This window comes from Macaca nemestrina, chromosome 15 (assembly GCF_043159975.1).
Source record: "Macaca nemestrina isolate mMacNem1 chromosome 15, mMacNem.hap1, whole genome shotgun sequence".
In the NCBI taxonomy this organism is placed as follows: domain Eukaryota; kingdom Metazoa; phylum Chordata; class Mammalia; order Primates; family Cercopithecidae; genus Macaca; species Macaca nemestrina.
Genome location: NC_092139.1, coordinates 27,560,650 through 27,825,087, shown reverse-complemented (window position 1 = coordinate 27,825,087; position 264,438 = coordinate 27,560,650). Strand labels below are relative to the sequence as shown.

The following is a 264,438-nucleotide window of genomic DNA, read 5'->3' as shown; positions in this document are numbered from 1 at the left end:
TTCTATTAACGAATTCTGTTTTTTTTTTTTTTTTTGAGACGGAGTCTCGCTCTGTCACCCAGGCTGGAGTGCAGTGGCCGGATCTCAGCTCACTGCAAGCTCCGCCTCCCGGGTTCACGCCATTCTCCTGCCTCAGCCTCCCGAGTAGCTGGGACTACAGGCGCCTGCCACCTCGCCCGGCTAAGTTTTTGTATTTTTAGTAGAGACGGGGTTTCACTGTGTTAGCCAGGATGGTCTCGATCTCCTGACCTCGTGATCCGCCCGTCTCGGCCTCCCAAAGTGCTGGGATTACAGGCTTGAGCCACCTCGCCCGGCCTATTAACGAATTCTTGTCCTGCTAAATTATAGGGCTTTGGCTCCTGGGTCTGTAAAAGACACCAGTTCCTACTAAATCTTAAGAAACATTGACACCAGTCGATGCCTTGTCTTCAGATCCCAAGAAGATGACAATCAAAATGAAGTGCTTTCATGAGATATGGGGCCAGAAACTGAAACCATTCAATCCCTCCAGGTTCAGGGACTATTACTGAAGAGGTGGGTTTGTGATATTATAGTTAGAGCCAATTTTGAGGGATAAAATTATCTCAGAGTTTTTCTCTAAATTAAACATTAGCATCCAAAGCATGCTGACACAAGGCAGGTGTCTGGGTTCCTGTATCAGAATAATGGGGTTTTCTTAGGGCATTGATTTGATTTGTAATAAAAAAAAATTATAGGCGAGTTGTAATGTAATCTGAGCACTTTGGGAGACCTACGCAAAAAGATTAGAAGAGGCCAGGAGTTTGAGACCAGCCTGGGCAACATAGTGATGTTAGAGTAGGTAGTTAGACAGACATGAGCAGGGCAGGAAAAGGCCCCAAGTAATGTCAGGCAACCATCAGGTAACTGTGAGTTGGTTGTTAAAATGCTCCTCTGGGCTGGGCGTGGTGGTTCACACCTGTAATCCCAGCACTTTGGGAGCTCAGAGGGGTGGATCACCTGAGGTCAGGAGTTCAAGACCAGCCTGGTGAAAATGGTGAAACCCTGTCTCTACTAAAAATAAAAAAATTAGCAGGGCGTGATGGCACACACCAGTAATCCCAGCTACTTGGGAGGCTGAGACAGGAGAATCGATAGAACCCAGGAGGCAGAGGTTGCAGTGAGCCGCGATCATGCCACTGCACTCAAGCCTGGCCAACAGGGCGAGACTCCATCTAAAAAAAAAGTGTCCGTCTAAAATAATAATTGGTAACAGTCAGTGCCAGAGGAAGAGACAGTCTCCCGATAGATAGAAACACCTGGCACTGGTGATCAGCAGCTTCCTGATAAGCTCTCAGGAGTTGGGTGAGTAGGCTCAAGCATGCGCATTAATCCTGTTGCCCACTCCAGCCTGGGCAACAGGAGCAAAACAGTGTCTCAAAAAAAAAAAAATTAGCCGGTCGTAGTGGCGCATGCCTGTAACAGCAACCACCCAGGAGGCTGAGTCCTGAAAATTGCTTGAACCTGAGAGGTGGAGATTGCACCACTGCGCTCCAGACTAGGCAACATGGTGAGACCCTGTCTCAAAAAAAAAAAAAAGAGTGACAGCTCCTATGCCAAACTTAGCAAAGTAAGACAATTAATTTTTCTCGTCATCATTTTAAATAGAGTAACAGAGAAAGTAGGAATGATTATCTTAAAACCACAACAACTATTTTCTTCTATGTCCCTTTCATTTAAAAACTATATAACAGGCCGGGTGTGGTGGCTCACACCTGTTATCTCAGCACTTTGGGAGGCAGAGGCAGGCAGACCAACTGAGGTCAGGAGTTCGAGATCAGCCGGACCAACATGGTAAAACTCCGTCTCTACTAAAAATACAAAATTAGCCGGGTGTGGTGATGCGTGCCTGTAATCCCAGCGACTCGTGAGGCTAAGACAGGAGAATTGCTTGAATCTGGTTCAAGCAGAGGTTGCAGTGAGCTGAGATCACACCACTGCACTCCAGCCTGGGTGACAGAGCAAGACTCCATCTCAAAAAATAAAATAAATAAAAAATACTATACAACAAAACAAGGACAGAGTGAAACTAAGCACACAATAATTTCAGCTATTCTAAAAGCGCATCTAGGAAGTGGCAGAATTGAAGTTAATTAAACAAGAGAAAAAAAAAAAAAAACAAGAGAAAAAAATTTAATGACAGGCACGGTGGCTCACACCTGTAATCCCAACAAAACATTGGGAGGCCGAGACCGGCGGATCACCTGAGGTCAGGAGTTCAAGACCAGCCTGATGAACATAGTGAAACTAAAATACAAAAAAGTAGCTGTGCGTGGTGGCCCACACCGGTAATCCTAACTACTCAGGAGGCTGAAGCACGAGAATCACTTGAACCCGGGAGGCGGAGACTGCAGTGAGCCGAGATCGCACCACTGTACTCCAACCTAGGCAACAGAGCAAGACTCCATCTCAAAAAAAAAAAAAAAAAAAAAAGGTAGGTGAAATGCTGTTTGCCTGTAGTCCCAGCTACTCGAGAGCTGAGGTGGCAGGATTGCTTGAGCCCAGAAGGCTGCAAGGAGCCCTAATCATGCCACTGTACTCCAGCCTGGGTGACACATTGTGAGCCTGTCTCAAAAACTAATAAAAATAAAATTAAATTAATTTTGAAGTTAAGCTGCTCCATTACAAGAGGTCACCTGTTTTTATTACAATTATTTTTTTACACGAAGGAAATTATGCAAATCTTAAGTCATAAAACATGATGAATTTTTCCAGCTTTATTACATGCAATAAAATACATACAATAAAATTCACCCATCTTAAATGTAGAGTTTGATGAATTTTATTGATGCATATAGCTGTATAACTCCCACCACAAACAAAATATAGAATATTTCCATCACTCTAAAAAGTTTTCTCATGCCTTTTGATCTCCTACCCTGCCCTACCCACATCCTTCCTACCATAGGACCCGGCAACTGTTGCTCTATTTTACAGCACTACGATTTTGCCTTTTTGAAAATTTCATGTAAGTATTTATACATATGCAAAGTATATAGTCTTTTGTATTTTAGTTCTTTTACTTGGTATGTGTTTTTGAGATTCATCTTTGCTGCATGTATAAATACTTATTTTCTATTGCTGAGCAATCTTCCTTCGTAACCAGTTGATGAATGTTTGGGTTGTTTCCAGGTTTTGATTAATATGAATAACTATCAATATAAACATTTGTGTGCAGTCTTTGAACATTTTTTTCCCTCTGTTGCCCAGACTGGAGTGCAGTGATGTGATCATGGCTCACGGCAGCCTCACCTTCCTGGGCTCAAGCAATCCTCATACTCCAACCTCCCAAGTAGCTGGGACTACAGGCGTGCGCCACTTTTTGTATGTTTTGTAGAGTCACGCCATGTTGTCCAGGTTGGTCTTGAACTCCTGGTCTCAAGTGTCCCATCCGCCCCAGCCTCCCAATGTGCTGGGATCACAACAAACATGAGCCACCGCCCCTGGCCTGACCATACATTTTTCTTTCCCTTTAATTTTCTATGTGTTGGGTTCATGGGTCCAATGGCAAGTATATGTTAAACTTCCTAAGATATTGCCATATTCTTTACCAAAGTGGCTACCCATTTTGCATTCCAACCAGCAGTGTGTAAAAGTTCTAGTTGTTCTACATCAAGGCCATCTTTAGAAGTGAATCTTCCCAGACTTTAAAGAACATGCATATATTATGTATTTTTAATGTAAAAATGGTTCACACATATCACTGAATATATCAGGATCATCCTTGTATTGTCTAAATTATACTTCTGTGACAATTTTTTTTTAATTAATTATTTCTTTTGAGATGGAGTTTCACTCCTGTTGCCCAGGCTGGAGTGCAATGGCGCGATCTTGGCTCACCGCAACCTCCGCCTCCCAGGTTCAAGCGATTCTCCTGCCTCAGCCTCACGAGTAGCTGGGATTATCGGGATGCGCCACCATGCCCGTCTAATTTTTTTGTATTTTAGTAGGGACGGGGTTTCTCCATGCTGGTCAGGCTGGTCTCGAATTTCTGACCTCAGGTGATCCACCCTCCTCGGCCTCCCAAAGTGCTGGGATTACAGGTGTGAGCCACCGCGCCTGGCGTTCTGTGACAATTTTAATGCTGTGTTCCAATGTATGAATCTCCCATTATTTATGTATTTATTATTATTATTATTATTATTATTATTTGAGATGGAGTTTTGCTCGTCGCCAGGTTGGAGTGCCACGGCACAATCTTGGCTCACTGCAACCTCTGCCTCCCAAGTTCAAACAATTTTCCTGCCTCAGCCTCCTGAGCAGCTGGGATTATAGGCACCCACCACCGTGCCTGGCTAACTTTTGTATTTTTAGTAGAGACGGGGTTTCACCAGGTTGGCCAGACTGGTCTCCAACTCCTGATCTCAGATCTACCTGCCTCGGCCTCCTAAAGTGCTGGGATTACAGGCGTGAGCCACCGCGCCCAGCCTCTCCCATTATTTATTACCAAACAAGGAAAGATAAAAAGGATGAGAAGGATTTTCGTTGGATTTATTCCTGATATTGGCATTTGGAATAAATTTTGTTTAGTGAGTCTAAGGTTTGCAAAGTTAAAAATCAGGTATTGGCTAATGTATAACATCATGATACAGGCTTTTTTTTTTTTTTTTTGACACAGAGTCTCGCTCTGTCCCTCAGGCTGCAGTGCAGTGGCGCAATCTCAGCTCACTGCAAGCTCTGCCTCCCAGGTTCACACCATTCTCCTGCCTCAGCCTTCCGAGTAGCTGGGACTACAGGCGCCCACAACCACACCCAGTTATTTTTTTGTATTTTTAGTTGAGATGGGGTTTCACCGTGTTAGCCAGGATGGTCTCGATCTCCTGAACTCGTGATCTGCCTGCCTCGGCCTCCCAAACTGCTGGGATTACAAGCATGAGCCACCATGACTGACCGATACAGGATTGTTAAAATACTGAAGATATTTCATCACATAAAGGTATCTTTTGAGAGGCATGGTGTCTCACGCCTGTAATCCCAGCATTTTGGGAAGCTGAGGCGGGCAGATCATGAAGTCAGCTTATCGAGACCATCCTGGCCAACATGGTGAAACTCCATCTCTACTAAAATACAAACAAAACAAAACAAAACAAAATATTAGCCCGATGCGGTGGCACGCACCTGTAGTCCCAGCTACTTGGGAGGCTGAGGCAGGAGAATCTCTTGAACCCGGGAGGCGGAGGTTGCAGTGAGCCAAGTTCCCGCCACTGCACTCCAGGCTGGTAACAGAGCAAGACTCGGTCTCGAAGGAAAATAAAAAAGGTATTTGTGTTCAAGTGTCCGGTCACATTTCCCAGACCAATTCAGCTTTCCCTACACTCTTATCCTGTTGTATTTTCTTCCTAGCACTTATCTACTCATGTACTAGCTGACTCCCCCACTAGAGTATGAGCTCCATGTAGGCAGTATTTTTTTAATGTGGTTTTCCCAGGGTATAGACTGATGCATAGATTAAATAATTAAATATGGACTTGATATTTATGAAATTAATGAATTTAAGAAGGAGGCCCAAGCATACTTTTTATCTTTTCAGACAGAGTCTCACTGTGTCGTCGCCCAGGCTGGAGTGCAGTGGCACTATCTTGGCTCACTGCAACCTCTGCCTCCCAGGTTCAAGCAATTCTTCTGAGTCAGCCTCCTGAGTAGCTGGGATTATAGGTGTGCGACAGCATGCCCGGCTAATTTTTGTATTTTTAGTAAGATGGGGTTTCACCATGTTGGCCAGGCTGGTCTGGAACTCCTGACTTCAAGTGATCCACCCACCTCGGCCTTTCAAAGTGCTGGGATTACAGGCGTGAGCCACCACGCCTGGCCGCAAGCATACTTTTTATAATAACTGTATCTCACATGTATTCAGCATGTTCTATGGGCCAGGCTCAATTCTCGTAACACTCTATAATAAAGCCATTACTTCTATTTTACAAACGAAGAAATTAAAGCTCAAGAGTTAGCCAGGCGTGGTGGCTCACGCCTGTAATCCCAGCACTTTGGGAGGGATCATGAGGTTGGGAGATCGAGACCTGGGTAACATGGTGAAACCCCGTCTCTACTAAAAATACAAAAAAAATTAACCAGGCATGGTGGCAGGCACCTGTAGTCCCAGCTACTTGGGAGGCCAAGGCAGGAGAATGGCGTGAACTCGGGAAGCGGAGGCTGCAGTGATCCCAGATCACACCACTGCATTCCAGCCTGAGCGACAGAGTGAGACTCCGTCTCAAATAAATAAATAAATAAATAAATAAATAAATAAATAAAGCTCAAGAGTTTTTAAGTAACTTGCCCAAGTTCACATTAGGATTCAAAACCAAGCACTGTGGTTCCACAGGCTCACTTTTTTTTTTTTTTTTTTTTTTTTTGAGACAGCATTTCACTCTGGCACTCAGGTTGGTGTGCAGTAGTGTAATCATAGCTCACTGCAGCCTCAACCTCCTGGGCTCAAGTGATCCTCCCACCTCAGCCTCCTGAGTAGCTGGGACCACAGGCATGCAGCACCACGCCTGTCTAATTTTATTTTTTTGTAGAGACAGGGTCTCCTTATGTAGCCTGGGCTGGTCTTGAAACTCCTGGAGCCAAGGAATTCTCCTACCTCGGAGTCCCAAAGTGCTGGGATTACAGGCGTGAACCATTGCACACGGCCTACACTGTGTCTTTTGATAACAGTCTTGGGCTGACTCAGATTTCTATAAGTATCCCCCACATTTTGGGAATTCCTAGGCTGTCTTCTTTGTTTCTCAAGCTTGTCTTCCTTTGCCCTGGAAAACATCCTCATTTGTTATCTCTATTTTGGAGTAAATCTTCCTTCTCACCCCTATCGCACACAGAAGAAACTCAGCTTGTTGAAAGATATTTTTTTTTTTTTTTTTTCTGAGACGGAGTCTCGCTCTGTCGCCCAGGCTGGAGTGCAGTGGCCGGATCTCAGCTCACTGCAAGCTCCGCCTCCCGGGTTCACGCCATTCTCCTGCCTCAGCCTCCCGAGTAGCTGGGACTACAGGCGCCCGCCACCTCGCCCGGCTAGTTTTTTGTATTTTTTTAGTAGAGACGGGGTTTCACCGTGTTAGCCAGGATGGTCTCAATCTCCTGACCTCGTGATCCACCCGTCTCGGCCTCCCAAAGTGCTGGGATTACAGGCTTGAGCCACCGCGCCCGGCCGTTGAAAGATTTTTATCACAACAAACCTTTCTAGGGATGGAGAATGTGTTCCAATGAATCTTCTCCATTTACACAATCCTCTGGCTCTCTCCTTGCTGTTCCTTGTCTTCCACACCTTCTCTCCCTGATTGTCTTCTGGGAATCCCCAACTCCTCACCTTTACTGTGACCTCTCTAAGCTTTCCACCTCCGAAGCTTAGCACCAGCTTCTACCCGCACGCCGAAGGCTCAGTGCCACCTTAACCTCTTGCCCAAGGAAAAGGGTATTTCCCCTAAGGAAGAGCTGCTCTCTCCCTCAGAATCTAGTGCCAATTTCCTCCCTGACACTCGGAGCATGCTTGCGAGGGGAAACCTCACTTCCCTGCAGCCACCCAAACTGAAAATAATACTCCTCTTTTTATTTTTCCAGACAGGGTCTTGCTCCGTCGGCCAGGCTGGAGTGGAATGGCGCGATCTTGGCTCACTGCAACCTCTGCCTCCCAGGTTCAAGCAGTTCTCCTGCCTCAGCCTCCTGAGTAGCTGGGACTACAGGCGCATACCACCATGTCTGGCTAATTTCTGTATTTTTAGTAGAGATGGGGTTTCACCACGTTGGCCAGGCTGGTCTCGAACTCCTGACCTCGTGATCCTCCCACCTCAGCCTCCCAAAGTGCTAGGATTACAGGTGTGAGCCACTGCGCCCGGCCTACTCCTCTGTAATGTGAATAATAACCAAGGTGTTCTCAGTCTTGTAAAAACTGTGAATAAGATCATCTTAACATTACTATGTTTATTGGTCTACTCGAAGTCACAATATAGGTAAACACAATATGCATGTTACACAAATACAGCTTCAAATGTCACTCTCCCAGTCCCACCTAGGTTACTAGTTTTAAAGAATTAGAGAAATTACAGGCCTGAGCCACCATGCCCGGCCAATTTTTGTATTTTTAGTAGAGACATGGTTTCGTCATTTTGGCCAGGCTGGCATCAAACTCCTGACCTCAAGTGATCCACCTGCCTCAGCATCCCAAAGTGCTGAGATTACAGGTGCGAGCTACCGCACCCAGCCGGCCTTTTCAATATACATCTGGACCTTCAAGGTTTTATTTGAAAGGAGAAGTCCAGCCCCCTTGTGTCAGTTGAAAAACAGGCTTCTTGTCTACATAAAGAACATGGGAGGCCAGGCGCTGTGGCTCACGCCTGTAATCCCAGCACTTTGGGAGGCCGAGACAAGCAGATCACCAGGTCAAGAGATCAAGACCATCCTGGCCAACATGGTGAAACCCCATCTCTACTACAAATACAAAAATTAGGTGGGCGTGATGGGGCGCACCTGTAGTCCCAGCTACTTGGGAGGCTGAGGCTGGTGAGTTGTTTCAACCCAGGAGGCAGAGGTTGCTGTGAGCCAAGATCGTGCCACTGCACTCCAGCCTGGCGAAAGAGCGAGACTCCATCTTAAAAAAAAAAAGAATATGGGAATTGGGAATATGAGAAAAGAGATAATAATTTTGTTATTAAAATGCTCAGAACAAGAGTCACTATAGGTCATGGAGACAATGATACAGAGTGGCCCCAAACCACAGGTGCAAGGGACCAAAGTACCCAAAGAACAGCGATGAAGGCGAGTGCGCAGCTATAGGCACAAAACACGTTACTCCTAGGTTGAAGGCTGGTCCCAGAAATGGGATGAGACCAGGGTTAGGGGGACCCAGTAAGCACGGGTTCATTCTGGAACCCCTAGGATAAAGGGGGGACACCCTGTTCAATCCAGTCTGCCATAAGTGCAGGAAAAAGATAGTAGGGAAACTAGAAGAGATGCCTTTTCCCTTCTCTCTTCTGTTCTCTCTTCACAGATGGGTAATCACGTCTCCATACCACAAGACGTGCCCTTTGGATACATCTCAAGAACTGGGATAAGTTCAACCCCCAAACCCTAAAATGAAAAACTAATTTTCCTTTGCAAAACCAGAAGAACTCTGGCCAAAAGTACAAATTTTAATTTTTTTTTTTTTTTGAGATAGAGTCTTGCTCTTTCGCCCAGGTTGGAGTGGCGCCATCTCGGCTCACTGCAAGCTCCACCTCTCAGGTTCATGCCATTCTCCTGCTTCAGCCTCCCCAGTAGCTGGGACTACGCCCGGCTAATTTTTTGTATTTTTAGTAGAGACAGGGTTTCACTGTGTTAGCCAGGAGGGTCTCGATCTCCTGACCTCGTGATCTGCCCACCTCGGCCTCCCAAAGTGCTGGCATTACAGGCGCGGGCCACCGCGCCTGGCAAAAGTACAAATTTTAATACCGTCCTCCAGCTGGACCTTTCCTGCCACCATCAGGGCAAATAGTCAGAGGTCCTCTATTTACAAACCTTCATGGCCTGAAGGAAAAACCCCACTCCTTATAAAGCTTGTAAGGCAAACCCCACTGTCCTAGCTATGCTTAGCTGCCTTTTCCAGGGCTCTCCATTGGGACTCCCCTGCTGACTCCCTTCTCCTCCAAAAGCCAAGGGGAAAAATTGCCTTCTCCTCCTCCACAGGTCAAAAAGTGAAAAACAGCCACCCAGCTCCTCCGCTGTTTATCTCACTCCCAGAACTTGGCAATAAGCCCTGCCCTACACAGAGCCCCTTAGTTCTCCCTCCAGGCTCTGCCTGTTAGAGGAAGTAAGTGAGCCAGTTGGACCCATCCAAATCCTCATCTCCTTTTCAGCCTGGACCTCTGGCAAATTAAAAAAAAAAAAAAAAAAACCTAGGAAAGTTCTCAAATGACCCTGAGAGGCTCATTGAAGGTTCCCAAATATTGGCCCTTACATTTATTTATTTATTTATTTTTTGAGACAGAGTGTCGCTCTGTCACCCAAGCTGGAGTGCAGTGGTATGATCTCGGCTCACTGCAACCTCCACCTCCTGGGTTCAAGCGATTGTCCTCCCTCAGCCTCCCGAGTAGCTGGGACTACAGATGCACGCCACCCATGCCCAGCTAATTTTTCTGTTCTTAGTAGAGACAGGGTTTCGCCATGTTGGTCAGGCTGGTCTCGAACTCCTGACCTCAGGTGACCCACTTGCCTCAGCCTCTCAAAGTGCTGGGATTATAGGCATGAGCCACTGTGCCCGGCCAGCCCTTACATTTAGATTAACTTGAAAGGACATAAATATCCTCCTGGGACAAGCCCTCTTACGAGAAGAAAGAGAAACCAGAATCTGTGAAGCAATCAGACACTGTGGGGATGAATTACACCTGGCAAACGTCAACTACTCTCGAGGGGCTACAGCTGTTCCCCAACAAGACCCCAACTGGGACTACAATATCCAAGCAAAAATATGGGCTGGGAACCACATGCTGCTGTGTCTAATAGAGGGAATATAATAAAGTAAGGTTAAGTCTATAAACTCTAGTAAGTTAGCCACCATAAACCAGGGGCCAACCAAAAATCCTATAGCCTTTCTCAAAAGACTACAGGAAACCCATATTAAGCATACCAACTTAAACCCAGAATCCCCCAAGGGACAACTAGTCCTAAAGGACCATTTCTTTACCCAAGCCATCCTGGATATCAGGAAAAATTACAAAAGTCAGCCTTAGGACCCAGTGCTCCTATGCCAGAAATCCTCAAATGAGCCTCCTTGATCTTTTATAACCAAAATCAGGACAAGGAGGACAGAGCTAAGGAAAACGAAAATGTAGGGACAAGAGGCAGGCTTAACTACTAGCTGTTGTGCAAGCCCACCAGCCCCCTCCAGGTTGCCTTCAAGACACTCCTCCAGGTAACTGCCATCAGTGGGGAAGACTAGGCCACTAGAGAAGGAATTGCCCAAATGGAAGGATGCCACGCATAGCCTGCCCAATCTGCCATAAGCTCGGCCACGGGAAAGACTGTCCCAGGAGACAAAAGGCCTCCCGGTCAGATCTCCACCCAATAATAGCCTTGAACTGAAGAGGCTCTCTGCTCACCAGCTTCCAAATCAGACATCGTCATTAAAGGAACAAAGCCAAGGGCAACTCTGGAAGTGGCAGGTAGGACTCTATACATTTCCTTCAAAATACAAGAGCTGTCTACTTTATGCTAACCTCCTTCTCCAGGCAGCTTTCCTCCAAATCCTGTCGGGTAATGGGGGCAAGTGGCACCCCTTTCTTTCTTTTTTTTTTTTTGAGACAGAGTCTTGCTCTGTTGCCCAGTCTGGAGTACAGTGGCGCAATCTCGGCTCACTGCAAGCTCCACCTCCCAGGTTCACGCCATTCGCCTGCCTCAGCCTCCCGAGTAGCTGGGACTACAGGTGCCCACCACCATGCCCGGCTAATTTTGTTTTTGTATTGTTAGTAGAGACAGGGTTTCACCGTGTTAGCCAGGATGGTCTCAATCTCCTGACCTCGTAATCCGCCTGCCTTAGCCTCCCAAAGTGCTGGGATTACAGGCATGAGCCATTGTGCCTGGCCCCCTTTATTTCTTTTTGACATCCCTACTTAAGACCCGAGGAGCCTTCTATATTTGTGGCCAGTTATTTCACCAATGCCTCTACATTAACTGAACTGGAATGTGAACCATAGGCTGTGTATCCCCAGACATCTTCAGAGCCCCTGGCAATCTCTCTTCAGTACCAATCTATGGATCTATGTGCAGTGGCACGATCTCAGCTCATTGCAACCTCTGCCTCCCAGGTTCAAGTGATCCTCCTGCCTCAGCCCCCCTAGTAGCTGGGATTACAGGTATGTGCCCAGCTAAATTTTGTATTTATAGTAGAGACAGAGTTTCACCATGTTGGCCAGGCTGGTCTCAAACTCCTGACCTCAGGTGATCCACCTACCTCAGCCTCCCAAAGTGCTGGGGTTACAGGCGTGAGCCACCGCACCCGGCCCAGGCATTCCATCTTGCCCAGGGTGAAGAGGGCTATCCAATTAATTCCCCTTCTTGCTCAACGTGGCATTATATCCAGTATGGGAACCAGAATTGCTGAAGTCATAGAAGCCTCCTTGACCATATCTCAGCAGACAGCCAACACTGATGCCACAGCTAAAACCTTAATAGCCGTGCAAGAACAAATTGACTCATTAGCAGCCATAGTCCTCCTAAATTGCTGAGGACTATATATGTTAATGGCAGCACAGGGAATCATTTGTTTAGCCTTAGATGAAAAATGTTGCTTTTGGTTGAATCAATTGGAAAAGTATAAGGCAACATCAGACACCTTGTAAATTGAGTCTCCTATTTATGGGAACAAGCCTCTCAGGGTTGGTTAGATTGGGAGGGAACATGGAAATGGTTCTCCTGGTTTGTCCTCTTTTATGCCTACTTGTTAGTCTCCTACTTTTGCTTCTTTTTGGTCCATGTCTTCTAAATCTGATAACCCAATGTTTCCTGTCACCTCTGGCCATCAAGCTCCAGATGACCCCCAGTGAGGGATACCATCCTCTCAATATTCAAGAGTCACCCTTCTACAGAGGACCCTTAGACGACCCATCAATGAGACACAACAGAGCCGAAATCCTGCCCATCTCCCTTGGACCTGGCTAGATAGCACTTTCACCAACCCGCAAAGCCACCCTTGCTGGAATCATATACGCCTCTTGAGATTTTGGTCCATGAAGACATGGACCCAAAAACAGCAAAAGTGGGCCGGGTGTGGTGGTTCACGCCTGTAATCCCAGCACTTTGGGAGGCCGAGGTGGGTGGATCACCTGTGGTGGGAAGTTAGAGACCAGCCTGGCCAACACAGTGAAACGCTGTTTCTACTAAAAATATGAAAATTAGCTGGGCGTGGTGGTGCGTGCCTGTAATCCCAGGTACTCAGGAGGCTGAAGCGGGGGAATTGCTTGAATCTGGGAGGTGGAGGTTGCAGTGAGCTGAGATTGCACCACTGCACTCCAGGCTGGGTGACAGAGAGACTCCATCTTAAAAAAAAAAAAAAAAAAATCAATGATCAGATTCTCCATAATTAAGGAATTGATACAAATAGAAAGTTGGGGGAGGGGACTAAAACTGGCCCAATTGTCCCATAGAACTGATGTCAATTGCTTAATGGGACTAATGCTTATAGTTTCTTTTGAATAAAACAAAATGGACTCAGTCTTAAAACTTAAGAAAGTTACATTTATTTTATCTGAGCTCCTTTCTCAGGAAACCAACCATCAGGGCTTCCAGATAGTATCTAGGAACTGAAACTCACCAGGATCACTGCATGAGGACAGAGAGGTGCCAGACCCTTCACCCATCATGATTCTCTATCCAACTACCTGTTTGACCAGCTCCTCTTCCTTATCCCACTTTAATTTCCATTTTTCTGTATGAAGTTATATTTCTTCCCCGATAAATAAATGCCTGAATTTAATTGCTTAGGGAGATGGATTTGAAACTGATCTACCATCTCCTCAACTGCAGTATGATTAAAGCCCTCTTCTCTGGCAATACTTGTCTAAGTGATGCGCTTTTTTTTTTCTTTTCTTTCCTTTTTTTTTTTTTTTTGAGACAGAGTTTTGCTTTTGTTGCCCAGGCTGGAGTGCAATGGTGAGATCTTGGCTCTCCCCAACCTCCGCCTCCCAGGTTCAAGCGATTCTCTTGTCTCAGCCTCCTGAGTAGCTGGGATTACAGGTGCATGCCACCACGCCTGGCTAATTTTTGTATTTTAGTAGAGACAGGGTTTCATCAGATTGGTCAGGCTGGTCTCAAACTCCTGACCTCAGGTGATCTGCCTGCTTTGGCCTCCCAAAGTGCTGGGATTACAGGCGTGAGCCACTGTGCCCAGCAGCGATTGGCTTTCTATGCAGCCAGCAACAAGACCAAGATAGAACTCGTGGTGTTTCAGTAACAATTCCCTGGAGATTATGATTTCACTGGTCAAAGGCAGAGCCTAGGAATCAGTATTGTTAACATGTCTCTCAGATAATCCTTGTCCTTGCTCATTAGGAAACTGCAACTCTAAAATAAACATCAGATTTTGTCATTGTAGATCTATTTAAAATTAAACCTCTTCAGTGGCTCCCTGATATGGTTTAGATTTGTGTCCCTACCCAAATCTCATGTCAAACTGTAATCCCCAGTGTTGGAAGAGGGTGTCAGGTTCCAACCTGAGCTGGGGTCCAAGAGGAGCTGGTGGATGGGTGGTGGGTAGCTGAAAGAATACTCTAGGGACCATAGGCAGTTGGGACATGGTCTTATTATCTCTCTCTCTCCCACAGAGTCAGCAGTGCAGTTATATTTTTCACAGACAATAGTGGCTCAAAGCCAGGTATGAGCTCACACAAACAGGATACATCAAAATGGCTACATAAATGTGATTACATAGTGCATGGAATTGTGCACCTGTGGTCCCAACCTGCTGTCATGATGTACTGGATGTCTGCCTCAGCCTACTCCTGACTGAAGCACAGCCATTTTCCTTACAGAGGGGCCTGGTGGAAGGTGATTGCATCATGGGGGCACATTTCCCTCTTTCTGTTCTCGTGATAGTGATTTCTCACAAGATCTGGTAGCTTAAAAGTGTGTAGCCCCTTCTCTTGTTCTCTATTCCTCCTGCTCTGGCCACATAAGATGTGCCTTCTTCCTCTTCACCTTCCGCCATGACTGTAAGTTTCCTGAGGCCTCTCCAGCCAGCTTCCTGTATAGCCCAAAGAACTGTGAGCCAACTAAACCTCTTTTCTTATAAATTACCCAGTTTCAGGTATTCATTTATAGCTGTGAGAGAACAAACTAATACAGAAAATTGGTACTGGAAAGTGGGGGCATTGCTATAAAGATACCTGAATATATGGAAGCAGCTTTGGAATTGGGTACTGGGTAGAGGTTGGAATGGATTGGAGGCTCAGAAATGACAGAAAGATGAGGGAGAGTTTGGAACTTCCTAGAGACTTGTTAAATTGTGATCAAAATGCTGAGAGTGATCTGGACAATGAAGTCCAGGGTGAGGTGGTCTCAGATGGAGATAAGGAACTTATTGGGAACTGGAGTAAAGGTCACTCTTGCTATGCTTTAGCAAAGATACTGGTGGCATTGTGCCGCTGCCCTAGAGATCTGTGGAGATTTGAACTTGACAGAGATGATACAGGGTATCTGGTGGAAGAAATTTCTAGGCAGCAAAGCATTAGAGATGTGGCCTGACTGCTTCTAATAGTGTATGCTTATATGTGTGAATAAAGAGTTGATCTACAACTGGAACTTATATTTAAAAGGCAAGCAGAGCATGAAAGTGTGGAAAATTTGCAGCCTGGCCATGTGGTAGAAAAGAAAAACCCTTGGGAGCCTGAGGCGGGTGGATCACCTGAGGTCAGGAGTTGGAGACCAGACTGATTGACAATGTGGTGAAATCCCATCTCTACTAAAAATACAAAAGTTAGCCGGATGCGTTGGCATGTGGCTATAGTACCAGCTACTTGGGAGGGTGAGGCAGAAGAATCACTTGAACCTGGAGGGTGGAGGTTGCAGTGAGCCAAAAACACGTCATTGCACTCCAGCCTGGGCCACAAGAGGGAAACTCTGTCTCAAAAGAAAAAACAAAAAACAAAAAAACAAAATCCATTTTCAGGACAGAAATTCAAGCCAGCTACAGAAATTTGCAGAAGTAAAGAGGAGCCAAGTGCTAATAGCTAAGACAGTGAGGAAAAGGCCTCAAAGGCATTTCAGAGACCTTTGCAGCAGCCCCACCCAGAAAAATGGGGGCAGAGGCCTAGGAGGGAAGAATGGTTTTGCAAGCCAGGCCCAGGGTCCTGCTGCCCTGCGCCTTTTGCCATGATGCCTCCCCAGCCATGCTTCAAGTACAGCCTTTGGAACAATGAGCCAATGAAACCTGTTTTTTTTTTTTTTTTTTTTTTTAAGACAGAGTCCCGTTCTGTCGCCCAGGCTGGAGTGCAATGGCGTGATCTTGGCTCACTGCAACCTCTGCCTCCCAAGTTCAAGCAATTCTCCTGCCTCAGCCTCCCTCCCGAATAGCTTGGATTACAGGCTGTCAGGCCTCTGAGCTGAAGCTCAGTCATTATAACCCCTGTGACCTGCACATACACATCCAGGTGGCCTGCAGGAGCCAAAAAATCTGGAGCAGCAAAAGAAAAAAACTACAAAGAAGTAAAACAGCCAGTTCCTGCCTTAACTGATTAACTAACATTACAATATTTTACTATTGTGACTTGTCCCTGCCCTACCTTAGCTAATCGATTGACTTTGTGACATTCTTCTTCTGGACAATGTGTCTTATGATTTCTCCACCATGCACCTTCTCCACCATGGTGCCTTCTCCCCCAGGCACCATGCACCTCTGCTAACAATAGATAACCACCTTTTGCTGTAATTTTCCATTACCTACTCAACTCCTATAAAGCAACCCCTTCCCCATCTCCCTTCGCTGATTCTCTTTTCGGACTCAGCTCACTTGCACTCAAGTGAATAAACAGCTTTATTGCTCACACAAAGCCCGTTTGGTGGTCTCTTCACACGGACGCGCTTGACACAGGCGTCCGCCATCATGCCTGGCTAATTTTTGTATTTTTAGTAGAGATGGGGTTTCACCACGTTGGCCAGGCTGGTCTCGAACTCCTGACCTCAAGTGATCCACCTTCCTCAGCCTCCCAAAGTGTTGGGATTATAGGCGTGAGCCATCGTGCCTGGCTGAAACCTCTCTTCTTGTAAATTACCCAGTTTCAGGGTTTTTTTTTTTTTTTTTTTTTTTGAGATGGAGTCTCAGTCTTGTCACCCAGGCTGGAGTGCAGTTGCTCAATCTCGGGTCACTGCAACCTCCATCTTCTGGGTTCAAGCTATTCTCCTGCCTCAGTCTCCTGAATAGGTAGCACATGCCCATAGTCCCAGCTACTTGGGAGGCTGAGGCTGGTGGATTGCTTGAACCCAGGAGGTGGGGGTTGCAGATCATGCCACTGCACTCCAGCCTGGGTAACAGTGACAGTCCATCTTAAAAAAAAAAAAAAAAAAAAAAAAGAAAAAAAGGAAAGAAAAATTCCCCAGGTGCAGCCAATGTTGAGAACCACCAGAAATAATCAAGCCTGAGCTGTTTAACCTGTTGTTGAAAGCCCAACCATGAAAGTCTCCTGCCTGCCTTTCTAGCCCTATTTTCTATGACACTTGTGCATATGCACGCTACAGTCCAGCCTTGCCAAATTATCTTCAAATAGGGTCATGTAAAGATTTAAAAAATTGGCCAGGTGCGGTGGCTCAAGCCTGTAATCCCAGCACTTTGGGAGGCCGAGACGGGCAGATTACAAGGTCAGGAGATCGAGACCATCCTGGCTAACATGATGAAACCCCGTCTCTACTAAAAAATACAAAAAAACTCGCCGGGCGAGGTGGCGGGCACCTGTAGTCCCAGCTACTTGGGAGGCTGAGGCGGAGAATGGCATAAACCCGGGAGGCGGAGCTTGCAGTGAGCCCAGATCCGACCACTACACTCCAGCCTGGGTGACAGAGCGAGACTCCGTCTCAAAAAAAAAAAAAAAAAAAGATTAAAAAAATTAAATTACCTGTAATTCCCAAACCTATGGTACTTTCATACATCTAGGTCTTTCCACAATTTATCCTCACTTTGTCTTGAATACTTTTACTGTCCTGGCAAACAGTTATTCTCCCACAAGGATGAAATTCCTGGTTGGGCACTGTGGCTCACGTCTGTAATCTCAGCACTTTGAGAAGCAGAGGCAGGCGGATCACTTGAGGTCAGGAGTTCAAGAGCAGCCTAACCAACATGGTGAAACCTCGTCTCTACTTAAAAATACAAAAGTTAGCCGGGCATGGTGGCAGGTGCCTGTAATCCCAGCTACTCAGAAGGCTGAGGCAGGACAATTGCTTGAACCCAGGAGGTTGAGGTTGTAGTCAGCGGAGATTGTGTGACTGCACTCCAGGCTGGGCAATGGAGCAAGACTCTCCTTTTGGAGGTTCCTCTGGCACATGTGCTCAGGCAGAGTAAAACACTTCCTTCTTTGTGCTAAACTACCCCTCTTGGCACAGAGCTGTATTACTATAATTATCACAGCAATATTATATCTTGAGCACAGGAACTATGTCTGGTTCATCTTGATATCCCTTGCACCTAGCAGAGGGTAGGAACAGAGCAGGGAGCCAATAAATGCTTGTTGACTTAGTGAAAGCACTCACAAGAAACAAAACTAAAACAAGCAGGAACATTACCCTTTTTATAAAAATCTGAATATAATCTAATCATCTAACCCTTTTTTTTTTTTTTGTAGAGACAGGTGTCTCACTGTTTCTTAGGCTGGTCTTCAACTCTTGGCCTCAAGTGATCCTTCTGCCTTGGCCTTCCAAAGTGTTGGGATTACAGGCATGAGTCACCACACTTGGCCCATATTAAGATCTTAATTAGGAAATAATTTTTAAGGCCAGGTGTGGTGGCTCATGCCTGTAATCCCAGCACTTTGGGAGGCGCCAAGGCAGGTGGATCACCTGAGGTCAGGAGTTTGAGACCAGCCTGGCCAACATGGTGAAACCCTGTCTCTACTAATAAAAATACAAAAAATTAGCTGGGTATAGTGGTGGGAGCCTATAATCCCAGCTACTCAGGAGGCTGAGGCAGAATTGCTTGAACCCAGGAGGCAGAGGCTGCAGTGAGCTGAGATCACGCCATTGCACTCCAGCCTGGGCAACAAGTGCGAGACACCCTCTCAAAAAAAAAATAAATAAAAATAATTTTTTTTTTTTTTGAGACGGAGTCTCGTTCTGTCACCCAGGCTGGAGTGCAGTGGCCGGATCTCAGCTCACTGCAAGCTCCGCCTCCCAGGTTTACACCATTCTCCTGCCTCAGCCTCCCGAGTAGCCGGGACTGCAGGCGCCTGCCACCTCGCCGGGCTAGTTTTTTATATTTTTTAGTAGAGACGGGGTTTCACGGGGTTAGCCAGGATGGTCTCGATCTCCTGACCTCATGATCCGCCCGTCTCGGCCTCCCAAAGTGCTGGGATTACAGGCCTGAGCCACCGCGCCCGGCCAATAAAAAGAATTTTTAAGCTGTAGGTCTCCTGTGGAGAAATACACCTTGAAAGCACTCCAGGCCGGGCGCGGTGGCTCAAGCCTGTAATCCCAGCACTTTGGGAGGCCGAGACGGGCGGATCACGAGGTCAGGAGTTCGAGACCATCCTGACTAACACGGTGAAACCCCGTCTCTACTAAAAAATACAAAAAACTAGCCGGGCGAGGTGGTGGGCGCCTGTAGTCCCGGCTACTCGGGAGGCTGAGGCAGGAGAATGGCGTAAAAACCCGGGAGGCGGAGCTTGCAGTGAGCTGAGATCCGGCCACTGCACTCCACCCTGGGCGACATAGCGAGACTGTCTCAAAAAAAAAAAAAAAAAAAAGAAAGCACTCCAAAGACAGTAATAAGCCATTTCCTTAATTAACTATCATAACTTAGTTTGCATGTTCATTCCAAGGCCTTGAAATAATCCTGTTTCTTCATATGTATCTGATATGGCTTGGGTGTGTCCCCATTCAAAACTCATTTTGAATTGTAACTCTCACAATTCCCATGTGTCACAGGAGGAACCTGGTGGCAGGTGATTGAATTATGGGGGCGGGTCTTTCCTGGGCTGTTCTCATGATAGTGAATACATCTCACAAAATCTGATGGTTTTAAAAATGGGAGTTTCCCTGCACAAACTCTCTCTTTGCCTGCCACCATACATGTAAGATGTGACTTGCTCTTTGCCTTTTGCCATGATTGAGAGGCCTCCCCAGCCATGTGAAACTAAGTCCATTAAACCTTTTTTACTTCTGTCTTAGGTATGTCTTTATTAGCAGCATGAAAATGGATTAATACAGCAATTTGGTACCAGAAGTGGAGTGCTGCTGAAAAGATATGCGAATATGTGGAAGTGACTTTGGAACTGGGAAATAGGCAGAGGTTGGAACAATTTGGGGGGTCAGAAGAAGAGAGGAAAACGTGGGACAGTTTTGAATTTCCTAGAAACTTGCTGAATGGCTTTGACCAAAATGCTGATAATAATATGGACAATGAAATCCAGGATGCAGTGCTCTTAGATGGAGATAAGAAACTCGTTGCAAACTGGAGCAAAGGTGACTCTTGTTATGTTTTAGCAAATCTACTGGTGGCATTTTGCCCCTGCCCTAGAGACTGGTAGAACTTTGAACTTCAGAAAGATGATTTAAGGTATCTGGTGGAAGAAATTTCTAAGCAGCAAAGCATTCAAGAGGTGACTTGGGTGCTGTTAAAGGCATTCAGTTTTTTTTTTTTTTGAGATGGAGTCTTGCTCTGTCGCTACCTGGAAAAGAATGGCGCAATCTCGGCTCACTGCAACCTCCACCTCCCGGGTTCAAGCATTTCTCCTGCCTCAGCCTCCTGAGTAGCTGGGATTACATGAGTGCACCACCACGCCAAGCTAATTTTTGTATTTTTAAGTAGAGACAGGGTTTTACCATGTTGGCTAGGATGGTCTTGATCTCCTGATCTGCCCACCTTGGCCTTCCAGAGTGCTGGGATTACAGGCGTGAGCCACTGTGCCCGGCTGGCATTCAGTTTTATAAGGGAAGCAAAGCATAAAAGTTCAGAAAATTTGCAGACTGACAGTGTGATAAAAAAGAATCCTGGCCAGGTGTGGTGGCTCATGCCTGTAATCCCAGCACTTTGGGAGGCCAAGGCAGGTGGATTACCTGAGTTTGGGAGTTCAAGACCAGTCTGACCAACATGGAGAAACGTCTCTACTAAAAATAGAAAATTAGCTGGGCTTGGTGGCACATGCCTGTAGTCCCAGCCACTTGGGAGGCTGAGGCATGAGAATTACTTGAACCTGGGAGGTGGAGGTTGTGGTGAGCTGAGTTTGCACCACTGTACTCCAGCCTGGGCAACAAGAGCGAAACTCCATCTCAAAACAAAAAACAAACAAAAAAAGAAAATCCCATTTTCTGAGGAGAAATTCAAGCTGGCTGCAGAAATTTGCATAAGCAATGAGGAGCTGAATGTTAATCACCAAGACAATGGGGAAAGTCTTCAGGGCATGTGAGAGGTCTTCATCATACCCGCTCCCCCACTCCACCATTCACAGGCCTGGAGGCTTAAGAGGAAAAAGTGGTTTTGTGGGCTGGGCCCAGGGTCTCCATGCTGGTTGCAGCCTAGGGACTTGGTGCTGTACGTCCCAGCTGCTCAGCCATGACTGAAGGGGGCTAATGTAGAGCTTGGGCCATACAGAGGGTGTACGCCTCAAGCCTTGGCAGCTTTCACATGGTGTGCACAGAAGTCAAAATTGAGGTTTGGGAACCTCTGCCTAGACTTCAGAGGATGCATGAAAATGCCTGGATGTCCAGGTAGAAGTTTGCTGCAGGGGCAGGGCTCTCATGGAGAACCTCAGCTAGGGCAGTATGGAAAAGAAATGTGGGGTTGGAGTCCCTACGAAGAGTCCCTACTGGGGCACCACCTAGTGGAGCTGAGAGAAGAGGGCCACTGTCCTCCAGACCCCAGAATGGTAGATCCACTGACAGCTTGCACCATGTGCCTTGAAAAATCACAGACACTCAACACCATCCTGTGAAAGCAGCTGGGAGGGAGGCTGGGAGGTAAAGTCACAGGGGTGGAGCTGCCCAAGACTATGGGAACCCACCTCTTGCATCAGCATGACCTGGATGTGAAACATGGAGTCAAAAGAGGTCATTTTGGAGCGTTAAGATTTAATTGCCCCACTCAATTTCAGACTTGCAAGCGGCCTGTAGCCCCTTTGTTTTGGCCAATTTTTCTCATTTAAAACGGCTGTATTTACCCAGTGCCCATGCCCCTATTGTAGCTTGGAAGTAACTTACCTGCTTTTGATTTTACAGGCTCACAGATGGAAGTGACTTGCCTTATCTCAGATGAAATGTTGAACTGTGGAGTTTTGAGTTAAAGCTGAAATAAGACTTTGGGGGACTGTTAGGAAGGCATGATTGGTTTTGAAATGTGAGGACATGAAATTTGGGAGGGGCCAGGGGAAGAATGATATGGTTTGGCTGTGTCTCCACCCAAATCTCACTGTGAATTGTAACTCCCACAATTCCCACATGTTGTGGAAGAAACCTAGTGGGAGGTGATTGAATTATGGGGTCAGGTCTTTCCTGGGCTCTTCTCGTGATAGTGAATATGTCCCAAGAGATCTGATTCTTTTAAAAATGGGAGTTTCCACCGGGCATGGTGGCTCACGCTTGTAATCCCAGCACTTTGGGAAGCCGAGGCAGGCAGATCACGAGGTCAAGCGATCAAGACCATCCCGGCCAACATGGTGAAGCCCTGTCTCCACAAAAATACAAAAATTAGCTTAGCTGGGCGTGCTGGCATGCACCTGTAGTCCCAGCTATGTGGGAGGCTGAGGCAGGAGAATCACTTGAACCCAGGAGGCAGAGGTTTCAGTGAGCCAAGATCCTACCATTGCACTCCAGCCTGGTGACAGTGCAAGACTCTGTCTCAAAAACAAACATACAAACAAAAAACAGGAGTTTCCCTGCACAAGCTCTCTCTTTGCCTGCCACCATCCACATAAGATGTGACTTGCTCCTCCTTGCCTTTTGCCATGATTGTGAGGCCTCCCCAGCCATGTGGAACTGTAAATCCATTAAACCTCTTTTTCTTCCCAGTCTCGGTCGGGTATTTATCAGCAGTGTGAAAATGGACTAAAACAGTATCTAAGACTTAAAAAAAAAATTTAAGGTGAAATTTACGTAACACAAACTCAACCATTTTAAAACGTACAATACAGTGGCATTTAGTAAATTCACAATGTTATGCAACTACCCCACCTATATCAAGTTCCAAAATAGTTTCATCACTCCCTGCAAAAAAACTCTGTATCCATTAAGCAGTTATTTTTCATTTTCCCCCTAGACCCTGGAAACCACAGGAACATTAACTTTTAAGTTATTCTAAGGAATTTTAAAGTCATAAAGTAGATATTAAAACAGATTTTAGATGGCTGTGCAACTGCTTCCAGTCATATAGAAAAGAGTTTTTTTCAATAATCTCAATTCCAGTTTTTATTAGCCATTTTATGTACATTGATACCCAGTCCTGAAAACTGATAAAAACATGTCCAGAATTCTTTTTTTCCTTTTCTGAGAAAGGGTCTTGACCTCTCACCCAGGATAGAGTGTAGTGGTGCAATCACAGCTCACTGCAGCCTCAATCTCCCAGCCTCAAGTGATCCCCCCATGTCAGTCTCCTGAATAGCTGGGACTACAGGCACATGCCATCACACCCAACTAATTTTTTTATTTTTTGTAGAGATGAGGGCTCACTATGTTGCCCAGGTTAGTCTTGAACTCCTGGACTGAAGTGATCCTCCTGCCTTGGCCTCCCAAAGTGTTGGGATTACAGGCATGAGCCACAGGACCCGGCCCATGGTTTCTTATACAGTCAATGTACAAATGCTCATTTATATTTTGCACAATAATGAAGATAAAAATAACAATTACAGCAACATACAAATATGTACAAGGATTCAAGACAGACTTTGTTTTTTGGCTTATAACAATGTGTAGATACTACACAAAGAATGAGGATGTAATTTTCATTTACAAGCAAAATGTGACCAAAATCCCTTTTCTTCTTAAAATTGAAAAATGAAATTCTTGAGAATACTAATTAGTGACAGCCAAATCTGACTATTTTAAATTAGCCATGGTTAAACATAGGTGAGTTAAACATTATGCCTTTCCAAAATTAACGTTTGCAGTTAGAAACATAAACATTTGATAAAACTTCTCAAAATTAATTATAAGTGGCTTTTTCATGTTCTCTGGATTCCAGACACATACTAGAAAAAGTAAATGTAAAAGAGGTGATATTTTGGAAAGCATCCCTAGTACTGAAAAGCATCCCTAGCACTGAAAAAAGCATCCCTAATACTGAAAAGCATCCCTAGTATGGAAAAACATCTTCAGGAGTACCCAGTGGTACACCAGCAGGAAACTCATGATGTACTAAAAATACTGAGAACAAAGCGGGAGAAGTAATAAGCAGCTATTTTACTGATGTATTAAATATACTGGAATTATGAGGCATAAGATGATATTTATGTGGTTTTTAAAAGGTTTAAGGGCCGGGCGCGGTGGCTCAAGCCTGTAATCCCAGCACTTTGGGAGGCCGAGACGGGCGGATCACTAGGTCAGGAGATCGAGACCATCCTGGCGAACACGGTGAAACCCCGTCTCTACTAAAAAATACAAAAAACTAGCCGGGCGAGGCGGCGGGCGCCTGTAGTCCCAGCTACTCGGGAGGCTGAGGCAGGAGAATGGCATAAACCCGGGGGGCGGAGCTTGCAGTGAGCTGAGATCCGGCCACTGCACTCCAGCCCGGGCGACAGAGCCAGACTCCGTCTCAAAAAAAAAAAAAAAAAAAAAAAAGATTTAAAGGCCGGGCGCGGTGGCTCAAGCCTGTAATCCCAGCACTTTGGGAGGCCGAGACGGGTGGATCACAAGGTCAGGAGATCGAGACCATCCTGGCTAACACAGTGAAACCCCGTCTCTACTAAAAAATACAAAACAAACTAGCCGGGCGAGCTGGCGGGCGCCTGTGGTCCCAGCTACTCGGGAGGCTGAGGCAGGAGAATGGCGTGAACCCGGGAGGCGGAGCTTGCAGTGAGCTGAGATCCGGCCACTGCACTCCAGCCTGGGCGACAGAGTGAGACTCCGTCTCAAAAAAAAAAAAAAAAAAAAAAAGGTTTAAAATATTCTTAGGGACTCAATTAGATATTGAGAATGACTGATACTATGATCTCAAAAATAGTATAACACACATAATCATGGTGTTACCTTACTAACAGGAATTTAGTGTTTTTTTTTTTTTTTTTTTTTTTTGAGACGGAGTCTTGCTCTGTCGCCCAGGCTGGAGTGCAGTGGCGCTATCTCGGCTCACTGCAAGCTCCGCCTCCCGGGTTCCTGCCATTCTCCCGCCTCAGCCTCCCGAGTAGCTGGGACTACAGGCGCTCGCCACCTCGCCCGGCTAATTTTTTTGTATTTTTCGTAGAGACAGGGTTTCACCGTGTTAGCCAGGATGGTCTCGATCTCCTGACCTCGTGATCCGCCCGTCTCGGCCTCCCAAAGTGCTGGGATTACAGGCTTGAGCCACCGCGCCCGGCCAGGAATTTAGTTTTTAATAACTAACTGAATTTTATTCTACTGGCTTGAGAAGCAGCTGCCTATTTTGAGAACTACATGAGTTAGTATGATCATATATAATTAAGTTAATGTCACAGAAACCAAAATGATAATAGTTTACAAAAGAAGAAAATGCCCATTTATTGGGTTGTGACATCAGGCTGAGATGGCTTAGGGCTGGAAAGCAAGGATGAGTGTAGCATTGGGGCTCAGGTACAAATCTGTTTATAAAGCTCAAGGAGAGAAAAGGCACGAGAAGGAGACAACCCTGAATGGTGGTAGCACCTGGATGTGGAATTACCACAGTGGGCCAGAGACAGGCTGGTACATAACCCTCTGGCCAGGTACTATGGGAACCAACCCCTTCCTTCAATATTAAATTGAGAATACAAATATCTCAAAGCATGCTTACCAAAAGTAGATTATTTATCCTCATATTACAACACACAGGAGGAGGAGACATTTATTTTTAAAAGAGAGCTAAAAAGTTATGGGGTTTCTCCTAATTTCAACTTGAAAACTAACTTAAGGAGCAAACATTAAAAAAAAAAAACCCTATTAATATATACATATTTTTGAGATGGAGTTTTACTCTTGTTGCCCAGGCTGAAGTGCAGAGGCGCAACCTAGGCTTACCACAACCTCCGCTTCCTGAGTTCAAGCAATTCTGCCTCAGCCTCCCAAGTAGCTGGGATTACAGGCATGTGCCACCACACCTGGCTAATTTTGTATTTTAGTAGAGATGGGGTTTCTCCATGTTGGTCAGGCTAGTCTCAAACTCCTGACCTCAGGTGATCTGCCCGCCTTGGCCTCCCAAAGTCCTGGGATTACAGGCGTGAGCCACTGCATCTAGCCGGACTATTAGTATTTTAAAAAGGCACTTAAAATATTCCTTTCCAGTCCAACTCAAAATACATCTCTGTCAATTACATTTTGGATAAATATTTTAAAAAGCACATTTTTGTGCAATTTTTTTCTTATAATCCAGCAATATTTACCATCCATAGGGCTAAAAGGTTTGAAGGACAGAGCTCCAACTTTCTGCAGAACAATCTGAAAGTGCTTTTATCATAGAAGCAAGAACATTAATGATTTGCTCTTTCACTGACAACATCCTGTAGTCGTTTCAGTAAAACATCATCATTTTCTTGACAGACGCGTTTGGCAGGGGATTCTGCATCACTATCGATGGCTATTACTCGCTTCTTGGTTCTCTGCTCACCTTGCCTTATCATGTTGTTGATCTCTTTCAAACTCTGTGCAGAAATAGAGAACGTGTGTGAGTAAAAGAGGGAGAAGGGAAATGGCAGCAAACAACCAAGTGAATTGTTTTTTCCTGTGTTCTATCCTCTATCCAAATCTTCACACTGGGATAAGGATTCTTTTTAAAACTTAGAACAACCTCATAAGGGATGGCTTGAACTAATCTTTTCAGGTGGCTTAAAAATTAGATTTAAGGCCAGGTGTGGTGGCCTGTAATACCAGCACTTTGGGAGGCCAAGATGGTTCAATCACTTGAGCCCAGGAGTTTGAGATCAGCCTGGGCAACATGGCAAACCTGGTCTCTACAAAAAATACAAAAATTAGGCAGGTGTGGTGGCCTGTGCCTGTAGTCTCAGCTACTCGGGAGGCTAAGAAGCATCACCTGAGCCTGGGGAGGTTGTGGCTGCAGTAAGCAGTGATCATGCCACTGTACTCCAGCTTGGGAAACAGAGTGAGACCCTGTCTCAAAAACAAAACCAAAACAACTGAATTCACTGTATAATAGTAGTTCTCAATGTGTAGTACCCAGACCAGAAGCAGAAGAAGCATCTATAATTTTTTTATTTTTTGAGACAGGTTCTCTCTCTGTTGCCCAGGCTGGAGTGCAGGGCATGATCTTGGCTCACTGCAAGCTTCGCCTCCTGGGCTCAAGCTATTCTCCTGCCTCAGCCTCCCTAGCTGGGACTACAGGCACATGCCACGATGCTTGGCTATTTTTTTGTATTTTTAGTAGAGACAGGATTTTGTCATGTTGGCCAGGCTGGTCTTGAACTCCCGGCCTCAAGTGATTCCCCAACCTTGGCCTCCCAAAGTGCTGGGATTACAGGGGTGAGCCACCATGCCTGGCTTTATCTGTTTTTTTTTTGTTTGTTTTTGAGACGAAGTCTTGTTCTTATCGCCCAGGCTGGAGTGCAATGGCACGATCTCAGCTCACTGCAACCTCTGCCTACTGGGTTCAAGCGATTCTCCTGCCTCAGCCTCCTGAGTAGCTGGGATTATAGGTGCCCACCACCATGCCTGGCTAATTTTTGTATTTTTAGTAGAGACGGGGTTTCGCCATGTTGGCCAGGCTGGTCTTGAACTCCTGATCTCGTGATCTGCCTGCCTCGGCCTCCCAAAGTGCTGGGATTACAGGCGTGAGCCACTGCGACCAGCCCTAATCTGTTTTAACAAGCCCTCCCAATGATTTTAAAGCTCCCTACAGTTTGAGATCCTCTTCCTTAGAGTAATGCTTTTCAATTTTTTTTTTTTTTTTTGAGACAGAGTCTTCTTCTGTCGCCCAGGCTGGAGTGAAAAAGGGGTGATCTCGGTTCACTGCAACCTCCGCCTCCTGGGCTCAAGCGATTCTCCTGCCTCAGCCTCCTGAGCAGAGTAGCTGAGATTACAGGTGCGGACCATCATGCCTGGCTAATTTTTTGTATTTTTAGTAGAGATGGGGTTTCGCCATGTTGCCCAGGCTGGTCTTGAACTCCTGAGATCAGGCAATCCGCCTGCCTTGGCCTCCCAAAGTGCTAGGATTATAGGCTTGAGCCACTGTGTCCAGTCAGGTATATTATCTTAGCCAACTTTGTCAAGTATAGTGAGAACTCTGTAGGCATCTGTATAACTTAATAGGAAAGTAATAAGAAGGAGCCAATGTATTTGGACTGAATTACAATATGCCCCACTACAATTTCTTCCAGTTTATACTGATTCTGACTTCTGGAGACATACTGAACAGATCTGCTTGACAGTCCATGAAGTATCTGAAAACAGCAATCATGTCCATATCACATCTTCACCACTCAACAAGGATAAGGATGGAGATGATCACAGAGTTGTCTATGTACATAAGAGGAGGCTTGTGTTTTCAGACGTCTTCCTATCTTGGGTGCCATCTACCAAATGCACTTTCACTTCCAATGCCTTTCTTTCAACTTGACATCCCCCAGGTCTGACCACTTGCAGATGTTGCTTTACTGGTCCCTTCTCAAGATCTTGCTTGAACAGGAAAACATGCTGGACTTTCAAAATGAACTCCACAAATACCATGTCAATAATAATGGATTAAACTACCTCAAACTGAATATACTGCTCTTGATGAGAGGAGACATGCCATAGTTAACATTTCATATTTTATTAGTATAGTAGAAACTTGGCCAAAAACAAAAAAAGAGGCAAGATTAACAGTTACTGACTGTTAATGTGAAATCCAGCTTTTAGCCTATTCACCTTACCTTAGAAGGGCTGCCATTGAACTTGTACAGCAGAGTGCTTCTTGGTGTAAGGCCTGACCCATTCTTGTGTGGGGAAATATAAATGGAGTGCTGTTGGGAAATGCGGCGTGGTGAGCCTGGCTGTTGTTTAATATGTGGAAAAGGAGAGAGTGGTGGAGCATCCATCTAAAATAACCCAAAAGTCAGATTTTTTAGATAAAAGTTTTTCTTTGTTTTTGAATCCCATATTTTTATTCTTTTTTTTTTTTTTTTTTTTTTTGAGACGGAGTCTAGCTCTGTCGCCCAGGCTGGAGTACAGTGACCGGATCTCGGCTCACTGCAAGCTCCGCCTCCTGGGTTTATGCCATTCTCCTGCCTCAGCCTCCCGAGTAGCTGGGACTACAGGCGCCCGCCACCTTGCCCGGCTAGGTTTTTTTTGTATTTTTTAGTAGAGACGGGGTTTCACCGTGTTAACCAGGATGGTCTCGATCTCCTGACCTTGTGATCCGCCCGTCTCGGCCTCCCAAAGTGCTGGGATTATAGGCTTGAACCACCGCGCCCGGCCATTTTTATTCTTATGATATCTCCTAGTTAGGAATCAGTTATACTATAAAAGCTCATTTATGGTTGAGAAAAGCAAAAAAAAAAAAAAAGATCTGTTACTTCTTTTTTTTTTTTTTTTTTTTTTTTTTTTTTTTTTTTTTTTTTTTACAACAACAACAGATAAAGTAGAATTTATTTTCTTGGATCTTTTTTTTTTTTTTGAGATGAAGTATCTCTCGCTCTTGTTGCCCAGGCTAGAGTAAGATGGTGCAATCTAGGCTCACTGCAACCTCTGCCTCCCAGGTTCAAGCGATTCTCCTGCCTCAACCTCCCAAGTAGCTGAGATTACAGGCATGTGCCACCACGCCCAGCTAATTTTGTATTTTTAATAGAGATGACCATCTTGGCCAGGCTGGTCTCCAACTCCTGACCTCAGGTGATACCTCGGCCTCCCAAAGTGCTGGGATTATAGGTGTGAGCCACTATGCCCTGCCTATTTTCCTGGATCTTTCAGGAAGTCCTATAACTAGTATTAAGAATTCTGGCCGGGTGTGGTGGCTCACACTTGTAATCCCAGCACTTTGGGAGGCCGAGGTGGGTGGATCACCTGAGGTCAGGAGTTTGAGACCAGCATGGCCAGCATGGTAACACTCTGTCTCCACTAAAAATGCAAAAATTAGCTGGGCGTGGTGGCACATGCCTGTAATCTGAGCTATTCGGGAGGCTGAGGCACTAGAATTGCTTGAACCCAGGAGGCAGAGGTGTTGCAGTAAGCCCAGATTGTGCCACTGCACTCCATCCTAGGTGACAGAGCAAGAATCTGCCTCCAAAAAAAAAAAAAAAAAAAAAAGATTTCTGGGGCCAGGTGCAGTGGCTCACTCCTATAATCCAGCACTTTGGGAGGCCAACATGCTCTGATCACTTGAGGCCAGGAGTTGGAGACTAGTCTGGCCAACATGGCAAAACCCCACTTCAGCCTCCTGAGTAGCTCCTAAAAATATAAAAATTAGCCAGGTATGGTGGCATGCGCCTGTAGTCCCAGCCACTTGGGAGGCTGAGCATGACAACTGTTTGAACCCAGGAGGCAGAGGTTGCAGTGAGCCGAGTTTATGTCACTGCACTCCTCCCTAGGTGACAGAGTGAGACTCTGTCTCAAAAGAAAAAAAAAAAATTCTGGACAAGACACCAGGAGTTAAGCCACGAGCACGAGAACCTCATATTCATGCTTAAAAAGTAAGGACAGGCTGGGCAGGGTGGCTCACGCTTGTAATCCCAGCACTTTGGGAGGCCGAGGTGGGTGGATCATGAGGTCAAGAGTTCAAGACCAGCCTGGCCAAGATGGTGAAATCCTGTCTCTACTAAAAATACGAAAATCAGCTGGGCGTGGTGACAGGCGCCTGTAATGCCAGCTACTCAGGAGGCTGAGGCACAGAATTGCCTGAAGCCGGGAGGTGGAGGTTGCAGTGAGCCAAGACTGTGGCCACTGCACTCCAGCCTGGGCAACAGAGCGAGACTCCTTCTCCAAAAAAAAAAAAAAAAAAAAGTAGGGACAAAGAATAACCAATCTTCTAACACTTGCTATAACAATCTCTCTCTACACACACACAAAATCTCTCTCTACCCCACAACCAAAGCAGTAGCAGAGAGAATAAAAGAGGCAGAGAATTCTATAAGCCAGCAGAATGATTCTGACATGGAAAAAAATCTGTTAATGAAATGGGAAACACTTCATATGGAAATGGAAAATATTTAGAAATAAGTTGGATGAGCAAGGATTTCATTTTCTTTAATATCCTGTATAATGGAAATAAATTAAGATGGTAGAGATATTCAGAGTATATAGACAGAGGGGAAGTGAAACTGGAGTAGGATGAACAGTTACGACCTCTGAGGATAGTCATAGACCATATTCCATAAAAAGAGGAAGAACAGAAATGTACAGATGCACACAGATACATAGAAACAGCTATTGGCTGGCTGGCTGCAGCTTCTGCTAGGGCCTTCTTTTCTTTTCTTTTTTTGAGGCAGGGTCTTGCTCTGTTGCCCAGACTGGAGTGCAGTGATGCGACTGTGGTTCATTGCAGCCTTGACCTCCTGGGCCCAAGCGATCCTCCTACCTTAGCTTGCTGAGTAGTTGGGACCACTACTTGGGTGTATACCAGCCACTACATGGCTAATTTGTAGAGTTTTTTTTTTTTTTTTAAAGAGACAGGGCCTTCTTATTTTTCCAGGCTGGTCTCAAATTCCTGGGCTCAAGCAATCCTCCAGGCTTAGCTTCCCAAAGTGCTGGGATTACAGGCTTGGGAAGTGCCTGGCTGGTCTCTTTTTCTTAGAGCTAAAGTCTGGTCTTCTGGGAAGCAACCTCAGCTTACACACTGGTAACACTTTCTCAGGCCTGCTGCGACTGCCAAAACTGGGGTCTGCATAATTTTTTTTTTTTTTTGAGACGGAGTCTCGCTCTGTTGCTTGGGCTGGAGTGCAGTGGCATGATCTTGGCTCACCGCAAGCTCCACCTCCCCGGTTCACGCCATTCTCCTGCCTCAGCCTCCCTAGAAGCTGGGACTACAGGCGCCCGCCACTATGCCCGGCTAATTTTTTTTTTGTCTTTTCAGTAGACACAGGGTTTCACTGTGTTAGCCAGGATGGTCTCAATCTCCTGACCTCGTGATCCGCCTGCCTTGGCCTCCCAGAGTGCTGGGATCACAACCGTGAGCCACCACGCCTGGCCTGCATAAAAATTTCTTAGTGGTGCCTCTATTAATGATCCAGGCCTATCTACTTCCTTTTGTCTTTTTTTTTTGAGACGGAGTCTTGCTCTGTTGTCCAGGCTGGTGTGTAATGGTGCAATCTTGGCTCACTGCAACTCTGCCTCTCGGATTCAAGTGATTCTCCTGTCTTAGCCTCTCACGTAGCTGGGATTACGGGTGCCTACCACCATGCCCGGCTAATTTTTGTATTTTTAGTAGAGATGGGGTTCACCATGTTGACCAGGCTGGTCTTGAACTCCTGACCTCACGTGATCCACCTGCCTCGGCCTCCCAAAGCGCTGGGATTACAGGCATGAGCCACAGCGCCTGACCTCCTTTTGTCTTTTTTTTTTTTTTTGAGATGGAGTTTCCTTCTTGTCACCCAGGCTGGAGTGCAGTGGCACAATTTCTGCTCACTACAACCTCTGCTTCCTGGGTTCAAGTGATTCTCCTGCCTCAGCCTCCCGAGTAGCTGGGATTACAGGTGCCTGCCACCACGCCACCTAATTTTTGGTAGAGATGGGATTTCACCATGTTGGCCAGGCTGGTCTTGAACTCCTGACCTCTGGTGATCCACCCACCTCGATCTCCCAAAGTGCTGGGATTACAGGCATGAACCACCACACCTGGCCCCTTCTGTCTTTAACTTGAGAAAAACATTAATCTCACAATGTAACAACAGAAAAATTTACCAAATTTGCTGGGCGCAGTGGCTCATGCCTATAATCCCAGCACTCTGGGAGGCTGAGGTGGGCGGATCACGAGGTCAGGAGTTCAAGACCAGCCTGACCAACATGGTGAAACCCTGTCTCTACTAAAGATACAAAAAATTAGCCAGGTGTAGTGACATGCTCCTGTAATACCAGCTACTGGGGAGGCTGAGGCAGGAGAATCACTTGAACCTGGGAGGCGGAGGTTGCAGTTGAGCTGAGATCGTGCCATTGCACTCCAGCCTGGGTGACGGGGTGAGACTCTGTCTCAAAATAAATAAATAAATAAATACAAACAAATTAATTGTTTTAATATTCATGTTCCCATCAAGTTCTTACCCATATGTACACGGAATTTCTAGTAACATAATCATGGTATAGATAAAATTTCTGCCAGGCGTGGTGTTTCACACCTGTAATCCCATCACTATGGGAGTCTGAGGTGGGTAGATTGCTTAAGTCCAGGAGTTCCAGACCAGCCTGGCCAACATGGTGAAACCCTGTATCTACTAAAAATACAAAAAAATTAGCCAGGCGTGGTGGTGGCACGCAGCTGTCCTACCAGCTACTTGGGAGGCTGGGGTGGGAGCATCGCTTGAGCCCTGGAAGCAAAGGTTGCAGTGAGCCAGGATCTCACCACTGCACTGTAGCCAGGGCAAGAGATTCCATGATTTCCTCTGGTCTCTGTTGTACCATAGCCTTAATCACCGATTAAGTTACTAGTCATGCTCTGATTAATTGCTAGTAATTTTACTTTGACATACTTATCTAGCAAAATAAACTTACAGTAATTCAACTATGACAGCGAATAATAATAAAGTAGTAAAACATAAAACATACCACATGGTCCTGATTTGACAAGTCGTATTTCAGTGCAAATGACTTCACTCTTCCTACATATATTGTATTGTAAAATTTTATAAGATCACCTCTTTCCTCTTTCACTGGTCCACTGGAACAGTCAGGTGTTTTTGTAGCATCTTCCAAGTCTGTTAAAAAGAATGCAATGTTGTGATACAAAGCATACTTTTTATTTTATTTTTTTTGAGACAGGGTCTCACTTTGTCACCCAGGGTGGAGTGCAGTGGTGCAATGTTGGCTCACTGCAACCCCAACCTCCTGGATTCAAGTGATCCTCCCACCTCAGCCTCCTGAGTAGCTGGGACTACAGGCACGCACCACCATGCCTGGCTATTTTTTATTTTTAGTAGAGACGGCGTTTATTTTTAGTAGAGACGGCAATATTTCCATGTTGCCCAGGATGGTTTCCAACTCCTGGGCTCAAGTGATCTGCCAGCCTCAGCCTCTCAAAGTGCAGGGATTACAGGCGTGAGCCACCATGCCCAGCCACAAAACATACTTTAATATACAAGTCAGCAATTTAAATTACCTTTCTACAATATTAAAAAAAACTCACAAGTCTTTACATAGAGAAATTAATATTTTCAGAGAAGGTTCAGAAATCCATCTGTATTACTTATAAGTCAAATTGGAATCTAGAGAAATGCAAACATATCAATTGAAGGTGGTGCTCTCTTCTCTAGATGCCACTTCAGAATGTTTTCACAACCATAGCTTTTGAGCTGACTGTCATTAGTGGCTTTTAGAGGGGCAAGAGCCCTGAACTGGTGTTATCTAAGTTCTACAGTATGGGAGGCAGTGGCAAACCTCAGCTTCATAAAACTAAAAGGCCTGCAGATATTCTTCTTGTGTCTTTGAGAAAGGTGGAAAGATTCTAAAAGGTAAAGCATATCCTGAGAGGTTAGGGAAGAAGCAAAATGAATTACATTTATTTCTCTGCAAATACATGGCAGGTGACAGGTGTTCTAAGAGCCTTATTGTACCACGTACAACAGGAACCCTGATCAGGAACCAGTGTTCAGGTTTTACTGAGCACCCCCAATAGTAAAATAACAGCTTGCCCCAACGTAGTTTCCTACTTAATGGTGCAACTCTGGGATAGCTTGTGAAACTAGGCAGAAATTTGTCCTACTATTTTTTGGGGAAGGAAAAGTATTATAGAGTATTACAAACTATCATTTGCTTGTATATACAAGAACCATGTGTTTAGAAGAGTTAAGAAAACCACTACCAATTAAAAATAATTTAGCATTTATTTGAAAAAAGTTCTCATTCTCAATTCACTGGCCTACAAACATTGAGAACATGGGTAGAAGCAATGCCTTCACCTTAGGAAAACCAGAAAACACAAACATGGTTCAAAGACCAAACGGCCCCAGGGGATCTCAGTCTTAATTTGGATGTCTCTTTCACTTCTGCTATTTCTAAAGGATCTTGACTAGGGTGGGAGGGGAGGGGAGCTATGTGGTTAAATAAAGTTGAGGAAATGCTGTACATTATATTAGAAATTCAGAAATGCATGTTAGTATAAGGCTCTGAGAAGTACTGCAGTTTGGGGAAAAAAAAAAACTCTCATGTTCACTTTAATTCCATACTTCCCCAATTTTTTATGTATAGTCTCTTTCCCCAAAACACTTTTTTTTTTTGAGAGGGAGTCTTGCTCTGTCGCCCAGCCTGGAGTGCAGTGGCGCAATCTTGGCTCACTGCAGTCTCTCTGCCCGCTGGGATCCAGCGATTCTCCTGCCTCAGCCTCCTGGGTATTTGGGATTACAGGAGCATGCCACCACATCTGGCTAATTTTTGTATTTTCAGTAGAGATGGGGTTTCATCATGCTGGACAGGCTGGTCTCAAACTCCTGACCTCAGGTGATCCGCCTGCTTTGGCCTCCCAAAGTGCTGGGATTACAGGCGTAAACCACTGCGCCTGGACCCCCCAAAACACTTATACTACCATTCTGGGAAACACTGTTCCAAAGGATACTGGTATGTTAACAGCTCTTCTAGGTTATTCTCATTATATGGATCAATTAAAATTATTTTTGTTTTGTTTTTATGACAGGTTCTTGATCCTCTTGCCTCAGCCTCCCGAGTAGCTGGGACTACAGGTGAATGCTGCCACACCAGGCTAATTTTTTTTTACTTTTTGTAGAGACAGGGTCTCTTTATGTTTTCTAGGCTGGTCTCTAACTCCTGGGCTCAAGTGATCCTCCCACTTCGGTCTCCCAAAGTGCTGGGATTACAGATGTGAGTGACCACGCCTGGCCTAAAATTATTTAATGTCCTCCTTGTATTAGAAATTTATTGAGACAGAGACTATAGTGTCTCCATGTTTCTGTGTCATTCCAATTCCAGCTGTTAATATTTATGTAAGGTAAGGAGCTATACTTTACTTGAATGAACCAAACATTTAAAATTGTGGGAGGCTGGATGTGGTGAAACCCTGTCTCTATAAAAAAAAAAAAATTAAGGGGCCAGGCGCGGTGGCTCATGCCAGTAATCCCAGCACTTTGGGAGGCCAAGGCGGGCGGATCACAAGGTCAGGAGATCGAGACCATCCTGGCTAACACAGTGAAACCCCGTCTCTACTAAAAATACAAAAAATTAGCCGGGCATGGTGGCGGGTGCCTGTAGTCCCAACTACTCAGGAGGCTGAGGCAGGAGAATGGCGTGAACCCCGGGGGCGGAGCTTGCAGTGAGCCGAGATCGTGCCACTGCACTCCAGCCTGGGCGACAGAGTGAGACTCCGTCTCAAAAAAAAAAAAAAAAAAAAAAAAAAAAAATTAATAAATTTAAAAACTAGGTGTGGTGGCACGCACTTTTATCCCTAGCTACTCGGGAGGCTGAGATGAGAGGATCGCTTGAACCCAGGAAATCAAGGTTGCAGTGAGCTATGATTACCCTATCACATTCCAGCCTGGGCAACAGAGCAAGATCTCATCTCTAAAATTTAAAAAAACTAAAGAAAAAAAAGACATTAAAAAAAACATACTCGTCCAGGTGTGGTGGCTCATGCCTGTAATTCCAGCACTTTGGGAGGCCGAGGTGGGAGGATCACTTGAGCCCAAGAGTTCAAGACCAGTCTGGGAAACACACTGAGATCCCATCTCGGTCTCCCAAAGTGTTGGGATTACAGGTGTGAGCCACCATGTCCGGCCAGAAATGGGTTTTTACTGATGAAAATAGTGAATGGTTTATTAAGTGGGACTAATGCTAAAAAAACCATACTCATTAATATAATAAATTTGATATTGCTTATAAATAATAGCTATTACTAAGGCCTTACTATGAACAAAGCTTGTATTAAATATTATATATATGCATATGTGTATACATAGTTGTGTATTGCATAATGATGGGTTATCTTCTCAGAAATACATTGTTGAAATGATTTTGTCATGAGAATACTATAGAGTATACTTACACAAACCTAGATTGTATGACCAACTACACACCTAGGCTGAATGGTATAGCATATTGCTCCTAAGTTACAAAACTGTACAGCATGTTACTGTCCTGAATACCACACGCAATTGTATCACAATGGCAAGTATTTGTGCATCTAAATATATCTAAACATAGAAAAGGTATAGTAAAAATACAGCATTATAATCTTATAGGACCACTGTTGTATGTGTGGGCCATCACTGACTGAAACATCATTATACGGCACATGACTGTGTGTGTGTGTGTATGCACACACATACATACATATACATATAGTTATATTTTTTATTTTTAGAGACAAGATCTTGCTCTATCACCCTGGCTGAAGTGCAGTGGTGCGATCATAGTTCACTACAATCTCAAATTCCTGGATTCAAGTGATCTTCCTGCCTCAGTCTCCCAAGTAGTTGGGACTACAGGTGTCAGCCACCATGCCCAGCTAATTTTTTATTTTCATTTGTTGCAGATGGGGGTCTTGCTGTGTTGCTCTTGCTGGTCTTTAATTCCTGGGCTCAAAGGATCCTCTTGCCTCAGCCTTCCATAGTGCTGGGAGATTACAGGCATGAGTCACAACACCCAGCCTAAATATAATTATTTTTAATCCGTGAAATAAGTTTCTAAGGAAGTAATGTAAAGTTTTCAGTTAACTACAATACACTTGAGGACAGTGTTACGTTTGTGTTACTTAGGTTAAGCTATAACCTAGGTCTCACAAGTATTCTAATTAAGACTGCCGCTCTGGAGTGGTCTGCTAACATGACAATGAAGAATTCATAGCCCATGAGGAGTGAGCTGGTGTTTTAATCAGGAAATTCTTTCTCCACTCCAACAGTTTCTGTTAGGCATATCTCAATCGATGACCAATGCTTTGCTCATTAACATACTCAAAGTCAGATTTTTTTTTTTTTTTTGAGAAAGAGTCTTGCTCTGTTGCCCAGGCTAAAGTGCAGTGGCACAATCTCAGCTCACTGCAACCTCAGCCTCCAGTGTTCAAGCAATTCTCCTGCCTCAGCCTCCTAAGTGGCAGGGATTACAAGTGCTCACCACCATGCCTGGCTAATTTTTGTATTTTTAGTAAAGATGGGGTTTCACCATGTCAGCAAGACTGGTCTCGAACTCCTGACCTCAAGTGATCCACCCGCCTTGGTCTCCCAAAGTGCTGGGATTACAGGTGTGAGCCACCATGTCCGGCCAGAAATGGGTTTTTACTGATGAAAATAGTGAATGCTTATTAAGTATGACTAATGCTAAAAATGAGCTCATGTTCAGGAAATAAAAAGTATTTAAGATAAGCAGATTGGTTAAAATATTTGAGACACTACCCTCAATAGCCAGGAAAGTGATGAAAGATCCAGTGAAGTCTCTAGGCTTTACTCTTAGGGATAATAACGTTAAGGCTAAAAGCTCTAAGAAGTCCTGTGTCCAGCCCTGAATTCTGATCCACGGTATTTGCTTGATGCTAGCCGTAAGGTTGACTGAATCCTGCATCTGAAATCTTGGCACCCATTCTTGAGCAAATCTTTTCCTTGGGTGGTGGTCAGACATAGAACTGGGATATATGAACTTACTGCATAGGATACATAAATTGTGTGTGTGCTTTTTAAACAGTAATTATTTTACAACCCATAATGAATTTGTTTATAGAACCAGAACTGTTCTTCCCAAGTCGGTGTTCTTTGGTGTGTCCAAATCTGGGTCATAACATCTAGACATAGCTCTAAGAACTGGAAGGTGATAAGTCTGAATATAGACTTGTCTGACTGCATATCCTCCTACATAACTTTCTCTCTCTCTTTTTTTTTTTTTTTTTTTTTTTGAGACAGGGTCTTGCTCTGTCTGGAGTACAGTGGCAAGATCATGGCTCACTGTAGCCTTGACATCCTGGGCTCAAGCCAACCTCCCAATTCAGCCTCCTGAGTAGCTTGGACTATAGATGCTCACCACCATGTGTGGCTATTTTAAAAAAATTTTTTGTAGCAATGGGCTCTCACTATGCTACCCACAATGGTCTTGAACTCCTGGGTTCAAGCCACCCTCCTGGCTTGGCCTCCCGAAGTGCTGGGATTATAGACGTAAGTCACTGTGCTCTCACTCTCCTTATGAGTGCCAGAATTCCTGAGTTCATCATCACTGGATATTCTCCCTGCCCCGTGCCACCACCACTGTACAGGACCTGTAACAATGATTGTTTGCTTATTTGCTAATAAATATAGTTAATAACTGTATATAAGACAGAGTGCGGTGACTCACACCTGTAATCCCAGCACTTTGGGAGGCCAAGGCAGACGGATCACTTGAACCCAGGAGTTCAAGACTGGCCTTGGCAACATGGTGAAACCCCATCTCTACAAAAAATATAAAAATTAGCCAGGCCGTGGCTGAGCCGAGAATCACTTGGGCCTGGGAGGTCAAGGCTGCAGTGAGCTGTGACTGTCCCACTGTACTCCAGCCTGGGTGACAGAGCAAGACATGGTCTCAAAAAAACAAACAAACAAACAAACAAAAGGTCAGGTGCAGTGGTTGACGCCTGAAATCCCAGCACTTTCGGAGGCCAAGGTGGGCGGATCACCTGAGATCTGGAGTTCAAGACCAGCCTGGCCAACATGGCAAAACCCCGTCTCTACTAAAAATACAAAAATTAGCTGGGCGTGGTGGCAGGTATCTGTAATCCCAGCTACTCGGGAGGCTGAGGCAGGAGAATCACTTGAACCTGGGAGGCGGAGGTTGCAGTGAGCCGAGATCGCACCATTGCACTCCAGCCTGGGCCACAAGAGTGAGACTGTATCTCAAAAAAAAAAAAAAAAAAAGAAAGAAATTGTGTAGCAGAATTTGATCTGAAACCTATATATACAGGAAGTGGCGAACTCTCAGTCACCTCAAGTTTCTTTGGCAGACACTTATCAAAAAGAAAACAAAACAGAAAATGACATCATCTATTATCTTTTGCTTCTACTCTCTACTTCACTGCTCTTGTAGCTCAGATACTTGCTAGCAGTTAGTTTCGTATAGAAAAAACACAAAACAGGCAAGGGATCCACAGCTTTCTAGCTAACCTGATGTCTGGTTTTGTAGGAACAGAAAAACCACCCCAGATAGGTAAGCAACATGTATAACAAATACAGAAAAAGGCTTTTTAATAGTTTGTCAGGGTTACTGTCTGCATTTGTTGTTGTTGTTTTGTTTTTTTGAGATGGAGTCTCACTCTGTCACCCAGACTGGAGTGCAGTGGCAGGATCTTGGCTCACTGCAACCTCTGCCACCCAAGTTCAAGTGATTCTCCTGCCTCAGTCTCCTGAGTAGTTGGCATTACAGGTGCCTGCCACTGCACCCACTGCACCTGGCTAATTTTTGTAGTTTTAGTAGAGACGGGTTTCACCATCTTGGCCAGGCTGGTCTCGAACTCCTGATCTCATGATCCAACCACCTCGGCATCCCAAAGTACTGGGATTACAGGTGTGAGCCACTGCGCCTGGCCAGGGTTACTGTCTTATATACTCCTCATTGCCTTGAAAAGGCTCCAGAATAACACACTTATGTAAAAAGAATTGAGTTTGGCCTATTATCCTCAAAAAGTCAGATTCTAGGACATTATTAAAAGATCTTTTTGGTGAATGAAATCTTAAAAGTTTATATCCCAGTGGACATCATAATGATTATGGATATTTTTATAATTTAAAAACTTGTTTTAATTCATCAGATTTTCTTTTAAGAATTTATCCTAAGGATGTGGCCTAAATATTTAAGCTACAAATGATACTCATCACAGAGCTGTGCATAACTAGAAGCAACCTGGCCAGGCGTGGTGGCTTACACCTGTCAGCCCAGAACTTTGGGAGGCCAAGGTAGGGAGATTGCTTGAGTCCAGGAGTTGGAGACCAACTTGGGCAACATGGCAAAATCCCACCTCTACAAAAAATTAGTTGGGTGTGACAGCAAGACTGAGATGAAAGGAACGGGGGAGGTCAGGGCTGCAGTGAGCCATGATTGTGCCACTGCATTCCTGCCTGGGTAACAGAGTGAGATCCTGTCTCAGAAAAGAAAAAAAGAAAAGAAAAGAAAAAAGAAAAGAGAAAGGAGGGCAGGGGAGGGGGAGGGGAGGAGAAGGGATGGGGATGGGGAGAAGAGAGGAAAGGAGAGTGGGGGATAGGAGAGGACAAGACAAGACAAGACAAGAAAAGAGAAGAAAAAAGGAGAAATGACCTAAATGTCTCACACTGTGGCATTAAAGAAATCACAGTACCTAGGCTTGGCACAGTGGCTCATGCCTGTAATCCTAGTACTTTGGGAGGCCAAGGTGGATGGGTCACTTGAGCTCACGATTTCAAGACCAGCCTGAGCAAACATGGCAAAATCCTGTCTCTACAAAAAATATAAAAATTAGCCAGGGTGATGGCGCATGCCTGTAGTTCCAGCTATTCGGGAGGCTGAGGTGGAAGGATTACTTGAGTCTGCGAGGTCGATGCTGCAGTGAGTCATGATCATACCACTGCACTCCAGTGTAGGTGACAGAACAAAACCCTATCTCAAACAAAGCAAAACAAAACAAAAAAAATCACAGTATATACACATGTATATATTACATACACCTTAAATACATGGAAAGATGAGACAAGGGAAAGGAGGTAGACAGAAGAGGTGTATGAATACTAACCATTTGATTTTCTTTTCTTTAAAAAAGATTACTAGTGCCTGAAGTCTTAGCATGATGGTGGCAAGAGGGTGCAGTCTTGCCTGTGGTAGCAGAATTACCTATAATACTTATATGAACAGGACATTTTCTTTTGTGTATGTGTGTGCGACAGAGTCTCACTCTGCTGCCAGGCTGGAGTGCAGTGGCGTGATCTCAGCTCACTGCAACCTCTGACTCCCGGGTTCAAGTGATTCTCCTGCCTCAGGCTCCCGAGTAGCTGGGACTACAGATGCATACCCCACAACTAGTTAATTTTTGTATTTTTTAAAGTAGAGATGGAGTTTCACCATGTTGGCCAGGATGGCCTTGATCTCTTGACCTCGTGATCTGACCGCCTTGGCCTCCTAAAGTGCTGGGATTACAGGCGTGAACCACCACGCCCAGCCAGGACATTTTCTTAATAGACTCCTCGGGAAGATTACTGTCAGCTACCTTGTTTTCCCTGTCATTCAGATTTAAGAATTTTATTAAGTCTCTTTTATATGTTTCATTAACATGTATAAGTAGACTAGAAAATTTCTTCCAAAACACAATTAACGGGGGACAAATTAATGGTTTCAATAAACTATACCAGCACATTCTAATCTCAAACATAATTGTTTTCAAAACGTGTGTGTATTGTCTACCTCACCTCCTCATGATTCACATTTCCATGTTGTCTGACACCCACTGTATTATGTACAGTGTGATCCAATGTGTTTTACATATAGTATGTTAAATTGGATAACTTACCACAATCTATCATTTCAAAGTCATCATTTATATTTTTATTATATGCCACAAATTCTCTTGGAATACTTTTCAGCAGAACACTTCTATATACCTACACACCAGAGGGGAAAAAAAGAACTGCTCAGTCACAGAGGTACATGTTAAACAAAATCAAAGTGAGAAGAGCAAAATATCAAGCCAATAAAAAACTATTTGTCTGTATAAGTGATACTCAAGGGTAAAATGTTATTAGCTCTAGTAAGCATAGATTATAACACATACCATAAAAGAGGGGATACTGGAGAAGAGCTTACCATCTAAGATGGGCTTAGTTTATAAAATAGAAGAAATAGCAACTAAAGACTGATGATTGGGTTTTACTAAATAAAAGCAACTTCAAAGACCTGAGTTTGGTCAGGTGCAGTGGCTCACACCTGTAATCCCAGCACTTTGGGAGGCCAAGGCGGGCAGATCACTTGAGGCCAGGCATTCAAGACCAGCCTGGCCAACATGGTGAAAGCCCGTCTCTACTAAAAATACAAAAATTAGCTGGGCATGGTAGCACACACTTGTAATTCCAGCTACTAGGGAGGCTGAGGCAGGAGAACTGCTTGAAGCCAGGGGGTGAAGGTTGCACTGAGCTGAGATTGTACCACTGCGCTCCAGCCTGGACAACAAAGCAAGACTCTGTCTCAAATACAAAACAAAAGAAAACAAACAAACAAACAAAAAACAAAAGACCTGAATTAATTCCTCCTTTTTAATTCCTTACACAACAATCGATTGGTCTTTTTTTTTTCTTTTGAGAGACAGGGTCTCACTCCATGGCTCAGACTGGAGTGCAGTGGCACAATTATGGCTCACTGTAGCATTGACCTCCTGGGCTCAAGCAATCTGCCTGCCTTGGCTTCCTTAACTGGTGGGATTACAGGCGTGAGCCACTGTGCCTGGCCAAGAGTCGTTTGTTCTTAAAGCAGCTTGTTTTTCTGCCCCCAGCCCATTCCCATCTCCTTTCAGATGGCCACATGAAAATCTTTTCCCTTCCCTGCCCCTGAACTATCTCACCTCTGAGATAGCTGGAAAGGCATGATCCATTCCCCCTTGTACTATATTATAGGTTACTGGTATTAAGAGGATATTCAGGGAGCCATGGCTTGGCCCATTTTTGACTCACACTAACCTCACCTTAATGATCTTCAAGGACAATCTAGAGCTTTCTAGGCTCTGTTCCTGAGGGATTTTCCTGAAGAAGCCCAGAAAATCTTAGCTTATCACAGGATATAACAAATGCCTGTACTTGGTTCTTCAAATGTCTCTATATTGCTTGCTATAATGTATTTTAGGGCTTAAAGCTCTCTTAGAAGGGGATATAACTACTAATACTGAGGCCACATCTCTGTGTTGGTCTGCAATCTAGGCCACTCTCACTCTCTTTCTGGCTACAATTTCCAGGGCCAGAGAAGAGACCATTATGCTTCCTAAGAGCAGAGCAACCAGGTTCTTGAATGATCAAACCCTTAAGGTAATTTACTTGTGTTCTTCAGGTACAATAATAACAACAATATGACATTAACATTCATTAAATGCTTATTGTGTGCCAGTCCACTCTGCTACTATGACTGAAAGGTTTCATGCAATTTTCACCACAGCGAGAACAATATAATCAGAAATGTTTAACATCTATTCAAAGATGCAAACATTAGGGTGCTTAGCAGATGGCAAAAGAAGCTGTAGTTAGGTTAATGAACCCTAAAATTTCACTGGGTTTAAATATCATTAAAAAAAATAAAGTTATGGCTGGGCGCGGTGGCTCAAGCCTGTAATCCCAGCACTTTGGGAGGCCGAGACGGGCGGATCACGAGGTCAGGAGATCGAGACCATCCTGGCTAACACGGTGAAACCCCGTCTCTACTAAAAAATACAAAAAACTAGCCGGGCGAGGTGGCGGGCGCCTGTAGTCCCAGCTACTCGGGAGGCTGAGGCAGGAGAATGGCGTAAACCCGGGAGGCGGAGCTTGCAGTGAGCCGAGATCGCGCCACTGCACTCCAGCCTGGGTGACAGAGCCAGACTCCGTCTCAAAAAAATAAAAAATAAAAAAAAATAAAAAAAAATAAAGTTATATAATTAAAGAATATTATTATTATACATATCTTTTTTTTTTTTTTTTTTTTTTTTTCCTGAGATAGAGTCTCGCTCTGTCGGCCAGGCTGGAGTGCAGTGGAACAATCTTGGCTCACGGCAACCTCCGCCTCCCGGGCTCAAGCAATTCTCCTGCATCAGCCTCCCGAGTAGCTGGGATTACAGGCGTTTGCCACCATGCCTGGCTAATTTCTGTATTTTTAGTAGAGACAGGATTTTACCATGTTGGCCAGACTGGTCTCGAACTCCTGACCTCAGGTAATCCACCTGACTCCGCCTCCCAAAGTGCTGGGATTACAGGCGTGAGCCATTATACATATCTTTCATTAAATGAACAAATAGAATGGCAGAACTTATGAGAAGTATATGAAAGTATATGGATGAATCGGAAACAGTTAGATTTCCTGGCTTCTACTGAAATTGTCCTTTGATGAAATTATCTCTTGAGTTTTAATGTTATCCATTAAAACAGAAAATCTGAAGTATATTAAAGCTATAAAATAAGTTTACCTTTTATATAACTTGTCAGTGGAAAACAGTAAATCTATTTTTGGACAGTAGGAGAAATAATGTAACTCACGTGACTATTAGCTTGGGGCTGATTCCTGTAACTTTTCATAATTTCTTGAAAAGTTCTTTCTTCTTTTGTTACCTAAGGAAAATAAAAACTGCATTTATCAAATGCTTTTTGAAAGAAAAATGACTCTGAACAAAACTTCAATTATAAGTTGGCACTGAGAGCAACCTTGCAGAAAACCATTAACCCCAGGCCAGTCCATGACTAAAAACCACTAACATTTATGATTTTTTTCTACCTTTACAGTTCAGGCTTTGTAGCCTGTGGGGAATCACTTAATAGTTTCATTAATCAAAAAGCACTGAAACTGTTATGGTGTGACTCTACTGAAAATCCATTTCTTTATATAAAAAAAGATATAAGAAAACTCAGATCTGTTTAATGCCCTGCAGTCTCCAGTTTTATTAATTTTAAGTACTTACTTAAAAGTAAATTAACTACATACAAAGGATTTTTTTTTTTTTTTTTTTTTTTTTGAGACGGAGTCTCGCTCTGTCGCCCAGGCTGGAGTGCAGTGGCCGGATCTCAGCTCACTGCAAGCTCCGCCTCCCAGGTTCGGGCCATTCTCCTGTCTCAGCCTCCTGAGTAGCTGGGACCACAGGCGCCCGCCACCTCGCCCGGCTAGTTTTTTGTATTTTTTAGTAGAGACGGGGTTTCACCGTGTTAGCCAGGATGGTCTCGATCTCCTGACCTAGTGATCCGCCCATCTCGGCCTCCCAAAGTGCTGGGATTACAGGCTTGAGCCACCGCGCCCGGCCCATACAAAGGATTAAAAATATCTCACAGTGATGATCCTCAATCAAACTGAGTGGCTATTATAGGATTAGGTTTTAACATTTCAGGACAGACTGTAGGGTTTCTTTTTTTTTTTTTTTTTTTTTTTGAGACGGAGTCTCGCTGTGTCTCCCAGGCTGGAGTGCAGTGGCGCGATCTCGGCTCACTGCAAGCTCCGCCTCCCGGGTTCACGCCATTCTCCCGCCTCAGCCTCCGAGGTAGCTGGGACTACAGGCGCCCGCCACCACGCCCGGCTAATTTTTTGTATTTTTAGTAGACACGGGGTTTCACCGTGTTAGCCAGGATGGTCTTGATCTCCTGACCTCGTGATCCGCCCGTCTCGGCCTCCCAAAGTGCTGGGATTACAGGCTTGAGCCACCGCGCCCGGCCCAGACTGTAGGGTTTCTAATGTTTAGACAGAAGTCACAGTGGTGGCCAAAAGGAAGAAAAAGGAATTCCTTCTGGGATCTCTGTGATCATAAACTTCACTTAAGTTACTCCTTTCCCTTGCTTCACTGTCCATTAGTGCTAACCCTGTTCTCTATAATGATGAGCTAGAAATGGCAAAGCCTGAACTCTAACAGTCTTCTGGAAAACACACGATTAGCTAGTAACATTTATCTTTTAAGTTTTTAATTCTTTTTTTTTCTTTTTTTGAGATAGAGTCTCGCTCTGTCATCTAGGCTAGAGTGCAGTGGCGTGATCTTGGCTTACTGCAACCTCCGCCTCCCGGGTTCAAGTGATTCTCCTGCCTCAGGAGTCCTTCCTGAGTAGCTGGGACTACAGGAGTGTGCCACCACGCCCAGCTAATTTTTGTATTTTTAGTAGAGACAGGGTTTCACCGTGTTAGCCAGGATGGTCTCGATCTCCTGACCTCGTGATCTGCCTGCCTTAGCCTCCCAAAGTGCTGGGATTATAGGCGTGAGCCCACGCCCGGCCCTTCAGGTTGAGTTTTCTAACTGCAACTTCACCATTCTGCAAATCAGCAAGATTCACTTCAAACACATGACTCTTGAGGCTATCAGATGCAATTTGGTTCCTTGAGTCCTGGTAACTAGTGTCTTTCCAGTATTTCTTGTATTGAACATACTCGGTGCTTTGTTACATCAAACTAATCTTTCTTAAAAAATGAATCAACCATTTTCTTGTTGGCTCCCTTTTAGTTGCCTTTTGTATGGTGCATGTTCTCGTTAACTGCCATAGTGCTGCAGAAACAATTACTAAGACCTATTATTTATTTATTTATTTATTTATTTATTTATTTATTTATTTGAGACGGAGTCGTGCTCTGTCGCGCAGGCTGGAGTGCAGTGGCGCAATCTCGGCTCACTGCAAGCTCCGCCTCCCAGGTTCACGCCGTTCTCCTGCCTCAGCCTCCTGAGTAGCTGGGACTACAGGCGCCCACCACCACGATCGGCTAATTTTTTGTATTTTTAGTAGAGACGGGGTTTCACCGTGTTAGCCAGGATGGTCTTGATCTCCTGACCTTGTGATCCATCCGCCTTGGGCTCCCAAAGTGCTGGGATTACAGGCGTGAGCCACCGCGCCCGGCCTAAGACCTATTTTTTACAGAGATTTCAAAGAGGCATTCTGGGAGGAGGGGTCACAAAGGAGTTTAAAAACATATGCTCTGTCTCAAAAAGCTGAAAAATCAAATCTTAACTGTATATATCTGCTAGGACTGCCAGTGTGGCCAGTGTGGTAAAGACAAATGATTGTATCAGATATATGAGAATTTTAAAAAACAAGCAAGATATGTTATTCTATGACTTAAAACACGTTGTAGCAACTAGAAAGTAAAATGCTCTTCTGGGGCAGCACAATAAATCACGAGAAAGCAATATGCAATATGGTACAGAAACTTTTTTTTTCTTGAGACAGGGGTCTTGCTCTATTGCCCAGACTGAAGTGCAGTGTCATGATCTCGGGTCACTGCAACCTTGGCCTCCTGGGCTCAAGAGATCCTCCCACCTCAGTCTCCCAAGTAGCTGGGCCTATAGGTGCAAGCAACAATGCCCAGCTAACTTTTACATTTTTTACAGAGACAAGGTTTCACCATGTTGCCCAAGCTGATCTCGAAATCTTGGGCTCAAGTGATCTCCTTGCCTTGACCTCCCAAAGTGCTAGGATTATACGTGTGAGCCACCATGCCCAGCCTCTTCTCCCAATGTATACATTACCTTTGCCATGATATAAAAGGCACAAAGGAGGAGCTGATCCAAATGCCTGTCTTTCATTAGATCAGGGCAGTGAACTAAAGTGAATTCAAAACATGTCCATATCTTCCTTCGTAACTCATTTGAAACATCCAGTTTTAGACATAGATCACGTAAGCGTACACTTGCCAAATGATAGACCTAAAATAGAAGGTAATACATTGATGCAAAACACCAAGTAAATCATTTCTCAAATTTTTATGTCTTACCATGAACATGGGCTTTCAGACCAAGATTAAAAACATAGGCTGTTGATATACTAAATTAAATAAAATTTCTGTTCTATAGCACTAGTTCACTGCTATGGCAGGAGGATATAGATTAAAGCAAAGCTACTTGAAAATTTTTTTTAAAGATGTCATCTATTACTCTATGCTGCCAACTATGTAAAGAAAAACTGAAATATAGATTTACCTGCATCATGACAATTATGAATACATAATTTTTCCTTTTTTTTTTTCTTCTTAGGTGGATTCTCGCTTTGTCACCCAGGCTGGAGTGCAGTGGCACCATCTTGCCTCACTGCAACCTCTGCCTTCTGTGTAAAGCAGTTACTGCCTTAGCCTCCCGAGTAACTGGACATACAGTTGCAGGCCACCATGCCTAGCTAATTTTTGTATTTTTCGTAGAGACAGGGTTTGATCATGTTGGCCAGGCTTGTCTTTAACTCCTGACCTCAAGTAACCCACGCACTGCAGCCTCCCAAAGTAATGGGATTACAGGTGTGAGCCACTGTGCCCGGCCCGAACGCATAATTTTTCAAAGCTCAGAAGTCTCTGTCTATTCTCTTTGTGTTCAGGTAAAATTGCTAGGAGGCCTAACATGCCAAATAATATACGTTTGACTCCAAAATGAGTCAGAAAGCAAAACCATTTAAAAATTGCTCCTATATTCTACACTTTTTATGAGCACAATGGGAACAAAACAGGAATGTTAAATAAGATACAAAGCTTTTTTTTTTAAAGCATGTGAAAATAAATTCAGTTCAGTTCCCTGGCCCTAAGATCCTGCAAGACTTTTATTATTTTAAGAATTGATAACCCTGATGTGGTATTCCTAAACCAGACTGTTCTATTCAAACTCTTTTTTTTTTTTTTTTTGAGACAGAGTCTTACTCTGTAGCCTAAGTTGGAGTGCAGTGGCACGATCTTGGCTCACTGCAACCTCCGCCTCCGGGCTCAAGTGATTCTCGTGTCTTATCCTCCCAAGTAGCTGGGACTACAGGCAAGCATCACCATGCCTGGCTAATTTTTTTTTTTTTTTGTATTTGAGTAGAGATGTGGTTTCACCACGTTGCCCAGAGTGGTCTCAAACTCCTGAGGTCAGGTGATCTGCCTGCCTCGGCCTCCCAAAGTGCTGGGATTACAGGGTGAGTCACCGCACCCGGCCCAAACTATGTCTTTAAATTTTCAGAGAGGAAAAAAAAAGAAAGTAAGTTACCCCTTACAGAAAATTATCTTTGGCAGAAAAATACCTACAAACTGAGCTTAAAAACTAATTTAAGCTACTCAGTAATCTAATATAAAGAGAGACAAATAGTTGACTCCAAAGCCACCAGTGATTTATTTTATAGCAAACAAATTTTCTGTATCCTCTCCCCTTGTTTCTGGTCCAGCCATGCTGAGGAAACAGTAGGGTCAGAGCAAAGGGAAAGACACTAGAACTTTATATTCATGAAAGGATAAGATAAGAGATATAGTCCTAGCTAGAATTATTAAAAATAATATGTAATTAAGTAACACTTGGTAAAGTATCTTTTACAGAACTGATCCAATGCTTACAGGATACACATATGCTGGCAGGCTTCTGATTCTAACATTCACGGTAAATTCTATGTAGGCATAGAACACCAGCATCACACTGAGTTCAGCATAGATAATCGTTATAATTTACTCAGTGAATGGTTATTTTGAATTTATTATAGATTCAGACATTTCAGTTCCTTTTATATTTTCTAGCTTCTTATCTATACTGAGTAGGTTATAATTAAATGAAAGGAAAAGGATGTTAGATTCTAAAACAACATTCAAAATGAAGAATTCACCAAAAAAAGCCTACTTCTTTCAAACTTAGGTTAATTATCAGAGGCAATAATTTGCCATTTTGAAAATTAAAAACGGTAAGTAAATGGGGAAACCGCTATATTTTCAAGCTCTGTATTTTAAACAGTCCTTAGGCATAGGAGGGGGTGGAGGGACAGAGAAGAGAAGCCAGTAAAGGTGGTGAAAAGAGCAAGACTCTCCCTCAACCATCCTAATTGTCAACCAAAGCAGCCCTGCTTTCATATGTTTTGTTTATACTTCTGGAGACTATTTCATTCAAAGAAGGGGTTTCCCTAAAAGATGAAATTCCTTGGAGAATCAGTTGCTCCAAAACCCACAATGTAATGAAAATAAATGAGCTATAACTGAAAGGAACAGAAGACAAAGAATGGTTGTAGAAGCTATAAATGAGTTGTTTTCCAGTGTCTGTCTCCTCTTCTGCAATAACAGAACCCTTGACATTTACACCTGGCTTCCTGTAATAAAGACTATATTTGCCCCTTTGAAAATTCTGCTTGGGCACGGTGGCTCACATCTGTAATCCCAGCACATTGGGAAGGTGAGGTGGATGGACTGGTTGAGTCCAGGAGTTTGAAACCATCCTAAGCAACATAGCGAAACACCTTATCTACAAAAAATTTAAAAATTAGCTGGGTGTGGTAGCCTGTGCCTATAGTCCCAGCTACTCAGGAGGCTGAGGTGAGAGGATCGCTTGAGCCCAGGAGGTTGAGGCTGCAGTGAGCCATGATCTTGCCACTGCACCCCAGCATGGGTGACTGAGCGAGACCTTGTCTCCAATAAATAAATAAATAAATAAATAAATTCTACAAGTGGCTACATGACTAAGTGGGAAATAAACAGCACTGGTGTATGTAACTTCTGGGACAGGTTCTGAAGGTGAGGAGGCATGCTCTTTTTCTTCCTGCTGGCTAGAATGCAGATATGATATCTGGAAGGGAAGCAGTCATCATGGACTGAGTTAGAAACCTTGTGTTGAGAACGGCCAAAAAATCCTTGAAGGGACCTGGGTTTTTTTATTTTTTGAGATGGAGTCTTGCTCTGTCGCCCAGGCTAGAGTGTGGTGTCGCAATCTCGGCTCACTGCAACCCCGTTGCCCAGGTTCACGCCATTCTCCTGCTTCAGCCTCCTGATTAGCTGGGACTACAGGTGCCTGCTACCATGCCCGGGTAATTTTTTTGTATTTTTAGTAGAGATGGGGTTTCACCATGTTAGCCAGGATAGTCTCGAACTCCTGACCTCGTGATCTGCCCATCCCGGCCTCCCAAAGTGCTAGGATTACAGGCGTCAACCACCACGCCTGGCCAGGACCTGGGTTCCTAATGGTCATGGTAACCACAGCAGTCCCCATACTACTTACACAGACTTTACGTGAAAGATAAATTCTCTTGTTTAAGCTACTATTATTTTCAAACAGCTAAACTGAAATCTAAGAAATAAATAGATAATCACTATGCCCAAGGTCAGAAAATACGTTAGAGGTACTGTGAAAGAAATAGGATTTGATATAAAAACGTAAAAAATAATCCTCGGCCGGGTGCGGTAGCTCACGACTGTAATCCCAGCACTTTGGGAGGCCGAGGCGGGCAGATCACGAGGTCAGGAGATCGAGGCCATCCTGGTGAACACGGTGAAATCCCACCTCTACTGAAAATGCAAAAAAAAAATTAGCCGGGCGTGGTGGTGGGCGCCTGTATTCCCAGCTTCTAGGGAGGCTGAGGCAGGAGAATGGCGTGAACCCGGGAGGCGACGGAGCCTGCAGTGAGCGAAGATCGTGTCACTGCACTCCAGCCTGGGCGACAGAGCGAGACTCCATCTCAAAAAAAAAAAAATAAATAAATTCCTCATGTTTTATCTTAATATAAAACTATCTAATTCAGAGCGTGAGCTAAGACTTTCCATGATAGCAAGTGACAAAAGAATGGAGAAAAACATGATTGAGGAAGAGTATAAATTAAGGAAGATTTATTTAGCATAGAGAAAAGAGGACATATAAAAAATTATTGCTGGGCACAGTGGCTCACGCCTGTAATCCCAGCACTTTGGGAGGCTGAGACGGGTGGGTCACAAGGTCAGGAGTTCAAGACCAGCCTGGCTAAGATGATGAAATCCCGTCTCTACTAAAAATACAAAAATTAGCTGGGCGTGGTGGCACACACCTGTAATCCCAGCTACTTAGGACGCTGAGGCAGGAGAATTGCTTAAACCCGGGCGGCAGTGAGCCAAGATCGCGCCACTGCACTCCAGCCTGGGTGACAGAGCAAGACTCCGTCTCAAAAAAAAAAAAAATTATTAGGCCAGGCGCGGTGGCTCACACCTGTAATACTAGTACTTTGGGAGGCTGAGGCAGTGGATCACGAGGTCAGGAGATTGAGACCGTCCTGATCAACATGGTGAAACCCTGTCTCTACTAAAAACAAAAAAAATAGGCCAGGCGCGGTGGCTCACGCCTGTAATCCCAGCATTTTGGGAGGCCGAGGCGGGAGGATCACAAGGTCAGGAGATCGAGACCACGGTGAAACCCCGTCTCTACTAAAAACAACAAAAAATTAGCCGGGTGAGGTTGCGGGCGCCTGTAGTCCCAGCTACTCGGGAGGCTGAGGCAGGAGAATGGTGGGAATCCGGGAGGTGGAGCTTGCAGTGAGCCGAGATCGCACCACTGCACTCCAGCCTGGCGACAGACCGAGACTCCATCTTAAAAAAAAAAAAAATTATTATAAGAACAATTGGTTGGGCATGGTGGCTCACACCCGTAATCCCAGCCACTTCAGGAGGCTGAGGTGGGAGGATCGCTTGAGCCCAGAAGTTAGAGACCAGCCTGGGAAACACAGTGAGACTCTCTTTCTAAAAAAAAAAAAAAAAAAAAAAATCTAGCTGGATGGGGTGGTGCACGCCTGTGGTCCTACTACTCAGGAGGCAGGAGGAGCTCTTGAGCCCGGGAGGTAGACTGCAGTGAGCCATTATCGTGCCTCTGCATTCTAGTCTGGGCGACAGAGCAAGACCCTGTCTCAAAATAATAATAATAAAACGATTAGTAGAGAAATACACTTAAATTTGCCTGTAGACCCAGCTTCTTGGAGGGTAATGAAGGAGGATCACTTGAGCCTAGGAGTTTGGGCTGTAGCGTGCTGTAACTGTGCTTGTGAATAGTCACTGTACTCCAACCTGGGCAACAGAATGGGCTAGCCAACCGTCTAGTTGTGGGATACACTGCAGTCATGTTTGGTTATAAATATCTGATTAACATGTCTATCTTATCAGAAGCTGATGATTCAAAATGTGCTTGTAAGAGATAGGACAAATTCAAGTTATTGTCTAAGGTCAACAGTTTTTAGTCCTTTTCCATTAATATTAAAATAATTTAAGTATTATAATAAGAACTGGTCATATGCTAATTTAAAAGGTAACACACTAGATTTACTTTATTTATTTTTTATTTTTGGAGATGGGGTCTTACTCTGTTTCTTGGGCTGGAGTGTAGTAGCACCTTCTTAGCTCACTGCAGCCTTGAAATCATGGGCTCATGTTATCCTTCCACTTTAGCCTCCTGAGTAGCTGGGACTACAGGCATGTGCCACTATGCTGGCTAATTTTTTAAGTTTTTGGTAGAGACTGGGTCTCGCTATGTTGCCCAGGCTGGTCTTAAACTGCAAGCCTTGAGTAATCCTCCTGCCTCGGCCTCTGAAATACTGAGATTACAGGCATGAGCCACCATGCCTGGCCTAGATTTATAATAAAAATTATGAGTAACAGCTAGGCATGGTGGCACATGCCTGTAATCCCAGCACTTTGGGAGGCTGTGGTGGGCGGATCACCTGAGGTCAGGAGTTTGAGACCAGGCTGGCCAATATGGTGAAACCCTGTTTCTACTAAAAATACAAAAATTAGCCAGGTGTGGTGGTGCACACCTGTAGTCCCAGCTACTTGGGAGGGTGAGGCAAGTGAATCGTTTGAACCTGGGAGACAGAAGCTGTAGTGAGCCGAGATCATGCTACTGCATTCCAGCCTGGGAGACAGAGTAAGACTCTGTCTCAAAAGTAAATAAATAAATAATGGCTTGGGCATGGTGACTCACACAGTAATCCCAATGCTTTGGGAGGTCAAAGAGGGAGGATCACTTGAGCCCAGGAGTTCAAGGCTACAGTGAGCCATATTCATGCCACTGCACTATAGCTTTGGTAACAGAACAAGACCTTGTCTCTAAAAAAAAAAACAATTAAAAAGAATATATAGCCTTCTCACAGTATCCCATCAATCTTTAGAATGATTCTTCGCTGATTCACATTCACCCATGAGATCCAACATGTATTTGTCCCACAGTGAACTCCATTCTACAGCAACATAACACAATGGAGTTTCAGTTAATTCCAGAGGCTGGCCAACTACTTACTCAAAGTTGCAAAAGAATACAAGCTAGCAAAAAACGTAAGTTAGATCTGAAAACAGAATCAAATCCTGTGAGCCTGAGTCTAAACTTACAGCTCACCAGGATCATAATATTCTCTTGAAAGGTCAAATGTATTTTTTAAGTGGCTAAAGGTACATCACTTGACAGCAAAGCCAGACTAAGCATAAGAAAAAATACAGACCACTATCTCTTGTGAATATTGGTGCAAAAATCCTCAACTAAATACTAGCAAAACAAATTCAACAGCATATGAAGAGGGTTATACACCATGACCAAGTAGAACTTATTCTTAGAAGGTAAGGATAATTTGAAATAAGGAAATCAATCTGTATAACACACCATATCAAAAGGACAAAGGGAAAATGGCCACATAATCATTTCAAGTGATACAGGAAAGCATTTGACAAAATTTAACACCCTTTCATGATAAAAAATACTCCAAAAGCTAGGAAGAGAGAAGGAAACTACCTAAACAAAATAAAGGATATACAGTAATCCCTTGGTATACACAGGAGATTTCTTCCAGGAGCCCCTGCATATACCTGAATCTATGCATACTCAAGTCCTCCATTTTGCCCTGTAGAATCCCCATGTACAAAAAGATGGCCCTCTATATACACAGGTATCACATCCCTCAAATACTGTATTTTCATTCTGTGTCGGCTGAAAAAAATTTGTATACAAGTGGACTTGTACAGTGCAAAAACATGTTGTTCAAGGGTCAACTGTATATAAAAAACCCACAGCTAACATCATTCTCAAATTGAAAACCTGAAAGGTGTTCCTCTAAGATCAGGAGTAAAACAAGGATGTTTGCTTTCACCACTTGTATTCAACATAGAACTGGAATTCCTAGCCAGAGCAATTAGGCAGGAAAAAGAAATCCAAATTGGAAAGAAAGAAGTAAAATTATCTTTGTTCATAGATGACAAAATCTTATGTATGGAAAACTCAAAAAACCTAAAGAACCCATAAAACCTGACAGAACTAATAAATAAATCAGCAAAGCTTCAAGATAAGAAAATCAATACAACATCACTTGTGTTCCTTTACATTACATTAACAATCTAAAAAATGAAATTAAGACAATTCCACTTACTTACAATAGCATCAAAAATAATACAATACTTAGGAATAATCTTAAGCAAGGACTTGTCTTACAAAAGACATATACTGAAAACTACAAAATGTTGCTGAAGAAATTAAAGAAGACGTGAATGAAAAGACATCCTATGATCATAGACTGGAAGACTTAATATTCTTAAGATGTCAATGCTAGCCAATGCAATGTCCATATTCAAGGCAATCTCTGTCAAAATTCCAACAATGTTTTTGCAGAAAGAGAAAAATCTATCCTAAAACTCATACAGACTCTCAAGAAATCTTGAATAGCTAAAACAATCTTTAGAAAGAAAAATAAAGTTGGAGGTCTCACATCTCCTGATTTTAAAACTTTTGACACAAAGCTATGGTTATCAAAACAGTGTGGTACTGAATACAGATAGACGTATAGTCCAATTAATAGAATAGAGAGTCCAGAATTAAACTCCCATATCTATGCTCAAGTGACTTTTCAACAAGGATTCTAAGCTCATTCAATGGGAAAGGGCAGTCTTTCAACAAATAGTGCTGGGAAAAGATATCCATGTGTAAAAGAATGACTTTAGACCCTTATCTAACACCATATACAAAAATTAAAATGGGCTGGGTGTAGTGGCTCATGGCTGTAATCCCAGCACTTTGGGAGGCTGAGGCGGGCAGATCACTTAAGCTCACAAGTTCCAGACCAGCCTGGGCAACATGCTGAAACCCCGTCTCTACAAAAAAAATGCAAAAACAGGCCAGGTGTGGTGGCTCATGCCTGTAATCCTAGCACTTTGGGAGGCCAAGGTGGCTGAATCACCTGAGGTCAGTAGTTTGAAACCAGCCTAACCAGTATGGTGAAACCTCGTCTCTACTAAAAATACAAAAATTAAACGGGCGTGGTGGCATGTGCCTGTAGTCCCAGTTACTCAGGAGGCTGAGACAGGAGAATTGCTTGAACCCAGGAGGCAGAGGTTGCAGTGAGCCGAGACTGTGCCACTGCACTCCAGCCTGGGCAACAGAGTGAGACTCTGTCTCAAAAAAAAAAAAGAAAATTAGCTGGGCATGGTGGCACATGCCTGTAGTCTCAGCTGCTCGGGGCGTTGAGGTGAGAGGATCATTTGAATCCGGGAGGCGGAGGCTGCAGTGAGCTGTGACTGCGCGACTGCACTCCAGCCTGGGTGACAAAGTGAGACTGTCTCAAAAAAAAATAGACATAATAAATATAAGAGCTAAAAACTATAAAACTCTTAGATGAAAACATAGGGGAGAAGTTTTATAATACTGGATTTGGCAATTATTTCTTGTATATGACACCAAAAACAGAGACAAAAAATGAAAAGAATAAATTGACTTTATTAAAATTAAAAACTTTCATGTGTCAAGAACACCATCAATGGGATGAAAAGACAACCCATAGAATGGGAGAAAATACTTGTAAATAGTATATTTTATAGGGGATTAATATCTAGAATACATAAAGAACTCCTACAATTCAACAAAAACAAAACCCATAATTTAAAAAATGGGCAAAAGACTTGAATAGACATTTCTACAATGAAGATATATAGATGAGCAAAAACACATGAAAAGATACTCAATATTACTAATCAGTAGGGAAATGAAAATCGAAATTATAATAAGATGTATCTTTACACCCATTGGATGGCCATTTTCAAAAAAACAAACAAACCAGAAAACACGAAATGTTGGCAAGGATGTGAAGAACTTGGAACACTTGCGCCTTGCTGGTGGGAATATAAAATGGTCCAGCCACTGTGGAAAACGGTACGGTGGTTCCTCAGAAAATGAAATACTAAATTACTCTCCCATTTCTGGGAATATACCCAAAGAAATTGAAAGCAGAGACTTGAATAGATATTTGTTGCTATTTTTTTTTCTTCTTAAGACAGGGCCTTGTTCTGTTGCCCAGGCTGGAGTGCAGTGGTGCGATCTTGGCTCACTGTAGCTTCAACCTCCTGGGCTCAAGTGATCCTCACACCTCAGCCTCCAAAATAGACAGGACTATAGGCATCTGCCACCACACCTGGCTGTTTTTTTTTTTTTTTTTTTTTTAAATAGAGATAGGGTCTCACTGTGTTGCCCAGAGTGGTCTCAAACCCCTGGGTTCAAGTGATCCTCCTGCCTCAGCCTCACAAAGCGCTGGGTTTACAGGCATGAGCAACCATGCCTGGTTTGAACAGACACCTGTACACAAATGTTCACAGCAGCATTATTCACAATAGCCAAAAGGTAGAAGCAACCCAAATGCCCATCAACAGATGAATGAATAAACAAAATGTGGTATTAAATAGAAAGCATATTCATACGATGGAATATTTTTTCTTTTGTTCTTTTTTTCTTTTCTTCATACAATGGAATATTATTCAGCTTTGAAAAGGAAGGAAATTCTGGCACAAGCTATATGGATGAACCTAGAAAACATTATGCTAAGCCAGTCACACACAAAAAAACAAAAAACAAATACCGTATGATTTCACTCATATGAGGAACCTAGAGTAGTCAAATTCACAGAAACAGAAAGTAGAATAGTAGTTGCCAGAAGCTGGGAAAAGGAAGAAATGGATACAGAATTTCAGAATGAGAAGATGAAAAAGTTCTGAAGATAGATGGTAGTAATACTGAAAAGCTGCACAACAATGTGAATGTATTTAATACCATTGAACTGTACACTTAAAAATGGTTAAAATGGTAAATTTTGTGTTATGTATATTAGGAAAAAAACAGACCAAAGTCTGTCTCTGTTACTCAATCTTTCTTCCATATTATTTAATATAAACTCTTTTTAAATGCTGTAAAAACACATACCTTTCTGTAAAAGAGTGCTAAGGACCCAGTTCTCTTTGGCCTGCTTATTCCAGTTGAATGTACCTCTTGTGCTTTAGTCAGACTGGTCTGTTTTGGAGAAGCACCAATTAATGAATGAGCAGTAAGTGATACAGGACTCTTGACTTTGGACTCTTGATTTGTATTCATGGAAATAGGTAGTGTGATCTCTGCAGCATCATTTGCAACACCTGAATGTATAAGCATTATTAGAAATAATCTGCATATGTTCTAGGAAAGTTGTCAACTATATATATTTTGTCAATTATATATATACATATATGTGTGTGTAAGAAGGCTACAAAATAGTAATTCTAGGTTATGATTGATTTTTTTTTTTTTTTTTGAGACAGGATCTCCCTTGGTCACTCAGGCTGGAGTGCAGTGGCGCCATCTCAGCTCACTGTGGCCTCGACCTTCTGGGCTCAAGTGATCCTCCCACCTCAAGCCCTGCAAATAGCTGGGACTACAGGTGCAAGCCACCAGGCCTGGCTAACTTTTTTTTTTTTTGAGGTGGAGTCTTGCTTTGTCACCCAGGCTGGAGTGCAGTGGTGTGATCTCAGCTCATTGCAACCTCTGCCTCCCAGGTTCAATTCTCCTGCCTCAGCCTCCTGAGTAGCTGTAACTACAGGCGCATGCCACCACACCCAGCTAATTTTTAAAATATTTTCAGTAGAGACGGGTTTCACCACGTTAGCCAGAATGTCTCGATCTACTACCTCGTGATCCACCCTCCTTGGCCTCCCAAAGTGCTGGGATTACAGTCGTGAGCCACCGTGTCCGGCCTATATTTTTTTAGAGATGGGAGTTTTGCCATATCACCCAGGTTAGTCTCGAACTCATGAGCTCAAGCCATTTGCCTGTCTCGGCCTCCCAAAATGCTAGGATTATAGGCATGAGCCACTGCAGCTAGCCATTTTTTTTTTTTTTGAGATGGAGTCTCACTCTGTCACCCAGGTGGGAGTGCAGTGGCCTGATCTCGGCTCACTGAGACCTCTGCCTCCCAGGTTCAAGCAATTCTCCTGCCTCAGCCTCCTGAGTAGCTAGGACTATAGGCATGCACCACCACACCCGGCTAATATTTTTTCTGTATTTTTAGTAGAGACAGGGTTTCACCACGTTTGCCAGGCTGGTCTCAAACTCCTGACTTCAAGTGATCCACCTACCTCAGCCTCCCAAAGTGCTAGAATTACAGGCATGAGCCACTGTGCCGGGTATCCCCACCTTTTTTTTTTTTTTTTAAGACAACGTCTTGCTCTGTTGTCCTGGCTGGAGTACAGTTGCGTGATCACGGCTCACTGTAGCCTCAAATTCCCAGGCTCAAGTGATTCTCCTGCCTCAGCCTCCCAAGTAGCTGGGACCACAGGCACACATCACCACGCCAGCTAATTTAATTTTTTGTAGAGATAGGATATTGCTATGTTGCCCAGTCTGGGTCTCAAACTCTTGGGCTAAAGTGATCCTCTTGCCTCAGTCTCCCAAAGTGCTGGGATTACAGGTGAAAGCTACCATGCCCCATATAAATTCTTATTTTCCAGAAACAAGAATATTCGGTTTTGTTTTCCTACTTTAAATTTATTGAAAAAAAAAGCAAATTTTGTTCTCATTTTGTATATGCCTGTGATGCGTTTATAGTTTAAATTTATTGGGAAAAAAAGCAATTTTTTAAACATTTTGAGCACTTGAGATGTTAGTCAAAAAACAGAATTTTTGCTCAGTACATACATATTGGTAAGCTCAGATAAGAACATTTTAAAAGTAGCTCAGAAGTTCGAGACCTGGGCAACATGGTAAAACCCCATCTGTACCACAAATACAAAAAAATTAGCTGGGAGTGGTGGCACTTGCCTGTGGTCCCAGCTACTCAGGAGGCTGAGGTGGGACAATCACTTGAGCCTGGGAGCAGAGGTTGCAGTGAGATGAGATCATGCTGCTGTACTCCAACGTGGGTGACAGAGTGAGATCCTGTCTCAAAAAATAAAAACAGAAGAAAAGAAAAAGTAAAATCAGTCTAAACAAACAAAGAGGACAGTAAATTTATAAAATTTGAAAAAAAAAACAACAACTATAGATTCAAAACAAAAGACAAGGTGGAGCACAGAGGATTTACAGGGCAGTGAAACTACTCTGTATGCAGCTATAGTGACAGCCACATGTCATTATACATTCTCAAAATCAATAAATTATTCAATACCAAGAGTGAACCCTAATGTAAACTATGGGCTTTGGGTAATGTGTCAATAATGTAGGTTCATCAACTGTAACAAATGTAGCATTCTGGTGTGGAATACTGATAATGGGGGAGGCTCTACATGCCTCTGGTAGGAGAAGGGGGAATATGAGAAATGTCTGTACCTTCCTCTGAATTTTGCTGTGAATCTACAACTGCTCTAAAAAATCAAATCTATTAAAAAAAAAAAGTATAGCCGGGCGCGGTGGCTCAAGCCTGTAATCCCAGCACTTTGGGAGGCCGAGACGGGCGGATCACGAGGTCAGGAGATCGAGACCATCCTGGCTAACACGGTGAAACCCCGTCTCTACTAAAAAATACAAAAAACTAGCCGGTCGAGGTGGCGGACGCCTGTAGTCCCAGCTACTCGAGAGGCGGAGGCAGGAGAATGGCGTGAACCCGGAAGGCGGAGCTTGCAGTGAGCTGAGATCCGGCCACTGCACTCCAGCCTGGGTGACAGCGCGAGACTCCGTCTCAAAAAAAAAAAAAAAAAAAAAAAAAAAAGTATAGATTCAAGAGAAAATAATGAGTTAGAAAAACCGGCCGGGCGCGGTGGCTCAAGCCTGTAATCCCAGCACTTTGGGAGGCCGAGATGGGCGGATCACGAGGTCAGGAGATCGAGACCATCCTGGCTAACACGGTGAAACCCCGTCTCTACTAAGAAATACAAAAAATAGCCGGGCGAGGTGGCAGCGCCTGTAGTCCCAGCTACTCGGGAGGCTGAGGCCGGAAAATGGCGTGAACCCGGGAGGCGGAGCTTGCAGTGAGCTGAGATCCGGCCACTGCACTCCAGCCTGGGCTACAGAGCGAGTCTCCGTCTCAAACAAAAAAAAAAAAAAAAAAGAAAAACCATGTGATCTAATCCACTAAGACATTTCTTAAATTTTTATCTCAGAAAAAATATAAAACAAATGCACTATAACGTTACCATGTGATGGAATTATAACTTTATGTCCTGTTGTTCCTGTTAATGGGGCTGTGGCCATTGTTAGAAGAGTTTGACCAGGTAAAATTGATACATTTTCAGCAGTAATGCTTGAAGAAGGAGCGATTTTCAATTTTGTTCCTTCTGTTATGATCTTGCCCATAAGCATTTCCTTTGGGGGGTCCTCTCCAAAGAGTCTTCTCTTAGCACTCCCTGCGGTAGGAGAACTGTAGCGTTCATGGACAGAAACTGGAGACAATGGTTGCATATCTAAAAAAAATAATAATAAATTTAAAACAGAAATGTATTCCAAAATAATAAATTAGGTTTACTCATTCACTCAACAGATAGTGAGTTGAGATACTTATGCTGGGCACTAGCTAGATATGAATAACATGGCCTTTGCCCTCATGGAATATATAGTCTACTGGGAGAAAGAGGCATGAAATAAGTCACTATGGTAAAACGTGAAAATTACGATCACTCATTTTCCTGGTTTCTTGAACCTCTGCCTAAATTAAAGGAGCAAAACATTAAGGATAAAGTAGAGGCTGAGAGGTAGAATGATGTGAGCACTAAATTTTAGTAATAGTCCAATATCTCCCAATCATACCTAGTAAAGAGCACCTGAGAAGAAGGGAAGCAAAAGCAAAATCAGGAATTTGGGTCACAGTTTTGCCTCTTTGTGCATATTTGCACTCCCAGCAATTTAAGGCAGTAGCTCTGGCTTTCTAATTCAGTAGATATGGAATCATCTTCAGTAAATCCATCAGAAGATATGAGTAAAGATGATATAAATCTGCTTACCTTGCCTTAATCTGAAGGTTGGCAGTAGTGTGTTGATCAAAAATAAAGTAAGGATTATGGATTTTGCCTTTCTTCCTGTGCTATCCTTTCACAGGATCTGCTTTCCATTCCCTCTCTACCAGCTGCACGGCTTTTTCTAGCCCCTTACAACCCTACATCTTTTCTAAATCTTTTTCCACAATTCTTCCCTCAACCAATGATTCCTTACAGGTAGGTCAATAATATGCTTTTAAAGCAAAAGTATTTATTTATTTATGAGAATGGAGTCTCGCTGGACTGCAGTGGTGCAATCTCAGCCTACTGTGACCTACACCTCCTGGGTTCAAGCAATTCTCCTGCCTCAGCCTCCCAAGTAGCTGGGACTACAGGCGTGTGCCACCATGCCTGGCTAATTTTTCTATTTTCAGTAGAGACAGGGTTTCGCCATGTTGGCCAGGCTGGTCTTGAACTCCTGACCTCAGGTGATCCACCTGCCTCAGTTGGGATTACAAGCTTGAGTCACCATGCCCAGCCTTCATTATTTATTTTTACATTCACTAATTAGATAGTCATGTAATCTACTTTCTTTTTCTTTTTTTTTGAGATGGAGTCTTGCTCTGTTGCCCAGGCTGGAGTACAGTGGTATGATCTCAGCTCACTGCAAGCTCCATCTCCTGGGTTCACACCATTCTCTTGCCTAAGCCTCCCGAGTAGCTGGGACTACAGGCGGCCACCACCACACCCAGCTAATTTTTTGTATTTTTAGTAGAGATGGGGTTTCACCGTGTTAGCCAGGATGGTCTCGATCTCCTGACCTCGTGACCTGCCCACCTTGGCCTCCCACAGTGCTGGGATTACAGGCATGAGCCACCGTGCCTGGCCCTGTAATCCATTTTCAAAACATGCTTAAAAGGTATTAAAATGACCCCTAGCGATGATTTAGAAGCTCTCTGTATTAGTGAGATGATTGGGAAAATAGTAACAGTTTAATAAAAATCTTTCCATAATTCTTGGGCTTATGAAAGTAGCTTTTACTTCCCATCTTCAGTAAACAAGTACAAATTTCTATAGTAGTTTCCATTACTCCTTTACAAGAGTTCATGTGAATGCCTTATATCTAAGAAATCCACGTAAGCCCTTGAATCTGACTAGGTACATTCAAAGGTGACATTTCAAGGCAAGACTCGAGCTGAAGCCATAAAGTTAGCTGCAAATCCCTTGAAATGATCTTTACTATTCTTGGTAAGTTTTTAAAAAAGAAAATAATTCCCAATATTTTGAAAGTTTTATAGTATACTGAATATTTTTACTATTTTTTCATTTATCTAAACATTAATAACTGACAGTAAGAAGAGCCTTTTTTTGTTTAACATTTTGACAAGATTTGTAAAGGTCAAAAAACAATTATAATTATTCCCAATAATTAAAATTACTGAGTATTCACATCTTATGCAATCTTGTTTTTTTTTTTTTTTTTTTTTTTTCCGGAGACGGAGTCTCACTCTGTTGCCAGGCTGGACGCAGTGGCACAGTCTCGGCTCACTGCAACCTCCACTCCTGGGTTCCAGCAATTCTCTTGTCTCACTCTTGTCTTAGCCTCCCAAGTAGCTGGGACTACAGGGGCACACTGCCATGCTTGGCTAATTTTTTGTATTTTAGTAGGGTCTGGTTTCCACTGTGCTGCCCGGGCTGGTCTTGAACTCCTGAGCTCAGGCAATCCGCCTGCCTCAGCCTCCCAAAGTGCTAGGATTACAGGTGTAAGCCACTGCGCCAGGCTTTTTTTTTTTTTTTTGAGATAGAGTCTTGCTCTGTACCCAGGCTGGAGTACAGTGGTACCATCGCTGCTCACTGCAAACTCCATCCCCTGGGTTCAAGCAATTCTCTTGCCTTAGCCACCTGAGCAGTTGGGATTACAGGTGTGTACCACCATGCCTGGCTAATTTTTGTATTTTTAGTAGAGACGGGGTTTCACCATGTTAGCCAGGCTGGTCTCGAACTCCTGACCTCAGATGATCCACCTGCCTCGGCCTCTCAAAGTGCTGGGATTACAGGCGTGAGCCACTATGCCTGACTTTATGCCCTTACGCAATCTTTTTTTTTTTTTTTTTTGAGACGGAGTCTCGCTCTGTCGCCCAGGCTGGAGTGCAGTGGCCTGATCTCAGCTCACTGCAAGCTCCGCCTCCCGGGTTCACGCCATTCTCCTGCCTCAGCCTCCCGAGTAGCTGGGACCACAGGTGCCCGCCAGCTCGCCCGGCTAGGTTTTTGTATTTTTTAGTAGAGACGGGGTTTCACTGTGTTAGCCAGGATGGTCTCGATCTCCTGACCTTGTGATCCACCCGTCTCGGCCTCCCAAAGTGCTGGGATTACAGGCTTGAGCCACCGCGCCCGGCCCCGCAATCTTTTTTTTTTTTAGGGATGGAGTCTCGCTTTGTCACCCAGGCTAGAGGGCAATGGTGTGATCTCAGCTCACGGCAACCTCCGTCTTCCAGGTTCAAGTGATTCTCTGCCTCAGCCTCCCGAATAGCTGGGATTACAGGCACCCGCCACCATGCCCAGCTAATTTTTGTATTTTTAGTAGAGATGGGGTTTCTCCATCTTGGCCAGGCTGGTCTTGAACTCCTGACCTCATGATCCACCCGCCTCAGCCTCCCAAAGTGCTGGGATTACAGGCGTGAGCCACTGCGCCCGGCCTTTTTTTTTTTCTTTTTGAGACAGAGTCTTGCTCCATCCCCCAGGTTGGGGTCCAGTGGTGTGATCTTGGCTCACTGCAACCTCCTGGGTTTAAGTGATTCTCCTGCCTCAGCCTCCTGAGTAGCTGGGATTACAGGCACTCGCCACCACATCCAGCTAATTTTTGTGTTTTGAGTAGAGACGGGGTTTCATCATGTTGGCTAGGCTGGTCTTGAACTCCTGACCTCAGGTGATCTGCCCGCCTCGGCCTCACAAAGTGCTGGGATTACAGGTGTGAGCCACTGTGCCTGGCCTGCAGTCGTTTTTATGATCCTGCATTGCATGTAAAGCAAAGACTGCAGACGGGCAGACAGACAAACACACATACACAATCACACAGAGTCCAAAAATGGATGTACCATACTATGTAACCTGGATACTTGTTCATCTAAGATTTGTTAAGGGATACTATGTGGTCAGGAGATTTTAACTGATTTTTTAAAATCCAAGAACTATATAATCCACAAGATGCACACATCAGCTCGCTACGTCACAAGAGAAAATAAGGAAGAATGAACTAAAATATTTCTATTGGTGAGTTTCAAAATGAACTATTTTAAGAGTATAAATAACTAGTTTATTAGATGAACTTAAGCATTCCAAAGATAATACAAATTTTATTTTGCTTTAAATGTTTTTCTACAGAGACACACACAGGCAAAGCAAGAATATAAATTTGTGAAATTTGGAAAAGTAGGTATTTAGCTTAGTGATACGGTTTGGCTGCATCCCCACCCAAATCTCATCTTGTCATTCCCATAATTCCGTGTCATGGGAGGGACCAGGTGGGAGGTCATTGAATCATGGGGGTGGGTCTTTCCCATGCTGTTCTCCTGATAGTGAATAAGTCTCACGAGATCTGATGATTTATCAAGGGGAGTTCCCCTGCACAAGCTCTCTTGCCTGCTGCCATGTAAGAGGTGCCTTTGCTCTTCCTTTGCCTTCCACCATGATTGTGAGGCCTCCCCAGTCATGTGGAACTGTGAGTAAATCAAACCTCTTTCCTTTATAAATTACCTAGCTTTGGGTATGTCTTTATTAGCAGCATGAGAAGAGACTAATACACTTATCTTTTTTTTTTCCTTTCTTCTTTTTCTTTTTTTTGGGACATGAGGGGGGTCTCACTATTTTGCCCAGGCTGGGTTCAAACACAAGCCTCAATCCTCCTGCCTCAGCCTCCTGAGTAGCTAGGACTACAGAAAGATGCCATCATGCCTGACGTTAGCTTATTTAAACAGTTCTCCATTAGCATTCAGGAAAGATTACATACATTTATTAAATAAATTATATTTAAAATTCTATTAATATAGTATACACTATAGTATATAATATATATATTATAGTATATAATGTAGTGTACAATGAGCTACACAGGGGTGCTGGCACAAGCATCAAGCTCCTTTTTGAATCCTGCTGAAAAAATTAGATTTCTTAATAATATACTCACAAGACTTAAAATTTTCTCTGAAAAAAAACCCCAAATACCCTTTGTTACTTTTTCATTCCTTTACCAATGTTGAACCTACCTCTTCGAAGACTCCCACTGTCAGTTCGAACTTCCTTGACTCTTGGGTGCATTAGAGGAGACATTGGCATCATGGGAAGATGTCCCTGTACATTTCCTCCATTTCCTGTTTCAAAGTTATTTGGGAATATAACCTGTAGAAAACAAAAACCCCTGGGTTTACATATAAACTTGCTGATTAAAACTTATTAAAAATGTTTTATTTTCTTTTCTTTTTTTGAGATAAAGTCTCACTCTGTTGCCCAGGTTGGAGTGCAGTGGCACGATTTCGGCTCACTGCAACCTCCACCTCTCGGGTTCAAGTAATTCTCCTGCCTCAGCCTCCTGAGTAGCTAGGACTACAGGTGCATGCCATCACACCCAGCTAATTTTTGTATTTTTAGTAGAGACGAGGTTTCACCATGTTGGCCAGGCTGATCTCGAACTCCTGACTTCAGATGATCCACCCACCGCAGCCTCCCAAAGTGCTGGGATTACAGGCGCGAGTCACTGTGCCTGGCCGAAAAAGTGTTTTCTTAACTTTTATTTTTTACTATTTTATTTCTCTTTCTCACTTCTTCACAAAATACAACTTGGATAAAGTGCTCAATTCTTAATGTTTACAAACTTATGGAAAGAGTTCATTTCATTTAACCTTATAATTTATATAGGTAAGTTACCAACCACAAGAACTAAACTTATGAGGTAGGCAGTATCATTCTCCATTTAGGGATGAGAAAATTGAGGATCTGAAGGTGAAATTTGCCCAAGGTCATACAACTAGTAAGTTATAAAAGCAACGGCTTCAATACTAATCCTTCTTCGAGTTCACAGCTTTTTTGAACTTGAAGGAGTTTGAAGTTCTTCAATGGAAATAAACTGATGAGCACTGAAGAGTGGCCCAGTAAGTTACTGTCTGCTGCAAAAGACCAAAGAAGTATGGAAGAGAGATTTCAAGCAACCATCTTCTTTTCAATTCCTCCTGGCCTTGGATAGCTCTAGTAGTTTGGGATTAGGGAAAAATTTAAGAAGACTAATGAAGTACATAAGGAGACAAAACAAAGAAGAATCAAAAGACAGGAGTTACAAAAGAATAACAGAAGTAGAGAAAAAAAAACACCTCGATTTCTCACATGATACTACTATTAAAAATGTAATTTGTGTACAACTCTGGGAACACATTTTTAATTTTTATTTATTTATTTATTTAATTTTTTTTGAGACAGAGTCTTGCTCTGTTGTCCAGGCTGGAGTGCAACAGCACCATCTCAGCTCACTGCAACCTCCGCCTCCCGGGTTCAAGCAATTCTCCTGCCTCAGCCTCCCAAGTAGCTGGGATTATAGGTGTGTGCCACCATGCCCGGCTAATTTTTTTGTATTTTTAGTAGAGACAGGGTTTCACCATGTTGGCCAGCCTGGTCTCGAACTCCTGACCTCAGGCAATCCACCCGCCTTGGCCTCCCAAAGTGCTGGGATTACAGTCATGAGCCATTGTGGCCGGCCTTTGTTTTTTATTTTTTAATTCTAAATGCCACTAATGAAAAGTGTTCAATCTTTATACAGACATTTGAAAAATTTTAAATAAGTTTAACGGTTTCCTAGACATGATACCGAAAAGCACAAGCAGAAGAAAAAAATATCTGAATTGGATACCATCAAAATTAAAAATATTTGCATTTCAAAGACACCATCAAGAAAGTGAAGACAGGCCAGGCGCAGTGCCTCATACCTGTAATCCCAGCACTTTGGAAGACCATCCTAGCTAACACGGTGAAACCCCTTCTCTACTAAAAATACAAAGAAATCAGCTGGGCGTGGTGGTGGGTGCCTATAGTCCCAGTTACTCGGGAGGCTGAGGCAGAGAATTGCTTGAACCGGGGAGGCAGACGTTGCAGTGAGCCGAGATTGCGCCACTGCATTCCAGCCTGGGTGACAGAGCAAGACTCCGTCTTAAAAAAAGAAAAACAGAAAGAAAAAAAAATTAGCCGGGTTTGGGTGTGGTGGTATGTGCCTGTGGTCTCAGCTACTTGAGAGGCAGAAGGGCCGTTTGGGCCGAGGAAGTTGAGGGTGCAGTCAGTGTGCCACGTTTGCAACACTGCACACCAGCCCGGGCAACAGAGGGAAACCCCACCTTAAAAAAAAAGAGGAAATGAAATACTGATACATTCTACAACATGGATGAACCTTAAAAACATTATGCTAAGCGACAGACACCCAGTCAAAAGGAACTACATTTTTATGATTCCATTTATATGAAATGTCTAGAATAGGCAAATTTACGGAGACAGAAAGTAGATTAGCAGTTACTTAGAGCTAGGGAGAAGATATAGGGGTAGGGAAGTGATAGCTAAAGGATGTACGTTTCTTTTTGAAGTGATGAATATATTCTAAAATTGTGGTTATGGCTGCACATATCTATTTATATACTAAAACCACTGAATTGTACACTTAAAATGGGTGAACTGTATGGCATAGGAATTCTCTCTCAATAAAGCTGTTTTATTTTTTATTTTTTATTTTTTTTAATGATAGGATTATCAGACTTGCCCAGACTCACTTCTTCACAGGTAGGAACTTTGTTTGCAGAAACCTGGAGAGCCTCCCATAGTGCAGAATCATGACTCCATGCTAAACTCTCCAAAATCTGTTCTTCAATGCTGTTCAGGTGTTTCACCATGTCCCTCGAGAGCCCCTCTTCTGAGCGGATCACCACCTCAATAACCTGCAGAGGAGAAAGGTGAGAAGGCAATGTGGTTTCAAGCAGTTAGTTCTAGTCTGGACTTGCATGTAGGACTAGCTGTGGCTTTCTTCTTCTTTTTGAGACAGAGTTTCCCTCTATTGCCCAGGCTGGAGAGCAGTGGTGCGATCTTGGCTCACTGCAACCTCTGCCTCATGGGTTCAAATGATTCTCCTGCCTCAGACTCCCGAGTAGCTGGGATTACAGGCACCTGCCACCACACCTGGCAAATTTTTGTAGTTTTTAGTAGAGCTGAGGTTTCACCATGTTGGCCAGGCTGGTCTAGAACTCCTGACCTCAGGTGATCTGCCCGCCTAGGCCTCCCAAAGTGTTGGGATTACAGGTGTGAGTCACTGCACCCGGCCACTGTGGCCTTATTCTGTGGCACAGAACCAAAATCATCTTTGAACCATAATTCTGTGGCTTACTAACATCTTCTAATTTATAAAGGAGCTTTTAAGTTCTTTAAAATATGTTCACATACATTTCTGTTTTTCACGTTTTATTTTATAAATGACAACCTGAGGCAATGATAGGTGATAACTGGTCAACAGCCCAACAGTGGGAGAAGTCAGGTGTTAGGTTCCAAGTCTAGTTCTATTTTAAATGTATTGTTCCTTTCCAGACTATTTTTTCCGCTAACTCAAAATAACAGAATGAATGAACTATTTAAAGTGACTTTGCTTATATATACTATAATTCTATTTTAATAAGGGAAGTATCCAGAGAAAAGTTTATATACATAAAATATTAATAATAGGAGTAATAATTAGATTATGATGTATGACTTTAATATTCACATTTATTTATTTATTTATTTTGAGACGGAGTCTTGCTCTGTTGCTCAGGCTGGAATGCAATGGCGCCATCTCGGCTCACTGCAATCTCTGCCTCCCAGGTTCAAGCCATTCTCCTGCCTTAGCCTCCCAGGTAGCTGGGACTACAGGCACGTGCCACGATGCCCGGCTAATTTTTTGTATTTTTAGTAGAGATGGGGTTTTGCCATATTGGCCAGGATGGTCTCAATCTCCTGATCTCATGATCTGCCTGCCTCGGCCTCCCAAAGTGCTGGGATTATAGGCGTGAGCCATTGCGCCCGGCCCACTTTTATGTTTATGATTTTCTTCAAGCAGCACACATCATTTATGTCGTTTAAAAAAACAAAGGAGGGCGACACAGTGACTCATGCCTGTAATCCCAACACTTTGGGAGGCCACAGTGAGAGGACTGCTTGAGCCCAGGAGTTCGAGACCAGCCTGGGCAACATAGTGAAACCGAGTCTCTACAAAAAAAAAAAAGGCATTTAGCTTCTTGAATAAAATAAGGATGTTACAAATAAAAACAAATTAGTATGAGGTTGTTGACAAAACTAAACTTTTTCCTAATGGCAAAAGTTGAATATATACATTAACATTAAAGTAAGTGTATAGTAGAATCACTTCTCCCTAAGAAACCTAAAAATACTTTAATCACACTCAATAATTCACAGAGATAAGCTTTCCAATGACCTGCATTTTCTACAACTTTAATTCAGGCATACTTTAGGTATAAAAATTTAACTCTTCAAACCAATTTTTCTATCACCAGTAGAAAAGTAGCCTAGATGACTAAATATTAACTAAATCATGCCAAGAAGCATAACAGTAGCATTAGTCTTAAATTTCGATACTATGTAACATTAAACGTTATTGACTGTGATGACTAAATGTTATTGAGGGTGATGATGTAGTTCAATAGCTATGACCTCTGTTTTATTTTGAAAAGATAATAAAAATAGTTGTAGTAAGAAAAATACTTAAGATTCATTCACACTGAATTAGCTCAAACTTGGGGAAGAAGCATAATCTATTATTACAGCTTTATTAGTTAGACTATCACCAAAATCAATTTTAGGTCTTTTTTCCTCTTGGTAGAAAGTTTTTTGTTCTTCACCACGCATTTGTTTAACAGGATTATAATTTTCATTCATAAATAGGGAAAATATGAAGTTAAGTACTAGTTCCAGGTCATATTTTCAAGTCTGTGATAACAAAGGAACTGAAGCTATAAGATTGACTTAATTTACCTTCTCACCTTCTCTCTCTCCTTTTTTTTGTTTGAAACAAGGTCTTGCTTAGGTGCCCAGGCTGGAGTGGTGTGGTGGCACAATCATAGCTCACTGTAACCTCAAACTCCTGGACTCAAGCCATCCTCCAGCCTCAGTTTTCCTAAGTGCTGGGATTATAGATGTGAGCCACTGTATGCTCAACTGTCTCTTGTGTTCCTGGTTTCACCCAAAAGGAATACATATTATCATTTTTTTTTCTTGAGACAGAATTTTGCTCTTGTCATCTAGGCTGGAGTGCAAACCTCCACCTCCCAGGTTCAAGCAATTCTCCTGCCTCAGCCTCCTGAGCAGCTGAGATTACAGGTGCTCGCCACTATGCCCGGCTACTTTTTTTTGGTATTTTTAGTAGAGATGGAGTTTCACCATGTTGGCCAGGCTGGTCTCGAACTCCTGACCTCAGGTGATCCTCCCACCTTGGCCTTCCAAAGTGCTGGGATTACAGGCATGAGCCACCGTACCCAGCCAGGAATATATATTTTCAGAACACATCTGGAAACATTTTCCAGATATCACAACAGTGTTTTTCTTCAGCACTAAGATAAAAACAATGTTTCTGTGAGAAACACTGTTTTCATCTCATAACAGAACTTTGTTTTCATCTTACCTTATAGAAGTAAAATGGTTGCAAGTTGAGAACTTCAATAATCCAAGGAAAAGTACGAGGTGAGCTATAGGCAAAGAGCACAATTTCCAAACAACAAGCCATCAAGGAATGATGAAATATATCTTGCTCTAAAAGAACCTGGGGGAAGAGAAAGACCACAGTTTAATATTCTTCAGCAATTTCAGTCTTCGCCATTGTACAAAGAAAACTATGGAAACAAGAAACAATAACGTGCAAATTATATTATACTAGATTACTGGAAATAAAAATTTGAGTTCTCAAACTGGTAGTTTTCCTGTAATACCTAATCTTGCTCAGTGGTAGGTAATAAATTTAAATAAGGTGTACATAACAATCTGCTTTGAAATCTGAACAAATAATATGTCAGTATTCCCATCAACAGAAAAGCATGAGAATTGGTTGTTTTTTTTCTTAATGACAGTTAATTGTTTTGTCAACATAAGGATTTATTTATCAAAACAGAAATGAAAGGTAATATGCCACAGTTTAGACAAAAATGTTTAGAAAAAGAAATATTTCACTGAGAAAATAAAAGTCCTACTTTACCATTACATTTAATATAAGTTTTCAGTTTTAAAAACAGTGTTTGTTGCCTTCTTTCTTTCAAATATCACCCCAGATTAGCTGAGCGTGGTGGCTCTCCCCTGTAATCTCAGCACTTTGGGAGGCCGAGGCAGGTGGATTACTTGAGGTCAGGAGTTCAAGACCAGCTTGGCCATCATGGTGAAACCCTGTCTCTACTAAAAATACAAAAATTAGCTGGGTGTGGTGGCGCATGCCTGTAATCCCAGTTACTCCGGAGGCTGAGGCAGTGGAATCACTTAAACCTGGGAGGCAGAGGTTGCAGTGAGCCGAGATCACACCACCACACTCCAGACTGGGTAACAGAGCGAGACTCAGTCTCAGAAAAAAACAAAAAACAAAAACAAAAAAACCAAATATCACCCCAAATCAAGAGAGGATAAAAAACAGAAACTCCATCATCAGTTAAACTAGGAGTCATCTGTAACTGTAAACCACAATATATGAAGGATGACAAATTACTCAGCAGAAGGGATGATGGTCAAGCCTAAGGACCTGCAGTGAGACATTTAAAACAAATGAATCTGCTCTAAAAGACATAGCAACTGAGGACACAGGCAGAATGGGAAGTAGGGGTGAAGCACTGGGTGGGTGATCTGAAAGTCTTAGGATCCTCAGGTCCCCACACAACTCCCACTCTATGGGATCAGATGACAGACCTCTATTCTGTCTCCACAGGAATCTACAGGATTATTCTCCAGAGAAATTGAACTGAAGACTCAGAGGTAGAGAACATCAGGCACAGAAAAGACTAAGGTTTTAGTCTTTAGAGACTCTGCAGACTGAACCATAAGATCAAATTTCCCTTCCTTCTTCTGATCCACAACACCAGCAGCCAGGCAAGATGTTAACAGATATGTCTCTGGAGAAACTGAGACATTCCAGAAAAGTTTTATGGGCACCAGCAGATGAGATTCTCTAACACTCTGTGATCATCTGAGGTCAATGGACTTTTTATTTCCACTCTTGAAATAAAAGAGCTTTGAAACAAACTTTTACTGCCTCACTCACACAGCTTTGAACACAAGTTTTTGTGTCTCATTCAAATTTAAGTGGACAACCAAGAATTATCCGACATTTGAGGAAAACCTCTTAACTGAAAAACATAGGTCAAAACAAACAGAAAAGCGAGGTGCAGCAGCATGTACCTGTAGTCCCAGCTACTTGGGAAGCTGAGGCAGGAGGATCACTTGAACCCAGCAGTTGACACTAGCCTGAGCAACATAGCGAGACACCATCGTACTAAAAAAAAAAAAGAAAAAAAAAAGCCAGGTGCGGTGGCTCACTCCTGTAACCCCAGCACTTTGAAAGGCCGAGGCGGGTGGATTAGCTGAGGTCAGGAGTTCGAGACCAGCTTGGCCAACATGGTAAAACCCCATCTCTACCAAAAAATACAAAAATTTGCTGGGCGTGGTAGCATATGCCTATAATCCCAGCTACTCAAGAGGCTGAGGCAGGAGAATCGTTTGAATCCGTTGAGGCGAAGCTTACAGTGAACCAAGATCATGCTACTGCACTCCAGCCAGGGCAACAGAGCGAGACTCTGTCCCCCTTCCCCGCCAAAAAAATTAAAGATCCACTATCTGCAAATGCAGATTTTTGTGAAAACCCTTACAGGGAAGACCATCACCCTTGAGGTTGAACCCTTGAACACAACAGAAAATGTAAAGGCCAATATCCAGGATAAGGAAGGAATTCCTCCTGATCAGCAAAGACTGATCTTTGCTGGCAAGCAATTGGAAGATGTCTGACTACAACATTCAAAAGGAGTCTACTCGACCGGGCGCGGTGGCTCAAGCCTGTAATCCCAGCACTTTGGGAGGCCGAGACGGGCGGATCACGAGGCCAGGAGATCGAGAGACGATCCCGGCTAACATGGTGAAACCCCGTCTCTACTAAAAAATACAAAAAAACTAGCCGGGCGAGGTGGCGGGCGCCTGTAGTCCCAGCTACTCGGGAGGCTGAGGCAGGAGAACGGCGTAAACCCGGGAGGCGGAGCTTGCAGTGAGCTGAGATCCGGCCACTGCACTCCAGCCTGGGTGACAGAGCGAGACTCCGTCTCAAAAAAAAAAAAAAAAAAAAAAAAAAAAAGGAGTCTACTCTTCATCTTGTGTTGAGACTTCGTGGTGGTGCTAAGAAAAGGAAGAAGTCTTACACCACTCCCAAGAAGAATAAGCACAAGAGAAAGAAAGAAGGTTAAGCTGGCTATCCTGAAATATTATAAGGTAGATGAGAATGGCAAAATTAGTTGCTTTCGTCAGAGTGCCCTTCTGATGAATGTGGTGCTGGAGTGTTTATGGCAAGTCACTTTGACAGACATTATTGTGGCAAATGTCTGACTTACTGCTTCAACAAACCAGATGTCAAGTAACTGTGTATGAGTTAATAAAAAACATAAACTAATATTTTAAAAAAATTAAAAATATTTTTTAAAAAGAGAGAAAAAAGGCTGCACACAGTGGCTCATACCTGTAATCCCAGCGCTTTGGGAGGCTGAGGTGGGTGGATCACCTGAGGTCAGGAGTTGGAGACCAGCCTGACCAACATGGAGAAACCCTATCTCTACTAAAAATACAAAAGTAGCCAGGTGTGGTGGCGCATCCCTGTAATCCCAGCTGCTCGGGAGACTGAGGCAGGAGTATCGCTGGAATCCGGGAGGCGGAGGTTGTGGTAAGCCAAGATCTTACCATTGCACTCCAGCCTGGGCAACAAGAGTGAAACTCTGTCTCAAAAAAAAGAAAGAAAACAAAAAAAAAAAAAGAAAAAAGAAAGAGAGAAAAATGGAGAAAAATTCAGGAGAAACAGAGGTGAAGCAGTTAAGAAAACTTCAAATAAATCTAAATTAGTAACTTTAGAGAACATGAAAGAGAAATGAAAATGTAGTTGAAATTAAAAGTTCATTGGGACGAGATGAAAAGTTAAGTAAATATCTTTAAAAGTAGAATAAAAGAGATAAAGAAATGGAAAATAAGAGAAGAAATTAAGAAGGTCAATTCAGAAGGTCCATCATCTGAAAAATAGAAGTTCCAGAAAGATAAATCAGTGGGCAATATATCATCGAAGAAATAACACAATAAAATGATCAAAACTGCAGGGCATAAATTTCTAGACTAAATGGGCAACTCTGTGGGAATGACAAATACATGAATGAAAAAAACACAGTCAGATACATTTTTACAAATTTAAGAATATCAGTGATAAAAGATAAAGATTCCAGAAAAAAAAACAGGTCACATACTACTAAGTGAGAATGCGAATGTCACTGGACTTCTCATTAGTAACAGTGGAATTTATAATAGAAAATAATGCAACAGTGCCTTCAAACTCATAAAGGAAAATGATTGTCAGTCTAAAATTATTTTCTTTTTTTAAGTTAATTTTTTGTTTTTAGGGATGGGGACTTGTTATGTTGCCTAGGTTGGAGTACAGTAGCTATTCACAGTACAATCATCCTACACAGTGTACATACAGTACATATTACAACCTCAAACTCCTGGGCTCAAGCAATCCTCTTGTCTCAGCCTCCCACCAATCTTTTTTTCTTTTTTTGTCTGAGATGGAGTGTTGCTCTTGTTGCCCAGGCTGGAGTGCAATGGCGTGATCTCGGCTCACTGCAACCTCTGTCTCCTGGGTTAAAACGATCCTGCCTCAGCCTCTCCCTAGTAGCTGGGATTACAGGCATGTGCCACCACGCCTGGTTAATTTTGTATTTTTTAGTAGAGACAGGGTTTCACCATGTTGGTCAGGCTGGTCTAGAACTCCTGACCTTAGGTGATCCACCTGCCTTGGCCTCCCAAAGTGTTGGGATTAAAGAGGTGAGCCACAGCACCCGGCCTCTCCCATCAATCTTGAATTCTGTACATAGACAACTATCAATCAATTATGAGTCTAAAATAAAGGTACTTATGCAAAATCTTTAAAAGGGACTTTAGGTGAGGTAAGGTTTCTATACTTTACTTAAATTAGTTAAAAGGCTATATAAAACATCTATTAAAAAAAAAACTTTACGAGGCTCTAAAAAATGTTCAAGTTACCACAGGAAGGGAGGAAAAAGAAAACAAAATTTAAAAAAAGAGTGAGAACAAAGAGAAAACAAAAATAAAATGGCAGACTTAAGCACTAACATAACAATTACTAAATGTAAGTCATCTAAATTTACTAATTAAATGACAGAGATTAGCAAAGATTAGGAAAAAAAAAATGACCCAACTATATACTGACTATAAGAAATTCACTTCAAAGATCACTTGAAAAAGGATGAAAAAAAATATGCCACGCAAACATTAATAAAAAGAAGGCAGGAGTGGTTGTGCATAAACATCAGGTAGATTTCAGAGCAAAGAAAATTACCATGGACAGAGAGGAACATTTTATTTATTTATTTAATTTTTAATTTTTTTTTTGAGATGGAGTCTCACTCTGTTGCCCAGGCTGGAGTGCAGTGGCGCAATCTTGGCTCACCACAACCTCCGCCTCCCAGGTTCAAGAGATTCTCCTGTCTCAGCCTCCCGAGTAGCTGGGATTACAGGTGCACGCCACTATGCCTGGCTAATTTTTGTATTTTTAGTAGAGACGGGGTTTCACTATGTTGGCCAGGCTGGTCTCGAACTGCTGACCTTGTGATCCACCCAGCTTGGCCTCCCAAAGTGCTGGGATTATAGGCGTGAGTCACCATGTCCAGCCTTATTTATTTATTTTGAGATGCAGTCTTGCTCTGTCTTCCAGGCAGGAGTGCAGTGGTGTGATCTTGGCTCACTGCAACCTCTGCCTCCCGGGCTCAAGCAATTCTCCTGCTCCAGCCTCCCAAGTAGCTGGGATTGCAGGCACCTGCCACCATGCCCGGCTAATTTTTGTATTTTTATTTATTTGTTTTTTTGAGATGGAGTCTCACTCTGTTTCACAGGGTGGAGTGCAGTGGTGCGATCTTGGCTCACTGCAGCCTCCACCTCCTAGGTTCAAGCTATTCTCCTGTCTCAAACTCCTGAGTAGCTGGGACTATGGGCACTCACCACCACCCCTGGCTAATTTTTGTATTTTTAGTTGAGATAGGGTTTTGCCATGTTGGTCAGGCTGGTCTCGAACTCCTGACCTCAGGTGATCCACCTGCCTCGGTCTCCTAAAGTGCTGGGATTAGAGATGTAAGCCACCATGCTCAGCCTTTTATATTTTTAGTAGAGACCGTGTTTCGCCATGTTGGCCAGGCTGGTCTCGAACTACTGACCTCAGGTGACCTACCTGCCTCAGTCTCCCAAAGTGCTGGGATTACAGGTGTGAGCCACTGCGCCTGGCCAGGGAGTAACATTTTATAATGATTACAGAGTCAATTCATTAAGAAGGCAGACAGCAATCCTAAATGTGTAAGCATCAAACAGCAGAGCTTCAAAATATGTGGAGAAAAGCTGACAGACTTGAAAGAAATAGACAAATCTATAATCATACATGAATACTTCAATATCCTCTATCAACAACTGATATAACAACTAGACTGGAAATCATGAAGAATATAAAATAACAACATCAACCAACAAGATAAAATTGACATTTACAGAATACTCCATCCGAACATAGCAGAATACAGCAGATCCTTGAATAACAACATTTCGCTCAACATCATTTTGTCATAACAATGAAAAATAACGAATTCCCAGCTGGTGCCACTGTATGAAATTTGTACATTCTCCTATGTCTGCATGAGCTCTCTCTGGGTACTCTGGTTTCTTCTTACATTTCAAAGATATGTACATTAGCTTAACTGATGTATCTAAATTGTGACAGTGTAAGTGTGGGTGTGTGTGTGTCCTATGATGAAATGGTGTCCTGACTAGGGTTGGGTCCCGCCTTTCATCTTGAGCTGCTGAGGTAGGCTCCAGCCACTCATGACCTTGAACAGGAATAACTGGGGAAGTAATAATCTTCCTTATTTTTATTACTCTTTCTCTTATTTATTTCAACGTTTAACATTGTGTTTTGTCTTTATTTAGAAGTTTGGTGATGGCCGGGCGCGGTGGCTCAAGCCTGTAATCCCAGCACTTTGGGAGGCCGAGACGGGCGGATCACGAGGTCAGGAGATCGAGACCATCCTGGCTAACACGGTGAAACCCTGTCTCTACTTAAAAATACAAAAAACTAGCCGGGCGAGGTGGCGGGCACCTGTAGTCCCAGCTACTCGGGAGGCTGAGGCAGGAGAATGGCGTGAACCCGGGAGGCGGAGCTTGCAGTGAGCTGAGATCCGGCCATTGTACTCCAGCCTGGGCGGCAGAGCGAGACTCCGTCTCAAAAAAAAAAAAAAAAAAAAAAGAAGTTTGGTGATGTTTTTGTGACTAGACATATGCCAAAGGAACTTAAACTCTTGCTTTTATCAGTTAGCCTGTGGTAAAATTGGTTTCATTGTGTGTTGTTTTTGCTTAAAGTCACTGTTTCCAAGAACCTACTGACAAGGTTAAATGTGAGGATTCACATTCTTTTCAAGTGGCCACAGAACATTCACCATGATAAACCATATCCTGGGCTACAAAATAACTAAAACAAATTGAAAAGAATTGAATTCATACAGAGTATGTAGAAGTGGGAAACAGTAATGGCTGAGAGGAGTAAGTGTAACTAACTATAAACGGGTAGCAGGAAGGAGATCTTTAACACTTCAGTATCTTTATTTTGGTGATGGTTACATAATCTATGCATATGATACAATTTTATACACACACACACATACACACTGTTTTAATGTCAATTCCCCAGTTCTGATACTGCAGTATATAAAACTGTAACCACTGGGGAAACTGGATATAGGATGTGTGGGACTTCTCTGTACTACTTTTGCAACTTTCTGTGAATCTGGAATTATTTCAAAATAAAAAGTTGGCCGGGTGCAGTGGCTCACACCTGTAATCCCAGCACTTTGGGAGGCTGAGGCAGGTGGATCACGAGGTCAGGAGTTCAAGACCAGCCTGGCCAAGATGGTGAAACCCTGTCTCTACTAAAAATACAAAAAAATTAGCCGAGTGTGGTGGCGAGTGCCTGCAATCTTGCCTGGAATCTTGGGATTCCAGCTAGTCAGAAGGCTGTGGCAGAGAATTGCTTGAACTCAGGAGGCGGAGGTTACAGTGAGCTGAGATTGTGCTACTGCACTCCAGCCTGGGCGACAGAGCGAGATTACATATCAAAATAAATAAATAAATAAATAAAAATTAAAAAATTAAAATAAATAAAGTTAAAAAATTTACTTCTTTCAGCTAGGTGAGGTGGCTGTAATCCTAGCACTTTGGGAGGCTGAGGCGGGCAGATCACTTGAGGTCAGGAGTTCAAGACCAGCCTGGCCAACATGGTAAAACCCTGTCTTTACTAAAAATACAAAAATTAGCCAGGCGTGGTGGTGGGCACCTGTAACCCCAGCTACTCGGGAGGCTGAGGCATGAGAATCGCTTGAACCCAGGAGATGGAGGTTGCAGTGAGCCAAGATCGTGCCACTGCACTCCAGCCTAGGCGACAGAGCAAGACTCAGTCTAAAAAAAAAAAAATACATATATATATATATGTATATTTACTTATTTCTCAGAAAGCCATGGGATTGTATGCACCATCAAGATTATTAGTGTAAACTATGAAAGAGAAAGACACAGAATCCAGGAAAAAGAGAAACCAACACAGAAAATATATGAAAAAAATTTCCAGGTAAACACAAAGAGAAATTCTATTACAATAGTTACGCAGCATCCTTAAGACATCAACCTGTTCCTATTGGGATAGAAAGTTAGAAGACTCCAAGAGTGACTGCAGAGGGAAATAATGAAGGAAGAGGAAACAAAGATCATATGATAGGTTTGAATTTGTAGAAAAATTCTTTTATACAGCTTATTGGAGAGAGTGGTCTGACTTGGTCAAATAGTTAAAGAACCAAAACAAACCGCCCCCCCTCCCCCCACCATTTTATAATCCAAAATCCTTGGAAGGTATGGACAAATGTCTTAACTAACAGTTGCTTTAACAGATGGAGGGATCGCTAGCTGGGAATGAAGGACAAAAACAAAAAACAAAAAACAAAAACTTAAAACACACTGATTTGTACCAAAGATGAACTTTATGTTATTTCACATTTCTGCCTAGATGTGATTAGCCTTGCATGTGCTAAAGTCAACTAAATGTCATCCTGGCCAAGTGTGTCCTAGATTGGTGACCCCCACAATGCCTTACAGAGCCTCTCAAAACACTGCTTCCAGGCTGCGACTTTTGGACCTTGCCAGTAGCGCAGAGAGTGGATTTACTTACTGACATGTCCATTCCATGAAGTCTTCGTGTTTCCTGAACCATTACGGTCTCTAGTATTTTATAATACAAAATTTCTGCCAGCTTTAGTCTGTTTACAGCAAAGTCTATTGGGGAAATACAGAGAAAACATGTGTTAATGAATTTTAGTTGTTAAGGACTGAAAAGCAAAAATTATACATAAACTTAAATCTGATACATTAAGAATAGCAGGGTAGCCTGGGAGTGGTGGCTCACACCTGCAATCCTAGCACTCTGGGAGGCCTAGGAGAGCAGATCACCTGAGGTCCGGAGTCTGAGACCAGCCTGACCAACACGGTGAAACTCCGTCTCTACTAAAAATACAAAATTAGCCCGTGTGGTGGTGGGTGCCTGTAATAGCAGCTACTTGGTAGGCTGAGGCAGAAGAATTGCTTGAACCTGGGAGGAGGAGGTTGCAGTGAGTCAAGATCGCGTCACTGTACTCCAGCCTGGGCAACTCGGTCTCAAAAAAAAAAAAAAAGAAAGAAAGAAAGAAGAATAACGGGAGAGGAAAAAACTTGAATTTCTAATTTTGGGGGGATTACTTATTTTCAATGCTATGCCAACTTTAGTTTTCTTTTCTTACCTATGTGAGATCCTGGCTGTTCATCTGTTGATTGAGTATAGTGTTGGCAGAAAGTCTCTCCCATTCCTTTTAGTATTTTCATAATGTTTTCCATAGGATTACGCACACAAGATCTACAAAATACAAGAGGACCCTAATTACAAAAACAAACAAACAAACAAACAAAAAAACAACTCTACACCACAGTATTAACATGCCTTCTTTTTTTTTGTTTTTTTGAGACGGTGTCTCACTCTGTTGCCCAGGCTGGAGTGCAATGACGCGATCTCAGCTCACTGTAACCTCTGCCTCCCAGGTTTAAGCGATTCTCCCGTCTCAACCTCCCAAGTAGCTGGGATTACAGGCGCGCGCCACCATACCCGGCTAATTTTTGTAGTTTTAGTAGAGATGGGTTTCACCATGTTGCCCAAGTTGGTCTAGATCTCCTGACCTTGTGATCCACCCACCTCAGCCTCCCAAAATGCTGAAGTAATAGGTGTGAGCCACCATGCCTGGCCCACATGCCTTCTTTCAAGAATTGGTTTTTAGCAGCCAAAGTTGTATTCTCAGTTGGAAATCTACATATGTAAACAAAGCTTTATATGATAACATATTTTAACATGTAAATTACATAATAAAAATACAGATTGTATACACATGTAATATAACTTTGCTGCTGTAAGTTTGACCATACTATGTACCCTATATGAGTGGAATCATGCAGTATTTTGTCTTTTTGTGATTGACTAACTTCACTTAACATAATGTACTAAAGTTTCATCCATGTTGTAGCAAATGGCAGGATTTCCTTCTTTTATAAGGCTGAATAATATTGCATCTCATATCTATATGTGTATCTATATATATACACACACACACAAATACACACACAGTATTTTGTCTATCAATGGACACTTAAGGTGTTTCCACATCTTGGTTATTGGGAATAATGCTGCAGTGAACATGACGTGCAAATATCCCTTTGAGATGCTGTTTTTAATTCTTTTGGATGTATACCCAGAAGTGGTATTGCTGAGTCATATGGTACTTCTATTTTTAATTTTTTGAGGAACCTCCATACTGTTTTCCATAGTGGCTGCACCACTTTACAATTCTACTAACAGTGTGTAAGGGTTCCTATTTCTCCACATCCTTACCAACACCTGCTATTTTGGGTTTTTTGGGGTGATGAGTGGGAAGTGGCTATGCTGATATGTGAGTTATTATCTCATTGTGATTTTGATTTGCAACTCCCTGATAAGTGATATCAGATATTTTTTTCATATGCTTTTGGCCAGTTGCATATATTCTTTGGAGAAATATCTACTCAATCCTTTATACATTTTTAAATTGAGTTATTTGTTGTTCTTGAGTTTTAGGAGTTCTTTACATATTCTGAGTATGAACCCCTCATCTAATATACGGTTTACAATTACTTTTCCCATTCTATAGGCTGTTTTTTTACTCTGTTGATTGTTTTCTTTGCTATGTTAAAGCTTTCAGGTTTGAGGCTGGGCATGGTGGCTCATACCTATATTCCCAGCACTTCGGGAGGCCAAGGTGGTGGATTACTTGAGGTCAGCAGTTCAAGACCAGCCTGACCAACATGGTAAAACCCCATCTCTACTAAATACAAAAAATTAGCCGGGCATGGTGGTGCATGCCTGTCATCCAGCTACTTGGGAGGCTGAGACAGAAGAATCAATTGAACCTGGGAGGTGGAGATTGCAGTGAGCTGAGATCGAGCCATTGCACTCCAGCCTGGGCAATAAGAGTGAAACTCTCTCTCAAAAAAAAAAAAAAAAAAAAAAAAAAAAAAAATGTTGGGCGTGGTGGCTTATGCCTATAATCCCAGCACTTCAGGAGGCCAAGGCAGGAGGATCATGAGGTCAGGAGATTGAGAACATCCTGGTCAAGACGGTGAAACCCCATCTCTACTAAAAATACAAAAATTAGCTGGGCATAGTGGCAGGTGCCTGTAGTCCCAGCTAGAGGCTGAGGCAGGAAAATTGCTTGAACCTGGGAGGCAGAGTTTGCAGTGAGCCGAGATCACGTCATTGCATTCCAGCCTGGTGACAGAGCAAGACTACGTTCCAAAACAAACAAACAAACAAACAATGGCCACAATGGCTAAGTTTTATTTATTTTGTTTTTTGTAAAGATGAGGTCTTGCTATGTTGCCCGGGCTAGTCTCAAACTCCTGAGCTCAAGCAAAACACCCACCCTGGCCTCTCAAAGTCCTGGGATTACAGATATGTGCCATTGCACCTGGCCTCTAATATAGATATCTTAACAATATTAAGTCTTCCAGTCCACAAACACAGATGTCTTTCTTTCTTTCTTTTTTTTTTTTTTGAGATAGGGTCTCGCTCTGTTGCCCAGGTTAGAGTACAATGGTGTGATCATGGCTGAGCTCAAGCGACTCTCCCATCTCAGCCTCCCAAGTAGTTGGAATGCATATCACCATGACTAATTTTTAAATTTTTTCTGAGAGACAGGGTCCCATCATGTTGCTCAGGCTGGTCTTAAACTCCTGGGCTCAACTGATCCTCTTGCCTCAGCCTCCCAAAGTGCTGCAATTACAGGCATGAGCCACAACACCTAGTGTTGCCAATTGTGTCTAGACTTTTTTTTCTTTTGCATTCTGTACTTCCTTCTTTTCCCTTATTGACATATTTGTATAGTTGCTTTGTCACTGCTTTTCAACTTACTCATGTTTGAACAGTAGTTCAATCCAGATCTATTTACTCAAATGATATGGAAGGTAGATCCAGGACAGTCTTCCTACCTTACCGGCAGTATGCTTTTCTTCTGAGCTATTTCTGAGGCTGGAGATTGTTCCGTCTACTTTCTTGTATCCCGAACGTTTGAGGAATGGGGGAGAGCTCAGCTATGTTCAGCTTTTCTTGGAGAACTAGGGTTTTGCTTTGTCTTCTGAGATTTAGTTAAATACTCCCATTCCAGGGTTCACCATTCCTAGTCAGGGACGTCTAGTTATATGAGGATCTCTCCCCCATATCATCATGGAATGTTGGAAAATGGCAGCCCTTGGCAGTTGTTTATATTTCTGCTGGGATCCTGGTGGTGGTACATATAAACTTTTCACTTGGGGAGATTTGTATGACTTTTTATCTGTCTGCCTGCTCCCCCACTTGTTTCTCTCCAAATCTGAAGTATTGATGAGAATTCTCAAGATCTATCACTATACCCTCTTTCTCCAACACTGCTTAGGGATAGGGATACCAGAATCATCAATTTTCTTTTTGATCTCTACTTTGGAAATTTATGTCATGAAATCATCTCTCTCTCCTCATTTGGTTGCCACTGATAAATATTTTGCTGGTTTTTACTATTCTCTTATTTTATTAGGTATTAGGAAAGAAGGTTCTCTGATCTGGCTTCATTCTACCATCTTTACCAGGAATCATGCTTCCTCAAAAAAGAAAAAGTCCAGGCGCGGTGGCTCAAGCCTGTAATCCCAGCACTTTGGGAGGCCGAGACGGACGGATCACGAGGTCAGGAAATCGAGACCATCCTGGCTAACACGGTGAAACCCCGTCTCTACTAAAAAAATACAAAAAACTAGCCGGGCAAAGTGGCGGGCGCCTGTAGTCCCAGCTACTCGCGAGGCTGAGGCAGGAGAATGGCGTAAACCCAGGAGGTGGAGCTTGCAGTGAGCTGAGATCCGGCCACTGCACTCCAGCCTGGGCGACAGAGCGAGACTCCATCTCAAAAAAAAAAAAAAAAAAAAAACCTGTATAAAATTCCATTTTATGGGCTGGGCACGGTGGCTCATGCCTATAATCCCAGCACTTTGGGAGGCCCAGGAGGGCAGATTACCTGAGGTCGGGAGTTCAAGACCAGCCTGACCAATGTGGAGAAACCCCATCTCTACTAAAAATACAAAATTAGCCAGGCATGGTGGCGCATGCCCGTAATCCCAGCTATTCAGGAGGCTGAGGCAGAAGAATCGCTTGAACCCACTAGGCAGAGGTTGCAGTGAGCCGAGATTGTGCCATTGCACTCCAGCCTGGGCAACAAGAGCAAAACTCTGTCTCAAAAATAAATAAATAAATAATTTCATTTTTATGGCTGTACCACCAATATGCAATTAGTCCCCTATCTAATGGACATTTAGAATCTAATGGACATTTAGAATGTCCCCATTTAAAATTAATGTATGCCCTTATACAGGTGATCTTTAGAAACAAACATAAAAATAAATTAAAAAATAAAGTCAATGTAAAATCAAAACATGCATAACTCAGGGGTAGTTAAAGAGTGAAATATCAGTGCTAAATAATCTTTAAGGTAGACTTATCTCTAAAAGTCTATACTCCCATGAAATAACATTATATATAATTATTTTTAAGAGATAAGGTTGGCCTGGCATGGTTGCTCATGCTTGTAATCCCAGCACTCTGGGAGGCCAAGGCAGTTGGATCACTTGAGCTCAGAAGTTCAAGATCAGCCTGAGCAACATGGCAAAACCCTGTCTCTACAAAAAATATAAAAAATTAGGCATGGTGGCTTGCACCTGTAGTTCTAGCTACTTGGGGGACTGAGGTGGGAGAGTTGCTTGAGCCCAGGAGGTGGAGGCTGCAGTAAGCTGTGATTGCGGCACTGCACTCCAGCCTGGGAGACAGCGAGACCCTGTTTCAAAAAAAAAAAAAAGGGAGCGATAAGGTCTCCCTATCTTGGCCAAGCTGGAATTAGTCTCACTATGTTGGCCAAACTAGCTTCCCAAGTAGCTGGGACTATAGGTGTGTGCCACTGTGCCCGACTGTTATACATAATTTTTAATAGGTACTTCAATATGGATTTAGGTCAATATATTTTGTGATTGAAATGGTATAGTAAAACTTGCCAGATGAACATCCACTATCTTGAGAATTCTGAATATACTAAAAACAGAATGGAATAAGAAATCTAATTTTAAAAAGACATTTGAAAAAGTAACAGTATTATACATACTCAAAAATATTTGTAAGTTGGTCACTTGGTGCATTTTTCAGACCAGCCACAATACTCTGTAACCGGCTGACACTTTGGGTGGCTGATGCAACAGGAGTAATGACTGCTTCTTTTTCTCGTAAATATCTCCGTCCTGTCAGAGGGGTAGAAGGTGCAAATGACCTTTTCTGTCAGAAAAGAAAAACCTGTGAGTTTTTAAAAGTTACCATCTTCCTTATTATATGTTTAATTCAGTGCATTTACCATCTTCTCTACTCATATTTAAAATATCCATGAAATTTTTAGCAATACTATGCTAATAACATCCTTATATTTGAATAACACTTTTTTAAAGCACTTTCTACCTATAATTTCATTTAATCTTCACACCACTGATTTGAAAGATAATGTATACATACTTTAATTTTATATATGAGGAAATAGGAACAGAGAAATTTAAAAACGTGTTTCAGTTGACTAAGTTAATGTCAAAGCTTGGACAAAAACTTAGGTTTTACTATGTTCTAGACAAGTGAATTTTCCATTAGATCTCTTCCTCCAACCCATTTTACACATAAATACAGGGTTAAGCCTTGGCCATTAACAATCAAGTCCAGAGTTTTATGGCTGAAGTTACAGAAAAACACATAGTTTGTGTCATGGGTAGGAAAGCAAGCTAAAATTTAAAGCAATGTAACAGAGGCTAAGTTGAAGCAAAGAAAGAACGGTAAGAAAGGAAAACTTCCTCTTCATGCCAAAAGACATATACTCTACTAATAAACCCAGGCATGCTGGGAAAATGGATATAAAATATGAAAATAGTAAGAAATAAGGTAAAAATACTAAATGCCAGTTTTAAAAATTACCTTTTAAGGCTTTCATGGGAAATATGAATTAGTAGAAGAAACTCAAGATTTAACTTGAAAGATGCTTCTGCTGTTAGTAGAATCAGACACACAGAGAAAAAGATCATTCAAGATTGAGGCCAGGCTAGGTTATATTACTTTTTCAAAGTGTTGTTGAAGGTTATACTCCACATTAGCCTGTGTGGTCAGTTTCCCTAATGGGGTGTCACCAGTGAACTTTCGAGGTGTTCCAATTTCCTCTTCTGCGTCTGCCCCCAAAAAGATCCTCTCATCAAAATCACCAACAGTTAGAACATACTCTTCGTACTCCTTATTCACTGCTTTGCTGCAAAGAGAATTATTATAAGCTGTAATACTAAGTTACACAATGGATTTATTTTGACTTGAAGATAGATTTAGTGTTTACAGCTTAGAAAATCTGACAACTTTCTAATTTTTATTAACTCTAACAATATCAGAGGGTCCTACCTGATTATGGACATTCTTCACATTCACACAACCAATAAATTACTTTGAAAAGTGAGAGACTACATATACTTAATCTGAAAACTAGTTGAATCTAATTATGAAAATGGTTTCTGATCACTAAGGAAACAATAGTGGCTTTGAAATATGGCAGGTGGAGGTTGCAGTGAGCCAAGATTGTGCCACTGCCCTCCAGCCTGGCAACAGAGCAAGACTCCATCTCAAAAAACAAAAGGGCCGGGCGCGGTGGCTCACGCCTGTAATCCCAGCATTTTGGGAAGCCGAGGTGGGCAGATCATGAGGTCAGGAGATCGAGACCATCCTGGCTAACATGGTGAAATCCCATATCTACTAAAAATACAAAAAATTAGCCAGGTGTGGTGGCAGGCGCTTGTTGTCCCAGCTACTCAGGAGGGTGAGGCAAGAGAATGGCCTGAACCTGGGAGGTGGAGCTTGCAGTGAGCCAAGATCGCGTCACTGCACTCCAGCCTGGGCAACAGAGCGAGATTCCGTCTCAGAAAAAAAAAAAAAATATGGGTACTGCCAACAAGTGATTAGTGAAAGAATGTAAAGTGAAATACAGAGTCATTGGGTTCATTTATTAGTTTCTCAAGAGAACAGCTGTTTTTTGTTTGTTTGTTTTTAAGACAGAGTCTCACTCTGTCACCCAGGCTGGAATGCAGTGATGCGATCTTGGCTCACTGCAGCCTCTACCTCCCAGGTTTAAGCAATTCTCCTGCCTTAGCCTCCCGAGTAGCTGGGACTACAGGCTTGCACCACCATGCCCGGCTAGTTTTTGTACTTTTAGTAGAGATGGGGTTTCACCACATTGGCCAGGATAGTCTCGATCTCCTGACCTTGTGATCTGCCCACCTCAGTCTCCCAAAGTGCTAGGATTACAGGTGTGAGCCACCGCGCGCCTGGCCGAGTAGCTGTTTTAAATGCCAATTGGCTGGGTGTGGTGGGTCATGCCTGTAATCCTAGCACTTCGGGAGGCTATGGTGAGAGGATTGCTTGAGGCCAGGAATTCGAGGCCAGCCTGGTCAACACAGTGAGATCCCATCTCTAAAAAAATAAAAATAAAAATAAATACGTGTCAATGATTTTTTTTTTTTTTTTTTGAGATGGAATCTTGCTCTGTCACCTAGGCTAGAGTGCACTGGTGTGATCTCAGCTCACTGCAACCTCTGCCTCTTGGGTTCAAGTGATTCTCCTGCCTCAGTCTCCCAAGCAGCTGGGATTACAGGTGCCACCACACCCAGATAATTTTTGTATTTTTAGTAGAGATGGGGTTTCACCATGTTGGCCAGGCTGATCTCAAACTCCTGACCTCAAGTGATCAGCCCACCCCGGCCTCCCAAAGTGTTGGGATTACAGGCGTGAGCCACCATGCCCGGCCTCTTTCTTCTTTTCTTGGTTTATTTTTGGAAACACGGTCTCGCTCCGTTACCCAGGCTGAAGTGCAGTGGTGCAATCATAGCTCACTGCAACCTCAACCTCCCAGATTAAAATGATCCTTCCACCTCAGCCTCCCAAGTAGCTGGGACTACAGGCTCACACCACTACGTCCAGCTGATTTGTGTATTTTTCGTAAAGACAGGGTTTCACCATGTTCCCCAGGCTGGTCTCCAACCTTCTGAGCTCAAGCGATCTGCCTGCCTTGGTCTTCCAAAGTGCTGGGATTACAGGTGTGAGCCACTGTGCCCAGCCTTGATTTTTATTTTTATTTGAGACGAGTCTTGCTCTGTTGCCCAGGATGGAGTGCAGTGGTGCAATCTCAGCTCACTGCAACCTCCACCTCTTGGGTTCAAGCGATCCGCCTACCTCAGCCTCCCAAGTAGCTGGGACTACAGGCATGTGCCACCATGCCCAGCTAATTTTTCTATTTTTAGTACAGACCGGGTTTCACCATTTTGGCCAGGATGATCTCAATCTCCTGACCTCGTGATCTGCCTGCCTCGGCCTCCCAAAGTGCTAGGATTATAGGCATGAGCCACCGCGCGCCTGGCCGGGTAGCTGTTTTAAATGTCAATTCGCTGGCTGTGGTGGGTCATGCCTGTAATCCTAGCACTTTGGGAGGCTATGGTGAGAGGATTGCTTGAGGCCAGGAATTCGAGATCAGCCTGGGCAACACAGTGAGATCCTGTCTCTAAAAAAATAAAAATAAAAATAAATACCTAAGTGTCAATAATTTTTTTTTTCCCTGAGATGGAATCTCACTCTGTTGCCTAGGCTAGAGTGCAGTGGCATGATCTCGGCTCACTGCAACCTGTGCCTCCTGGGTTCAAGCAATTCTCCTGCCTCAGCCTCCCAAGTAGCTGGAATTACAGGTACCTGCCACCACACTCAGTTAATTTTTGTATTTTTAGTAAAGATGGGGTTTCACCATGTTGGCCAGGCTGATCTCAAACTCCTGACCTCAAGTGATCGGCCCGCCTTGGCCTCTTGAAGTGCTGGGATTATAGGCGTGAGCCACCATGCCCGACCTCTTTCTTTTTTTCTTTTTTTTTTTTTTTTTGGAAATAGGGTCTCACTCTGTCACCCAGACCGAAGTGCAGTAGTGCAATCACGGCTCATTGCAACCTCAATCTCCCAGATTCAAACGATCCTCTCACCTAAGCCTCCCAAGTAGCTGGGACTACAGGCTCACACCATGTCCGGCTGATTTTTGTATTTTTTGTAGAGACAGGGTTTCACCATGTTGCCCAGGCTGGTCTCCAACTTTCTGAGCTCAAGCAATCTGCCTGCCTTGGCCTTCCAAAGTGCTGGGATTACAGGTGTGGGCCACCGTGCCCAGCCTTGATTTCTTAAAATAAATGTATTTAAAGCCAACAAGTCTTAGTGACAATACCCATTCAATGCCACTAAAGCAGAGAGAACTTGAATTTGGAGGTCTTACTTTGATATAATGTTATGCTTAACAAATTTCAACAAATCAACAAATACGACAGCTTGTGATATGCCAGGCACCACTAGTACCAGATATTTACCTATTATCAGTAAAACTTGAAAGGTCCAGGAGGCATTCTCCTTTTAATATCTGTGAAGAAAAAATTATTTTGGGACACTATATAATTAAGCATATTAATACACACACAAACATGAAATTTATCTAAATTTCCATATTGTTATAACACACACACACAAAACAGAATAATTAAATATTTCTTTCAGACTAGGATAAACTATTTAGCATGCAAATAACATTAAAAAAAAATTTTTTTTTTTTGAGACAGGGTTTGGTTCTGTCACCAGGCCTGGAGTGCAGTGGTACAATCATGGCTCACTGCAGCCTCAGCCTGCCAAGTAGCTGGGACTACAAGCGTGCACCACCACACCCTACTAATTTTTGTATTGTTTGTAGAGACGAGGTTTTGCCATGTTGCCCAGGCTCGTCTGGAACTCTTGGGCTCAAGCAATCCACCTGCCTTGGCCTCCCAAGGTGTTGGCATTACAGGCGTGAGCCACCTCGCCCAGTCCCTGGGATCCTTTAAAAAAAGTTTACTTTGCTAGAGATGTTTAGCATACAGACAATGGGCCATAATATAGATATCTGAGGAACACAAAACTGAATACAAAAGTTTGCATAAAAGAAGAAGAAACCAGTAAGGTTAGAATTTATGCTTAAAGAAAAATCTCTTAATATTTGAAAAGTGGGATACGTAATCCAAACCCCTCCTTTTACCAAAGAGAAATCTTGAGGCCTAACTACGTTTAATGGCTTGATGTTGGGGAAGTAAGAAATTGAGACCCAGAGGAACAAGCCAATTCATAAATGTAGAAATAGCTAAGTTAATTACTAAGGAGAAAATGTCCAGAATGCACACAGATAGCTTACAAGTGGCTACAAAACTATCATGGATTTTCTGCTCGATTTACATGGAATTAAAACTGGTTGTTGGCCGGGCGCGGTGGCTCAAGCCTGTAATCCCAGCACTTTGGGAGGCTGAGACAGGCGGATCACGAGGTCAGGAGATTGAGACTATCCTGGCTAATACGGTGAAACCCCGTCTCTACTAAAAAAATACAAAAAAAAAAAAAAAAAACTAGCCAGGTGAGGTGGCGGGCGCCTGTAGTCCCAGCTACTCAGGAGGCTGAGGCAGGAGAATGGTGTAAACCCGGGAGGCGGAGCTTGCAGTGAGCTGAGATCCGGCCACTGCATTCCAGCCTGGGTGACAGAGCGAGACTCTGTCTCAAAAAAAAAAACAAAAAACAAAAAACAAAAAACTGTGGTTGTTATACATCATCCGACTTTTAGTCAACAGTCAGCCGTTATTCAAATTGTGGCAGTAAATTAGTCAGCTTATTCTGACTTCCTGTTTTTCCTAATTCTTTGTCAGCCCTACTCTGATGTTCTGTTCTTTACAATTCTTTATCAGTACCTCCTACACAGTCCCTGATAGCTGGGACTACGGTTGCCTCTGACAGTATGTTTACCTAACAGAACATATAGTTGGTCACATTTTTCAACAGCTCTGTTTCTCACATCACACAAGATCATAAGGAAATTCCGAATCACAGTAGAGGCTAAAGCCTGGGAATCCTGACCCTAAGTTCTATAATGCTGAGAACTTGCTTAAAACTTTTTTTTCTTCTGACACTACTGCTGCTGACCTGTAAACATCTCAGTCATCTAATTATAAGTACAGTACCTTCCTGTCAAAGAGTTTTGAAATATATGGCTTAAAGTAGTGCTCCTTTATTCCTTTTGCTTCTACTAGAAGTCCATCATGCAGTTCACACAGTACAGCAATGATGCAGGGCGGCTCTTCAGAAGCCCTAAAGTCAGCAGTATGAAAATCAGACGGTAAACCTAGTTTGACAGTGTAGGAAGAGCAGAGGGAAAAAAAAAATATGCTCAACTTTCAAAAATCTTTTTCCAAAAACTGATAATCAGTTTTCAAAAATAAATAAAAGGTCTTACCTTTAAATGATGGATTTAGCAAGTCTTGTCTATTTGGGCACATAATCGCATTGGCAAAAATCAGATCCAAGCAGCATAGAAGTAAATGATAAGAGTTTACTAAGTCATCCCCAATCATCCGAAAATTACCTTTATAAGGGGGGAAAAAAAGAAAAGACACAAAAACCAGAAACCTCTCAAGTCAAATAGAACCAAGTTCCCACAGTAGAAATGTAAGACCACTGAAAGTGTCATCTTACCCTTAGTATAAACAAAAAGTGTCCAACAGAAATTAAACAGATCCTTAACACTGCAAGGAATCCTCCTAAAAAGGGAAAAAAATTACTTTTTGTCTGACTAGCTTGCTAAATATCATGTAAACTGAAATAGTAAATATAAATATCAAATAGATCAAATTACACATGAAATTCCATTCATGAAGAAAAGTTATCTACTATTTATGAAATGGACTTAAGTAAGCCTTTACAATCTACATAAAATAATCAGAATATAGGGCCAGGTGCGGTGGCTCACGTCTGTAATCCCAGCACTTTGGGAGGTCGAGGTGGGTGGGTCACCTGAGGTTATGAGTTGGAGACCATCTTGGCCAACACAGTGAAACCCCATCTCTACTAAAAATATAAAAAATCAGCCAGACAGGGTGGTGCACACCTGTGATCCCAGCTACTCAGGAGGCTGAGATAGGAGAATTGCTTGAACCTGGGAGACAGAGGTTGCAGTGAGCTGAGATCACGACACTGCACTCCAGCCTGGGCAGCAGAGCAAGACTCCATCTCAAAAAAAAAAAAAAAAAAAAAAAAAGAAAAATAAGTAAAAGTATTATTCTGAATTTCCAAATATGGATAATTGTACATGGATTTAAAAAGAAAATAATTAAGCTCTTTGCAGGAATACTTTTCATAAAAAACAGACTTTCGAAAAAGTACATTCTCTTAGTTTGTATCATAATCTTTTTGTCAATTATGTAAGGATTAAGGGCTCACCTCTGCTTCCGGCTTCGCAGTAACTTTGGTGGTTCTTCATATGGATTTTGAAATATATCTAAAAAAATTGGCTCATATTTTTTGAATATTACAGTAGACACCTCAAAATTTCTCTCTAGCCTTTCTATACGTTCACGAAATTCTTGTGGTAGATTTGACATGTCCATCCACTTCTTCATTTTACTAAAAAATTGTATTAAACTAAAAAAAAAAAAGGGAGGAGAAAAAAGTCACCTTTAAAATTCATTTATATAACGGATTGAAAGGAAATATTCTATTCACGACTAAGATTCTTTATTAAAAAGCCAGACCTCCCAGGCAACATAGTAAGACCCCAACTCTACAAAAATTAAAAAAATTATCTGGGTGTGGTGGCACGTGCCTGTAGCTCCAGTTACTCCGGAGGCTGAGGTGGGAGAATTGCTTGAGTCTAGGATGTCGAGGCTGCAGTGAGCCTCGATCATGTACTCCAGCCTGGGTCACAAAGCAAGACACTGTCTCACATGAACAAAGAACAAACACCATCCCTCAAGCCTAAATTTAATTTTAAAAAATCCTCATTATGAAACCACTTTGGTTCCCAGGATCGCCAGGAGAATACAGGTTATTAATTAGTGGTCATCACATAGAGCGTTACTTCTATGGAGGGAGCAAGAGCGCCTATCTACTTCCTTTATTCTCTATATTACCTAGACAGTATTCTGCATAAAATTTACAAAGTTAATGTTAGTTAACAGATTGATAGGTTATAACATTAGTTTGAGGAAAAACAGAAGTCTCCCAAATGGAAAGACAATTTCATTTTCCAAATGGGAATTTGATTATGAAGCACCAGATTGTTATAGGTTAGGAGTAAAACTCAAGAGTTTGAGTTCCAATGCGTGGTTCCACCACCAAAAGTAAAGGTAGCACATACTCAGAAAAAAACCTAATAGCTCTGCTGCCCAGGCTGGAGTGCAGTGGCACCATCTTGGTTCACTGCAACTTCCACCTCCTGTGTTCAGGCAAGCCACCGCGCCCAGCCCAATTCTGGGTATATTTTTTTATGTCTGTATGTTAGTGTGGTCTTAGATAGAAAACTTGCAATGTCAAAGCTCACTTAATTAAAGGTCTAGCAATATACACAGAATAATACTTGTAATTTTTTTTTTTTTTTTTTTGAGATGGAGTCTCACTCTGTCACCCAGGCTGGAGTGTAGTGGCATGATCTTGGCTCACTGCAACCTCTGCCTCCCAGCTTCAAGCAATTTTCCTGCCTCCACCTCCTGAAAGCTGGGACTACAGGCACGCACCACCATGCCCGGCTAATTTTTGTATTTTTAGTAGACGAAGTTTCACCATGTTGGCCAGGATGGTCTTGAACTCCTGACCTCAGATGATCCAACTGCCTCAGCCTCCCAAAGTGCTGGGATTACAGGCGTGAGCCACCGCACTCGGCCCTATGTTCTGATTATTTCATGTAGATTGGAAAGGCTTACTTAAGTCCATTTCGCCCAGCCAATAATTATAATTTCTTTTTAAGGTGACAGAAGACATTAACAGAAAATTATCCAATGCTATGTAATATGGTTTGGATGTTTTGTCCCCTCCAAATCTCATGTTGCAATGTAATTTCCTTGGCTGGGCATGGTAGCTCATGCCTGTAATCCCAACACTTTGGGAGGGTGAGGCTGGAGGATCATCTGAGTCCACCAGTTTGAGACCAGCTTGGGCAACACAGTGAGACCTCGTCCCTACAAAAAATGTAAAAGTTAGCAAAACATGGTGGTGTGTGCCTGTGGGCCCAGCTACTCAGGGAGCTGAGGCAGGAGGATCACTTGAGCCTGAGGGGTTGAAGCTGCAGTGAGTCATGAACATGCTATTGCCTGGGCAAGAGAGTAAAAGACTTTCAAAAAAATAAAAAAGAGGCCAGGCGCGGTGGCTCACGCCTGTAATCCCAGCACTTTGGGAGGCCGAGGCGGGTGGATCACGAGGTCAGGAGATTGAGACCATCCTGGCTAACAAGGTGAAACTCTGTTTCTACTAAAAATTAGCTGGGCATGGTGGTGTGAGCCTATAGTCCCAGCTACTCAGGAGGCTGAGGCAGGATAATGGCGTGAACCCAGGAGGCGGAGGTTGCAGTGAGCCGAGATTGTGCCACTGCACTCCAGCCTGGGCGACAGAGCAAGACTCCGTCTCAAAAAAATAAATAAATAAATAAAAATAAAATAAAATAGAATAAAAAAGAAAAGTGACCTCCAATGTTGGAGGTGGGCCTAGTGGGAGGTGTCTGGGTCATCAGAGCAGATCCCTCATGAATGGCTTGGTGCTGTCCTCATGGTAATGAGTTTAGTTGTCACTCACCTGAGATCTGGCTGTTTAAAAGTGTGGCACTTCCCACCCTCAATTGCTCCTGCTCTCATCATGCAATGTGCCTCCTCCCCCTTCACCTTCCACCATGACTGTAAACTTCCTGAGGCCCTCACCAGGAGCAGATGCCAGCCCCATGCTTCCTACACGGCCTGCAGAACCCTGGGCCAATTAAATTTCTTTTTTTAAATAAGTCACTCAGCCTCAGGTATTCCTTCATAGCAATGTAAAATGTCCTAATACAGCATTCAAACTCTGGACATGCTGATTAAAATCTGACACTCTTAAGAACCTCATTAAAAGATTCTTATCAATAGCAGCAAAACATTCGTCAGATTACTAAACATTTTTTTGGCTTACAAAAAATTATGCTCCCTTACAAAGGACTTCAAAAATGTTGTTTTTTGGCCAGTGCAGTGGCTCACACCTGTAATCCCAGCACTTTGGGAGGCCAAGGCAGGTGGACGACCTGAGTTCAGGAGCTTGAGACCATCCTGACCAACATGGAGAAACCCTGTCTCTACTAAAAACACAAAATTAGCCAGGCGTGGTGGCGCATGCCTGTAGTCCCAGCTACTCGGGAGGCTGAGACAGGAGAATTGCTTGAACCTGGGAGGCGAAGTTGCGGTGAGCCGAGATCGCACCATTGCACTCCAGCCTGGGCAACAAGAGCGAAACTCCATCTTAAAAAAAAAAAAAATTGTTTTTATATTTGGATGATCACATTTTGCATGTGAAACCCTTTGCTTTGAGGACATTTCCACTTTTGAGCCCTGTCTACCACTAGACAGATCAGCTTTACTGGAAGCTAGGATGAAGGCATATAATCATATTCTTTGTCAGATACATCTGCCTGAGATTTTGAATCTGAAGCTGGTGGTACAGAGAAGTGAAGAAGTGGTAATTTCTTACAGCAGGATCAAGCTCCCGGCACAAATAAAGTGGCAATGTCCAGGGACAGCATTGCTAGCTATGCAAACTGTGTCCTTGCTAGATGGATTCTGTGATACGGTTTTTGGCTGTGTGGCCACCCTCCTTTTGTTCCTGGCCTTTTCTAAGCCTAGTTTTCTTAAGTCATCCTAAAGATTTTATCACCTATCCAATACTTCTTTTAAGTCAGCCGAAGTTGATAAGTGACATCTTTTATTTTTTTGAGATAGGGTCCTGCTCTGTCACTCAGGCTGGAGTACAGCGGCGTGATCGTGGCTCACTGCAGGCTCGACTTCCTGGGCTCAAGTAATCAATCCTCCCGCTCCAGCCTCCCAAGTAGCTGGGACAACAGGTATGTGCCCCCACACCCAGCTAATTTTAAAATGTTTTTTAGAGACAGGGGTCTCACCTTTTGTTGCCTAGACTGATACCCGCTTTTTATAAACAAGAGCCTTGACTACTACACCATCATATAATCCATTGCACATACTGCTCTCCCAAGAATGGTTTTCCTAACCTGGAACAAAATGCATCAGAATGTTTGAAAACAAAAAAACCTTATAGCACTGTTATAACTTAAACCATGATTACAGTTTTTAAAACTAAAATAAGAAGCAAAGTAAATTTCACAGCTTTCAATTCATTGGGATTCTGTTATAAAGAATATGATACTGCTGGGTGTGGTGGCTCATACCTATAATCCCAGCACTTTGGGTGACTGAGGTGGGAGGATTGCTTGAGCCCAGGAGTTTGAGACCAGCCTGGGCAACCTAGTGGGACCTCATCTCTCCAAAATATTGAAAAATTAATTAGACTTGGTAGTGTGCACCTATAGTCCCAGCTACTCAAGAGGCTGCGGTGGGAAGATTGCTTGAGCCCAGGAGGTCAAGGCTGCAGTGAGCTGTAATCACATCACTGAACTCCAGCCTGGATGACAGAGCGATGATTATAGGTGTGAGCCACCATGACTGGCTCGCAGTGAACTTGCAAAATAAGTTTTAGTAATATATTTGGCCTGATTATTTGCATAGGGGGCAATAAGAATAGTGAGTGGCCACCTAGGCTCTTTTAAGTTGGTTTTGTTGGAACATTCATAAGGAATTTTGGATTAGACTTTTAAAAGCCTTGAGGCTAAGAAGACAAGCCAAGGATCCATCATCAGACTGTTCCCATAATACCTGTATGCATTGGGTGAAATCCTCTCTTCCTGAAGTCCCCAGAATATCTTGAGGTTCCTGGGCTTGTGAGAAAGTGACATTTTTTACTTATTGCAAGGTCAGGAACCTTGTTAGGGAATCTTTGAACAATGATTGCTCAAGGAATTGCTTTGATCAAAAGGACAGTCATGTAGTCTGAAACAGGTTCCAGGATCACTTCTCTCTTGTTTAAAATTCAGCTTTGGTCCTTTGTAATATTAGCCCCTCCATTGGACTCAACTTCTTAGGAATGAACCTTCCTTATGATGTGAGATATTGACCTAAATATGACCCAAATACATGATTGTTCTGCAATGGTGAGTCAATCTTCCCAATCTTTTTTATCAGCTCTATAAAGTAAACCTTGGCTGGTGCAGTGGCTCACACCTGTAATCCCAGTGCTTTAGTGCTTTAGGAGGCAAAGGCAGGAGGATCTCCTGAAGCCAGAAGTTTAAGACCAACCTGGGCAACAAAGCCAGACCCAGTCTCTAAGAAAAAACAAAAAACAAAACAAAACAAAAAGTTAGCCAGGCATGGTGGAGTGCACCTACAGCCCCAGCTACTTAGGTCACTGAGTCAAGAGGACAACTTGACCCCCAGAGTTTGAGGCTGTAGTGAGCTATGATCATGCCATTGCACTCCAGCCTGAGCAACAGAGTAAAAGCCTGTCTCTAAAAAAACAAAAACAACCTCAATGTTTTAAAGCAGTCTGGTTATATCTGAAAATATGCCATTCCAATCAAAGTCTAGGTAAAATAACCAGTGTCTATGATTGTGTCCTTAAAAGAGGAACTTTAATTCCAGCTCCATCAAGTGTGGAATTGGTTGCTTGAATAAAGTATGAATCTCAAACCAAAATTAGGTTTGAAACCTGAGAGAAGACTCACCAGAGACCCCTGCTGGCCCAGTGAGATTGGGTGATAGGTACCAAGGCTCCAACTATAATATCAGCAAATGGAGGCTCCCTTCAGGTCCCTTCATGGTTGCCAAAATGTCAAGCAGCCACTAGACGACAGCACAGAGCATGTGTCTCTCTGCGGGAGGAGCCTGTGAGGCTGGGCCAGGATTATAAGGTTTCTGCTTCACGAAGGGACAACGCAGAGGCCCAGGAACAAAAATACCAGAACCAGAAACCCCAGGGACCTGCATACCTCCTTCTTTTCCTCCTCCTCAGGCTGGGGCCAGCCATCCCTCCTGCTGGTGCTGACACAGTCAGCCCTGCACCTCAGTGGAGCAGAGCACAGCATAGTGCACTGAGGCAGAGCTGGGCTGGACTAACAGCTAAACGGCTGAGTTACCATTTAATGTGTATAGTTTGGGAAGATAAGAAAGTTCGGGAGATGGTGGTGGTGATGGTTGAACAATGTGAAGGTGAAGGTATATAATGTCACTGAACTTAAAAATTGTCAATTTTATGAATTTTATGATATATATTTTACCCTACCACCAACACCACACACACACATGCACACACTCTCACTCTTTCTCTCTCTAGAGTTTACCCTCCATATCTGTGAGTTCCACATAAATGGATTCAACCAACTACACATCAAAATTATTTGGAAAAAAAGGATGATTGTGTCCGTATTGAACATATACCAACTTCATTTCTTGTGATTATTCCCTAAAGTATACAGTGTAACAACTACTTACATAGTATTTACATTGTATTAGGTACAAATAATCTAGAGACGGGACCAAGTATGGTGGTTCACACCTGTAATCCCTGCACTTTGGAAGGTGAAGGCGGGCGGATCACTTGAGCTCAGGACTTCAAGACCAGCTTGGGGAACACGGTGAAACCCCATCTCTAAAAAAAAAACCAGAGCTACAAAAATTAGCTGGGCATGGTGGCACATACCTGTAGTCCCAGCTACTCGGGAGGGTGAGGTGGGAGGATTGCTTGAATCTGGAAGGCAGAGGTAGAAGGGAGCTGAGATCATGTTACTGTACTCTAGCCTGGGAAACAGAGTAAGACCCTGACTCAAATAATAATAATAATAATAATAAAAGTTTAAAAATTATATTTAAATTGAAATTTTGAAAATAGCCCAAATTATTATAAGTCAAAACAAATAAAATCATTTGAAATTTTTGTTTATTTCTCTGAATGAACACATTGATGCTGGGTAACTGCTCTTTTAGCATTAAAAATTTGACACTTAAAAATGTTTTGGGGGAGGCTGGGTGCGGTGGCTCATGCCTGTAATCTTAACACTTTGGGAGGTTGAGGTGGGTGGATCACTTGAGGCCAAGAGTTTGAGACCAGCCTGGCCAAAATGGTGAAACCCTGTCTCAACTAAAAATACAAAAATTCCCTGAGCGTGGTGAAATGCGCCTGTAGTCCCAGCTACTCAGGAGGCTGAGGTGGGAGGATCGCTTGAGCCCAGAAGGCGGAGGTTGCAAGTGAGCTGAGATCATGACACTGCACTCCAGCCTAGGTGACAAAGTGAGACCCTGTCTCAAAAAACACAAACAAAAAATAAAATAGATAAAAACAGGCTGGGCGCGGTGGCTCACGCCTGTAATCCCAACACTCTGGGAGGCCGAGGTGGGTGGATCACGAGGTTAGGAGTTCAAGATCAGCCTTGCCAAAATAGTGAAACCTCGTCTCTATTTAAAATACAAAAATTAGCCGGGTGTGGTGGCACATGCCTGTAGTCCCAGCTACTGGGGAGGCTGAGGCAGGAGAATCACTTGAACCCAGGAAGCAAAGGCTGCAGTGAGCAGAGACTGTGCCATTGCACTCCCGCCTGGGAAATAGAGCAAGATTCTATCTCAAAAATAAATAAATAAATAAAATATAAAAACATTTTGGGGGAAAGGGACTTTGAGAATATCAATCCACATTTTAAAAAGACTTAGGGTTTTTTTTTTTTCCATAAGTTTATAACTATTTTTAATGGATTTTTTTTTTTTTGAGAGTAGGTCTTGCTTTACCAGCCTGGCTGGAGTAGAGTGGCATGATCATAACTCACTGCAGCCTCCACCTCCTGGGTTCAAGTGATTCTCCCACCTCAGCCTCCCAAGTAGCTGGGATTACAGGCATGCACCACCACGCCTGGCTAATTTTTGTATTTTTTGTAGAGACAGGGTATCACCCTGTTGCCCAGGCTGGTCTTGAACTCTTGGGTTCAAGAGATCTGCCCACCTCAGCCTCCCAAAGTGCTGGGATTACAGGTGTGTGCCACTGAGCCTGACCAAAAAAGACATATCTTTTGACCCTTTTTTAGGAATAATACATATTTTTGGAATTTATCAGAAATATCACCTTTACAATGATGTTTATTTGTCTGCAACTACAAAGGACTGGATACAATTGAAATGGCCATAAGGCATGGCTAAATATATCAAAGATCCTTATATCCTAAAATATCCTAGAATAGTTAAAAAAAAATTAATGAGGTAGAACTACATATGCTGATATAGAAGAATTTCCAAAATATAAAGAAAAATAACTGTAATATTTTTTATTACATAAAAAATAACATATAATATATGCAACACATATAGTATAATTTCATTTATGTTTTTTTTTTTTTTTTTTTTTTGAGACGGAGTCTAGCTCTGTTGCCCAGGCTGGAGTGCAGTGGCCGGATCTCAGCTCACTGCAAGCCCCGCCTCCCGGGTTCACGCCATTCTCCTGCCTCAGCCTCCCGAGTAGCTGGGAGTACAGGCGCCCGCCACCTCGCCCGGCTAATTTTTTTTGTATTTTAGTAGAGACGGGGTTTCACCGTGTTAGCCAGGATGGTCTCGATCTCCTGAACTCGTGATCCGCCCGTCTCGGCCTCCCAAAGTGCTGGGATTACAGGCTTGAGCCACCGCGCCCGGCCTCATTTATGTTTTAAAAAGAAAAAACACCAGCCTGGGCAACATGGTGAGACCCCTCTCTCTACAAAAAATATAAAATTTGCCAAGCATGGTGGCGTACACCGATGGTCCCAGCTACTCGGGAGGCTGAAGTAAGGGATCGCTTGAGCCTGTGAGGTCTAGGCTGCAGTGAGCTGTGATCACACCACTATACTCCATCCTGAGTGACAGAGCAAGACTCTGTCTCAAAAAAATAAAGAGAAAAGAAAATAAAAAGAAAAAATACCAAAAAATAGGTTTATATGTTTGTACATAAGAAGGTTTTTGGTTTTTTTTTTTTTTTTGAGGCAGAGTTTTGCTCTTGTTGCCCAAGCTGGAGTGTAATAGCACAATCTCGGTTCACTGCAACCTCCACCTCCCAGGTTCAAGAAATTCTCCTGCCTCAGCCTCCCAAGTAGCTGGAATTACAGGTGTGCCCCACCACGCTTGACTAATTTTTTGTATTTTTATAGAAACAAGGTTTCACCATGTTAGCCAGGCTGATCTTGAACTCCTGACCCCATGTGATCCGCCCATCTAAGCCTCCCAAAGTGCTGGGATTACATGCGTGAGCTACTGCGCCCAGCCAGAAGAAATTATTAATAATGGTTAATTATGGAGAGTGCCAAAAGGAGACGCCTTCCCCCCTCCCTCCCTCCCTCCCTTTCTTTCTTTCAGATGGAGTTTCACTCTCCCCTTCCTTCCTTTCTTTCTTTCAGATGGAGTTTCACTCTTGTCACCCACACTGGAGTACAATGGCATGATCTCTGCTTACTGCAACATCTGTTTCCTGGGTTCAAGCGATTCTCCTCCCTCAGCCTCCCCAGTAGCTGGGATTACAGGCGCCCACTACCATGCCCAGCTAACTTTTTTGTATTTTTAGTAAAGACGGTGTTTCATCATGTTGGCTAGGCTGGTCTTGAACTCCTGACCTCAGGTGATCTGCCCGCCTCAAAAGTGCTGGGATTACAGGTGTGAGACACTGTGCATGGACAAGGAGACTCCTTTCTACTTATAAGCCTTCTGTATTATTTAAAAATTTTGAAAATACATTTGTGTGTGTGTGTGTGTGTGTGCGCACGGTAAAACATACATAACAAACAACCTTTACCATTGCAACCATTGTTAAGTCTATAGTTCAGTAGCATTAAGTACATTCACATTGTGCAATCATCACTACCATCTATCCCCAGAGTTTGTTTCATTATTTGAAATTTGATTTTTTTTTTTTTTTTTTGAGACGTAGTCTCGCCGTCGCCCAGGCTGGAGTGCAGTGGCGCGATCCTGGCTCACTGCAAGCTCCACCTCCTGGGTTCACACCATTCTCCCGCCTCAGCCTCCTGAGTAGGTGGGACTACAGGTGCCCCACCCGGCTAATTTTGTTTTTGTATTTTTAGTAGAGATGGGGTTTCACTTATTAGCCAGGATGGTCTCAATCTCCTGACCTTGTGATCCACCTGGCTCGGTTTCCCAAAGTGCTGGGATTACAGGCGTGAGCCACCGCGCCCAGCCTTGTCTTTTTTTTTTTTTTTTTTTTGAGACGGAGTCTTGCTCTGCCGCCCAGGCTGGGGTGCAGTGGCCGGATCTCAGCTCACTGCAAGCTCCGCCTCCCAGGTTTACGCCATTCTCCTGCCTCAGCCTCCCGAGTAGCTGGGACTACAGGTGCCCGCCACCTCACCCGGCTACTTTTTTGTATTTTTTAGTAGAGAGGGGTTTCACCGTGTTAGCCAGGATGGTCTCGATCTCCTGACCTCGTGATCCGCCGGGGCCTTGTCTTTTTATTTGAGATGGAGTCTTGCTCTGTTGCCCAGGCTGGAGTGCAGTGGCGCTATCTCAGCTCACTGCAACCTCCACCTCCAACGTTCAAGTGATTCTCCTGCAATGTACTGCTCTACAGTTTTTGTTGTAATTATTTTTTGTTCAGTTTCCCCCAGAATTTATTATTACAAAGATTTTTGAAATTATATGAACAATGATGAGAAACATTGACAGAAAAAGATCAGATTGTTTTATACTAACAATGATAATGTCTTGCTCAATTAAAAAATTAACCCCATTGATCTTCATTTACTTTTTATCATCTTATTTTATTTTTAGAACCAAAATTGTTTAAAAACTTTTTTTTTAGGCTGGACATGGTGACTCACATCTGTAGTCCCAGCACTTTGGGAGGCTGAGGCAGGTGGATCACCTGAGGTCAGGAGTTTGAAACCAGCCTGGCCAACATGGTGAAACCCTGTCTCTATTAAAAATACAAAAAATTAGCCAGGCGTGGTGGCAGACACCTGTAATCCCAGCTACTGGGGAAGCTGAGGCAGGAGAATCACTTGAACCTGGGAGTCAGAGGCTACGGTGAGCCGAGATCAGGCCATTGCACTCTAGCCTGGGCAACAAGAGTGAAACTCCATCTCAAAAAAAAAAAAAAAATTTAAATTTAGCATGAACTAAAATCTATTTGCCATTCCTGGATAGGGCTTTAAACTTTGCTCCTCTTCTATTCTGGAAACCCAGGAATAGCAAATAGACAATGACCACAAATAGTTTTGTCCCAGAAACAAAGAATATTATTATATTCATTAGCATGAATCTAAACTGGATCGCTAAATTTGTTTCGTTTCCTATCCAGCCAAATAATTCTATATGCTTGATACTAGAGTAAGTAAAAGATGTATCTGAGACCCATTGAGTAGCTGCAAGGGGAAAAAAATTAATATACAGTAGAGAAATAGGACAACATCTTGACCAGATGATAAAAATTAACATCACCAATGAGATGAAGGTGGATAACATGTGCCATCATCAGATGTGATCTCCTTAGGACACAAAATCACTTATATAGTTTTCCATCACGGAATGAATAACCTGCATCTTATCAAAAGTTAATAGGAGACAAATCCAAAATTGGGAACCATCTATTCAAAGAGGGGATGAGGGTGGGCACAGTGGCTCATGCCTGTAATCCCAGCACTTTGGGAGGCTGAGGCGGGTGGATCACAAGGTCAGGAGTTTGAGACCAGCCTGGCCAATATGGTGAAACTCCATCTCTACCAAAAATACAAAAATTAGCTGGGTGTGGTGGCATGTGCCTATAGTCCCAGCTACTCAGGAGGCGGAGGTTGCGATGAGCTGAGATCGCACCACTGCACTCCAGCCTGGGCAACAGAGTGAGACTCTGTCCCAAAAAAAAAAAGGCTGAGGCAAGAGGATCACTTGAGGTCAGGACTTTGAGACAAGCGTGAGTAACACAGTGAGACCCTGTCTCTATAAAAAGATTTTTAAATATCAGTCAGGCATGGTGGCACATGATTGTAGTTTCAGCTACTTGGGAGGCTGAAGCAGGAGGATCATTTGAGCTGAGGAGTTTGAGGCTGCAGTGAGCTAAAAAGGTGCCACTGTACTCGAGGCCTGGGCAGAGCAAGATCCGGTCTCTAAAAAATTTTTTTTAATTAAAGAAAGGGACAAAATGATTGTGGATAATATTCCTCCAAAATGGTAATGTCATAAAAGAAAAAGAAAGGCTGTGGAAATGTTCCTAATTAAAGAAGAATAAATACACATGATAAGCAAATGCAATACTTGATCCTTAATTAGAAATTGTACTTCCAGAAAAAAAAATGCTATAAAGAACATTATTGAATCAACTAACAAAACTAGAACAGAGATATCTGGTTAGATAAAATTATTTTATTAGTGTTAATTTTGCTGAAGTTGGTAACTGTATTGTAGTTATTTAAAGAAATACACAGTGAAGTATTTTGGGGTAAAAGGCTATAAATGTATGCTACTTAGATTGAAATGGTTGAGGAAAAAAAGAGGAAGGTCTAGCCGGAAAGGTTGGCTCACGCCTGTAATCCCAGTACTTAGGGAAGCCGAGGCAGGTGGATCACCTGAGGTTGGGAGTTCGAGACCAGCCCGACCAACATGGAGAAACCCATCTCTACTAAAAATACAAAATTAGCCAGGCGTGGTGGCACATGCCTGTAATCCCAGCTACTCGGGAGGCTGAGGCAAGAGAATCGCTTGAACCCGGGAGGCAGAGGTTACGGTGAGCCAAGATTGCACCACTGCACTCTAGCCTGGGCAACAAGAGCGAAACTCCGTCTCGAAAAAAAAAAAAGAGAGAAAGAGAGACAGATCTATATATTGAAGAAAAAAAAATCAAATGAGAAAGCAAAAGGGGTAAAATGTCAATAACAGGTGACTCTGAGTCAAGGATATATGGGTATTGTCCTTTTCTTATTTTTGCAACTTTTCTGTAAGCCTAAAATTATTTCCAAATTTTAAAAAATTAATTTAAAAAAATATAGCTAAAGATTTAACACAGAGGTTTCTAGCAGAATTTGTGAAAGGCAGAGAAAGAATATGAAAATTGGGAAAGGATTATCTACGTTATAACAAACTTAGAATTAAACGAAGTCACACAGTGGCTCACGTCTGTAATCCTATAGCACTTTGGGAGGCCAAGGTAGGCAGATCACTTGAGGTCAGGAGTTCGAGAACAGCCTGAGCAACATGGTGAAACCCCATCTCTACTAAAAAAAATACAAAAAATTAGCCGGGCTTAGTGGTGTGTGTCTGTAATCCCAGATACTTGGGAGGCTGAGGCATGAGAATCATTTGAACCCAGGAGGCAGAGATTGCAGTAAGCCAAGACTGCACCACTGCATTCCAGCCTGGCTGGCACAGTGAGACTCTGTCTCAAAAATAAATAAATAAATAAATAAAATAAAAATTAAATGAAGTCAAATGATTTCAAAACAAGAGAAAACTGATTCTAAAATTTAGAGCTTATATAACACTTAAAAACATGAAAGAGGTTTACCTTAATTTAGCTGAACGTAGTATTCTGGTAAGTGAAACACAGTTGCCTTCCATGATACCCTTTCCAACCGTCGGAATAATGCTTTTGCGGCATGCAACGTATAATGAACATGCCAACCAGTGTGTAACTTCTCCCTGGCAAGCAAAAGACAAACAGAAAAACAGATATAATATTACGTTAAAATGCTTTAATTCTGGAAAGAAGAGATGTAGAATTATCTGGTCTCAGTTTTCCTTATGTAGATAAAGGGCCAGAGAAGTGAAGATATTTGCCCAAGGTCACAAAGCTGCTAGCTGTAGTAATGGGTATAAAACTCCTTACTCTTAGTTCTGTGCTTTTACAACTATAACATGATAAATTAATATTAATCTAAAGATAAAAGCCTGACTTGGTGGCTCATGTTTATAATCCCAGTAACTCGGGAGGCTGAAGTGGGAGTATCACTTGAGGCCAGGAGTTCAAAACTAGCCAGGGCAATGTAGTGAGACCCTGACTCTAAAAACGAAAATAAAAAAATTAACCAGGCATGGTGGTGCTTGCCTGCAGTCCCAGCTACTTGGGTGGCTGAGATAAGAGGATCGCTTAAGCTCAGGAATGCAAGACTGCAGTGAGCTATGTTTGTGCCACTACATTCCAAGACAGGTAACTGAGCGAGATCCTGTCTCTTTAAAAAAAAAAAAAAAAAAGATAACTCTTTCACTTTCACCTACACTCCAAATCTAATACAGGCATATGCCACATAACATTTTGGTCAACAGTGGACCACATATACAATGGTGGTCACTTAAGATTATAATACTGGCCAGGCACGGTGGCTCATGCCTGGGAGGCTGGAGCGGGTGAATCACTTGAGGCCAGGAGTTCAAGACCAGCCTGGCCAACATGGCAAAACTCCATCTCTACTAAAAATGCAAAAAATTAGCTGGGTGTAATGGCACGCACCTGTAGTCCCACCTGCTCGGGAGGCTGAGGCAGGAGAATAGCTTGAACCCGGGAGGCAGAGGTTGCAGTGAGCAGAGATTGTGCCACTGCACTCTAGCCTGGGCAACACAGGGACACTCCGTCCCAAAAAAAAAAAAAAAAAAAAAGGATTATAATACTGTATGTTCTAACTGTTCTATATATATATATATATATATTTATTTATTTTTTTTTTTTTTGAGACGGAGTCTCGCTCTGTCGCCCAGGCTGGTGGGCAGTGGCCGGATCTCAGCTCACTGCAAGCTCTGCCTCCCGGGTTCACGCCATTCTCCCGCCTCAGCCTCCCAAGTAGCTGGGACTACAGGCGCCCGCCACCTCGCCCGGCTAGTTTTTTTATATTTTTTAGTAGAGACGGGGTTTCACCATGTTAGCCAGGATGGTCTTGATCTCCTGACCTCATGATCCGCCCGTCTCGGCCTCCCAAAGTGCTGGGATTACAGGCTTGAGCCACCGCGCCCGGCTGTTCTATATATTTAAAAAATTATAATTTACTGTACCCCTTTTATGTTTAGATACATACATACTTACCATTATAGTTGCCTACAGTATTCAGTACAGAAACATGACGAACAAATTTGCAGCCCAAGAGCAACAGGCTACATTATTCAGCCTAGGTGTGTAGTAGACTATACTATCTAGGTTCGCATAAGTATACTCTGTGAAGTTCACACAACAAAATCACCTAATGTTGCATTTCTTAGACCATGTCCCTGTCATTAAGTGAAGCATGTCTGAATTATCAGAAGAGTTCTCCTAAAATTTGTCAGCATGACTTCCTTGATTTTAAGAAACGGACTCGATGATCCTGAAGTTTCTTTCTACCATTTTTGCTTTATGTTTCTCTTTAACTAGTCTGGCAGGGAAAGGCAAGAACAGAGTAAAAAGTTGTCAAGGGAGTCACACATAAAAAAATTAATACTAGGCTGGGCGTGGTGGCTCACACCTGTAATCCCAGCACTTTGGGAGGCTGAGGTGGGCGGATCACAAGGTCAGGAGATCAAGACCATCCTGGCTAACACGGTGAAACCCCGTCTCTGCTAAAAATACAAAAAATGAGCTGGGCATGGTGGCGGGTGCCTGTAGTCCAGCTACTCAGAAGGCTGAGGGAGGAGAATGGCAGGAGAAACCCGGGAGGCAGAGCTTGCAGTGAGCCGAGATCGCGCCACTGCACTCCAGCCTAAGCGACAAAGCGAGACTCCGTCACAAAAAAAAAAAAAAAAAAAAAATTAATACTAATCTCATGCAACATAAAGGAGACTGTCATTTTTATGAGGTAAAAATTTGGGGAATTATTTACTCCAAAACATGTCATCTTTAAAATACAGTCATATGCATTGCTTAATGACAGGGATATATTCTGAGAAATGCAACATTAGGCAATTTTGTTGTGCAAACATAGCATAGCCTACTAAACCTAGGCTATATGGTATGCTTATTGTTTCTAGGCTACAAACCTGTGGAAAATGTTACTATACTGAATACTGTTGGCAAATGTAACACAATAGTAATTACTTGTATATCTAAACACAGAAAACATATAGTAAAAATAAAGTATGTGTGGTTCATCACTGACCAAAATGTTCTGCGGTACACGACCATAGTAAGCATGGCTCTCCATATTTGTAGATATCTCAATTTACAATGCCACAAAAAGGTGACATTTGGGAATTCAACAATTTTCTACATTAGACTTCAGAGATCTCCAAGCTACAGTCAGTTCATGACTTCATTGCTGAAATACAATAGGTGAAGTTTAAGGATTAAGAATTACGGATAGGCTGGTGCGGTGCCTCACGCCTGTAATCCTAGCACTTTGGGAGGCCGAGGCAGGTGGATCACCTGAGGTCAGGAGTTCGAGAGCATCCTGGCCAACATGGCGAAACCCCGTCTCTACTAAAAAATACAAAAATTAGCCAGGCATGGTGGTGCATGCCTGTAATCCCAGCTTCTTGGGAGGCTGAGGAAGGAGAATCACTTGAACCTGGGAGGTGGGGGTTGCAGTGAGCTGAGATTGTGCCTCCAGCCTGCGCGACGGGAGTGAGATTCCATCTCAAAAATAAATAAATAAATAAATTACAGATAAAGACCAGGCACAGTGGCTCATGCTCGTAATCCCAGCACTTTGGAAGGCTGAGACAGATAATTGCTTGAGCTCAGAATTTCAAGATCAGCCTAGGAAACATAGTGAGACCCGCATCTGTACAAAAGAGGAAAAAATTAGCCGGGCATGTGGCACATGCCTGTAGTTAAAGCTACCTGGGGAACTGAGATGGGAGGATCATTTGAGCCCAGAAGGTTAAGGCTGCAGTGAGCTGTGACTGACCCATTGGACTCCCGCAAGGGTGAAAGAACGAGACCCTATCTCAAAAAAAAAAAAAAAAAAAAAGAATTACAGATGTAAATCTCATAGCACAACACAATAGTGTTCTTGTACACTGTTCCACAGACTCTCTTTAAGACCAAACCCTAGAAGGATAAAAAGATTGATTACAAGATTTCTTACAATAATCTGAAAGGGGTCGGTAGAAATGGGTGGCCATCAATAAACCCAATGTTCCTACCCCGAAGGAATGAGAAGTTTTATTTTCTCAAAGCACTAAATGAGGCAGGTGAGCTTAAGGGTGAATATTTTTGTAAGCTTTGATTAATGAATTGCTTGGGAATAGGGTCTGGTCATGGTGGCCTACGCATATAGTCCTAGCACTTTGGGAAGCTGATGTGGGTGGACTGCTTGAGTTCAGGGGTTCGAGACTAGCTTGGGTAACACGGCAAAACCCCATCTCTACAAAATACAAAAAAATTAGCAGGACGTGGTGGTATGCGCCTATAGTCCCAGCTACTCTGGAGGCTGAGATGGGAGAAGTGCTTGAGACACTTTTTTCTCTCAAAAAAGAAAAAGAGAAAGAGTTGTTTGGGAATAGCATCTAAGTACTATAGAGCCTTTGGATACAGGCTACTAAATGAAAATTCTAGCAAGATGGTGAAAATATAACTCCTAAAATTATTGTTTCAATTTTTTTTTTTTTAGGCGTTAAAGAATACGCTTTTTATTTTACTTTTTAAAACAGGGTCTCATTATGTTGCCCCAGGCTGCAGTGCAGTGATGCTATCAGGGCCACTGCAGCCTTGACTTCCCAGGAATCAGGGCCATTGCGGCCTCAACCTCCCAGGCTCAAACAATCCCCCCCCTTAGCCTCTGGAGTAGTTGGGACTAAAGGCACATGCCACCACACCCAGCTAATTTTTGTAGAGATGGGAGCCCAAGCTGGTCTCAAACTCCTGGGCTCAAGTGATCCGCCTGCCTCAGCCTCCCAAAACGTTGGGATAACAGGTGTGAGCCACCATGCCCAGTCTATTTTATTTTTTGTAGCGACAGGGTCTCACTATGCTGTCGAGGCTGGTCTTAAACTCCTGGGCTCAAGAGATCCTCCTGCCTCAGCCTCCCAAAGTGCTGGGATTATAGGCGTGAGCCACTGTGCCTGGCCTGATTTTCTTTCCTTAAAAAAGTCAACTATTTTATTCCATGAGAACAAAATAGAATACAATTATATTTGATAAAATCCTATTTCATAAAAATTCTATGAATTCTATGATATCAGAAACCGGTTTTTTTTGCATTTCTAAGGCCTACTTACCAGGCCTTAGAAATGCAAAAAAAGGCTTCTGATCTCACAGAACTTCACATCTGGAGCTAAGAAGAGGAACAGATACTATTATTTATAATTGGTGAGATATAGAAGCTATAAGAAGAATTGAAAAAGTGTTGTAGGAGAATATAGTGCAGTGAATAACTGATTTTGACTAGAGTTTAGAGAAGGCCTCACAAAAGGAGACAAAATTTGTAAATCACTAAAAATGTAAGCAGGTGGCCGGGCGCGGTGGCTCAAGCCTGTAATCCCAGCACTTTGGGAGGCCGAGACGGGCGGATCATGAGGTCAGGAGATCGAGACCATCCTGGCTAACACGGTGAAACCCCATCTCTACTAAAAATACAAGAAAATTAGCCGGGCGAGGTGGCGGGCGCCTGTAGTCCCAGCTACTCGGGAGGCTGAGGCAGGAGAATGGCGTGAACCCGGGGGAGCGGAGCTTGCAGTGAGCCGAGATCGCGCCACTGCACTCCAGCCTGGGGCACAGAGCAAGACTCCGCGTCAAAAAAAAAAAAAAAAAAAAAATGTAAGCAGGAGTTTGTCAGGTAGACTAGAGAGGGGTACGGATTGGAGAAAGACTTCTAGGAAGCATCTGAGATATATGAAAATGACTACTCCAAATGTCTTTAACAAAAATTGATTTTAAAAAAAGGGGAAAATAAAACACTGGATAGAATAAACACAAAATTTCAGTTCATATATTTGTGCTTTCTAAAGCAAGCATTGGGCTGGGCACGGTGGCTCATGCCTGTAATCCCAATGCTCTGGGAGGCTGCGGCACAAGAATCACTTGAGGCCAGTTCAAGACCAGCTTGGGCAACATAGTCAGATACCATCTCCATAAAAAATTGAAAAATTAGCTGAGCACGGTGGCGTATGCCTGTAGTCCCAGCTACTGGGGAGGCTGAAGCAGGAAGATCACTTGAGCCTAGGAGTTTGAGTTTACAGTGAACTACAATTGCACCACTGCATTCCAGGCCTGGTCAAAAGAGCAAGACTCTGTTTCTTTTCTTTTCTTTCTTTTTTTTTTTTTTTGTGACGGAGTTTTACTCTTGTTGTGCAGGGTGGAGTGCAATGGCGCAATCTCGTCTCACTGCAACCTCTACCTCCCAGGTTCAAGTGATTCTCCTGCCTCAGCCTCCCCAGTAGCTGGAATTACAGGCGCATATCACCATGCCCGGCTAATTTTACATTTTTAGTAGAGACGGGGTTTCACCATGCTGGCCAGGCTGGTCTTGGACCTAAGAAGATCTGCCCACTTCGGCCTCCCAAAGTGCTGCGATTACAGACGTGAGCCACCGTGTGCCCAGCCAAGACCCTGTTTCTAAGGAAGAAAAAAAGAAAGAAAGAAAAAAAAAAACAATAAATAAATAAATAAAGCAAACATTGAAGTTGTCCTATTCAACTCTGCCTAATTAGAGATTTAGCTCTCAACCTTTCCTGGTGTTGGGGGTGATGGGAAAGATTCCAGGCAGAGGGAACGGCACGGATATACCACAAAACTGGGAACAAGCTTGTCATATTCAAGAATCTGAAACAGGTGCACGCCTTGACCGTTTTGACACAGTAAATACTTATTCAATGACAGATGGTGTGACCTTGGGCAAGAGAGACCAAATGAGACTAGGATGTCAGAAATGCTTTTTCAGGCTTTCAAAAATCAATCTGTTTTCAATTGAGAGGCCATTCATTCTAATCTGTCTTTTTTTTTTTTTCTTTTTTTTTTTTTTTTGAGACAGAGTCTCACTCTGTGGCCCAGGCTGGAGTGCAGTCGTGCCATCTCGGCTCACTGCAAGCCCCGCCTCCCGGGTTCAGGCCATTCTCCTGTCTCAGCCTCCTGAGTAGCTGGGACTACAGGTGCCCGCCACCATGCCCGGCTAATTCTTTGTATTTTCAGTAGAGATGGGGTTTCACTGTGTTAGCCAGGATGGTCTCAATCTCCTGACCTCGTGATCTGCCCGCCTTGGCCTCCCAAAGAGCTGGGATTACAAGCATGAGCCACCGTCTCTGGCTAATCTCCCTTACTTTCTTATTCTTCTCACAGCTTTCCAGTCATGCCACCCACGGATGTGGACCATTGTCCTTTACCCAGTCTATCCAGTCTGGAAGACTTTTTCAGGTACTTTTCCTTCATATATAGGCACACAGTCAATATACATCCAACTCTATGCCTTTGAACCCAGCAATTATTTCACTGGGTGGTGAGTCAGTGGTGCACCCTGGGAGTTGGTCCAGCGCCCTTGGCACATGAAAGCCTTTGAACATGTGGCCAGTGGAGAGCTACATGAAATACACTCCATCAGGCTTATGCTCATCTTGCTCTCTTTAGATAGAGTCTTGCTCTGTCGCCCAGGCTGGAGTGCAGTGGTGTGATCTCTGCTCACTGCAGCTTATGCCTCCTGGGTTCAAGCAATTCTCCTGCCTCAGCCTTCCAAGTAGCTGGGATTACAGGCAGGCGCCAACACACCCAGCTAATTTTTGTAGTTTTTAGTAGAGACGGGGTTTCGCCATGTTGCCCAGGTTGGTCTCAAACTCCTGGCCTCAAATGATCCGCCCGCCTTGGCCTCCCAAAGTGCTGGGATTACAGGCGTGAGCCACCACGCCCAGCCTGGGTTTCTGTATTAGAATAACCCTGGGCAAGACAACCTTCTGAGCCTTGCCATTATCACCTGGAAAACAGGTCTAATACTCATCGCCATGCCATGTTCACAGGGCTGTTGTGAAGATAAAATGCAAGAATGATGGGGAAAAAAATCGAGTAATTATAACTGACATTTGTTTTATTCAGAGCTAGACGCTGATGCAAAGCATCAGGACGATGCTCTGACAGAGGAGGAAACGCAGGGCTGAGATCAGCTTCGTATGCACACTGGCTTTGATCAAACCGCTGCACAGCAACCAGCAGCTCCACCCTGATGAAGCAGAGGGTGGAGGTTAAACGGCTCAGACCCTGGGTCTGGCTCCATCTCTAACCGCGTGACCTTGGGCCTGTAGCTTAACCTGTCTGGGGTTCCGCTTCCTCTTGCGTGGAACGGGGATCACAGAAGGGGTTCAGACGGAACTGAGAGGGTCCATTTAAAGCTCTGGCCAGTGGTGTCTTGGTAGGCAGTTCATTTTCACTTTACCATTATATTTGTTCTTACCGATTTAAGGGCACCACCATGACGTTTGTGGCGCTTAGCGGGGTAAAGTGTGGTCAGGAAGACCGGGGTTTGAGTGGCGCAGGGCCTAGGCCGCTCCTTTTCTGGGCTTCAGTTTCCCGCCTCAAAATGATGGGCGGATTGGTTGAGCAACACCCACCCTTCCCGCCCCTCGGCGCCTGGCTGCGCAGCGACCCTCCTAGATGGGGAAACTCCCACCACCCCATAGGCCGGGGAAGGGGCGGGGCAGGGGTGGGGCCTGGCGAGGGTAGGGTCCGGCCGCCCTACCTGCTGCCGCTCACCTCTAGGCTGTAGTTGCCTCGGATGGCAGTAAAGTCGTCCAGGGCTTCGGCCGCGCTCCCCTCGTCCAGGTTCAGCTCCTGGCACAGGGCCTGTAGCGCCTCCCCGGCTGCGGCGACCACCGCCACCCCCTCAGCGTGGGACTCGTCCTCGAACATCCCTTCAGGCCCAGCGGGCGGCGCGCCACGGCCCCCGACTTCTTTCTGCCTCCCAGGCGCGCTACCCACAACCACCTGCGCCAAAGCGCGCGAAAACTTGCAGTTGCGGGGGTGCTTCGTCATGCACCGTGTGCCTCCGCTTTTCTCCTCAAAAAAAAGTCCGTTTTTCCTCCGGAGCTCCTAGCCGTCCCTCCCCGGAAATGTGATAAGAATACGGACCTCAGATTCTGAAATACCTGGCCTTAGCCCTTGGCTGGTCGCGGGGGGCCGAGCCGGCGGGACAAAAAAAAGAGCGGAGGGATCCTCAGCCTGCGCGCAGAGCCTGCTGGGAGATGTAGTCCATCTCCTGGGAGATGAAGCCCGCGGCCTCCCCCTGTCTTCCTGGTTAGGCTCCTGGGTTTTTGGGCAGGCCTGGGCTGCCTACTGCGAGGTGGCCTGGTGCAGCGTAGTGAGATGCCTCCTCTATCCACGGGCCCTGGGTTTGTCACTGTCCCGGGGCGCCAAACATAATCTGACTGAGCTGTACCCCTTGAGTTAGGAGATGGAGGCTGGAAGAGAAAAAAAATAGCCCCTGGACGAAGAGGGGCCTCCTGGGACTCTCCCCAAAGTCCCAGTGCCCAGTGAGCGGTTCGCTAAATGACGGAGGGAAAGGACTGGTGAGGGATATTAGAAGATGGATCCTCATCTTATGTTAGTCGCTAAAAGACGCGGGCAGAGAAGACTGCAGTAATGAGGCAGGAGAATAGGGTCTGGAGGCAGGCATCCTATGGCTGTTTCACGTGACTTCCTAGAACTAAATTGAAAGGAAAACCCCAACTTTCCACGCCTAAGTAACAAAAGAACCAGAGGTTATTCCCTTGGACCTTTCATGCATGGCAGATGGGAAATTGACCGTCCACAAGAAACCACACTGAGCGCCTTCCAGTCTTCATTTGCAACTTTGTAACTTCACTCCAGCCTCTGAATGGTTGTGAGAGGTGACAATGTGGTAGCAGCCCTCACTCTCAGCGCCTCCTCGGCCTCAGCGTCCACTCTGGCGGCGCCTGAGGAGCCCTTCAGCCCGCCATGGCACCGTGGGAGCCCCTCTCTGGGCTGGCTGAGGCCGGAGCCGCCTCCCTATGCTTGCAGGGAGGTGTGGAGGGAGAGGTGCGGGTGGGAACCGGGGCTCGCGGGCCAGTGTAAGTTCCAGCGGGCGCGGGCTGGGGATCGGCGGGCCCCGCACACGGAGCGGCCAGCTGGCGCCGCCGGCCCAGGGCAGTGAGGGGCTTAGCACCCGGGCCAGCAGCTGCGGAAGTTGCGCTGGGTCCCCCAGCAGTGCCGGCACGCCCGCGCCGCACTCAAATTCTCGTTGGGCCTTAGCTGTCTCCCCGCGGGGCAGGGCTAGGGACCTACAGCTCGCCATGTCTGAGCTCCACCCCCTGCGGTGGGCTCCTGCGTGGCCTGAGCCTCCCCGACGGGAGCCGCCCCCTGCTCAGTGAGGCCCGGTCCCATCGACCGCCCAAGGACTGAGGAGTGCAGGCGCGGCTCCGGACTGGCGGGCAGCTCCCCCTGCAGCCCCCGTGCAGGATCCACTAGGTGAAGCCAGCTAGGATCCTGAGCAGGATGGGGACTTGGAGAACTTTTATGGCTAGAGGATCGTAAATACACCAATCAGCACTCTGTGTCTAGCTCAAGGTTTGTAAATACACCAATTGATAATCTGTATCTAGCTAACTCAGTGTCTAGCTAACCTAGTGGGGACTTGGAGAACTTTTCCATCTAGCACTCTGTGTCTAGCTCAAGGATTGTTAATCAGCACTCTGTCAAAACGGACCAATCAGTTCTCTGTAAAATAGACCAATCAGCTCTCTGTAAAATGGACCAATCAGCAGGATGTGGGTGGGGTCAGATAAGGGAATAAAAGCAGGCTGCCCGAACCAGTAGTGGCAACCGGTTTGGGGTCCCTTTCCATGGTGTGGAAGCTTTGTTGTTTTGCTCTTTGCAATAAATCTTGCTGCTGCTCAGTCTTTGGGTCCACGCTGCCTTTATTGCAAAGGTCTGCAACTTCACTCCTGAAGCCAACGAGACCACGAACCCACTGGGAAGAACAAACAACTCCAGACGCGCTGCCTTTAAGAGCTGTAACACTCACCCGGGAAGCAGCTTCACTACTGACAGTGAGACGACAAACCCACCAGAAGGAAGAAGCTCCAGACACATCTGAACGTCTGAAGAAAGAAACTCTGGACACACCATCTTTAAGAACTGTAACACCGCGAGGGTCTCCGGCTTCATTCTTGAAGTCAGTGAGACCAAGAACCCACCCATTCTGGACACAGTTGCTGTCCACAACCAATCAGACTGATGGCGGGAGAGTCTCCGTTTGCGTAATAGTATAATTTTGTAACTTCACCCTGGCCTCTGATTGGTTGCTTTCTGCAACCACTCAGACTGATTGTGGGCTACCACTTCAGTTACACTGAGTAAGCATAAAGTGACCAATGGGAAACTTCTAGGGGGTATTTGGACCCAAGAAGATTCTGTATCTGGGCCCTGGAGCTGCTGTGTGGGTCTGCTTCCCCACTATGGAGTGTACTTTTGTTTTCAAGAAATCCCTGTCTTCGTTCTTTTGTTGTTTCATTGTTTATTTGCTTTGCCTGTAATCCCAGTACTTTGAGAGGCCGAGGCAGGTGGATCACTTGAGGCCAGGAGTTCGAGACCAGCCAGGACAAGGCAAAACCCCGTCACTACTAAAAATATAAAAATTAGCTGTGCGTGTGGGTGCACCTGTGTAATCCCAGCAACCTGGGCAACTGAAACATGAGAATTGAGAATTGCTTGAACCGGGGAGGCAGAGGCTGTAGTAAGCCAAGATTGCACCACTGTACTCCAGTCTGGGTTACAGAGACTCTGTCTCAAAAACAACCAACCAACCAGCTGAGGACACATCTGTCAAACCCAGCCTCACCTACTTGCATTTAAAACCCGAAATCAATATGCTCTTCCTTATACTGATTTTATTTTTTCTGATTATCCCAGGGCATGCCCATGTAACCCAAAATTGAGCTTTTCTGAATAGAAAATGAAGTATGGCAGGCCGGGCGTGGCGGCTCACGCCTGTAATCCCAGCACTTTGGGAGGCTGAGGCGGGCGGGTCACCAGGTCAGGAGATCGAGATCATCCTGGCCAATATGGTGAAACACCGTCTCTACTAAAAATAAAAAAATTAGCTGGGCATGGTGGCGGGCGCTTGTAATCCCAGCTACTTGGCAGGCTGAGGTAGAAGAATAGCTGGAACCCGGGAGGCGGAGGTTGCAGTGAGCCAAGATCGTGCCACTGCACTCCAGCCTGGTGACAGAGAAAGAAAAAGAAAATGAAGTATGGGTAGTGAAATAGATTTACTCTGCCCTTCATTTTTGATTCAGATACATATGAAGGTTGTTTCTATTTTGATCCCATTGTGTGATAGCCTCTATGATTAGCCTCCCTGTTGTGGTTTAATATTTCAGAGTTCTCCCAAAGCATGTGGTTGGAGCCTGATTATGACCTTTAAGGATTCCAAGACGAAAAAGGTTATAGTGTGCACCTTTCCAAATGTACTTCAAAATATATGCAATTCTAAATCACAAAGTAAGTGTAAGAAAGTACAAGAAAGGTCTAATTAATTTTCCGAAGATGTCTCTTTCATTTTGAAATTCTTAATTTTTTTTTTTCCTTTTTTGTCTTCCAGCTTTGCTATGCCTTAAGCAGAAAATCAGTCTGCACTTGCCCCTCTCAGGACAAACTGCTTGTCTAACCTTGTTTTTTGTTTTTTTTTAAAGCAGTTGATAGTTGTGGGGGAGGGGCAAGACCCGACATCACTTTTTTTTTTTTTTTTTTTTTTTTTTTGGAGACAGTCTCACTCTATCACCCAGGCTGGAGTGCAGTGGCAAGATCTCAGCTCACTGCAACTTCTGCCTCCCGAGTTCAAGCAATTCTCCTTCCTCAGCCCCCCGAGTAACTGGGACTACAGGTGCACGCCACCACACCCGGCTTTTTTTTTTTTTTTTTAATTCATTTTTAGTAGAGATGGGGTTTCACCATGATGGCCAGGCTGGTCTTGAACTCCTGACCCCAGGAGATCCACCCGCCTCGGCCTCCCAAAATGCTGGGATTATAGGCGTGAGTTACTATGCCTGGCTGGACCTCACCATTCTTTTTTTTTTGAGACGGAGTCTCACTCGGTCGCCCAGGTTGGAGTGCAGTGGCATGATCTCCGCTCACTGCAAGCTCCGCATCCTGGGTTCACGCCATTCTCCTGCCTCAGCCTCCTGAGTGGCTGGGACTACAGGCGCCCGCCACCACGCCCGGCTAATTTTTTTTTGTATTTTTAGCAGAGACGGGGTTTCACCGTGTTAGCCAGGATGGTCTTGATCTCCTGACCTCGTGATATGCCCACCTCGGCCTCCCTAAGTGCTGGGATTACAGGCGTGAGCCACAGTGCCCGGCCGACCTCACCATTCTTAATCTTCTTTTTCCTCAGAGGAAAAACTAAAGTGGTGATCTTTAAGCTGGGTCTGCACTGTAGAAGTAGTGCGTTACAAAGATTAATAAAGCCTCTCCACCCACAAAACGGGGAAAGGATTTGCATACAATCTTAGAAAAGCAAATGTAAATGGCTTTTAGATGTGAAAAGATGCCCAACTTTTTTTCTTTCTTCCTTTCCTTTCCTTTCTTTCCTTTATCTGTTTCTTTCTTTCCTTCCTTCCTCCCTTCCTCCTTCCCTCCCTTCCTTCCTTACTTCCTCCCTTCCTTCCTTTTATTTATTTATTTATTTATTTATTTATTTATTTATTTATTGAGATGGAGTCTCACTCTGGTCACCCAGGCTGCAGTGCGATGGTGCAATATCGGCTCATTGCAACTTCCACCTCCTGGTTTCAAGCAATTCTCCTGCCTCAGCCTCCTGAGCAGCTGGGACTACAGGCATGCGCCACCATGCCACGGTAAATTTTGTAGCTTTTAGTAGAGATGGAGTTTCACCATGTTGGCCAGGATGGTCTCAATCTCTTGACCTTGTGATCTGCCCGCCTCGGCCTCCCAAAGTGCTGGGGTTACAGGCGTGAGCCACTGCGCCCGGCCCCAACCTTTCTAATAGGAAAAATATATATATGCAAGTTTAAGCCAGTGTAAAACCATATTTTAAATCTATTCAATTGTCAAAAATCCAAAAGTTTGAAAATGTTCCAGCAACTCCCCATTTCTTTCAGGGTTAAGCCAAGCTCCTTGTCCTGGCCTACAAGGCACTGAGGGTCTGGTGGTCCCCTGTCTAACTCTGCCTTCATTTGCTACTCTCCCCTTTCTCACCCTACCCTAGTCATATTTGTGATTCCTTATGGCTACCTTTTTTTCCTTTAATTTGGAAAAATGCAAACTCAATTTTTATTTAGTCATAACCACAATGTTTAAAAAAAGTAAAGCATTTCATCCAAATCACTAACTAAAAGATAATAGCTAAGAATACTTAAACCAGATATCAAAGAATTGGGGGAAATGGGGGCCAGGCATGGTGGCTCATGCCTGTAATCCCAGCATTTTGGGAGGCTGAGGTGGACAGATCACTTGAGGCCAGGAGTTCAAGCCCAGCCTGGCCAAAATGGCAAAACCCTGTCTCTACTAAAAATACAAAAATTAGTTGGGCATGATGATGCTCGCCTGTAGTCCCAGCTACTCGGGAGGCTGAGGCAGGAGGAGAATCACTTGAACCGGGAAGGCAGAGGTTGCAGTAAGCTGAGATTACACCACTGCACTCCAGTCTGGGCAACAGAGCGACACTCCGTCTCGGGGAAAAAAAAAAAAAAAAAAATTTTAATGCAATTAACCATTAGATATTTCCATTCTTCACCTGCCAGTTGTTCCATTTCCTTTCTTTTTTTCCCATATCACCTCCAAAATGTCCCTCCATTGCCCTAGATAGCTCAGCTCTGGCTCTCTGTGTATATTCTTCAACCAAACAAGAGCCTGAGAATCAGATTGATGGTGACTATTTCTAATTAGTTCAGTGTGCCTCTTGGGGGTCTCCCACAATTCCACATGCAACTTACAAAAGTGGTCGCCCAGCACAAACTAATCTCTTTTCCCAGAAAATTTCTGCTTGTAAGAAATTTTTCGGCCGGGCGCGGTGGCTCAAGCCTGTAATCCCAGCACTTTGGGAGGCCGAGACGGGCGGATCACGAGGTCAGGAGTTCGAGACCATCCTGGCTAACACGGTGAAACCCCGTCTCTACTAAAAAATACAAAAAACTAGCCGGGCGAGGTGGCGGGCGCCTGTAGTCCCGGCTACTCGGGAGGCTGAGGCAGGAGAATGGCGTAAAAACCCGGGAGGCAGAGCTTGCAGTGAGCTGAGATCCAGCCACTGCACTCCAGCCTGGGCGACACAGCGAGACTCCGTCTCAAAAAAAAAAAAAAAAAAAAAAAAAAAAAGAAATTTTTCTCCATTTATGCTTAAAGCAGACAGTAGGTACTCAACAAATAATAGTTCCTATCCTAGAGCCATTTGAGGATCTGACATCGGTTATAGGAGAGGGAATCATGAAAATGGAAAAAAGGGGAGAAGGAGTGGAAAACTTGGATATATTGGGATATATTTACCATTACACCAATTCAGAGATTTTTTTCTTGTTTGGAGGTTTTTTCCTTTTTTTTTTTTTTTTTTTTTAGACGGAGTCTTATACTGTCACCTGGGCTGGAGTGCAGTGGCATGATCTTGGCTCACTGCAACCTCTGCCTCCTGGGTTAAAGTGATTCTTCTGCCTCAGCCTCCTGAGTAGGTGAGACTACAGGCACATGACACCATGCCCGGGTATTTGCATTTTTAGTAGAGACAGGGTTTCGCTATGTTGGCCAGGTTGGTCTGAAACTCCTGACCTCATGATCTGCCTGCCTCGGGCTTCCAAAGTGCTGGGATTATAGGCATGAGCCACTGCACCTGGCCACTTGGAGTTTTTAAGGGAAAGGAAAAGGAAGAAGACAGGGCCATAAAGGATTTCACAAAAAATACATCATTAAATATGAAACTATTAGAATGGATTGCTGGCCAGGCATGGTAGCTCACATCTGTAATCCCAGCACTTAGGAGGCCAAGGTGAGCAGATTACTTAAACTCAGGAATTTGAGACTATCCTGGGCAACACGGCAAAACCCCATCTCTACCAAAAATACAAAAAATTAGCTGGGCATGGTGGCACACACCTGTAGTCCCAGCTATTTGGGAGGCTCAGTGGGGAGGATCACTTGAGCCCAGGAGGCTGAGGTTGCAGTGAGTCATCATCGTGCCACTGCACTCCAGCCTGGGTAAATGAGTGAGACCCTGTCTCAAAAAAAAAAAAAAAAAAAAAAAAAAAAAAGTTATTTTATTCTTAATATTGTTGGCAATTAAGCAGACATACTAACACTGTAACATTAACATTTATTTAGAATCTCTTTTCAAGCTGTCCTTGACCTGCTTCTCAAGACTGGAATTCTGCTGGGTGCGGTGGTACATGCTTGTAATCTCAGCACTTTGGGAGGCTGACACAGGAGGATGACTTGAGGCCATGAGTTCAAGACTAGCCTACCTGCACAACATAGCAAGATTCTGTCCTACAAAAAAAAAAAAAGAAAAAAAATTAGCTTATTCATCTGTAGTTCTTAGTCCCTGGTGCGAGTCCAGTACAAGGGGGAGGACAGGGAATTAACAATCACTAAATATGTACTCTGTGCTCAATCTGTCTAATACCTCTTACACATACTCTTTCATTTATTCCTTTCAACAAGCCTTTAGTTAGAAAACGCTATCTCCATTTTTTACATAAACCTGCAGTTGAGAAATAATTTTTTTTAATGTTTCCAGAAAGTCAGCTATAATGCTGGCATTTGATCCCAGACCTGTACACTCTGAACTTCATATTTCCACTGTATTATTTTGCCTATTCCAAATATAGCTCTATTTACAGAGCAAATAATTGTGCTATTTGGTAAGATAGCATGTGCAATATAAAATCCAGTTTATGATTTAAATGGAGGCAGAAGATGTAGATATAGGCAAACCCTAACATCACCTATATTAGCTCTTGTTTCTGTTTTGCCTTTCCCATTTGACAAAGAACGGTTTGTAGCAGTTAAGGGCTATCTTATTTTCTGAGATGGAGACAACAGCATGAAGGGCTATTTAACAGGTATGGTTGGTTGTATGTGCCTGTAGTTCCAGCTACTTAGTAGGCTGAGGCAGGAGGCCAGGACTTCGAGGTTAGTGAGTTGTGATCATGCCATTGCACTTGAACTTGGGTGACAGAGGGAGACCCTATCTCTAAAAGAAATCAAACAAACAAACAAAAAAAGATGTGAACTTTTTTTTTTTTTTTTGAGACAGAGTCTTACTCTGTCACCCAGGCTGGAATGCAGTGGCGTGACTTTGGCTCATTGCAACCTCTGCCTCCTGGGTTCAAGCGGTTCTCCTGCCTCGGCCTCCCAAGTACCTGGGATTACAGGTGCCTGCCACCATGCCTAGCTAATTTTTGTATTTTAAGTAGAGACGGGGTTTCATCATGTTGGCCAGGCTGGTCTCAAACTCCTGACCTCAAGTGATCTGCCTGCCTTGGAGTCCCAAAGTGCTGGGATTATAGGCGTGAGGTACCATGCCCGGCCAAAAACTCTGTAGATTTTTTTTTTTTTTTTTGTATTTTTTTTTTTAGTAGAGACGGGGTTTCACTGTGTTCGCCAGGATGGTCTCGATCTCCTGACCTCGTGATCCGCCCGTCTCGGCCTCCCAAAGTGCTGGGATTACAGGCTTGAGCCACCGCGCCCGGCTAACTCTGTAGATTTTTAAACTGTATCTGCAATTTTAAACTAAGAACTGCCCTCCTCTATATCTTCTTCAAGGTTTTGAAAGCAAAAAACACGTTGGAGGTAATTAAATGGGTAGAGGTGGCTTAATGCTGGCATTGTTTTAAGTCTGAAAAAAGGGGGGCTGGCATCAGTGACTTCTGTGGTTTCTGAAAGGATTGGTTTTTACCTGATGTTGCTTGCCTTGTGTTTCTAGGCAGAGGACCTGCCCATGAGCTTCTGCAACCAGTTCACTCTCTGCTTAGGTTTTGGTTCGGCGCTTGCCATCTGGACTAGTAACAGAGTCTGGGAGGTGATGATGCACAGCGAGGGCTCAGGGTCACACAGCAGGTCTCTCAGATCTAGCGGCAGGCAAACACAGGTTGGAGGTAAAAGCCCCTGACATCTATGGAAATGAACGAAGGTCTAGATAGCAAAAAGCTTACATGCCCATAGCAGCTTAGATTACAGGTCCAACTGTCTAAAAGTTTATATATCAGTGAATTGATTCCAATTTTGATCTACAAAACCTACTGGTTTCTGAGTTGCCAAACATTTCACTCTTCTGCAATAATCACATTCCAAGTAGTCTTTCTAAAGTCAAATTATCTGGACCTCCCAAGCCATGTCTAATGTTAATATCTAAGTTCCTGTGTTGGTCCTAGAAGTAACTCTTACATCACTATCCTCTTTTAATTACAAAAAACAAACAAACAAACAAACAAAAAAAACACAAAAAACTTTTAGTTTTTAATGTTTTCTTTTTTTTTTCTTTTTTTTTTTTTTTGAGATGAAGTCTCCTTCTGTTGCCCAGGCTGGAGTGCAGTGACACGATCTCGGCTCACCATGTTTCACCATGTTGGCCAGGCTGGTCTTGAACTCCTGACCTCAAGTGATCCGCCCACCTTGGCCTCCCAAAGTGCTGGGATTACAGGTGTGAGCTACCGTGCCAAGCAGTTTTTATGTTTTCATATTACAAAATAAATACATGTTCATTGTGCAGAAAATTTAGATATTACATGTAAGCACAAGAAGAAAAGTCACCCATAATCCTACCATCTAGAGATAACTACTGTTATTTTCAATGTATATCTTTCTGGTCTTTTTTTTCATACATTTATATTTACATATATATGCTTTTACTTTTTGTCCAAATGGAACCATATGACCTAGGAATTGCAAATGCTGGTTTTATTTAATGATACCACATCATCATTTATCTGAGTCATTTAAAAATTATTCTAGCACTTTGGGAAGCCTAGGGAGGTGGATCACCTGAGCCCAGGAGTTCAAAACCAGCCTGGGCAACACGGCAAAACCCTACGCCTACATAATATCAAAATATAAAACACTAGCCAGGTGTGGTGCCTTGTGCCTGTAGTCCCAGCTACTTGGGAGACTGAGGTGGGAGGATCCCTTCAGCCTAGGAGGTAGAGATTGCAATGAACTGAGATCGTGCCACTGCATTCCAGCCTGGGCAACAGGCTGAGATCCTGTTTCAAAATAAATAAATAAATAAGTAAAATGAAAATTATTCTATAATATTTTTCATGGCTATTCAGGTTGAGGATCCCGTATCCAAAATGTTTGGAAGCAGAAGTGTTTTGGAAATTAGACTGTTTCGGATTTTGGAAGACGTGCATATACATAATGAGATATTTTGGGGATAGGACTGAAGTCTAAACACAAAATTCATTTATGTTTCATATACACCTTATAAATATACCCTGAAGGTAATTTTATATTATACAATATTTTAAATAGTTTTGTGCATGAAACAAAGTTTTGACTGTGTGTGTGTGTGTGTGTGTGTGTGTGTGTGTGTGTGTGTGTGTGTGTGTGTGTTTTAAACAGAGTCTCACTCTGTCACCCAGAGTGACAGATCTTGGCTCACTGCAACCTCCGTCTCCCGGGTTGAAGCGATTCTCCTGCCTCAGGCTCCTGAGTAGCTGGGATTATAGGTGCGCACCATTACGCCCGGCTACTTTTTGTATTTTTAGTAGACAGGGCTTCACCATGTTGGCCAGGCTGGTCTTGAACTCCTGACCTCAGATGATCTGCCTGCCTTGGCGTCCCAAAGTGCTAGGATTACAGGTGTGAGCCACCACAACTGCTTGATTGTGTTTTGTCTTATGAGGTAGGTCAGGTATGGAATTTTCCCATTGTGGTGTCACGTTAACACTCAAGAAGTTTCAGGGTGGACAGCATTTCAGATTTTGGATTTTTCTGATTAGGGATGCTCAACCTGTATATAATTCTACAATATGAATATGCTATAATTTATTTAATTATCTGTTGTTTCCAATCTAGATTATTTCCCATTTTTGTTATTCTAAATAACACTAAAATGAACATTCCTGTAATTATTTCTGCTTATTTTCATAGATTAAATTCCTAAATAAGAATTGATAAGTCAGGTTGGGCACGGTGGCTTGCGCCTGTAATCCCAGGATTTTGGAAGGCCGAGGCGGGCAGCTCACGAGGTCAGAAGTTCGAGACCAGCCTGACCAACATGGTGAAACCCCATCTCTATTAAAATACAAAAAATAGCCGGGCATGGTGCCTGTAATCCCAGCTACTCAGGAGGCAGAGGCAGGAGAATCTCCCTCTTTTTTTTTTTTGAGACGAAGTCTCACTCTGTCACCCAGGCTGGAGTGCAGTGGCACGATCTCGGCTCACTGCAATCTCCGCCTCCCAGGTTGAAGCGATTCTCCTTGAATCACACCTGGCTAATTTTTGTATTTTTAGTAGAGATGGGGTTTCACCATGTTGGCCAGGTTGGTCTCAAACTCCTGACCTTAGGTGATCCACCCACCTGGGCCTCCCAAACTGCTGGGATTACAGGCATGAGCCATTGTGTCCGGCTCGAAGTTTATTAATTGGTAATCTTTGCCATTTCGACAGAAAAACGCATACTGGCATCTCATCATGATTTATTTTGCAAACCTCTGATTACTAGTAATATCAAATATCTTTCATCTATTTATTGGCCATTTGTAATTATTCTATGAACCGCTTATTCATATTGTTTGCCACTTTTCTTTTGAGGATTTCTAATTTGATTTAAGGGTATTAACCCTTTAGCATGTTGCAAATATTTCCCTTCATATTATTGTTTGCATTTCACTTTTAACTATTTCTCTCTTTTTCAAAGTTGGTTTTTAAAATTTTGATGTAGACAAATCTACCATTCTTTTATTTTATGGATATGCCTTTGGTATCATACCTAGAAAAGGATCTTTTTTATTTTTATTTTATTTATTTAATTAATTTTTTTTTTGAGACAGAGTCTTGCTCTGCTGCTCCAGCTGGAGTGCAGTGTCACGTTCTTGACTCACTGCAACCTCTGCCTCCCAGGTTCAAGCAGTTCTCATGTCTCAGCCTCCTGAGTAGCTGGGATTACAGGTGCACATCAATATGCCCAGCTAATTTTTGTATTTTTAGTAGAGACGGGGTTTTGCCATGTTGGCCAGGCTGGTCTTGAACTCCTGGCCTCAGGTGATCTACCACCTCAGCCTTCCAAAGTGCTGGGAATACAGGCATGAGCCACTACGCCGGGCCAGGTTCTCTTTTTTATGTATAATTCTCCAAGCTCTCAAAAACGCTCAAGACCTCTTCATAATTTGGAGCTTTATACTTATTAAGCAGTGTTTTGCCTTTAAATTCATCTTGTTTGCTTCCAAAATGTAACACTTCACTAGTTTGTAGTTTCTTTCACTTGTTGCATTGAGGTCTGTCCACATGTTCCACAGAACATTCATTATTTATTTATTTATTTATTATTTTTTGAGATGAAGGCTCACTCTGTCCCTAGGCTGGAGTGCAATGGCGCATCTCAGCTCACTGAAACCTCCGCCTCCCAGGTTCATGTGATTCTCCTGCTTCTGTCTCCCGAGTAGCTGGACTACAGGCATGCACCATGGGCCATCACACCTGGCTAATTTTGTATTTTTAGTAGAGAGGGGATTTCACCATGTTAGCCAGGCTGGTCTTGAACTTCTGACCTAAGGTGATCCACCTGCCTGGGCCTCCCAAAGTGCTGGGATTACAGGCGTGAGCCACCACACCTGGCCATGTTCCACAGAACATGAAATGTTAATCACATATGGTTCATTCTAATCTATATGCACATAATTATATATATTTTCTAGATCTTTCATACAGATAACTTTTGAATGGAAAAGGAAGTTTCGTCCCCCTTTTAGATTAGAAAATAATTTCCTTTTATTTGAACAGAATCAGCCACGTAGAATCCTATCCCTTGGAATAATCTCCCTTCCTCCCTCTCTCCCTCCCTCCCTCCTCCCTCCCTCCCTTCTCCCTCCCTCCTCCCTCCTCTCTTCCTCTCTTTCTCTCTTTGACGGAATCTTACTCTGTCACCCAGGCTGGAGTGCAGTGGTGCAGTCTCGGCTCACTGAAGCCTTGACCTCCTGGGCTCAAACAATGTTCCCGCATTGGCCTCCTGAGTAGCTGGAACCACAGGCACATACCACCACACCGACTAATTTTCTTTTTTTAATAGAGGCCAGGTGCAGTGGCTCATGCCTGTAATCCTGGCACTTTGGGAGGCTGAGGCAGGCGGATCACCTGAAGTAAGAAGTTCAAGAACAGCCTGGACAACATGGAGAAACCCATCTCTACTAAAAATATAAAAATTAGCCAGGCATGGTGGCGGGCACCTGTAATCCCAGCTACCTGGGAGACTGAGGCACGAGAATCATTTGAAACCAGGAGGTGGAGGCTGCAGTGAGTTGAGATTGCACCACTGCACTCCAGCCTCGGCAATAGAGCGAGACTCCATCTCAAAAAAAAAAAAAAAAAAAAAAAAAAAATATATATATATATATATATATATATATATAAAGAGAGAGAGAGAGACACGAAATCTCACTATGTTGCCCTGGCTGGTCTTGAACTCCTGGGCTCCAGTAATCCTCCCACCTCAGCCTCCCTAAGTGCTGGAATTACAGGTGTGAGCCATTGCACCCAGCCTCCTTTCTTTGCTTCTGGTATCTGTGAGGAAGTGGGAGACCTTAGAGAAAAGTGGCATGATCTTTCTTAAATAAACTTTAGCTGCTAGCCGTTTCACCAGTTATGTTTTTATTTTATAAGTAATGAATTGCTCAGGATTTTGATTAGATTCTGCAAGTAATAATTTTGGATTGTAAGACAGCATCATATGGCATTTTCTAATGGTAGGACTACTTCTTAGTGGGAATAAAGAATGCCTGTTTTGGGCCGGGCGCGGTGGCTCACGCCTGTAATCCCAGCACTTTGGGAGGCCGAGGCGGGCGGATCACAAGGTCAGGAGATCAAGACCACGGTGAAACCCCGTCTCTACTAAAAATTACAAAAAATTAGCCGGGCGCGGTTGTGGGCGCCTGTAGTCCCAGCTACTCGGGAGGCTGAGGCAGGAGAATGGCGTGAACCCGGGAGGCGGAGCTTGCAGTGAGCCGAGATCGCGCCACTGTACTCCAGCCTGAGCGACAGAGCGAGACTCCGTCTCAAAAAAAAAAAAAAAAAAAAAAAGAATGCCTGTTTTGGCCGGGCGCAGTGGCTCATGCCTGTAATCCCAGCACTTTGGGAGGCTGAGGTGGGTGGATCACCTGAGGCCAAGAGTTTGAGACCAGCCTGACCAATATGGTGAAATCCCATCTCTACCAAAAATACAAAAATTAGCAGGGCGTGGTAGCACGTGCCTGTAATCCCAGCTACTCAGGAGGCTGAGGCAGGAGAATCACTTGAACCTGGGAGGTGGAGGCTGCAGTGAGCCGGTATCAGGCTACTGCACTCAACTGTGCGACAGAGCAAGACTCCGTCTCGAAAGAAAAAAAAAGAATGCCTGTGTCTCAGAACAGGGGATTTGAAAGAAAAACATTAAAGAAAAAAATTAAAGAAAAATGTCACTATAAAGCATCTCTATTACCAAGTCCTACCTACGTTACAGGACAACTGCTTATAGAAAATAGTGCTGCAGTCATCTCTGTGGTACTTGTGAGGAATCATCATAATTTCCTAAGATAGTATTTCTAGGTAATGTCTTATTTGCTGACAGACAAGGCTCAGGAACTGTCCCCAAGACTCATCAAAGCTAGTTTCCAGACAAATAGGGTCATGTCCTTTCCTAAAGGGAAACTGGACTGGAATGGGACTGTCATTCAGCTGAAATCACCAATAGCACTCCTGCTACAAAAGCCAGGTTTTCTAGAGCTCAGGGTCTCAGCTCTGCTATAAAGCCTTCCCACAGCGGCTGCCTCAGATACCTTCCAAAATATGGGTACACCCCAAATTCAAGGACTGTTATCACTTACCATCCTCTATCCGGTCAGTACCCATCCTCCTGAGCTCATTGTGATCCATGTACTTCGATAAAAGGCCTAAAGGCAGGATAAAGTCAATGAGTACTGTGATCTGGCTTTTGCTCTGGGAAATGAATATCTAAAAGTTTTTATCATTAAGACATCTAAGCAGCTGGTGGAATCAGCCTTCTGATAATTAGGCAGATTCCAAAAACTGGGCTTCCACGTGCCTGGTAGTTACCTATAGGTAGCAGAGCCCCTTTTTCCAAGGTCATCTTCATAAAGAATGGGGATACTTGGCCATGTGCAGTGACTCACAGCCGGGTACGGTGACTAACGCCTGTAATCCCAGCACTTTGGGAGGCTGAGGCGGGAAGACTGCTTGAGCCCAGGAGTTTAAGACCAGTCTGGGCAATGTAGCAAGACCTTGTCTCTTAAAAAAAAAAAAAAAAAAAAAAAAATTGGCTGCGCATGGTGGCACATGCCTATAGTCCCAGCTACTCAAGAGGCTGAGGGAGGTAGGAGGATTGCTTGAGCCTAGGATGTTGAGGCTGCAGCGAGCCATTATCGTGCCACTGTGCTTCAACTTGGGCAACAAAGTGAGACCTTGTCTCAAACCACCACCCCTGCCCGCACATATAAAACCCCCACACCATACATACATAAAAATGGGGATACTGACTGGGTGTGGTGGCTTACGCTTGTAATCCCAGCACTTTGGGAAGCTGAGGCAGGTGGATCACCTGAGGTCTGGAGTTCAAGACTAGCCTGGCCAACACGGTGAAGTCCCATCTTTACTAAAAACACAAAAATTAGGCCGGATGCAGTGGCTCATGCCTGTAATCCCAGCACTTTGGGAGGCTGAGGCGGGTGGATCACCTGAGGTCAGGAGTTCGAGACCAGCCTGGCCAACATGGTGATACCCCGTCTCTACTAAAAGTTACAAAAATTAGCAGGGTATAGTGGCAGGCAGCTGAATCCCAGCTACTTGGGAGGCAAAGGCAGGAGAATTGTTTGAACCCGGGAGGCAGAGGTTGCAGTGAGCTGAGATCAAGCCATTGCACTCAAACCTGGGGGACAAGAGCGAGACTTTTCTCAAAAATAAAAATAAAAATAAAAATAATAATAAAATTAGCCAGGTGTGGTGGCAGGTGCCTGTAATCCCAGCTATTCAGGAGGCTGAGGCAGGAGAATCACATGAATCCGGAAGATGGAGGTGGCAGTGAACTGAGATCACGCCACTGCACTCCAACCTGGGTGATAGAGTGAGACACCTCAAAAAAAAAAAAAAAAAAAAAAAAAAAAAAAAAAAAAAAGAAAGAAAGAAAGAAAGGAAGAAGGAAAAGAAAAAAAGAAGAGATGCTTGCCAACACAATTTGGGAAAGTATAGGACAAAAGTGACTATAGGAATGAAAGGGCGTTCTTTGTACCTACAAACAAGACTGCTGATCTTCTGACGGAAAGTTTTGGATTCTTGGAGTATATCAGTGTTTGTTCTAGGATGTTAATTTTCCCCTTGCACTTTTTTTCCTAAGTGGGGAAAAAATAAGTATAAAGTAATGAAGCAGCAGCACTCTTTTGATCAGACTTACCATAGTTTCTGGGGTTGGAGACTCTATCAGAAAGAGTACAGTAGTGTTTGAAATAACTACAGTTGCTGAATGAGTATTATACCAGAATAACAAGCCCCTAGACCAAGTTATTCTAAATCCTGTGAATGTCCCATCTTGGCTTCTCTGTATTTAAGTCTTGTTCTTTAAGCTTCACCTTGAGTTCTGCCTCCCTATGAGCTTGTCCCTGACTGTTTGCCTGCCTGACCTAACCCTGCTCTGAGCATTTTGCAGGTATTCCTCTCCTGGCACGCACTTTTTTATATCGAGGTTTTATCTCCCTTGCTAGCTTGCAGGCTCCCTTCAGGAAGTTTTTTTTTTTTTTTTTTTTTTTTTCTTCAGAATGAGCCTCGTTCTGTTACCCAGGCTGGAGTGCAGTGGCGCAGTCTTGGCTCACTGCAACCTCCACCTCCCGGGTTCAAGCGATTCTCCTGCCTCAGCCTCCCGAGTAGCTGGGACTATAGGTGCTCAAGCTAATTTTCTTTTTTGTATTTTTGGTAGAGACAGGGTTTCACCATATTGGCCAGGCTGGTCTTGAATTCCTGACCTTGTGATCCGCCTGCCTCGGCCTCCCAAAGTGCTGGGATTACAGGCGTGAGCCACTGCACCTGGCCCCCTCAGAAAGTTTTAATCCTCGGGTTCTCTATGGCCTGTCATGGCTTTTGGGTGAATGAAGGCACCTCTCAGTGGATCTTGTATAGGGACGGCACCTCAAGAATAGGAGGGGGAGGCTGGGTGCGGTGGCTCATGCCTGTAATCCCAGCACTTTAGGAGGTAGAGCAGTGTGGATCACCTGAGGTCAAGAGTTCCAGACCAGCCTGGCCAACATGGCAAAACCCCAGCTCTACTAAAAAAATACAAAACTTAGCCAGACATGGTGGTGTGGGCCTGTAATCCCAGCTACTTGGGAGGCCAAGGCCTGGGCAACTGAGTGAGACTCTGTTTCAAAAAAAAAAAAAAAAAAAATAGGAGGGGGAAAATAGGATTTATTTTGATAGAACTTATGGCATAATTAACATGGACAACTTGTAGTTGACAGCACCAAATTTTCTTCTGTAAATGCTGTCATCAGTGCATCAGCTATAGGTTTGGGTGGAGATCAGACAGATAATCCCTAATGGAATCCCCGACACAAGGGCACTGCAAGTCTGATCAGAGAAAGCTTCTGTGGGTCCTAAAGAGGTGGTACATATGGGAGACTCCTGGGAATAGTCAGTCATTCCTAGGGTCTGCTAGGTGGTTCTAGGGTCAGCTTCTAGAAAACCATGGATGGGCTTGTGGAGGCTGCCCGGGCTCAAGCTTGACCCTGGGATCAGCCACAGTAGCTTCTGTGGAGTTCATGAAGAGAAATGATACCATCTGGGTCCTGGCAGAACAAGTGGCATGCTGCCATCATGCTGCATGGCCACACTGCACAGCAGCCCTTGCTTGGGACTCCCTGGACATGCCCTGAGGGACAGTAAAACAATCCGTTCTAGTCAAGGAAAGGATTCAAGATAGTTATAAAAGCAATATATAACTCCATTTCAATTCAGTCCATAAGTAACTTTTTCAGCATCAACCTGACCTTGTAGCCTCTGACCCATGTTAGAAGGGCTCCAAAGAGTCCACCAGTCTTTTCGTGACTAAGGGTAGCAATCGAAATTAAATTTGTGACTCAGTTGGGAGGGAACTATAGAAACATAGATCCACAAAAAAAAACAGGTCATAGGCCGGGCGTGGTGGCTCACGCATGTAATCCCAGCACTTTGGGAGGCCGAGGCGAGAAGATCACAAGGTCAGGAGATTGAGACCATCCTGGCTAACATAGTGAAACTCCATCTCTACTAAAAATACAAAAAATTAGCTGGGCACGGTGGCGGGCGCCTGTAGTCCCAGATACTCAGGAGGCTGAGGCAGGAGAATGGCGTGAACCTGGGAGGCGGAGCTTGCAGTGAGCTGAAATCACGCCACTGCACTTCAGCCTAGGCAACAGAGCGAGACTCCGTCTCAAAAAAAAAAAAAAAAACAAAAAAAACAAACCAAAAAACTGCTCATAGATATCAACTGCTGATGTGAAAAGAAATGGGAAATATTTATTGTATGCCATGTTCTGTCATTAAACAGTGTGTCAGAAGAAAATAGGTCTCTCAGTATGTTAAAGAGTTAACAAAGCCATTATTGCTCACATACAAAGAATCTGCAGATTGTTCCTGCTTCAGTAGGTTTGATGTGCCAGGGATCTTTAGAGTACACTTCTTCGGGCAGCTTCCACTTCAGGAACTGGGCACATATAGTTAGGACTCGCCTGCTCTCCTGTGAAAGAGATGATCATAGATCAGCATTTTCAAACATTTTTATTTTTTTGAGATGGAATCTCGTGCTGTTGCCCAGGCTGGACTGCAGTGGTGCCATCTTGACTCACTGCAACCTCCATCTCCCAGGTTCAAGCGATTCTCTTCCCTCAGCCTCCTGAGTAGCTGGGATTACAGGTGCCCAACACCACGCCTGGTTAATTTTTGTATTTTTAGATAGAGACAGGGTTTTGTCATGTTGGCCAGGCTGGTCTTGAACTCCTGACCTTGGGTGATCCACCCACCCTGGCCTCCCAAAGTGCTGGGATTACAGGCGTGAATCACCATGCCCAGCCTCATTTTTAAACAGAGGTAATCTTTCTTCAATAAAACTAGTACTAAAGTGCAATATGAAAAGCTGATAAAAGAGAGAAGGGCAGAAAGGAACTAGAATCCTGCCCTCCTCCTCCTCCTCCAACTTCCCCAAATAGTCCTTACATGGAATCCACAAAAACCCTAGGGTTCTGGGGAGAATGTAGAAACCACTGGTGCTGGGCAAAAGTGACAGCTTGCAGATGCAATCCCTAGACCAGAGGTTTGGGCAGGAGTTCCCATTACCGTGTGCCCTAGAGATGAAGCGCCCACCTCCATTTAACTGTTCCTATGCCATTTTTCTGTCACTCTACAAAGGAAGTGCAGCTCCTGACTTCTGTCCTTGTGGCATCTCTGGGTTGGAAGGAAGGAATTCCAGAGGACTGATCTCTTCCTCATCCACATCCTTGAGCAAAATTTAGCAAGTTCGTTGTTCTCAGAATGCCACCCATGCACCATGCAACACCTCTGATGAATCTCCAAGCCAGTATTTTATCTCAGGTCCACTAGATGTTTGGGCCATAAGAATTCCTTTGGCTACTGATGGGCATATACATTACTTCAGCCACTATATTTAGTGATTTATAAATATCTAATAAAAAGTTAAAGACACCTAGATACTCTACTTCTGGGTTTATGCCCTCAAGAAACTCTCATATGCGTGCACAAGGAAATAGGTAAAATAATTGCAGCACTGTAATAATGAAAAATTGAAATGTCAGGCCAGGCGCGGTGGCTCATGCTTGTAATCCCAGCACTTTGGGAGGCCAAGGCAGGTGGATCACTTGAGGTCAGGAGTTTGAGACCAGCCTGGCCAACATGGCGAAACCCCATCTCTACTAAAAATACAAAAATTAGCCAGGCATGGTCGTGGGCAGCTGTAAGCCCAGCTACCTGGGAGGCTGAGGCAGGAGAACTGCTTGAACCCAGGAGGTGGAGGTTGCAGTGAGCTGAGATCACACCGCTGCACTCCAGCCTGGGTGACAGAGACCCTGTCTCAAAAATATATACACACACACACATATACACACACACACATATATACACACACACATATATACACACACACACACACATATACATATATATATATGAATGCTTCTTTTCTTTGCAGCGTTGGCTCTGGATTTGAAGTCATTGAGGGATGAGAGACCCCAACAGTAGGCATTACCTCAGCTACTGAATCATTTTCATCCTGAGAATACAAAAGTAGTGGGACCAAGCTGTCCAGGACTTGTTTCTCTACACTCTTCTTATCTGGGTTTTTTACAGACTTTATGGCGGCTCCAAAGAGAGTCATGGAGAAACGATGAACATCAGGTCTCACCTAGGAAGGGAGTAGACAAAGGGAAGCAACTCACTGAATGTGTGCATGCTTAGCTTGTAAGAACTTGGTAGGGGGTGAAAAGCCAGTCCTGGTATGACGCTATTTAGCTGTATGTAGCTGAGGGCAAGAAATAAAATATACGTGCACACAGGCCAGGCGCAGTGGCTCACGCCTGTAATCCCAGCACTTTGGGAGGCTGAGGTGGGCAGATCACTTGAGGTCAGGAGTGCAAGACCAGCCTGGCCAATATGGGGAAACCCTGTCTCCACTAAAAATACAAAAGTTAGCCGGGCGTGGTGACACATGCCTGTAGTCCCAGCTACTCGGGAGGCTGAGGCAGGAGAATCACTTGAACCTGGGAGGCGGAGGTTGCAGTGGGCCAAGATCACACCACTGCACTCCAGCCTGGGCAACAGAGCAAGCCTCCATCTCCCTCCCTGTCATATATACATGGACACAGTAAGACTTGCTGCTTTGGCACTACTTGTTTTCTCACTCTACAAGTGAGAGATGCACACAGTCTCACCTGTAGTCAGCAAACCTTGTGCCTGGTACAGGCAGGAACCATTCACACAGGCTGTTTTGCGGAAATCTGAAATCCCAGCCTTGGTATGTTTTACTCTTCCAAGGATGCTGTCACTGTGCTCCATGTATTTCCTCTTGAGAAATATATGGGATTTGGGACAGGGACATAAATATCATCCACCATCTTGACCCAGTTCTGATAGTTCTTGAAGGGAAAGAATGTTTTCCCCTTCCCCATCACAAAGCAGGGTAGTACCTTAGCAAGTTTCTAGGTTCAGTTTTTTGTTGTTGTTGTGGTTGTTAAATCTGAAAAACAATAACATCTGCCCTATCAACATCACAGGTTACCTGGAAGGGTCTTAAGAGAGCAGGTTTGAAATGCTCTGAAAGTAAAAGTCCTACACCTAGTAGAGTGTATTTATTACTGTACCAACTTCTGTTTGCTGTTATGCCCATTACCCTCCTCCTAGGAAAGTCTCTCCTCTCTGATTATCTTACATCACCAAATAAGGAGAACAGAGTCCTCATCATGGCAGCCAGGGTAGTGAAATCCATTGTTCTAACAAGTTGCAGGAGTATCTGGATGGCTGACAGAACGATCTTCTTATCGGTTTCACACAAGCTGTCTACGATGTACGGCAACAGGCTCTTGATGTCTTCTCTCTGTGTGGCCAAAGGGAGCACATCAGCTTTTCTCCTGATCGCACGTCACCTGGTACCAAAGGGGGTGCTCCCCATCTTTACTTAGCACCTAGTGCTCACTGATTTTTGTTAGGGCTGGCAGATCCAGAAGGGAGAAGAAGGGGATATGATGGCCCTCTCTCAGTACTGGCGGGTCTGATACATAGAGGTGGGGCAGAGCTGCTTTGAGTTGCCTCAAGGGCAAAAGTGGGACCAGGCAGGGAAGGTCTAGGGCTATGGGCTTGGGCTAACTGTAAGGAAGAGCTCTGCTAACAAGGGAAAGTGGAACAGGTAGCTCAGGCCACGGTGAGCTCCCAAACACACAAGGTATCCAAACAGAGGCTCAAAGATCCTGATATGGTTTGGCTCTGTGTCCCCACCTAAATTTCATCTTGAATGATAATTCCCACATGTAGAGGGAGGGACTTGGTGGGAAGTGATTGGCTCATGAAGGTGGCTTCCCCCACGCTGTTCTCATGATAGTGAGGGAGGTCTCAGGAGATCTGATGGTTTTAAAGTGGCAGTTTTGGCTGGGCACGGAGGCTCATGCCTGTAATCCCAGCACTTTGGGAGGCCAAGGCAGGTGAATCACTCGAGATCAGGAGTTCGAGACCATTCTGGCAATATGGCGAAACCCCATCTCTACTAAAAATACAAAAATTAGGCCCAGCGCGGTGGCTCACGCCTGTAATCCCAGCACTCTGGGAAGCCGAGGCGGGTGAATCACCTGAGGTCAGGAGTTGCCTAACCAACATGGCAAAACCCTGTCTCTACTAAAAATACAAAAATTAGCCAGGCATGGTAGCACATACCTGTAATCCCAGGTACTCAGGAGGCTGAGACAGGAGAATTGCTTGAACCCGGCAGACGAAGGTTGCAGTGAGCCGAGATCGCACCACTGCACTCCAGCCTGGGTAACAAGAGCAAAACTCTGTCTCCAAAAAAAAAAAAAAAGCCTGGCACGGTGGTGCGTGCCTGTGGTCCCAGCTACTCAGGAGGCTGAGGCAGGAGAATTGCTTAGCTTGAACTCAGATGGCAGAGGTTGCAGTGAACCGAGATCACACCACTGCACTCCACCCTAGGTGACACAGCGAGACTCGGTCTCAAAAAAAATAAAATAAAATAAAAGTAGCAGTTTCCCCTGCTTTCTGTCTCTCTCCTGCTCTGCCGTTGTGAAGATGTATCTGCTTCCCCTTTGCCTTCCGCCATGATTGTAAGTTTCCTGAGGCCTCCCTAGCCGTGCGGAATTGAGAGTCTAGTAAACCTCCTTTGTTTATAAATTACCCAGTCTCAGGGAGTATCTTTATAGCAGTGTGAAAACAGATCCCCGGGCAGGAATTCAAGCAGAATTTGACTGAGGACTTAAGGGTTCTTCTCATTCTGAAAAGGGATTCTGCTCTTCTGAAACTACTGAAAGCAAGCAGTCTCAGGGTTGTAAAGTTTAAACATACACATGAAAAAGTAAGTAGAATATAAACACAAGTTAGGAAGTCAATTTTTTAAAAAAAGAAAAAGTAAGTAGAATAAAGCAATAGATATTAATGTATCCAATCAACCAGAATTAACATACATTGATATTTGTCATTTTTGCTTCAGAAATACATTTTTTTTTTAAGACAGGGTGTCGCTCTGTCATTCAGGCTGGAGTGCAGTGGTGCGATCTTGGCTCACTACAACCTCTGCTTCACGGGTTTAAGCAATTCTCCTGCCTCAGCCTCCCAACTAGCTGGGACTACAGGCATATGCTACCATGGCTAATTTTTGCATTTTTAGTAGAGATGGAGTTTCACTACATTGGCCAGGTTGGTCTCAAACTCCTGACATCAGGTGATCTGCTCGCCTCGGCCTCCCGAAGTGCTGGGATTACAGGCGTGAGCCACTGCACCTGGCCCCAAATATTTTTAAATAAAATATTTGGTGAAGTGGTTCACGCCTGTAATCCCAGCTACTCTGGAGGCTGAGGTAAGAGGACTGCTTAAGGCCAGGAGTTCAAGGCTGCAGTGAGCCATGATCATGTCACTGTACTCTAGCCTGGGCAACAGAGCAGGACCCTGTCTCTAAAAAAAAATTTAAAAAGTAAAAATAGGCCAGGCGCAGTGGCTCATGCCTGTAATCCCAGCACTTTGGGAGGCCGAGACGGGCGGATCATGAGGTTGAGACCATCCTGGCTAACACATGAAACCCCATCTCTAGTAAAAAATACAAAAAATTAGCCAGGCATGGTGGCAGGTGCACATCATCCCAGCTACTTGGGAGGCTGAGGCAGGAGAATGGTATGAACCTGAGAGGCAGAGCCTTGCAGTAAGCCAAGATCGCGCCACTGCACTCCAGCCTGGGCGACAGAGCCAGACTCCATCTCAAAAAAATATAAAATAAAATAAAATAAAAATAAATAAACAAATAAATAAAATAGAACTCCAGACCACCTGTGGTGGCTCACACCTGTAATCCCAGCACTTTGGAAGGGTGAGGCAGGCAGATCACTTGAGACCAGCCTGGCCAACATGGTGAAACTCTGTCCCTACTAAAACATACAAAAATTAGCCAGGCATAATGGCAGATGCCTGTAATCCCAGGTACTTGGAAAGCTGGGACTTGGAGACTTGGAGAATCGCTTGAACCCAGGAGGCAGAGGTTGCGGTGAGCCAAGATTATGCCAATGCACTCTAGCCTGGGTGACAAAGAGAGTCCCTGTCCCCCCCCCCAAAAAAAAAAAAAAGAAAAGAAAAAGAAAAAGAAAGAAAAAGAAATAGAACTCCAGTGACAAAACTGAAGCTTCAGAAATTCCTCATGTCTTCTGGCTTAGGCTTAGTTTTCTCATCAGGCCTATGGAAGATGAGCTTTCTTCCAACATGAATGTCAGGGATCTTTTTTTTAAATGACAAGCATCTTGGGAGCATATCAATGGTCTTTTCAATCTACTCCATGGGGCAACATGGTACAAGGCATAAAACAATACCTAAATGCTATCCAGGTTGTGATAATGAGTATACCTCCCATGCAAATTGCAGCTATCAACTATTATGAATATATATGATTTGGATTTTTAATTTATTTCATCTAATTCCATTAACTTTTTTTTTCTTTTTTTTTGTGGGACAGAGTTTTGCTCTTGTTGCCCAGGCTGGAGTGCAATGGTGCAATCTCTGTTCACTGCAACCTCCGCTTCCCAGGTTCAAATGATTCTCCTGCCTTAGCCTCCCGAGTAGCTGGGATTATAGGCATGCGCCACCATGCCTGGCTAATTTTTGTATTCTTAGCAGAGATGGGGTTTCTCCATGTTGGTTAGGCTGGTCTTGAACTCTTGACCTCAGGTGATTCACCCGCCTCGGCTCCCAAAGTGTTAGTATTATAGGATTATAGGCGTGAGCCACCGCATCTGGCCTAACTTTTTTTTCTGAGATGGAGTTTGACTGGAGTGCAGTGGTACCATCTCGGCTCACTGCAACCTCCGCCTCCCGGGTTCATGCGATTCTCCTGCCTCAGTCTACTGAGTAGCTGGAATTACAGGCGTGTGCCACCATGCCCGGCTAATTTTTGTACTTTTAGCAGAGACGGGGTTTCACCATGTTGGCCAGGCTAGCCTCAAACTCCTCACCATGTGATCCACCTGCCACGGCTTCCCAAAGTGCTGTGATTATAGGCGTGAGCCATCGTGCCCGGCCAATTTCATTAGTTTTTAAATAGACACTACTTGCCTATTTCTTAGGCATAAAATTTTAAATGATACAAAAGGACGTGCAGGCAAAAAGACCCTCTCCCACCTACTCCTGTCCCCAGGTTACCCAACTGTCCTCAGCTGTTTTCAGTTTCTTAGGTGCTGTTTTGGGTGATTTATTTGTATCTTAGGAATCAGTGGTCTGGGCCAGGAGCTGTGGCTCACACCTGTAATCCCAATATTTTGGGAGGCTGAGGTAGGCAGATCACTTGAGCCCAGGAGTTTGAGAACAGCCCTGGCAACACAGTGAAACTCTGTCTCTATCAAAATTTTAAAAATCAGCTGGGCATAGTGGCATGCGCCTGTGGTCCTTGCTACTCAGGAGGCTGAGACAGGAGGATCACTTGAGCCCGGGAGGTTGAAGCTGTAGCGTGCAGTGATGGTGTCACTGAACTCCAGCCTGGGCAACAAAGCAAGACCCTATCTCAAAAAAAGAAAAAAAAAAAGAAGAAAAGAAAGAAGAAAGAGAGAAAGAAAGAGAGAATGAGAGAAAGAAAGAAAGAAAGAAAGAAAGAAGAAAAGAAAGAGAAGGAAAGGAAGAAAGGAAGGAAAGAAAGCAAAGAAAGAAAGAAAGGAAGAAAAAGAGAGAAAGAGAAAGAAAGCAAGAAAGCAAGCAAGAAAGAAAAGAAAAGAAAAGGAAAAGAAAAGAAAAGAAAAAAGAAAAGAAAAGAAAAGAAAAGAAAAGAAAAGAATCCATGGTCTGGGGGCCCCTCCTACCATCTCCTGGTGTCCAACAAGATTATACAGTCCCCTCAGGCCGAGAATTCTAAAGAGATGATTTCCATCTTGTAGCCAGTCTTTAAAGCGGGCAACAGAGTATATGCTGGGCAGTCTCTTGGCCACTGGACTCCGGAGAAGCTGAAAGAACCCAGAGATCAGCCAAAAAAATGATCTTTCTTTCATGTGGGGAACTACCTTCCCACCAATGCTAAAGCATATATTTTCCTTTTAAATCTCTACAATACAGAACATACAGGATATTTATTTACCCTATAGGTACACAAGGAATACTGAATTATGCACGTGTGGAAAGAAGAATTTCGAGAGGCTTGAATCTGAAAATTCTTTCTTTTTTGTGGTTTTTTGTTTTGTTTTTCTGAGATGGAGTCTCACTCTGTTGCCCAGGCTGGAGTGCAGTGGTGTGATCTTGGCTCACTGCAACCTCTGCCTCCTGGGTTCAAGTGATTCTCGTGCCTCAGCCTCCCGAATAGCTGAGATTACAGGAGCCTGTCACCAAGCCCAGCTAATTATTTTGTATTTTTAGTACAGACAGGGTTTCACCATGTTGGCCAGGTTAGTTTTGAACTCCTGAACTCAGGTGATCTGCCTGCTTCAGCCTCCCAAAATGCTGAGATTACAGGCATGAGCCACCGCGCCCAGCCTTGAATCTGAAAATTATTTCTATCTTACTCTTGAAACAGATCCCAACGTGCCACTAACTCGAAGTAGCCTAGGAAGGCAGGGATTGCTGCTTCGTAAGCTTCCTGAATCCAGCTTCTAAAGAATGAGTCTTACCTCCACAAAAAACCCTGCAGATGTGAGTTTATGTTTATCATTCCCTCGGTTAAGAAAAGGCACTAATAAGTACATGACCTTCTGTGCAAGGAGCCGATTTCTTTCCAGCAATGCGCTGCAAAACACAACACCAACAGAATGACTCTCAGATATGCTCCCATCCAGAGGGCATTGTCTCAGGGCTGGGGACCCTCTGGAAGTTCTTGCCCAGCTACAGGACAGTATATGGTAGGGCCAGGACCTCTGAAAAATTTGCCTAGCATTATGGATATTTGCCCACCCTCTTATAAGGAGGTTATTCAACCTTAGTTGCTGTGATAACTAGAAGGGAAATAAATACCCAAAACAATGCTGATTTAGAACAGGTGGGTGTATGCATGACAAGGAAGCCTCACTTGGCAAGGAGAAATACTCCCTGAAGATGGCAATCTTTTCCTCCCAGGAGAGCCCATCCTTTATTCTTTTCCATGATGTTGAATTCCTGCAAGCAGCATGTTCTGAGGAGGAGAGTCTTTGTAGCCTGCATGGCAAAGCTAAATCAAACAAAAACAGTGTGAGTGATTTGAGTAGGTCCCTCCAACTGCCCAGCACACAATCACCCCATTCTCACAGAGGAGGGCCATGCATTGACAACTGCTGGACTCTAATTCTCTCCTTCCCAGACTGCCCAAAAGACTCTTCTCTTTTTTCTTTTACTTTCTTCTTCTTCTTCTTTTTTTTTTTGTTTTGAGATGGAGGCTTGCTCTGTTGCCCAGGCAGGAGTGCAGTGGTGAGATCGTGGCTTGCTGCAACCTCCGCCTCCCTGGTTCAAGCAATTCTCCTGCCTCAGCGTCCTGAGTAGCTGGGATTACAGGCGCGCGCCACCACACCCAGCTAATTTTTGTATTTTTAGTAGAGAAGGGGTTTCACCATGTTGGTCAGGCTGGTCTCAAACTCCTGACCTCAGATGATATGCCCATCTCGGCCTCCCAAAGTGTTGGAATTACAGGCATGAGCCACCATGCCCGGCCTACTTTCAAGACTAGTCAAGTGCAGTAGTGAGACCAAAAGAGTCTTAATGCTCTAATAACTTGTAAGGCCCTTTACACAAGATCTCAGCATAAAGAAATCTAACTAGGTCTCATTTCCCCAGGAGTTTAGAAGGAAATCTATGATAAAAGAAATGATCTGGGATGCTAAACAGACACACACTGCTTTTTTTTTTTTTAAGTTTTACTGAGATACAATTTACCCCACACAATTTATCTCCACTGTTTTTATTATTTATTTATTTATTGAGACAGGGTCTTGTTCTGTCACCCAAACTGGAGGGCAAGGGTGCCATCGTGGCTCACTGCAGCCTTGAGCTCCTGGGCTCAAGTGATCCTCCTGCCTCAGCATCCAGAGTAGCTGTAATTACAGGCACGTGCCATCTGGCTCCGATAATTTAAGAAAAAAAGTTGTTTTGAGACAGGGTCTGGTTCTGTCGCCCAGGTTGGAGTGCAGTGGCGTGATTTCTGCTCACTGCAGTCTCAATCTCCTAGGCTCAAGCAATCTTCCCACCTCCCGAGTAGTTGGGACCACAAGTGTGTGCCAACATGCTTGGCTAATTTTTGTAGAGACAGGGTTTCACCATGTTGCCCAGGCTGGTCCTGAACTCCTGAGCTCAAGTAGTCCTCCTGCCTCAGACTCCCAAAGTGTTGGAATTACACATGTGGGCCACTGCACCCAGCCTAAAAATTTTTTGTAGAGACAGGGTCTTGCCCTGTTGCCTAGGCTGTTCTTAAACTCCTAGCTTCAAATGATCCTCCTGCCTTGGCCTCCCAAAGTGCTGGGATTACAGGAATGAGCCATTGTGCCTGGCCCTCCACTGTCTTTAAAAGCTACTTACTGAACTGTTATCCCATACCTAGCATCAGAGAATCTTAAAGCTGGAAGGAGCCTGAGCAACACAGTGAGACCCCTTCTCTACAAAAAATAAAAATAATTAGCTGGGCATGGTGGCAGGCAACTGTGGTTCAGCTACGCAGGAGGCTGAGGTGGGAGGATCACGTGAACCCAGGATGTTGAGGCTGCAGTGAGCCATGATCATGCCACTGCACTCCAGCCTGGGTGACAGACAGAGACCCTGTCTCAAAAAATAAAACAAAATAATAAATAAAGCTGGAAGGGTCCTTCAAGATCACCTTGCCTGACCTTTTCATTTATAGATAAGGAAACGGAGGCACAGAACAATAGATTTGCTCAGGGTATAGAACTAGTTGAATGGATGAATGAGAACTGCACTAGAACTCAGGTCTACTGACTTAGTCAGGTGTTCTTAAATATGTCACATTATAGTACTTTCTCTGAAAGAAATCCATGTACCATAGCAACACTAAAAAACTTCTTTATTATTATTATTATTTTTTTAGACAGAATCTCGCTCTGTTGCCCAGACTGGAGTACAATGGTGTGATCTCGGCTCACCGTAGTCTCTGTCTCCCAGGTTCAAGTGATTCTCCTGCCTCAGCCTCCTGAGTAGCTGGGATTACAGGCATGTGCCAGTACACCCCGCTAATTTTTGTATTTTTAGTAGAGACGGGGTTTCACCATGTTGGCCAGGCTGGTCTCAAACTCCTGACCTCAGGTGATCCACCTGCCTCAGCCTCCCAAAGTGCTGGGATTACAGGCATGAGCCACCACACCCGACCAACACCACTAAGAAATTTCTACTGAGACTCTAATGGAACTTAAAAATCTCTCTCCCGCTGGGCGCAGTGGCTCACGCCTGTAATCCCAGCACTTTCGGAGGCCAAGATGGGTGGATCATGAGGTCAGGAGATTGAGACCATCCTGGCTAACAAGGTGAAACCCTGTCTCTACTAAAAATACAAAAAATTAGCTGGGCGTGGTGGCGGGCACCTGTACTCCCAGTGACTCAGGAGGCTGAGGCAGGAGAATGGTGTGAACCCGGGAGGCGGAGCTTGCAGTGAGCTGAGGTCATGCCACTGCGCTCCAGCCTGGGCAACTGAGCAAGACTCCATCTCCAAAAAAAAAAAAAAATCACTGCATGGTGCATCAGTTTTGGAGGTAGGTTTAGGCTGTTTTGTTTCCATCTCTACTTGATTTGTTAGGAAAGGGTTAACAAAATACCACATTTGGCTAACCCAGATATAACCCAGATAGCCAAATTTACCTTGTTACCAATAAAACCAAAGATAACCAATGAAAGCTCAGAATGATTCCTGGGCATTTCATCTTGATGGCTCATGAGGATTGAAGGTTGTAAGCTCCCCTCCAGTTGGAACTACATCTTGGCTATCCCTGTGTTTACCACAGTGCCCAGTCCTTAGTACGTGTTACTTAATGTCAATGAAATAATGATGGGCAGTACCACAAAGGGGTGACCTCTGAAGACACTTCCTGTTCTGTGTACAGGCCACTTGGGATGTCGACATCAGACATGGTGAGGCCGATGCTATGATGAATCTGGATGAGCAGTGTCATGAGAAGCTGAGGAAAGAGTCGGAATGTAGCTGCTCGAAGCCTGTTTCCCAAAAACACCTCATAAAGGGCATCTGTTGCCTGTGGTGGAAAAGACAGAGCGGAACTAAGCACCTGCCATTTTGAAATACAGAAGTCATGAAGTCATGAAGGAAACTATTAATATATTTGACTACATACAAATATAAAGCCAGGGCAACATTTACCATAAAGTTAGATGACAACAGGCCAGGTGCAGTAGCTCATGCCTGTAATCCCAGCACTGTGGGAGGCCAAGGTGGGTGGATCACCTTAGGTCAGGAGTTTGAGACCAGCTTGGTCAACATAGTGAAACCCCATCTCTACTAAAAATACAGAAAAATTAGCCAGGTGTGGTGGCTCATGCCTGTAATCCCAGCTACTCAGGAGGCAGAGGCAGGAGAATCGCTTAAACCTGAGAGGTGGAGGTTGCAGTGAGCCAAGATTGTGCCATTGCACTCCAGTTTGGGTGACAGAGTGAGACCCCGTCTCAAAAAAAAGAAAAAGAGTTAGATGACAACAACCTGGAGAAGTATTTGTATCAATATATTATTCTTACTATATAAAATGCTCTTACATAGCAGTAAAAAAAAGTGAAGGCTTATTGGTCAAAGGGTAGGCCGCATACCAGTAGCACTGTCATCACCTGGGAGCTGGTTAAACAGGGAGAATCTCAAGCCCCATCCCAGACCTTCCACATCAGAACCTGCATTTTAATAATATCCCCAAGTGATTGCGGTTTGTGTGCATATTAAATCTGAGAAGGACTGGTGTACAGGAAATGAACAAACAAGTCATAAAAGAAATATAAATGGCCAATTAAAAACATATACAAGGCTGGGTGTGGTGGCTCACGTCTGTAATCTCAGCATTTTGGGAGGCTGAGGCAGGAGGATTGTTTGAGCCCAGGAGTTCGAGACCAGATAGGGCAACATGGGGAATCCCCGTCTCTACCAAAAAATACAAAAATTAACCAGGCATGGTGACACTCTCTTGTATTCCCAGCTACTCAGGGAGGCTGATGTGGGAGGATCGCTTGAACCCAGGAGGAACAGGTTGCAGTGAGCTGAGATCATGCCACTGCAGTCCAGCCTGGGCAACAGAGTGAGACCCTGTCTCGAAAAGAAAAATAACAATAATTGAGAGCACAGAAAGCTGAACCATAAACTGGTCGGGGAGAAAATAAAGTAAAAAGTAAATGTTGATAGTGGAGCAGGCTGTGTGTGTGTGGAGGCAGAAGGTTTATGGGAACGCCGTACTGTCTGCTCAGTTTTTCTGTGAACTTAAAACTGCTCTAAAAAATAAAGTATTTAAAAGGAAAAAATGTATACCAAATAGATACACCAAAAGTTTATATATGTATAAAGACTTCTGGAAAGTTCATTTTTAGGGAGATTGTTACAGATATGAGCTAAGAAAGGTTTTTACACTTTTTAAAAAAAGGATTGTTTAAAAAAAATCCAAAGAATATGTGACAGAGACTATATGGGGCCTACAAAGCTTAAAATACTTACCATCTGGTCTTTTACAGAAAGCTGGCCAACCTCTGCTCAGGGAGATCTGCACTTTCTTTCTTTTTTTTTTTTTTTTTTGAGACAGAGTCTCGCTCTGTCACCCAGGCTGGAGTACAGTGGCATGATCTCGGCGCACTGCAACCTCTGCCTCCCGGGCTCAAGTAATTCTCCTGCCTTAATCTCCTGAGTAGCTGGGATTACAGGTGGCCGCCACCATGCCTGGCTAATTTTTGTATTTTAAGTAGAGATGGGGTTGCATCATGTTGGGGTCAGGTTGGTCTCAAACTCCTGACCTCAAGTGATCGGCCCGCCTTGGCCTCCCAAAGTGCTGGAATTACAGGTGAGAGTCACTGTGCCTGGTCTTTTTTTTTTTTTTTTTTCTGAGACGGAGTCTTACTCTGTTGCCCAGGCTGGAGTGTGGTAGCATGCAATCTTGGCTCACTGCAACCTCTGCCTCCCAGGTTCAAGCAATTCTCCTGCCTCAGCCTCTTGAATAGCTGGGATTACAGGTGAGCACCACTATACCCGGCTAATTTTTGTATTTTAGTAGAGATGGGGTTTCACCATATTGGCCAGGCTGGTCTTGAACTCCTGACCTCAGGTGATCTACCTGCCTTGGTCTCCCAAAGTGTTGGGATTATAGGCGTGAGCCACTGCATCTGGTCTGCACTTTGTTTTATACAGTTCTACAATATTTGAAGTTTTTTTCCCACAAGTTTGCATTGTTCTTTAACTATGATGATACATATTTTTTAGAATATGAGGGAAGGAATGTTTTAAACATATTAAACCAGGGATGTTTCCAAGGGACAGATGACAGTCATGGGTTCTTAATTTCTGTTTCTGGTTGGGCCAACAAAGCCCCTTCCTCATCCCTCTTTTCCGCTTATCACTAGAGACAGAAATTAAACACCATGGCTTCAGGCTGTCAAAAGCCTAAAACAAAACCAAACAGAATAACAAAAACAAAAAAAGGCAGGTTGGACAAGTTTGTATTAAAGCATTCTGACTCCTTCACTTTCCCCATCTCCCTCCATGTCAATCCCTTGGCAGAAACACTGTAGACTTATAAATGGATGACAGATGCAGGCTTTGAGAGGGACCAAAAGGAACACTCTCCACTGGGGTGTGGGGTCAGTCATCCTGGGAGGGGCTGACATTAGAGGGGCAGAGCTCAAGGGCTTACAGCCACAGCCACATATGCCATCTTCTCCTGCGCGGGCTCATTATGGCATTTCTGCAGCTTCCTCAGGAGCCTCCACAGAATCCAGGTCGTGTTAGGAAGCTCCACTGCCAGCATTCTCCACACCTCAGCCAGGTGCCTGGAAATCCCAAAGAGCAAGAGGGTTCAGGAGAAAGGCTGATTCCAATGCAATCTACAAGAGGTTCTCCTCTCTACTCAGTTCTTCAGGGTGTCAAAAGACTGATTTTGATTTCATAACAGTGACTCCCCAGGTTTTTTTGATTCCTTCTGGTGAGACCCTGTCCCCTACCAAAAAACAAACAAACAAACAAAAAAAGTAGTTGTATCCATTATTTGCCAACAAGCAGAGTAGGATTCCTATTGCTCCGTATTTTCTTTTATTTACTTATTTATTTTTTAAAATTTTATTATTCTTATTATTTTGACATGGAGTCTTGCTGTGTCACTCAGGCTGGAGTCAGTGGCACGATCTCATCTCACTGCAACCTCTGTTTCCTGGGTTCAGTCAATTCCCTTGCTTCAGTCTCCCGAGTAGCTGGGATTACAGGTACCTGCCACCAGCCCGGCTAATTTTTGTATTTTTAGTAGAGCTAAGGTGCCGCCATGTTGGCCAGGCTGGTCTCAAACTCCTGACCTCAAGTGATCTGCCCACCCTGGCCTCCCAAAGTGCTGGGATTACAGGCTGAGCCACTGCACCCAGCCAATTTTTTAAGTTTTAATTTAAGTTCCACTTTAAGTTCAGGGATACATGTGCAGAATGTGCAGGTTTGTTACATAGGTATCCATGTGCCATGGTGGTTTGCTATACCCATCAACCCGTCATCTAGGTGTTAAGCCCACACGTGTTAGGTATTTGTCCTGATGGTCTCCCTCCCCTTGCCCCCCACCCCCAAAACCGCCAGGTTTTATCGAATTGAGTTCCCATTGCCTCAGCATGGACTTCAAGGCCATTCATAACCTGGTCCTGACTTAACTTTTCAGCCCCACCACTTCCCCATCACACACTCTGTGCTCAAACCATCCAGACCATTCAGACCACTCACCTTTACCTAATAAAACTCAACTTTGAAAACCCTATACCTTTGCTTATGTCACTATCTTTTTTTTTTTAATTTTTTTTTTTAAGACAGGGTCTCACTCTGTCACCTGGGCTGGAGTGCAGTGGGGCCATACACAGCTCACTGCAGCCTTGAACTCCTGGGCTCAAGCAATCCTCCTGCCTCAGCCACCCGAATAGCTGGGACCACAAGCATGTGCCACCATACCTGGCTAATTTTTAAATTTGTTTTTGTAGAGACGGGGTCTCGCCATGTTGCCCAGACTGGTCTTCAACTCCTGGGCTCAAGCGATCCACCCGCCTCAGCCTCCCAAAGTGCTGGGATTATAGGCATGAGCCACCGTACCCGATCCTTATGTCACTTTCTTAAACTGGAAGACCCTTTCCAAAACTCTTCTCTGCCCATCAAAATCATTCAAGGTCCAGCTCCAGCATCACGTCTCCTAGGAATCCTTGTTTGCTTCTTCACCATGTCTTTCATAAGAGTTCTCATAGCACTTAAAAAATTTCTTTTTCTTAGAGGTCGCTTCAATCTTATGTGTGCTATCATCAGTTCTTTATGTGTGTATCTGTTCCCTCTGAAGGAAAGGATTCTTTCTGGCTCTTCTTCTAGGAATTCCTCAGGGACTTGCACAATGCCAGGTTCATAGAAGGCATTATAGACACATGTATTCAATCTGGTCTGTGGTCCTCAAATTTTGGCTAAAGTTAATCTTTGAAATAAAGCTTCGATCTTGCTTAGAAGAGATAGCTTCTAAAGAAAAATAATATGTAATAACTTCTCTGTCATTGATTCAAATGTAGGACCTGAGAGTTACGTAAACATTGTGGAAGAACATTACAGTGGGAAGAAAATTGGGAGTTACTCATGCTTTTAATCCATTCTTGTATTTTCAGAATCTACTTAGGCATCTTTGTATGCTAGAGTAAGTTTTTAAAGTGTGAGCTTTCAGGCCAGATGTGGTGGCCTATAATCCTGTAATCCCAGCACTTTGGGAGGCTGAGATGGGAGGATTGCTTGAGCCCAGGAGTTCAACACCAGCCTGGGAAACATGGCGAAACCCTGTCTCTACAAAAAAAGTAAAATTAGCCAGGTGTGGTGGTGTGTGCCTATAGACCCAGCTACTCAGGAGGCTGAGGTGGGAGGATCATTTGAACCCAGGAGGCAGAGACTGAGGTGAGACAAAATCATACCACTGCACTCCAGCCTGCGTGGCAGGGTGAGACTCTGTCTCGGGGGGAGAAAAAAGAAAAGAAAAGAAAAAGAAAGAAAAAAAAGTGTGGTCTTCCAACTGTGAGAATCATCCTAAAACTTGAGAGGCTTAAAGACTATCCCAACATTTCACTCCTCACCTCAGTGATTCTAATTTGTGAATAAAACAAAGTAAGAAGATCCTAAAGAACTTCTAAAGAAAAGGCCAGAAAGGCAATATAGGATGCTGAAAAAGCTCACAGCTGCAGAATGATGAGATGGCAGAATAGGAACATTCATCTGGGATGACATAAAGAAATTCCCATGTTTACTTACCCTCAGTTATTTTCTCTGAATTCCTGAGGGAGTAAATGAAGTGCTTTGAGAAGCTGTTTATTGTGAGAGAAGTGGTACAAAATGCTTTTGGTTGGCCGCACATTTTAAGTGTGCTGAAAATGCTTCTGAATTTAGAAAGTGCACAGCCTTTAAGCCAATGGTTCACGAATTTCAATGCGAGAAACACCTGGAGAGTTTGTTTAAAATATGGGAAAAAATCTTCCCACCTCCAGTGATTCTGATTCTGTAGTTGTGACATGGGTTTTGTTTGCCCATCATTCCTCTGGAAAACTACCTTTTCAAGATCCTTAATAATAATCCTATTTGGTTCGTGTAGTTTGGTGGGAGCTGACTCCAAGCCAGGCTAACCAGAGTCCTGCCCAGGACATCTGTCAGAGCTAAAAAGGAAATGACACACCCTTTCCGCTGCAGTTTTGAGCTGATGGTAACCATTTTTGCCACCTTTAGTGCAAGTCCATCTGAGAGATTAATGGAGCCCTGATGAAAGAAACTGAGTCTCGGGATTCAATCCTGACGACAGACCCTTGGACTTTGCTGTAATATAAGCCTATACAATTCCTTAAGGTAGTGTGAGCTCAGTTTCTGCTACTTCCAACCAAGAGTCCTGACTAATATAGTAGGTCTGATGTAGGGTCTCGGAAAATGCTTTTTTTCTTTGAGACAGGGTTTTACTCTGACACTCAGGTTGGAGTGCAGTGGCATGATCATAGCTCACTGCAGTCTCAATTTCCCGGGCTCAGGTAATTCTCCCACCTCAGCCTCCTGAGTATTTGGAACTCTAGGGGTGTGCCACCACAACTCGCTAATTTTGCACTTTCTGTAGAGACAGGGTTTCACCATATTGCTCAGGCTGGTCTTGAACTCTTGGGCTCAAGCCATCTACCCATCTCAACCTCCTAAAGTGCTAGGATTACAGGTATGAGCCACCATACCTTGCCAGAAGATGCATTTTTTTTTAAACAAGCTTCATAGGGGATTCTGAGGCAATGTGTCAGATACTTTAACAAACACTGCACTAGGAGACCAAAGAAGCCTACATCTTTAAGAACAAATATCTTGTTGTAGCGTCCTTACAGAATAGAAAGAGAAACAGCCTCTTGTCTCTTCTGGTGGAATGCTGGGGCAGAGCACTGCACCAGGGTAGTATGAGGGACATATGTTACATACGCACTCTATGACTTCTTTGGTCCTGCATTAGTGAACTGAGTTTCTCAAAGTATTTCAAGTCCCATAGAGAAACAGTCAGTGGTGAAAATGTAGTGTAATTCCTGTGTCAGTAAATGATATCACCATTAACTTGGCCTCCAAAGTCAAAAACTGAGGAGTGGGGAGTTAGCCTGAATGCCTTCTTCCTCCCTGCCATTCCTTTCCGATTCAATCAAGGTCTGCCTACAGATGCTCCTATTTCTTTTTTTCTTTTTCTTTTTTTTTGAAACAGAGTTTCGCTCTGTTGCCCAGGCTGGAGTGAAGTGGTGCAATCTTGGCTCAATGCAACCTCCGCCTCCTGGGTTCAAGCAATTCTCCTGCCTCAGCCTGCAGAGTAGCTGGGATTACAGGCACACGCCGCCAAGCCTGGCTAATTTTTTTACTTTTAGTAGAGACGGGGTTCGCCATGTTGGCCAGAATGATCTGGAACTCCTGACCTCAGGTGATCCACTCGCCTTGGCCACCCAAAGTGCTAGGATTACAGGTGTGAGCCACGGCGTCTGGCCAATGCTCCTGCTTCTTTACTCCCTCCTCCTCTCCATCTCTGGAGCCACTGCCCTAATCAGGACATCATCATCTTTTGCCTGAAAAGGTGCAACTGCTTCAATGCCTGTCCTTCTTCCTGTCTGGCAGAACAGGCTCTAATCCATCTCCACCAGAGTCACACTAAAAATCCACATCTGATGATGTAAGTCCCTTAACTACAGTTCTTCAGTGGCTTCCCAACTCCCGTAATGTCAAGTTCACTATCCCAATTCTTAGTTGGTCCCAATCTATCACTACTAACTTCTGACCACTTTTTAAAAGCAGCTTTAGTGACTGGGCATGGTAGCTCACACCTGAAATCCTAGCACTTTGGGAGGCCGAAGCGGGCGGATCACGAGGTCAGGAGATTGAGACCATCCTGGCCAACATGCTTCAGCTCTAGCCATCACATCACTTTCCAGGTGGCAGGAAGAAGAAAGATGATGAGCCCACTCTCTCCCTTTAAGAGTCTTTGTCATAGGTTGCATGTACTACTTCAATTTGCATCCAGAATTTAGACAAACGGTCACACCTATATGCAAAACGTCTAGGAAATAAGAGTATTTCAAATACCCAGCTAAAGTTCAGGGATTCTATTACTATAGAAAATGAAAAAATAATTAGTGAATACTGTCTTAAGTATACAACTCACTGACTTTTAGTAAATTTACCAAGTTGTGCAACCATGATGACAATCCAATTTTAGAACATTTCCATCACTGCAAAAAGATCCCTGGTGTCTGAGCCCTTCTTACTATCCACTTTTCTCTCCAGCCACTTTGATCTGCATCTGGCTTTTAGCGTTCATCAGCTTGGGGGCAGCTCTGCTTTCAGAAATCATTTCCTGACCCTTCGTTTAATTAAGTCCCAACCCAGGGGCTTCCACAGAACTCCCTACTTAGCTTTAGAATACTTATGCATCTACGTGGCTACCAGATGGTGCTGCTTAAGGGCGGGGTGCATGTCCTGTCCATTACTTATAGGGCCTAATAGCACTTTGCACATAGTTGATGCTTTAGGTAGCCTCCTAAGAACAATCACCCCAATCTATATGTAAATCCACTAACACGTGGAGTCCTAACTAGGGAAAGGAAGCCAGGCTGGTGGGAGCAGGGGAAAGAAAAAAGAAAAAGCAGATAAACTGTAAGTCTGCCTTTCTTCATGGTCTAGGACACGGCCCTTCTGCACAATTAACTCACCATCTTCCTCTGCCCAACTATCGCCAGACACCTGTAAATTAGCTCATTGCAACTTGGCATTATCTATACTGCACAAGGCCCTCTTCAACACACAGCATGAACACTATGCTGTAAAATCTCCACCAAGCCTTTGTCTCCTGGCAGTTGGCTTCTCTTTTGCAGGCTGCCCGTTGTCTCTCTGGCACCGTTATTTTCCTACTTTCTCTAATAAATCTGCCTTCCTCTACCCACAGCTGTCTTGGTAAATTCTTTTACCCGAGCGCCACCGGCCCAGTCATTGCTCCCCTGTGACATAATGAACTTCAAGTAAATGATAAAAATATAATCAGAATAACATTTCCTGGCCAGGCGCGGTGGCTCACGCCTGTAATCTCAGCACTTCGGGAGGTCGAGGAGGGCAGATCACGAGGTCAGGAGGTCGAGACCACGGTGAAACCCCGTCTCTACTAAAAATATAAAAAATTAGCCGGGCGTGGTGGTGGGCGCCTGTAGTCCCAGCTACTCTGGAGGCTGAGGCAGGAGAATGGCGTGAACCCAGGAGGCGGAGCTTGCAGTGAGCCGAGATCACGCCACTGCACTCCAGTCTGGGCAACACAGCGAGACTCCATCTCAAAAAAATAAATAAATAAATAACATTTCCTGAGTAAAGTCAGTTAAATTTTTAAAAGACTCCATAGTTGGCATATGATCTACAGCAGTTCTCAAAGTCCTCCCAGAGGTAGAACAAATACAAGCAATAGAATAACACTAAAAGTATACTTAAAAAAATTAAATAGGGCAGCACACGGTGGCTCACGTCTGTCACCCTAGCACTTTGGGAGGCTGCGGCAGGTGGATCACTTGAGCCCAGAAGTTTGAGACCAGTCTGGGTAACATCAAGAAACCACAAAAAATAAAAAATTTAGCTGGGCCTAGTGGTGTGAGCCTGTAGTCCCAGTTGCTCCAGTGGCTGAGGTGGGAAGATTCTTTGAGCCTGGAAGGTTGAGGCTGTAGCAAACTATGACTGTGTCACTACATTGCAGCCTGGGTGACAGAGAAAGACTCTGTCTCAAAACAAACAAACAAACAAAAAACAAAACTAAATATATTTAATATTTTGTACTTAGATTTATTTATTTATTTATTTATTTAGAGACAGAGTCTTGCTCTGTCTCCCAGGCTGGAGTGCATTGGCGCGATCTCGGCTCACTGCAACCTCCACCTCCCAGGTTCAAGAGATTCTCCTGCCTCAGCCTCCCAAGTAGCTGGGATTACAGGTGCGCACCACCACACCAGGCTAATTTTTGTGTGTTTTTTTTTTTTTTTGAGACAGAGTCTCACTTAGTCACCCAGGCTGGAGTGCAGTGGCATGACCTCAACTCACTGCAACCTCCGCCTCCCGGGTTGATACCATTCTCCTGTCTCAGCCTCCCTAGTAGCTGGGACTACAGGTGCCCACCACTGCACCCAGCTAATTTTTTTGTGTTTTCACTAGAGACGGGGTTTCACTCTGTTAGCCAGGATGGTCTCGATCTCCTGACCTCGTAATCCGCCCATCTCAGCCTCCCAAAGTGCTGGGATTACAAGCGTGAGCCACTGTGCCTGGCCTAAGTTTTGTATTTTTTTTAGTAGAGATGGGGTTTCACCATGTTGGCCAGGCTGGTCTGGAACTCCTGACCTCCGGTGATCCACCCACTTCAGCCTCTGAAAGATTTATTTTTAAGTAAGAGTTGAGTACAGATAAGCTGTAGCAAGTACCAAACATTTAAGAACAATTTGTTAGAGAAATATACAAAAGCAAGCTCAAAAAAATTTTAAAAAATTTAAAAAGCTTGAGTGTGGTGGTACACACCTGTAGTCTCAGCTACTCAGGCGGCTAAGGTGGGAAGATCACTTGAGCCCAGGAGTTCAAGGCTGCAGTGAGCTATGATTGAGACACCGTCTCTTAAAAAAAAAAAAAAGTAAGACTGTTACTCTAGGCTGGAGTGCAGTGGCTATTCACAAGTCCAATCATCATGTACTATGGCCCCAAACTCCTGGGCTCAAGTGATTTTCCTGCCTCAGGCTCCTGAGTAGCTGGGACTACAGGTGCGTGCCACCATGCCCAGCTTTAAAAAAAATCTGCATTAATTTTTTCTCTGGATGGGTAAAAGTATTCCGTTATTCGATTTAGTTCAGTTTAGAGAACATAATAAGCACTACACCAAGATATTATGTGACAGCGATTCACTTAAAAGAATACTTTTCGGCCGGGCGCGGTGGCTCACGCCTGTAATCCCAGCACTTTGGGAGGCCGAGGCGGGCGGATCACAAGGTCAGGAGATCGAGACCACGGTGAAACCCCGTCTCTACTAAAAATACAAAAAATTAGCCGGGCGCGGTTGTGGGCGCCTGTAGTCCCAGCTACTCGGGAGGCTGAGGCAGGAGAATGGCGTGAACCCGGGAGGCGGAGCTTGAGCTTGCAGTGAGCCGAGATCGCGCCACTGTACTCCAGCCTGAGCGACAGAGCGAGACTCCGTCTCAAAAAAAAAAAAAAAAAAAAAAGAATACTTTTCAAATAGTTTAAAGCAGGGAAATCTCTTCTTAAATAAAATAGTTGCCCAGAATCACAATAGAGAAAGCAGATAAAAAGAGGCGTTGCTCTGGTTAAAGTGGGGTGGGGGCATGGGACTTTATTCTGAAGCCTTCCTGCCTCTTCCATAGGCATCTTTGTGGAAATTTCCAGGGTGCCTCCAAATGTGAAAAACACTAATCAAAAATACCATCTTTATACCTACTATGTACCCACAAAAATAAACAAAAAAATCCATCCTGTTTGATCCTTTCTCTGATTCCAGTCTTCTTTATGTATGCATATTTACTTTTTAAATGTATATATTTATTGCCTTATTTTTAGGCAAAATCATTCTCAAGTGAGTTGCAGACATTATAACACTTTATCCCTAAACAACTTTAGTATCTTATCTCCTAAGAATAAGGACATCCTTCTGTATAACCACAGTATTTCATACCTAAGAAAATTACACTAATTTTTTTTGTTTGTTTGTCTGAGACAGAGTCTCACTCTGTCACCCAGGCTGGAGTGCAGTGGTGTGATCTCGGCTCACTGCAACCTCCTCCTCCTGGGTTCAAGTGATTCTCCTGCCTCAGCCTCCCAAATAGCTGGGATGAGAGCCATCTGCCACCATGCCTGGGTAAATTTTGTATTTTTAGTAAATTTTGTATTTTTTGTATTCACCATGTTGGCCAGGCTGGTCCTGAACTCCTGGCCTTAAGTGATCTGCCCACTTCTGCCTCCCAAAGTGCTGGGATTGCAGGTGTCAGCCACTGTGCCTACCCAGAAAATTACACCAATTTAATATTCTAGTATAGAGTCCATATTTAAATTTTCTCCAAGCTTTCTTTTATAGCTTTTGTTTTTGAACCAGGATCCAATCAAGGTCACACAGTGCATTTGGGTATGTTTTTGAGTATCTTTTTATCTAGGACAGTTCCCTCACCACCAGTTTTACTTCCATGATGTTAACTTTTTTGAAGAGTCCAGTTCAATTATCTTACAGAATGTTCTTCATTTGGGATTTGTGGGATTCTTTTCTGATGATTATATATTATATTCTGATTTATATCACCAGCTTTATGTATATCATGTCTTCTCTACAATAGAATCATTAGATTTTTGAGGGCAACCATCTTTCACAATACCCAGAGCTGTGTCACATACTCCAGTTTAATCCAGAGGCTGTACGGGGTTCTGTTACCTGTTATATGGCACTGGATGACACAGAAGGAAGCTGAGCACTATATCTGTATACTTGGGTCTGGATATAAATAAACTCACGGTATTTATGATTTGTTGGCGGACTCTAGGCTGGCTGATTATGGATAACTGGGCACAGATAACTCCCATAATTTCTGGCACCTGAAGAGGAAAAAGAAATTACTAAGAGTGTAATCCTGTAGGACACTGATGGCTATTGAGGATATTGTGGCCATTTCTGAAAGGTCCTAGGGGAGTGACTTTTTCTTAAAGACAGGGTCTTGCTCTGTTGCCCAGCCTGGAATGCAGCGGTACAAACACAGCTCACTGCAGCCTTGAGCCCTTGGCCTCAAATGATCCTCCCACTTCCGCCTCCCGAGTAGCTGGGACTATAGGCACACACCACCACACCCAGGTCATTGTTGTATTTTTTGTAGAGACAAGGTCTCTCTACGTTGCCCAGGCTGGTCTCGAACTCCTGGGCTCAAGTGATCCTCCTTCCTTGGCCTCCCAAAGTGCTGGAATTACAGGTAGGAGCCACTGCACCCAACCCCTAGGGGGTGACTTTTAAACAAACTGTTTATTATTTTTTAAAGTTTATAATCAAGATCACTTAAAATATATCTGTATGTGTGTATACATATATAAAGGATTTGGAAGGATTTATAATCAAAGCTATCAATACTGTATTTTTGAGCGATAGAATATTAGATTTTTTGCTTCTGTATTTTTTCTAATTTTTCCTCAATAATTGATGTATTGATTTTACAACAAGACAAACTAATAAAAGTGTTGCAAGGAAGCTGGGCTTTTTTCCACTGTGACTCTTGAGAATGGCAGTGGAGTCCTTACCTATCTTCCTCCCAGAGATGTCCATCAGGCTCAGGTAAGGGAAACTGGAGCCATTGGGCTTTGGTCCATTTCTCTGCTTGGACCAGTCTTCCTACCCACAGATGCATGGGTTCCTGTCTCTGTGGAAATGTCACCTTCTCAGAGAGGCACACCTCAACCACTTAATATAAAACGGCCATCATCAGCACCAGTAGGCTGGGCACGGTGTCTCATGTCTCATGGCGGTAATCCCAGTACTTTGGGAGGCTGAGGCAGGCGGATCACTTGAGGTCAGGAGTTTGAGACCAGCCTTGCCAACATGGTGAAACCCCATCTCTGCTAAAAATACAAAAAATTAGCTGGGCATCATGGCAGGCACCTGTAATCCCAGCTACTCGGGAGGCTGAGGTGGAAGAATCACAGCAACCTGGGAGGTGGAGGTTGCAGTGAGCCGAGACTGCACCACTGCACTCAAGCTTGAGCAACACAGCAAAATGCTGTCTCCAAAAAAAAAAAAATCTGGCTAACACAAGGGTAAATTTACTGAGGTTTTGGGGAAAGATTCTCTTCCCTGAATAAAGACATAAAAAGGAAGGCAACATCTTTCTTCTTCTTGGACATAGTCTACTCTGCTCAGACAGTCCAAAATTGCTCCGACTACCTTATGACCACATGAATAGACAAGGTAGAAGGATGAAGAAACTCCTGGGTCTTTGATAACACCATTAAAACACTGAATTAATCTTGGAAAATACTCTGTGTCCAGACTTGTTATTATGTGAGAGAATAAATCCTTTGGCTAAGCTTCTACCTGCTGGGCTTTTTTGCTGCTAAAAGCACCCAACTGATACAAATGCCCATCTCACCATGCTCGTATAATGTCATTCTTTTTGCATCGTTGCGATTTTAATAGGGTAAAAAAAGGGTGCTTATCATTTGTTGTTGTTGTTTTTAAATTTGTTTTATTTGTTGCTGTTTTTTGAGACAAGATCTCCTTCTGTCGCCCAGGCTGGAATGTAAAGGCATGATCATGGCTCCCTGCAGCCTTGTCTTACTGGGCTCAAGCACTCCTCCTGCCTCAGCTTCCCAAGTAGCTGGCAACACAGGTGTGTGCCACCATGCCTGACTAATTTTTAAAAATTTTTTTGTAGAGATGGGGTCTCACTATGTTGCCCAGGCTGGTCTTGAACTTCTGGGTTCAAGCAATTTGCCTGCCTCAACCTCCCAAACTGCTGGGATTATAAGTGTGAGCCACTACACCCGGCCGGTTCTCATCATTCTTAAATTACTTTTTATTTGTACCCAAGTACAATATGGGAACACAATTTAAAAAGTCCAGTGGCATTTCAAGCTTCTTTCCTCCCTCTTCCTCGGGTCTGTTCTCCAGAGACAAGGGTTCTTTTACCCCTTTTGTCTCTTCCAGCATGTCCTTCTCTATTTCTAAATAACATAACTATATAGTTACTTCTTGATGTTTTAATTTTAGATACATTTAGATAAATTCTCTTAATTTTGATTTCTAAGTCTGCCTCCTTCTAGGGTCACTTATGGCTTTTTATTTACTTTTATTTATTTATTTATTTATTTTGAGGCAGGGTCTCACTCTGTCGCCCAAGCTGGGGGGCAGTGGTGCAATCTCAGCTCACTGCAGCCTCCGCCTCCTGGGTTCAAGCAATTCTCCTGCCTCAGCCATCCAAATAGCAGGTGTGCACCATCATGCCTGGCTAATTTTTGTATTTTAAGTAGAGACAGGGTTTCGCTATGTTGCTGAGGCTGATTTTGAACTCTTGAGCTCAAGCCATCTACCCGCCTTGGGCTCCCAAAGTGCTGGGATTACAGGCATGAGCCACTGCGCCCGACCACTTACAGCTTTTTATATCTTGATACCTTTAACCCATCTGGATGAGTATCTAAATTAAAGTATTCTCATATGTGTTAGTTATATCTCCCCAGAAAAACTCTACTCTTATAGAAAATATGGACCACATCTTTTTTTTTTTTTTTTTTTTGAGATGGAGTCTCGCTCTGTCGCCCAGGCTGGAGTGCAGTGGTGCGATCTTGGCTCACTGCAACCTCCACCTCCCGGGTTTAAGCGATTCTCCTGCCTCAACCTCCCAAGTACCTGGGACTACAGGCACATGCCACCATGCCCAGCTAATTTTTGTATTTTTAGTAGAGACAGCATTTCACCGTGTTGGCCAGGATTGTCTTGATTTCTTGACCTCGTGATCCACCCACCTCAGCCTCCCAAAGTGCTGGGATTACAGATGTTAGTCACCGCACCCCGTCATGGACCACATCTTAGATTTAAAAAAAAATCTCCCTCCCTAGTTACATACACAGTGATTGTTTGGTATATGTTTATAGAATGGATATTTGTGACTAAACAGACTAAGGCTTTGACCCTGTATCCACGAGTAGTCATTCTCAGCTGAATAGGACAAGCAGAGACTTCAGTAGCTGCAGAGATGAAGAGGTCCTACTGGCTTTTTGAACCCAGGAAACAGACACTGAAAGTTTACCTTCTCAAATCGGGATTCTGCATTTTTCGCCAAAGTTAGCAGTAATTCTCCTGCTGATCGCTGGATGCAGGGATGATTCAGGTTTTTCAGGGTATCAAATGTAGTCATTATAAACTGGCAGAGCTCATTTGAATCGAGAAAACCTTCAAAGACCTGAAATGATGTAGGAAAATGAATTTCCAAGAAATATGGAAATATAGTATGATAGAAAGTGCCCTGAACAAGGACTCGAGTCTCAGTTAACAATTAGAGAAGTGGACAAAGATGTACAAGGCTGTTTTATTTGAGTCTTGTGGTTTTGTTTTGTTTTTGGAGATAGCATCTTACTCTGTCACCCAGGCAGGGGCACAATCATGGCTCACTGTAGCCTCAACCTCTTGGGCTCAAGTGATCCTCCTGCCTCAGCTTTCTGAGTAGCTGAGGCTACAGGCACCTGCTACCACACTCTGATAATTTTTAGTTTTTGGTAAAGACAGGGGTCTCACTATGTTGCCCAGGCTGGCTGTGAACTCTTGGCTCAAGCGATCCTCCCGCCTCAGCCTCCCAAAGTGTTGGGATTATAGGCGTGAGCCATGCACCCAGGCCAGTCTTGTTTATTATGGTAAAAAGGTGGAAGCAATCCAAATGTCCACTGCTAGCATCTGTGCATGGACTTTTGCTGCTCCAACAATGAGGCTGGAGTGCAGTGGTGTGATCACAGCTCACTGCAGCCTGGACTGCCAGGCTCAAGTAATCCTCCGACTTGTTTCCTGAGAAGCTAGGACTACAGGTATGCATCATCACACCCAGCTAATTTTTTTATTTGTAGAGATGGGTCTCGCTATGTTGCCCAGGATGGTCTGGAATCCTGGGCTCAAGTGATCCTTCCGCCTCAGCCTCCCTAAGTGCTAGGATGACAGGGGTGAGCCACTGCACCCAGCCTGCTGCTCTGACGTTTAGAAAGAAGTTTTATTGGCCAGGTACAGTGGCTCATGCCTGTAATCCCAGCTCTTTGGGAGCCTAAAGCGGGAGAAACACTTGAGCCCATGATTCGAGACTAGCTGCTTGGCCAACATGAAGAAACCCCGTCTCTACTAAAAATACAAAAATTAGTTGGGTGTGGTGGTGCATGTCTGTAATCCCAGCTACTTGGGAGGCTGAGGGAGGAGAATCACTTGAACCTGGGAGGCAGAGGTTGCAGTGAGATGAGATCGTGCCACTGCACTTCAGCCTGGGTGACAGAGCGAGACTCCGTCTCAAAAATAAAATAAAATAAAATAAAATAAAATAAAAAAGCCTGGCATAGTGGCTCACGTCTGCAATCCCACTACTTTGGGAGGCTGAGGCAGGTGGATCACCTGAGGTCAGAGTTCAAGACCAGCCTGACAAACATGGAGAAACCCTGTCTCTACTAAAAATACAAAATTAGCTGGGCGTGGTAGTGAATCCCAGCTACTCAAGAGGCTGAGGCAGGAGAATCGCTTGAACCCAGGAGGCGGAGGTTGCAGCGAGCCAAGATTGAGCCATTGCACTCCAGCCTGGGCGACAAGAGTGAAACTCCGTCTCAAAGAAACACCTCCCCACAAACAAAACAAAACAAAACAAAACAAAACAAAACAAGAAAAGAAAAAGAAGCTCAGAAAGAGTCACACTTTTATAGGATAGAACTTAAAAAACAAAGGCCCTAATGTTACACAGCTGACAGGTTCCCAGGCATAATTAAAATGCCTTGTCTGGAGACAACATACTAAAAAATGTGTCATTCTGTCTTTCTTTGCATTTAGTAGTAGATAAAGTCCTTCACATGATTATAATAGGCTTAATTTACTGGGCACTTACTAGTAAATTTTTTTTTTTTTTGAGATGGAGTCTCGCTCTGTCACCCAGGCTGGAGTACAGTGGCCGGATCTCAGCTCACTGCAAGCTCTGCCTCCCGGGTTCCTGCCCTTCTCCTGCCTCAGCCTACCGAGTACCTGGGACTACAGGCGCCCGCCACCTCGCCCGGCTAGATTTTTTGTATTTTTTAGTAGAGACAGGGTTTCACCGTGTTAGCCAGGATGATCTCGATCTCCTGACCTCGTGATCCACCCGTCTCAGCCTCCCAACGTGTTGGGATTACAGGCTTGAGCCACCACGCCCGGCCGTAAATTTTTTTTTTTTACAATTTACACTGTTTACAATTCAGTCGTGGTTTAGCAAAGCATTTTCCATACGATATCTCATTTAACCACGACTGAATTGTAAACAGTGTAAATTTAAAAAAAAAAAAAAATCGTAAAACCTGTCCCAATTTTTACAGATCTCCATCGTGCAGATGAGAAAATTGATGTGCAGAGAGATGAAATTACTTGGTACTTTTCACCCTACATGAGTAAGATCCGTGGGTTTTCTTTATTTTCCCCTAGCCCCTAGAATGCCTGGTACCTAGTGGATGTATAAGTATTTATTGAATAATGCATAACTACATTAATTTAAAAGTGTCTGGCTTGTTGGATCAACCATACTCTCTTGCAGCTCCTTTTTGGGACCAGCATTTACGTTTGCAAGACACTGGCGATTATTAATAGTAGGAGCAGGCCGGGCGCGGTGGCTCAAGCCTGTAATCCCAGCACTTTGGGAAGCCGAGACGGGCGGATCACGAGGTCAGGAGATCGAGACCATCCTGGCTAACACAATGAAACCCCGTCTCCACTAAAAATACAAAAAAATTAGCCGGGCGTGGTGGCGCCTGTAGTCCCAGCTACTCGGGAGGCTGAGGCAGGAGAATGGCGGGAACCCGGGAGGCGGAGCTTGCAGTGAGCCGAGATCGCGCCACTGCACTCCAGCCTGGGCGACAGAGCGAGACTCCGCCTCAAAAAAAAAAAAAAAAAAAAAAAAAAATAGTAGGAGCAGAGCTGGTATGAAGTGAAATCCAGGGATACTGGCCTCAGTGGCAGGTTGACCTTAACCCCCAAACTAAGAGGGCAAGGGGTATATGGGCCAGGATCCTGGTGCCTTGTCTTCAAACTATGGAATGTTTAGAGACCACATTCCTTGGGCAATTGTGTATGGTTTTGTTTTATAAGAAATGACCAGAACTTTTTCCAGAGTGGTTTTTACTATTTTACATTTCCATGAATAAATGCAGGAGACTTCTGGTTGTTCCCCACCCTTGCCAACACTTCTGGCTATGGTTGTAATTTTAGCCATTCTTATTACCTGCGCAATTCTGAAGGGACAGCTGTAGAAGCATTTAGCGGCCGAGCTGTAGAGCTCCAGGAATTCTCGACATTTTGTCAATGCTCTTTTTAAGTTTTGCTGATTTTTCTTGTCATGTATGATATCTGAAAAGAAAATATAAAATATGAATACTTTCTGGCTTCTTTTTTTCTTCTTGATTTTACAGGTCTGCTTGATCTCCAGTTTAAAGTGGATCCCAAGATCTTACTCTTCTTTTTCACTTGAACAAAAATGCCTGGGGGAGGGAGTATGTGTTCATCTGAAGGCTGATTTATTTCTCTTTTCTTATAGAACAATATATAAAAAGAGCCAAAAGAAAAAGCAAAGAGGAGGTCGAGGCAGGTGGATCACTTGAAGTCAAGAGTGTGAGACAACCCTGGCCAACATGGTGAAACTCTGACTCTACAGAAAAATTAAAAAATTAGCCGGGCATGGTGGCACTCTCCTGTAGTCCCAGCTACCTGGGAGGCTGAGGTGGGAGGATCACTGGAACCCAGGAGGCAGAGCTTGCAGTGAGCCAAGATCACACCACTGCACTCCAGCCTGGGTGACAGAGTAAGACCCTGTGGTTTTTTTTTTTTTTTTGAGACAGAATTTCATTCTTGTTGCCCAGGCTGGAGTGCACTGGCGTGATCTTGGCTCACTGCAACCTCTGCCTCCTGGGTTCAAGCGATTCTCCTGCCTCAGCCTCTTGAGTAGCTGGGATTACAGGCATGTGCCACCACACCCAGCTAAGTTTGTATTTTTAGTAGAGACGGGGTTTCTCCATTTTGGTCAGGCTGGTCTCGAACTCCTGACCTCAGGTGATCCACCCACCTTGGCCTCCCAAAGTGGTGGGATTACAGGCATGAGCCACAACACCCAGCCGACCCTGTCTTTTTTAAAAAAAATAAAAAAGCAAAAGCAAAGAGTTTTTTGTAAGAGCAGAGCATTTGAGTGATTTGTGAGTACAACCAAAGCATGCTACCTTATTTCCCCCCACTGGTGAGGAATGGTGAGGGGTCTCCCTATGAAGCTTAGGTTCCCAGAAAAAATTGCCCAACTTTGTATTACGTATGATAATTCTGATATCAGAACTCTTCATCATTGTCTAGTTTTGCTGATCATTGTAGTGTCTTGTTTTTCTCGTGTTTTATTGTGACCTCATATTTGCTGGAAATTTGTAGATGGAAAATTTATCTTTGAGCCCTTGGCTGAGGATACTCTCTCTCCAACTAGAAAATAAGCTCCCTGAGGGAAGGTATCTTGTCTGTCTCATTTAGTGATGCATCACTAGAACAATAAATGCTTCATAACTATTTGCTGAATCAATAATCAACTGTATTTCTTTGGCTGTACACCTGGTAGAGACTGCTCATATTCAGAGGTGCCCAATGACAGGACAGTTGCTTTGGGAAGCATGGAGCTTCCTTATCCATGTGAAGCGCAAACCCAGGCAGAGGAATTACAGTTGTGTGTGGCTTAACAATTGGGATACATTCTGAGAAATGCACTGTCAGGCTACTGCATTACTGCATGAACATCACATAGAGTATACTTTTTTTTTTTTAGACAGAGTCTCTCACTCTGTCACCCAGACTGGAGTGTAGTGGTGCAATCTCGGCTCACTGCAACCTCCACCTCCCAGGTTTAAGCGATTCACTTGCCTCAGCCTCCTGAGTAGCTGGGACTACAGGCATGCGCCACCACACCAGGCTAATTTTTGTACTTTTAGTAGAAACGGGGTTTTGCCCTGTTGGCCAGGCTGGTCTTGAATTCCTGACCTCAGGTGATGGACCCTCCTCGGCCTACCAAAGTGCTGGGATTACAGACATGAGCCACTGCGCCTGGCCTAATTTTTTTTTTTTTTTTTTTTCATTCTAAAGTGTTTTTGTTAAAAACTAAGACAAAAACACACACACTAGCCTAGGCCTACACGAGATCAGGATAATCAATACCACTGTCTTCCATCTTCACATCCTGCCCCACTGGAAGGTATTCAGGGCAGTAACACTCATGGAGCTGTCATCTCCTATGATAACGCCTTCTTCAGGAATACCTCCTGAAGGGCCTGCCTGGGGCTGTTTCATAGTTAACTGTTTTTTTAATAAGTAGAAGGAGTACATGCTAAAATAATCATAAAATGTATAGTAAATAAACCAGTAAATAGTTATTATCATTACCAAGGATATGTTCTGTACATAATTGTAGGTTCTATACTTTTATATGACTGGTAGTGCAGTAGGTTTGTTTACACCAGTATCACCACAAACGTGAGTAATGCATTGTGCCATAATGTTATGATGGTTACAATGTCACTAGGTGATACAAAATTTTCAGCTCAGCTGGGTATGGTGGTGGACACCCATAGTCCCAGCACTTTAGAAGGCTGGGGTAGGAGCACTGCTTGAGCTCAGGAGTTGGAGACCAGCCTAGGCAACATAGTGAGACTTCGTTTCTTTTTATTCTTTCTCTCTTTCTCTCTCTCTCTCTCTTTCTTTCAGATGGAGTCTCGCTCCGTCACCAGGCTGGAGTGCAGTGACATGATCTCAGCTCACTGCAACCTCTGCCTCCCAGGTTCAAGTGATTCTCCTGCCTCAGCCTCCCAAGTAGCTGGGACTACAGGCATGTGCCACCCCACCCAGCTAATTTTTGTGTTTTTAGTAGAGACGGGGTTTCATCAGGTTGGCCAGGATGGTCTTGATCTCTTGACCTTGTGATCCGCCTGCCTCGGCCTCCCAAAGTGCTGGAATTACAGGTATGAGCCACCGTGCCAAGCCGAGACTTCCTTTCTTTAAAAAAAAAAAATAATAATAATAAGGCTGGGCGTGGTGGTTCATGCTGTAATCCTAGCACTTTGGGATGCCGAGGCGGGCAGATCACTTGAGGTCAGGAGTTCGAGACCAGCCTGGCCAACATTAAGTAACATTTAGCAGAGATGTTGAAACCCCATCTCTACTAAAAATACAAAAATGAGCCAGGTGTGGTGGCAGCTGCCTGTAATCCTAGCTACTCGGGAGGCTGAGGCACAAGAACTGCTTGAACCTGGGAGGTGGAGGTTGCAGTGAGCCGAGATCACACCACTGCACTCCAGCCTGGGCAACAGAGCAAGACTCCATCTCAAAATAAGATAAAATAAAATAAAAAGAAAAATTTCAGCTCCATTCTAATCTTATGTGACCCATACATGATCAGTTGTTGACTGAAATGTCATTATATGCTGCATGACTGTACTTGGCAGGGATAGAGTAGACTGAGATTCAAACACCGGGGGAATGCTGGGTTAGATATCTTCTAAAGTCCCTTCTTATCATGGAAGTCAGTGACTCATGCCTTGACCACACTGGCCCTCTCTCTATTTTTCAAACTCCTCAAGCTCACGCCTACCAAGGATCCTTTCCGTAGTCATTCCTTCTGCCTAATACACTCTTCTTACCTCTCCAGGTGGCAAACTGCTCTTTATTCTCTGGATTACCTTTTCTGAACCCTGCAACTAGATTTGATTCTTACTCATGGCCCCTGTAATTTCCCTTCATAAGGACATTAATTCTCCTGCAGCCTCGACCTCCTGGGCTCAAGTGATTCTCCCACCTTCACCTCCTGAGTAGCTGAGATCATAGGCATACTCCACCATGCCAGCTAATTTTTAAAATTTTTTGTAGAGAAGGGTTTTTGCCATGTTGCCCAGGCTGGTCTTGAACTCCTGGGCCCAAGCGGTCCTCCCGGCTTGGCCTGGCAAAATGCTATGAATATAGGAGTGAACCACTGCGCCCAGCCTCACTCCTACTTCTGACCAAACTAATCACTCTAGTTTGTCCACAGAGCCACGTTTAGCCACTCCCTGGCTATGCAGATGGATGACAATAGTGGGTCTGATCTAGTATTAGGATTCTAATTATTAAGTCAGTGTTGCTTCATCTCTGCCTATAGACTATGTATCTTTCTCTTTACGAACTACTGTAAAAGGCCTTTCCAGAACATGGGGACTGAATCAATGTGTAAGGAGGGCTGGTGCTTATGTTGTGCTGGAGAATTCACTCAGGACCTCGCGGCCTTCAGCAGTGTCTTACACTTCAGCCTCAGGGTGATATGCAGCAGGTAGTGAATGCTCTCTGCAGCCTCCTCAGCCACATTTTCCTGTGGGTCCCCACAGAGCAGTGCCATCAGAGCCACTAGGTGCCCAAGTCTTTGGAATCGCAGTGGAAGCTTGAGAAAGAAAAAGAAAGATGTCATCAGAATACATGTGCATTTAGTGCCTTCGATTTGAATTGTTGAGAAGTAATCCCAATTCTACTCTCAAGGGAAGTGTAAGGGTCGCAATCAGCCTGTGGATCTCTGTAGGGTTCATATTTAACATAGGTAGACACGGTATAGCCAGTAGATGGTGTTATTAAGAAATAGGGGAATTCTAACCTAAGTAAACAATCTGAAAAATGAAAAAGCTTTGTGCATGAAGATGTTAATTCTAGCACTGTTTTTATTTTTATTTTTTAATTTTAATTTTTCAGAGTACATAGTAGGTCTATGTATTTGTGGGGTATATAGGCCTGCAATGCATAATAATCACATCATGGAAAACGGAGTATCCACCCCCTCAAGCATTTATTCTTTGTGTTATAAACAGTCCAATTATATTCTTTTAGTTATTTTAATAATTTTTTTTTTTTGAAACAGAGTTTTGCCCTTTTTGCTCAGGCTGGAGCGCAGTGGTGCGATCTCAGCTCACTGCAACCTCCGCCTCCCGGGTTCAAGTGATTCTCTCGCCTCAGCCTCCCAAATAGTTGGAATTACAAGTGTGAGCCACTGCACCCAGGTGATTTTTGTATTTTTAGTAGAGATGGGGTTTCGCTGTGTTGGCCAGGCTGGTCTCAAACTCTGAACCTCAAGTGATCCACCCGCCTCAGTCTCCCAAATTACACACCTGAGCCACCACAGCTGGCCAAATATACGTACATTTAATATTGCCAAATAAAAATGTATTACATTTTTAATATTATTAAAAAATTACTAATGCACAATAGTCACCCTGTTGTGCTATAAAATATTAGGTCTTATTCATTCTAACAATGTTTTTGGTACCTATTAACCATCCCTACCTCTCCCCAACCCTGCCACCACCCTTCCCAGTCTCTGATAACCTTCCATTTTCTATCTTCATGAATTAAACTGTTTTGATTTTCAGATCCCACAATATGTGAGAACATGTGATGTTTGTCTTTCTATGCCCGGTATATTTCACTTAGCATAACGACCTCCAGTTCCATCCATGTTGTTGCGAATGACAGGATCTCACTCTTTTTATGGCTGAAGAGTACTTCATTGTGTATAAGTACTTCATTGTGTATTCTTTATCCATTCATCTGTTGATGAACACTTACGCTGCTTCCAAACTTTGGCTATTGTGAAGAGTGTCGCAACAAACAAGGGAGTGCAGATATCGCTTCCATATACTGATTTCCTTTCTTTGGGGTATACACCCAGCAGTGGTCTAAAGACCACACTTTGGAAATAATTGCATGACAATAGTAAAGGGAATTATCCTACAGCCAGTCTACGAATACAACCATTAAAAATCAAGTATCTAAGAAATGTATAATGTGTTATTCTGCTAAGTAAAAAAGCTGAACGCGGCCAGGCTTGGTGGCTCATGCCAGTAATCCCAGCACTTTGGGAGGCCAAGGTGGGCAGATCACCTGAGGTCAGGGATTCGAGACCAGCCTGCCTCGCCAACATGGCGAAACCCCATCTCTACTAAAAGGACAAAAATCAGCCAGGCGTGGTGGCAGGCAACTGTAATCCCAGCTATTCAGGAGGCTGAGGCAGGAGAATTGCTTGAACCTGGGAGGCACAGGTTGTAGTGAGCCAAGATCACGCCACTGCACTCCAGCTTGGGTGACAAGAGTGAGACTCCACCTCAAAATTAATAATACATACATATATAAAGTAAAAAATAAAAATAAAAAGCTGAATGCAAAGTTGAGATATAGCACTTAATTCTATTTATAAAATTCATTTTTTTAATATCCTGCTTGATTATGGAAAAAAAATCCATGTAATGTAGCTGGCAAAAATCATACCAGAAAAGGAAATATAACTTGAAATAAATACTGAAGAAAACTGGATAAATTAAAAAATTGGCTGGGCGCGGTGGCTCACACCTATAACCCCAGCACTTTGGGAGACCAAGGCGGACATATTATTTGAGGCCAGGAGTTCAAGACCTGCCTGGCCAACATGGTGAAACCCCGTATCTACTAAAAATACAGAAAAATTAGCTGGGCGTGGTGGTGCATGCCTGTAATCCCAGCTACTCGGGAGGCTGAGGCAGGCGAATTGCTTGAGCCTGGTAGGTGGAGGTGGCAGTCAGCCAAGATCGCACCACTGCACTCCAGCCGGGGCGACAGAATGAGACTCCATCTCAAAATAAATAAATAAATAAATAAAAATTAAAAACTTAAAAATAATAAAAACAAAACATTAAAGTAGAAAAGATAAATGAAGTCAGGAATTTGGTTGGCATGCAGAATGCATAATCATTTGCTTGAGGCAGGCCGTGGAGCAAGGCTCTGAACTCTCTCATGGCGAATGTAGACGCACACACAATGGTCCACAGAACATGATTCACGCTGCCCTTGAGATAACAATCGGCTGGGCGCGGTGGCTCACGCCTGTAATCCCAGCACTTTGGGAGGCCGAGGCAGGTGGATCACGAGGTCAGGAGATCAAGACCATCCTGGCTAACACGGTGAAACCCCGTCTCTACTACAAATACAAAAAATTAGCCGGGTGTGGTGGTGGGCACCTGTAGTCCCAGCTACTTGGGAGGCTGAGGCAGGAGAATGGCGTGAACCGGGGAGGCGAAGCTTGCAGTGAGCCGAGAGGGCACCACTGCACTGCAGACTGGGTGACAGAGCGAGACTCCGTCTCAAAAAAAAAAAAAAAAAAAAAAGAAGATAACAAGCAACTAGCCACGCAGAGGAAGCACAGCTTTTCCTAGGGTTGAGATGGAAAGAAATTTTTTCTGTGGCTCTACAGAAATAAGACACAGAAATATTGTGAACAGCCTTTACAACCTATTTACAGTAAACACAGCAACACACAAAGCTGTGTAACATCTTTAATTCACTGATATAACCTTCATTCATTCAATCAACCAATAAATATGGTGTCAGTTATGTGCCAGGAACTATGACTGGCACTGGGGATATAAGCAGTGAACAAAAGAGAATATCCCTGCTTGTGGAGGTGATGATCTAGTTAGGGAAACACAAAGTAAACAAAATAGATATGTAAAATGTTATTATGTATCAAATGATGATAAATGTCATGATTAACAAAAATTCAGGGGAAAGGGTAAGAATTGTTTAGGATAGTCAGGGAAGGCCTCACTAATACTGAAATAAGAGACTGAGCCACGGAGATACCCAGGAGAAGAGCATTCTGGGCAGAGAGAATGCCAAGTGCCAAGGACTGAGATGGGTGTGTTTGGTGTTTCTGAGGAACCATAAGTAGGTGAGATTGGCTGGAGCAATGTAAATGAGAAGGAAAGAAATAGAAAGTAGATGAAGAATGGGCCAGAAGGTGTTGCAACCTGCAGAACGTTGTGAGGACTTTGGCCAGCGGAGGGTCTTGAGCAGAGAAGGGACACGGGTTGACTTACATTTACTCAATCAATACTGAATTGAGCATCAACCACATGGCAGATTCTGTGCTAGGCAGGCACTGGGGCTACTGTGGTGAACAAGACAAGTATAATTGCAAGGTACAGTGGCTCATGTCTATAATCCCAGCGTTTTGGAAGGCAGAGGTGGGAGGATTGTTTGACCCCAAGAGTTTGAGACCAGCTTGGGCAATATAGTGAGACCCCATCTTTATAAAAAATTAAAAAATTAACCAGGCATGGTGGTACATGCCTGTAGTCCCAGCTACTAGGGAGGCTAAGGCAGGAGCATTGCTTAAGGCCAGGAGGTTGAGGCTGCAGTAAGCCATGATCGCACTACTGCACTCCAATCTGGGTGACAGAGCGAGACCCTGTCTCACAAAAAAAAAAAAAAAAGAAAAGAAAAAAAAAAAACAACAGAGGAGCATAATCACTGGTAGAATTTATACTTTATTAGTGGGAAACAGATAACACAGCAACAAAGGAAGAATCAAGCCAGATAACCTCTGATTCTAGACAGCCCTAGGAAGGAGAGAGAGATGAGACAGAGAGCAAACGTAGGTCTGTCTGTGGTGAGCAGAGGCCCTTTTGAGGTCGACACATCTGAACACAGTGCTAAGGAACCAGGAGAGGCTGGCTCTGGGCAGAGCTAGGGAAGGTCACTCCAAGCAGAGAAGGCAGCAAGTGCAAAGGCCATGAGGCAACATGAGCCTTATGTGGGAAGGAACATAAAGGCGGCTGCTCTGTGGTAAGTCAGGGGACTTAGGTGTAGAGAGGCAGGCAGAGCTACATCAGACACGACCCCATATTCTAAGATCAGTTTGGAAATCACTGGATCAAACAAGTGACATGAGGAAAAAAAAGAAAATGAAGAAAAAGAAAAACAGAGGAGAAAGCAAAGAAACAAGCAAGAATGACATGGGTCTGAAGAGGATGACTCTGGCTATATGCAGAGAACAAATTGGGAGTGGAAGCCCCCACCCCAACACACTCATGCACAAAAAAGAACTTGGAAGGTGTCAGGCATGGTGGCTCTGCCTGTAATCCCAGCACTGTGGGAGGCCGAGGCAGGCAGATCACTTGAGGCCAGGGATTTGAGACCAGCCTGGCCAACATAGTGAGACTCTGTCTCTACTAAAACTACAAAAATTAGCCAGGCGTGGTGGCCTGCACCTGTCACTGAATGACAAACAGTTAATAAGTTTTATAATCATAATATTAAGAACCCCAAACTTTATCAAGACAAAAAAGGCCACTGAAGAATTATGCTCCTAGTTTGATTACTAAATGCTTCTTTAATATTTCCTTTTTTCATTCTTTATTCTTTAGGTTTCTTTGAGAATATGAGAAAAGTTAGAGACCCAGATAATATATATCTGTCAAAACTCATTGAACTATACACTTAAATTGGATAAATTCATTGTACATAAATTATACCTCAATAAAATTGGTTTAAAAAAAACTATGGACCTTCCTCAGAAAAATCCAGAAGAGGACGGGTGCGGTGGCTCATGTCTGTAATCCCAGCACTTTGGGAAGCCAAGGGAAGAGGATCACTTGAGCCCGGGAGTTTAAGACCGGCCAGGGCAACATGGTGAAACTCCATCTCTACAAAAATGTATACAAAAATTAGCCAGGCGCGGTGGTGTGTGCCTGTAGTCCCAGCTACTAGGGAGGCTGAGGCAGGAGGATTGCTTGGGCCTGGGAGGTCAAGGCTTCAGTGAGCCATGATCATGCCACTGTACTGCAGCCTAGGTGACAGAATGAGATCCTGTCTCAAAAAAAAAAAAAAAAAAAAAAGGAAAACCCAGAAGACGGCACCGCACCACATACTGCACACTCTGCAGACAACTTGTGGATGTTCACAGACCCCAGTGGCACCCAGGTTAACCACTCTCATATTTGCATCTCTCTCTCTCTGTTTTTTTGTTTTGTTTTATTTTTTTTGAGATGGAGTCTTGCTCTGTAGCCCAGGCTGGAGTTCAGTGGTATCATCTCAGCTCCCTGCAGCCTCCATCTCCCAGCTTCAAGTGATTTTCCTGCCTCAGCCTCCTGGATAGCTGGGATTACAGGTGCCCGCCACCATGCCTGGCTAATTTTTGTATTTTTAATAGAGATGGGGTTTCACCGTGTTGGCCAGGCTGGTCTCGAACTCCTGAGCTCAAGTGATCCACTCGCCTCGGCCTCCTAAAGTGCTGGGATTGCAGACATAAGCTACTCCTCCCGGCCCCATATTTGCAACTCTTTCCAGGAAAAAAAATACCCTAAGGAAGATCTCCAGGACTTGGAGAGAGATTAACATATAGGAGGGAATCATCTGAAACTCTCCTCTTTAATCTGTTGCCAAAATTAGAGGTTGAGGGTTGTGGAAGGAAGAACAATGCATTGTTGGTATAGAATAATAGGGTAGTCAGTGATGGCCAGAAGTTACTTGCTTTTATTCACTAAAGAGAAAAAAGGAAGTAGCATAGTTGGAGGGGCTGCACTTACTTTAATAAGTTTGGATATCGTTTCAATGTGAGAAATAAAGGACCGACTGGAATACAGTCCTTTTAAACATGACTGTTAGAACATCTGTATCAGGAACAAAAAAGTATCTTCCCTCTTGTGCTTTGGGGAGGGAAAAAAAAAGGAAAAAAGAAAAAAAAGAAAAGAAAAGAGAAGAAAAGAGAAAAGAAAAGAAAAGAACAAATTATCTAAGGAAAATTTTGGTATAAGGACCTAGCATTCCTACCCTACCAACCTCTCTTCCAATTCCCAGGCCTTACTATGCAGGTTGGAGATCGATGGAGACAGGAGACACTCCAATGGCTAGAAAATCTGCTCAGGGAAGGGCAAAGAGATTATCAGGTAGAAAAAGGAGTAGACCCAGGAAGGAGGAACGAAGTTTTGAGGAATTCTTGTTAGGAGTTACGGAGAGGATTCTCAACCAAGAAGTGAGTGAGTGAGTTTAAAATAAAGACTTTTTTGTTTGTTTGTTTGTTTGGTTTTGTTTTTGTTTTTTTTTTGTTTTTTGAGATGGAGTTTTGCTCTTTGTTGCCCAGGCTGGAGTGCAGTGGCATGATCTTGGCTCATTGCAACCTCTGTCGCCCAGGTTCAAGCAATTCAAGGAGATTTTTTAAAAAGAGATAAGGCTGGGTGCAGTGGCTCATGCCTGTAATCCCAGTGCTTTGGGAGGCTGAGGCAGGAGGATTACTTGAAGCCAGGAGTCAACACCAGCCTGGGCAACAAAGCGAGACCCCGTCTCTACAAAAAAAAAAAATTGTTTTTATTTGAGACGGAGTCTTGCTCTGTCACCCAGACTGGAGTGCAGTGGCGCAATCTCAGTTCACCACAAGCTCTGCCTCCCGGGTTCACACCATTCTCCTGCCTCAGCCTCCCAAGTAGCTGGGACTACAGGTGCCCGCCACCACGCTCAGCTAATTTTTTTTTTTTTTTTTTTTTTTAGTAGAGACAGGGTTTCACCTTGTTAGCCAGGATGATCTCGATCTCCTGACCTCGTGATCCACCTGCCTTGGCCTCCCAAAGTGCTGGGATTACAGGCATTAGCCACCGTGCCCAGCCCACAGAAAATTTTAAAAATTAGCCAGGCGTGGTGGCGTGTGGCTGTAGTCCCAGCTACTTGGAAGGCTGAGGCAGGAAGATTGCTTGAGGCCAGGAGTTCAAGGCTGCAGTGAGCTACGATGGCCCCATTGCACTCCAGCCTGAGTGATGGATCAAGACCCTGCCTTGAATAATGATCATAATAATAATGAGATGCCATAGGGGAGATGACTCAGAACTGAGAAGTGAGAGAGAGAAAGAGAAATGTGAGGATCTGAAAAGAGGTGCCCTAGTACCATGCTCTGAGTTGCTGGGAGATACTGAAGTCGATTTATTTAAATTTGCCTGCTGTACTCAAATATAATACTATACAGACACTAGGCCACCGTGGGCCTCAGGTATTTTCAGCTTATAGTTACTATATCATTATGTTCCAGCTGTTGTGCTAAGCAATGGGGATGCAAAGATTAATCAACACAGCAACTGGCCCCAAGCTGCTCAGGAGAAGAGCAGATATGAAGACAATGCTAAGTGCTATGATAGTACATGAGCACGAAGGGGACACAGAACCAGCCTGGGGAGTCACAAAGAGGAGGGGAAATAGGCAGAGAGGGAATGGCTTTGGATCTTTCCTCCTCTGCAACTGAAGGGCTGCTCACCTTCAAGCTGAGATGTCTGGATAAGCACTTCAGAACCTGAGTCATACTGGCCGTGGCCCGTTCCCGCTCATGGTCTTTGACTGACTGTAACCAGGGGTCCAAGTGCTGTGAGAAACAAAGGGAGGCTAAATGGCTTATCAGGAAGATTTGGGATACCATCTTTATTGTGTTTAGAAAGAAATGTAGAGAGACAAGTTCCATGTTGCTACTGATCTGAAAATACTTTGCTAAATGCTATTATAGCTCGGGTGCTATGCCAAGCGAGCCACAAAGACATGGGTGGTGGGTGGTTTGGTTGTTATATAGGAGCTTAGGAGCTTCTTCTTTTTTTTTTCTTTTCTTTTTGAGATGGAGTCTCGCTCTGTTGCCCAGGCTGGAGTGCAATAGCATGATCTCAACTCACTGCAACCTCCGCCTCCTGAATTCAAGTGATTCTCTTGCCTCAGCCTCTCGAGTAGCTGGGACTACAGGCACCCGCCACCACGCTCGGCTAATTTCTGTATTTTTGTAGAGATGGGGTTTCACCGTGTTGGCCAGGCTGATCTTGAACTCCTGATCTCAGGTGACCCACCCGCCTTGGCCCCACAAAGTGCTGGGATTACAGGTGTGAGCCACTATGCCTGGCTAGAGCTTATTTTCTAGACTTATTTTCTCTTCAGCCCAATTCTTCAATTAATTATTCTGTACTTTTGAATGTTTTTAGCCCTTTCAAATCTGCTTTGGAAAGAAATAAAGTTAATAACATGCTACTGATATTAAAGTTTAACTCTGAGGACAGCCAGGTGTGGTTGCTCATGCCTGTAATCCCAGCACGGCGGGAGGGATTATACAGATGGAGCCCAGGATTTGGAGACCAGCCTGGGCAACATGGTGAAACCCCATCTCTACAAAAAAATACAAAAATTAGCTGGGTATGGTGGCATGCGCCTGTAGTCCCAGCTGCTTGGGAGGCTGAGGTGGGGTGACTGCTTGAGTCCAGGAGCTGGAGACTGCAGTGAGCTGAAATCGCACCACTGTAATCCAGCCTAAGTGACAGAGCAAGATCCTGTCTCAAAAAAAGAAAAAAAGAAAGGCTTGAATTAAGCTGCCAAAGCAGGAAAGTACAAAGTACAATTGGATAGAGAGGAGAAACCCAATCTGGCTGGTATGCTAACGTACAAATAAAAGAGGAATGAGAAATAGTACTAAGGTCAGTTAGGACAAGAATAAATGCCCATCAAAGCATTTAAGAAAATAAGCTAGAAAATAAGCTTCTGAAGCAGCCAAACTACCCAACTGCCTAGGTCTTTGTGCCTTGCTTGTCAGTTAGGACAACAATAAATGCATCATTTGGGTGCAAACGATTAATAATAGCTTAAAGGGTTATTCCTTTCTGGGATATTTATATCTTAAAAAAGGGTAAGAAAAATAAAAACAACAACAGTAAAAAAAGGGTAGGAGAGCAAGATACCTGAACGTAGTCAGTGAATGCCAATGAATCAGTCTCTAGTGATGGAACAGCATATATAGGAACAGGTGCAGGTCAGAGCAGTTGGTCATTACAATCTTTGAGTACCATCTGGTAGGAAGCTACTTATTTACTAGGTCTTTTTTTGTTTTGTTTTTGAGAAGTCATCTCACTCTACCACCTAGGCTGGAGTACAGTGGCACAATCTTGGCTCACTGCAACCTCCACCCCTGGGTTCAAGCAATTCTCCTGCCTCAGTCTCCCGAGTAGCTGGGACTACAGGCATGTGCCACCACGCCTGGCTAATTTTGCATTTTTAGTAGGGACAGGTTTTTACCATGTTAGCCAGGCTGGTCTCAAACTCCTGACCTCAAATGATTGATTTGCCTGCCTTGGCCTCCCAAAGTGCTGGGATTACAGGCATGAGCCACCATGCCTGGCCTTACTAACTCTTGAGGCTGACCCTTCCCTCGTCACTGAATAAAACCCTTCTATGCTAGTAAGGAATAATAATTTTTTTTTTTTTTGAGACAGTCTCTCTCTGTCACCCAGGCTGGAGTGTAGTGCTATGATCTCTGCTCACTGCAACCTCTGCCTCCTGTGTTCAAGTGATTCTCGTGCCTCAGCCTCCTGAGTAGCTGGGATTACAGGTGTGCACCACCACTCCTGGCTTTTTTTTTTTTTTTTAGTAGAGTCAGGGTTTCGCCATGTTGGTGAGGCTGGTCTCAAACTCCTGGCCTCAAGTGATCCACCCACCTTGGCCTCCCAAAGTGCTGGGATTACAGGCGTGAAACACTGTGCCCCACCCCCAGGAATACTAATTTAAAGAATAATTATAGCAACCATTTAAACAATTTATTGTAGCTGGGTGCAGTAGCTCATGCCTATAATCCCAGCATTTTGGGAGGCTGAGGTGGGAGGATAACTTGAGGCCAAGAATTCGAGGCGGCAGGGAGCTATAATGGTGCCACTGCACCCCAGCCTGGGCAATAGAGCAAGACTCTGTCTCTGAAAATAAACAAACAATTTATTGAAGGTCATTTATTCAATATTCACAGTAATTATTATCTCCATGTAAATGTGAAGAAATGCAACTCTGAGCAAGCAAATTCCTTGCAGAATTTCTAGAGGGAGGACTTGTAACCAATGAATGGCAGAGTCAGCATTTGAACCCAAGTCTCTGACTCAAAGTTGATAGCTGATACTCTTTACTGTGCTGCCTCTTACATTGAATCCTTCCACATTTTCATCTCCCACTTTCACCAGTTAATAGGAACCATTTCCCATTCTCCCTTGATATCTTGTTTACCTTAATAATGGTGTCAAGATTTTCCAAATATGGGTCTTTTACCACCAAACTCTGGAGCATCTCAGAGAACGCCTGAAATGTCTGCCTGTAAAGACACTGAAAAGGCACAGGATCAGCAATGCTCCCGCCCCACGTGAAGTTCCCCTAGCATGGGACAGTTGGGATGCTCTTCATGTGACCCTAAGACTTTACTCAAAGTTGCAGAACCAGTGTAAAGGCACTAGTAGATTGTTTGTGGCATGAGGTAAAAAGGAGTACATGTTCATTTCAAACGGACGCCTCGGCATTAGAGGGATCACAGCTGACTGAGTCTTAACGGCTTAGGGGTCACTAAGATTCTTTAAAGTTGGCTTGTGACTCTTTCTGATATCTTCAAACAGAGGGGAATAAAGTTCTCTTGGGTAACTGCTTGACCAACCAGTTTATTTGCCACTGAAGAAGAGATCAAGGCCTGCACGTACCCTGCCCTCTGCTTGAAAGTTTTCTCTCCAGACATACCCACACCTCTCTTCTTTCAATTATCACCCCATTATGAAGGCTTTGCCTGACCACCCATGTGCCTCCCAACCACAGGGCTCTTTATCTTGCTCTTTCCCTGCTTTACATTTTCATAACACTTATTATCAGCTGACATCTTATATTTATGTATCAACAGTTTGTCTCTCTGCACTAGAATGTAAGCTCCGTGAGTGGGACTGGACTGCTGTATTCCTACTGCCTATCATCATTTTTGGCATATGATGATATATGGCATATTGTATGCTTAAATAAATGTTAAGCATACAAGCGAGTGCTCCCACCTTATTTTAAAGCCAAAAAGAGGGAAAGAATAAAGGGAAAAGGAAAGAAAACAAAATGAAGGGTTGAAAGAAGCTATCTTCTAATTTAACCACCTATTTTATTTGCCAGATTTAGCTTATGGTTTTTGTCCAGTTTCAAAATATCAAATGCACTCTCCAAAGGCCAAGATCAGTTGACCCTGTGGATGGAAAGTTGCTAAAGCAAAGCATGAGTTACCTCTGTGTTGCAGGTCCCATTGGGCATGATTTCCTGTATCTGGGTGAGAGTCCTTACAGAGGGCAGAGTGATTATACTCTTGATGACAAGACTGAACAACTCAGCTCGATCTTCAGAGCCAAACAGCAAATGGACATCTTGGTAACTAAGAAAAGACAGTTTGGGAACAGCAAGCTGGGAAGAAGGTTTGATTTGATATTGATAAGCAGAGATCAACTAAAAAGGAAAGGGTAGACAGGCTGGTGTACTGTTCTGATGGGAGAGATAAATGGCATAGCTTGTCAGCCTGTTCAGATAAATCTCACAAAAGGTTAGAGGAAGAGTTTTCCCCCAAGAAGTTACTGGAATAATATCCTTCCAGGCTTCCCTTCAGTTCAGCCACAGGGGGAAGTCTGCTACAGTCTAACGTAGTAAGCCACAATTTTCCAAAGCACATTCTGCTGAATGTTCATTTGGGGAATCATGGGTTGAATCTAGTTAAAGAACTTTTTTTTTTTTTTTTTTTTTTTTTGAGACGGAGTCTTGCTCTGTCACCCAGGCTGGAGTGCAGTGGCTGGATCTCAGCTCACTGCAAGCTCCGCCTCCCGGGTTTACGCCATTCTCCTGCCTCAGCCTCCTGAGTAGCTGGGACTACAGGCGCCCGCCACCGCGCCCGGCTAGTTTTTTTTTGTATTTTTAGTAGAGACGGGGTTTCACCGTGTTAGCCAGGATGGTCTCGATCTCCTGACCTCATGATCCGCCCGCCTCGGCCTCCCAAAGTGCTGGGATTACAGGCTTGAGCCACCGCGCCCGGCCGTTAAAGAACTTTTTAACCACAAGACTTCTCAGGGCCTTTGATCAGTTTAATCACTACCATATAACTCTCTGAGAGGTAAACAACAGGCAGCACTTCCAAGTTTCTTAGAAGTCGGAACTCTGATGTCATGAAACATATATGGGAGTAACTTCCCGCCAAATATACTTTGGATAAAACTGAACTCCAAAGAGATTCCAATAAAGTCTTTCAGATATGGATAGTAGCATATATGAAATCAAAGTGCTTACTCAAAAACACAGATTTAGCTTCCTCTTTTCTTTTTTTTTTTTTTTTTTGAGACGGAGTCTCGCTCTGTAGCCCAGGCTGGAGTGCAGTGGCCGGATCTCAGCTCACTGCAAGCTCCGCCTCCCGGGTTCACGCCATTCTCCGGCCTCAGCCTCCCGAGTAGCTGGGACTACAGGTGCTGCCACCTCGCCCGGCTATTTTTTGTATTTCTTAGTAGAGACGGGGTTTCACCGTGTTAGCCAGGATGGTCTCGATCTCCTGACCTCGTGATCCGCCCATCTCGGCCTCCCAAAGTGCTGGGATTACAGGCTTGAGCCACCGCGCCCGGCCCCTCTTTTCTATATGAACAGTTTCCAAAAGTTAAAAATATGGATCACGGCCAGGTGCAGTGGCTCATGCCTGTAATCCCAGCACTTTTGGAAGCTGAGGCAGGTGGATCACTTGAGGTCAGGAATTTGAGATGAGCCTGGCCAACATGGCAAAACCCCGTCTCTGCTAAAAATACAAAAATTAGCCAGGCATGGTAGTACACACCTGTAATCTCAGCTACTCGGGAAGCTGAGTGAGGCAGGAGAACTGCTTGAACCCAGGGAGCAGAGGTTGCAGTGACTCAAGATCATGCCACTGCACTCCAGCCTGGGGGACAGAGAGAGACTCCATTTAAAAAAAAAAAAAAGGGTCATGTCAGTTGGACCTAGCATTGGCCCTGAGTGGAACCAAGATGCCTGTGTAAGGGGCATGTGGGCATCACCTGAGATCAGCGATGGTGACAAAGACCTCCTGGCGCACGAGACTGGACAGAGAATGCGGGCGCTCCTCTTGTACCAGTACCTGCAGTGAGAGTTGAGAAAGTACCCATTCATTAGGCCAGCGATGATCAGAGAGTGGGTGGCCAGCAAGAACCACAACAGGTCCTTCAGCCAGCCCTGCTCTTAGGCCCCAGATGCCTGGCAGCAGGACAGTGACAGGGATAGGGGTTTATTCTCTTGAGCCAGACCCCAGACCCTGGCTCTGCCTCTTACCAGCTGTTTGAGCTGACACAAATTATTTAACCTCCTTGTGCCTCAGTTTGCTCATCTGTAAAACCAGAAAACAGTAATACTTACCTCCATGGGGTGGCTGTGAGTACTCACTGAGCAAATTCATGACACCCAGCAGTGCTGTGTAATTGTTAGTGTCTGTTATTCGTTCTTTTTATCACCAGGGATTATTTCTAGTTTAGGCATTCTAACTCCTCCTCCACTAAACCAGCCATCTCTCTACAATCACGTCTAATATTCTGAGTTACTTGTCCTGGAAAAAGAACAACTTTCCAAATTACAAACTGGCAGAGGGAAAGCTGCCTTGCTGTGCTGGAGTGATAAGCAGGGGCTTTGGAGTGGGACAGTCCCTGGGCTGCGCACTGGCTCTGCCGCTCACTCACTGTGTGAGCCGGAATGTGTCGTTTAATTCCCTGTGCCTGAGTTGCCTTATCTGTACAGAGAAAATGAGCTGATGTAAATGACTGTAGCTGACCGGATGCAGTGGCTCACGCCTGTAATCCTAGCACTTTGGGAGGCTGAGGAGGGTGGATCACCTGAGGTCAGGAGTTTGAAAGCAGGTGCCTACAATCCCAGCTACTCGGGAGGCTGAGGTAGGAGAATCGCTGGAACCCGGGAGGTGGAGGTTCCAGTGAGCCGAAGTCACACCACTGCACTCCAGCCTGGGTGAAAGAGTGAAACTCTGTCTCAAAAAAAAAAAAAAAAAAAAAGACTGTAGCAGAAGCCTTGCTGGACTGTCCACCAGGCCCCTCTGGGAACTGTCCCCAACCCATAGAAATGGGCACCTCAAAGTTACGTGTCTGCTAGGTCGTTCTGTCCCACTGGCCACAGCTCATCTGTCCCAGAGTAGACACCAAGGTCTATTAGACTCTCTCTGGAATCTGGAACTGGGACACAGAGCTTCAATCTCAGTCTGGATGGTCTTCTAAAGGAAAAAATTTAAAATTTGGAAGCTCTGGTCCCTATGAATAAGGCAACTGAGAGGGCCAATTGTGGGGAGAAAAGATGGAGGAGAGGGAGACGGGGTGGGGGCAGGGAGAGAGAGAGAGAGAGAGAGAGAGAGAGAGAGAGAGAGAGAGGAGAAATGGAAATTCATACAAGGGAGCAAAAACAAGAGATTGAAAGTTCTCCTTGAGTATGTGGAAGCTATTTATTTTCTAGATTCATTCCTTTCCTGGGTCAGGCTGCTCCTCCTGTCAAGGTGTTCTGGGAAACACTCAGTGATCCTTAGAACAAATCTCACCTTTTGCGCTTCAGCTGCTTCTAGAGGATTTCTCTTACCTGCAACCAAAAAGATCTCACTAGGAACTTAGGATGCAGGCCAGGCCGGTGGATCATGCCTGTAATCCAAGCACTTTGGGAGGCTGAGGCAAGTGCATCACCTGAGGTCAGGAGTTCGAGATCAGCCTGGCCAACATGGTGAAACCCCGTCTCATCTTAAAGTACAAAAATTAGCCAGGCATGGTGGTGTGTGCCTGTAGTCCCAGCTACTAGGGAGGCTGAGGCAGGAGAATCACTCGAACTCGGGAGGCAGAGGTTGCAGTGAGCCGAGATGGTGCCATTGTACTCCAGCCTGGGCAACGAGAGTGAAACTCCATCTCAAAAACAACAAAAAAACTTAGGATGCAGTAAGTGCTCAATAAACACTACAAGGTTCCCTTTCTGAGTTTTTCTCCTCTTACTTTCCAGCTCTGGTCTGACTCCGATCTTGCTGGTGGGCTGCTGCTTTCTTTCCTTTTTTCCTCAAGGAGCGCATTTATTCTTGTGGCTTTATAGTCTGGAAGGGATGAAGCCTAAGACTCTGTCTTCAGCCCTGACAGCTCTCCCAGGGCTCTACTCGACTGCATCCGGTTATCTCAAGGGCACAGCCACTAACATCCCCAGAATTTTGGCATTAAAGTCAGTTCACTGTGGTCCCCGTGCAAAGAACACAGCTTCCTGTCCTATAATAGTTGTCAATTGTTCCCTTTCCCAGGGCTCACTAAAAAGGTGATTTATGCTTTTTTTCTTTTGTTCAAGCCCTACATCCCATTAGTTATAGCATCAGCCACCCCCTGCTCTGCACGGTTTCTGTGACTCTCCATTCCTGGAGCCATACACCTTCATGTGGATGAAAGCAGCATCTCTTAGCTGAAGCCCCAGGCTTGCAATCCCCTCTGACTTCAATTGACTTGATCCACTTCTGCCAGAATCATCTTTTCTTTATTTAATCAGTTGGATATTGAAGGTTTATTATTTGTTCACAGTTATGCTAGCCTCTACAGGGAATTCAGAAGTGAGAGGGTATTTTTTGTTAGTAGAGTATGTGTGTAGCAGGAACTTCCTGGGTGACTGCCCAGATCACAGCAATCACCCCTTCTCCCTGGGAATGCCTCCAAAACGCAGGGTGGGACACCCAGAAGTCATATCATTACTACATGATCTTGTCCCCCGGCAAACCTTATTGATGCAGGGTGGGGAACAGACCAGTCTGGGTCAATCAGATTTTCTCTTGCAGAATTTGGAATCTTACAGTCACAGGCACAAAGCAGGAGTTGCTACAGGGTTGAGTCATGGTGATGGTAGCGAAGCCCCTGCCTCTGAGACCTCTGGAGCTGTCCCGGAGCTTACTTTTCTGGAGACTTGTTTAAACCTCTTAGAGTCTAAGAGAGATATCCCAGCATCTTTTTTTTGTAACTTCCTTGAGCCAGAGGTGATTTTTGTTTCTTGCCTGAAGAATCCTAACTGATCCAAACAAAATCAGAAGTTTTGTCTCAAAGGTCTTTTTTTGTTGTTGTTGTTTGTTTGTTTTTTGTGAGACAGAGTCTGGCTCTGTCGCCCAGGCTGGAGTGCAATGGTGTGATCTTGGCTTACTGCAACCTCCGCCTCCCAAGTTCAAGCGATTCTCCTGCCTCAGCCTCCTGAGTAGCTGGGACTACAGGTGCCTACCACCGTGCCTGGTTAATTTTTGTATTTTCAGTAGAGATGGGGTTTCACCATGTTGGCCAGGCTGGTCTCAAACTCCTGACATCAGGTGATCCTCCCACCTCAGCCTCCCAAAATGCCGGGATTACAGACGTGAGCCACTGTGCCCTGGCCTGTCTCAAAGGTCTTAACAAAAGTCGAGTGATCCACCTGGACTAATTTCACCCTAATCCTGCTGTCACTTTATATCCCAGTTGCCACAGCCTGCCTCCCTTCCCTTTCCTTCCTTCCTTTCTCTTTTTCTTTTTTTCTTTTCTTTCTTCTTTCTTTTCTTTCTTTCTCTTTTTCTTTCTTTCCTTTGTCTTTTTCTTTCTCTTCTTCCTCTTTCCTTTCTTTCTTTCTCTTTCCTCTTTCTCTCCTTCCTTCCTTCATCTTTTTCTTTCCTTTTTCTTTCTCTCCTTCCTTTCCCCTTTGTTCCTACCTTCCCTCCCTCCCTCTTCTTTCTCCCTTTCCCTTCCCTTCCCTCCCTCCCTCCTTCTCTCTCCCTCTTTTTCTCTCCCTCCCTCCTCCTTCTCTCCCTCTCTCTGTCTCCCTTTCCCTCTCTCTCTCTCTTTCTTTAAAGATGGAGGTCTTACTATGTTCCTGAGGCTGGAGTGCACTAGCTATTCATAAGCACGATCATAGCTCACTACAGCCTCCAACTTCTGGGCTCAAGCGTTCCTCCTGCCTCAGCCTCCAGAGTGACTGGGACTACAGGCAGGTGCTACCACACCCAGGCTCTTTTTATTTTTCATGAAAGTTCTCAACATTATATACTGTATATATTGTATATTTTTATATTATATTACATATCATATATATTTTACAATATACAATAAACTGTACATATTTAAAGCATACAGTTTGATGATTTTTGATACATGTATATATCCATGAAACCATCACCATCCTCAAGAGAATGAACATTTCTATCACTCCCAAAAGTTTATTTGTGCTACTTTGTAATTCCTCGCTCCTTCTCCTCCTCATTCAACCTCCACCTCTAGGTTACCGCTGCTCTGCTGTCACTATAGATGCGTTGGCATCTTCTCAAATTTCATATAAATAGAATCACGCAGTATATCCTCTTTTTAAAATGTTTGGCTTCTTTCACTCAGCATAACTATTTTGAGATTGTTCCAAGTTGTAGCATATTTCCATAGTTCCTTTTTATTCTCAAGTAGTATTCCATTATATGGATATACAATACCACAATTTGTTTATCCATTCACCTGCTAATGAACACTTGGGTTTCTTCTAGGGTTTGGCTTTTACATATAGAGCTGCTGTGAACATTTGTGCATACATCTTTGTGTGGACATATGCTTCGTTTTACCTAGGAGTGAAATTGCTGGGTCATATGGTAAGTATATGTTTCACTTTTTAAGAAACTGCCAAATTGTTTTCCAAAGTGGTTGTGTCATTTCACATTCCTGGCAGCAACGTATGAGAATTTTAGTTGCTTCATATCCTTGCCAATATTTGGTATTGCCTTTCTTCTTTATTTTAGCCATTTTAGTAGGTGTATAGTTGAAGCTTACTGTTGTTTTAGTTTGCCTTTCCCTAATCACAATGATCAGCATCTTTTCATGTGCTTATTTAGAAATTTTTGGTGAACTCATGCCTGTCATCCCAGCACTTTGATAGGCTGAGGCAGGCAGATCACCTGAGGTCAGGAGTTCAAGACCAGCCTGGGCTGGTCTCTACTGTGAAACCCTGTCTCTAATAAAACTGCACAAAATTAGCTGGGTATAGTGGCAGGTGCCTGTAATCCCAGCTACTTGGGAGGCTGAGGCAGGAGAATCACTTGAACCCGGGATGCAGAGGTTGCAGTAACCCCAGCTACTTGGGAGGCTGAGGCAGGAGAATCACTTGAACCCGGGATGCGGAGGTTGCAGTAACCCGAAATTGTGCCACTGCACTCCAGTCTGAGTGACAGAATCAGATTCCGTCTCAGAAAAACAAAAACAAAAAAAAACAAAAAAGAAAAATATTTGGTGAAGTGCCATAACAATTTTTTCCCCTTCCTTCCACTTTCTGTTGTTGGTTTCCCGGGCTTTTTTTCATTTGGATACTTGGAGCCATGCACTGGTTTGGGTCACGAGCACTGGTAAATGCCTTAAAGTTTTCTTTCTCTATAATGACCCTGGCTTTTTCCTCCTTGTCGGTTCCTCAGCAGAACTGCTTCTCCTCTTGGGCACTTCTCCCCTTGGTTGCTGGGAGCTGTGCTTTTTCAGCACCCCCGTGTGGGCCTGTGGGGACTTTGTAGACTTATGCAATGCTGTAGTGATCCATGCAATTTTCTCATGGATACTAGCTACCTTTAACTCTTCTAGGCTGAATCCCTTGCCAGTCTATACTTTGGTTGACATCTGATGCAGGCATTTTATTACTGGGTGGACAGATTCAAATGCAGAATTCAGTGTGCAATTCAGTGCATTGTTGCTGTTGAGACTTGTATTTGTGGATTTTATGGACTGGCTGGTTGAACCATGTGGCAACCTATTGTTGCCAAGTCTGGTGAAAATAGAGCTCTAGAAACATGCCACTCTGGCTGGGTCCTATGATCCTGTGGTTGCCTATATCCCTTTTCCCAAGGAGTACAGCCAAGTAGAAAGCTGCATTTGGTTTTTGTTTTGTTTTGTTTCTTAAGATGGGATGTCACTCTGTCACCCAGGCTGGAGTAGAGTGGCATGATCTCGGCTCACTACAACCTCTGTCTCCTGGACTCAGCTGATCCTCCCACCTTAGCCTTCTGAGTAGCTGGGACTACAGACATGCACCACCACACCTGGCTAATTTTTGTATTTTTTTTTAGAGATTGAGTTTTACCACATTGCCCAAACTGGTCTCAAACTGTTTGTTTGTTTGTTTCTTTTTTTCTCTCTTTTTTGAGACAGAGTCTCGCTCTGTTGCCCAGGCTGGAGTGCCGTGGTGTCATCTCAGCTCACTGCAACCTCCACCTCCCAGGTTTAAGCGATTCTCCTGTCTCAGGAGAAGCTGAGATTACAGGCGCCTGCCACCATGCCTGGCTATTTTTTGTATTTTTAGTAGAGACAGGGTTTCACCGTGTTGGCCAGGCTGCTCTCAAACTCCTTACCTCAAGTGATTCGCCCACCTTGGCCTCCCAGAGTGCTGGAATTACATGCATGAGCTGCCGCGTTTTATTGTTAAATCTGTATTATATCATTCTGTTCTTCTTTTTTTTTTTTTTTTTTGAGACGGAGTCTCGCTCTGTCGCCCAGGCTGGAGTGCAGTGGCCGGATCTCAGCTCACTGCAAGCTCCGCCTCCCGGCTTTACGCCATTCTCCTGCCTCAGCCTCCCGAGTAGCTGGGACTATAGGCGCCCACTACCTCGCCCGGCTAATTTTTTTGTACTTTTTAGTAGAGACGGGGTTTCACCGTGTTAGCCAGGATGGTCTCGATCTCCTGACCTCGTGATCCGCCTGTCTCAGCCTCCCAAGGCGCTGGGCTTAAGCCACCGTGCCCGGCCCATTGTGTTCTTCTTAATATATTATTTGGAATAGTTCTCAACCTATTTACTTTTTGAAGTGTAGCTACTTACAGATGGATCCTAAACCCTTCAAGGGCAAGGATTAAGGTTTCCAGGAAATGTGTAACCTTTATCAAAGCACCACAGTGTGCTTAATAACTGTCCATTACTCAAAACTGTTAGCTGGTTAGCCTTGAATTATAAAAGCTATCAGTCTAATCAGCCTTATAAATCTGTGATATGAGAAAGAACTACTCATATTCCTGGAGTATGTAAGAAACTTCAACATCAGAATTTTAAAGCTTTAGAGAAACTGAAGGAGACATTTCACAGACGAGAAAACTAAAGCATCAAGAAGTACTTGCTTGAATGCATCAGCTCCTTTGCAAAGCCCTTCTGGATCCTGTGACATGGAACTGACCATTCACTGTCTCCTCTGTGACCCCCATATGCCCATTTAAACTTGTCACAGTCCCTGTGACATTTTATTATACCTTGCTTAGCTGCATAAATAGGGATTTTGTCTTCTTTGTCTTTGTAGCCCAAATTCCCAAGACAGTTCCTGGAACTGTCAGGCACTTAATGAGTGAACGAACGGATGAGTTGGTGGCAGTACAAACAGCAGAAAATACGATAACAATAATACAGTCATGTGTGTTAGGTACCAAGGTACATGGCTTATATTTATTTTGAATTTAATGGTCACAATAGCTCTGTGAAGTAGATATAGCTATTCTTGTTTTATAGATGAGGAAACTGAGGCATTGAGAAGTGAAGTAATTTCCTACAGTTTCACAGTTATAAAGAGGCAGGGCTGTCAGCCAAACCTAGGCATTTGATTATGGGGACTGTCTGGGAACTACTGCTTGATTCATGAGAATGTAGCATTGGCCTTGCTGAGAAATTCAAATGCTGTTGCTGTCCTTTCTACTCTTCTTTTAATTGGTTTTTAAGGGTGATTACATGTGTGGGGTAGCCATGAATACTGCTCCTCCATGTGGAGATACTGATACGAGAAGAGTTCAAGTGAATTGATAACATAGGTGAAGCCACTAAACAAATGCTTCGGCCAAGTCACTGAATTTATGTGATCCCAGTCATTTGTGATAAGGTCATAATACTTACATTTAAGGTATGCACAATGTCTGCTATATGGCTGTGAATGAATGATTCTGTGGTTTCATCATAAGGTAAAGCTCGGCTGAGAGAAGACAGAGATCCTAGGAATGTCAGCTTTTCAAGTTCACCCTGAATTTGTGGAAAAATGATAAAAATATAATTATATGTTATAATCTTATTTGAATAACTGTGAAGAGCTTTTGAAAAGTTTCTTGGAATGCTTTAAATATCTGACATCTCTTTCAATCCAATATCAGTCTTTTATTACAAGGAATGAGTAAATTATGGAAGATGTCAGTGAAATTCCTTGTCTACTGGCCCTGCCTTGCTTTGGGACCTCAGCTCTCCTCTCAGCTTCTTGTTCCATCCTGGCTCTCCCCACTCTTAGTCTTTGCTTTCTACCTGCCTGTCCTGGGTAGTGCTGCCTGATTAAGCTTCCTAGGCTGGGCACAGTGGCTCATGCCTGTAATCCCAACCTTTTGGGAGGCCAAGGTGGACAGATCACTTGAAGTCAGGAGTTCCAGACCAGAGTGGCCAACATGGTGAAATCCTGTCTTTACTAAAAATACAAAACAGGAGCCAGGCATGGTGGCACGTGCCTGTAGTCCCAGCTACTCGGGAGGCTAAGGCACGAGAATCACTTGAACCCGGGAAGCGGAGGTTGCAGTGAGCTGAGACAGCGCCAGTGCACTCCAGCCTGGGTGACAGAGTGAGACTCCGCCTCGAAAACAAAAAAGCTTCCTAAAGGTGACCTCTCTGATTCTGTTACTTCTAGTTCTTTCGATATCATTAAAAATTCATTATTTTGCCTTTAAAATTTCCTATTAAAATCCAAGTTCTGATTGGAAGAATAAAATCTCTGAGTACTAACATTCTCTTTTTCTTTTTTCTTTTATTATTATTTTTTAAAGACAGGGTCTTGCTCTGTTGCCCAGGCTGGAGTGCAGTGGTGTGATCTCAGCTCACTGCAGCCTCAACCTCCTGGGCTCAAGCAATCCTCCCGCCTCAGCCTCCCAAGTAGCTAGGACCACAGGCACACACCACCACGTCCAGCTAATTATTTGTATTATGTTGCCCAGGCTGGTCTCAAACTCCTGAGCTCAAGTGACCCGCCTGCCTTGGCCTCCCAAAGTGCTGGGATGACAGGTGTGAACCACCACGCCTGGCCTCTCTTTTTCTTTTTTTTTTTGAGATGGAGTCATGCTCTATCACCCAGGCTGGAGTGCAGTGGTGTGCCTGGGTTCAAATGATTCTCCTGCAGCAGCCTCCCAAGTAGCTGGGATTATAGGCATGTGCTACCATACCCAGCTAATTTTTGTATTTTTAGTAGAAATGGGGTTTTACCATCTTGGCCAGGATGGTCTCGAACTCCTGACCTCAGATGATCCGCCTGCCTCGGCTTCCCAAAGTACTGGGATTATAGGTGTGAGCCACTGCAACCGGCCTCTTTTTCTAATTATTTATATAAAACCTATTTATCGTAGAACCTTTTTTTTTTTTTTTTTTTTTTTTAAGACAGGGTCTCACTCTGTCATCCAGGCTGGAGTGCAGTGGCAAGATCACCGCTCACTGCAGTCTACATCTCCTGGGCTCATGGGATCCTTGTACTTCAGCCTCCCGAGTAGTTGGGACTACAGGTGCACTTGAACCTGGGAGATGGAGGTTGCGGTGAGCCAAAATGTGCCACTGCACTATAGCTTGGGCAACAGAGCAAGACTCTGTCTCAAAAAAGAAAAAAAAATCTCTATATATCTTAAGACTTGGAGAATGCGTTTGCTCCTGAAGCAGGGTCCAGTGTCCTTTCTCTTTTTTCTTTTGAGACAGAGTCTCACCCTGTTGCCCAGGCTGGAGTGCAATGGCATGGTCTCGGCTCACTGCAACCTCCGCCTCCCAGGTTCAAGCTATTCTCCTGTCTCAGCCTGCTGAGTAGCTGGGATTACAGGCGCCCGCCACCACGCCCGGCTAATTTTTTGTATCTTTAGTAGAGATGGGGGTTTCACCATGTTAGCCAGGCTGGTGTTGAACTCCTGATCTCGTGATCCGCCCGCCTTGGCCTACCAAAGTGCTGGGATTACAGGCGTGAGCCACTGCGACTGGCTGGTCCAGTGTCCTTTCTAAGTGTATCCAGAAACCACATGAATAAATTGCTATCATGGCACTTGCGATCCTCCAACATAATGACCTTCTTATTAATCTATTTCCCTGATTGACTGTGGAATCAGCTCAAGGCAGGGAATGGGCTTTTTTTGTTTCGATTCACTGCAGCGATCCAAGCCCTTCATTAACTACAAAGAAATCGAAAGAAAACCATGCTGATATGAAGTATAATGATTAGCTGAAGTCAAAAGTGAAGGCCAACATGCTGACTTTAAATGTTTTACTTTTATTTTTCATTGGTATTCTACATAAAGAAAATGTACAGGTCGGTGGATTTTCACAAACCAAAAAACACCCTGTAGCCAGCAACAGATTATTACCAGCATTCCTGAAGTCTCCCTCATCCTCCTTCCAGCGGAGCCTCTGTGTGTATGTGTGTTTCTTTTGTGTGTGTGTGTGTGTGTGTGTTGGTAAATTGACAAACTATGGTTGTGTATATTTATGTGGTACAAAGTGATAACATGATTTTTAAAAAAGTATCATACAGTAAAACTGATTTTGGTGGGGAGCACATGGTTCCATGTGTTATAACACACACATACACATGTGTAACCATCACCACAATCAGGATACGGAACAGTTCCACCATCCCCTAAATTTCCCTCCTGCTATCCCTTTTTAGTCACACCCTCTCCCCACCCTAATTCCTAGGAATCACTGATCTGTTCTCCATCACTATGGTTTTGTCTTTTCAAGAATGTCACACAACTGGAATCACACAGTCTATAACCTTTTCTGATTGGTTTCTTTCACTCAACACAATGCCTCTGCGATTCATCTCTGCTGTTGTATCAATAGTTCCCTCCTTTTATTGCTGAATAGTATTATACTTTTTGAGACAGGGTCTTGGTCTGTTTGTGGCTCAGTTTGTTTATCTGTGAAAAGTCTGTAATCTTACTACTCCAACTTCTTCCCTGCATCTAGCACAGTGCCTTATAAATGGTAGCTGTTCATTCATTACTTGTTGATTGGGTGAATGGGACTTAAAAGCCATAGAGGACTGGGCACAGTGGCTCATGCCTGTAATCCCAGCACTTTGGAAGGCCAAGGCAGGTTGACTGCTTGAGGTCAGGAGTTCAAGACCTGCTTGGCCAACATGGTAAAACCCGTCTTTACTAAAACTACAAAAATTAGCTGGGCAAAGGTGGCATGTGCCTGTAATCCCAGCTACTCAGGAGGCTGAGGCAGGAGAATCGCTTGAACCTGGGAGGCAGAGGTTGCAGTGAGCTGAGATCGTGCCACTGCACTCCAGCCTGGGCGATAGAGTGAGACACTGTCTCAGAAAAAAAAAAAAAGTCTAAAAAAAATAAATAAAAAGGTCAGCAGTAGTTATTTGAGGAGACTGGAATTAGAGAAGATCAGCTTTTAATTTTTATTATGGTTTTGTTTTTACATTAATTTCATAACGTATAAGGTATAAATATATGTAAATATATGTATTATAAATATAAATATAAACATGTTTTATAACCTATAAAATTATTTGCATAATCGAGAAATAATATGTTTAAAATATTTGTTAAATGGAGGAATAAGTTGGATAACTCATAAAAATTGCTTGTGTATACCTTTAGCTCACCACTGAAACCCCTCTGGATGGACTGGATCAGCTTGTCAACAATGGCCTCATTGAGCGGGTCCTGTCGGGTCAGGTGTCTGGGGCTATCTGACAGGGGCTCACAATGGAGTCCAGGGATGTCAGGGATGTCCAAGTCTAACATTGAAAAGAAAGACACTGGATGATGCCTCCGTACTATGTAAAGTGATGAGGTTTAGTGGGGAGTACCTCTGGCTCTCACCTTTGCTACTTGCCCTATGATCTTAACCAAGTCCCATCCTATCTCCTAGATTCAGTTTTCTCAATTATAAATTCAATGTTCTCTAAGGGCCTCCTAAGCTACAAAAGCCTTTGGGACTGAGCTGTAGCAGAATGGTTAAGGGCACGGACTTTAAATCTCAGTTTGAGACTAGTTTGACTCTTGGCTCTACCACTTACTACTTGTATGACCTTTATCAAGTTAGTTTGCCTCCTGAAACCTGTTTCCTCATCTGTAAAACAAGGTTATTATAACAATTAAATGAGGTAATACATGCAAAGAACTGATCCCAGTAGTACTTCCCCTTTAACACCTCTTTCATCTGAAGATTTTTACCATTCTTTTTTTTTTTTTTTTTTTTTGAGACAGAGTCTCACTCTGTTGCTCAGGCTGGAGTACAGTGGCGCAATCTTGGCTCACTGCAACCTCTGCCTCCTGGGTTCAAGCGATTCTTGTGCCTCAGACTCCCAAGTAGCTGGGATTACAGGCATATGCCACCACCCCCGGGTAATTTTTGTATTTTTAGTAGAGACAGGGTTTCGCTATGTTGGCCAGGCAAAGTCTCGAACTCCTAACCTCAGGTGATCCACCCGCCTCGGCCTCCCAAAGTACTGGGATTAGAGACGTGAGCCACCACGCCCGGCCACCACTCGACTTTTGTATTTTTTGATTTCTTGAATGCCTCTTCTGCAAACTCTACCCACTTCCTGCCATACTCCTATCATCCACTAATTGCAATAATTGAAGCCATGTTCTCATTCTGATCTTTGCACGGGCTGTTCCTTCTGCCTGAGTTTTTCTCCTTCTTCTCCCCCACCTTCCCTTATCTATCTTTGCCTTGCTAACTCCTACTCATCCTTCAAGTCGCAGCTCCAGGATGCCTTTCTTGTATCCCTTTTTGCCCATTTTGGCTACGTATCCCCTAGTCACTAATAAACCGCTCTATATCCACTCTGGCTCCCCTAGCCCCATCACACTGATTACACTGAGTTCCATTTGCCTGTTCATCCATAGGTATACTGTGTCTGTTCTGTTCGATGCTGTATCTCCAGCTGCTAGATTTAAGCTTAGAGCACAGGAGGGCTTCATTAAGTATTTGCTGAATGAATGTGTGAATGAATGAAGGTAGTTCTTCAAACACACCAAGATCTTTCCTGTGTCATGCACATGCTGTCCCGTCTATCTGTAGTACTCCCTATACTCTATCTGTAATACTCCCTATACTCACATGAGTTACTCTGATATCTTTCAGGCCTCCTTTAGGTTTAAATACCGCTTGCTGTCTCATACAGGTGTTCTCTGACAACCAGAGTTTCAAGTAGGTTCCTACTGCCCTTATTTTTGGTGTCAGCCTGTTCTTCCATACTGCTTACTACAAGTTGTAATTACTTCAGTGACTGACTGCTTACTCTTTTTGGTCTCTTCTCTGCACAATAATGTAAGTTCTATGAGGGCAGTGACCATGTCGGTCATGTCCACTGTTGTATTCCCAGCTCCTGGTACTCAATAAATGTTTTGTAGAATGAAAGTTATTCTGAAGCCCAATCCAGATCCCACCTTTTGCATGAAGTCCTCCCACTCCAAGGCATCCCACGCTGCCCTTTCCCTCCTCAGAATCCCTCAAGCACTCAGACTCTTCTGCAGAACTCAGGACCAACCTTAGTTTCCTGGACATCACGAACCATGTATGTCATCTTATTTTGCCAACCGTATTTTAAGGTCTCAAAGTCAGGGACCAAATTCATCATCAAAGTCTAGTCAAGGGCTGGTCACCCATCAAGTACTCAATCAATATGTCTTGGCCCAAGTTGAAAATAGATTCTCTTTTCCCCTCCCCTCCCCTTTCTAGTCCTTTCTCTTTTTTACCTGTCAGTTCAATGCTACTGGAGCCTTTTTTAATAGTCTCTAAGTTGCTCAGCTCCAAATCCACACTTCCTGAATCATTGTCATAGGCATAAGGGATCACTACTTCTTCCTGACTACAGATCCTAGGAAGAAAGAGAGGATGTGAAAAATTAGTTTTCCAGGACTGCTTCTGTCTCATCATTCATTTGAAAGCCTAAATGTCACTTTTTGAGAGAGGCATTTATTCAGCACCAATCTAGACTAAGTAGCTCCCACCATCCTGGTCCCACAGTTACCTTCTTATTTTTTTCATAGTATTTAACCATTACCTGCAATTACCTTGTTCATTTGCTATAAACTCCATTAAAGAGAAACCTTGTCTACATGGTCACCGTTGTATCCCCAGTACCTAGCATGTTGTCAGTCTCATTACGAGTGAATGGACAGGTAAGAAATACTATGCTGCTGTTAAAAACAACGTTGGGTGTTGGTGGCTCACGCCTATAATCCCAGCACTTTGGGAGGCCGAGGCGGGCAGATAACCTGAGATCAGGAGTTTGAGACAAGCCTGGCCAACATGGCGAAACCGAGTTTCTACTAAAAATACAAAAAATAGCTGGGTGTGGTGGCGCATGCCTGTAATCCCAGCTACTCGGGAGACTGAGGCAGGAGAATCGCTTGAACTGGGAGGTGGAAGTTGTAGTGAAGCCGAGATTGCGCCACTGCACTCCACCTTGGGTGACACAGCGAGACTCCATCTGAAAAAACAAACAAACACACAAAAACCAGATTGAGGTAGAACACCTTGCCAAACTCCCTCTATCCTCCTTAACCTTTCTTTTTCTTTTTACCATAGCACGTAACACCTTCCAATATATCTTTCACTTATTTATGGTGCTCATTGTTTGTCATTTATTTCCTCCTGCTAAAATGTAAACTTCATGAGGGCAAGAATCTTTGGCTGCTTTGTTCATGAATGTATCCTAGGAGTCTAGAACAGTGACATACGGAAGTGCTCAACAATTACTGGTAGCGTGAATGACTGAGCAGGTCTCTATTTACTGAATGTTTAGCATATTTAGCATATTTAGCATATCTCTATTTACTGAATGTTTAGCATATTTCATTAATGAATGAAAACGCAAGCTGTCAAACAATGGACATGACACTTTTTATTAAAACAAAACAGTATTTTCACAAAAGTAATTAAGTATATGTCTATACACACAGAAACACACACACACACAAATGCTGGCATACGTGAAAAAAAAAATGTATGGAGGGTGGGCATGGTGGCTCACTCTGTAATATCAGCATTTTGGGAGGATGAAGAGGGAGGACTGCTTAGGCTCAGGACTTTGAGACTAGCCTGGGCAACACGGTGAGACCTCATCTCTACAAAAAAGTAAAAAATTAGCTAGGTATGGTGGCATGTGCCTGTAGTCCTAGCTACTCAGGAGCTGAGGCAGGAGGATCCCTTGAGCCCAGGACTTTAAGACTGCAGTGAGCTATGATGGCACCACTGCACTCCAGCTTAATTGACAGAGAGAACCTGTCTCTAGAAGAAAAACAAAAGCAAAAACACTACTTATGGAATTCATTTTTTAAAATTATTTTTAATTTTTATTTTTTTTGACACAGAGTCTCACTTTGTCGCCCAGGCTGGAGTGCAGTGGTGTAATCTCGGCTCACTGCAACCTCTCTGCTTCCTGGGTTCAAGTGATTCTCCTGCCTCAGCCTCCCGAGTAGCTGGGATTACAGGTGCCCGCCACCACGCCCGGCTAATTTTTATATTTTTAGTAGAGACAGGGTTTCATCATGTTAGCCAGGCTGGTCTCAAACTCCTGACCTCAGGTGATCTGCCCACTTTGGCCTCCCAAAGTTTGGAGATTATAGGTGTAAGCCACTGTGCCCAGCCAGTAAAACAATTTTGGAAGGAAACCCCAAACCAATGAAGTTTGAACTTTGTCCTGTATGCATATATTTCTTTAATAAAAAATGAGTTCATTAAAAACAAACCCTCTAGAAGCAGAATGGTTGTGTTGTATGGTAGACTGTATAACTGACTTCTTAAGACGCTTACTGGCCACGTGCTATGTTTCATGCCTATATTCCCGGTGCCTTTGGGAGGCTAAGGCGAAAGAATTGCCTGAGACTACGAGTTTGAGACAAGCCTGGGTAACATAGCAAAATCCAATCTCTACAAAAAATTTAAAAAATCTGATCTCTACAAAAAATTAGCTGAGGGTGGTGGCATGTGCCTGTAGTGCCAGTCACTCAGGAAGCCAAGGCAAGAGGATCCTAGAGTCCAAGAGTTGAAGGTGGCCGTGAGCTATGATTCCATCACTGTACTCCAGCCTGAGCGACAGATACAGACCTTGCCTCTTAGAAAACAACAACCAGTGGCTCACGCCTGTAATCCAAGCACTTCAGGAGGCTGAGGTGGGTGGATCACTAGATGTCAGGAGTTTGAGACCAGCCTGGCCAACATGGTGAAACCCCGTCTCTACTAAAAATACAAAAAAATTTCGCTGGGCAATGTGGTGGCATGCACCTGTAATCCCAGCTACTCGGGAGGCTGAGACAGGAGAATTGCTTGAATCCAGGAGGCGGAGGTTGCAGTGAACTAAGATTGTGCCATTGCACTCCAGCCTGGGTGACAGAGGGAGACTCTGTTTCAGAACAAACAAACAACAACAAAGAAGCTGTCAATCTGTTTCCAAAATGGTGGTACCACTTTACATTTCCATCAGCAGGATATGAGAGATCCTGTGCTCCACATCCTTGCCAACATTTGTTATTGTTGGTCTTTTTCTTTTTCATGAGTCAGGTGTGGTGGCTCCCATCTGTGGCCCACAGCTAGTTACTAGGACCACAGATGCGAGCCACCACACCTGGCTAATTAAAAAAATTTTTTGTAGAGGCAGGGTCTTGCTGTGTTGCCCAGACAGGTCTCGAACTCCTGGACTCAAGTGATCCTCCTACCTCAGCCTCCCAAAAGCTCTGGGATTATAGACTGAGCCACCATTCCTGGCTGCATATGCTAAGTCTGTGGTGTATAAATACTCCCATCATGGCCAAAATCAAGCTACCGATACTACCTTGGGAAGAGATGTGCAATGGCATACCGTCATATATTTCCATCACACAGTTTCAACAGATATAAGCAACCACAAAAGCACAGAAAATGTAAAATGTAGTGAAATAATTAGGAAATAATGAGTTTTGTTTTCAATATAGTTTATTTCATCCTAAGTTGATATAATTTTCTAAATGGCTATATTTAACCAATTTGCAAAATTACTGAAAATTTAACAATGGACTCTCTCAAGACAGTATGAGACAACTCCAGCACACCACTGGTTGGTTGTCTTATTCTTGAGTTGGGAGAATTCTTTATATATTCTACATCAGCACTGCCCAATGGAACTTTCTGCGATAATGAAGATGTCCTATACTTTTGAGCTGTCAAAACTGATATCCACTAGTTATCTGTGGCTACTGAGCACTTGAAACGTGGCTACTACAAATGAGAGACTGAATTTTAAATTTTACTTAATTTTAATCCATTTAAATTCAAATTTAAATATCCACATAAGGCTAGTGGCTATCATAATAGACACACAGAAAGAACTGACTCTCTCCCATGTAGGATAACATTTGGGACAATAATAACGTTAATAAGACTTATATTGTGCATACTTTATACGTTCATAAAACTGTAGTTAAAAGCACAGATTCTGGAGTCAGACTGCCTAGGTTCAAATCTGTTTCCTTCTCTTTAAAATGGGATTAGCCTGTAATCTCAGCACTTTGGGAGGCTAAGGCTGGAGGATCGTTTGAGCCCAGGAGTTCCAGACCAACTTGGGGAACAAAGCGAGATGTGGTATCTACCAAAAATAATTTTAAAAGATTAGCTGGGCGTGGTGGCGCGTGGCAGCAGTCCCAGCTACTTGGGAGGCTGAGGCAGGAGGATCGCTTGAGCCCAGGATGTCGAGGCTGCAGTGAGCTATGATCACACCACTGCACTCCAGCCCAGGCGACAGAGCAAGATCCCGTATCAATAAAAAAGGAAAGAAAAGAAATAATGTTTGTAGAGCCCTCGGCACAGTGTCGGGTTATACTGTAAACATTCAGTAATTGGCGCTAGTTATTAGAGCGGTGTTCCTGGGTGAGCCACTTCCGTGATGAGCCTGTAAAACTGGCCTAATATGTTCTCTATGAGTTACTGCATTGCTCTGCAAATCAGATAAAACGTCACTCGTAGGTCAGTTATTAACAACCCAAGGGATAATCTTTGGAAAAAACTGACATAATTTTCTTTCTTTTTTTTTTGGTGAGACGGAGATTTATTCTTGTTGCAAAGGCTGGAGTGCAATGGCGCAATCTCGGCTCACCGCATCCTCCGCCTCCGAGGTTCAAGAGGTTCACTCGCCTCAGCCTCTCGAGTAGCTGGGATTACAGGCAAGTGTCACCACGCTCGGCTAATTTTGTATTTTTAGTAGAGATGGGGTTTCACCGTATTGCCTAGGCTGATCTCCAACTCCTGAGCTCAGGTGATCCGCCCGCCTCGGCCTCCCAAAGTGCTGGGATTACAGCCGTGAGCCACTGCGCCCGGCCAGAAACTGCCACAATTTACTAGAGGGGGAAAAAAAAAAAAAAAAAAAATTCCCTTCTAAGCTATCCCCGCCTGTCGAGACCCTTCCTTTTCCTTTAAAATGGGCCGGGCAGCAGAAAGACGAGTGAGTGACAGCAGATGCGCCAATCAGAAGCGGCCCCGTCTCGGGCCCACCCCGAGGCCTGGCCCAACCACGTCCCGGTAGCTCCCGGAATAGGAGCGTTGCGAGACGGTCGGTTCCAAGTGGGCCTGGGCGCGGGGGGGAGGCGGGTCTGTCCTCGGGAACTGCAAGGCCCTGTGCGCGGGAGGACTGAGATCCCGGCCGCGGCTGCTGGAAGCGTCGAAGTTCAGCGGGGCCGCCGACACTGACCTGTGCTTAGAACTCATCCTGGCCCGCAGAACCTGCCGCGAGTCCCTGGCGTCCCCTGTGGCGGGCTCTTGGAGCCACTTTCCCGAGCGGAAGTCAGCCTGCGGCTCGGACTCCGGCGGGACCTGCTCGGAGGAATGGCGCCGCCGGGTGAGGAGTTGCGCGTGGCTTATCGATAGGGCCCCACGGCCAGCACTCTTTGGGGAGAGGGCTATCGCCCGCGGGAGGCTACTCGTCGCCGCTCGAGAGCCGGCCAGGCGGGATCCCCTTCCCCTGCGGGACAGGGGCATGGGCACAAGCTCTGGCTGGGGCGCTGTCGGGTCGAGGGTCCGAAGGAGGGCTGCGAGCTGGTGGGAGTGCCCGCGACCTGGAGGGGTTGGTGCCTGGGGGAGGGGTGCAGCGCGGAGCTACGGGTCGCCCCGAGGCCCAGCCGTGGGGACTGCGGCCGCCCTTAGCCGTAGGCCTGGCCTCACTCATTCATTTCATTCGCGCGGGCTCCTGGGCCAGGCGGCCTAAGGTTCTGGTCCCGGTGCTGCCCCTTACTCCGTGTGAGGTTTCGGCCAGATTGTCCTTTCGGCTGTAGTTTCCCCTTCAGTGAAAGGGGCAAAGAAAACCCCTCACTTCTCTCTGGGAGCCTGGAGCATAAGTTCTGAAGTGACACTGTGGGTGCAAACTTGCAGTCGGCCACGTATTCGTTGTGTAACCCAAAGCAGGTTACTTAACCCCTCTGCACCTCAGTTTCTCATGTGTAAAGTAAGTTAGTCAAATTAGTCACGTTGTCTGCTTCGTTGAGTTGCTCTATTAAGTGAAATAATCTTCGTGCATAGTTTAGAACAGCGCATGGCCCTAAGAACTCAGTAAAGTTAACTGCATCGGAAGTTACTGAGTAGACGCCGTGCAGGGTGGAATCTCATGTAGCCTCATCGTAACTTTGGAAGCATGTACTCTTGTTACTACCATTTGACAGATGAGAAGTTGGAATCCCACAGAAAGGAACTTACTTGCCCAGGGTGACACATGAATGAGTCAGTGGCTCACCGTTTCATTATTTGAGAAGTTTAGAATAGTAAAGTGGTTAAAAGCAGACTTTGGATTCAAATTGCCTGAAGTTTGATTCTCAGCGATGTGTCCTAGGGCAGGTAACTACTTCTGAGCCTCACTTTCCTGGTCTGTGAAATGCAGAAGATAGCCACCTTACTTAGATGTGAGGATTTAATGATTTGGTGTGTGCAAAGCACAGCATAGCGTGGGCATACCCAACATGCTAAGTGCTCGACTTTTAGTCTGAAAAGTTACTGCTCTCATTAACATGGAGTGAGAAGATTAGGATTCTGACACAGGTGCTGTTTTAGGGGAATTTACAGTCTAGGTGGGAAAATACTAGTCACAGCCATTCACTAGATCTTCATATATTGTGTGCCTGCCTGTACACAAGGCATTGGGGATTCAGCATTGGTGTCTTGACTCCTCTTTCTCTTAGGTCTTTCTGTCCATTGGCAGTTCTGATAGGCTTTGACTTTGAATTCTAGCCAGACTAACTCTCATCACTTCTCATCATGTTCACTGCTGTTGCCCTGGTTTGGGCCACCATCATCTTCTGGCTTGGATTATAGCGGTAATCTCCCAACCGGTGTCCCCCACTCTGTCCTTGCACCTGCATGGTCTGTTCTCCACACAGTATTGTTTATTCTCAACACGGTAATACCATTAGAGTGTAAATCAAATCACACCTCTGCTTAGAACTTTCCAGTGGCTTCCAGCCAGGTGCGGTAGCTCACACCTGTAATCCTAGCACTTTGGGAGGCCGAGGCGGGCGGATCATGAGGTCAAGAGATCAAGACCATCCTGGCCAACATGGTGATACCCCATCTCTACTAAAAAGACAAAAATTAGCTGGGCATGGTGGCACTTGCCTGTCGTCCCAGCTACTTGGGAGGCTGAGGCAGGAGAATCGCTTGAACCCGGGAGGCTGCAGCTACAGTGAGCTGAGATCGCACCACTGCACTGCACTCCAGACTGGCAACAGAGTGAGACTCTGTCTAAGAACAAAGAAAGAAACTTTCCAGTGGCTTCCACTGTGGTGGTACATAAGGCCCTCTGGATCTGTCCTCTGCTACCTCTGTTACCTCATCTACTTCTTAACTTTTGCTTACTCTGCTCAAGCTATACTGTCCTTGCTGATCTCAAAAAACACTGTATGTGTACGTACTCCTGATTCAGAATCTTTGCATTTGGTTTTTCTTTTCTTTTTTTTTGAGACAGAGCCCCAGACTGGAGTGCAGTGGCACCATCTCAGCTCACCGCCCACTCTGCTTCCCGGTTCAAGTGATTCTTATGCCTCAGCCTCCCGAGTAGCTGGGATTACAGGCACAAGTCACCATGCCCGGCTCATGTCTTGTATTTTTGGTAGAGATGGGGTTTCACCATGTTGGCTAGGCTGGTCTCGAGCTCCTGACCTCAGGTTATCCTTCTTCCTCGGCCTCCCAAAGTGCTGGGGTTAGAGGTGTGAGCCACCACACCTGGCCATATTGGGTTTTTCTTCTTAGCATAATTTCCCACCAGATATCTTTATGACTTGCTTCTCCTTCAGGTCTATACTCCATATGTTTATTTCTTAGGCCTTTACAGACTACTGTATTTAAAATGTAGACTTTCCCAAATATCTCTTCTGTACTTTATTTTTTTCCGTAGCACTTTTACCTTCTAATGTGATAAATAATGTTCTTATTTTTATTTATTTATTTATTTATTTATTTTTGCATTTGCAGGATTTAATAGAGTGAAATAGAGTGAAAACAGAGCTCCCATATAAGGGGAGGGGATCCAAAGGGGGTTGCCCAATAATATTCTTATTTCATGTGATGTCTTTTGCTACTAGAATACAAGCTCTTTGAGGATGGGAGTTTTGTTTGTTTCCTGCTGTGTTTTTAACACCGAAAGTAGTGTGTGGCGCATAGTAGCTCAGTATACATTTGATGAATATGCCATATGATAGATTTTTTTCTTTTTCTTATTTTATTTTATTTATTTTTATTATTTTTTTTTGAGATGGAGTCTCACTGTGTTGCCCCGGCTGTAGTGCAGTGGCGCGATCTCAGCTCACTGCAATTTCCACCTCCTGGGTTTAAGTGATTCTGCTGCCTCAGTCTCCCAAGTAGCTTGGATTACAGGCGCCCACCACCACGCCTGGCTAATTTTTGTCTTTTTAGTAGAGACAGGGTTTCACCATGTTGGCCAGGCTGGTCTTAAACTCCTGACCTCAAGTGATCTGCCTACCTCGGCCTCCCAAAGTGCTGGAATTACAGGCGTGAGCTACCGCACCCGGCCGTCTTTTATTTTTTTGAGACAGGGTCTCTCTTTGTCCCCCAGGGTGGAGTGCAGTGGTGCAATCCCAGCTCACTGCAGTCTGCACCTCCCAGGCTCAAGTGATCCTCCTACCTCAGCCTCCCAAGTAGTGGGACTACAGGCACGCGCCACCATGCCTGGCTAATTTTTGTATTTTCTTTTTTATAGAGAAAGGATTTCGCCATGTTGCCTGGTCTAGTCTTGAACTCCTGGGCTCAAGCAATCCACCCGCCTCAGCCTCCCAAAGTATTGGGATTACAGACGTGAGCCACTGCCTCTGGCCAGTAGTGCCTTTTTTCAAGGATTCTAGTTCAAGCTTAATTTAACGCTAAAGGCAAAAGATTTAGGGCCACTCATGTTAGCCTAGTGATTATTTGTTATTACTGTTACTTGGGTGCTAGACAATGCACTTTATCAAGAAGCAGCCCATTCAAAAGTGTTTTTTGTTTTGTTTTTTAAATAAATGAAGTAGAAATGTACCACTCCTGCAGCTCCCTGTCCCCTGGGGCATCATAGATGGGGATTAATTTTTCTTTCCATTTATTCAGCAAATATTTATTCAGTACCTGCTATGTGCCAGGCAGTGTGCAAGACTTGGAAATACTGGGATGAACAAAAGAAGCAGTCTTTATCCTCATGGAACTTACAGTTTAGCAGAGAAATCAGACATTACACTGTTAAAGTTGTGGAAAATTCCACATAGAAGTACAGATTCCTATGAGTGGATATCACAACAACAATAATAATAGTAGTAGAAGTAGTAGCTAATATTGATATAGCACTTGTTATGTGCCAGTCATTATTCTAAGTTTTTTTTTTTGAGACGGAGTTTTGCTCGTCTCCCGAGTTGGAGTACAATGGCGCAATCTCAGCTCACTGCAACCTGTCTCCCGGGTTCAAGCGATTCTCCTGCCTCAGCCTCCCGAGTAGCTGGGATTACAGGCACCTACCACCACGCCCGGCTAATTTTTTTGTATTTTTAGTAGAGACGGGGTTTCACCATGTTGGCCAGGCTGGCCTCAAATTCCTGGCCTCAGGTGATCCACCTGCCTTGGCCTCCCAAAGTGCTGGCCTGGCCAGATCTTTCTATATTAACTCGTGCAATCATTTCTGAGGTAGATACTATTATTATCCCACTTTACACTTGAGGAAACTGAGGCACCAGCTGGTTGAATAACTGCCAAGGGCATATTGCTAATAAATGGCAGAGCTGTGATTTAAGCCTGGCCCCAGAGCCTGGGTTCTTCCTTACTTTATTGTACTGGGGACCTAATCCTAGAGAGAGCTTCTTAAGGAAGAGGTGCTTGAGCTGAATTCTGAAAGTAAAAATTAAGCAAAGTTGAGGTAGGGGAAAGCATGAAAAAATGCTGGGCAGGAACGAACCTGGCTTTTTAGAGGACAGAGAAGCCAGAGAGCAACAGATGGCAGGAAGCGCGAGGGAGGAGAGCTGGTTGAGAGGCTGACAAGGTGTGAGGATTCAGGATTGGGTTTGTCCTTAGAGGCAGAGGACTTAATGGGAATAATAGGATAAGGCCTGTGCTTTAGATGCCTGGAGGCTGCTGGCAGGACTGTCCTTCCACCAGTTGAAGAGCAGGCTCCCTGGCTTCTCCTCAGGTTAAACCCCTGGGTTCCCTCACCCTTCCCCATGTGATTTGGTTCCCAGATCTTGGTGTGCGTCATCACTGGGACTGTGTATAGCACCTTGGAAGAGTGTGGAGTGTACTGAATGGTCGTTTCCCCCCAAGGTTCAAGCACTGTCTTCCTGTTGGCCCTGACAATCATAGCCAGCACCTGGGCTCTGACGCCCACTCACTACCTCACCAAGCATGACGTGGAGAGACTGAAAGCCTCGCTGGATCGCCCTTTCACAAATTTGGAATCTGCCTTCTACTCCATCGTGGGACTCAGCAGCCTTGGTGCCCAGGTGCCAGATGCAAAGGTAAGGCTGTTTTTGTCCTGGTGGTCAGAGTGGTTCAGGAGGACCTTCATCCCCTCACTATATTCCTTTGGGGTGGTTCAAAACTAACTCTTGCTCATTTGAGGATAACCAAGGTTAATCCAGTATAAGAAATATTTGGCTGGGCGTGGTGGCTCACGCCTGTAATGCCAGCACTTTGGGAGGTCAAGGCAGGTGGATCATGAGGTCAGGAGTTTGAGACCAGCCTATCTAATGCAGTGAAACCCTGTCTCTACTAAAAATAGAAAAAATTAGCTGGGTGTGGTGGTGCATGCCTATAATCCCAGCTACTCAGGAGGCTGAGGCAGGAGAATCGTGTGAACCCAGGAGGCAGATGTTGCAGTGAGCTGAGATGGTGCCATTGCACTCTAGCCCAGGCAGCAGTGAGACTCAGTCTCAAAAAAAGAAGTTTATTTCAGTTTGACAGGTCTGTTTTTGTTTTTGTTTTTTTGCCTAATGTATGTTAAGGATCATGCCAGATCAGTTATTTTTAGTGGGATGTCAAGAAGAGCAAGTCATAGATCATCTAGAAACTTTTACTTCAGCTCTGGGAGTGAGACTGTTCAATACCATGTGTACTTACTAAGTGCCCCCATATGTGTGTGACTAATAATAAGGGAATTCAAGGTAGAAGGCACTCACATGTATTAAATAATGGTAGTCACTACATCAGGCAATTTTGAGACATGTTTTTGGACTAATGGTGAGGAAAATGCATCATGATTAAAATCTTTCCTGGATTCAGAACAGTTTTTTTTTGTTTGTTTGTTTTTGTTTTGTTTGTTTGTTTTGAGACAGAGTGTGGCTCAGCCAGGCTGGAGTGCAGTGGCATGGTCATGACTCACTGCAACCTCTGTCTCCTGGGCTCAAGCCAGCCACCTCAGCTTCCCTGGTTGCTGGGACTACAGGTGTGCACCACCACGCCTGGCTAATTTTTTGTATTTTTTGGTAGAGATGGGGTTTCGCCATGTTGGCTAGGCTGGTCTTGAACTCCTGACCTCAAGTGATCTGCCCTCCTGGGCCTTCCAAAGTGCTGGGATTACAGGCATGAGCCACTGTGCCCAGCCCCTTGATTATTTTTAAATATTCTGTTTTATCTCTTCTATTGGCTGTTTAGATCTAATTTCTTTTTTTAGTGTTTGTCTAGTTTTGTTTAGAGATTTTAATATGCATCCTTAATTTCTCACAGTATACCGTGAATTATTATTTTGCCATGTCACAAATAATGAAAGAACCCTATAACTGAATTTCCATTTAAATTCCCATTATTTCTGGTATCATTGTCATACTTTTTGTCTGTTTTGTTTTTGTTTTTGAGACGAAGACTCGCTCTGTCACCAGGCTGGAGTCCAGTGGCTCGATCTCACTGCACTGCTTGATCTCATTGCTTGATCTCACCGCAGTCGCTCACTGCAATTGCACCCCCACCTCCCAGGTTCAAGCAATCCCCCTGCCTCTGCGTCCCAGGTAGCTGGGACTACAGGCACACACTACCACGCCAGCTAATTTTTTGTATTTTAGTAGAGATGAGGTTTCACTGTGTTGGCCAGGATAGTCTCGATCTCCTGACCTTGTGATCCACCCTCCTTGGCCTCCCAAAGTGCTGGGATTACAGGTGTGAGCCACTGCGCCCGGCCCATTGTGATACTTTTTAACCTTCTTTAAAGGATCCCAGCCTTTGCTGTCTGTTGTTCGGTGTCTCAATTTCATATATTTCAAACAGTTTGATAGTTATTTATGGTAGGAGGGGAAGTTCAATATCTTTAATTCTGTCTAGGGCAGCACTGATAGTCCCAATTGGTGTCTTTCTTTTTTTTTTCTGAGACAAGGCCTCGCTATGTTGCCCAGGCTGGAGTGCAGTGGTGCGATCATGGTGCACTACAGCCTCAAACTCCTGGACTCAGGTGATCCTTCACCTCAGCCCCCCAAGTAGCTGGGACTACAGTCACATGCCACCATGCCTAGCTAATTTTTTTTTTTTTTTTTTTTTTAATATTTGTAGAGACAGGGTGTTGCCATGTTGCCCAGACTTGTCTCAAACTCCTCGGGTCAAGCCATCCTCCCGCCTCTGCCACCCAAAGTGCTGGGATTACAGATGTGAACCACTGTGCCCAGCCTCCAATTGATGTCTTTTGTTGTTGTTTGTTTGACATGGAGTCTTACTGTCATACAGGCTGGAGTGCAGTTTTGCAGTCTCAGCCCACTGCAACCTCCGCCTCCTAGGTTCAAGCGACCTTCCGGCCTCAGTCTCCCAAGTAGCTGGGACTACAGGCATTCTCCACCACGCCTGGCTAATTTTTGTATTTTTTGGTAGCGACAGGGTTTTGCCATGTTGGCCAGGCTGGTCCCGAACTCTTAACCTCAGGTGATCCACCCACCTTGGCCTCCCAAAGTGCTGGGATTATAGGCGTGAGCCACCCCTCTCGGCTGCAATTGGTATCTTTCAATCCATTTCGATTGTTATTCTTTTTGATGCTCAAAATGTTCCATTTTTGCCAATGGGCCAAACTGTGTGTGTGTGTGTGAACATGCATTCATTTACACATTAGGTACAACTGTTTTTCAGTTTAACTGTAGAGTTAAATAGTTACTAGGCTGGCCATAAAGCCTGAAGTATGGCTGGGCGTGGTGACTCAAGCCTGTAATCCCAGCACTTTGGGAGGCCGAGACAGGCGGATCTCGAGGTCAGGAGATCAAGACCATCCTGGCTAACACGGTGAAACCCCGTCTCTACTAAAAATATAAAATATAAAAAACTAGCTGGGCGAGGTGGCGGGCGCCTGTAGTCCCAGCTACTCGGGAGGCTAAGGCAGGAGAATGGCGTAAACCCGGGAGGCGGAGCTTGCAGTGAGCTGAGATCCGGCCACCGCACTCCAGCCTGGGTGACAGAGCCAGACTCCGTCTCAAAAAAAAAAAAAAGCCTGAAGTATTTACCAACTGGTCCTTTACAGAAAAAGTTTGCTGATCCCAGCTATATGAGATCCAGCTTACTCAAATTTTTTCCTAACAACCAGCTCTCCGTTTCTGCCCAATGTTTTCTTCCTGTGTGTGATTCTGTTAAAGAAACAGACTTTTCCTCATGATTTCACTCTTATAAACCCTAAAGGTGAATGTACCTCCTGATAAAATTAGTTCTTCTCAAAAGTAAGAGTATACACATCAGAGTCAGTTAACCCAAGCTTTTAATTCTGGCTCCACCTCTCTGAAAAGGGAGTTATGAAGCCTACCTCACTGAATCATTGTAAGAAGAAAGTGAAATTACAGTATGCCCCTCAAAGGAAATGGTAGCTATTATCATTCTTACACTGAAAAGGTTTGCTTCTATTTATACTTTGTTTAGGTGAGTTCAGACAGTGCCTGGCACAGACACTGTATTCACGGTGCCTTTTGTAGTGATGCTTTGTATTTCTGCTCTGGTTTTCGGTGATGTCTTTAGAGGCCCTGGGGAGAAAGAGCAAATTGACTAGAGGTTTTATATTGTGAGGTATAGGAGATAACATTGGAATAGTAATGTTGACCTTTGGCAGGATCTGAATGCAGGATGAAAAGTTTCTCCTGAAGGTTTTCAAACTTTAGTGGAACCACAGGATTCAGTGTAGGGGGGTCACGGATGAATGAGGTGCTCCCACTTCATCCAGAGCATGTCTTTTGATCTGTGTCGTGATTTGGAGTTCTGTAGGAGATTTAGGTCGAAGACATACCCCCAAAGCTATTCTCTGCCATCATCACAAGTTTGCGGGATGTTGGTTAGGGCTGAAGATGTAGATTGAGAGGCATCCGGACAGCTGCTATGCAGTGTGACTTGCGTTAATTACATGATTGGGCTGGCTGTGGCTTTATGTTTACAATACAGACACTGAAGTCAGAGAGCTTGGCTTCAAGGTGTTGACTTCAAAACTTCACACCGGAGTCACCTGTGCAGCTTCCTTAACCTTTCAAAATGTTTGTTCTGTCATCGGTAAGATGGAGACAATAATACTAAGTTTACAGGTAATGTGTGCGGGGTCGTTAGCACGTTGATGGCATGTGGTAATATGTAGTATTAACCTTATGATTAGCATGACTATATATAAATAGTAGTAGCAGTTGGTACACATTGATTGACATTGTTTTTTCAGACTGTCATCCCCACTGCTTAGCATACCTCTGACACACAGGTGTCTAACAAATATTTGAACTGTAAAACTTCAGCTCAATCAAAATGGGAGCTCTCTAAATGTGCCTGCTAATCAGAAAATAAATGAGTTAATCACATACTGCATTCTAATTGCTTATGAAATGTGCTCTGTTGATTAGGTAGTGTATGCATTATAAGTAATGGAAGAAAGGGAGTTATACGGATGTTTCAGAGCTGTTGAATTTCCTCATTAGATGTGCAAACTACATAAATCCATTGAGAGAAAGTCTTCATTACTATCACTTCCGTGTAGTGGTGCATGTCCTGCTCAGCCGTTGTTGCCTTCAGCTCAGTAGAGAGAACTCCCTGGGCTCCACTAGATACACTGTTGATTGTTCTCACAGATTGATCTTTGGAGAGATTTTGGTTATTATCTCACAAGAGGTTTTAGCAGCGAAACTGGGAGAAATGGGGTTTACTGAGAATAGAAACTATGGAGACAGCAGTGTGGAATGAGAGTTGATTTTAGTTGTTAAAAAGATTACAGGCCTGTAATCTTAGCTCTTTGGGAGGCTGAGGTCGGTGGATCCCTTGAGGTCAGGAGTTCGAGACCAGCCTGGCCAACACGGCAAAACCCTGTCTCTACTAAAAATACAAAAGTTAGCCAGACGTGGTGGGCATGCCTATAATCCCAGCTACTCGGGAGGCCGAGGCAGGAGAATCACTTGAACCCAGAGGCAGAGGTTGCAGTGAGCCGAGATCGTGCTGCTACACTCCAGCCTAGGTGACAGAGTGAGACCCTGTCTCAAAAAAAAAAAAAAAACAAAAGGCCGGTCACAGTGCCTCACACATGTAATCCCAGCACTTTGGGAGGCCAAGGCGTGTGGATCACGAGGTCAGGAGATCAAGACCATCCTGGCTAATACAGTGAAACCCCGTCTCTATTAAAAATATAAAAAAATTAGCTAGGTGTGGTGGCAGACACCTGTAGTCCCAGCTACTCGGGAGGCCAAGGCAGGAAAATGGCGTGAACCTGGGAGGTAGAGCTTAAAGTGGGCCGAGATCACACGACTACACTCCAGCATGGGTGATAGAGCGAGATTCTGTCTCAAAAAAAAAAAAAAAAAAAGAGTGAGCATTTTTCATTTGAGTTATATTTATATAAAACATAAGCATATCAGAATGGTGATTTTATGGATATCATTGTTTAGCTTTTTACAAGATTAAGAACATGCTGGGCACAGTGGCTCATGCCTGTAATTCCAGCACTTTGGGAGGCTGGGGTGGGAGGATCATTTGAGGCCAGGAGTTTGAGACCAGCCTGGGCAACATGGTGAGACCCCCCCCGCTTCCCGCCCAATTTCTGCAAAAAATGAAAGAAATTAGCTGGGCATGGTGGCATGCACCTCTAGTCCTAGCTACTTAGGTGACTGAGGCAGGAAGGCAGGGAGATCGCTTGAGCCCAGGAGTTTAAGACTGCAGTTAGCTGTGATGGCACCAGTGCGCTCCAGCCTGGGCAACAAAGCAAGACCCTGTCTCAAAAAAAAACAAATTATTTTTACAAAATGCATCCCTTATAAAGTGTTGTGAGCACTAAATGAGATAATAAGTATAAAGTGCTTAGCATAGTGCCTGGCACATGACGAGTGCATATAGTAGTAAGTATATTTGTTTGTGGCTCAAGCACTCAGTTCATTCCTGGGGAGAGCAGAGAATGAGGCAATCTTTCAGGCAGTGATCGTTTATGGAGCCTCTGCTGTGTGCTAGACATTGTGCTAAATGCAGAGAAGACAAGAGAGCTCATTATCCACTGAGAGTACGGTAATACAGTGCTGAGTGCAAAGAGGCAGACGGGCTGTTTGTGGAAAGTACCACGGGAGTCCAGCAGAGGGAGCCGGCACTCACACTGTATGCCAAATCTTGCACAGTGGGTGTTGCCATGTGTGCTGGCTGGTGCAGGTTTCATTTGATCATTCAGCAAATATGTAGTGAGTTTCTGCTATGCACTAGGTATAGTGCTAGGCACTGGGGATTTACTCTTGAACCATAAAGAGGGAGAGGGCCCCTGCACTCTTAAGAATATATTGTCTAATAGCTGAGATAGGCATTAGTCATGTAATCAAATATATGCACGAATATTTGTAACAGTGGTAAGTTTTATGAAGGTGAAATATGTGCTGTTATAAATAGGGGACTTTTATAGGGATAGAATAGGGTACTTTGATTTGCCAGGAAAGGCTTTCCTGAGGAAATCTCCGAATTTAGATCTCATTCTGGGCTGGGTGTGTTGGCTCACACCTGTAATACTAGTACTTTGGAAGGCTGAGGTGGGAGGATTGCCTGAAGCCAGGAGTCTGAAAACAGCCTGGGCAACAAAACGAGACCCTGTCTCTACAAAAAGTTAAAAAATTATCTGACATAGTGGTGTGTGCCTGTAGTCCCAACCACTCAGAAGGCTGAGGACGGAGGATTGCTGGAGCCAAGGAGTTGGAGGCTACAGTGAGCTACGATCGTGCCACTGCACTCCAGCCTGTGTGAGAGGGCAAGACCCTGTCTCAAAACAAACAAAAACAAAACAAACCCCAAACCCAAAACTCAAACCTCTCTACATCACCCTAATCTCACTCTACTTCTTAAGGGCAGGGACTTTGTCCATTTTATTTGTTGTGTATCCCCAGTTCCTAGAACAGCACCTGGCATGTGGTAGGCACTGGAGTGAAGGAAGGTATGATGGATCTGAATTCTAAAGGGAGAGGAGGAGTTAACTGTGAGACGAAGGAGGGAAGGGACTTCAGGCAGAGGGAACAGCCTGTGCGGAGGATAGAGAGCAGGTTACATTTGAGATTGAAAGGAGGAGGTGTGTGGAACAGAGTGGGAGGGAGGGAGACGAGTGAGGCAGGCTGGGGCCAAGCCACAGTGCCTTGGCCCACACAGGAAGAGTTCTGATCTGTTTCCAATGAGCAATAGATTTTAAATAGCTAGTATCGTGATTCAACTTGCATTTCGGAAAGATTTCGCTCTTGCTTTTTGGGAGACAGACCATAGCAGGGGGCTACAGGGCAAGATTGAATGCAGGAGGGGTACAAAAGATAACACCTGGCCTTTCTGCTTCTGCTGCATGGATGGGTGGTTGGGCCATTCCATAAGATAGCAACACAGGAAAAGAATGGGATTTGTCTGGGAAAGATCACGAATTTGTTCTTTACCATGGTGAGCTTGAAATACCTTTGAGTCATGTAAGTGACTATTGAGAGAGTCTGGGCTGGAGTTAAGGGTCTGAGAATTATCTGCATAGAAGTTTAGGATGAAGCCATGGGCACGGATGGAATGGCCTAGGGAGGCAGGAGGTGGTGGGATGAGAGCCCAGCCTAGGAGTTGAGAAAACAGCAGGAGAGCTTGAAACTGAGGGAGGAGCTGCCAGAGAAGTAGGAGACCCAGGAAGGGTGCGGTGGTATCCCAGAAGGCTACGGGCGCGCATGTTTCCCAGTGAGGATGTGATTGGTCTGTCCATCGTTGAGGAGTGAGCACTGGAAAATATCCTCTGCTTTGACAATCTGGAGGTTGCCACTGGTGTGCTGGGGGCAGAAGCCAAAGTGGAGTGAGTGGAAGTGAGGACATGAAGACTGGAGCAGTGTGGCTGTGTGGGAAGAGAGAAGGTGGCACTGGAGGGGAGAGAAGGGTTGAGGGAAGTTGTTGTTTGAAAGTTTTGCTCTTGTCACCCAGGCTAGCGTGCAGTGGCTCGATCTCAGTTCACTGTAACCGCCGCCTCCCAGGTTCAAGCGATTCTCCTGCCTCAGCCTCCCAACTAGCTGGGACTACAGGCACGCACCCCCACGCCTGGCTAATATTTGTAGTTTTAGTAGAGATGGAGTTTCACTATGTTGGTCAGGCTGGTCTCGAACTCCTGACCTCAGGTGATCCACCCGCCTCAGCCTCCCAAAGTGCTGGGATTATAGCCATCATGCCTGGTCAGGAAGTTGTATTTTAAAATAAGTCTTGAGTTTTGTTAATACGTTATAGGAGAAGTTGAATTGACGAGGTAATGGGCTTCCAGATGGAGAGAACAGGGTGTGCAAAGCCTGGAGGCTTCCAAGTGCTTGTTGTGCTTTGGGGCAGTGAGGTGCTTTCGCAGCTGGAGCAGAGGTGGGTGGGGAAGTGCAGGAAGAAGCACCTGGGGAAAAGTGGGCCCGGTTAGAAAGGGTCTGGTATGGGGCCCCAGCCAGTGTGTGCCTGGGCAGCACATCACAGTAACAAAGTCTGAAGAGATTACAAAGCACAGTCTGAGAGGCAGCGAGAGTAGCGGGGAGCTGTTTATGGAGGAAATAGGGGAGGGGAGGGCGGATGAGAGAGATTTGCTGTCTTTTCTGTAGGACTCCATGTTTGATTCAGTTCAGAGAGTTGTAGGGGAAAACCTACGATGGAAGAAATCACTGCTGTTCTTTTTTGCTCAAGAGGGTATTTGATTAATTGGAGTATTAGCACAGAAAGTTGGAAGCAAGCAGATTGGGGGTGGACATTTAGGGGGCAGTTTTCAGCCTTCAGTGGGGAAGATGAGTCTAGAACGTTGGAGGGCAGCTGGAGTCAAAGTTTCCAGTCCCCCGAGAGCGGCTGGCTGAAGCCTCAGCACTGGGTGGGCTCGCTGAGCAGGCTGAGCAGTTCTGGGAGGTCTCCCTGCTTCTGCTGCCCTGTGAACTCTGCTGTCAACATCGTGGGCTTTGAAGCCACTGAACACTGGACCGGTTTACCTTGATTTGTCTTTGCAAAGTGTAGGAATGATGCTTGTCTTACTCCAGAATAGATTGCTTTTAGTGGGCTCTTGAGAAGTAGAGGTTTTATAGCTCAGACACCAGAGCCAGGCTATTCTGGAGCCAGGGAATTCTAGTTCCCCTAGTTAAAAGCTGAGTGACTTTGGACAGGTTACTTTGCCTTTCTAATGCCTCAGTTTTCTTATCTGTAAACTTAAGGTAATAAGAATGCCCGATGCATGAGATAGATTGGGGATTAAATGGGAAATGCACATAAAGCACTTCGAACAGCTTTTGACACATTTTAAGTGCTCAGAAGGAGGTAATGGTAGAGGTAGAAGTAACCGTAGTCATTGTTTTGGGGTCTCCAGTGTTGTTCCATTGTTACAGCACCAGATGGCGACAAAGCACACGTTTTCAGCTTCCTCGCATTCCACCGCTAGGGCTCTTTGAGTAGCTTTACTTGTTCTCTTCAGATCCCTAATTGATGCAAAAAAAAAAAAAAATCATTCATAAAATTAAAAAAAAAAGTTTTGGTTGGAGTAGCATGTACACACAGTAAAACATTGGACAATACAAAATAGCTGTTAGTGAAAGGCAGCGTGCTGCCCTTGCCCTCCACCCTGTCCTACTCTCCAGGAGCACCCCCTACTTTTTTTTTTGGCGGGAGAGAAGGAGTCTCACTCTGTCGTCCAGGCTGGAGTATGGTGGCACGATCTCAGCTCACTGCAACCTCCGCCTCCCAGGCTCAAGTGACTCTCCTGCCTCAGCCTCCTGAGTAACTGGAACTACAGGCAAGTGCCACCGCGCCCAGCACCCCCAATTTTTTTTTTTTTTTTTGAGACAGAGTCTCACTCTGTCGCCCAGGCTGGAGTGCAGTGGTGTGATCTTGGCTCATTGCAAGCTCCGCCTCCTGGGTTCACGCTTCTGCCTCAGCCTCCCGAGTAATTGGGACTACAGGTGCCCGCCACCACGCCTGGCTAATTTTGTTTTTGTATTTTTAGTAGAGATGGGGTTTCACCGTGTTAGCTAGGATGGTCTTGATCTCCTGACCTTGTGATCCGCCCGCCTTGGCCTCCCAAAGTGCTGAGATTACAGGTGTGTGCCACCGTGCCGAGCCTTTTTCTTTTTTTTGAGACAGGTTGTTGCCCTGCCACCCATGCCAGACTGCAGTGGTGCAATCACAGCTCACCACAGCCTCAAACAATTCTTCAGCCTCACCTTCCTAAAGTTTTAGAATTATAGGCGTGAGCCACTGTGCCCAACCAGCACCCACTTTTAACTGTTACTATTACCACATCTTTTTGAATAGCTGAATTTTATATTACTTCAACCAAAATATTGGTAGTCTAATGGTTTGATACTGTTTCTTGGAGTCGAGGAGAGTCGCAGTACCAGGAGTTTGGGGGTTTTGTGATGTGCTTCCTCTGTGCCAGTCACTGTGATGGGCATTTGGCAAAGTCCCTGATCTTGGGCCACTAGTCACTGGGGGAACTAGTAAGTACGGTGTGGTATGTGCTTTGGGGGAGCACTTGAGAGGGTGGATACCTGGCCTCTTCTGGGAGGACTGTCTGGAAGAGGTGAACATCTGAGCAGAGTTGAAGGTAGGGCCTGGTTTGGCTGGCAGGAAGGACAAGGAAAAGGTGCTCCCGGCAGGGCAGGGTGGGTAGCAGCGTCAAATGTGAAATGGCAAGAGCGTGGTATAGCTGCAGGAGGCTGGACGGTAAGATTTTGGAGTTGGAATTAGGGCTATGGTGATGAAGGCAGCATGGAGAGGGAGGGTCAGTCATGAGGGCCTTTCATGCTGAGTCAGAAGTTGGATCTTGTCTGAGAAAAATAGGGAACCACTGGAGGATTTTAAAGGTAAAGCAACACGGTTACACTTGTATTTTGTGAAGATCAGTCTTGAAGCAGTGTGCAGAATGGATTGCATGGCTTTAGACCACTTAGGAGATTACTGGGACAATCTAGTTGAGAAAGGGCAAGGGCCTGCCCTAAGGCAGTGACAGAAACCAGAGGCAGGACTGGGCCTGAGAAATGAAAAAGAGGTAGACTTGATAGTCTTGGAGGGGTAGGGAAAAGTCAAGGATGGTTCCCAGATTTCTGGTTTGGGTTGCTGGATGCATGGCGTTACCTGTGCATGAGCTGGGAAGTCCTGGTGAAGAAATAGAAAGTTTTAAGCTCATTTTATTTTTTATTTTTATTTTTTGGGGGACTGAGTCTCGCTTTGTCTCCCAGGCTGGAGTGTAGTGGCATGAACATGACTCACTGCAGCCTCAACTTCAAGCAGTCCTCCTACCTCAGCCTCCCAGGTAGCTGGGACCACAGGTACCTGCCACCTGCTCAGCTAATGTTTGAATTTTTTGTGGAGATGGGATCTTACCATGTTACCCAGGCTGTTCTCGAACTCCTGAGCTCAAGCGGTCCTCCTGCCTCAGCCTCCCAAAGGCCTGGGATTACAGATGTGAGCCACTGCACCCAGCCTTAAGCTCATTTTAGATTTGTTGAGCCTGACTTGGCCTTGGTGACATCTAAGTGGAAATGCCAGTACAGTTGGAATCAGAAGAGACTCTGCCACTTAGTAGCTTTGTCACCTTCATCAGATTACTTACCAATTTCAAGCCCCAGTTTCTTTTTCAGGTAAATGGGGATAGTGATAATCTCTACCAAAGGGTCGTTATGTCATTAAAATGAAGAGCTTCATAAATACCCAGCACAGGCCATGGCCAGACAGGTGATTCGGGAAGTGGTTTCCTTCTTTCCTTTCTAAGATTCAGAAGGACTCAAGTGCCTTTAGACTTACTGCTGTTTGTACGAAGTCAGCAATTTTGGGTAAAACCGTGTCCTATGGAAAGTAACTACTTAAAAACTAAATTCATGTAGCTCCTTCTTCAAGCCATCTATAATGACTTCGAATGTTATCTAAAAATGCCTTTGCTTTTCCTGGTTCACTACATGTATCACCACTTAACACTGACTTTTCCCTGCTGTGTAGAAAGCATGTACCTACATCAGATCTAACCTTGATCCCAGCAATGTGGATTCCCTCTTCTACGCCGCCCAGGCCAGCCAGGCCCTCTCAGGATGTGAGGTGAGTCCGGGTTCCTACACTGACAATGACTTTTAACTATTTAAAAAAAAAAAAAAAAAAAGTGCATTTTTAAAGGGGAAGGGTCATGTCAAAAATCCTTTTTTTAACAATGAGAGTCCATTGTTGCGGAGAGTCCGTTGCTTTTCCTTAAGAAAGTGTAGTTTATGTTTCTCCTATGTTTTTACTTTTCAAGGGTTTTAAATAACCTTTTCATGCAGTTTTTACCTTTCTTCTGGGAGGTCTTGATTTTTTCCTTTCATCTCCCTTTAACATTTAAAACTGTTCGAAGTGTACCCCTACATGAGGTTTCTGAAAAGTCATTTTATTGAACACAGGAGAACCGTATAAGTAGAAAGGTAATTTGTCAGCATCTTTTCAGATGGGGGTGTCGTACCGAGGTTTTACAAACATTTCATCCTGGTATCTGGGGATTAGAGGGGAATCAGCATACATGAGGCGGAGGTGACTTTGGCAGCTGCTCTGCATGCTGTCTTTGCCATGCCTGCCACAAATTGCCAAGACCTGTTCTAAAACTCTGTGTCTGCCAATTCTTTCTTAGATCTCTATTTCAAATGAGACCAAAGATCTGCTTCTGGCAGCTGTCAGTGAGGACTCATCTGTTAACCAGATCTACCATGCAGTTGCAGCTCTAAGCGGCTTTGGCCTTCCTTTGGCATCCCAAGAAGCACTCAGTGCCCTTACTGCTCGTCTCAGCAAGGAGGAGACTGTGCTGGCGTGAGTTGTCATCTCGAGCACTTCTCAGGCTTCATTTGTCTCGGGCCCTATCCTAAGAGGGCTCATTCATTGGTTCAGCAAATACTTCCTGGGCAAGTACTTCAGTAAATACTTCTGTGTGCCAGGTGCTGTGCAAGGCACCGCAGGCATGATTGCACGAAGGCAGGTAAGGTCCCTGTTCTCGTGGAGCTCACATGGACGCAGTCTTCTGCACGCCTTGCAAACAGAAGGCAGGTGCTGAGCCGGAGTATGAGCACGCCATCACCTAGAGATCCAGCTGCCTTGTGAGGTTGGAGGGCTAGAGCAAGGGCAGATAACTCAGAAGGAGCCACGTGCATGTTTTGTTGAGGCTTGGCCAGGGCAAGATGGCATGTTGGCAGTGGAGGCTCTGCAAAGTGTTGGCTCCAGGATCCCTGGAAGTTGTGAGAGGTAGCATCTGGTGAGAGAGGTGGTTGCTCAGAGGGTGGAGTGTTCTAGGAATCAGACTCTACTACTCTGCAAAAAGCTTAGATGAAGGAGAAGCACCTTACCTGTTTGTTATAAATGGAAATGTTATAACTCCAGGGTGTTTTTTGCTAAGCTCTTAAGTGATAATATATGTAGTTTCAAATTTTTATTTATTTAGAAACAGGATCTCACTCTGTCACCCAGGCTGAAGTGCAATGGTATGATCACAACTCACTGCAGCCTTGAAGTCTGGGCTCAAGTGATCCTCCTGCCTCAGCCTCCTGAGTAGCTGGACTACAGGTGCAAAGTACCACGCCTGGCTAATTTTTTTTTTTTTTTTTTTTTTTTTGAGACGGAGTCTTACCCTGTTACCCAGGCTGGAGTGTAGTGATGTGATCTCAGCTCACTGCAACCTCGGCCTCCCGAGTTCAAGCAGTTCTCCTGCCTCAGCGTCTTCAGTGGCTAGGATTACAGGCACGCCACCACGCCTGGCTAATTTTTGTATTTTTAGTAGAGACGGGGTTTTACTACATTGGCCAGGCTCGTCTTGAACTCCTGACCTCAAGCAATCCACCTGCCTCGGCCTCCCAAATTGCTGGGATTACAGGTATGAGCCACTGCGCCTGGCTGCCCGGCTAATTTTTTGTTTTTAGTGGAGATGGGGCCTCTCTGTGTTGTCCAGGCCGGTTATAGTTTTTTTTTTTTTTTTTTTTCTTAAAAACACTGAAACTCCTCATTTAAAACAATGATTTTGTTGTTATTTTATTTGTGTTCACCATTTAATTGCAACCCTGAAGGAGGGTGTGGAGTACATTTCTGGAATCCTGTTCATTGTTTAGCAAGAGTTTGGTGATATCAATTCCCCCGTTCAAAACAGTGAGATTGTTTCTCAGGTTTTTCTGTTTGTTTTTTGTGTTTTTGCTAACAATCAGATTTTTCTGTAAACTTAAAAGCTTTGTTAAGGACAGGGTTCACAGGCAGTTGACATTCCTCTATGTCATCCTCACACCCTCCTCATATTCACATATTCTAACTTCTCTGAGCCTCGCCTTTAAAATGAAACCCATAATTCTTACATCAGAGCACCTGACAGGATTAAGTGAGATAATAGGTGTGAAGACCCTAGCGCAGTGCCTGGTTCTTGGTGGGCATGTAGGAAACGGAGTTCCTTTTCTGGACCATTTGTTTCTTAGGTTCCTAACAAACAGGTCCCCTTTCTTAGAGAGTTTGTTACTTCCTTCGTTGTTATTTGTATGTTAGATCATAAGCTTTTTTTTTTGAGACAGAGTCTCCCTCTGTCATCTAGGCTGCAGTGCAATGCGATCATACAACCTCAAACTCCTGGGCTTGAGCAATCCTCCCACCTCCGCCTCCTGAGTAGCTGGGATTATAATCACGCGCCACCACACCCAGCCATAAGCTTTATTTGCAGTGCTTAGAGAGCCTGGCACATGGTCTGTATCCAAAGGAGTTAATAAAGGATGAAACTATACTTTTGTGTTTCTGCTGTCTTGTAGAAAGCTTATAGGTAGGAAGAACATATGCTTTGGAGTAGAAACAAGTGTGTTCAAATCCACTCTTCTACTCAACCGCTGTAACCATGAGTAGGTTGTTTAGCCCCGCTAAGCCTCAGTGTTTTCATATGCAAACCTGGAGAATGGCTCATAGGGTCATTGTGAAATCCAACTGGTCGGATGCCTTATATTACTACTAATTTGCCCTATTAAAGGCAATCTGATATAAATTAGAACTCTTCTAAGTGGGCCTTCTATATTTAAGTAGGCTTTTTCTAGGAAGTGAATGTTTGTAAACTTGTCTTGAATGGAAAACAAGAAAATACTTGTAGGTTTGAATGAACCATCTGAGAAGATCTCATTGTTGTCTCTCATAAATCAATTTCTCTGAATCATCTGCTATATATTAGCAAGATAAGATCTGCTTTCTTAATGTTTGAATACAGTACTATGCTCCAGAGAAAAAGAAATTGCTGGCTGGGGAATAAGTAATTAAAGCCAGTGACAAAACTTTCTAAAACTCAGTGGATTAATTTCGTTCTAAAACTTCTGAGGTTGTTACCATGCGGCACTCGCTCGTTCCAAAGAGAAAAAAATGATATCTTAATTGAGAAGTTCTTTCTGGGCTATCTTAACCCCCTTTTCTGAGCACAGCATTTATCACGGGCAGATGTGTGATTTTTATCTCGTTTGGAAATTCAGGTTTCATTTTCTCAAGTGTATTATAACAACAAGCATCCCATAGGTGTCGTTGAGTACTCTAGGGCTTGTCTCTCTGTAAATTGTGACTCTGCTGTTTTCCAACTTGTCATCTTAATGGAATTAGTTTCCCATGGAGATAATCTAAATTGTTATGATCTTGACATAAGCAGACAGATTCTTGCTCTACATTCCTTGACACATTGACTTGGTAAGTGGAGGTTTTACACAAGGGCCCAGTCATCTCTTAGGAATTAGGAAACCGGGCCGGGCGCGGTGGCTCAAGCCTGTAATACCAGCACTTTGGGAGGCCGAGACGGGCGGATCACGAGGTCAGGAGATCGAGACCATCCTGGCGAACACCGTGAAACCCCGTCTCTACTAAAAAATACAAAAAACTAGCCGGGCGAGGTGGCGGGCGCCTGTAGTCCCAGCTACTCGGGAGGCTGAGGCAGGAGAATGGCGTAAACCTGGGAGGCGGAGCTTGCAGTGAGCTGAGATCCGGCCACTGCACTCCAGCCCGGGCTACAGAGCGAGACTCCGTCTCAAAAAAAAAAAAAAAAAAAAAAAAGGAATTAGGAAACCATTGGGGTGGCAGTAGCAGTCGGTTAACCACCAGGGGGCTTCTCCTTTCCCCATTTTATCCAGAAAAGCACCATTTATGTTTTCCACATTATCTGCTTTAAGAGAACAGAATCTAACAAGTCTTACATGTATACACCTATCATGTTCCATCTTAAAAAGCTTATCTTCCAGAATTATAGATAAAATTGTATGAATAAGCCATAAAAAGGAATGAAGTGCAGATACATGCTACAACATGGATGAGCCTTGAAAACATTCTGCTGAGCGAAAGAAGCCAGACATAAAAGGATGCAGATTGTATGATTCCATTTCTATGAAATAGCAGAGTAGGCAAATCCGTAGAGCTAGAACATGGATTACTGGTTGCCGGGGGCAAAGGGGAGACACAATGGGGAGAAACTGTTCAGTGGGTTTTGTTTATCTATTTTTTTGGAGACAGGGTCTCACTCTGTCACCTAGACTGAGTGCAGTGGTGCAATCACGGCTCACTGAAGCCTTGACCTCCCTAGCTCAAGTGATCCAGGTAATTTTTTAATTTTTTGTGAAGATGAGTTCTCACTATATTGCCCAGGCTGGTTTCGAACCCCCAGGCTTAAGTGATCCTCCTGCCTTGGCCTCCCAAAGTATTGGGATTACAGGTGTGAGCCACCATGCTCAACCAGTGGGTTTTATTTTAGACTGATGGAAATATTTGGGAACTAGACAGGTGGTGGTTGCACAACATTGTGAATATAGTAAGCATCCCTGCATTGTTCACTTTAAAATCGTTAATTTTATATGAATTTTGCTTCAATCTTTTTTTTTTCTTCTGAGACAGGGTCTCACTCTGTTGCTCAGGCTGGAGTGTAGTGGCTCACTGCAACCTCTGCATCTTGGGCTCAAGCGATCCTCCCACCTCAGCCTCCCAAGTAGTTGGGACTACAAGCACACGCCACCACACCTGGCTCATTTTCAGTATTTTTAGTAGAGATGGGGTTTCACCATGTTGCCCAAGCTGGTCTTGAACTCCTGGGCTCAAGGAATTTGCCTGCTTCAGTCTCCCAAAGTGCTGGGATTACAGGCGTGAGCCACTGCGCCCGGCCCAAGGCCCACGCTTCTTCTTGCCAGTTCTGTTGCCTGCGTTGCCTTCTCAGCTGTGATGATCTTTTCCGGGTTTTGTCATACCTATCCTAACTGGATTATAAGTAAACTCCGTAAAGGCTGAGACCAACTTGTACTTCTAAAGAACAAGAGTGGGATATTTGTGAAAGTGTCCCAAGTACGGGAAGGGGTGAGTAGATGAAAGAAGACTTGCCATTCATTGGGGTTCTACTCTTTACCTTCCAGAACGGTCCAGGCTCTGCAGACAGCATCCCACCTGTCCCAGCAGGCTGACCTGAGGAGCATCGTGGAGGAGATTGAGGTGTGAATCTTTTGCCAAATACATTTCCCAGCTCCTATCTTTGATACGCTGTAGAAGAGTCTTGCAGATAGCCATGCATGATGTGTTAGGATCAGTTACATTGCTTCTTATATCCATGGCACACTTGTGTTCTTTGTATTAGGGTACTGTGTCCTGAGCAATATTTGTACCTATTACATAATAGGTGCTCAGGACGTGGTGATGGTGGTTTTTATTATTGCTCTATCCTTGCCTTTGTCCAGAATATCATGCTTCTCTGGGGCCTCTTTCATGGACTGCCTGGCAGGGCTGACAAGCAGTCCTGATGGTGTTTTCACTGGATGCTTCACAGACACGTTGGTTGCCTAGTCATGTTGCCTAGGAGAGCAGTGTGTCTCTCTTTGTCTTTTGGAGCATTAAGAAATTCTGGGAAACGCCATGCTTTGTAGGTTGTATTCAGATGGATGGCCACGGACTCCATCTGTGTCACGATGCTTCCTGGGTGCACGGCAGCCTGGCCCACTGGCCTTCCACCCAAAGTAGCTGGAGCCTTCCCTGCCATGACTCCTGGGCTTGGGCCGGCATACACGGGGCCAAGGAAGGAACCCTCCCAGAAGTGCAGAAGACACTGCTCTCCTCAAATGTCTGTTTGATATACTTTACTCTGCCTAAGGACCATTTTTGAGAAAGTATTAAGTGACTGAGGTGGTCTTCAGATTTAGAGTGAGAGATGTCACGAAGCTGTCTGCAGTGGGGTTGACAGTGGTTCGTGCATCTCATTTCTGCTGTTACTTGACATCCAGCATGTTTCTGTTTTGTTATGGCAGGACCTTGTTGCTCGTCTGGATGAACTGGGGGGCGTGTATCTCCAGTTTGAAGAAGGACTGGAAACAACAGCGTTATTTGTGGCTGCCACCTACAAGCTCATGGATCATGTGGGGACTGAGCCATCCATTAAGGAGGTACCCATCTAACAGTTTTCAGGCATGAAACCCAAAGGGGTCATCAGCTTTATCTGCTAAGGATAGCTTTTATTAGAGAGGAATGTTCAGACATACCTTGGGATGTTGTCACTCAGTGGCCTGGGTTAGGGATTAAGAATGAGAAATAGAAAGATGTAGTGCCTATCTTCAAGAAATGGGTTGCTAGTGAGACAGACGTGTAAACAAACCACACTTGCTTTAATGGGGTATGTACATGTCACGAGGTAATATCAAAGAAGCCACGTGTATTACTCCTGTTTCGTCTTCCTTTCTTCCCAATACCCCTTTCTGCTTGTCTCCTGAATGCTTTCCACTCTGGTGGCCCATTCACATCCTTCCCTGGGCTCATAATTGCTTCTCCTCCCTCCCCCTTATCCTCAGCAACGGCTAAATCTTAGCTAATCTTTGCTGATGGACATAGTTCACTGAGAGGCATGTGTGTCTATCACACATCCGCCAAGAGTTCATTCTTTTTCTCAAGAGGAGGTTGTTAACCTGAAAGAACCTTTAGTTGGAATGCATGTGGGAAGTCTTTTTGAGTGGGACCGTCTTTGTACCCCTTGTCTGTGAGAAGTTACCAGCCCTTAATCTAAAGTACTTAAAATACAAGCTGCTTTTATTTAAATTTTAGGAGGAGAGATTTGGGTTTTAAGTGAGAACTTTTCATTTCTTTATGCATTACAAGTTTTGTGCCAAGTTTCTTTAAGTAAATAATTATCTGTCTTGGATAATTGGAATTAATTTCATATTTTCTCCAGAGGATATGGTCAAATAAGTTATTCAAGTGTTTACATTCTTTTTGTGTCTCTTCCTTTGTCCTAAGTGTAGCAGGTCTAGAAATATACTCCCTTTTAATTTCTGTTATGGGTGAAAGTGCAAGAGTGTGGGGTCTTGGGGTACAGATTGTTTGCTGATTGTCCTATACACAGTAAAGTAGATGAATTAATGGTATTGTACATATACAACTTAAACATTTTCTTCCTTTATTTCCAAGCTGCTGCTAACCAGGTACTTGGCTGGAGTAATTTCGCTGTCACTGCTTTTGACACAACAGTTCTGGTGAACAGTCACCCATTTTAACATGTCAGCAGCCTAGTAATGGAAAATTGTAATTGGTCCAATTAAAGAAAATTCTTTCATGTTGACTGTGAATAACACTGTCAGGAATAAGAGAGCTCTTTGGTTGGATGGTAGATTTTAAAAAACAAAACTGATTGAAGGGGAAAATGTTTCCTCCTAAGCAAACAACCTCCAGAATTTTAGTAATGCCTTTTAGGTTCCACTTTTTTAAAAAAAACTGCTTTTAGTTTTCTCCTCTAAGCAGCCCATTAGTTCTTAATGGAGAGTTATTTTAGTTTCTTTTTAATGTACATTTTAGCTATAACGTTTGGTCTTATAAATAAAAACTTTGCCTCAATGTACTACTTACAAGTAGGTTGGGAGGAAAGGTAGCTTAGCTGGGAGGATAATGGGAACCAGGAAAGAACAGATGTTCTTGCAGAAGGACTTCGGAGACAAACAATCCTACAATTGAATGTTGGTCTTGCTAATGTTGTTGTAACTTGCAGAAGTTACTTAGCCTCCTTTAGCCTCAGTTTCGTTTTTTGGGAAACATTGATAATAGCAGTCTTTTATAGTTTTTGTCAAAATTTGAGTTAATGCATGTAAGCACCTATCATGATGCCTGGCATATATAGACATTTAACAAATAATTACTATTATGTGTATTTCATAATATAGTTTCATATCTCAGTAGTTATCTGGAATTACCCCGCATTTGTGTAGTAAGCATTATTATGATATTTTTTTCAGACAGTCTTTCTCTGTCGTCCAGGTTGGAGTGCAGTGGTGCGATCTTGGCTCACTGCAACCTCCGCCTCCCGGGTTCAAGCAGTTCTCGTGCCTCAGCCTCCTGAGTAGATGGGATTATAGGCGCATGCCACCATGCCTGGCTAATTTTGGTATTTTTAGTAGAGATAGGGTTTTTCACTATGTTGGCCAGACTGGTCTCGAACTCCTGACCTCAAGTGATCCACCCGCCTTGGCCTCCCAAAGTGCTGGGATTATAGGCATGAGTCTCCGTGCCTGGCCTGTATAGTAAGCACTTATTAAATAACTGACAAATCATGAATTTCAGTTTATAACGGAAGATGGGAAAAAAACAACCACATCCAAGTTCTAAGTTTAAATGCAGAATATTTGTGTTTTCTCCATCTACGAATTTGGATCATTGACCAAAAGACCTCCCATGTGAACACCTGAAACAGATAAGGAGTGACTTTCCTCTACAGCAGTGGCCCTCCCACCTTCCCAGCAGAGGAAGAGAAACGGCTGCATTTCATGTTTCTTTCAGGATCAGGTCATCCAGCTGATGAACGCAATCTTCAGCAAGAAGAACTTTGAGTCCCTCTCCGAAGCCTTCAGCGTGGCCTCTGCGGCTGCTGTACTTTCCCATAATCGCTACCACGTGCCGGTTGTGGTTGTGCCCGAGGGCTCTGCTTCCGACACTCACGAACAGGCTATCCTGAGGGTAAGACATTCATCCCCAAAGTGTGCCTCTCTGATTGTCATTCCTAGTGGAAGGCTTTCAGAAATCGGGACTATGGTCACAGCCAATTGTAGCCTTTACAAGGACATACCCATTAAATGGAGGGCAAGGCTCATTTCCCTGAGCCTTGAAATGGAGACGTGACCACTGGGTGAACTAGCCACAGAACCCTTCAACTCTATTTAAAAAAATTTTTTTTTCCTGGAGGATTTTTAATTTTTATTTTTATTGCTTTTTTTGAGACAGAGTCTTGCTCTGTCACACAGGCTGGAGAGTAGTGGCATGACTTTGGTTCACTGCTGCCTCCACCTCCTGGTTTCAAGTGATTCTTGTGCCTCAGTCTCCCAAGTAGCTGGGATCACAGGCACACACCACCATGCCTGGCTAATTTTTGTATTTTTAGTAGAGATGGAGTTTTGCCATGATGGCCAGGCTGGCCTTGAACTAACCTCCCAAAGTGCTGAGATTACAGGTATGAGCCACCGTGCCTGGCCTCTCCCTAGAGGATTTTAAATAGTACAGGCTTGGCTGGGCGTAGTGGCTCACGCCTGTAATCCCAGCACTTTGAGAGGCCGAGGCAGGCGGATCACGAGGTCAAGAGATTGAGACCATCTTGGCCAATATGGTGAAACCCCGTCTCTACTAAGAATACAAAAATTAGCAGGGCATGGTGGTGGGCACCTGTAGTCCCAGCTACTCAGGAGGCTGAGGCAGGAGAATCACTTGAACCTGGGAGGCGGAGGTTGCAGTGAGCCGAGATTGCGGCACTGCACTCTAGCCTGGTGACAGAGCGAGACCCTGTCTCAAAAAAAAAAAAAAAGTATAGGCTTTCAATAAGTGCAGGAATATTGCATTTCTAGGCCTGTAACTCCAGATGTATAGAGAAGTCTTGCTTCTAAAATGTTTTTCCCAATACCAAACTTTCTTTATCGTATTTTTTTGTTTTGTTTTGTTTTTTTGGACAGGGTCTCGCTGTATCATGCAGGCTGGGGTGCTGTGGCACGATCATGGCCCACTGCAGCATAGACTTCCTCCAGTACCCAAATTTTCTAACTATATTATTTTACAACAGCTGTTTTAATTCTCAAGTAATTCTGGTGTTTATGGTTGATCAGTTCTCTTCTTCCCTGGTCCTGATGGGATATCTTTTTGCCTCTTTATAGCACAGTCCTCCCTTTCACTCAGCAGTAAGCATAGACTTCTCCTTTGTGTTAACTCTTTGAACAGAGCAAATGCACAGATCTTGAATATGCTTAGAACTTTCATCTCAAATGAGGCATTTTGTTGCTGTTGTTTGGGAACCAGTGATAAGCTAAGATCTTCATGAGAAATTAGCATTTTATTTTTATGTCTTAAGTGTTGGGTTTCCACTTAGGACAGTCCTGTCTGTCCCATTAGATCTACTTTGGTGGCCCCTGCAGATAGCCTCCTGAGTGAGTACCCTGTTCTTCAAAATTGCCCATTTTCTCTCTACATACAACTTGTATACCCTCAACAAAGACTTGGGTAGAAAGTAACCCGATGAACATAGTTTGCTGTGAGTCAAGAGGGGCTAAGAGGACAAAGTGGAAAAATAATTGACTCGGAAACTAAATAGATGGTTTGAGTCCTGGCTCAACTACTTAACCGGCCATGTGACCTTTGGCAGTCCCTTAACCTCTTATGGCTTGTTTCTTCACCTGTGCAATAAGGATTATTCTATCTGTGTCATACTATTGATAGGAGAATATATGTAAAGGGCCTAGCCTGGTATATGCATGTAGTTGACTTTCAACAAATGATAGTTATTAATGTTATCCATATTTCTTTAATTTTCCCATTGCTGGTACCATCCTAAAGTATTTTTCTGGCTGATTTATTTATTTATTTGTTTGGTAGAGACAAGGTCTCACTGTGTTGCCCAGGCTGGTCCCAAACTCCTGGCCTTAAATGATAATCACTCCCATCTCGGCCTCCCAAAGTACTGCAGTTACAGGCGTGAGCCACTGCACCCAGCCTGGCTGAGACATTTATTTTTTTCTTTTTCAGAGACAGGGTTTCCCTCTGTTTCCCAGGCTGGAGTATAGTGGCACAGTCATAGCTCATGCTAACTCTTGGGCTCAAGCAATCCTCCTGCCTCAACCTCTTCAGTATCTGGGACTATAAGCACATGACACCATGCCCAGCTAATTTTTTAGTTTAAAAAACCTTTTTTTTTTTTTTTTTTTTTTTTTTAGTAGAAACGGCGTCTTGCCATGTTGCCCACGTTGGTCTTGAACTCCTGGCATCAAGTGATCCTCCTGACTCAGCCTCCCAAAGCACTGCAATTACAGGCATGAGCCACCATGCCCAGTCTGATAAATTCTTTTAAAGATTCTGTAGCAGAGTGGATAGAATAGGGAATCAGAAAGAAGGAAATATATTGACCAGGTGTGGTGACTCACACCTGTAATAATCCATTTTAGGATTAGGCAGCAGACCCAAGGTCTGTGAAGATTTCCCAAAGCAGGGGTTTGCTCTCCTGCAGAGCTTACAACCTATAGATAAAGCACCCCAGTAACAAAATTCTCTGCTCCTGTAGCCTTTGTTGTAACAAATAATTTTTTATTTATTTCCAGTTGCAAGTCACCAATGTTTTGTCTCAGCCTCTGACTCAGGCCACTGTTAAACTAGAACATGCTAAATCCGTTGCTTCCAGAGCCACTGTCCTCCAGAAGACATCCTTCACCCCTGTAGGGTAAGTCTTGGCCGTGTTTTGGCAGGGCGCTGACCTCTTTGTTTTGGAAAGTTAGCCTGCAGCCAGTGTAACATTAATATAGATGTCACCATGATCATAAAACCAAATTTACCGAAGTTTCAGTTAGGTAAATTTGATCTACTAGTATCAAAAGCCTACAATTAAATATAAGAAAATGATTTTTAAAATGAAGATCATTTGGTTTTACTGTTTCATTCTCTATTTCTAGTTGGCTCTGTCTTGTTGTGATATAAGTAGCTATTTTAAAATTTAATATTTATCGATTTTTTTCTGATAAATGTTTATTATAGGAAAAATACAGAAAAGCACAAAAAAGAAAATGTAACTCACCCATAAATCTACCATTCAGAGATAACTTTTGCTAACTTTTTTTTTTTTTTTTTTTTTGAGGCGGAGTTTTGCTCTTGTTGCCCAGACTGGAATGCAATGGTGCAATCTCAGCTCACCACAAACTCTGCCTCCTGGATTCAAGCAATTCTCCTGCCTCAGCCTTCCGACTAGCTGGGATTACAGGTGCCCGCCACCATGCCTGGCTAATTTTTTGTATTTTTAGTAGAGACAGGGTTTCACCATGTTGGCCAGGATGGTTTCGAACTCCTGACCTCAAGTGATCCACCCACCTCGGCCTTCCAAAGTGCTGGGATTACAGGTGTGAGCCATTGCACCTGGCCTTTTTAAAAAATTTTTTTTAAAATTAGAGATGGGGGCCGGGTGTAGTGGCTCACGCCTGCAATCCCAGCACTTTGGGAGGCCGAGGTGGGTGGATCACTTGAGGTCAGGAGTTCAAAAACAGCCTGGTCAACACGGCGAAAACCCATCTCTACTAAAAATACAAAAAATTAGACGTCGTGGCGCATGCCTATAGTCCCAGCTACTTCGGAGGCTGAGGCAAGAGAATCGCTTCAACCCGGGTGGCAGAGGTTGGCAGTGAGCTGAGATGGCGCCATTGCTCTCCAGCCTGGGTGACAGTGAGGTTCCATCTCTATTTAAAAAAAAAAAAAAAAAAATCAGGATATGCTTTATATGTAACAATGTGCCACAAACTTCTTTTTTTTTTTTTGAGGCAGAGTCTCGCTCTGTCCCCCAGGCTGGAGTGCAGTGGCACGATCTTGGCTCACTGCAAGCTCCGCCTCCTGGGTTCACACCATTCTCCTGCCTCAGCCTCCTGAGTAGCTGGGACTACAGGCGCCTGCCACCATGCCTGGCTAATTTTTTGTATTTTTAGTAGAGATGGGGTTTCACCATGTTAGCCAGGATGGTCTCAATCTCCTGACCTCGTGATCCACCCACCTCGGCCTCCCAAACACAAACTTCTTTTTATAGGATTAAATATTCTTTTACAATTTTTTTTTTTTTTTTGAGATGGAGTTTTCTTCTTGTTGCCCAGGCTGGAGTGCAATGGTGTGTTCTCGGCTCATTTCAATCTCTACCTCCCAGGTTCAAATGATTCTCCTACCTCAGCCTCCTGAGTAGCTGGGATTACAGGCACCCGCCACCACACCTGGCTAATTTTTGTATTTTCAGTAGAGATGGGGTTTTATCATGTTGGCCAGGCTGGTCTCTAACTGCCTCAGCGTCCCCAGTGGCTGGGATTACAGGCATGTGACCTCAGGTGCTCCTCCCACCTCAGCCTCCAAAGTGCTGGGATTACATGTGTGAGCCACCATGTCCGGCCTTTACAATGATTTTCAATGACTGCATATTATTGCTATGTAATTTTTTAAAAACTAAGGCCCAATTTACTGGGTATGGTGGCTCGCCTATAGTTCCGGCTACTTGGGAGGCTGAGGTGGGAAGATCGCTTGAGGCTGGGAGGTCTAGGCTGTAGTGAGCCATGATCATACCATATCATTCTAGCCTGGGTGACAGAGAGAGACTCTGTCTCAAAAACAAAAACAAAAAATTAAAGGTAAAGCTGGGCACAGTAGCAGGTACTTGTAGTCCCAGCTACTTGGAGGTTGAGGCAGGAAGATCATTTGAACTGAGGAGCTTAAGATCAGTCTGGGCAACATAGTAAGACCTGTCTCTAAAAGAAAAAAATTAAGGGTCAATTTTTATATGAATTAGTGTTTTTCCCAGCTAACTGCTTTTTTTTTTTTTTTTTTTTTTGAGACAGTCTCACTCTGTTGCCCAGGCTGGAGTGCAGTGGCGTGATCTCAGTTCACTGTGACTTCTGCCTCCCAGGTACAAAGAATTCTCCTGCCTCAGTCTCCCAATTAGCTGGAATTACAGGCACCCGCCACCACACCCGGCTAATTTTTTTTTATTTGTAGTAGGGATGGGGTTTCACCATGTTGCCCAGGCTGGTTTTGAACCCCTGACCAAAAGTGACCCGCCTGCCTCGGCCTCCCAAAGTGCTGGGATTACAGGCGTGAGCCACTGGCCCTGTATGGAACTTTTTGAAGTGTTAAATTAGTTTGTAAGTTATTGAGATCAGGAGTTTTCAATTTTAGAGAGAAAATGCATTTCTTAATCATAAGCATGGAAAGGTCGAAATTATACCAAAAAATTAGCCACAATTATACTATTGTACACCAACCTCTTTGTACATTTTGGAGTATTTTCTTCTACATTTTTGTTGTTGTCATTGTGAAACATAATTGGGATCATACTGTAAAAAAAACTTCCCAATTTTACATTACACTGTGGAAAGCTACCAGAAGGAGTTTGAATTTTAGGAGTGATGGGAGTAACAAAGGAAAAGAAAATGTAGGAAACCTAGAGGTGTTCATTTTAGATACTTTTCTCCACATTCCAATCTGTGATTAAGCATGAGGATTGGGCACGGTGGCTCACGCCCCAGCCTGCACTTAGGGAGGCTGAGGCGTGTGGATCACTTGATCTCAGGACCCTGTCTCTACAAAAAAACCCCAAAATTATCTGGTCATGATGGGGTGTGCCTGCCGTCCCAACTTTTGGGGAGGCTGAGGTGGGAGGATCAATTGAGCCTAGGAGTTTGAGGCTGTGGTGAGCTGTGATCGCGCCACTGTACTCCAGCCTAGGTGACAGAGTGAGAACCTGTCTCAAAATAAAAGTGACAACCTGTCTCAAAATAAATAAAATAAAATAAAATAAGCATGAGATTGCCCAAGTGAGGTGGGAAGTCAAAAAGGTAGGGAGTGGGCTAGCCTTGAACAGTCTTCAGGAGACATTTTGTAGCTCCTGTTTGTTATATCCATGACTTTCCTACCTGAGTTCTTGCTAAGCCCATTGTCATTCTTAACAGGGATGTTTTTGAACTAAACTTCATGAACGTCAAATTTTCCAGTGGTTATTATGACTTCCTTGTCAAAGTTGAAGGTGACAACCGTTACATTGCAAATACCGTAGAGGTAGGTGTTTTTCTTTCCTTCCCATTGCCATGTTAGTATATCCAAGGAAATGGCCACACTGACACTGTATTAATCGTCTGGTCCATTGAGTTTTATCTACAACCAAGCTAATGCGTTTATGTGGAGCGAGGGCTGCGTTCAATCTTTGCTGTTTGACAGGCTTAGCCAAGGCAGTAACTCAAGAACTTGGTCATAGTGAATTTTATTTTATTTGTAAGTTTTTCATTTTCCATTATAATTTAGCATTACTATCTTACATGAAATTTAGTTAGTGGAAAAAATAAAAATCACCCATAATTCCACCGAGGCTTAAACTCTTAAAGTGTTTTGTGTGATAGGCTTTGGTGGGTTTAGAAAAGTGCTTGATGCCAAGTAGATGACAAAAAGCATCAAATGACACATATATAACACTATAATGAAGCTATTTGGATAAAGGATAAAAGAAAATCGGTAATCTTTTATAATGAACTGTGTTTCAGATGTTTAGCTAACTCTAGCTGGGTTAAAGGTCAAAGTAGCTTTAAGGATAGAAAGCCTTATATACCTGATGCTTTGTGGGAATGAGGTAGTTCACATGAGTATTTTTCCCAGCTAATTGAAATTTACCCCATCTGGCACCGTGGCTTTCATTGTAATCTTTTTAGATAGAAGTTTATTTAAGATGAGTTACACATTTTCCTACTTTCTTACTTCCAATTTAAGATGGTTTCTTTGTCTTTCATGACCTTGATGCTTGAAGAGAACTGGCTCTCAATTTGTAGAATGTCTCTCAGTTTGTGTTTGTCTGATGTTTCTTCATGATCGGATTCGGGTCATGCATTTTCCTCAGTTCTATCCCAAAAGTAATGCTCTGCCCTACTCAGAGCATGAAGTATATGATGTTGATATGTCTCATTACAGGTAATGTTAACCTTGATCACTTGAGTAAGGTGATTGTGTGCTAGGTTTCTCTGCTGTAAAGTTGCTGTTTTTCTGCTTGTATTTAAGTGTCTTGTGGGGTGATACTTTGAGACTCTGTAAGGATCTTCATGATCTTGTCTGTAATAGTTATTACTGTGGTGTTTGCCAAAGGGTGATTTTCTCTTTCATTGGTTCTACATTTTTAAAATTGGAATACTGTAAGAAAATAACTGTTTTTTATCCTGTTTATTTATTTATAACTATAATAATTCTTTATCGTAACATGTTTGTAATGTAATATATTATCTATAATTCATATGTTTACAATAATTGCATCATGGATATTTATTTTACTATATACATTGTGATCCATGACTGTCATTTATCTTGTTGCTCATTTTATCCTAGGTTTGGCCTTTGGAGAGCTCCTTAAATTGGCTCCTGTGACACTTGCTTTCTTTTAATGACAGAATTAACAGCTAGAAAGTTTGACCTTTTCAAAAATGGGGCATTACTTCCCATAGATAGATGCAACACTTGCATTTAAAGTTTGGCAGAAAGGAAGATGTTTTCTGGAACTCGAATCTGTCCACCTCATGTGTTGACCTTTTAAGCATGAGACATCTGATCTTAGTCCGTTCACTATGGATAGAAACTATTGTAGGGTGTGCCTTGATCCTTTCAAATCCACATTCTTTTAATGTTAGTTTCCTACGTTAAGAGGACGTATTTGCAACTGAACATATTAAAAGGAAAGTTCTTTTTTTTTTTTTCTTGAAACCTCTTCTTCCCTCTACTGCCAGTCCATCTTAAATGCCAGGCTTATACCTCACAGTTCTAAACCCCTTCCTTTCTTGTGACTTCTACCTTCTAGTCAGTTACCAGGTCCTATTGATCCCACCTCTGATTGTCTTTTCCATGAGTCTTTTGTTGTTACAGTCACCAAATTACTCTTTTCTCCATATTCGTACCAATATTTGATATTTTTAGGTTTTGGTAATCTGATGCATATGAAAAGGTATCTTGTTTTAATGTCTTTCCTTGGTTACTGGTAAAGTTAAACATCTTTTTTTGTATTTATTAGCCAATTAGGTTTCCTTTCTAGTGAATTGTTTCATATCTTTGCCTGGTTTTCTTTTGGTTTGTTAGTCTTATTACTGATTTTTAGGAGTGATATATGTTTAGTTGTGAGCATAGGATATCTTCCCCTAGAATTGCTTTATGGCATCTCTTGATGCACAAAATTTAATTTTAATGAAGCTTAATTTAAGCATCTTTTCCTGGGGCCAGGTGAGGTGGCTCATGCCTGTAATCCCAGCAGTTTGGGAGGCTGAGGTGGGTGGATCACTTGAGGCCAGGAGTTCAAGAGCAGCCTGGCCAATATAGCAAAATCCTGGCTCTACTAAAAATACAAAAATTAGCCAGGCGTGGTGGCACACACCTGTAATCCCAGCTACTTGGGAGGCTGAAGCAGGAGAATCACTTGAACCTGGGAGGTGGAGGTTACAGTGAGCCCAAATCACACCACCGCACTCCAGCCTGGGCAACAGAGCGAGACTGTCTCAAAAAAATAAGTAAATAAATAAAATATAAGTTTTTTGCTAGTCTGTGTTTTTTGTGTCTTCTTTAAGATGATCCTGTGCTACCCCAAAGTCAAAAAGATATTCTCCAGTTTTTTCTTTTTTCTTTTTATTTATTTTTGAGACAGAGTCTCACTCTGTCACTCAGGCTAGAGTATAGTGGCGCGATCTTGGCTCACTGCAACCTCTGCCTCCCGGGTTCAAGCAGTTCTTCTGCCTCAGCCTCCCAAGTAGCTGGGACTACAGGTATGTGCCACCACACCCGGCTAATTTTTGCATTTTTAGTAGATACAGGGTTTTGCCGTATTGGCCAGGCTGGTCTCCAACTCTTGGCCTCCCAAAGTGTTGGGATTACAGGCGTGAGCCACTGCACCTGGCCCTCCAGTGTCTTCTGAACAGTTTTTAAGTTGTTTTCCCCTTATATTTGAGGCTTCGGTCTATCCGAAGTTCATTTTTGTTGCTGTAGTATTTTACACCCTGTCTATAGTTGTACTTATTGCATTATATTACCATTGTTTATATGCATTGCTTTTTCTTTTTCTTTTTTTTTTTTTTTTTTTGAGACAAGGTCTCATTTTACCATCCAGGCTGGAGTGCACTGGTGTGATCATGTCTCACTGCAGCCTTGACCTACTGGGCTCAGGCGATCCTCCCACCTCAACCTGCCAGGTAGCTGGGACTACAGGCATGTACCACCATGCCAGCTAATTTTTGTATTTTTTTCTAGAGACTGGATTTTGCCATGTTGCCCAGGCTGCTCTTGAACTCCTGGGCTCAAGTGATCTGCCCACTTTTGCCTCCCAAAGTACTGGGATTATAGGCGTGAACCACCACCTGCATTGCTTTTTCACTGGGCTGAGAACTCCTATGGATGGAAACTAAATCTTCTTCTTCTTATTTTATTTATTTATTTATTTATTTATTTTGAGACAGTCTCGCTCTGTTGCCAGGCTGGAATGCAGTGGTGCAATCCTGGGTCACTGGAACCTCTGCCTCCCAGGTTCAAGCAATTCTTCTGCCTCAGCCTCCTGAGTAGCTGGGACTACAGGCATGCGCCACCACACCCAGCTAATTTTTGTATTTTTAGTAGAGACGGGGTCTCACCATGTTGGCCAGGATGGTCTTGATCTGTTGACCTTGTGATCCGCCCAGAAGTGCTGGGATTACAGGCGTGAGCCACCATGCCCGGCCTAAATCTTATTTTTTCAGTGCTTGGTTCCCATCTAGCATCACTTAGAGGAAGAACAGGATGGAGTGGTGTAAAGACGTTTTCCCACATTGCGGGCCCTTCAGAACTTTGGCAATCTTCCAGACTTAGCTTTTTTTTTTTTTTTTTTTTTTTTTTTTTTGAGACGGAATCGCACTCTGTCGTCCAGGCTGGAGTACAGTGGCACGATCTTGGCTCACTGCAACCTTCGTCTCCGCCTCCTGGGTTCAACTGATTCTCCTGCCTTGGCCTCCTGAGGAGCTGGGATTACAGGTGCACACCACCTTGCCAGGCTAATTTTTTTGTAGTTTTAGTAGAGATGGGGTTTTGCCATGTTGGCCAGGCTGGTCTCAAACTCCTGACCTCAGGTGATCCACTCCCCCACTCGGCCTCCGAAAGTGCTGGGATTACAGATGTGAGCCACTAGGCCTGGCCGAGACTTAGCTTTTATTTATTGATTTAATAACAGCTTTATTGAGGTATAATTCTCATACCATAAAATTTATCAATTTAAAGTATGTAATTCAGACTGGGCATGAGCCACCATGCTTGTAATCGCAGCACTTTGGGAGACTGAGGTGGGATGATCACTTGAGCCCAGGAGTTAGAGACAAGCATCCCAGCACTTTAGGAGGCTGAGGAGGGAGGATCGCTTGAGTCCAGGAGTTAGAGACAAGCGTCCCAGCACTTTGGGAGGCTGAGGCGGGAGGATCACTTGAGCCCAGGAGTTAGAGACAACTTGGGCAACACAGGGAGATCCCATCTCTACCAAAAATTTAAAAATAAATTAGCCGGGTATGGTGGCATGTACCTGTAGTCCCAGCTACTTGAGAGGGTGAGGCAAGAGGATCCCTTGAGCCTAGGAGTTTGAGGCTGCAGTGAACTGTGATCACACTACTGCACTCCAGCCTGGGCAACAGAGTGAGACCTTGTCTCAAAAAAACAAAAAGACTGAGTGCGTGGCTTATACCTATAATCCCAGCACTTTGGGAGGCCGAGGCGAGTGGAACGCCTGAGATCAGGAATTCGAGACCAGCCTGGTCAGCATGGTAAAACCCCGTCTCTGCCAAAAAAAAAAAAAAAACTAAACTAAACTAAACTAGGCAATCCAGTGTTTTTAGTATATTCACAGGCGTGTGCAACCCTTACCAGAATGCCATTCCAGAATATTTTTATCACCCTGGAGAGCAGCGTTATGTCTTTAGTAGTCACTCCCGTTCTCTGCTCCTACTTTCTGCTTTCTTTCTCTCTGGTTGCCTATTTGGGACATTTTGTATAAATGGAATCATACAATATGTTACCTTTTGTGTCTGGCTTTTTTGTTTTTTCACTTAACCTAATACTTTTAAGGTTCTTCCATGTTGTAGCATGTATTAGTACTTTATTTCTTTTTATGGCAAAATAATATTCCATTGTATGGATATATCACATTTTGTTTACCTACTCATTAGTTAATAACATTTGAGGTATTTCTCCTTTTTGGCTCTTATGAGTAATGCTACTGTGAACATTTGTATATAACTTTTTGTTTGAACACAGTTCTTTCAGGTGTATGCTTAGGAATAGAATTCTTGCATCATATGGTAACTCAGTGTTTCACTTTTCAAGAAACAAGTTTTCAAAGCAGCTGTACCATTTTACGTTTCTACCAGCAATGTATGAGGGTTCCAATTTTACTACATCCTCACCAACACTTGTTATTATCTGACTTTTTGATTCTAGCCATCGTAGTGGGTATAAAGTGGTATCTCATTATGGTTTTGATTTCCATTTCTCTGATGGGTAATAATGTTGAGTATCTCTTTATGTGCTTATTGGTCTTTTGTATATCTTCTTTAAAAGAATGTCTATTCAAATCCATTGTCCATTGAAAAAAATGTTTTTGGTCTTTTTTGCTTCCTTCCACAATCTATATACCTCTTATTTCCTTTCATTTATCTTTATCTTTATTTGTCTTTATCTTTTTATTATCTTTTTGTATTCTTGAGTTGTAAGAGTTTCTCTGGTTAGAGGTTCCTTATTAGATACATGATTTGCAAATATTTTCTCGCAGTCTGAAGGTTGTATTTTCACTTTCATGATGTTGTCTTTTGAAGCATAAAAAATTTTAATTTTGATTAAGTTCAGTTTTAAAATTTTGTTGTTGTTGTTGTTGTTGTTTGTGCTTTAGGTGTCATGTCTAAGAAACCATTGTCTGATCCAAAGTTATGAAGATTTACTGCTATGTTCAAAAGTAGAAAAAGAATTTTATACTTTGGTTCTTACCCTTAGGTTTCTGATTCATTGTGAGTTAATTTTTGTGTATGGTGTGACGTAGGGGGTCCAGTCTTATTTTGCAGTTGTCCTAGAACCATTTGTTGAAAAGACTGTGCTTTCCCTAACGAATTGCCTTGGCACATACATCCTTGTAGGAATCACTTGACCATAAATGTAAGGGTTGATTTCTGGACTCATAATTCTATTTCATTAATCTGTATTTTTGTCCTTATGCCAATACCACGCCGTCTTGATTACTGTAACAGCTTGGCATTTTGTGACATCAAATCTGGTGTTTGTCCAAGTGTTTCTGTGATTGTTGGAAAAATTATCTAAGTACAAAATAGCAGAAATGGCTAATAGGTGTTGTTCATGCAATGATAATAAGCCCCCATTGAGGCCATTTGCTGTCCTTTTCCTCCCTAGTGATGGAGTAAGCATTACAAAATCTTCTGTCTTCCTCCTTATTACATTAGAGGGGTGTGTGTGTGTGTGTGTGTGTGTGTGTGTGTTTGTGTGTGTGTGTGAGAGAGAGAGAGGGAGAGAGAGTCGGCTCTGACCTTTGCCATATATGCAAATTTTCTTTGTAATTTCAGTAATAGTCACACTTAGAGCCTCAGAGCAGGTCACTGGGTCCTGTTTGTCCTCCCAGGAGATGCTCGACATTGGTCAGAGTGCATTAACGGTGGTTTGTTGTGGAAGTCCTGTAATAGCCCTCATTGACATTGGACTGGCTGTCAGGGGAAGCATGGGTTTTGGAAGCTTTCATTAGCATTAATTGCCCCTAATGCACCATCATTTTTGACAGTAATAAGCTAAACAGGGGTGTTATTACTCCCAGCAGAAAGACTGCATTTCCTGGCATTAGAACATTTTTTGAGATGTATATGGCATGTGGTGCAAGCAGAGAAAGGAATAGCATGATCCAGTGTAAAGCAGGCTTAGCTGCATTTCAAGTAGAGAAATAAGTCCCTTTCCTATTGTAAAAATGAATCCTGCAGTGTTACTTGGAAGGAAGAAGCAGCTAATCAACAGGGTTCCTACACTGAACTCTTTAAAGAGGGCTTTGGAAAAAGTTACGATTTTTATTTCTAAATTTGCTTTAAAAGAGTAGCATGAAAATGCTTTTCTTTTGAGTGTTTCCAGAGACCCATTTATAGTGAGATTTTAGGAGCAGAAGGATTTGTTTTAAACTGTTCCCTATTTAAGAACAGCCCTACGGGTGTTTATGTGCAACAAAGAAAGCTGTAACTTAGGAAGGCTTTTTAAATTAGGGCTGAGAGCAAACCAAGAATGATGCAAGTTCACTGCAGTTTGCCCTTTGCTCACTCCATGTGTCTGCATTGTTGGGTGATGCTCAGGATGTCTTTAGAACACACACGAAGCTGGATCCTGATTAGCGGGCTTTAGTGGCTAAGTTAGTGCTGAGAGTTTAGAGCCAGGATTCTAAGTGAAAACCTAAAAGCTGATAGCTTCCTTATCGCTATCATTAGGAGACACTGAAGACTTTACACAATTCTTTTTTTTTTTTCTTTTGAGGCGGAGCCTTGCCCTATTGCCCAGGCTGGAGCGCAGTGGCGTGATCTTGGCTCACTGCAACCTCCGCCTTCCGGGTTCAAACTATTTTCCTGTCCCAGCCTCCTGAGTAGCTGGGACTACAGGCATGCGTCACCACGTCTGGCTAATTTTTTTGTATTTTTAGTAGAGACAAGGTTTTGCCATGTCAGTCAGGCTGGTCTCGAACTCCTGACCTCAAATGATCCACCTCCCAAAGTGCTGGATTACAGGCATGAGCCATCATGCCCAGCCTAGTCTGTTCTTTTTAATTGCTCCATGGTAATTAATAATACGCATGTATCATTCTTTATTTAGCTAGTCTCCTGTTTATGGACATTTCAGTGGGATGATGATTCCAAGATCACATTTACAAATTAAATGAATGAGTTCTTAAGAGTGAGTTACAGAAATAACAAGGGAATTATCTAGTTAACGTTGATGAAGATTGCAGAGTAGTTAACTATGAAGACAGATTTTTTTATAGCATAGAGTATTGCTAATCCTCCTATCTCTCCCAAAATTGGAGGGCTGCTAAGCCCATCAAGCCTCCTCCTTAGTCTTCTTGCTATGGAATGTTTCCTACTCCCCAGTCGGGGCCACCCATGGGCAGACTTGGGTCACAGTTCCTTCTCCTGTGCTTTCATAACACTTTGTACATACATTAAAGCAGCAACCTGGTTCATTGTCATTATGGTTTGTGTATGGAACAGGAAGGATTTCTTGCCATCTCTGTGTATTCCCTGCACATAGGTGCTCCACATACTACAGGGAAAGTGTTCTCAGCGGGTGTCAAATCAAACCTCTCTGGCCACTTCTTTGGCTGAGCCTTCCATTCCAGTTTGTCTTCCAGTGGAAATGTCAGTACTTGTCGGGTTGTGCTTTATGCAAAAAAGCTTGCTCTGGTTCTGATCCTTGTGTGAGTTGTAATGCTGTTAACTCAGCAGAGAGCCCAGAGAGCCAAAGTAGAGGCTCCAAGCTCCCTTCTTGGGGGTGTCTATTCAGCCTGATGGGCCATCTTCCCTCCTCCACTGCCATAATTTCACCCAGTTGCCTAGACTCAATGACAGGCAATGATCCTAAACATAATTCTGCTAATAGGTGGCTATGAATTCAAATGTAGGTGGTAATATCGTTACAGCTTCTGGTAATAAATCTTTACAGTTTTTTTTAAGCAAAACAGAACACCTCTATTCAACATGATAATTGAGGCTGTTGTCATAAAATAGTTATTATAGAGGCAGGAAAGAAGGCTATTAGAAGGAATTACTTTCTTATTAAAGGAATCTTTATCTCTTTTTAATTTTTCTTCTTTGCCCTTGATTTGAGGTTGTCACACCTCAATATGGTATTTTAGAAAACCGCCGAAGCTATCCTTCAATTATTTGCCCATCCCTTTATCTCTATTCCTTGATCCTGACTTAGACTATAAACCAGTGGATTTGGCAAGGATTTCCTTAAGTGTTACATTCAAACCTATCAAATATTTGGAAGGCTTACAGATCTGTTTGCACATAAAAGCGCCTTGGGGTTGCATAATTTGCACATTCAAACTTGGGTTTTAATTCAGAAATTTAACATGTTTTCTGTCTCTTTTGGATGTTTACATTGATTTTAATCTAATTTTAAATTTTCTTATTTATTGACATTAGTCCCTCTTTGTGAAGATGTTTATACGGGACATACAGAATTCAAACACTCTAAGAGTCAACATGGATTGGTTTGTGCTTATAACAAACTCCCAATCTCAGTGGCTTAAAACAACGAAGGTTTATTTTTTGCCCATGCTAGATTCTTTAGGTGGTCAACTGGAGGCTCTGCTTCATGATATCTTTGCTCCAGGACCCTGGCTGAAGGATCAAGCATCTGGACATTGTGTCCATGTCAGAGGAAAAGAGAGAATCACGCATTGATTCTTAAAGTTTTCACTTCTGCCCACGTTTCATTGGCCACACTTGACTCCATGGGGGCAGGGAAGTAGAATTCTACCACATGCTCAGAAGGAGAATGAGAAGTACTTGGAGAACAGTACAGATAACTACCATGGCTGTCTAACAAGGAGCTGAAGTGCGTGGATTCTGAGTCAGAGTGCCTGAGCTCGACAATGGCCTGATCACTTCCTCGCGGTCTGATCTTGAGCAGAGCAGCTTCATCTCTCTCATCTTTTATTTCCTTATCTGAAAAGCAATACCTTACAGAATTGTGAGGATTAAATGAGATAGTCTTTACAAAACCAGTGCCTTTCACATGGTAAGCACTCAATAAATCCTAGCTATCATTAGAACCGAATTCTTACTGATTCGAATGAAAGGTACTGCTTAAGGAATTTTTCCCCTTATTTATTTTAAAGGATACATGAAATGATTTACTTTTTTTTTTTCCTTTTTCTTCTTTTTTTCTTTTTCTTTTATTTATTTATTTATTTATTTATTTATTTATTTATTTATTTATTTATTTATTTTTTTGGTGTGTACCGTCCATCCAAAGCCAGAAAAAGACATTTTAGGCCTCGGAATGGGAGAGGTTGGAAATATTACTGGGCTGGGTCAGTAATCTTTACTGGGCTGAGTCATGCCTTTCTCACCTTGAAGAATAGAAAACTTTATATCTGCATGTGAATTCCTGTACACCACCAGTTGACCTGGCAACTGTCTTCTCTATTTTCATCTAGCTCAGAGTCAAGATCTCCACTGAAGTTGGCATCACAAATGTTGATCTTTCCACTGTGGATAAGGATCAGAGCATTGCACCCAAAACTACCCGGTAGGTGGGATGCCACCTGATCCCTCGGGGAGCTGAGGCTCAAGAGCTAAGAGGAGTATGCTGAGGCACTGAGCCCTCCAGGCATCATTTCTGTATCAGCAGCCATCCAGCTTGCACCCTAAATTAAAGAGTCTGTAGTTCCACTGGTCCTGCACCAGGGATTCTGCCAGGCATCTAAGTGGATTTGGAGGTTTTATATACCAGTGTTTAGTCCATGCACAAACTGTTTATTACCAGTCCGCAACAAGGTAAAGCGCTTACCTCAGGATGTTAGTCTGAGTCAGCTATGTCACTAAGCATATTATTTAGTTCAGATGACAATTTTTAAGATAATAAGACCTTCTCAGTGAAGGAAGCAAGGTATTAATTTACATTCGGTGCGATCTCATCATCACAGTCCTGAATTTGCTTTTAGTGACCTAATGGCAAGTCTCTCTGGCCCATGATGGGTCTGAAATTAGCTGGAAGCCTCGTAGGTGCTTAAAATTAAGATGGCAGATACCCAGCACTAGGGCTGCCATTTCCCCCTCCCAAGTCCATGGAGGCAGTACTAAGAAGTCATAGAGCATTTGCTCCCACCAAACTCAGACACAGCCTCAGAATCTTTTTTTTAAACATAATCTTCTAAGTAGACACTAACAATTGATCAGAGTTGGGCCAGAATGCTGTACGAAGCCTGCTCATCAGCCCTCCCCCAGATCCTTACTGGCGTAGGGGGGATCCAGATCTCTGGGTATAGTCCAGACCCCAACTTTACTCAACTAGGGTAGCCATAGAGGCCAGAAGACAGTAGGGTGAACCCTTAAGGCTCTTTGAAAATGGGATGTTAGCCAGAGGCTAGAAGCCAAGCAGCTGTTCCTTTTAAATCACGTAGAGTTGGCCTTTGTGTCTCTGGCTTGGCTATTTTTGTAGTGATACTGGAGATAAGAGCACTGTTTGAGAATCCACTGAAGTAATGTCTGTGCGAGCACTTTGCTGTTTAATTCTCTGCATAGATGAAGAGTTGGTCTTACTTATAAGTAAATATAAAATATGAGTATAAAATGAAGCCAGGTCTGAGCTCTGTAACCATTTGGCTGGTTTATTCCCTGGCCATCTTACCCTAAAATCCCAGGAGATAGCTGTGAAAAGAAGTTTTCCTCATCAAGTCTGCCTGTTGGGAAAATGACTTTTTAAAACCCAGTTTCAGGGCAGAAAAGTAAATTGAAACAGTGTCCAGGAAAAAAATTTGGCATTAAAAAAAGACAAAGCCAAAAGTACCCTTCTTTCCTTTGTGTCTCCTACCTGTCTTGTCTCTCTACCTTGCTCACGTGTGCTGCTGGCATCAATCCTGTGATAATTTCTCCTTGTGGTTCTGCCAGCTCGGCTCTTCTGTGTGCCTGCAGAGGCCACACGTGAGCTCCGCTGGTGCCTGACTTTGGTGGAGTTGAGAGCCTTAGGTCCTTGAATTGAAAGCTCAGAGGTACAAGCATCTGCACACAGCATTTCCCCAGATCCTGTTGGAAGTTTATTCTGCGCTTTTCTCAGTCCAGGCTTTATCAGTCCAATTTGCCCCCAGGCTGCAGACAGTTCTCCACATCTGTCTGTCCACAACAGAAGTGTTACTATGGGAGAGGGAGGATTAGGCAATGAAGTGAAGTATGTATTTTCCGCCTGTTCTCAGAGATATACTGATCCTCTCTGAAGACTGACTCTATATGCCTCTTTCAGGGTGACGTACCCAGCCAAAGCCAAGGGCACATTCATCGCAGACAGCCACCAGAACTTTGCCTTGTTCTTCCAGCTGGTAGATGTGAACACTGGTGCTGAACTCACTCCTCACCAGGTCAGGAAGACGCCTAGACAGTTCTCTTAACCTGAAATGTGAATGGATACTAGCGTTTACAATGTGGTCTGTAACATGGACTAGAGAGAATTCCACGTTCCTGCTTTCAGATCTTGACCGAACCCTGACAGTCCATCAGGTTCTCCCACGTGACACTCTCACCCTTTTACTGGTTGTAATCCTTCACCTGGGATACACGCTTCTTTCTAAAAAATTAGCTGGTATTGAGGAGAGGTACTTCAGCAGATTTGCACTTAATTAAGGTCCTTCCTTCCTCCCTCCCTCAGACAGAGTCTCGCTCTGTCACCCAGGATGGAGTGCAGTGGTGTGATCTCAGCTCACTGCAACCTCAGCCTCCTGAGTAGCTGGGACTACAGGCATGCATTACTATGCCCAGCTAATTTTTGTATTTTTAGCAGAGACAGGGTTTCACCATGTTGGCCAGGCTGTTCTCCATCTCCTGACCTCAGGTGATCCGCCTGCCTCAGCCTCCCAAAGTGGTGGGATTATAAGCCTGAGCTACAGCATCCATCCTGAGGCTTTTTCTTTCTGATTTAAAAAAGGGAATATACTGGCCAGGCATGGTGGCTCACGCCTGTAATCCCAACACTTTGGAGGCTGAGGTGGGAGGATCACTCGCGTCCAGGAGTTGGAGACCAGTTTGGGCAATATGGTGAGACCTCGTATGTATGTATGTATGTATGTATGTATATAGGTATGTATGTATGTATGTATAAATAAATAAGGGAATATACTGAAATAATTTCGAAAGAAGACCCAAAGCTTTTTTTTTATTCTGGCCAAAGCAGATTTTGTATTTGTGGGACTCTGAAGAATAGCCCTTTTAACTTGTGCCTACTTTGTGTTATGAAAGCAGTAGGCTTTATTTTTTTCATAGAGTAATGAAAATTATTATTTAAAAGATTTTCGAACCATACACTCTTTCCCCTGAGAACCTAATATGGCCCCATGTCCAATCAGACATCCCCACTCCCACACTACCTATCATCCCCCTTGATGGAGAGTAACCTGCCTTTAGTGTTATGTGAAGGAAGGTTCAGATAAATACTTTGAATGCTGAAAGACAAAAATGCGGTACCTAGTTTGGTATGGGGTACCCCGTACCGATGCTTTAGCAAGGACCAGCAGAGTTGTTGCCTTGAGGCAGCTTCCAGGCAGACCTCAGAGGCAACTTGATTTACTTGGGAACCTTCTTGCTTTCTGTTTCTTGCAGCTGCAGCTGTTGCACTTGTGCCCCAGGAGCACGTTCCTCTATTGCCACAGTCCCGGGAGTCCTCTGCTCCTCTCTCCTCCCTACTCCCAAACTCCAGACAGCTTGATTAGGGCCCTTAGCCAAACCTAACTGACCTTTGAGTACTTTGGCCCCTTACCATTTCCCAGCTTCTTACCAGAATGACATTTGCCGGCCAAATAGCACAAGGGAAGGAAGAGTTGTACAAAGAGAAGAAATTAGAAGACTAAATGGTAGGATCAGATTAGAGCAGGGAGAATTAGTGAGGAAGTGTAACTTTCACTGAATACTTGTCTCATCCAAAATTCTGTTGTAGAATCATGGCTTAGAGACCTTCCAGGTGGAGGTGGCATTTTGGGGATGAACCTGAAGGAGATCTGGCATCTGGACTCCCCATTCCATTCCTGGCCAAGACTAATTGCTATAGTTGGGATGCTTCATGTCTCTGGGCCCCTTTCCCTAAATGCTTTGGTGGTGTTTCTTTGTTGTTCAGGTATAGATTAACAAATGAGATGTGTATTTTCTGTAGATGCAGTGCTGGCTCTGTCACCATGCCAACTCATTTAATGCTTGTGCCTTATAATCTGTAAATTGGATCTGTAAACCTACCTGCCTTGTTGAATTCTTTATTTTGAAACACCTGAAAGAAAAGCTCTGGGTGGTTATCAAGTTTTGGTCCAGTTCTAATGTGCAGATACCTTTTTTTCTTGTGCCATTAGGGGAGATAAAATGATTAGACTCATTACCATCGTATTGCTATTAACCACTATTTGTTGACTAGCTAGCATAAAGCATTCCCTGCACTAATGCTCAGCATACGGTATTGCAAATCTTCACACAGATATGCTACATCTGGAAGTTAATTTCTGTGCTGTAAAGTTGAAGAAATCAAAGCACAAGGAGGTTAAGTAACTTGCTCAGCTAGTAAGTAGTGGAAGCAAATCTGTCTGTCTTCCAAGCTGAGGCGCTCTCCATGAAACTGGGTTGCCCTGCTTGATTAGGACTCTGCCTTACTATCAATATCCAAGCCTCCTCACTAAATCTTTAGCTGGAGGCACTAGGAAATTGAAAATGGACCTCTTACAGTTCCACCTCATTTCCCTTCTTTTCACCCTCTGGTGAAGCAGTTAATTGGGCAGCAAAGTGACCAAAAGGCTGGCGGGAAAAAGAAATTGCAGCGATAGCAAAGGGCTTAAATCATCCGCAAACTGGGCACTCAGCCTCCGACTAGTCGAGAGTTGGCTGGACCCATAAGTTAAATTTACTTCCTTGTACCAGCAAAAAGTTATCTCTGAGCTAGGAACTAGGGTGGCATGGCCACTCCTTCTGCTCTCTGGGGCAGGTCTGGCAGATCTGAGAGCTCTCACTGTGACAGAGAGCTAACTGTCTGCTGCCCGGTGGATTCAATGTTAGGCCCAGGGAGAATTTTGAAATTTTCAGATGAAAGGTTGGATTATTCTTCCATCTAGACATTCGTCCGACTCCATAACCAGAAGACTGGCCAGGAAGTGGTGTTTGTTGCCGAGCCAGACAACAAGAACGTGTACAAGTTTGAACTGGATACCTCTGAAAGAAAGATCGAATTTGACTCTGCCTCTGGCACCTACACTCTCTACTTAATCATTGGAGATGCTACTTTGAAGAACCCAATCCTCTGGAATGTGGTATGTGCCTGAATGTACCCCGACTCAGGTGACAGTGGCTGTGCCCCAGGCACTGGTGGCTCCTTTTCAGGGGCATGGGGCTCTTCACCTTCGCCTTGCCTGTGCCTCCTATAGTGTGATAAAGAAGCTTGGGAGGTGAGGCACTGTGTGCGGGCTCCATAAATAGTCCTGGGGTCATGCATATGGCTTGGCAACATGGTACGTGCTTAATAAATATTAAGTGAGTGAAGGAAGTATAAACTTTTGTGAGTGCTAGTATCTGTGAATTTCTATAAACGTTATACAGAAAGGCCGTGTTCATATTATAGCAAGGCACTATGGGGGTTACATAGATGTGAAAGTTAAGATCTTTGAGATATGGCATAGCTCTTAGATGAGATCTGAATTCTGATAACAATTTTAACTAATAACCAACTAACTGATTAACTAATAGCCATGTGTAGCATGTTGTCGTTTACATAGTGCCTCCCTTCATGCCTCACTTTGGATTGGTGTGATGAGAGTAAATGTCGTGCAAGACAGGGCATTTGAGCAAGGGGTTGAAGAATGGCAAGAGTTTATCAGATCTGGGGCTGTGGGGTGATCATTGAGGAAGAGCCTGCAGAAAGCTCAAGGTGCTTTCAGTGCGATGGGAGCGGTTGTGTTTTGCCAGAGCACCTGACTCCTGTCAAAAGCGGGAGGTGATGAGCTTGGAAAGGTGGCAGAGGCCAAATTGCAGGCTTTGAATGGTGGTTGACTCACTTTGCAAGACAAAGGGGCAGCTGCGTTTTCTCGTTTTCTCGTATGGTATTCAAGACTTCTTTTCTTCTCCTGGACTTCAGGCTGTTTTTGCACCAGAGCACATACTCATTTCTTTCTCTCTTTTTCAAATGTGACTAAATCACACTTCCCAGGGACACCAAGCAGTTTCTGATTGCAACTGTAACAGCCTGTGTACCAGCTGGGATTTTTGTATTAAGCAGCTCTATGGGGCTACTATACCAGCAGAAAATTAGAAGTCTTGCTCTAAAAAGCATTTTCAACAAATACTTGTTTTGTTCTTGAAGTTTTTACTGCCTCAATTTGTCAGCTAATGGATCAGAAGTGATTGGGACTGCCTGGACCTTTTTTCAGTTATGGTCTTAGACGTGAGTCAGAGAATATTATCTGTTGAGTTTCACTCACTTCTCTGCCCTGTGCTTTTAAAGACTGTGTTATTTTTCTAGGCTGATGTGGTCATCAAGTTCCCTGAGGAAGAAGCTCCCTCGACTGTCTTGTCCCAGAACCTTTTCACTCCAAAACAGGAAATTCAGGTATATCCCAAAGGGCTTATCCGCTAAACATGGGGGAGAAGAGAGGGCAGCAAAGCCCTGGACTGTGTCTCTGCTCCCTTTAATTTGTTTTATGATATTTGGTAGTTTGATCCTCACACCCTGTGGATTAGGCAGGGTACATGGCAGCCCTATCTTTGAACTGAGCAAACAGGTTTAAAGAGTCCAGTGACTAACCCCCAGAAAGCAGAGAGTGGAAGATGAAATCAGAACCTGAGTCTGGTTTTCCTGACATCCAGCAGGTTCAACCCTCGGACCACAGCTTGTTAGCTATGAGCGCAGATGGTTTTAGCGTTTATCCTCCCTGCTTCTGCATAAATCAGGGCTGATGGGGCGACAGGTGGGAAAACTCACCTGGGAGAATAGGGCTCTACTTTCTTAGGCAAGTCCTTGGATAAGCAAGCCTGGTCCTGCCCTGCACACAGGACTGTTGTGAGAATCAAAGTTGATAACAGATGAGTAAAGAAAGGCTTTCAAATGTTTCTAAAGCCCTTTACAAAATAAACACAATAATTTTATTTGGGTACTGGTTAAGGAAACTGAGGTGGATCCACTCAGTGGACTATTTTGCAATCTTGAGAAATGATTGTACTTGGAAACCTACATACAAATTAATGTTGAAGTGTCAAAAACAGACTACCTGTTGTCATTCCACTTTAAAAAAAACAAGTGCCCAAAGGGTAGAGTAGTAGGATTGTTTATAAAACTCCTCTTCATATTGGTACAGCATTATTTAAGAACGTAAAATGCAGCTAACTGATAGGCGTGATTGTGATGATGATGAAGGGTGCCGGCTGAAGTAGGTGGCAACAGCTGCTATAATGTTAGAAAATCCTTTAATGGCAGCGGCAGCAAAGAAGAGCAGAGGTGAAAATTTAGGAACAGGAGGCTCAAGTGGGGCTGCCTCATCATGGAGCTGGAGTGGCTGGGCATTGGCAAGCAGAAAAGGCAGGCACAAGTTGACACATTGGAGGAAAAATCTTTTTTGAAAAGTTCTATTTGCATAATGAGTTGCAGCTTACAAAGCATAATCAAATGCACTATTTCGTTTGGTCTTTAGAGTATCTTTACAAGCCTAGCAGGGTGGTCATGACCCTCCCCACCCCCAGTTTTCCAGCTGGAAACTGAGGTGAAGAGTGGGACAGCGACTTCCCTCCTGGTCACACAGCCATACATATCAGTTTGGGTCTAAACAGAGGTCTCCAGATTCCCACACCATTTCTGCTTCTGCTAGGTCACACTATCTAGGTGAGCGTTGTAAAGAGAATTCACGTAGAATTGCTCAGGGAAAAAAAAATAAAACCAAGAAATATCATCAGAATGCTTGTCCAGCCTTCTGGTTTAACTCTGGAAATCAGAGTTGGGCCAGGCATGGTGGCTAACACCTGTAATCCCACTTTGCAGGGCCAAGGAGGGAGGATCACTTGAGGTCGGGAGTTCGAGACCTAGTGAGACTCTGTCTCTACAGAGAATTTAAAAATTAAGCTGGGTGTGGTGGCGCATACCTGTAGTCCCAACTACTCGGGAGGCTAAGGCGGGAGAATCTTTTGAGCCCAGGAGTTTGAGGTTACAGCGAGCTATGATGGTGCTACTACACTTCAGCCTGGGTGACAGAGTGAGGTCCTGTCTCTTTTAAAAAAAAAAAAAAGAAGAAGAAATGAGAGCGGGAAATTTGTTTAGGGCTTCCTTAGAGCCATGGCTCAGGGAGAGAGGGATGAATTATGGTTGGAAAGATTTGTAGTGAGGCTCTGTTACCTTTTAAAAAGAGATGGTGTTACCACCATTAGCCAATTAAGTGGGGCAGCAGCATATGCCAGGGCCACCCTAGGAACCCAGAAACGTTGCGAGTCCAGAGTCCTGCCTCAGTCGTGTCACTCAGGCCATCTATATACCTGGGCACCCTCTTTGGCACTAGCCAGATGCCACGTGATGGCTTGCATTCTCTGGCCTCTAAATGGCAGTGAGTCTTTGAGGGGAATAAAGGGTTGGCCAAGCAGTGAGCTGGGGTTGATGTAGTCTCTGTGGAAGGGAGACCTCTGGGATCAAGACAGCATTGAGAAGAGGCAAAAGGCGACGCGGCCACTTGTTGCCAAGTATGCCATAGCCTCTGGGTGGCATATCCTCTTCATGACTGACATTGATGCTTTGGTCCCTGGTATACATGGCTGCCCCAGCTGGGAAGGGCACATTCTTAAATCTTCTCGGTTTGTCTTTCGGCAGCACCTGTTCCGCGAGCCTGAGAAGAGGCCCCCCACCGTGGTGTCCAATACATTCACTGCCCTGATCCTCTCGCCGTTGCTTCTGCTCTTCGCTCTGGTGAGTGGCCGTAATTAGCGTGGGCAGCATGCGTCTGGCGCCAGACCCAGCAGATGCATTCCTTCCAAAGGAGGCTGTGTTGTTTGGCCTCAGCAAAGCTCCAGAGGGGTCCAGCAGCTGTGACCTGAACTGATGCTTAAGACATTTTAGAGTGACCAAAAGTTCCCACTGTGGAGGAGTGGCCAAATAAACTGCCCCATTAACAAGTGGGCATGAGAAAGTACTTAACAGCCACTAGGAATGACAAAAGTGGATGGACTGTGATGCTATAGGAGAGTTCAGATGAGATCTAGTGTGAACAGAGTGAGACCCGATGCTGGTAGCTATAAAAAACAACACAAAGGCTGTGCATTTCAGCACTGCTTGGGGCAGAAAACCAGAAACAACCTAAAGTCCATACGATGGAATAATATGCAGCTTTTCAAAGAATGGATAGATTTATATGCCAATAGGACAAGATTGCCAAGATGTGTTACTGAGTGAAAAAGGCAAGGGGTAGGGTAGTGTGTTTAGTATGATCCTCTGTAAAGTTTTAAAAGGTGGCCCGGTGTGGTGGCTCATGCCTGTAATCCCAGCACTTTGGGAGGCCGAGGTGGGAGGCTTGCTTGAGCTCAGGTGTTTGAGTTCAGCATGGGCAACATAGCAAGATCCTATCTCTACTAAAATTAGAAAATTAGAAAGAAAAAAAATTAATGGTGACGTATGCCTGTAGTCTCGGCTACTTGAGGGGCTGAGGTGGGAAGATCACATGAGCCTGGGAAGTTGAGGCTGCAGTGAGCCCTGCATTCTAAGCTGGGTGACAGAGTGAGACCCTGTCAAAAAAAATAAGTAAGTTTTAAAAGGCGACATGTGTTAGTGTTGGTCATCTCTGAGGAGAGGACATTCTGGAGAATGTAGAGGAAGTAACTTTTACCTTTTCTCCTTTTCAGTACCATTTGAATTTTTTTTTAAGCCAATTGTGTTTTTTTCTTTTTTCTAATTATAAACAAACATAAATGCATATCCTCAAAGCTCAGAGAATTTTGAGAAAACACTCATTAGATCTTACTTTTGGAAAGTTGCCTATGTTCCTAATTAATTTGTTGCTTTTAATAAAAGAATTACTGTTTAAATCTAGATAAATCTAAAAGCCTTGCTACAGATTTTCAGAAACCAGACCTAGGGTATGAGCACCTGTTCTTATATTTGAGTGATGAGAATTTCAAAAGACATGGAACCAACAGCAAAAGCATGAATGCCACCAGCTGCCAGGTTTATCTTACCAATTCTTAGAGAACTTAATGGGGGTGTCAGTTACCTTATAAATGCAGTTTCTGACCTTTCAGCTTCATGATCTCACCTGTTTTAAAACAGTAGGGTTTGCCATCATTAAAAATGATGTTCAGGTTTGAGTTACATGAGCCCATTTGAGAGCAGGTGCTGAATGCCTTTCTAAAGAAAAAAGGAAACAGGTTTTCCCGAGGGCTTATAATAGGGTGGTTGTCACTTGGAAGAATTCCCTGTCTTTCTAGGATGCATGAACATTGAAGCCTTGGGGCTGTTGATGGGATTAGCATTGGCGTGGTTTGTGTTGCCTCCCTTTTAAGTTCTAATGCCTTTTAAATTTATTTCTCCCCATCATTCAGTGGATCCGGATTGGTGCCAATGTCTCCAACTTCACTTTCGCTCCTAGCACGATTATATTTCACCTGGGACATGCTGGTAAGTGCCCCAGACTGCTAATTCCATTTAACCTCCTCTGACATTTAGCCTGCCCACACAAAAGCCCTGTTAAGTAGACCCACAACCTATTAACTATAATGACTTAATAGCATAACATTTCCCTTTTCCTCCTGGCCTTTTAGGACAGTTAATATGATGATAAACCTGTTTGGTCCATCACTTAGAACAGCTGTCATTATATTGGACTTCGTTGTACTGCGCCACTGTTGGCAGACCATTTACCCTCAGTTAATAACCCTGTTTATTTCCAGAGATTACTCACTTATCGTATCTTTACATTGAGCAATCTTCCTGGATGAAGAGCATTAATGCAGTTTCCAAAGGTTATCTTTCCCCACCCTATCGATCTTCACATTTGCTGGCGGCTCTGTCTGTGCAGTAATAGAAAACAGTCCTTTCCACAGTCAGATATGCTGTCCTGCATCATTCTCTGGAGACCTGAGGACTTCAACAGCCTAAACATAACGAGATAGTAAATTCACAAATCACTTAAGAGGCTTTTGATGCTATTGGATCGGGGTGCCTTGCATTTCACTGTGACTTTAATATTTTTTGTTCTTTTTTTTTTTTTTTTTTCTGAGACAAGGTCTTACTCTGTCACCTAGGCTGGAGTGCAGTGGTGCACTCACCACTCACTGGAGCCTCGACCTCCCAGACTCAGGTCATCCTCCCACCTCAGCCTCCAGAGTAGCTGGGACTGCAGGCGTGTGCCACCACATTTGGCTAATATTTGTATTTTTTTGTAGAGATGGGGTCTTGCTGTGTTCAGAGCTGGTCATGAACTCCTTGGCTCAAGCAGTCTTCCTGCCTTTGGCCTCCCAGAGTGCTAGAATTATGGGTGTGAGCCACCACCACGCCTGGCCTGACCTTAACATTTTTAAAATTATTTGCCTCTTTCAGGAGTCACTATCTGTATGCCCATAGTAAACAGATTCTGTAGGGGTGTGTAGATAAGTCCCTTGAAATTGTAGGCAAATGTTTGTATTTTTCTGGGGAAAGAGAGAGTTGTGACTTTGATCAGATTATTATGGTGCAGTGGTCCGTGACCTCAGAAATGGTTGGGAACCCCGCTGTAGTTCATCCATCATCTGTCTGGGCAAAACTGACAGGATGACCTTTTTCTCTGGCTCAGTTCCTGGATATGAATGATAGCCCTCTGGGGTCAGACCGAGAAGAAAACCTGAATATAAATTTGTTGAGAGCGTGGCTTTTCTTGCCGGTGTGCTTTTTGTGCATGTTTTCTTATTTGATTCTCATCATAGCCCTGATGAGGGTGACTGGGGCAGGAATTATGATCCCTTTTGACAAGTTGGGAGAATTTGGGCTCAGAGAAGTTAAGCGGCTGGTAAGGACAGGGCCTGGACCAGACCCCAGGGCTCTCCGTTCCCAGCTCTGAGCCCTTTTCACTCAGCCTTCTTCCTGAGACCTCCTTGCTTCCTTCCTGGTCACAGTGGCAAATTATACTTACAGGTTTTTTGGGGTTTTTTTTTCCCCCATAAAAAAGGAAATTATTCAGTTATTTATATCCTGGTTTTTTAAATTTATTTTTTATTTTTGAAATGGAGTCTTGCTCTGTCTCTCCCAGGCTGTAGTGCGATGGTGCGATCTTGGCTCACTGCAGCCTCTGCCTCCGCCTCCCGGGTTCAGGCAATTCTCCCACCTCAGCCTCCCAAGTATCTGGGATTATAGGCGTGCACCACCACACCTGGCTAATTTTGTAGTTTTAGTAGAGACGGGGTTTCACCATGTTGGTCAGGCTGGTCTCGAATGCCTGACCTCAGGTGATTCTCCCGCCTCGGCCTCCCAAAGTTCTAGGATTACAGGTATGACTCCCACACCCGGCCTGTTTATATCCTGTGTATTTTTGTTAAGAATTTGAAAAATGAAATGAATCCTAAATGTAACATGACAGAGAAGTTTTAAACAAAAGCAGAGAAATAGGTATAAGCAGGAACATGGCACAGGTCACTGAAGTCCAGTTGTTAACCCTGTTTTTTTGTTTTTTGTTTTTTGTTTTTTTTGAGATGAGGTATCACTCTGTCACCCAGGCTGAAGTACAGTGGTGTGATCAAGCTCACTGCATCCTCGACTTCCCAGGCTCAAGCAATCTTCCTACCTCAGCCTCCTAAGTAGCTGGGACTATAGACATGGGCCATTACGCCTGACTAATTTTTTGAATTTTAGTAGACATGAGGTCTCACTGTTTGCCCAGGATGGTCTTGAACTCCTGAGCTCAAGCAGTCCTCCTGCCTCAGCCTCCCAAAATGTTGGGATTACAGGTGTGAGCCATTGTGCCTGCCACCCTGGATTTCTTGGTGGCCACAGCTGAGAGGCTAGTATATTGAGTTAGCTACTTTTTGGCATCCGAGCAAAGGAATGAAACAAAGGAATGAAAAATGTGTAGGACTACAGACCTTTTCATGATCCAGCAGTTGCTGCCCCTAACTTTCCTCAACCCCAGGGCAGCATTATGTTTCATTTAATTGGATGTCATGACACCTCTTCTTGCAGCTATGCTGGGGCTCATGTATGTGTACTGGACTCAGCTCAACATGTTCCAGACCTTGAAGTACCTGGCCATCTTGGGCAGTGTGACGTTTCTGGCTGGCAATCGGATGCTGGCCCAGCAGGCAGTCAAGAGGTAAGGCTGGACATGGGCCAGGGATCTAGAGTAGGGTTAGAAATACTCAGCTCTACCAGCCTAGCTCTTTGAAGGGTAGGTGGCAAAATGATTTGTGTTCTTAGGGGCAAGTCTGGCACCTTAACCTAGCCCAATACAGAAGCCATAAGCACTTTGAAGTCAAAAAAGGGGCCTTAGTGGTCAGCTTTGAATGTATTACAACCATAGTAATTTATGCCCCAATACAATAGAATGAGGGAGGAAAATTATTGCTTTATGAAGATGAAAGTGCATTCATAGATGTGGTAGAAGATTAATTCTTTAGCTGTGTAAAAATTCTCTGCTGCCACAGAGAATCCTTCCCTGCCCTTCCCACCCTCAACATGTCCCAGAGAGTTGCTCCTCTGTAATCCTCACAGCTCCAGGAGCTTGTCCCAGAAGCACGAGGTCTGTGTTATTTCCCACAGAAGCTGAGGCAGGTTTTGCAGAGGCTCCCGGCAAGGAGTATCTCCTCAGTAGCCTCCGCCTCCCCAGGACCCAGACAACCTTAGAGTCACACGGGTGGTCAGACAGACCTTGACGTGAGCAGCTTGCTGGCAGCTTGACTTGCTAAACAGAATTGGGGGCAAATTTAAATGTCACAAAGGTGTTTCTCATTGATTTGACTTTATTAGAACCTGAGTGATTTCAGCCACGCAAAGGCCAATAAGAAAAGATCAGAATTGCTTTCACCTCTGGAAATCGTTTTCAGATGTGCCGCTTTCTTGTATCCGGGACGTTTGTTGGAAGAATGTAACTCGATAGTGTACCCTCAACGTGGCTGCCAGTTAGGGTGCGGGGATCAGAGAGAGGCTTTTTCAGGGAGACCATCAGTGGGTGGGAGAAGGTGTCTCATCTCCGCCCGAGTCTCCATTGTGAACTTTCTGAGCATTTCACCATGGAGACTCGGCACAGACGTGTTCCTTGGCTTTCCTGTAGGAATCCAGGGCCCACCAGAGCTTCCCTTAGCACCAGCAGTGGCAGCTGGTTCATTTTTTCCACCTTCCAGTAGCCTTTTCCTGGTGGCTCTGCATTGTACCTGAGAAAGAGCCAGGACTCAGTTGTTTTTGCAAAGCAGAACGCTGTTCCCGTGCAGCACCTGCCTGGGCCCCCAGAGAGCCAAAAGACTGTGCTCTGCTAAGTTCTCTCTTTTCTGGAAGTCACCCACTCAAGAAGAATGAAATCTGCCGGGCACGGTGGCTTATGCCTGCAATCCCAGCACTTTGGGAGGCTAAGGCCGGAGGATCGCTTGAGCTCAGGAGTTCGAGACCAGCCTGGGCAACACAGTGAGACCTCATCTCTAAAAAAAATTGTGAAAATAAAAAATAAGAACAAAATCAAGGTGAGAATTGAGTAGAAACCATTTGGTTTACATCCTGCTTAGCAGGAGTTCCTAATCTGGAATCCTAAAGTTGTATGCATTTTCTGGGGAGAGACTATGGTTTTTATCAGAATCCCAGAAGGATCAGTAACTCCTCCCTCTCCCCTACTCATGTATTCCATTCAGAAGCTTAAAGCCCACTCTTTCCTTGTCAGTCCTAGAATGAACTCTACCCTGGAAAAATCGGTGACCCTAATGGAAGCTCTGGTTGGGTGTTTGTCATTTCTTTCCTCAGCTGATTTCTCCCCTCGCTGTCCTTTCTTGATTCTCAAACCCTCTTTCCTTTGGCAGGATCGCTGCAGAGCAGAGCAGTAGATTGGCAAAATATAGGACACTACGGTAAAGATGAAGGGTGGACTCATCCCAGAAGCAGGGTCCCTTCCCCGTCTTGCCCGCCTCATGCATGTCAGTTATCTCTCTAGTTTTCAGCCCACTTGCTCTTCCCACCCCTCCCTACGACACAGCTGAATTCTGAGGCTGCTTTTCAAGTTGCTAGATGAGGTTGTGACTGGACCAGGGCAAAAGCTTCCTGAATTAGCCCAGCTGATGGGATAACTTTGCAATGAGCAGCTTTGGCCTGGCTTTGACTGTATAAGACTTCATTCTCCCTCATATCCCATGGGGTACTTATTTATTTATAGACAAGCCTCTTTCTCTCTGTTTCCAGGACAGCTGAGATGAGGATAAGACAAACCCAAAATTCATTAAATGATGGTCCCGTGGCAAATCCTGGCACACCTTGTCACTGTTTCTAGACTTTTCTGTAACACCAATCTCTAGTTGGGCTAAAGAGTGTGGTTTGGGGAGACTGTAAATTATGAAGGACTGATGGCCACAGATCAAAGCTAGCATCAGAATCCAGGTTCCTAGCACTCAGGGTATGTTAAAAGGGCTGCTCCCCATGTGACTAAAATGTGAAGTGAAATCCCACTCATTCTCCTTCTGCATCTCAGTCCGAGGATGGGAGGGAAGTGGAGGGAAGGAAAGCGAGTGTCTGATGCTTCATTGATCTGCTCCTCTAGACCAGGGACTGGCAAAAGTTTTCTGTAAAGAGCCAGATAGTATTTTAGGCTTAACTGGCCATATGGTCTCTTGGCACCAACTACTCAGCTCTGTCACTGTCATGTGAAAGCAGCCATAGACTGTATAAACAAATGGGCGTGGCTGTGTTCCAACAAAACTTTATTCATCAAGACAGGTGGTGGGCTGGATTTGGCCTGAGTGGCACAGTTTGCTGACCCCTGCCCTAGACCAACAAAGGGAGGGAGGTATTTGAATTTTCAAGTCATGTTCTCTTTTATCCTTTGCCTTGGAAATGGCTTTCCCTGCCAAAGTCACAAAACCATCTAATTTCTAATCCTCTGAAAATAGGAGAGATCAACAAAAGCATAGGATTTGGAGCCTTTCCACGGATGTGTGAGCATAAGCTGGGTCACCTATCCTCAACACAGAAGGGAACTGCATTTGTTTTGTTTGTTTTTGTTTGTTTTTTCCAGGTTTTAATGGAGTTATAATTTATCTGCAGAAAAATGTACCCAAGTGTACAATTCTGTAAATCCTGAAAAACCTGTGTAGTCATGTAACCACCACCTCAATCAAGATATAGATATTGCCACACTCCAAAGAGTTCCCCAGTGCCCCTTTTAGAGTCACAGCCTTCTCCCACCCCCATTCTGTGGCTATGCCCATTTGATTTTATCCTAAATTACGGTCACTCTGTCTGAGATTTGCTTTCAGAAATTGTCCTTTCTGCTAAATGTTGAGTTATTTAATTGTTTAACTCAGTTTTCTTTTCTTGATTAAGAAGAACTTTTTTTTTTATAGAGATGGTGTCTCATTGTGTTGCCCTAGCCGGTCTCAAGCTCCTGGGCTCAAGCAATCCTCCTGCTTTGGCCCCCAAAAGTGCTGGGATTATAGGCGTGAGCCACCTTACTTGGCCTCTTGATTTTTAAAGTCAGTTCCTACCCTGCTATCCCCAAATCATTGCTTGAGGAAGAGGAAAGTCACTTGACCATTTGGACATTTGGTACTTCCTAGTATTTGAAAGGAAACCCCCTGGTAGCAAAGTGTTCTCGATCTGAGGGCAGACATTGATTTGAGCAGACATAATGTGGGACATAGTTCTAGCCACAGTCGGTGGTTGTGGGCCACTACCCTTCAGCTGTTCTTATTTCATACTTGTGCTATCCCTTCTGCATGAACGTTTCTGAATGCACATGTTTTAGTGTACCTAGGAACTTCTGAATGTTGGCAAGGAATTAGGGGTGCACACCCCAGCCCTCAAGATTAATTCTGTGCCTGTGCATGTCTTTTGGAACTGCTTTATTAATGGGTTTGGAGCCTGCCATTCTGCAAGACTGGGTCATTATCACCTTAGTCCTCACCCCTGGGAAGAGCTGCCACTGAAGGATGGATGCTGTGTGTCGGCAACCCTGCCTCTGCTTGCTGGAGCCTGCCGGCATCGGTTACTCACTGCAACCATCTCCTCAGCTGCACAGTCTGGCTAGATTGTCATTTTCATTCATTGTGTTTCCCCATCCCTCCTTAGAATCTAGGGAAAGGCAGCAGAAGGGAAAAAGAGAATACAGGAGATAGGTTTTTATCGCCTTTAACACTTTCTGTGAGCTGAGTCCCGTTTTTGAGAATCTTTCTGTGTTAGATCTGAGTGTGACTTGGCAAGAACACGGCCACACGGCAGGAATGTGCAGGTTTCTGTAATGAATGGTCAGGATGTCATCTAAGCTACAGAAGGGCCACATGTTGGTTGGCAGAGCTGGAGTCTGGAAGATTGATGAGCATTCTTTAAACTTTCCTCTCTGTTCATCTAATTGAAGTTTACACTATGTTTTTGGCCTTGCACGGTGAGAGGTGTGCCTGGAATTACCTCATCTCCTTATGTTATCGCATACCACTTTCTTAGTTATTATTGAGTTTGTTTTGTTGTTTGTATTTAAGTTGTCATCAGCTTAATTATGAACTAGCCGTCTCATGTTCTTTTGTAAAATGAGATGGGGCATACATAAATAGACTTGGTAGATAAATGATTATTCCCTTATAAATGGGCTCTTAAGAGCGGGAGAGTACCTTGGTGTCTCTGTTGTCATCAGTTAGGAACTGTAACTGTGAACTGAAACCCTCAGTAATTCTGTGTTTGTCTCCATTTTCTTTCAGAACAGCACATTAGTTCCAGAAGAAGGATGGAAATTCTGAAAACTGAATGTCAAGAAAAGGAGTCAAGAACAATTCACAGTATGAAAAGAATGCAAAAAAAAAAAACTTTATTTAAAAAAGAAAAAAGTCCAGATTGTAGTTATACTTTTGCTTGTTGTTTTTCAGTTTCCCGAACACAGAGCAGATACCTGGTGAGCTCAGATAGTCTCTTTCTCTGGCACTGTGCAAGATGCTGTGAATATTCCTAAGTTACACCCAAATGTTGCATTTGAAAAGTTGAAATGTGTAATTGTTTTGGAATAAAGAGGATAATAATAGGAACAAAGGCCTGATTGAGAGCTTATTCTCGTACTTTTGGGTGGTGGGGTCCTTGGGTATATGACATGAGGACTTAGTTGGAAATGCTGTTGATGCCAGCATATTTCTCCAGGCCTTTATACATTGGTTCTTCTTGCCCCTTGCTCCCTAACAGAACAGACAACTGCCTGGAAAGGCCAGCTTCCTTTCTTCTTCTCCAGCAGTGAGCACCAGCTGTCTGCATAGGAGTCCTGTTGGTATCTGAAGGCGCCATTTGGACTTCTAGGAGTCCAAGGGGATGGGTTTTTATCCCCTTTAACATTTTCTGTGAGCTGAGTCCCATTTTTGAGACTCTTTCTGTGTTAGGTTAAATACTGAGTGTGACTTGGCAAGAACACAGCTACACAACAGGAATGTGCAGGTGGACCGCAGCTAGGACCTCTGCGCAGCTAGGACCTCTGCTCAAGGCTCTTGTCTTGGGGCCGGGCGCAGTGGCTCACGCCTGTAATCCCAGCACTTTAGGAGGCCGAGGCAGGCGGATCACTTGAGGTCAGGAGTTTTGAGACCAGCCTGGCCAACATGGTGAAACCCTGTCTCTACTAAAAATACCAAAATTAGCTGAGCATTGTGGTGCACGCCTGTAATCCCAACTACTTGGGAGGCTGAGGCAGGAGAATAGCTTGAACCTGGGAGGCAGAGGTTGCAGTCGGCTGAGATCGTGCCATTGCACTCCAGCCTGACTCCATCTCAAAAAAAAAAAGACTGTCGCATGGGGATTTGTTGCAACATCAATTTTCAAGGGACACAAATTCAAACCATGGCACTGACCACTTGAGTGACTTTAGGCTAGAAGGCCACACTCATCTCAAGAATGCCCCGTTTGAAGTTGTGCCCTAGGGCCACCATTACATGAGGTTATACAATAGCACAGAGAGAATTAATACTGCCTGGCATGGTTAACTGCATAGACTTTGGAGCCAGGCAAACCTTGTGTTGCCACTTACTAGGGTGAGGGACCTTGAGCAAGTAGATTAACCTCCATAAATCTTTTGTGTTTCTGTAAAAGAGCGATAACTACGTACCTCATAGGATTGAAGGAGTTGAAATCTGACGCGGCTTACCACTTGGCATCTTTCCTGATTGACCCACAGTTATGTGCCTTGGCCCATTGCCTCTAGTTCTAGAATGGCAAAAACCGCAATTACTTTTGCACCAACCTAATATTAATTGAAACATGATATGTTTAGTTAACTTTTGAAATATGGTAATCCTCATACTATTTATTGAATTGGGGGGCTGGAAGTTGTTTTATTTGAATCAGATTGCTCCCCAACCTAGCTGGACCTTACTACAGTGAAGAAATTGGGATTTTGATTGGGAAAAAGGGAAAGAAGATTCTCGAACTCTACACTGGTTCTGAATGGGATCCTACAGGTGAGAGGATGATGTGGGCAGTTATAGGGATGCCTCTAAGATGGGAAGGAGGCTTCTCCTTCCCAGAGGTTGCAAACTTGTGACCTGTAGTGTTTTCTTTTTAATTGAGTAAGTTACCAACGTTTGAAGACAGATTTTGTATACAAATCTTGGTTTTGGATTCTGGATTCTCCTGAAAGAGAAAATTAGCTGTCCCTGGCGGGCCTGATTCCTGAACAGTGGCAGTCAGCTGACACTGAATAGCAGCTCCTCTCTTTGGATGGAGCCTACAAGCTCCAGCTTGTCAGCCCCGCCCCCCACAGGTGTCCATGTACAGGACACCTGTGCCAGTCCACCTGGCAACTGTGCTTCTCTGATATCTGCCTGGCTCCCATAGGCATATGTCTTTGGGACCCTCTGCTTTTAGTTTCTTATCCCACTCTGAGGGGAAGGGGTGATGGTGGCTTCCTGTTGCTCTTAGGTGGCTCCTAGTGTTCCTACTTAGGTGTGCTGGGACCTCAGCCGCTCAGACTGGTGAGGAAAGAGAGCACCAGCAGCGTGTGGGATGAGAGCAGGGGCACTTCCCACCTATCACCAGACCTGTGCAGGCCTGGGAGATAGACTGGATGCCAGGCTGGTGGACAGTGGTGTGGAGGAGGGGTGGGTGGAGCAGGGCTGGGTGGACAATGGTGTGGAGCAGGGCTGGGTGGACAGTGGTGTGGAGCGGGGCTGGGTGGAGCAGGGCTGGGTGGACAGTAGCGTGGAGCAGGGCTGGGTGGACAGTAGTGTGGAGCAGGGCTGGGTGGACAGTAGTGTGGAACAGGGATGGGTGGACAGTGGTGTGGAGCAGGGGTGGGTGGAGCAGGGCTGGGTGGAGCAGGGCTGGGTGGACAGTAGTGTGGAGCAGGGGTGGGTGAGCGGAGGGGGGCGTTGGTGTGGAGCAGGGGTGGGTGGGTGGTGTGGAGCAGGGGTGGGTAGTAGGACCCGACGGTGGAAGTATAAAGGGTGCCGGGTGTCCTGGTCACTGGGAACAAAGGACAGCCACTGGCTGGCAGGAAGGAAGTCAGGAAACAGCTTTTTGGAGAAAGGGCTGGCACAGCTAAGGGGTTCCCGGGCTGGTTTGGGGCTGGCCTGCAGACTCAAGACAGGAGCTGGAGAACAGAGCCCAGTAAACACTGCCACGTGCCAGGCTGTGTTCTGTGTCCAGAGCTACCACAGCGAGCAAGACGGATCCAGTCCCTGCCCTTGGTCCAGGTACAGCTCACGGGCAGGCTGGCTGAGGGAGAAAGGGAACAGTGACCACACATGTGAGAAGGGCCTCAGATGAAGCAGTTCTTACCTAGATGGCTCGGGAGGGCTCAGCCGAGACCTGAAGAATGAGAAGGCGCCTATACCAAGCTGGGGAAGAGCACTCCAGCCAGAGAATCAGCCAGTGCGGAGGTTCTGGGGCAAGAGCACGGCACATTCCGACTGGAAGCAGGCCAAGCAGCCAGGGTGTCACTGGCAGGAACAGCATCCTCGCTGGGGCAGAAGCCAGAATAAACTTGGCTTTTAGGGGCTATGGTAAAGGGATTGATTTTTCTCTTAGGACCTTTTTTTAAAAAAAAAAAAAAAAAAGGAGAGAGAGAGATGGGGTCTCACTATGTTGCCCAGGCTGACCTTGAACTCAAGGGATCCTCTTGCCTGGGCCTCCTGAGTAGCTGGGACTACAAGCATGCACCACCACGCCTGGCCAGCCTGAGTTTTATATTGGGGTATAGCAGAGGCAGATGCTGTCTGTCTGATCCTACCCACTGGGCGAAGCCCTTTTTTTTTTTTTTTTTTTTTTGAGACAGGGTCTTGCTCTGTCACTCAGGCCAGAATGCAGTGGTGCAATCACAACTCACTGCAACTTCAACCTCCCAGGCTCAGGTGATTTCCCCACCTCAGCCTCTGGAGTAGCTGGGACTACAGGTGCGTGCCACCACACTGGGCTAATTTTTGTATTTTTAGTAGAGATGGGATTTTGCAATGTTGCCCAGGCTGGTCTCATACTCCTGAGCTCAAGCAATCTGCCCTACCTCCCAAGGTGTTAGGATTACAGGCAGGAGCCACTGTACCTGGCCTCTTAAAGGGACTCAGCTCTCAGTGCTGGAGCAGTGCTGTAGGGGAAGAACCTGGCTGCTATAGCCAAGACGGTCTGGGAGTCCAGAGCTGACAGCAGGCCTCTCTCCTATAATTCATGAAATCCACTGGATTCATCACTCAAGTGATTCACTGCAGTAGCGCCTGGGCCTGGCCTTCTCTGAGGAGTACAAGACACATCAGCTTTAGAGTCAGAGCTGCTTTGAGTTCCCCCATTAGCTGTGTGTCCTTTTGTACCTTCCTTTACCTCTCTGGGCCTTGGTTGCCCATCAGTAAAAATGGGGATCATACCTCTGAGGGCTTTATAGGGATTAGAGGAGTTCACAGCCACAACACATACCACAGTGCCTGACACTTAGCATTGAGTCGGTGTTCGCTCTCAATAGCGCAGATATTGTCATTATTATTTCCTAGGTGGTGGTAGCAGGAGCCCAGTCAACAGTCTGTAGCAGGTCTACATTCACCTGTTAGTTCAAGTCACTTGACTCCCCAGCTCCCTCATTT

At 44.1% G+C, this 264,438-nt stretch overlaps 3 protein-coding genes and 1 pseudogene across 17 annotated transcripts; 2 read left to right on the top strand and 2 right to left on the bottom strand.

Moving 5' to 3' along the window:
- Positions 1–25,313: 25,313 nt before the first annotated feature.
- On the bottom strand, positions 25,314–115,318 carry LOC105496302 (RB transcriptional corepressor like 1). Of its 7 annotated transcripts, none has more exons than XM_071079350.1 (23): positions 114,950–115,317; positions 106,880–107,013; positions 98,191–98,247; positions 93,734–93,934; positions 92,990–93,054; positions 92,751–92,879; positions 92,479–92,639; positions 90,817–90,866; positions 87,500–87,686; positions 86,517–86,683; positions 81,564–81,676; positions 80,960–81,063; positions 72,092–72,229; positions 69,201–69,365; positions 66,666–66,798; positions 61,627–61,893; positions 58,451–58,659; positions 48,035–48,211; positions 45,084–45,155; positions 42,386–42,476; positions 33,499–33,647; positions 28,680–28,844; positions 25,314–26,456 (listed from the first exon to the last, which is right to left on the bottom strand). In XM_071079350.1, the coding sequence occupies exons 1-23, from the start codon at positions 115,226–115,228 to the stop codon at positions 26,286–26,288; spliced, it is 3,384 nt and encodes a 1,127-aa protein (XP_070935451.1). In that variant the 5' UTR covers positions 115,229–115,317; the 3' UTR covers positions 25,314–26,285. The 7 variants fall into 7 exon arrangements, with proteins under 7 accessions (XP_070935451.1, XP_070935453.1, XP_011764926.2 ...); XM_071079352.1 differs by having other exon boundaries at positions 114,936–115,020; XM_011766624.3 differs by lacking the exon at positions 98,191–98,247 and having other exon boundaries at positions 114,950–115,315.
- LOC139358465 (ubiquitin-ribosomal protein eS31 fusion protein-like) lies at positions 74,284–75,065 on the top strand (annotated as a pseudogene).
- A 7,193-nt stretch (positions 115,319–122,511) lies between the features above and the next one.
- Positions 122,512–200,686, bottom strand: LOC105496305 (maestro heat like repeat family member 8). 6 transcript variants are annotated; one of them, XM_011766630.3, is made up of 24 exons: positions 200,328–200,685; positions 195,361–195,482; positions 193,246–193,391; positions 189,527–189,649; positions 181,677–181,756; positions 179,884–180,028; positions 178,867–178,962; positions 176,111–176,215; positions 168,319–168,454; positions 164,249–164,373; positions 161,072–161,224; positions 157,720–157,880; positions 148,429–148,564; positions 145,601–145,791; positions 142,641–142,778; positions 142,246–142,360; positions 141,448–141,588; positions 136,830–136,994; positions 135,651–135,806; positions 134,007–134,129; positions 131,655–131,754; positions 130,237–130,302; positions 124,116–124,287; positions 122,512–122,704 (listed from the first exon to the last, which is right to left on the bottom strand). In XM_011766630.3, exons 1-23 carry the CDS (start codon positions 200,612–200,614, stop codon positions 124,139–124,141), a joined length of 3,159 nt encoding a protein of 1,052 aa, XP_011764932.2. In that variant the 5' UTR covers positions 200,615–200,685; the 3' UTR covers positions 122,512–122,704; positions 124,116–124,138. The 6 variants fall into 6 exon arrangements, with proteins under 6 accessions (XP_011764932.2, XP_011764933.2, XP_011764934.2 ...); XM_011766631.3 differs by having other exon boundaries at positions 122,512–122,699; XM_071079348.1 differs by lacking the exon at positions 122,512–122,704 and having other exon boundaries at positions 124,149–124,287; positions 131,659–131,754; positions 200,328–200,686.
- Positions 200,344–260,432, top strand: LOC105496304 (ribophorin II). Of its 4 annotated transcripts, XR_011613371.1 has the most exons (19): positions 200,344–200,474; positions 205,415–205,608; positions 217,484–217,579; positions 218,139–218,314; positions 222,886–222,961; positions 223,768–223,902; positions 226,277–226,453; positions 229,069–229,187; positions 232,435–232,540; positions 242,709–242,800; positions 244,511–244,625; positions 247,347–247,541; positions 248,747–248,833; positions 251,072–251,167; positions 252,793–252,868; positions 255,401–255,530; positions 257,221–257,268; positions 260,101–260,178; positions 260,266–260,432. XR_011613371.1 is itself a non-coding variant. In XM_011766628.3 (18 exons), exons 1-18 carry the CDS (start codon positions 200,462–200,464, stop codon positions 260,111–260,113), a joined length of 1,944 nt encoding a protein of 647 aa, XP_011764930.1. In that variant the 5' UTR covers positions 200,344–200,461; the 3' UTR covers positions 260,114–260,432. The 4 variants fall into 4 exon arrangements, 2 of the variants coding, with proteins under 2 accessions (XP_011764930.1, XP_011764931.1); XR_011613372.1 differs by lacking the exon at positions 257,221–257,268; XM_011766628.3 differs by having other exon boundaries at positions 260,101–260,432.
- The last annotated feature ends 4,006 nt before the right edge of the window (positions 260,433–264,438 follow it).

Excerpts from the sequence above, each read along its gene's own strand:
- LOC105496302 (XM_071079350.1), bottom strand. The coding sequence starts at position 115,228 with ATGACGAAGCACCCCCGCAACTGCAAGTTTTCGCGCGCTTTGGCGCAG. Across the intron at positions 61,894-66,665 it reads CAGTGGGAGTCTTCGAAGAG|ATATGCAACCATTGTCTCCA; the intron begins GTAGGTTCAACA and ends TATTTTTTTTAG. Across the intron at positions 42,477-45,083 it reads AGCCCCAAGCTAATAGTCAC|GTATATAGAAGTGTTCTGCT; the intron begins GTGAGTTACATT and ends TCTGGTGTGTAG.
- LOC105496304 (XM_011766628.3), top strand. Across the intron at positions 218,315-222,885 it reads AAGGAGGAGACTGTGCTGGC|AACGGTCCAGGCTCTGCAGA; the intron begins GTGAGTTGTCAT and ends TTTACCTTCCAG. Across the intron at positions 248,834-251,071 it reads CTCCAAAACAGGAAATTCAG|CACCTGTTCCGCGAGCCTGA; the intron begins GTATATCCCAAA and ends GTCTTTCGGCAG.
- LOC105496305 (XM_011766630.3), bottom strand. The coding sequence starts at position 200,614 with ATGCCCCTGTCCCGCAGGGGAAGGGGATCCCGCCTGGCCGGCTCTCGA. Across the intron at positions 189,650-193,245 it reads GTTTCAGTGGTGAGCTAAAG|GGTGAACTTGAAAAGCTGAC; the intron begins GTATACACAAGC and ends CCACAAATTCAG. Across the intron at positions 148,565-157,719 it reads CATCCAGTGCCATATAACAG|GCACCTGGCTGAGGTGTGGA; the intron begins GTAACAGAACCC and ends TGGGATTTCCAG.